Raw genomic sequence first — 232,500 nt, 5'->3', positions numbered from 1 at the left:
CGGCCCGTCCTACTGACCCGGACCGTCCTACTGACCCGGACCGTCCTACTGACCCGCCCCGTCCTACTGACCCGGCCCCGTCCTCCTGACCCGCCCCGTCCTACTGACCCGGCCCCGTCCTCCTGACCCGCCCCGTCCTACTGACCCGTCCTACCGGCCCCGTGCTACCGGCCCCCGTCCTACTGACCCGTCCTACCGTCCCCGTGCTACCGGCCCCCGTCCTACTGACCCGGCCCCGTCCTACTGACCTGTCCTACCGGCCCCGTGCTACCGGCCCCCGTCCTACTGACCCGGCCTCCGTCCTACTGACCCGGCCCCGTCCTACTGACCCGTGCTACCGGCCCCCGTCTTACTGACCCGGCCCCGTCCTACTGACCCGGCCTCCGTCCTACTGACCCCTGACCCGGCCCCGTCCTACTGACCCGGCCTCCGTCCTACTGACCCGGCCTCCGTCCTACTGACCCGGCCCCGTCCTACTGACCTGTCCTACTGGCCCCGTGCTACCGGCCCCCGTCCTACTGACCCGGCCCCGTCCTACTGACCTGTCCTACCGGCCCCGTGCTACCGGCCCCCGTCCTACTGACCCGGCCTCCGTCCTACTGACCCGGCCCCGTCCTACTGACCCCTGACCCGGCCCCGTCCTACTGACCCGGCCTCCGTCCTACTGACCCGGCCTCCGTCCTACTGACCCGGCCCCGTCCTACTGATCCGGCCTCCGTCCTACTGACCCGGCCCCGTCGTACTGACCCGGCCTCCGTCCTACTGACCCGGCCCCGTCCTACCGGCCCCGTGCTACCGGCCCCCGCCCTACTGACCCGGCCCCGTCCTACTGACCCGGCCTCCGTCCTACTGACCCGGCCCCGTCCTACTGACCCGGCCCCGTCCTACTGACCTGTCCTACCGGCCCCCGTCCTACTGACCCGGCCCCGTCCTACTGACCTGTCCTACCGGCCCCTGCTACCGGCCCCCGTCCTACTGACCCGGCCACCGTCCTACTGACCCGGCCCCGTCCTACTGACCTGTCCTACCGGCCCCGTGCTACCGGCCCCCGTCCTACTGACCCGGCCTCCGTCCTACTGACCCGGCCCCGTCCTACTGACCCGTCCTACCGGCCCCGTCCTACCGGCTCCGTCCTACCGGCTCCGTCCTACTGGCCCCGTCCTACTGAACCATCCTACCGACCCGGCTCCGTCCTACTGACCTGTCCTACCGGACCCCGTCCTACTGACCCGTCCTACCGATCCCGTCATATTGACCTGGCCCCGTCCTACTGACTCGCCCCTGCCCTACTGACCCGGCCCGTCCTACTGACCCGGCCCCGTCCTACTGACCCGCCCCGTCCTACTGACCCGGCCCCGTCCTCCTGACCCGCCCCGTCCTACTGACCCGGCCCCGTCCTCCTGACCCGCCCCGCCCTACTGACCCGGCCCCGTCCTACTGACCCGGCCCCGTTGGCGTGCAATAGTAAACAGAAAACTAATGGAATTTGAGAATACGAGTCACCAAACTAAACTTCATAGAACGCCTGAACTTTCCCGCTTCTGTGACATTCACCCCGATATCGGTGTCTACATTCTTTGGAAAATAGCGTACGTTCATCCAAATTGTAAAATAATTTTATCATCAGTCGTAAAAATAGGTAGCATGAAAACCTTTCCAAGGAAATGTATTTTATGTGATAAACAAACGTTAGATTATACTAACATATTTTATTACACTGTGAAAAACTAATAACAGAAAGAAATGCTGCTTTTGAATTACTAGCAAACATTATGTCTATTGACCAGTATGTTACAATATGTGACCAAAGTGACGAAAATCTCATGAACTGTATTTTGGGAGGAGAAAACAATGACCTGAATGGTCTTGATTTTCATCAGTGGATTGCGTTTATTTTAAGCATATCAAAATATATACATCTTTGTCGTCAGTACATCCGGTTGGATTTCTAAACTGTTATAAATAGTTATGAAGGGCATGTCCGTCCTCTCTCTCTCTCTCTCTCTCTCTCTCTCTCTCTCTCTCTCTCTCTCTCTCTCTCTCTCTCTCTCTCTCTCTCTCTCTCTCTCTCTCATATTAATGTATTACGGTACCTGTATTTTTGTGTTATTTATTTAATTTGAACGTGTGATTGTATGCAATCTTCATTTATGGAGGAAATAAAGAATATCATCATCATCATCATCGATATTTATGGACCGTCCCTTAGTGGACCATTGTGACAGAGATGACCACTTCGTCGTTCTTGTAAAAAAGAAGATTCATCACCTCGTCACTGCAAGTGCGTTAACCTGTGTAGACACACAGCACTGTGAACATCTGGTCGTCCCTGTGAAGCCACAACAAATAATCGCTGACAACAGTATATTGGAGTACAGAGAAAATATATATTGAAGACTAGTGTAGTGCGCACACACATGAAGGATAAGGTTTAAATTCTTAAAATCCATGACCCGCCTACGTTTTATTGTGCTAGGTTATTCTCTATTTCCCATGTGAACTCATGGAATCGGCGTCACGGTTTTCGAATTATGTTTTTCCGTCAAGCCACAGCCAAAAAAAACAAAAAACTTTATCATCTGCGTGTGAACTCTGACCTCTCGCTAGCTGTGAATCTCCAGTGACAAAACGCAAGATTCTCTGGAATTGTTATAAATGGATGCGAAACTGAGCTAGCATTTGTTTATTTTTAAATGGTATAATTGAAGTAAGGTCGTTCGCGTTCTTACAAACAGCATTGAAAGAGCCTATAGCATGGTTTTGCGTACGGAAAATGTATTGAATAAACAACAGGCAATTCGTCTTTAGATTTATTACAAAAAATGTATACAGCAACAGCAGTATAATATAGCACACGGGGAAAAAATGTGTTTACTGGAAGGAAGGAAGGAAGGAAGGAAGGAAGGAAGGAAACTGGGTTTAACGTGCCCCTATCCACAAAGGTTCAGGCACGCCCACTTCGGATTTAGCCTCTGACTTCGCCAGTGACCAACTCCGGAGCGGGGGGGGGGGGGGGGGGGGGGGGGGGGGGTGTTTACTGGCCCCAGTTGCATGAACGTTAAGCTCAAAGGCTAATAGGTCCGTGGTTCGCTTCGCGTAACATACTGCATAAAGTGAATCTGTAACGACACTGTGCATGACATCTTCAACAAATTACTAACACAAGCGCGGGACGTAGCCCAGTGGTAAAGCGCTCGCTTGATGGGCGGTCGGTTTGGGATCGATCCCCGTTGGGCTATATCCAACCAGTGCTCCACAACTGTTATATCAAAGGCCGTGGTATGTACTATCCTGCCTATGGGAAAGTGTAGGATCCATTGCTGCTATTAAAAAAGAGTAGCCCATGAAGTGGCGACCGCGGATTTCCTCCCTCAATATTTGTATGGTCCTTAACCATATGTCCGACGCCATATAACCGTAAATAAAATGTGTTGAATGCGTCGTTAAATAAACAATGTCCTTCCTTCCTTCTTACTAACACCATCCCAACTGACCAGATAGTTGAGGTGTGAACTTAATAAACAATAAAATAAAATATATATGAACTTGTGATCTTGAATTTCTAAAGAGCACAGTCACACATATTAACGTATGTGTGTGTGTGTGTGTGTGTGTGTGTGTGTGTGTGTGTGTCTGTGTGTGTGTGTAGGTGTATGTGTCTGTGTGTGTCTGTGTGTGTTTGTGTCTGTGTTTGTGTCTGTGTGTGTGTTTGTGTGTGTGTGTCTGTGTATGTGTCTCTGTGTGTGTGTGTCTGTCTGTGTGTGTCTGTGCGTATGTGTGTGTGTCTGTGTGTGTGTGTCTGTGTGTGTGTATGTGTGTTTGTGTGTGTGCGTGTATGTGTGTGTGTGTGTCTGTCTGTGTGTGTGTGTGTGTGTGTTTGTGTGTGTGTGTGTGTGTCTCTGTGTGTGTGTGTGTGTGTGTGTGTGTGTGTGTGTGTGTGTCTGATGTTATGAATTCTTTTATACACCAAACATCGTCGTTTCCTATTGTAATCACGATTTTGATTAGAACACAATAACACTGTAAAATATGAGATATTATTTTGTGAGAAATTTGGGTCCAACATATTAGGCCGGGCGTTTATTTTTATTAGATGGATCGCTTCGCAATCAACACCATAGTGGACTCCTTTACGAGCTGCGACGAGCTGCTTGCCTGGGCCAAACAATATGGCTTGGAGGAGGACGAACACGTGAATTTAAAAGTCATAGAGCTACTGTGTCAAGAAATCAAACAATCTGAAGAAGCCGCTGCGATGGAGATGGAACAATCGAAAGAAGCCACTGCGTTGGAGACTACTCCTGGTCCCGAGGTTGAAGACTTATGGTCTCCCTTAACACCTGAGGAATACGAGGAATTTATAAAACTTTGTAACGAACACGTGAATGAAGAAAGACTATAACGAATTGGCCAGAATATGTATAAACGATGGTGATTGGCAGTTAGAGGAACCTGTTGCTACCTCCAAAGAAGACAAAGGGAAAGGTTTGCCGTGTCAATTTTGTTGCGTCACCTTCTGAAGAATGTGCCAGCTAAGACAACACAAAGTACATTGTGAACAGAGACCGTCGTCACCACCATCGACACTGCCATCCACATCGTCAGAACCACCCGTCAAGCGTCAGCGTACCATCAATCAAGTGGGAGGGATCGGACCCGCTGCGTCTACCGTGCAGCCTTCACCATACACTATTAACAAGAAAAGTGTGAGGACTCACAAGAAGACGTCGGCAATGGACACAACGTTCGAAATTAAATTTAACGAACAGTGGCAAGGGAAAAAGCTAAAACATCTACCAATCTAATTAAAATTAGCTCCACTATTGCATGTGGATCTAACACCAGCCAGTTGGAGCTCATGTCGACCAATCAAAATCGTACTTGCAGAATCCTGCCAGTGATTTAAAAATAATTTGAAAACATTCCGAATTATCCTGATATGATATACGATATGTTTCATGTGAATTACGAATGCCTTATTTAGACCAGTAGAACTAATTTTAATCGGATTGCTAACAACACTGCGTAGTCCCCAATGTCCAGGTAACATTTCGTCTGTAAATAATAATTTAAATATTTACCAATCACACTTCGCCTTTTATAACGTTATTTGGGAGCATACACATTCTAAAAATATCGGGCGAGTCCATTTTAGTGGCCGCAGTACAACGAACCATACCATACCATATTTTATACGTGGCGGGGACAACAATGGAATACAATGGAAAACGCCACCGTGCACCGCCGGAACAATGGGTGCATACCTGTTATCTTTCAAGGTCATACCTGTTATCTTTCAAGGTCATGCCTGTTATCTTTCAAGGTCATGCAGATTATGTTTCAAGGTCATGCAGATTATGTTTCAAGGTCATGCAGATTATGTTTCAAGGTTATCTTTCAAGGTCATGTCAGTTCATTTGGTGTATAGCTGTTATCTGCCAAGTGGTTTATTTATAGTTATTTTTAAACACTCTTTTGTGTGTGTAATTTGTTTGTGAGCACGAGGACGATGGGTACAAAGCAGTTTGAAAGGTTTTATCTGTGGGGAAACGTGTGTTTTTGAATGGTTTCATTTATAGGTGTTATGAAATAATATTTTTTGATAGGAAAACCAGTTGAAACCGGTTCGATTCGTTCAAATTATAATAAAAAAAGTATAATTATATTCATTGTGTTTGCGAGATAAACACTAACGATAAGAAACAAGATGTCTATTTCAGTTGGAAATACGTTTTGTTTATAGTATTTTGTAAAGGGTTACGTCAAGCATTAACAAAACATATAAATAGGAAAGACGATAGTACAGAGAATTCATTGCAATGGTAGACCACGAACAGGTAGAACAACTTTCTCGAAGTGTTTCTAAATCTGAAAGTTGGAGACTGTTTGGACGACGTGTTGTTACAACGGAGACAGTGTTTTTTACACAGATAGTAGTCCTGTACATTGTGATCATAACGTGTATGATCAATTTGTCACTGGATCGTGGAAACTCGAACTTGTGGACCGCTTTACTTAGCAGTTCCCTTGGTTATCTGTTACCTAATCCAAAGATAAAGTCAAAACGTTTTATGAATGAATAAAACATGAACAATGAGCGAACAGGAATGTAACATAAAGATTAAGAAACCCACAACTATTACAATAGTTGGTGGAAGTGGCAGTGGGAAAACATTTTTTACAAAGCGTCTTTTGGAGAACTCCAAACATGTGTTTGATGTGGAACCTAAACTAGTTGTTTATTGTTACACTGTATGGCAGGATGTGTACACGGACATGCAGCATTCGGTTTCCAGCATACTGTTCTACGAGGGACTACCGACACAGGAAGAGTTGTATGCATGGGCAGACGAGTCCCAGAACAACATGTTGTTGATTTTGGACGATCTGATGATGGAGGTATGCAATAGTAAACTTATTTTGAAAGTATATTCAACCTTGTCACACCATTTGGGTATAACTTGTATTAGTTTACAGCAGAGTTTATATCCCAAAGGAAACTGTGCACGCACCATGAGTTTAAACACACATTTGTTCATATTAATGGCAAATGCACGGTCGGCACATGAATATAAGATTTTTGCATCTCAGATATTTCCTGGACAGTCTAAATACTTTGCCGAGGCATATCAAGATGCAGTGCAATCAAGAAAGTTTGGATATTTATTGGTTGATGTATCACCATACAGTGATCCGGAATATGGACGACTACGTACGGCCATTTTACCTGACGAACTATGTACTGTATATCTCCCTAAAGACTAGTATAAAGCATGTGTTGTGTACGTGAATGGTTATATGTGCGATAGCATTTGACATGAGCAAACAGTATTCTTGCATCATCGCTGCATACCCACGTGGTGAACTACAGAGTGGTATAACAGCAAGTCCGGTGCGATTGACTATCTCAAACGTGTTTTAGCACGTGGCGTCGACGTTCCAGATTGTTGGGGTGGAGCGTCATATTTCATACTAAGGAGATCTGCTTACGTTGTAAATTATGACAGACTTAATTAACGAACATTTGAATTATCTTTCTCTTCTCAAGAATGGAACTGTGAAACAAAGACGGGCTCTGTTGATTCATGCATCACTCGAACAGTTCAAAGCATTGATAGAAGTGATTTACAACATTTTACGTGGTAATATTACAGTCTCGGCAAATGTTCAAAAACGACTGTATCGTTACAGAGTGGTCATTAGAAAACTTGTTGACAGAGCAGTTAGCAAGAAGGACAAGCACAGGTTACTACGAACTCATCATTTCATAATACCTATTTGTGTTGAAGCACTCTTAAACTACTTGAAAGTGAACGACACTGACGACTTACAAGAGACGAACAATGGCGAAAGCGCATATTCTACTGAGTCGGGAGACCTACAACAACCTATTGAAGGGAAGACACACGGCAACTCGGATGAGTGATTCTACAACTGCGAAGAGTGAATGTGAAAATCGTGTTATTGAAACTGCTTCACCATCAGGGAATTATACAGTGTCAAATAACTGTGATGCAACAAATGAACATAATACGAGCTTATCGACACAGTCAAACAGAAATTCACTGTTGTCTCTACAAACTGCTATTCTACAGGGTGTTCGCAGTACAACCCTAATAGGAAAACTAATGGCTTTGTGGATGTTTATAAAGGATCAGTTTGAAAACGGAGCATTACTCTGGAATGATAAAGGTGAACTACACGATAACGATGAACACGCTCTCGTGGGATCTGATATACAAACTTTGATACGTCACGCTGTTTTGAGCTCTGAATCTACAAAACAACCCGTGGGCTATGAATATTTCATTAAAAGACTGAAGGAGTTGCACGTTTCCCCCAAACTGTTTATGGCGACACAGAAAGGAAGCGGTAAACAAAGAAAACAAACACAGACTCGAGTAAACAAGAATAAGCAGTTTTATTTGAAAAGAAAAGCTAACGCGGGCATTCCCGGTGTAAAGAAATTAAAGATGTTAGAAATCTATTAGATGTAATAATAATAATAATAATTTTAAATGTAATAAAGGTTTCTTTCTATAGTATAGTTTCTAGTTATTTGTACTGTAGTTTTATTGTTGACAAATGTCATTCAGCCATCTGCACACGTAACATCATCTCCAGCACATTACGACGATGATCACTGAGAAAGTTCTCTAGCAGCCACTCTACACTGGTATAGGGTAGGATGTGTATAGAATGACATGGTTCACCGTGTCTACGGATAAAACGTTCTGCGTCTTGCACTATTGCCTCGTGTGGCAACGATTGCAGGGCTCTCTCAAAATATGAATCAATCGCTTCATTTGGTGTAAGCATTAAACAACTGTGTTGAATTTGAGAAGGATGATCAATTGCACACCCTTCACAATTGTCTTTTGTCATTTTATTTATTGTAGCATGCAGCACACTTAAGTAAAACGAGATAAGAACCATTTCAAAGGGTGTTCTCCACGAATTGTTGCGTTCACCACCAACATTCACTGTACACATAATTACTTTTATGCGCACTGCTGTATGATGCGTGTATTGTGCCAAGTTGTGTCGAGTTGCGTGACGCAGGCATCGTCTACGTCTTTTGAACAGGGTTCTGTGTCGGTAAAGAACTCTACCCGTTCCTCGCTCTTGTACTTCAAAATAGTAGAACTGTGATTCCATTCTGTAACAGAGAATAGTGGTTTAATATTAAAACACACTTATTATATTGTTACACACACACACACACACACACTACATATACTTTAACACACACACACACACACTTATTATATACACACACACACACACACACACACACACACACACACACATACTTACGCGCAAAAACAACAACATACATACTTTATCATATGTTAATAATAGGGCTCCTACTCAATCAAATATACATTTAATTCGTTTGCAAAGTAGTACCTTGTATTTTTCTTTTCTTCTTCTTTTGTTCAACGTGTACAATGTTAACAATAAGTGTGATCTTTGTTTTCATCTTAAAATGCTTGATAACCATATGGTACTGATGTAATGCCATCTTCTAAAATGTATCGTTTATTATCTAAAGGTATTAAAGCTACTTTCGTGTTTTTGATCGTGTACAGGGTATTGTGAAATGAACGTATGAAATTAAATGTAGCAGAGAACGTTTTTTTCTGAAACAGACATTGCTTAAACAGTTCGTGACGCAGTGACTTTTTAACAAAGCCCCGTTTGATACCCTTGGCCTTTTTGTGTTCAAGTTTGGAATTTGTATTTTTATCGATGACGGTAAAACTGTAATTTGTAGCTCTAAGTCTCACGAACTCGTCAATGACTGCACCTCCAGCTTCGTCTTTCATTAGTCCTGTCACCTTATGCCTTGACGTAGAAAATAATGCATGGTCTGGGGGAAAGTTGGATGTGTCAAACAAGTGACTGTTTTGTTGCATGAATTTGTATGGGTCTAACAAATGTTCACCCGGAGCTGTCCTGATTTCCATGAACAAACTGTCAGTGTCGGTCATGAGTAGTCGCACGTGATCGTTGTACTGTTTCACCATGGTTTCATAATAAAAAGACAGAATGTGACGTTTTGCGTGTTCTAAAATACAAAATCCTACTGCAATGGGTTTGTTTAAGGTAACCGTGGTTCTTTGCATTTCAACTGCCACTAAGTCTTCCGAAAAAATATTTACGTGTTTGAAATTTGATTTGGCAGTGTATTGTCTTAGTCGTTCTCGTTGTGCGACCAATTCGACTTGTTTGTATTTTCTGACAGACTCTATGAATTTTCCATAACACACATTCGACATTGCTTTGTACAAATCTTGTGAGCATTTGTCTGTAGCATGCTTGCGATTTTTCTATGTTTCGAGTTACAAAAGGTTTCATCCACTTTGATTGCTTGAATTTTAAAACTTTGTGAATACATTTCAACTCCAAACCGAGTTTTAAATATAACTTTAGAGTTGCAAAGTGAATGACGTAGTTGTTTTTATCTTTTAAAGTACAAAACTATTTTTTGCCTGATGGTTTATTTAAATTTAGACCGAATTGTTCAAGTAACTGTTTATAGTATGGTGAAAACTCAGCAGCGGGTATGTTATCGTGTAGTGGCGCAAGTGGAAAAGATGCGTGTTTTGCGTGAAGTTCTTTTGGATATTCCAGATCGACTTCTAAAATGTACCCTAGCTCACCCTCAGTGTCTAAAGTAGCCCATTCGATATCAATAAACCCTTCGGGTGAGATGAACTCGTAGTCACAGAGAGCAAGCGGTTCTAACATAGTGGTAGCATACAGTGAATTAACATCGAAGTACATTAGGTAGCACGTGTCTTTTTGTGAGTCAAAATCACTCATATATTTATTATTGGCTTTGGAATATCTGTGTGAAATCATAGACACTCCACCCCGCAAACCTTTCTCAATGAAGCCGTACATGTCTGGGTCTGTGAACAGATCGAGTTCGACATCGGTCATTTTTAAAGCAGCATCTAAAGCAAAACCCGGGAGACTTTTGTAATGTAACGGATCTAGTTCGTAACTTTTAATGCACATGTCTCTAAATGATTCCATGACATCACACAATAAGAGAACATCGACAGAAACGTAAAGTCGCATGAATTCCTCTTGTGTATTGATATGAAATTCACCCCAAAGTTTTTCTGCAAAGGTGTATTCTTCGTCAGAAATGTTACTTTCCGCGAGCTGTGAATAAAAGTCTTTGTGACTGGGTAACTGTGTGTCATTTAATTTCTCAAATGAATCTATGTATTCATAACAGAAAGGAAGTTTACGGGTTAACATGTCTACATGATTGGGAAAATGTTTACTTAAATGTACAAAACAGTGTTTTCCTTTGCTCATGAGATTTTTTGTCAGCGAATCGAGTGATGATGTGAGGAATTTAAAAGAGTCGACGAAGATTAAATCGTCAATGGAGAACGATAGAAACTGTTCGGTATTATGCGGAATGTAGCCGAGTTTTCTGTCGGCAAACCTAGTGGACGCTTGTAGAATTAAATGCGTGTCATACCGTTCGCTGTTATGAAGCACACATATCACTTCTTTTTCCAGTTTGAAATTTAAATTACAGTAGCCATGACAGACCCCCCCTAAACTTTCCTGTGAGGTGACAGTGGTCTACGTGCCTACTGTAATCTAACTCTTCACCGCATAGATAACAGTGTGTAGCATTGGCAATTTCCCATCTTGCATCGGTCGTGAGCACCACGTCAACGGGATTATTAAAAATGTCCATTATTTCTTCATATTCCTCTAAAATGCTTTCTATAAAATGTTCTGACGCATCTTTACCAGTTTAGACTTTTAGGGGTTTCGTGTATTTATCCAGTATACTTACGACCTTGTATGCGTACCCACACGGTACGTGCTTTTGTATTCGATTTTTTTCGGTTGTGGACTCGAGAACACTTTCGAAATCGCTGTATATAATGAACGGAAATCGCTGTGTTTTATATTTTTGTTTGATACCAAAACATTTTATGGCTTCCTCAAATGGAGCCATAACTATTCTCTGAGCGTTGTGATAACAGTAATCTTTGTGTTTGTATAATCGTTCTTCACTGGTAAAAGACCACAAACACTTTTTACATATGTAATGTTGTCGATCACTGTATTCCGTGCAAGATATTAAACCGGACATACTTTTGATCAGACAGAAACGATTTGTTTTTTTTATCGTTAAGTGTATTTTCCATTAACATGAGAAGATCAACGTGCTGTTTATTTGATCCATTGATAGATTTGCTTATTCGTATAGGATATACAACCTTCGGGGGTGGGGCGTCTTTAGGTTCGTTTCTACCCATCGGTGGAATTTCTTCATAGCCGTAAACATTTATAGACAAGTTATTATTTTTTTCAAATAAATCGATTTGTTTTAGTGTAACTGGAAATGTTATACCATTAACATTCAGTTTGTCTTCATGATGTAAATAGTGATGCGTTCTCTCTGGGTGAGAATGGGGGGGGGGGGGGGGGGGGGGGGGGGGGGGGGGGGGGGTGCAGTTGCGCCAAAACACAATATAGAAAACATTTGTCATCATCGTTTTGAATGTTCAGTATACTTTTTTTCTTTCGCTTTAACTCTACAGGTAATTCGATGTATGACGCGCCTCTGAAAGGTTGAAATCGAACAACGGTCAGTTTCATGGTAATGACTTCTTCAAATTTAAGATTTGACTCTTCACCTTCGTAGTCGTCTAATCTAATCATGATCGCATTCATTGCAGTAGAATATTGTTCTTCTAAGTCATCCGTCACGGTAGCTATAATCATTTTGTTTTTAAAGTACGGTTCCACAAACGTCTGTTCGCCTTCTGTGCTGACTTTCGACATTTTAATTTGTACACAAATACCCCATTTCACTGATAATGTTTCTCGTAGTTCCGATTGAATATCATTAATAACATCACGACTACGTGCAACTAGAAACCTCATCAAGTCCGATCTGTCTTGATCAGTTCCGTTATAGTCAAATTCTCTCACGTCACCATGCAGAGCTTGCCTATTACATCCTCTGTTTGGGGAAAGGGGCTCGTCGGGAATCTGATCAGCTTCGGGTTGTGAGGAAGGGGTTTGTGCAGGAAGCTGTACAGAATCAACCTGGTGATTATTAGACTGAGAATTGGGTTGTTCTGGTAACGGTATAACATTCACCTGTTGTGTGGGAGTTCTGTCAGGGTTGTGACTGACTGTGCTCGATGGCTTTTGTCGTTTGTTTTGAGGTTGAACACTGGTTGGCTGAGAAAACGCAGTACCTACGGTCGGGGCTGGTGTTGACCGTTTGGTACTTCGCTTACCACCGCCGGATTGAGTGCGACATACTTTGAAATGACGTTTTAATGCCTGAACATTAATAAAGTCTATCATACAAGAAGAACATTGAAATGTTCTTTGGGGGTTATGAGTTCGAGAGTTGTGTATTGCAAGTTCCCTAGATGACGAAAACATGCACTGACACTGATTACACGAGTATGTTTGAGGTCTACCATTGAAACATGTTTTGCGTGCTCGGATCGGTTGGAACACTGATACGAACAGTTTAAACATTTTAAAGTATGATCGTGATAGCTATGTCTGTGATAGCTATCTTTTCTGGTAAAATGTTCGCCACATAGTTCACATATGAAAATGTGTGACAGATTGAAACAATTCCTTCCATGTCTAAGAAGATCAGAATTTCGAGAAAAGCGTGCCTGACACAGATCACACGAAAATATCCTGCAAGTTGTGTGAGAGGACATTTTAAAGTACTGGATATTCTTGTTATATGAATTATTAACTATCTATTCCTATTTCGGATTATATATTAAACTATCTACATTTTTTTAATTTTTTTTTTTAATAGGTTTAGAAGAATTTAGTTTTAGTCAAATTTCAAATATAAAAACTGTTCAAATATGAAAATGGTTCAAAAGTGGTTAATTGAATGGAAATTTATTATCCAAAATGCTACATGTTGTAGCTAATTCGTATTTAAAATTAGTAACTGGCTAATTTGGTACTGTACAGGGTCAGCCCTGGTAGGGTTATGTTAAGGTCTCATAATCATAAAAAAAAACACCTTAAAAAAACCGAACAAACAAACTTACCACACATTTTGTTATTTACTACGATGACTCGTTCTTTATCCTCTTTATCGAACAAAACTGAAGCACAAGTAACAATCCCAGTCCCCACCTTGGATCTTTCTTAGGTTGGGAAAGAGTAAAGCTCGAATGATGACATCAGTGTTCACACGGTCCAGTTTAATTACTTTGACAAAAGGAAATGTTCCACCATTTACGTGTGTTAGTAACTTGTGGTATCCTTTACATAGCATTACCGGTGAACCTTTACATGCTTGGTTAACCTCTATAGTGTTAACGTTTACAAAAACACTAAGGCACAGAAGTAGAGCGAACTTCAACATTTAGTCGTTCGAAAACCACGTTTTATTTGTATTAATAGAGTAACCTCCCTTCGATAATGTTCATACTTACAGGTTCCAATAGACTAAATCAATTTCCAGTACCGATAATGTTATCGTTTTCAAATAAAACTGATAAATGCAGCGTTTCAACACACACACACACACACACACACACACACACACACACACACACACACACACACACACACACACATGCAGTGGTGTTAAGCTCTACTGTATAACTGTATACTAAATAAAGGTTTATAATTGATTTACAATAGATAATGGGATTTTCCACATATAATCAATATTACTTACTACCAATCAGTCGCAGCTGCTTTTACTCCGTAAATATTTGAAGTGCACCTCAAACTCTCTTATTTGGTACTATGCTACCTATACTACTATCTACTAAAGTGCTCATACACTACTGTTTAAAAAGACAACAAATCAACGTTTTAAGAAATACTAAATTTATTTTTTAAAACACACACTGCAATTACATGAAATACATAATTATGTACAATGTCTAAAGAGAAATCTGAATATAACCTTTAGTAAATACATGGAATACACGGCTGTGTACCACAGTACTTAAAATAAGTGCATACGAACTTGGATATGAATACATCATTCTGTAATTTAACTTCACTAAACTGATTCACAATATCGTTCATCATCAGTTCAGTTTTACATTTTTGTAACAAATAATATAAACAATAAAATCCACATGTTTTAGCGTTGACAGTTTGAATGGTTTTGCTATTGTAAACGTAAGATGTAGAATACTTTTTAAGAAATGAAACAAACTTTGTGCTATAATACTCGGGCGGTTTCCCATTCAGTTCATTCCAAGCCACCAAGTAGTAGCGTTCCACGATGTCCTCGTGGTTCATTGTTTTACACGTGTGAGTTTTCTCTTCATCAAACATGCATCCCATACACATTTCTTTACAGAGTCGTTGAACCAGTTTACATACCTCAAATGCATAACTCAGTGTTAACAAACTTTCCAAGCATTTTCTGTTAGCAACTGTTTCAACTTCATCCACGAGGATACGCGTTGGACGTATTTTCTTGATTATTATCAGCTTGGTACTGTTAGTCAAATCACAGAATGAACGTTTGGCATCCATCACACATTCAATACGACTCTTAAACCAGTGATTCGATTGTTTCACCACTGTTTCATCAAAACTGCATTCTGACCGTAAAACGTATTTCCAACTGAAGTAAATAGCCTGTTCCTTGCCGTTAGTGTTCATCCTTAAACGCATTTACAAATAATAAATAATAATTACACGTTTCTTTATCTTATAGCACATATTCAAATTCGGTTGTTAAAAGATTGCTTGTGATTGGTTAATTGCTAACGAATCGAACCGGTTTCAACTGGTTTTCCTATAAATGAAACCATTCAAAAACACACGTTTCCCCACAGATAAAACCTTTCAAACTGCTTTGTACCCATCGTCCTCGTGCTCACAAACAAATTACACACACAAAAGAGTGTTTAAAAAGAACTATAAATAAACCACTTGGCAGATAACAGCTATACACCAAATGAACTGACCTTGAAAGATAACCTTGAAACATAATCTGCATAACCTTGAAAGATAACCTTGAAACATAATCTGCATGACCTTGAAAAATGACCTTGAAACATAATCTGCATGACCTTGAAAGATAACAGGTATGACCTTGAAAGATAACAGGTATGCACCCATTGTACTGGTGGCGTCGGCCATTGTTCCGGCGGTGCACGGTGGCGTTTTCCATTGTATTCCATTGTTGTCCCCGCCACGTATAAAATATACTACTTACGGGGTGGGTTATCAGTCTTCAATTTTACATTAAAAATTATTTATTTATTTATAACCCCCCCCCCCAAAACCCCCCCCCCCCACCCACACCCACACACCTAAATCAGTCTTCAGTTTTACATTACAAATTATTTATTTTATAAAATAAAACATGTTTTAAGGCATTCGTAATTCACACGAAACATATCATATACCCTCAGGATAATTCGGAATGTTTTCAAATTATTTTTAAATCACTGGCAGGATTCTGCAAGTAAGGTTTTGATTGGTGGACATGAGCTCCAACTGGCTAGTGTTAGATCCACATGTAATAGTGGAGCTAATTTTAATTAGATTGAACATCTACATACCATGTTCGAAGACGTTCTGGAACAAGCCACCATCGATCTACAGGGTAGCGATCTTGGACGGGTGATTGTCCATCACGATGCCCTGAATTCACCGATCGTTGTACCTTTACAACCACTGGCCGATCTGAATGCTGACGTGATCTTGGCTCACATCGAAAAAGTCTTGCAAAGCCACGAAGATTTACCGTTGGATGCATGTTTCAACATTCAGGTCGGCACCATTTAAATTCCGAGAGGTGGAAGATCTGATGTCAACCTAACTGATCTAACGAGGCCCAACAACTCGGTGCACATGAAAAAGTCATTGATAGAAATCATGAACGACGACGATTTGTGCATGCCTCGTGCGATCGGTGCTGCCTGGGCAAAGTCAACTGCATACCAAGCAAAGACTGGCAAGAGCTCGTGGTAGGTCTTTACCTCCCAACGCCACTGATCGACTTGATTCTACAACACAGGAAATGTCCCCAATCTTTCTACGACAATGTAAGGAAGAGGAATCGAGAACAGAAGACACTGGCTCTGAAGTTGTGTGAGTTGGCAGGAGTGCCCACCGACTGTCCATGCAATTTGAATGACATTCCTGCCTTCGAGCAAGTCTTGGGATGCCCAATCCTTGTGGTGAGTGCAGAACTGGGTAATAAATTTCTACGAGTGAGGGACCAGACATCAGAATTGCCCAAACTATTTCTGTACTTTGTAGAGCAACCACGACCGCACTTCCACGCCATTGTGAAGATCACAGGCTTCTTCTCGGCGTCTTATTTTTGCCAACATTGCTTGAAACCATACAGCGACAAGACACATCATTCCTGTTCATTAACCTGCATCGTGTGCCACAGTCAAAACTGTCCAGAAACCGAAGTCCAGATGACGTGCCTCCACTGTCACGTGACTTGTCGCTCCATGGATTGTTTCCGGCGCCATAAGGAACAGAAGCAAGACAAGAAGGGATGTCCCATCCCCTCCAAGTGTGAGAGTTTTTGGAAATGCACGATCTGCAAACAAATGCTTAATTGAAGTGAGAGGGATCCTAAACACCACACTTGTGGGGAATGGAAATGTCCCTGCTGTAAGAGTTACGTGGATCAAGGCCATCTGTGCTACCAGCCTCCCAAAGAATCAACGACGCCCGTACCAAGTTGATCTTTTACGACTTTGAATGCCGCCAGGACGAGCTGTTACAATGACAGAAAGGTTACTCGCCCAATGAAGTCTGTCCCACCTGCCCAGGACAGAGCTGTACTCATCAGTCTCGATGTCGACATTGCCAGCAATCGAAGTGCGGCAAACAACAACACATGCCAAACTACCTGGTGGCGCAGACGGCCTGTGAAGTGTGTAAACACCAACCAGTCACAGAAACATCCAAATGTCATGCATGCGGGTCAAAGTGTCCATGCTGTAACAAGCGTGACAAGAAGAAGAATTACCTGAAGGAACCATGTGAGCAGACCTGTGGATTTCGTCAAGTCATCTTTTAAGGCGACGGAGCCCACATTCGGTTTTTCCAATGGCTGTTCCAAGATAACCACAAGGGTTTCACAGCCATCGCCCACAACAACAAGACCTATGATGCCTACTTTATCCTCGAGTACTTGATCGACCAGTCAATGTATCCTCAAAAAATCATTTACAATGGCTAAAAAATCATGTACCTGCAAGTGGAGTCTATACTTAACACCGGACGAATAATTTATTTAGTGCACTTTTTACCTCTGAAAACCGGACGATCAGACCGTTGTCAATCATTATGGCGCCACTAATGTATTATTACTTGCAGTCTTCGGCCATATTAGGCTTACCTGACTGCGAACATATATAGCTAAAAAAAACCCCAAAAACCCCAAAACCCCACAACAATATGCACATGCTCATGCATATATGCACATGCTCAGATTAGCCATTAGATGCGTAATCCCCGTTACCTATGACTGTGCACGGTTGGCAAATAACAGTTAAACAAGTAAAAAATCAAAGGACAACTTTGATATCCTTAAAACCGGCCTCAGTGGTGTTGTGGTTAAGCCATCGGACATAAGGGTGGTAGGTACCAGTTCCCACCCAGAGCGAGATTTAACGACTCGATGGATAGGTGTAAGACCACTATACCCAGGACAGCGTGCTTGAATCTTTATTGGATATAAGCACGAAAATAAGTTGCAATGAAATGGTATCCTTAGGCAACGTGCTTATCGTTTGCTTCAAGAAACGACAAAGACAACACTGAATATGAATTTATTGTTTGAATTTGATTTTGTTTTAAAACCGTTTATTTAACAAAATGAACAGCAGGTAAAAGTATTGTTGGGGGGGGGGGGGGTAAAAGTATTGTTGGGGTTGGGGGAGGGGGTGTCAAAAGATGTCAATAACTGACAATAGCATTTCATTGCCATATCGATTTTCAATATGGAACGTCCAGCTAAACGTTGCCGTATTGAACTATCACTCGAATATGATCCATGATAAATTTAAAATCACTAAAAGTCTTAAAAGTATATAGCCTAAAGTCTTTTTTTTATTAATGGATTAGTATTTGTTGCGTACGTCTTCAATACATGTATATTTAAAACCGAATATGAATTGGACATCAGCGGAAACAAACGACAGAATACAACAAAAAACGTTTATATCAATGGAACCCCCAAAAACCGGACACCTATAAAACCGGACAAAATTATTGGTCCTTTGGATGTCCGGTTTTGAGGGGTTTCACTATATTCATGAGCATTCTGTGACGTAGATCTATATACTATATACAAATAGAAATTACAGATCAAGACTGGAAAAACCCCGTGTAGTAGTCCTTTCAGAATAACCGAGGATTCAAAATTACAATTCATTCAGTTTATAATAAATCATAGAATATATATATATATATATATATATATATATATATATATATATATATATATATATATATATATATATATATATATATATAATATATGAAATGGAACAATTATGTACTGGTAATTAGTTCATTAATCAATATATAAATTGGGAACCTCGTACACTTATACACATTTGAAAGTCACCTGCAAATATTCATAACATGATCGACGTAGGTCAGTGATAAAGCGTCTGCCTGAATTTCAAAAGGTCGCAGGATCGATTCTACTTAGTGGATCTGATGGAATGTTCCCCATTTAAACGAGTGCTTTGCAAAGCATATATCGTGGGCCATAAAGTATTATTTTTTATGAAACAAAATTGCATGTAAAATTAATTTCCTTTCCAAGTACAGCAGTAATCTGACTGAAATCGTGGATCGCCTGACAGAGGTGGGATTTACACACTAAATAAGCAATTTTGGGGAATTATGATATACAGAGTTCATTGCCCTTGAACAATTTATGTATGTTTTTGTTTTTAACTCATTTGATCTGTCCAGTTATTTGTATTTCATACATAATTGTTGAAGGCGGAAGCAAAACAAGTAGAGAGGAACCATAAAGAGGGGAAAAAAATACAAATTAATTGTCTCTGAAATATTTCTGGTGACAGGGGGCGCTATAAGTTGACACGTTTGTAGCTGTCAGTGTCCGTCACTAGTCCTTCATTGATTTCCACATTCTGACATTTCACTTTTGTGTAAATTGACAACACTAATTTATACTTAGAATGACGGGAAACGGCAGAGCAACTGTACGGCCAGTGGGTAGGTCACCCCCTTTCCTGGTAATAGGACTGGTGGTGGGACTATGCATAATCGGGTTTAATTACTACAAAGTTTCGTCACAGAACAACGAACTGTCTCGAGAGTTACCTTTACTACGTGGACGTATCAAGTCGTTGACAACAGAAAAAATGGACATGCAGCAGTCTCACTATGAAGTTTTACAGGCCTGTAAACAGAAGAATGTTAAATTGGATGAGGCAGTGAGTACTATGGAAAAGGATCTGAAGGAAACACAAGACACTGCGAGGCTCAACAAAGACCAAGTGACAAGTTGTAAAACAGAAATAGAAACACACAAAGATAATTATGTAAGTAGAGCTTATCACATACATTTACATGGCTTTTTAACATACATCAACCAAAACTTTAATTAATAAAAGAAGGGAAACAATAATTAAAAAATAATATTCCAGCTATTTTTTAAATAAAAAAAATTAAAAAAAATTTAAAGTGCAGGAAACTTTGCTACATGTATACAAAGTTAGTCATAAGAGAAAATCCACAACTTTTTCCATTAGCAGCAAGGGATCTTTTATATGCACTTTCCCACAGACAGAAAAGCACATACCATGGCCTTTGACCAGTTGTGGTGCCCTGGTTGGAATGAGAAAAATACCAATCAGGTGAATGGATCCACTGAGGTGGTTTGATCCTGCGATGCTAACACCTCGGATGAGAGGTCAACAGACTGAGCTGTATGTGTAAATCCCACCCCTTTGCTATATGTATACAGTATATAGCACATATTAGCAGCCAGTTTTTTGCTCATTTGAAGTGTAAAAAGACTATAAAAAAAGTAGCTATTTCGATAACAACTGTCTGTTTATACATTTTTTATTGATATGCTTTAGAACCAAATGCTTTATGTTCACAAAACTGGCTTCCGTAGACTCTACTTGTTTATTATAAAATTATTAATGTTTGATGCTTTAACATAGAGATAATTTGAGTTCTGCAAAAATAATGGCAGAAACTGAGATACATTTAAAATTTGCTTTGAATTAATTTGCAACATTTAGTTATATTGAATCTGCAGGTTTATAATATAATATATATATATATACTTGATAATACTTGTGCATGTATGTTGTAACCATTGTAAAATATTCAAGGTATGTATCAGTTCAAGTTGAGATATTAAAAAGTTTAATATTTGATAAATTTAAATGTACATGTATGTACCGTGAATATTTACAGAACAAATGTGACCAAGATCTCAGTGGTATACAGCAGGAACTGGTTAAAGTTAAAGGTAAATTTATATTTATATAAATTTTCCAAAATGTTGTTAGTAATTACATGCTAACAACTACATTGTGTACATGTAACTAGTCATCTAATGCAACAGTGCTTCTAGAATTTTTATAAAATCCATTAGCCATGGGATCAGTGATTTTTAAAATTTACTAGCCACGATTAAAAATTCACTAGCCCTACTTTGTTTTAAGTTAATACAAATTTTACTAAATAATAGTAATAATCGGACATGTTACCTAAAGAGGAGATATAGCTTAAAAATACTAACATTGGGGGGGGGGGGGGGGGGGGGGGGTAGGATAGTCATATTTACAAAATAGACTTTAACTTCAACATTTGACCCAAACATTTCACTAGCCAACGGACATGGCAATAATAGGTATTTACTAGCCCAACACTGAATATTACTAGCCATGGGAGTGGGGCTACCATAATCTAGAAGCCCTGTAATGCAATATATTTAAAAAGTGGACTATGAAAATGGTTCCTACATGGCTCATTTGTATTACAGAGATATCAATTAGAACAATATTTAGTAGGTGGCATTGTGTGATTTTTTTTGGTTCACTGCCCATTAAATAAATTTATGTGCACCAGGTATAGAATTACAAAGAATAAATATCAAATGCTGAGGTGCCTTTAGAAATTACCTGACCAAGAAAACTGCTACAGTTCTGCATTCGTAGGAAAAGGAGGCATGCAAGCAGCAACAAGCTTGACAAAGCAGGGGTGCAGAAATCGAAAATGTTTAACTAGCCCACTGGACAGAACCAACTAAAATTTACTAGCCCGCCAGAATTTCTACTAGTCCACCAGCCTATAGAAAATATACTTTTGTTTAGCAATATTTTAATATATGTCAAAAAAGAAATGCATAGGTGATAAGGAATGAAGAAAAGTGTTTGATTTTACAAAATATTGTTTTTTTTGTACAATGTTGCTGAATGACCTTGTTTGTTAATGTTCCTGGAATGGGACAGCATGCCCAAATGCACCCCAAAACAAATTTAACGCACACTGTGTGACAATTGCAGGAAATCGGCGTGAAATGGTAAGATTTTGGCAAATGCACGTGAAACTCGGGAGGGAAAAGATTGGGGTAGTGATGGGTATTTAAAGCTGCAATGTCACAATGATGCCTCATTTCCATTTCGACGTTGATAAGTTACAAGATGCTTAGACTAAGCCTACCGAATTGAAACATCGCAATAGGCCGCCTCCAGTTAGGTGAATTGCAGTCAGCAGTCGTACACCAATTGAACGTCCATCAGAGCACCAGTTCACGTCTCTGGGAAAGGTACCAGCAGTTTCAATCAGCTGAAGACTGGCCCACAAGTGGAAGACCTTGCATAACAACTGCAGCACAAGATCGCTACATCCGGGTTCTGCACAGCAACGAACACTGCTGGACGCATACCTGGTTTGAGAAGGGTGTCTGCACAAACCTTTCCGAACCGACTGCTGGTGGCCACACGAGGTACTGATTTCTGCGCCCATGTGCGACGCTGTTTGGTGACGAAAATGCCTCCACTGCCGTCAGTCCATAACAAGAACATTATCACATACTCGTGTCAAATTTTACTGTGATACGATCATAAATAATGAAATTATGCCACTTTGTATTAAAGAGATAATTCCATGTGTGTGTGTGTCCCCCCACTTTTTTGCACCTTCCTACGCTACTATGTGTGTGTGTGTGTATATATATATATATATAAAATATATACATACATAAATACATTATTATTTAGATATTGGTTGTTCTACATTGTATGTTAATATGTAATAGTATTAGTATGTACAAAAAGTTTGTTTTGTTTAAGGACACCACTAGAGCACATTGATTTATTAATCATCGGCTATTGGATGTCAGACATGGTAATTTTGACAGTCATAGAGAGGAAACCCGCTACATTCTTTCCATTAGTAGCAAGTGATCTTTTATTTGTATGCACATTTATAGCACATACTACAGGCTTTGATATACCAGTGGTGGTGCACTGGCTGGTACGAGAATAATATATATACAAATAAATTAATATACATGCAGTGTAGTAATCAATATTTAAAAATGTATGACATTTTTAGTGACAGCTTGACATACAGCTGATCAATTGCCTTGTAACAGATGTCTGATCTTTGTACTGTGCCAAAAATAATTAAGTCAATGAAATGACATTGTGCACCATCATTTTGGCTTTGTACACTAAATAGAGAAGGAAACATTTTGTTCAGTATAACAGAGCAATTCTCCATGCAACTTTCAGAAATCGCTGCACAATTTTAAACATTTTCTGATACCTATATTTAATGTGTACTGTATTTAATACCTGTATTTAATGTTCTTCTTCTTTTTTACTTTCATCTTTTTCATGACAAACTTGACATTTTCTCTTTTATTTGCAAAAAATAAAAGCACACCTACATAAAGCAACATCTGCTCACAAATTAAATAACAGTTGTCGAAGGTAATAATCAGCATTCCATAGCTATTTGAATAAAAGAAAGAAGAAATGTTTTATTTATTAATGCACTCAGTGCATTATTAATGGCACTGCATATCCCTACAACCATAATTAACTCTTCCATTATATGCTTCTGTTTTTTTAAAACGAAAGAAGACGTTCAGTTTAAAGTTGAATTTTGTTTGTTTGATGAATATGAATCACTGCTAGCTCTGGGTGCTAGTAGTATTGAGTTAGTCCTCAAATATATACACACGGGTACAGTGTAAGTGTCAGTGCTACTGAATTAGATGATGCAGTTGCTAGTAGTATTGAGTTAGTCCTCAAATATATACACACGGGTACAGTGTAAGTGTCAGTGCTACTGAATTAGATGATGCAGTTGCTAGTAGTATTGAGTTAGTCCTCAAATATATACACACGGGTACAGTGTAGATATCAGTGCTACTGAATTAGATGATGCAGTTGCTAGTAGTATTGAGTTAGTCCTCAAATATATACACATGGGTACAGTGTAGATGTCAGTGCTACTGAATTAGATGATGCAGTTGCTAGTAGTATTGAGTTAGTCCTCAAATATATACACATGGGTACAGTGTAGATGTCAGTGCTACTGAATTAGATGATGCAGTTGCTAGTAGTATTGATGCTAGTAAAAGTAACTTTGAAGTGACAAGTTTTATATTTGTTACAGATGAACTTGAGCAAGAAAAGAAGTCTCAAGCGGAGTCACCTAAAGTTGCAGCTTCCTGTGATCAAAGGTAGATAATCATGTAGTGACATGAACATATGCACACACACACATTCAATGCACACCACACACCACACACCATACAGACAGAAAGACACACACACACATATACATTCATTGTACATATACACACGCACACATTTAATGCACACCACACCATAGACAGACAGAAAGACAGACAGACAGATACACACACACACACACACATTCATTGTACATATACACTTGCACACATTCAGTGCATATATACATACACACATTCAATGTACATACACACTCGCACACATTCAGTGTACACACACACATTCAGTGTACACACACACACACATACACACACACACACACAAAAATTCAGTGCACACAAATTTAGTATTTACCACATGTTCACACACATTCAGTGCATACATACACACAATCAGTGCATATACGCACATGCAATGCATGTGCGTGCACACACATTCAATGCAAACACACATTCAATGTATGCACACACCAACACATTCATAGCACACACACACACACACACACACACACACACACACACGCACACATCTAACGCTCACACACACATGTACACAACACTAGACCATATCAGCTCCTTTTGCATAGCGAGGGTTTGTCCCTTTTATTGGTGTAGCCGGATATTTTATATTAGGGGAGGAGGACTACATACATGTACCTGTACACAGTCTATGAGTTTTGGGGGGTAGGGTTATGCCCTCTTCCCTGGCTAGGCCAGTGGTCCTATTTCTGTACATGGAAAGAACATTATTTTCAAACAAAACCACTCGCTAGGAGTGTCGTTAATTAATTTTGTGAGCTAATTAACCCTTCATCAGTTTTTTTTGTTATTTAAGATATTCATAGCTTACTCACTGTTAATTGTGTCAGTCTTAGGATAACAAATAAAATATATTTTTAAAAAATACAATATTTTTCTTACCCATCTGTATTGTACATAATATGTCTATCACATTCTTCTCCATTGCATACATTTTATTTTGTATCACAGCCATCAATATCAGGCCCACTACTAAGGGCCATTTAACAAAAAATTTACATAATGCTTATGGGGTGAGTATACATAAAACTTTTGTAATAATACATTATAAAATTTTGCCCCATTCCCAATGTCATATACTGTTCCTATGGACCTGTGTATTTAATGCATACAGCTATATTGTTTTTAACACTCTTCAGTATGACACATATTGTTTTTAATACTTATCTGTATTGCACATTATTGATTTTATGACTCATCAGTATTGCATATATTGTTTGTAACACTCTTCATTATGACTCATTGTTTTTAACACATCAGTATTGCACATATTTTTTGTAACACTCTTCTTTATGACATAGTTTTTAACACAACAATATTGCACATATTGTTTGTAACACACTTCATTATGACACATTGTTTTTAACAACAATATTACACATATTGTTTGTAACACTCTTCATTATGACACATTGTTTTTAGCACATCAGTATTGCACATATTGTTTGTAACACGTCAGTATTGAAAATTTGCATATGACACATTGTTTTTAACACGTCAGTATTGAAAATTTGCATATATTGTTTTTAACACTCATCTGTATTGTACATATTGTTTTTAACACTCATCTGTATTGTACATATTGTTTTTAACACACTCCTATATTGCACATATTGTTTTTAACACTCATCTGTATTGTACCTGTGATTTATGTTGTTTGTATTGCAGTGCATGTGCTGAGCCTATAGGCAATGTCTTGACGATCCTGATTAAGAGTGTCGGAAAACAGAACATCCTGGCTGCACTGCAACAAAATGGCATCGATGTCAACAAGTTTGTGTAAGTTGAGCCTTATTATTCATCACATCAGTGGTGATATATTTGAGTGAGTATGTTGTTAAGCATTTGGCTTCGGATCTAGCTCAGTTGCAAATGTAGTTGGTAGGGCACTCACTTGAGATGGGTGGGTCATAGGATCAAACCCCTTGGTGGCCCTATTTCCTGATTGTTTTCTGTTTCTATATCAACCAATGCTTCACAGCTGGTATATATCAAAGGTCAAGGTATGTGTTGTCCTGTTTGTGAAGAAATGGATGTAAAGGGTTCCTTGCTGTAAACGATAATATGACATAGCAGGTTAATTTCCTTTAGAATTATGAAATACGTGGTTGAATTATAATAGCCAATTTGTAATAAAATCAATGTGTTAGTAGTGTCATTTTAAAACAAAAAGTTTGTTTTGGTTAACAACACCACTAGAGCACATTGATTTATTAATCATCGGCTACTGAATGTCAAACATTTGGTAATTCTCGTAGTCATCAGAAGAAACACGCTACATTTTTCCTAATGCAGCAAGGGATCTTTTATGTGCACTTTCCTACACACAGGAAAAAACATACCACAGACTTTGATCAGTTGTGGTGCACTGGTTGGAACAAGAAAACCCCCATTCAATTGAATGGATCCACCAAGGTGGTTCGGTCCTGCAATGCAAGCACATCAAGTGAGCACTCAACCGACTGAACTAAATCTCGCCCCTGGGGTCTAGTTACCTGTAAGACAAACATTCCTTTTCTCCTCTTTGTTACTGTGTTGAACACCTATAGTGATGTTAGAAGTGTATCATTAATTAGTTACTAGCTGAATATCTTGCCACTGGGCAAATCTACAGTGATTTCATGATAAATGGGGCAGGACATATTAGACCAGTGTCTATCCGCTCACTTGATGCTTGATCGATTCCCATCGATGGGCCCATTGGGCTATTTCTTGTTCCAGTGAGTGCACCATGGCTGGTATACCAAAGGCCATGGTATGTGCTATCCTGTCCAGTGTGCGATTTTGAGGAGAGTCTGGGAGCCCGAGGCGTGCAAAAATCATATAGGACTCTCTAACTTGGCTAGCATACGAGCCCACATGGCTCATAATAGTTATTTGTACAAATTACATTGATTCTACGAAATGACACAGTCAACATATGTCTAAAAATCCTGGGAAATCACAGTCTTGAATAGCGATCTTTTCCATTGTTTCATGCAAAACATTCAGTGTATCTTCTGTTCTACTGGAGATGCACCGCAGGGCTCGCTGGGTTGGCGGTAGCTAGGCTCTGATGATTTGTAAACAGGGAGTCCTTATGGCACTTAAATTTTTAAAACCAAAATCGTGGTGGTGGTGTTAAACAGAAGCATCTTTATTAATTGCACACCTGTTGGAGAGAACAACGTGTGATATCAAAATAAAGACATCTGATCAGCTGGTCTATGATGATCATCTGGACACCAAAGATATATCCAATGAATATAAGCATGGCCAAAATTGATTGCTCTGTGACATGTAAATTAACATGAAACTTAATTGCTCAGTGATGCACAAATTAACTGCAAATGCAAGCATAGTCATTAACACTTGTTATAACAAGTGAAAGCAAGTAGGATACATTTTTAAACAATGAGTTGCAAGACAGGGCTAGCTCTGGCACTCGCCAATCGCGAATTTTGAAAGCAATTGGCAAATTTTATTTACATTTGACAAAATAATTTTATGTAATAACTGACATTTTAAAGAAAATAACTGTTGATTTCTGCCATTTTTGCAGTTTAATAGACAATTTGGCGAAGTGTTTTGCTCACTCTGAGCTAGCCCTGCAAGATAAATGGTATATATCTAATAGATATGAGTGTAGTATGGTATGCAATTTCTTACATGTCCTCAACAACAACAATGTCTCATAGAACTAAATATCTGTTGATATATTTTAAAACAATTTCTAATATAAATGGTATCTAATGGCAACTCATGTAGTGTTCTTCATTGCCTACATCTGGAATTTTAAACTAGTCTGAATGATTTGATTATTTGTAGTAATGTTGAAGGAATTGAAAAATCACCAGACGCAAAGCAGCCAGGAGATGCAAGTCCACAAGCAGGTGCAAGTCCACAAGCGGGTGCAAATCCACAAGCGGGTGCAAATTCACAAGCGGGTGCAAATCCACAAGCAGGTGCAAATCCACAAGCGAGTGCAAATCCACAAGCGGGTGCAAATCCACAACCGGGTGCAAAACCACAACCGGGTGCAAATCCACAACCAGATGCAAATAAGGCAGCAGACGCCAAGCAGGCAGGTGAAAACAAACAAGGTAATACGTTATATATTTACTAGATTTGCTGTTAATAATAATTTACTATTATAGTCCTTGATGTAATCATTCACTAGACTTTGTGTAGTAATAGTTTACTTGTCTTGGTCTTAATAATACTCTGCTAGATTTGCTATAATTGTAATAGTTTACAAGACTTGATGTTAGTAATAATTTACTGTACTTGCTGTTAGTGTTTACTATGCATGCTGTTAGTAATAATTTACCAGACTTGATGTTAGTAATAATTTACTATACTTGCTGTTAGTGTTTACTATGCATGCTGTTAGTAATAATTTACCAGACTTGATGTTAGTAATAATTTACTATACTTGCTGTTAGTGTTTACTATGCATGCTGTTAGTCATAATTTACCAGACTTGATGTTAGTAATAATTTACTATACTTGCTGTTAGTGTTTACTATGCATGCTGTTAGTCATAATTTACCAGACTTGATGTTAGTAATAATTTACTATACTTGCTGTTAGTGTTTACTATGCATGCTGTTAGTCATAATTTACCAGACTTGATGTTAGTAGTAATTTACTAGACTTGCTATAGCAGGGTTGAAAATTAGCAGTCGCCCGGTCGGCCGTGGCGACCTTTATTGGCTACGGGTGACTAAGAATTTTACAAAGGTAGTCTGTTGGGCGACCATCGATTTTAGTGTCTGACGAGTATGGTACTACATGTAGTTAAAAAAAGAAACACTGATACTGAATCGAATGCAATAAAACACACTGCATCTATGTTGGCACAAACTATAGATCTGGCAGCAGAAGACCTAGAACAGGTTTTATATTTTGACAGAGCCAACATAATGAATAAAGATAAAATTCATATAAAAACATATTAATTTATTAAGTTTTAAACCCATACTGTCTTAAATAACATTTATTGGGGGTAAACGTGCAGTGTAAATTAAAACAAAAATTCTTTACAAATTACCATCAAACTGCATAGGTTAACTCTTTTTTTGTGATACAAGTTTTAAGGCAATTGATGGTAATCTGAATGACACAACCGTAATACATGATCAGGGCCGTATCTCTGCACAAATCAGTTGAATAGGCATTTGTCAAAACAGCGGATGATTCCATGGATCTCTGTCTAGAATAGCCACTCCCGAGGAAACCATTTGCTGAGAATTTCACCCTTCTTGTATCACCACAAAGTTTATTCCATCCCTCTTGCATAGCCACAAAGAGGACTGCCACTTCCAAACTAGTTTACTAAAGCACGCGCGGTTCTACAATCTACTGGCAACCTTGGTTTTCATGTTAATTTTCAACCCTGCTATAGTAAAAGTTAACCAGATTTATTGTTTTAATTTACTGGAATTTCTGGTCATAATAATTTACTAGACTTGGTGTTGGTAATAATTTAAGACTTGATATTGGTAATAATTTAGGTACTACCGGCCTTGGTGGCGTCGTGGTTAGGCCATCGGTGTACAGGCTGGTAGGTACTGGGTTCGGATCCCAGTCAAAGCATGGGGTTTTTAATCCAGATACCGACTCCAAACCCTGAGTGAGTGCTCCGCAAGGCTCATTGGGTAGGTGTAAACTACTTGCACCGACCAGTGATCCATAACTGGTTCAACAAAGGCCATGGTTTGTGCTATCCTGCCTGTGGGAAGCGCAAATAAAATATCCCTTGCTGCTAATCGGAAAGGGTAGCCCATGTAGTGGCGACAGCAGGTTTCCTCTCAAACTCTGTGTGGTCCTTAACCATATGTATGACGCCATATAACCGTAAATAAAATGTGTTGAGTGCATCGTTAAATAAAACATTTCTTTCTTTCTTTTTTATTAATTTAAGTACTAGACTAAGTGTAGGTAATAATGACTTTATATTGATAATAATATACATGTACTTGACTAGCAGTTGCTGAGTTGGTCATAATGTGCTAGATGTGCTGCTAATAGTAGCAATGCAATGATAATAATTGACTAGATATGGTGTTGGTAATAATTCAGACTTGATGTTCGTAATAATTGACTAGATTTGATGTTGGTTATAATTCAATCTAATTAAAATTAGCTCCACTGGTTAATTACTATTACCTGTGGATCTAACAGCAGTGTTCGAGATTAAACATTTTGGCCAGTATCCCAGATGGATACTAACATTTTAAAATCTGGTATTCCACCTGAGAATTTAGTATTATATGGCATCCCAGTGGGATACTGGGTTCTTGAAGTCTGGTATCCAGAATTAAATTCTGGTATCCCCAGGATATCGGGATACCGTTAATCTCGAACACTGAACAGCACCCCGTTGGAGCTCATGTCCAGTTGACCTTTCATTTGACCAATCAAAACCTTACTTGCAAAATCATGCCAGTGATTTGAAAAGAATTTGAAAACATTCGGGATTATGCCGAGAGTATACGAAATAATTTGGTGAATTACGAAGTATGCCGGAAACTAATTTCAATATATAAAATTTTATATAAAATTTGTTTCAAGACGAAAAAACCCATACTCGTGATGGTATAGCCATAAAATCTGTTTATATTAGTATACAATCCAGAGTTTATTACTGCACTTAATTTTCCCCCATTTTTTTAATGTTGAAATAGACCAACAAGTTCGCCTATTGCATAAATAGTCTCACCCGATATTTTTAGAATTTGTATGCTCCTGAATAACACTATAAAAGGCCAAGTGTACCTGTAATTGGTCGATATTTAAATTATTTATAGATGAAATGTCACCTGGACATGGGAGTCCACGCAATGCTGTTAGATCTACTGGTAGACCAGTAGAGCTAATTATAATCAGATTGGTTATAATTTGGACTTGATGTTAATAACAACTTACTAGACTAGCTGTTGGTAATAATTTACTAGATGTGATGTTAGTCATATCGAGTTAATGCAGTAGTAAAAGACGGGTAACTGCTTGTTATGGGTATAATATAAAAATATTCCTAGATTTGTGAAAGTGAATGTGTAATACAATTAGCTTCTTTCTAGAGGTGGCTGTTTATAAGAGGTGGTTAGTTAAAAAGAAAGTTAAAATTGATTAATTAACCATCAGCTGTTGAATGTCAAACATTTGACAATTCTGATATTATGCCATATGATTTTGTCTCAAAGAAAACCCACAACATTTTTCAACTAGCAGTAAGGGATCTTATAAATGCACTTTAAAACTGTGAGGACAGTACATACCACAACATTTGATATACCAATCATGGGGAACTGGTTAGGACACAGGGTAAAAAACCCAACAATGGGTCCACCCAGGAAGTTCAGTCCCATGTCTACTACTTAGAGGTGTCTGCTTATTAGAGGGTGTCTGATTGCTTTATATAGGTGTCTGCTATTTGAGGTGTCTGCTATTAGAGGTGTAAGCTTATTAGATGTGACTGCAAATTAAAAGAAAGAAAGAAAGAAATGTTTTATTTAACGACACACTCAACACATTTTATTTACGGTTATATGGCATCAGACATATGGTTAAGAACCACACATATATATTGAGAGAGGAAACCCGCTGTCGCCACTGCATGGGCTACTCTTTCCGATTAGCAGCAAGGGATCTTTTATATGCACCATCCCACAGACAGGGTAGTACATACCACAGCCTTTGATATACCAGTCGTGGAGTACTGCCTGGAACAAGAAATAACCCAGTGGGCCCATGGATGGGGATCGATCCCACACCAACTGCACATCAAGCGGACGCTGTACTACTGGGCTAAGTCCCGCCCCCCACTAAGTAAAGGTGTCTGCCTCTTAGAGGTGTAAGCTTAGTAGAGGTGGCTGCCTCTTAGAGGTGTAAGCTTATTAGTTGTGGCTGCTAATTAGAGGTGTCTGCCTCTTGGAGGTGTAAGCTTGTTAGTTGTGGCTGCTAATTAGAGGTGTCTGCCTCTTGGAGGTGTAAGCTTGTTAGTTGTGGCTGCTAATTAGAGGTGTCTGCCTCTTGGAGGTGTAAGCTTGTTAGCTGTGGCTGCTAATTAGAGGTGTCTGCCTCTTGGAGGTGTAAGCTTGTTAGCTGTGGCTGCTAATTAGAGGTGTCTGCCTCTTGGAGGTGTAAGCTTGTTAGCTGTGGCTGCTAATTAGAGGTGTCTGCCTCTTGGAGGTGTAAGCTTATTAGCTGTGGCTGCTAATTAGAGGTGTCTGCCTCTTGGAGGTGTAAGCTTATTAGCTGTGGCTGCTAATTAGAGGTGTCTGCCTCTTGGAGGTGTAAGCTTATTAGCTGTGGCTGCTAATTAGAGGTGTCTGCCTCTTGGAGGTGTAAGCTTATTAGCTGTGGCTGCTAATTAGAGGTGTCTGCCTCTTGGAGGTGTAAGCTTATTAGCTGTGGCTGCTAATTAGAGGTGTCTGCCTCTTGGAGGTGTAAGCTTATTAGCTGTGGCTGCTAATTAGAGGTGTCTGCCTCTTGGAGGTGTAAGCTTATTAGCTGTGGCTGCTAATTAGAGGTGTCTGCCTCTTGGAGGTGTAAGCTTATTAGCTGTGGCTGCTAATTAGAGGTGTCTGCCTCTTGGAGGTGTAAGCTTATTAGCTGTGGCTGCTAATTAGAGGTGTCTGCCTCTTAGAGGTGTAAGCTTATTAGCTGTGGCTGCTAATATAGAGGTGTCTGCCTATTAGAGGCGTCTGCCTATTAGAGGTGTAAGCTTATTAGCTGTGGCTGCTAATTAGAGGCGCCTGCCTCTTAGAGGTGTAAGCTTATTAGCTGTGGCTGCTAATTAGAGGTGTTTACTGGGGTGAAAATTGATTAGAGTGGCTATTGATAATAGAGGTGGCTGCTTATTAGAGGTCAGAGTTTCTGCTAGAGGGTGTGAAGGGTCAAATTATGTACCCTAAAATCTGGGAAATTAATGGATCCATTTTTATAAATATTTTGAAAGATTATAGTAAGAGAACTACTCTTTAAAATTTGCCAGAATACAGACTTGAAGTGCTTGATTTCAAAATATTTCAAACCCATGACCAACTACATGTAAATTAACAGGGACACTAAATTATGATCTGTTTTGTTTTTACTATGTAGCATTATCCTCAAATAATTTTTCTGGCACAAAGCCTGGAGGTGAATGCTTATTTAGATGTGGCTGTTTGTGCAGGCTTGACTGTATCATTATACAACTGTTCCTTGTTACTTGTAGAGGCGGAACAACCTAAACCCGAAGAGGAAAATGAAAAAGGTGTCACTGGTGACGGTCTTATCTCTTCCTTTTCCTTGAACAACGTGAATCCCAGTCTCCACAACCCCCTGACGCCATTATTACCACTTCAACCACTGGGTGCATTGTCACCTAACTGGCGAAATCTGCCACAAAACGATGACAAAGTCGTCAGCTTTGATCAAAACAAAAATTCTTTTCCTCAGATCGATACTGAAAGCAAGAAGCCGTTTGTTTATTTCGATCCCCAAAATAAACCTGAAAATGCTGACAATAAGATAAACATGAATGAAGACCAGCATAAATTGGCAAGTAATGTTGATCAAAGCAACGTTGGTCTGTCTGTCAATCAGGTGATTCCCCCACTGGTTCTTGAAGGTAATAATGGTCGGTTGACACCCAACAACAAAAATTACGACTATGGGATGCATGGGGAAGACAAGGATGTGGTAGAGGTAGTTGGTGTTTGGCTTTATTATTTTCACTTTTGCTTTTATTATAACCGTGAAACCTGTCTAAACCGGACCCTGAACAAACTGGAATTCTGTGAAAACCTGGCCAAGTTTTCAAGGTTCTGGATTTTCCAATTTCTGTAACGCAAGTCTCTAAAACACTGGATCACCAAATTTTCCAAATTCTCTAGCTCAACTCTCTTAAACACTGGATCACCAAATTTTCCAAATTCTAACGCAACTCTCTTAATACTGGATCACCAAATTTTCCAAATTCTGTAATGCAACTCTCTTAAACACTGGATCACCAAATTTTACAAATTCTGTAACACAACTCTCTTAAACACTGGATCACCGGATTGTCCGATTTAGACAGGTTTCACTGTATTTTTTAAATTTAAACTAAACTGCTTTTACTTTTTTTTACTTTTGTGGCAACTATCTTTAATAATCAGTTGTGTTTCAAATACATACATGTTGTTTACACTGGTACTCAATGATTTGCTATTCTAAGTACGGTAACAATGTAGTGCAAACATTCACCATTAACTGGTACCCCAAATTAGTTTACAGTGCTGATAATTAATGTTAACATTTTGTAATAAAACTGATCTAAACAATGTATTGATCTTCTTGGGCAGTACATACAAACATTGTGATACCTTATATTTTATTTATTTGAAAAAAGTATCATAGCACTTGGCAACTGAGTGAATTAAATAATGTGTTTATTAGCAACACCCCAGTTTTGCAGACTGTAACAATTAGCATTTTTAAATAGTACACTAAATAAAATTTAGTTATTTATTTGGAAGAGTTAATGGTGTTTGCACAAGTTTTTAAATAAACACATTTCAAATTAGATGTTAATTATTATTAATTAATAGTGATTATAAATTGCTTTAGACATATTTGGGGTTGGGTTTTTTTTTACTTGTAGTAGATTTTTATCCATGGCTAGTGGATTTTGAAAATTACTGATCCCATGACTAGTGGATTTTGAAAATCACTGATCCCATGACTAGTGGATTTTGAAAATCACTGATCCCATGTCTAGTGGATTTTGAAAATTACTGATCCCATGGCTAGTGGATTTTGAAAATCACTGATCCCATGGCTAGTGGATTTTGAAAATCACTGATCCCATGGCTAGTGGATATTGAAAATCACTGATCCCATGTCTAGTGGATTTTGAAAATCACTGATCCCATGGCTAGTGGATATTGAAAATCACTGATCCCATGGCTAGTAGTGGCTAGTGGATTTTGAAAATCAATCCCACTAGTGGATTTTGAAAATCACTGATCCCATGGCTAGTGGATATTGAAAATCACTGATCCCATGGCTAGTGGATTTTGAAAATCACTGATCCCATGGCTAGTGGATATTGAAAATCACTGATCCCATGGCTAGTGGATATTGAAAATCACTGATCCCATGACTAGTGGATTTTGAAAATCACTAATCCCATGGCTAGTGGATTTTGAAAATCACTGATCCCATGGCTAGTGGATATTGAAAATTACTGATCCCATGGCTAGTGGATTTTGAAAATCACTGATCCCATGGCTAGTGGATTTTGAAAATCACTGATCCCATGGCTAGTGGATATTGAAAATCACTGATCCCATGACTAGTGGATTTTGAAAATCACTAATCCCATGGCTAGTGGATATTGAAAATCACTGATCCCATGACTAGTGGATTTTGAAAATCACTAATCCCATGGCTAGTGGATTTTGAAAATCACTGATCCCATGGCTAGTGGATTTTTAGAAAATTCTAGAAGCCCTGGTATAAAGACAAAAACTTATTAAATTATGCAAACTTACTACTAGTGCTTTGTAAGTTCTGCAAAATTTGAGGTTACTAATAAACACATTATTTAATTCTTCCAAATGCCATTTGACAAATTATTTTGGTAGGTAAATAAAATGCAAGGTACCACACTTTGTGCTGCCTGCATGAGTAGATCAATATATTGTTTAACTTGGGTTTTTTTTAAAGATGATATGAACTGATAATAACTGGATTCTGCTTGGGAAACCAAAATGGTGACATTTCTGCTTGAGTTTTGAGATTTAAAAAAAAAAAAAAATCTTTCTTTTTTCTTTTTTGATTTGTCTTTACATTAGCTGTTGGGCTTGGCTGGTGAGAGTTTTTAGTTGGCTGATGGAGAAAAACACTAGCCACGGGCGTTGGGCTACCATATTCTAGAATCCCTGATATTGTACTTGCTCAGTTGAATATTTGATTTCATTACCAGAAACATGATCCTCTGATGCAGCTGCCATACATCTGATTGGCTTTTTATGTACACATCTATGGGTCGTATTATGGTATGGCGTTCTCCATCCGTCCATACATCTGTCTGTTAATTTTTTCTTGTCCAGAGCATATCTTGCATACAGGACCATCAAACCTCACATGTAGGAACAACTTGGGATGGCGGTGTGTTGCATACTATTACTAGGTCACTGTGATCTACTTTTCACGGTCTGCTGCACATAACAGTAAATCCTTGTCCGGACCATATCTTGCATACAGTACCATCAAACCTTGCATGTAGGAACATCTTGGGATGGTGGTGTGTCGCATACTATTACTAGGTCACTGTGACCTACTATTCACGGTCTACTGCACGTAACAATAAATCCTTGTCCGGACCATATCTTGCATACAGTACCATCAAACCTTGCATGTAGGAACATCTTGGGATGGTGGTGTGTTGCATACTATTACTAGGTCACTGTGATCTACTTTTCACAGTCTGCTGCACATAACAGTAAATCCTTGTCCGGACCATATCTTGCATACAGTACCATCAAACCTTGCATGTAGGAACAACTTGGGATGGCGGTGTATTGCATACTATTACTAGGTCACTGTGATCTACTTTTCACGGTCTGCTGCACATAACAGTAAATCCTTGTCCGGACCATATCTTGCATACAGTACCATCAAACCTTGCATGTAGGAACATCTTGGGATGGTGGTGTGTCGCATACTATTACTAGGTCACTGTGACCTACTATTCACGGTCTACTGCACGTAACAATAAATCCTTGTCCGGACCATATCTTGCATACAGTACCATCAAACCTTGCATGTAGGAACATCTTGGGATGGTGGTGTGTTGCATACTATTACTAGGTCACTGTGATCTACTTTTCACAGTCTGCTGCACATAACAGTAAATCCTTGTCCGGACCATATCTTGCATACAGTACCATCAAACCTTGCATGTAGGAACATCTTGGGATGGTGGTGTGTTGCATACTATTACTAGGTCACTGTGATCTACTTTTCACGGTCTGCTGCACATAACAGTAAATCCTTGTCCGGACCATATCTTTTATACAGTACCATCAAACCTCGCATGTAGGAACATCTTGGGATGGTGGTGTGTCGCATACTATTACTAGGTCACTGTGACCTACTATTCACGGTCTACTGCACGTAACAGTAAATCCTTGTCCAGACCATATCTTGCATACAGATGCATACATGACCATCAAACCTCACATTTATAAAAAGATTATCTAGTGAAAACAAGTGTGCTACTTTATTTATTACCCACCATCAAATAATGTAAAATCTGACAGTTATACTTTCAACATTACTCGTATTGACGAGACATGCAAATGCATACAGCTTAGACCAGGGAAGATAACGTCACTTACCGGAATGACGTCATTAGGCAACTAATATGTACCACCAGGTGCATACGAAAATTGTATGACACGCACAGATGTTCACCAGGTGGGTAATAAATTTCTATATTTTTTTGCAGCACCCTGAAGACGAAAGAGATGGAGAGGACACTGAAAGGGAAGTGAAAGAAGATGGCGATGGGATAGACAGATTGAACGAAAACATGGAGAGGAATCGTTAGACGTGGAATAAAAACTTGTATTTAACCTTTATACAGATACTTATTGGCTAGTTATAATTTAATACAATATCTGTTCTTTAGCTATTACAGGGACTACACATTCCCATCACATTATGTAATAACTGATTACACATGGAAAGTAGTATATGCATCACTTTTGATGGTGGATGCCTTCCCTTTTATATTTTTATATCATGGTAAATTTTAATTATGCAGTCCACTGCTTGTGGTACTTATGGATTGTAATGTTGTGTTTTGTCATTAAGCTTAGAGTGACAGACCCTAGTTTTTAAACACTAAGGCATATTTTTCAATATTAGAGCTGGTTTTGATAACTGAAATCATACTTTACTTAGATTTTATTGCCTAGATTATCCATTTCCATACATCCGAAGTGTATCCGATCATTCTGGTGTTTTCAATACATGTATTACAAAATACGTATTTCAAATTTTTAAGGGTATTTTACCATTTCAATGTCACAGCCTCTTGTTGTAACTTTATCCAAATGTGTTACAGGTTTATAGATTAACCATTAACCAAACTTGGTGTCCATTTTTATGGGTTAAAACTACAGTGTGCTACTTTAATATTTGATATTTAGTTTGTAAAGACATAAAATGCAGAAGTCACAACTCTTGGCCGAAATGTATAACCCCCTCTTAATGTGCTGTACATGTTTGTCTCACCTGCCATGAAAGTTGCAGAACGTGTAATAATACATACATGTATAGCTGTCACCTTTCCAGTAGCTTCAGATCAGGTCATAGATTTTAACGTGCTCATTCAGAACAAGCTGTTGTAGCACACGCCTCCAACAGCTTCAGTGTTTTGGGTTTTTTATTATTCTACTGGCCCCTTTCCTTTCATTCTTGATTTCTATCTCATTTCTTATCCTGGTTTTGCTGTCCACCTCCACATTCCAGTCCTTGTCTCTCCAACCATGATAGGTCCTTGTCTCTTGTGGCTATCTGTGTCATACACTTACCATTTAATTCCCATCGGTTTTAGTGTGGGCTTAATCTGTGGTTAGACATTTTGATTTTTGTTTATGTTTTTGTAATTAACGGGAAACATTTGCGATTTTTTAATGGTTCAGTATATTTCATTTAAAGTGGAAAAGTTTTATTTTAAATTAGCACTTAGAGTTGTATGTACAGATTGGTTTCAGCACTAGTTTATGAACAATGTTCATCTGCTTTCTATTAATTTTCATTTGCAATATCATCAGCACTAGTTTCTAAACAATATTCATCTTGCTTTCTGATAAAATTTATTTGCAGTAACAATCATCAGCACTAGTTTCTAAACAATATTCATCTTGCTTTCTGATAAAATTTATTTGCAGTAACAATCATCATCACTAGTTTCTAAACAATATTCATCTTGCTGTCTGTTAATTTTCATTTGCAGTATTATCAGCACTAGTTTCTAAACAATATTCATCTTGCTTTCTGATAAAATTTATTTGCAGTAATTACATGTAACCTCCATGAATATTTGCTCAATAGAGGGAATGTATTTTAAAGTTATCTTATTGTGTATGTTTGGGGTACATGTGTCTTGATTTATTACATAGTGCACATACATATAGAGAAAAAACTTCTGACACTTGTTAAGAACTCTTTTGTGCCATTTCTTGGGTGTTTTTTTAAGATAACATTTTGATGTATTGTTGATTGGTTTTCAAATGTTCTGGTGTTGTGTTTGTGGTTTTTGTGGGGAAAAAACCCTGCAGTGTTTTAGTGTAGTTGATTGTTTTCAGAACAATATTCTGGGTTACTTTTGATGGTTTTTCAGAACCATATTATGGTGTTCTTTTGATGATGTTTGGTTTGTTTTTTGTTTTTTGTGTTTTTTTCAAAACCATATAATGGTCTAACATTTTGTTGATGGATTTGTAAAACCACTATGTTCTGGAATACTATTCATGCCATTCTTGATGTTATACTCTCTACAGAGATGGACGTGAGATTTTTCTTTGCAGCATCACTATAAAAGAGAAATCACCTCAAGTGTTCTCCTTTTCTTTTCAACATCACCTGTCCTCAAGGGTATTTGTTGAGGACAGGTGATGCATCTATAAAAGAGAAAACACCTCAAGTTTTTATACGTCCATCTATAATGGGTCGTATTATGGTATGGCGTTGTCCGTCCATCCGTCCATCTGTTAACTTTTTCTTGTCCGGACTATATCTTGCATACAGATGCATACAGGACCATGAAACCTCACATGTAGCAACAACTTTGGATGGTGGTATGTCGCATACTATTACTAGGTCACTGTGACCGACTTTTCACGGTCTACTGCACATAACAGTAAATCCTTGTCTGAACCATATCTTGCATAGAGGACCATCAACCTCACATGTAGGAACAACTTGGAATGATGGTGTGTTCGTACTATTACTCCTGATGGGCATATCATGTACCTCACTGGTACTCTTGTTTTATTTAGCTATGATTTCTTGCCTGAGGAAATACATTTTGAACTTGATAGCGATGATTAAATCTAAAGTGACTATATCTCTCCAGGCCATCCCGGCTAGTTGATAACAGAACGTGTAGTTATTTTGTCAGGTTTCACCCCAGGGTGAAAATTTTTGTCTGTATCTCCACATGCATAATTTTAGGTGTCACTCCACACTTTTAATTTTACTGTTTTATAACATCCCTTCAGTTACAGATCTCACGACATGGATATTATTGTACTGTAAACCACATTAACAACTACAATAAAATATGGAATACTTTCCCAAGAGGGGTGGAAAGATATAACATAATCAAACAACATGATGATCAGCGTTACGGTATAAATAAATCATCATGACATCATATTAATTACATCACATACTTTGGAACCTTCCACCCCTCTTGAAGACTATTCTATAAAAAAGCAAAATGGCAGATGGCAAAATATTAAATGCTATTTGTCGTAAGAGATCTCAGCAAAGTCAATATACATGTAGGTTACATGGTTACATTTTAGTATGTGGAATGTGTCATTGTAATGTTGTTTTTCACGATATGTGTCTGGACGAAATCGAACGGTAATTAAAGGTACATGTAGGAGAGTAATTTATCGTCGTTGTTAACAATGTGGTTCGGAAAGGGAACACTTACGCAATGCTGTGCTGAGTTGTAGTAGTTGCTGTTAATGAGATTAGTATGACATGAAATTTGTGTGGTATAGACTGAAACTGTTCAGAAGTATTCATTTAGTAACAAATATATTCACCACTGTGGTAGCTGAAGTGTTAGTTAAAAAGTACTTACCTTTCTTATTTAAAGTATTAATCTAATCTAGCCAAGTGTTGATCTGTGGTAGCTAAGATGTTGATCTGTGCTTGCTAAAATGTTGATCTGTCATGGCTAAAGTGTTGATCTGTCGTGGTTAGTGTTGATCTGTTGTAGTTAAAGGGTTAATCTGTGATAACTTCAGGGTTAATCGGTGGTAACCGTATATACAGTGTTAACCTGGTTGTCAAAGTATTATTCTGTGGTACTTAAAAATATTGATCTGTGGTAACTAAAGTGTTATTTGGTAGCAGCTAAAATGTTAATATGTGGTGGCTAAAAGAGTTGACTGTTGTGTTTTATCTTGTAATATTTATAATGTTAATCTGATTGTTGAATGTTAAATCAGTGGCAGATCTTAGAGGGGTGCCCCAGGGACCCGTCCCCCTTAAATTTTGCGACATAATAATATATATATGTTTGGGTTTTTGGGGTTGTTTTTTTTACGTTGGAGAATCAGAGGAATCCCTTCAGGAATGTTTGTGTCATTGGCCCCCCCTCCCACCACTAATAGACTTTCTGGACCCACCACTGTTAATTAATGTTGTGTGGTAGCTACATGTATAGTGTTGTTTTTGCTAATAAAAGTATTTTATTAGTCCTCTACCGGTCCAACCGGAATGGATATAGGTTTCATCTCCGTCGTCCTGTGTTTAGCTTTATCATGTTCTGTTATACATGTGGATCCAGTTTGACTTTATGGCAATTTACCCATTTTTCACAGAGTTAGGCCCTCAAACTTAGAATGTTTTGTTTTTTTAACAATGCTTGAAGATATTGAGATAAAATTTTGTATTTAGCTTTATCATGTATTGTTACCGATCATGTTTAACTTTCATGGCCTTTTACCTGTGTGTCACAGAGTTATTGTCCTTGAACTAAGGAGATACAAAAAAAACTAAAATGGGGCCCTTTAGGGGACATATATTCACTGGTGCTTTAGCAGTACTCTCAGAATGCTTCTTACAAAGTACAAAAGAAGATAAAAAAGTCTTTTTCACATAAAATATTTATCATTTGATATTGCTGCATTTTAACATGTTTGTTGTATTCATTCCTTAAAATAATTTTTTGGACCACATTTATTACAAACGCCATTCTTGAGTAATAAATAGTATAATTATATGTATGAAACTCACTACCATTTCCTATAAAGTTTGTCACAGGAAAATAAATGTAATTTTCTGACATAAACTGGATAGGAAATACTGTCTTGTTTGACATAATGTAAATACTGTTAATATGTAATGTCACGGTAATTAAAACCTGTTTTACCTGTTCATGTAGGTAACCTGTACAGCTGTGAGTTCGAATACTTGTCACATTCCATGTGTAATATGTAAATTATGCGCATGTGAATGAGTTTGTAGGAAATACAATATTTTATTTCTTAATTTACTGGTTTTGATTTGGTATTTTGGTTGCTGTAATTCCGTTTTCCCTAATACATGTACATGTGTTTTACATGTCATTTCCTCAACCAACCCTTCGCCCCCTTCCCCCATGACATATAATTATCATGAAGTGAATTTGGAGATAGTGTTTAGGATGACAAATTGATGTAATTTACACGTGATACATTTTCGGATTCCATCTCATAATCTTATGCTTCCAGCCCAAAATTTGCGATTAGGAGAAACATTGAATCATATTATCTTCACCGCCTGGTCATAATATATATAAAACAACAATACATGTATGTTATCTAGTTATCATAATCATGTGAAAAATTAAATACTGAAATATTTCAGTCAAAGCTATTTTTCAGTTGCGAAGGAAATTTGTTACGAGAGCATTTTTATTTCTATTCATAATACATGTATTTGAGACTCTTCTTAAATCTTTGTTTAGAGAATACTGCCAGTGATGTAATCTCCACCAATATGAAAAAACATGTAATTAATTAAGGATTTTATATTTTTGTGATTTGCTGGTACATGTACATGTAGTTTAATATAACACAATGTCTGCAGTTCAAAATATTTTAAGTTTCAATTTTACTTGTTTGATTCTTGTATTAAAACTTTATTAGGTCTGTGATTGTTTTACATTCATTGGTAATTTTTAATTGCTTATAGGGAAACCAAACCATAGTCAAGAATTCATGCATAATGTTATTTTAAGTAATTAACACAAAAATCGTCTGTTTTTGAAAATTAAGTAACTAATACTAAAAAATACATTTATTTTCTGCTTGCAAAAGATAAAAAGGTCACGACTATTATTCTGCATGATGTAAAACATGTTTTGTGTCTTGATCACCAATTAGTAATCCTGATTTCACTAAGACAAACAAAGAAAGAAATGTTTTATTTAACGACGCACTCAACACATTTTATTTACGGTTATATGGCATCAGACATATGGTTAAGGACCACACAGATATTGAGAGAGGAAACCCGCTGTCGCCACTTCATGGGCTACTCTTTTCCATTAGCAGCAAGGGATCTTTTATATGTACCATCCCACAGATCACTAAGACAAATGCACAAATGATATTTCTTTTATCATCAAAGGAAGATTTAAAAAAGGCAGATAAAAAATTCCTTTCGTCTGCATTTACAACATAATACATGTGAAATATTTTTGTTTAAATCCATTCCATAAACAACAACAACTAAACACTAATTAAAATGTTATTTTTGCTACTTTGGCAGGATTGACTCATAGACAGCAACATTTTAGCAGCTCTAGTGTATGATCAAGTATCAAGTTCAGAAACTTGGAATACTAAGATTTTACTTGTTACCTTATTTCTTAAATACTCATTTATTTGCTTTATGTCTTACTAAGTTGTGTTAGGTTTTAAAACTTTTTATTTCTTAAATTTTGAGTTGTAAGTTTTATCGATCCTTACCAAGGTATACTTACAACATGAAAGTTGTGTTATTTTTTACTGTTTTTTATTATTTCTTAAATTTTGTTGTGTCCTTACCAATTTTTTATTTTTATTTTTGTTTGCAGTGTATTATCATATATGCCTATAGCAGGTATTCTGCAAGTTATGTGTTATGAAAAACAAATTGCAGATAATTTGAAATCCATTATTACACATCATAATCAGATCCATATTATTTTTTAAATAACCACATTTAAATTGTTAATTTAAAAACAATTTTGTTGCCTCTTTTAAAAGCACAGATTGTACAATTATTGGCCTTGTTATTTATCTCCAGCTTGTCTTTTTCTACGAATAGTTGGGTTTAAATAACATTTTGCTTTGTGGGTAATGGGTATTTAAAAACTGCCCCTACCTGCCAACCCCCTCCCCGATGTCATCAATTCTGGAAGGTCTCTGCCTCTGTGCATACTATTTCCAAACATGTTAATATTGTGTAAGATAAATATTATTCCATTATTGTATCATTCCTGTTATAATTTATCAGTAGCATGATGCTAAGGTGATCAAATGGCTCATGTGTGTACATATTTGGGCATGTATGTTTGGTATACTGGTAGTATGAAAGGTTTGTCGATTTGCACAGGAATTTCTATGCAGTGTTCTCAAATCTAGAAGTGCTGTTAATGTGCAATAGGGATTTGCTTAGATTTACTTAAATTAAATGTGTAGTATATAGATATAGTACACATAGTATATATACATGTGTATCATACAGGGTTTTATCAGGGTATTAATTTTAGTTATTAACGATTCAGTGAACTTTGTAAGCAGATCTATACACAGTAACAAGTTTCAGTTAACCAATCAAAATACACACAAATTAAGGGACTTCAAAGAACTGTAATTTACTTGCTTTTTAATTTTATTTAGCTTTTTGATTCAGTACAGAAATATGATGGCAGAATTCCTCTTTACTTCAAAATTGATGAATGACAATTTAAAGCCAGGATCTACAAAGGCTAGAACTTGGAACATGAGAAAATACCATCTGTAGGTTTCATCAGTGCTTATATACTAGTCACAACAAGTTACGGGCCACATGAACACTGCATCCTAAGTGGAGTTTATCTGTCAGCGTGCCAGTGAGATGAAAATGCTCTTGTAGTCGTTGGATGACAGAATGGCTCACTTGAAGACGTCTCGCCACTACTCGCATGGATACGCAGTCGTTCAACCATGCCAGGGCTTTGCTGCAGTTCAGGATGCTCAGTGTACATCTTGGGGGCATGGTTATCAAAAGCCAGATTCCAACAAAATGTATACCCACTCTACCCTATTCAAACATAAACAGTGTTAAGATATAAAAAAAAAGAGTTTCACATGCACCATGCTTAGACGGCAGAAACAGTTTTTAAGAAGTCAAACAATTTTGCATTTCAAAAATCTTTTTCCCAACACACTTTTCACCGTTGATTAAATAAGCTGTGAGTAAAATAAAGAAGTAATTACAGGGTGAAAATTCATACTGGCTCTTAGCTTGTTGTGATTAGTATAGTTTCTTTTAAGAAAGCATCACACCATCATTCCCCATGTCTTTGCTTTGTGTAGCAGCTTAATATAGTCCAGTTTAAGAAATCGATCTTCATTACAATATATATACACATGTATATTAATTATATATAAAATTCCATTTCAAATTCTTTTCCAATGATTACAAGTAGTTTGACCTCTATAGTATATAAATAACCCATGGTTTTGAAGGTGCTTGTTAATTTTATTACTAAGTAATAACAAATGCATTTGGTATACTGTCACGTGTATAACACTATATATTACCATAACAGCAAAATGAGGCAGTGCTCTGGTTAAAGGGTGGATAACTCAAAATTATTATCATTGAACCTGTGTACTGATTTTTGTTTAGAAAGATTTCTTTGTTGGAGTATTGTACGTGGGTAATTCATGGAATGCTTTCGTCTGAGAACTGTTCAAGCATGCCTGTTGTGGAAACAACCGCTGACTTTGCAAGAGAATTCTGTCCAAGATGGTGATTTCTGTCACAGGTTCCATCTTTTACAGTTTGGTGTATTTTGTTTGATGTGGTCAATCTCAACTAATCTGGTTATTGCTTTGTACTTTTAACGGCTTGTTATATATATTTGGTTTAACTCATTTGTTTTGTTTTATTTTTACCTAACATTTGTTTAATGTAGATTTTATACTTGTTGTTTAAGAATATGTATTTGTACAACCACATCAGTGTTGATTTTAAAATGTACCCGGTATAAATATTATGTATTTATATAGACATTGTTTACAGTCAAATGACATCACCTTGACATGTTGTATCATTGAACCCTGGATTTCTCAAGGTCGAGAAAATCTTCTGTGATATAATATTCAACAACAACTACAGTGAAACCCTTCTAAACTGCACACCCTTTAAAAAGAGTAAAAAGTCCTGTTTTAAGGGGTATCTGGCTTTGAGAGGATCTGTTCTGTACTGAAATGTAAAACAGGACTGTGAAAAAAGTCTGGTTTGAGAGATTTCTGGTTTACTGAGGTACTGGTTTTAAGGGTTTCTATTCTATACTGAAATATACGGTAAAAATGGACTACGAAAAATGTCAGGTTTTGAGAGAATTACTGAGGGGCTGGTTTTAGGGGGTTCTATTCTGTACTGAAATATACGGTAAAAATGGACTACGAAAAATGTCCGGTTTTGAGAGAATTACTGAGGGGCTGGTTTTAAGGGGTTCTATTCTACATGTATACTGAAATAATACAGTAAAAATGGACTAGAAAAATGTCCGGTTTTGAGAGAATTACTGAGGGGCTGATTTTGATGGATTTCATTGTAGTATATTTATTTGAACCACTTTTATGTCGAGCTGTTGGTTCTGTCACTTCACCTTGGAGATAATGAAGTTTGAGTGTATATCGCAAAATGAAACTGCATCATTAAAAGTATATTTGTTTGTAACAAAATAATTACACTGTATATGTATATTGAGAAGATTATGAACAAATATTTTAACATTTTGAAGTTGTGAATATATGAATACACAAATTAAGATTCCCTCCCCCCACTATAATTGTTGTTATTATTTTAATTTAGAAATACTTGCAATAATTATGTTTGTTGCTGATGCATTGTCATTTTAAAAATGTGTAGTTTCTTTTTGTGATGAACATGTTATTTTATACTTTAATGTTGTTTATTTTTGGGTTCTTGTTTGAGGTAAATTGGGGTTTTTTATTTGCAGGAATACAGTGCAGTCACCCATTGGAAATAGTGTAGAACATACTGGCAGAAGTCAATAATTATGGTCAATAAGTAATTTAAGCAAAATTAAATTTGGACCTGGACTTCATTTAATTGTCGGAGCTTCAGTGATATATTTACCCAAATTTGTTAGCTAACAAAACAGTGTAGAATGTTTTTGTATAATTTGAGTTCAAAACTCAAACAAAAAATATAAATAAAATTGGAGAAAGAGAGAAAAAAAGCCATAGCTTATGAAACTATAAGATTATTTTGTTTGAACAAAAAGTTGAACATATAATTAATAAAAAATATTTAAGCCAAATTTGTCGGACAACAAAAAAAGTAACACTTTTATTTTTCAGAATTTCTAACACTTTTTGAATAAAAGACTGCCTCTCGAACAAAGTATTAGTATTTAAAAAAAATTGTTTTGATTTTTAGAATGGATGATTCTGTAGTTAACACACGGTTATAAACTGTTGTACACGTGTATGTTAATGTTTAATCATACATATGTCAGTATGTCCATATATCACTACCCAGTTAATGGCAAATAGTATTTTTTATCACAGAGATGTGCATATTGCACGCACTTGTCTACAAAAATGCAAACTCGATATATTAGTACACCTGGAAATCAGTAAAGCACCGCCTAGTTGTGACCATGTTACTTTCACTTTGCAAGTGACTGACCATTTCGCAGATACAAAACAATGAAATTAATGTTCTTTATTTACAGAGGATATTGAAAAAGATTGACAGATAGTACTTACTGTAAGACTAATTAATATATTTCTCTAGAGAAAGATAATGAAACTGTAAATATCCATGAAGATGTATCATACATGCAAGTACGTGTATGGTAATTAACATGAACGTGAACTATTTTATCATGCCTCTGTACCATTAGGTTTTCAGGCATATCCATCACGGGTCCGATCTCTGGATAGCCAGGGACTTGACCCGGGACAGAAAATTAATTAATGGGGACAATTTGGATATTTAAACTACAAGGGAAGAGAATGGTCATTAACTATGGAGCTGAAATTAGACTGACATGCTTCTCAGAAGTAACATATTTACGCCATGTTTGTAAATACCCAGTGGTTGGGCCCCTGGCCTCTCAGAGGTCGAACTCCGGGACAGACATGCTCGAAACCTCTGTGGTATATGAGCATGTTAAAATATTACGCAACGGAATGGATACACGATACGTAAAACCTTTCAATATATACCATGTCGGCACAGACAACCACTTCTAGATGACTTTTTCGCTGCAATACCATTAGGTGGTGCCCAATTAATTTTCAGGTGTAGGCCTATACTGTAAATCATAAAAATGTCAGCGATCTTAATTTTTTTTAGCGAAATCCAAATAAGTGACATACATGTATTAGCGACATAAAACTTTTTTATAGCGAGGTCGTCATATCAGAAATTAAGAAAAAAGGTTATAGGATCAGGTGAAATAAGACTTAATAAATTTGGTGTTATGCAGCTTACAGAAAACTTAAATTTAGTGGAAAAAAGTACAATGATGTTCATGCTACATGTAAATAGCACTGGTGTAACAAAATAATCCCAGAAACGTCTTTTGAAACAGACTGTTCTATGTATCTTTGAATTTAACCTCATGAAAAACATGTATATAGCATCTTGTAATGCTTCGCTAAATTTGCTAAAATTTTATGCTTGCTAACATTTCATAATTTTACAGTATATATGTTGTATTCAAATGCTGTCATGACATGCGCATCAGGTAACTATTTTAAAGCATGACAAGTTTTGTTGAATCATCAGGGGAAGTATTCAAATGGTTAAACATGTATTATTAGAATTGTTTTATTTATCTTGTGGGAAAATAAATATAATAATTATTGAAAATGTTTGGCTTGTTGTTGTTATTGAATCTCCTAGCCTAGGTGGACCCATTCTCCGATTGTGGGTTTTTTTTCAGGCCCCATAACACCAGATTTCAAGTCTCTCATTCTCACAAACATTAGCCCCCATGTCAACACTGCATAACCTAACAGTTAAGCTAGTTCTGACTGCCAACAAAATAAAATAACGAAAAAGAGGAACTAGTGGTGTGATCCATATACCAGGTTGTTAACTGGAACACAAACAATAGATTGGTTTATTATAAATGTTATTCATACAAAAACAAATTTAAAAAATGTAAAAACATATTTTTAACATTTATTTTTCGATACAGAAGTCACTAATTATCACAGAAAAGTCCCCAGAATTTATAACCGGAACTTGGTTTATGAATGTTGTTCATTAAAAAAGAGAGAGTAAAAACATGTTTTTAACAGTTATTTTCCAATACAGAAGTCACTAAATATCACATTCAAAATATCCTCTGATGAGACTTTCCCAATAACTTTCCCTATCTCCCGTGTGGCTTTCCTCAGTTGCTGGGCAGCTAACACAATGTCAGTCTCAGACATGGACTTGTATGATTCAAGATGGCCGACACAGTTGGTGAGGTGGGTGCGATGCCGGGCCTGTGTCAGACTAGGATTTCCAGTTTGTGGATCCCAGCACCTAAAAATGGAAAGTGCTACATTACTGGCTTGTGTTTGTGATCCATTTCGTTCATACCTGTCCACCCATTTCTTTCTCAATAGAAAAAGCAGAAAGAGAGAATTGTTTAGTTGAAACAAAAAGGTCATACCAGGGTACAAACCTTCAGAAGATTAAACATTTTTATGACCATGTAACCATTTACACTTTTAAGTGGCCATTTGTTTGGCATTATAATTTTGATGTTTAATCTATTGAATGTTCTATGTTTGGCATAGGTAGTACATACCACAGCCTTTGATATACCAGTCGAGGTGCACTGGCTGGAATGAGAAATAGCCCAATGGGCCCACCAATGGGGATCGATCCCAGACCGACCACGCATCAAGCGAATGCTTTACCACTGGGCTACGTTGAATAAAAAATTCCCTTCCTTCCCTAGTCTAAGAGAGGAAACCCACTACATTTTTCCATTAGTAGCAAGGGATCTTTTATATGCACCATCCATCCCACAGACAGAATATATAGCACATACCACTGCCTTTGGTATTCCAGTCGTGGTGCACTGGCGAGTGAGAAATAGCCCAATGGGCCCACTGAGGGGGATCGATCCTAAACTGACCGTGCATCAGGCAAGCGTTTTACCACTTGGCTATGTTCCGCCCTATAATAAAAAGTGCACATCCCTTTATAAAAAAGAAAGAAAGAAAGAAATGTTTTATTTAACGACACACTCAACACATTTTATTTACGGTTATATGGAGTCCAGACATATGGTTAAGGACCACAGATTTTGAGAGGAAACCCGCTGTCACCACTACATGGGCTACTCTTTCCGATTAGCAGCAAGGGATCTTTTATTTGTGCTTCCCACAGGCAGGATAGCACAAACCATGGCCTTTGTTGAACCAGTTATGGATCACTGATCGGTGCAAGTGGTTTACACCTACCCATTGAGCCTTGCGGAGCACTCACTCAGGGTTTGGAGTCGGTATCTGGATTAAAAATCCCATGCCTCGACTGGGATCCGAACCCAGTACCTACTAGCCTGTAGATGATGGCCTAACCACGACGCCACCGAGGCCGGTCCAAATCCCTTTATAATGCACATGTAGTCATACTTACATTTGTTTGACTTTCTGTGTCAACAAGTTGGCGAACTCTGAGATTCCTTTCCCAGTGACACATGACAACCAGACAGCACTGAACCTTAAAGTGCTTCCACGAAACACTTCAGAATTCTCCAAAAGATCACATTTGTTAAACACAATAATAATCTCATCTGTCTTCAGGAAAACATCATCACCTGATTGTGTTTGGGTATAGTAATTGGGATCCTCGTCTGTATCTATGACAACACTACACTTGCCGTGTTCATCCTGCATTTCTACATGGAACCCCAGTTCCAATAAATGACTTGTAACAACTTTCTGCAGAGCAGACATAGAGTTTTGATGTTTCTTCAAGATGGCTGGGGCATCCAGCATAATAACCTTGATGTCGGAGTTCAGTGCCCTTTGAAAAAGAATGAATAAATATGGTGATATCAATTCCATATAAGAATTAGAAATTAGAAATGTTTTATTTAACGATGCCCTCAACACATTTTATTTATGGTTATATGGCATCAAAAATATGAAAAAAGGAACACACAGATATTCAGAGAAGAAACCCGCTATCGCCACTTCATGGGCTACTCTTTTCGATTAGCAGCAAGGGATATTTTATATGCACCATCCCAGACAGGGTAGTACATACCACAGCCTTTGATATACCAGTCGTGATGCAATGGCTGGAACGAGAAATAGCCCAATGGTCCCACCGACCGCACGTCGAGCGAGGGCTTTACCACTGGGCTACGTCCCGCCCATCAATTCGATATAAGTGACATGAGTCTAAAATATAATAACTGTACTTTAACTTGTATCTGTACAAGACAGTATCCAAGGGATATTTCATTGAAGTCATGATTACTAGCTTAAAGATGTTGGACACCAATTAGCTATAAGTTTAAAATGTGTCGAGGAATCGTACCTTCATATTGTTTTCTTCATTCATACTTGCAGGTCCATATGTAAGATATTTCGTACAAGTGTGTGTAATTCTTGGAAAAGGACCTTTGTGAATGTGTGTTTTTTTGTTTTTTTTAAATACCACAAACATTTAACACAGAGACAAAGAAATGTTTTTTGTATTTTGGACATTACAAACATGAATGATGATGAGATGAATGGTGAAGCCGCAGTATTTCCATTTCAGTATGGGACTACTTGACAGGTCCGTGCTCCACTCTTGCTGTCAGTGGAGCTATCTTGGGATCACCCGAGGCTGGGCCACACGGAACCTGCAGTGCATGTCTGGTAATCATCCACCATGTCAGGTCATACACTCAGAAAACACACCCATAATCGCACCCGTGTAGTGGGTGAAACTTGGTGTATGTGGCCTTACACCTACCCATTGAGCCTAGCGATGCACTCACTCTGGGTTGGAGACGGTACTGGCATGAAAAATTCCCCATAGCCTTTGTGAATGTTGACATTGTAAAAGACTATCACGGTTGTAAATCTTTTTTCAAAAAGTGAACATCGAAGGTCTCTGGGCACGTGCATGTGTGCATCCTTTGCACCTGCCCATCCCTTGTTAGCCCATGAAGTATAAACCCCAAAATAATTGCTGTGAATTCTTTAGTATTTTTTTTTATGGGCTAGTTATTCTTTACATTTTTGGGCATTATGCAACTTTGACACGGCCCCTTGGATGGAACTGAGACTGCTATAAAGTTAAAGTTTGTTTTGTTTAACGACACCACTTGAGTACATTGATTTATTAATCGTCAGCTATTGAACGTCAAACATTTGGTAATTTTCCATTAGCAGCAAGGGATCTTTTATATGCACCATCCCAGACAGGATAGCACATACCACGGCCTTGAGATTGCCATGCATTTACAATCTAGATTATACAGATGCTGGTTTGGTCTGAATCAACTGTAATTAAGAACATTACCACTGACCTTGACATTGCACGTCTAATCCCCTCGAGCTCTACATCACTCTCCGCCTCTCTCAAACCGGCTGTGTCGCTAAGCAACACAGGATAGCCTGCTAAATTGATGGCTGTTTCCACGACGTCACGAGTAGTCCCTGCTGTAGATGACACGATGGCGGCCGGGCGCTGACCTATATACAAATAAAAGACAGGATTGGTTGTTTGGTTAAAGTTTGTTTTGTTTAACGACACCACTAGAGCACATTGATTAAGTAATCATTAGCTATTGGATGTCAAACATATGGTCATTTTGACAAAGTCATAGAGAGGAAACCCGCTACGTTTTTTCATTAGTAGCAAAGGATCTTTTTATATGCACCATACCAGACAGGATAGCACATACCACTGCCTTTGATATGCCAGTCGAGGTGCACTGGCTGGAATGACAAATAGTCTAATGGGCCCACCGATGGGGATCAGGCGAGCACTTTAGCACTGGATTGTCTGTTTGGTGACACACCTCAGTACATTACACAAACATGCCTTTTTGTCTTAATATCCACTGATTAAACAGTGTGCTGGGGTGTCACTAAACGTTCCTTTCTTTTCTGAATATGAACTTATTACATAATGCTCTGGCTGGTCATTAAACAAATGTTCCTTTCTCTTCCCAGTATCTACTTGAAGAAATTAATGTGCATAGGTATCATTAAACCTTCCTTTCTTTTTGCAATATCTAAGTAATATACAGGGTGCTGAGGTGTCATTAAAAAACATTTCTTTTTCCCCCAGTGTTAATTTCACTGGCTAAATCATGTGCTGGGGTGTGTGTGTGTGTGTGTGTGTGTGTCATTAAACCTTCCTTTCTTTTCTGAATATGACCAGTGATATGATTCAGTGCCAGATTTATAAGGGGGCAAAGGGAGCAACTGCCCCGGGCCCCCCTGCCAGAGGGCCCCACCCAGACTAAGGACTTCCTTTGTTAAACATTTTTTATTTGTCATGTAATTTAATTTATGATGAGAGGCCCTGAATCTGAAGTGCCCCGGGCCCCCTACCCCCAAGGTCTAAACACGGCCCTGCGAACATTCCTTTCTTTTTCTAATATCTGCTGATTAAACAAGCATTCTGAGAGTATACTGCTGAAGCAAAACGTGTCCCCCATACCGAGCCCAACAAACTTTTGTATCTCCTAAATTCAAGGGCCATAACTCTGTCAAAAATGGGTAAAAACACCATGAAAGTAAAACGTTATTAGTAAAGAACATTGAAACACCATGAATGTAAAACGTTATTAGTAATAGTACATAATGAAAAACATCTCAGCTCAACATCTTCAGGCATTGCGCAGCAAAAAAGTCAGAAAAACTATATATGAGACAGACAGACTAACCGAAGGACACAAATGAAACCTAGTCCCTTCCGAATGGGGACTATTAATGTTCTGGGTGTGTGTGTAAACTAACGTTCCAAACATGAAGAATAAATACTTACATACACAGTTGAGCAGACTACTCTTGCCGACGTTTGGTTGACCGATGATAACAACATGGACACCATTTCTGAGTCTTTCACCACGGCGGCTGTCGTTCAGATGGGCTGATATTTCTGACAGAAGTCTCTGAACACCACTATCAACTGATGGGACAAGAAGAAAGTAAAGGATGGTTATATATAATGTCGTGCCCAGTGGTAAAGTGCTCGCTTGATGTGTGGTCGGTCTGGGATCGATCCCCATCAGTGGGCCCATTGCGCTATTTCTTGCTCCAACCAGTGCACCACGACTGGTACATCAAAGGTCGTGGTATGTGCTATCCTGTCTATGGGATGGTACATACAAAAGATCCCTTGCTGCTAATTGAAAAGAGTAGCCCATGAAGTGGCAACAGTGGGTTACCGTATCTGTGTGGTCCTTAACCATATGTCTGAATGAATGAATGAATGAATGTTTAACGACACCCCAGCACGAAAAATACATCGGCTATTAGGTGTCAAACTATGGTAATGCAAATAAATAAAGTGATGATCAACATCAATATAAAAATTCAAGGTTTAAACAAAAACAGTGTAAAGAACTGTGCAAAAATACAAATACAAATATCACAGAATTTTACGGACACCGAATTTTACTCTAAACTTCAATTTGTGCTGTATTGGCCATTCTCAAAGAGAATGTTACACCCCTGATGCCATATAACCGTAAATAAAATGTGTTCAGTGCATCGTTAAATAAAACATTTCTTTCTTTCTTTCTTTCTATATATAATGTAAAATTTGCTAAAATTACTCTTGACTGTTGATTATTTTTTTAGAGGAAGGGGCAGAGGAGGGAGGGTGGTGGTGGAAAGACAGGGTGGGGGACACAGGCAACAGGGGAAAGAGGGCTTTTAGAGTTGTTAAAAAAACCCACTAGCAATGGGATCAGTGATTTAAAAACTCGACTAGCCATGATTAAAAATTCACTAGCTCTACTTTAACTAATAGGAATGTCACCTAATGATAGAGAGAGAGCTTAAAAAAACCCTTAGATTTGAGTGGTGGGTTGAGGCAGGATATTCATGTTTCCAAAATAGACTTAAATGCAGCATATGATAACTTTTTTTTCACTAGCCATCAGGCATGGTGATAGTAGTTATTTACTAGCCAAACATTGAATATCACTAGCGGGGTTATATACCATAATTTAGAAGTCCTGCAGGGAAAAGATAGAGAAACAGAGCTAGAGAGAGAGAAAAAAAAAATGTTTTATTTAACGACGCACTCAATACATTTTATTTACGCTTATATGGCATCAGACATACGGTTAAGGACCACACAAATATTGAGAGAGGAAACCTGCTGTCGCCACTTCATGGGCTACTCTTTTTGGTTAGCAGCAAGGGATCTTTTATATGCACCATCCCACAGACAGGATAGCACATACCACAGCCTCTGATATACCAGTCGTGGTGTACTGGCTGGAACGAGAAATAGCCCAATGGAGAGCTAGAGAGAGAGACAATGAAGGAGAAAAAAGGGTACAACATACAACCAAATTACCCCAAATATTTCTAATCACTTCTTTAACAGATGAATTCAGACAATAAGGGAACGGAAAGTGAAATAAAACTTGCTAATTAAACTTACCGGTACTGCTGATATTTCAAATAAAATACTTCAATTGCTTTTAACATTTATTCTTATTGGTAACAGGAAATATTACTACACCTTAGTTAAGATCATAAAGCTAAATTTAGTTAAATAAAGTTAACCATTATGGGCCAAATTTTAGAAGCCTAAAACTACATACATTTACAATGCTTAAACACTTGAATTTAAGAGAAACAGACTTCATAAATTCAGCCATATACTTTTAAAATAATATTTGTGATGCTATTTTCTATTTTAGTTTCTTTTTTACCATGATCTAAAACATCTTCTTCAATATTTTCTTCTTCATGAAAATCAATGTATGCTTCAACATTTGCTAAACACTGAAAAATACATAAACACATTTTAAACAAACATAAACTTAGTAAAACTTTAGATGACTACTCTGTTAAAAATACCTATTTCTAGAAATGGAACATACAATGTCATTTAATCTTCTGGACCCCTCCCCCCTCCCCCCCCAAAAAAACAACAAAAACAACCTAAAGGAAGATACGTCATTTTGAAGAACAGAAATATAAAAAACTGGGATTGTCTTCTCTTTTATGAATACTTATCCTGACCTCAACTAATGACATATTCCTCCTATATGTTACTGTTAGTAGAACTAAATTATCATAATATCTGGGTAAACCTGGGCTGCATTTAGCCAGACTAAACAGAAAAACGTCTGCAATTCTGGTTCATATGTTTCACAGTAAACCAAATGGCCACGTTGGGAACCAATCAAATAGTTCGCGAATGTTAATTAGCAAAACGTTTGCTGGCTGAACATGGAGCTGAACTAGCCTACCATGCTCAATGTTTAATTATATGTAACAGAAAAAACAACTCAAATTAGTAGCTTCAAACATTCTGTGTAATCATTAAACAAGTTGAACTACACTCAAATTCCTATTCAATCCTTGTTTTCTTTACATTTGCATGAAAACAAACCCAAACATAGATTTTTGCAACTTTGTGCATTTTACATGATGAATTGTATATAAAACCTGTCGGGGTCTAAACAATTCAACTGGCCCATTAGTTGGCTGTTACAATATTAAATTAAAATCAAAAAGAGAAAATCAAAAATTTGTGCTCTGATTCGATGTCAATACTTTGATGAGTCGGCCCCTCCAGTCAGTGTAGATTCTGCTGAGATCCCCGTCTAGCTGTCGAAGCGCCTGTTTGCGTTGAGCCTCTGTCTCGGCACTAATCAAATCAGCCAATCCCTCCACAGCTGTCAGGTCAAGTTTCCCATTCATAAAGGCCCTAGAAAACAAACAGGTCAATAGCAACATGACAGTAATAAAATTATAATAATAAAATTCTTTATTTTCAGAGGGTAAAGACATTCAGTACAAGGTGACTGGTCTCCCATGAGGCCCTCTCTAATCTATACATGATATTATACATACATACATTCAAAGAAACAACATCAACATACATGTAATATGTATAGCATGAGGAACAATAGCACATATGATGAATATATAAATAATATTTAAATCAATTTGTTAAGAAACTTGAGTCAGTGATAACTCAATACATCATAATTATTTTAACAAACACAAAATCAACAACAAAGGTATATCTTAAAATTGATTATTATTTGAATAGTGCTTAAAATAACTGGATTTGAATGAGGCGAGGGATTGAGAATATTTTATCTTTGAAGGTAGTGTGTTCCACAGTTTAGCTCCCCTGCATGAAAAACTATGGCGATAAAATTCTGTTCTTGGTTTTAATTCATAAAGGTGATTATGTTGAGTTGACCTCAGATTTAAGGAGTGAATTTCTGAAGTTGTTTGAAACATTGTTTCTAGATATGATGGAGATAGTTTGTTGAGGACTTTGTAGACAAACTGGCAGGTTCTAAAGTCACGTTATGTTTGTAGTAGTTTTTTTTGTAATAAGATATAAAAAATTCATTGGTGCCTAAAAGCCATAGGCATGTAGATGGTTCTGATTAGTATAACAGACACCAAACTAAGCATAGTGTCTGCAGGGATGTAGCGTGATCTGGACCTTGGGGGTGGGGGGGGTGGGGGGTGGGTTCGAATATGAACCAAGTGGATCCTTTTTCTATTTTGTTTTTGCACCATATGTATATAAACCTGTATGTTTTAGTTCTGAAAGCAGACCATTTGCTTTAGTTGGGGGAGGGGGGTTCCGTCGGAACTTCCCCCCCCCCCCCCCCCCCCCCCCCCCCCCCCCCAGCCTACGCCCCTGGTCTGAAAATCCACAAAGAGGCTATCACAAAATATGGACCTGAGACAAATTTCACAAAACTTTGTAGGCCCAGTTTTGCATATAAACATAAATCTATGACCAAACCACAAGCTTTATTACTAACAGTACAACAAAAAAGTAGTGTCACATATTTTATTTACTTTTGTCCTTAAAATGTTCCATCTTCCATAATGATGTAATTTTTTGCATGAAACAGATGCCAAACACATGTAAACGTTTGACCAATATAACTACTACATCCCGCCCCCTTTTTTTTTTCTTCACAAAAGATGTCAGTGGCGGATCCAGAAAATCCATTTAGGGGGGCCTCCAGTGACATGAGGTGGAATGCCAAGGGAACTTTGGGGGAGGTTTGGAGAGGGATCGTGAAAATTAATATATAATAAAATTATAACTATCGCAAAATTTAGGGGAGCGGGGGGGGCACCTGGGGTCCCTACCATAGATCTGCCTCTGGATGTCTAGGTTATCAGATTCCAGATTGAAAACAGCTAGTATTTAAATATGTCAAACCTCTTTGTGAACTCTCCTGCTTCAGCATGTCGCAATCCCGGCAGATGCCCCAGCACACCAAGCACAGCAGAAACCACGGCAACCCCTCCATGAACATGCAGCTCCGCACAGTCCTCCCCTGTAAAACTCTGCGGACCTGCCATGAAAATTGTTTTTTTATTTTTTTGTTTAACAACACCACTATTAATCATCAGTTATTGGATGTCAAAGATTTGGTAATTTTTGACATATGGTCTTAGTGAGGAAAACTGCTATATTTTTCCATTAGTAGCATTAGTAGCAAGGGATCTTTAATATGCACCATCCCACAGACAAGAGAGAATATACCACAGCCTTTGATATGTCAATCTTGGTGCACTGACTGGAAAGAGAAATAGCCCAATGGGAATCAATCTGCCATGAAAAAATCTCTCAAATATTGTGGTCTGAACTGTTGATAGCAATTTCTGACAATTTGATATAGACATTATTAGTGAACAGAACATTAACATGACATCATAACTTTACAGTAATTTTTTAAGAACACAAATTGAGTTAAAGTTGCAGACTAGTTTCAACTTGTAAAAATTTACACTAAGTTTAGTTAATCTACAGACCTGTAACACATTTGGATAAACCACAATAGGGTAAAACAAGAGTCGTGACATTGAAATGGGTAAATACTCTCAAAAATAGTACAGGACTCGTCTCTATACAACTGTTACTTCTCAGACGAATGTGCGTCATTAAAAATAAGAAACAAAATGCATTGTTTGATATTAGAAACAGCAGGATGACCAGAAACACTTCGGATGTATGGAAATTGATAATCTAAACAATAAAATCTATGTATGTGTGGGGCGGGACGTAGCCCAGTGGTAAAGCATTCGCTTGATGTACAGTTGGTTTGGGATCAATCCCCGTTGGTGGACCCATTGGGCTATTTCTCACTCCAGCCAGTGCACCACGACTGGTATATCAAAGGTCGTGGTATATTCTATCCTGTCTGTGGATATAAAAGATCCCTTGTTTCTAATGAAAAAATTTAGTGGGTTTCCTCTCTAAGACTATGTCAAAAATTACCATATGTCTGACATCCAATAGCAGGTGATTAATAAATCAATGTGCTCTAGTGGTGTCGTTAAACAAAACAAACTTCTTCTTCTATGTAGGTGTCTCATTTCAATAATTATCAAAAACATGCCTCAGTACATGTATTTAGAAACTAGGGACTGTTACTTTAAGTGCTGGAAATAAATTGCAAATGTGATTAGTATATTTGTTTAAATACTGCAGCTTGAAACTTACTCCCTAGAATGCCCATAGATAGGAGCTGCTTTATTTTACTATACCCAGCAAGTACTGAACATGATGAGAAATAAGAAACTTTGGCAGTTGGTACTGTGCCAGTAATTAATTTAAATCAGCTTCTTGAGCTAAGATCTGATCTAAAGTTCTGCATAAAAAGAATAAGAAGTACATGTATGCATACACGACCAGAGTTTAATAACAAGTCAAAGTTTGTTTTGTTTAATGACACCACTAGAAAACACTGATTAATTATTCATCAGCTAGTGGATGTCAAACATTTGGTAACTCTGACATAATGTCTTAGAGAGGAAACCTGCTACATCTTTTCATTAGTAGCAAAAGAGATCTTTTATATGCACTTTCCCACTGACAGGAAAGCACATACCATGTCCTTTGACCAGTTGTGGTGCACTGGTTAGAATGAGAAAAAACCCACTCAACCGACTGAGCTATCTGTAAATCCTGCCCCAATAATAACACAAATACCAGAAGTAACCACTGAACACTCTCTGATGTATTCAGACTGACCACATAGCAAAATCATCGTTGGGTGTAGAGGTGATCAGGGCCTGTACATATAAAACGTTTAGAGTCCAGACTCAGTCTCTAATGATGTCACACAAATACAGTTTTTACAGCATTGCCATGACGTTCAAGTCTCAGACTCTACTAGAGTCTCAAGTCTAGACCCTAAATGTTTTATAAGCACCAGGCCAGAAAAAGAAAATGAAATATAGGAGCAGTGTTGGATCAGGACAAGGACTGGGATGTGGAGGTGGACAGCGAAAGAAGTTGATAGCTAGGAGGAGCTGCCAGATCGGGAAGAAATGAGATGGAATTCAAAGGAGAGAAAGGAAAGGGGGCAGTGGGATAATTAAAAAAAAAATCAGAAGAAGAAAAGGGATGAATATCAAAGGAGAAAAGAAAATGGTACAGTGAGATAAAGGTAAATTAAGAGGAAACAAATACCCTCCTCAAACCCCAATAAAAACTAGATTTTTTTTTTTGGTGGGGGTGGTTATGACACCACTAGAGCACATTGAATTATTAATCAATAGCTCTTGGATGTCAGACATTTGATAATTTTAACATATTGTCTCAGAGAGGAAGCCCGTTACATTTTTCCATTTCCTTCATTCATTTATTTCAACTTATTTTCTTGCTTATATCCAATTAAGGTTCAAGCACGCTGTCCTGGGCACACACACATCAACTATCTGGGCTGTCTGTCCAGGACAGTGGGTTGGTTAATTGTTAGTTGTTAGTCAGAGAGAAGAGTTAAAACTTGCTCTGGGTGGGAGCCGGTACCGAGCTATGAACCCTGTACCTACCAGCCTTATGTCCGATGGCTTAACCACACCACCACCATGGTTGATCATTTTTCCATTTGTAGCAACCCTATAAGGGTCTTTTATATGCACCATCCCACAGATAGGATAGCACATTTGACAGCCTACGATATGCTAGTCGAGGTGCACTGGCTGGAATGAGAAATAGCTCAATTGGCTACTGACGGGGATCAGGAGAGTGCTTTAATTACCACTGGGCTACCTCCATTCCCCAATCAGAAGAAAGACATGAGATGAATATTAATCAGTAAAAGACTATAGGACAGTTGGATAAAAAAAAAAAATAATAATAATAATAATCATTTTTATAGTATAAACCTAGAAAACCCCAATTATACCTGGAAACCATAGGATCAGGCCTTTATCAATCTGCTCTAATGTGTCTGGGTCAAGTATTTTCCGCAGACTTGCTTGTCGAGGAGATGGTAGCTTGTTTCCCGCACCCAGTTTGATGAGTGCTTTACCTGCTGATGGGCCAGATACTCTAATCACAGCCACACCCGCTTTCCCATGACCTGATGATAATGCGAAGATGGTGTCCTCTCCAAGCAAAACTTTACTTGAAAAACAATTTGTCGTGATTCTACTACCTGTGGTTTTCCTAAAAAGATACACCATCCTGCGAGAAAAGAAGCTAAGCCTCATGTTGCTGAAATAAAAAAATTAAAAAATGTTGACTTTAGATTGCACATGCCCATTAAATCTATAATTTAATATACCAGTACCAGTCGTTGTGCACTGACAATCCATGTAAAAATACAGTGACCCATTTGCAACCCTATATAGGCCTATATAGTAAACTGTATATGAATAAAAGTTGTTATCCATATTCAGGCATTTTCGTTTAATTCTGACAAAAATCAGCCTGTCCTACAAAAATGGGATTATTAGAAAAACAACCGCCTCACCCAAATTCGCTATTTAAAACCAGGACACATACATTATAACGACAAATTTTTTAATTTATCAAGGTATAATCAATGCTATAAAGCAGTATTTTAATAGATGTAATATTAAACAAATTGAAAAAAAGTTGACATAACTTACATTGAGATGTACTTATACTGCCATACATTTTATACAGTCAAACAGTAGACATTTACTTGTCATTGTCCACTTTCGTGCAACACCAGCGATGTAACGCACCGGGGATATCCCAGTAGCATGGGGATTCCTCACTTTTTTTTTTTTTTATATATAGACGTGACGTCACAGGAAGTAGGGGAATCTTATTTATACATTGAAAAAAAGAAGTCGGTGTTGTTCTAAAATAAATAACACTATTCCAAACTAGATTGATGTCTAAGACAAAGGTACTCCATGTTGTAATTATCACTTAGTAATGTATTAAGATGGTTAAATTCATCAAGAAAAATAAACTTTGTATGAATATTCAAACAGAGAATTCGGACGCCTAATTTAAAGGTGCATTATCATAGTTACAAAAATTACAGAAATAAAGATGGACACCAAAAGGAAAATACTTCCTTTTTTAGGTATTTTTTCTGGAAAATATCTGTCAGCACTCCCCACCCCCCATTGTATTGATTAACAGAATGTTTAATCATTATGAGGTATAGATAAGGCATTTCCAACCCCAGCTCAAGTCACCTCCAGCCCTCCCCTTTAATATTGATATTGATGTAGGGAAAGGCTAGAGGAAACTCTGTGTAATGCTTTGGCAATCATCGACAACCAAATGGTTGCAAGCTACTGTGTCGAAAATACAATATCTTTCCTAAATCTGATGTCACAGAACTTTAGTTTGATTATTCCAGAGTCCACTCATTATATTGAACTTAATGTTGTTAACCAGTACCAACGCTACACGAAGAAACACACTTAGCTCTACGTCACAACAAGAACGTACAGGGCAGGTTTGTTTTGCATAGCGGTGTCGGGTTTCTTGTTTAGTTTATTTTTGTGAAGGCTGAGGTTTACTTGGCTCTTAAAAAAATATATTTTGGTGTACAGGTTGCAATTGCCTTAGCTACACCTCACAATGTCGATTGATTATTTTTCATGCCCATTTAATTACATTAAACAAACATTAATTTTGTAAGCTCTTTAAGGTTTGTTTACATGTAGCTCAGTTGGTAGATTGCTCGCTTGAGGAGCTTTGGTTGTAGAATGTATGGAATACCCACAGTGGACCCATTCCTTGATAAGAATTTTTCCTCATCCCAACTAGAGCCCCACAACTGATACATGTATATCAGAGGCCATGGTATGTGCTGCACTATCGTGTCTGTGGGATGGTGCATATATAAAAGATTCTTTGCTACTAATGGGCACATGTAACAGGTTTCCTCTCTTAGACAATATGTCAAAATTACCAAATGTGCTCTAGTGATGTCGTTAAATAAAACTAACTTTTTTTAATGTCAGAATTATAAAAAAATTATATTCCATTAGACCCTAGTGCTCTAGTGGTGTCATTTAACAAAAGAAACTTCTTTTTAACATGTCAGAATTATAAAAAAAATTATATCCAATAGCCAGTGATTAATAAATCAATGTACTCTAGTGGTGTCATTAAATAAAACTTTTTTTTTTAACATGTCAGAATTATAAAAATTTTGACATCCAGTAGCCAGTGATTAATAAATCAATGTGCTTTAGTGGTGTTGGTAAACAAAATAAACTTTTAGCATCACCAGGGCTTTAGGTCTCGCTAATTTGGGCACAATGGAAACGTTTGTCTTTTCTGAGTGCAGGAAGGTCGTTTTACTTCAGTACTGTCATTAACAGCTGCTCCACAACTGGTATATTATATCAAAGGCCGTGATATGTGCTATCCTGTCTGTGGGAAAGTGCATATAAAAGATCCCTTGCTTTGATGACTACATGTTTGACATCCAATAGCTGATGATTAATAAATCAGTGTGCTCTAGTGGTGTCATTAAACAAAACCAACGTTTACTCATTTCAGGCTGAAGAGCTAAAAGAGCTGGGCAATGCCGCAATCCGGAATGGGAACGCGTTAGAAGCTATGATCCACTACACACACGCCATCAAGTACGACCCCCAGAATCACCTGCTGTACAGCAACCGATCCCTGGCCTTCCTCAAGTCTCAGCAGTATTACTACGCACTGGACGACGCACACCAGGCAATCAGACTACAACCTAACTGGCCCAAGGTATAATTATTTTAGAATATGAAGCTTAGAAAAATCATTGACACATTACAAGGTCCATAAATAGTGGGGTGGGGGCAAAAAAACCCTGGTAAAAATAACATGACAATTTACTGGTTATGGATATTGACGTTTTAAGTATTTAACCTCTCTGAAATTGCTGCAAAATGTGCCTCTAAATTTCAGAATGTCCTTGGGGGGATGCCCCCAGGCCTCCTAGTATCTTGCGCCTTCCATGCTTGTTTGTTCCTAGAATTCATTTGGCGAGTGCCAGAGCTAGACCCAAATTAGGAGCCGGTGAGTGAGTGCAACATTGGCGCAGTTATCTTTTTAGAGAAAAACTGCTAGCAGCTTTATCTGTTACTAATTTTTAGTAGCATAAGTATTAGTCAAGGAGTGGGTTGAGACGTAGCCCAATGGTAAAGCAATCACATCTCCATTAAAGGGCCCATTGGGCTATTTCTCGTTCCAGCCAGTACACCACAACTGGTATATCAAAGGCCGTGGTATGTTCTGTCCTGTCTGTTGGATGGTGCTTATAAAAGATCCCTTGCTGCTAATGGAAAGAACATAAAGGGTTTCCTCTCTAAGACTATATGTCATAATTACCAAATGCTTCACATCCAATAGCCGATTATTAATAAGTCAATTGTGCTCAAGTGGAGTCTTTAAACAAAATAAACTTTAACTTTAGTTAGGGAGTAGGAGACCAATCTGAACATTTTCTGGTATTAAAGGTCTCTTGGTTGTTTTTTTAAACTTAGACCTTACTAACAAAAATCCAGAAGACAATCTTTTCAATTTAATGTAGGTCATAGTGAAAATTTTACCTAGTTTTAGTGTTATGTCATATTTAGGTGGCTGCTTTGAAAAAGACTATTATTATCTGACTAACTAACCTAATGTTACAAGGTCATGTTTGATATCAAAATGTTCAGTCTTATAGGTTATAAAAAATATTATGCTTTTTGTCAGCAAATTTAAATAACTAATTTTTGAAATGTGATATCATTTATTAACATTAATTTGATTAAATGTACTTGCATTATAATAACAATTAAATAAAACTGTGATTTGAACTTTAAGTTTATAAAATTGATCAAGAATTAGTTGACCTGTAAGTGACTTGCAGATAAGTCTGAGTAACCATACTACTGTAACAGTAACAATAATTACTGTTAAATTAAAAAATTGTTTCTTTATTTGTAGGGTTTTTATAGGAAAGGAGAAGTAGAGTATGAGGTTGGGAAGTATTCTGATGCTTTGATGTCATACAAGGTAACGTTTATAAGTAATGTATGTTCTGAATGTTATATGATGCAGGGCACAATATTTCATGAGAACCGTTGTTCTGTTTGCGTGTGTGTTACACAACTTTAAAATCACATGAACCGCCAATTTGTTATGTGGTGAACAATTAATTTCTAAAATTAAAAGTACGCTATCAGAAGTCAAATTGAAAATCAGTTTATTTTTTTTAATGTATTTGAACCACCAATGTAGCATAGAACCCAATCTAATTAAAATTAGCTCCACTATTACATGTGGATCTAACACCAGCCAGTTGGGGCTCATGTCCACCAATCAAAACCTTACTTGCAGAATCCTGCCAGTGATTTAAAACTAACAACACTGCGTAGTCCCCAATGTCCAGGTAACATTTCTCCTGTAAATAATAATTTAAATATTGACCAATCACACTTCACCTTTTATAACGTTATTTGGGAGCATACAAATTCTGAAAATATCGGGCGAGTCTATTTTAGTGGCCGCAGTACAGCGAACCATACCAATACGTACGGGGTGGGTTATCAGTCTTCAATTTTACATAAAAAATTATTTATTTATTTATAAAAAACCCCAACTAAATCAGTCTTCAGTTTTACATTACAAATTATTTATTTGATAAAATAAAACATGTTTTAAGGCATTCGTAATTCACACGAAACATGTCATATACCCTCAGGATAATTCGGAATGTTTTCAAATTATTTTTAAATCACTGGCAGGATTCTGCAAGTAAGGTTTTGATTGGTAGACATGAGCTCCAACTGGCTGGTGTTAGATCCACATGTAATAGTGGAGCTAATTTTAATTAGATTGCATAGAACCATAGTTGAAGTGTTTTACAATTAGGTAGATCTAACTCGTCGGTTACTAGCACTATATTCACGTAACTGAACAATCTTTTACCTATAAGTAAAACTCACGTGAACCAACTTCCGGTTACCCAAGATTTTGAAATATTGTCCAGGGGTAAAACAGTCTAGACTGATTTTTACACTACAGATTAATACAAATTACAACTTCGGGAACCAGTCAAAATAGTTTGCAAACATTAGCAAAAAATGGCTGGTTGAACTTGGGTCTGCTGCTTCCACATCATGAGGTACCGGTACTCTTTCCAATTAACACCAAGGAATAATTTGTGTGCACCATTCAACAGACAGGATGGCCTTTTTTACACCAGTTGTGGAGCACTGGCTGGAATGAAAAATAGTCCAATGAGTTCACCAATGGATATCAAACAAGTGTTTTTCCACACCCCAAGGAAAGGTTGCTACATGTGCTCAGGTTTTTAAAATTATTCCAATATATAGGTAGGTAGGAACTGGTTTAATATGCTTACATCCAAATTAGGTTCAAGGTAATAATAAACCAAATAACATCCAGCTGGGTCAAAGTTCGAAGTGCACCCAACTTTTGATAGAGCAGTTAATACCACACATTCTGCCATTGGTGATAAATGTGACTGTTTGTTGTAAAAAAATAATTAGTTTCATCTGAACAAAAAATGTATGTAATTTTATTTTATCTAATAGGTCTTCCACGGCTAGAAACAAATCAACTGTTTTGTATTTTTCTGTTTTATTTATAGCTTTAGAGGTGTCATTAAATATTACCTTTCCTTCCCTTTAGGAACAAGAAGCTGTAACTGAATAAAAATAAATATTTATGTACTGCTCAACATATTCTTAATTTAAAATTTTCTTTTACAACAGAAAGCTATGATTTTGGATCCCTCTGATGCCAAATTGAAAGATGCTGTTGACAAGACAAACCGAGAAATCTCCAAAGAAAAGAAAAGTAAATGCAGTGTTTGTATGTTGTGTAATATACGGGGTATTAACTTTTGTGTTTAACATCAGCTGCACTGTATGTGGTCTGATACTTGGTGATCTACCATTGATAATAGATTTCATTTTAGAAGCTATAGCTCATACGATCTTTCAGTTGATATTTCTTCATTTTGACGTAGTTAATGGACTCTTTAGTTATTGGAGACTTAAAGGTTGTATCTCAAAGTCATAGGCATATGGACTCCCATTTTTGTAGGCGGACGGGCTGGCTTTTCCCCCAATTAAAAAAAAATGCCCGAATCTAGATAACAACATTTATTCATATTAGCATTACTTCCAAACAGCTACATAGGGTTGCAAACGAATCACTACGCATTTTCACATAGATTACAACTAATTTTGAAGGAAGATTGATGGAAATACTTGGTAAAAAGGTCGGAGGTTAGCTCATTTTGCCCGAATATCTCTATAATTTTTGCCCGAATTTGAGGTTTTGCTCCAGCACTATGGGGGCAGTTGCCCATCCCCCTATCACGTATGCTTATGCTCAAAGTTGGATAATGACGGCTTCCTTCTAAATTTATTTGAAATTGTTCTTTAAAATGTAAATATTATACCTTCACTATATGCCCAAACTGAAACCAAATTGTTTAATTTATAGTACAAATAAAAAAGTAATCTTTAGAGAAAAACAACGAAAACGTTACTTTTCTTTTTAAAGTTAATAATTGATTTTCTTTTTGTGAAAGCTGAAGCGAGACAGCCATTGATGTTTGGTGGGATTGGTGTCCTGGTTGGAGTTCTGCTGGTTCTTGCTGACCTCTATGTTGCTGACCAGCCATCTCTTTCAGTAGGTTTTCAGTCATTTCAGTTAATATATTATGTCAGATGATTCGGAGGTTGAGAAGCTTAGGAGGGAGAGGGAGAGGGAGAGGGAGAGAGAGAGAGAGAGAGAGAGAGAGAGAGAGAGAGAGAGAGAGAGAGAGAGAGAGAGAGAGAGAGAGAGAGAGAGAGAGAGAGAGAGAGAGAGAGAGAGAGAGAGAGAGAGACAGAGAGAGAGAGACAGAGAGACAGAGAGAGAGACAGATTCAAACATAGAGAGGAGGGATGGGCATAAAACAGACAGACAGAAAGGAGAGAGAGAATTGTAAACTTTATAGTAATTTTCACATGGTTTAATCTAAATAAAGGAGTTTTTCTTTATTTGATTAAGTGATGATATGTCACAGAACCCATGTTGGGTTTTTGTTTGTTCCAAGTTGTGATAGCTACAGTTCAGAGTAGATCAGTATTAATTTACATAAAATGTTCGTGAACATGTTTTACACTTTCAGAATCCCATAGTGCAGGTGCTAATCATAGTGGTATTTGGTGCTTTAGGGTTTGGCTCGGCTAAAATATACAGGTGAGTTTTGGAGTGTTCACACATTTGGAGAATAATATCTATTCATAATTATGTATTTTAATGGAATAGAATGAGAAACCTGTCACTACTATTGGGAGATCCAGGAGGTGGTCATAGAGGTCCAGTGACCCTGCTTTGTCCATTTCAAGTGCCCATTTGATACTTTTTAAAAATTCACAATTGACAATATGCAACTCTAAATTCCCCTGAAAATGCATCTCTGATCATCTTTAATTCAACATTTTCTGGGGAGCATGCGCCCGGACACTCCCCACCCCCAGAGCTTGTTTCCTTCAGGAGCTTAGGTCATTTGCCTTCAGCAATCTCAAATGGCCCCTTTTGGAATTTACAAAATCATGTTTTCTTTTGGTTGTATGGTATTTTAATATTGTAATATATATGGGAAGTAGCTTGATGCATTTACTGAAAGGCATCATCATTCCTACAGATATATAAGATATGATATTTGTGGGATTTTAGTAAAGTTATACAATGATGTACTGTTATACAGATATCATTTATTTAACAAAGTAAAGTGATGTAAGTTATATTATTGATAAAATAAAGTCTGTCTAAAAACCACAATTAAAAATCTCAAGTTAAAAAACTCAATGTTTCGTCAGCTAAATGCTGACATCCTCAGGAGCAAACTAAACATAAAACCAGGAGTTCAGCATTAAATAGAGGATAATAAACGAGTTACCAGTTATTATCAAATTTATGTCCCGAGTGAAATAACTTTCAGTTGTCACGAGCTTTAGCGAGTGAGAAATGAAAATTATTTCACAAGGGACATAAATTTGATAATAACTGGAACCGAGTTTGTTATTCTATTTATTACCTCAGCTATTTTTTTCTTCTAAAAACCTTTATTTTCCACGCACATGCACGAAGGCCAACCTGTACCGAAATGATGTAGGCCTAAACCACTAAATACGCACTGTTCTGATAATTACTATAACGTTGTAATTTAATCACGTTCATAGATAATTAAAAAAAAAAAAAAGTTCTCTTTATTCTGCTTCAAACTCTATAATGAATTGCATTATATTGACATTTTGTTATTAATTTAACACCAAAAAGAGAGACCTGTAAACACAAACTCTTTAAACTACATGACGTCATTTTGGGTTTGTCAAATCGTAATGACGTCATATTTAGTACCGACAAAGTCATTGGTTTGTAAGCGTCAAATTGTCCAATAGTATTGTTCGTTAAACCAATGCAGAATATTTCTCACTGAGAAAATATGGAAAATATTTTCCCTGTTATGAGTGACCGCTGGGGTAATAAAAACAGTTATATTATTGCAGGTTTTTGGTGAAATCTCAGCGAGCATCACTTCTTGAGCGTCCAGTTGACTTGTTAGATGGTAAGTATTCTGACAGATGCCATTTTATTTTCATCATGCTAAGATGCAAGTATTTTTTCCTGTTTTGAATTATTAAAAAGAACAAAAATTGACAGAGGCTGGAAATGTCCAAGTGTTGAAAATGGCGAAATCAAAAGAATAAATATGTTATTCTAGGATTTATTTTATTTCACAGACAATGTCACATGAATTATTTCATTTAACAAAAATGCATTATTTTATATCATAGAAATAAATAATTTTATTTAGTAGAAATTATTTGTTTTGCAAAAATTAATTATTTTATTTACCAGAAATTTTATTATTTTATTTAGTAGAAATTAATCATTTTACTTAGCGAAAATGAATTAACAGAATTTAGTTTATTTTATGTAACAGAAATGAATCCATCTGACAACTCTGATCCATCAGAAACGAATGACACTTCCAGTGAGAAAACCAGCCAAGAACCGTCAACGAGGAAGGGAAAAGCTGCTGCGTACCAGCGATATAGGAAAGGGAAAAGCTAACGACTAGTTTTTAAAACTAGCGTGTGTGTGTGTGTGTGACCAATAAAGAAAAACAGACACAGGTGTCAGTTCATAAGACGGAGATGCGAAGTAATCATTTCTCACTTCTGTGACCAACTCTCATTTGATAATGATAAACTTGGAATTTATCCAGGGTTTTTATCCAGGGACGCATGTCCAATGGGATTGGGACAATTAGTGCGATTAAATCATACTTGGGATATTTTTTTCAGGCCACTGAATGATACAGTACACAAATGTTAAATTAATTTACTAGAACAGACATAATTGAATAATTATATATATTGGGAATTTTTAGCATAGAAATTGGGAATTTTTAGTGCCACTTTCTTTTGGGAAGGAGCCAATGTTTGGACCCACAGAATGCCTGAATAAATCCCTGGATAAATATACAGAACTTCACATGCATTGTTTTCGCTTTCTATTTATTGCACAAGTTTATTTTACACAAGAATATATACCACTAGACCGTGTAGGGGTTGAGTGGTATGTTCTTTCACAAAATAAAACGAATGCAATAAATAGAAAGCACAAACAATATATGTGAAGTTCTGTATTTATTATTACACACCTTCTTTTACATTTATGTTTTACAAAAAAAGTTGTATTTAACATCATAACAACACTTTGTTAAATCCATGATCAAAACTCCTTTCATGGATTTGTTGAATGTTAAGCATCATACTCTGTGGCAGCCTTATGTAATGTTTCAAATACGATGTATAATTTGTAAATCATATATGATGTCAGTAAATAAAAGGTGCTAATTGCAGTAAAAATAAAAAGGGAATTCCCCATTTAAAAGTTCCAGTCCAGATTTATCACAGTTAGAAAATGTCTTTATCACTATAGTAAGATTGAATAGGTATGTAATAAACAAACTTATTTACTCAAACAGAAATGTGAATATTTATCTGTTATTGCTGGTCACGAATTGTTTTAGGATATAACATCAGAACGTTTTGTACAGTGTGTTTTCATTATCTAAATCAAAATACATTTGTGCTAATATCTTACTACAAAATATCTTCTGATGAACTTTGTGTGTTCTGATAACTTTGTAAGAGACAAGGTCACATACAAAGGGATGTGTTTAAGTAAACACATCTCAGCAGCCAGTAACGTGCATTTCTAATTGGACTCACTGGAAGGACTAGCAGAGGACAATAGCATTGTTTAACCGACCTCAGTGGTGTCGTGGTTAAGCCATCGGATATAAGGCTGGTAGGTACAGGGTTCACAGCCCGGTACCGGCTCCCGTTCTGAGCGAGCTTTAACAACTCAGTGGGTAAGACCACTACACCCTCTTCTCTCTCTCACTAACAACTAACCCACTGTCCTGGACAGACAGCCCAGATAGCTGAGGTGTGTGTGCCCAGGACAGCGTGCTTGAACCGTAATTGGATATAAGCACGAAAATAAGTTTAAATGAAATAAATGAAATCATTGTTTATGGGAGATCATGTGACTGGTTCTCAACCAATAAGAATATAAATATATTCTCATTATGTAATATAATGGATCAAGTAGTGTGGATTTTCCAACGTAATCTATTCATGAAAGAAAACAAAAATGTTACTGCCAAATTAACTGTAATGTTATATTTTTTTAATAAAAGTGTTATGGTTAAAATGACAAGAAATACAGTTATTACCCCCAAAAGACAGGATCCATTAGGACATAATCTGAATGATATAGCAAGTAAATTCTGAACATTACGCTGGCATTAAACATGTAATCTAAGATTTGTGATTTAGTATTCATCAGTGTTGTATTTAATCTGAATATTAAACATTATTAATACAAGTATCGGGTTTATAAGGCTTAAATTACTAATTCATTTGATGATGTACATGTGTTGCCTCTCCGGCTAAAATGCTGTACTTTTTTACATTGTACAAGTTCTATCAATTGTCAGTTCTAATTCTGGACCTGACTACTCAAAGTTCAGACTGCATTGTTCACAGCCATAGCGTACGGGCTCCCATTTTTGTAGGTGGGCCATGTTGGTTTTTGCCCAAATTAAATGAAAATGCCAGAATCTGAATAACAACATTTATTCATATTAGAATTCCTAGGCGTATGGGCTTCCATTTTTGCAGGGGGGGGCAAGCTGGTTTTTGACCAAATAGAACAAAAATGCTCGAATCTGAATAACAATATTTATTCATATTAGCATTACTACCAAACGGCTATATAGGAATCACTACACATTTTTACATGGATTACAACTAGTTTTGAGGGTAGAATGATGGAAATACATGGTAAAAAGGTCTCTGGTTAGCACATTTTGCCCGAATATCTATAATTTTTGCCCCAATTTGAGGTTTAGCTCCAGCACTAGGCCCTGTCCGCTGTCTTTTACTTTTATTTTCACAGCTGTAAATTTATGAACAACTGCTTACCTGGTATTAAAACTCTGAACATCTCTGATGTCATTTGGTGACAGCTAATTTGACATTAAGATAGCAAATGAAGATGTGTGTACATACGTATTGTAAGATGAACTAATAAATAATCCACTTTTATCACATGCATATGCTTTGAAATTTTGTGAATTCTAATTTCACCTGTGACATAATTCCAGCCATCTGGAATGTCAAAAACACTTGTTCAGGGTCATTTGGGCCAATTTTGGTTGTAACCTGCCTGGTGGAGCTTCAGAAAAAGTTGACAATTTCTCAGTCAATCAGCAGCAGGGGATCCACAGACAGGAAAGCACATACGGCCTTTGACCACTTGTGTTGCACTGATTGGAATGAGAAAAAACCCAATCAAGTGAATGGATCCACTGAATTGGTTTGATCCTGCGATACAAAGCACCTCGGGTGAGCACTCAACCGAGCTAAAATCCTTCCCTGAACTTGAGAGGAAGTCGGAAATGTCACGGTCAATCAGAGGCCAAGGCAGCTATCTTAAATTGGATTTTGAATCGTTCCGAATAATAACAAAACTTGGTCAGGGTAGAGAGAGGATCATTTAAAAAAAAGTTAAAGTTTGTTTTGTTTAACAACACCACTTGAGCACATTGATTTTTTTTAATCACTGGCTATTGGATGTCAAATGTGGTAACTATTGACATAGTCTCAGAGAGGAAACCCGCTACATTCTTTTCATTAGTAGCAAGGGATCTTTTATATGCACCATCCAACAGACAGTATAGAACATACCACTGCCTTTGATATACAAGTCTTGGTAAACTGGCTGGAACAAGAAAAAAACTAATGGGGCCCACCAACGGGGATCGATCCCAGACCGACCGTTCATCAGGCTAGCTCTTTACCATTGAGCTAAAAAAACATTTTTGTTTAACACCACTACTAGAGCACATTTATTTATTCATCTGCTACTGGATGTCAAACATTTAATAATTTTGACAATCTTAGAGATACCTGCTACATGTTTTCCCGTCAGTAGCAAGAGATCTTTTATATGCACCACACCATAGACAGGATAGCACATACCATGGCCTTTGATTTATCAGTTGTGGTGCACTGGCTGGAATGATACTAAAATAAGAACATTTTCATAATACCCATCCCTAGTAATCAAATAATATGCCCACTATCATTACAGAAAACATTGCAAACTCGTTACTGTTTCTATTTCACCATACTGCACTCCGTGCAGCTTTAAGACAATAAAAACAGTTCTTGTCCAGTATCACGTCATGTCTTATTGTCTTTTTATTTACTTCCATCGAACACTTTGAGGAACTCAAAATAACTTCCGTTTCGGTAGTCCGACGAGTCGATCTTCAGACGTTGTTTCATGCGGCATCCAGCCATCTCGATAGCATCAATACGTTTTAACATCAGTTTATTTTGAGTACTCGTTGAAATTGTTGCAAATTCCGCTTCTTTCTTCAACTCTGAAAGCATCTTCCTTGATGCTATGTCAGTAGCTTCCTCAAGCAACTTTTCCAAATTATATTTTTCGGCCAAAACAATAGAATGAACAAGCCGTTTATATGATTGGCCTAATTCTTTTTCCATGAGGAATGTTTCGCATTTCTTCTTCAATTGCAGTACTTGGTACTCATCTGCCAGAGGCAACACCATTTCAACATTATCAGCTCTGACATCATCCATCGTGTTTGGATATATACACAAGAGAAATGCGATAAAATCCTCGCACTTTTTACCCGGAAGCGAAATTGTATCTTGATTCTTTTCTTTAAATTCTGACTGGAACATCTTGTGAAACACCGGCGATGCAAAAGACAAAATTGTTTTGTTCAGGTAGAGTTTATAAGCTTCGACGACAACAACAATATCACTTCGTTCACTCTGAATGTCAAAACCTCGAAAATCTATGATAAAATAATCGGCCGGATCATGATAAATGACGGGTTGTTTAAACATTTTATCCTCTTGTTGGAGTGGCCCAGTGCAAGGAGTGGCTGAGACGTCACGGTTACAACAACAGTTAGCAAAGTATAAATGAAACTAATTCAGTTCGATGATTTCGTGGAACAAAATTATGAAAACCGAAAACGAAACCAACAGGAGACGTCCTGTTACTATAAATAAACATGCGTTCGGGTTACACAGCTGGCCTCAGATAAGTTATCTTCCCATTTGATTGACCCAAAATCAGAAAATATATTATATATTATATTATACGTATATTATACGTGCAAGCGATTATCTGGTGGCGGACAGTTTTAAAGTTAGTGGCAATTATAAGACTGAGTTTGACAGAAGAGACCATGTAGTTTGCAAACATACATGTATAACTTGTTGACATTGAAGACTTTTTTGTGTGTTGTAATTTCAGCCCTAGATCGAGTGTCCTCTAGCCCTCCCCTGTTTATATGTTGTCAGGGAGATAACATATGATATAAACATGGGTGGGCTAGAGGACACTCAAGCTATTCCGGCCCATCCAAAAGTAGTGCTTTTTGTGTAAAATAGGTGTACACACTCATGTCACCTTAGTCTGCGCGGCACAAAAGTCTGCGCATGTTAGTTACGTTACATAACGTCTTGAAACAAGTGTTAGGGTATGTTTGTAAACAAACGTTAATTTAATTCATAAAAACATGGTTAAAACAAGACATCTTGATTGTGAAAATAGGCCTATGTATAAAACTGATAGATAACAATTTGATTGAAAACCCCCCACCTCTGGATTAATACACTAAAAATAGGCCTATACTTTTGCCTGCCTCGATCAACGTGTTTTTGTATCACCTGTCAACACGTGTCTGTCAACGCTGTAATGATCAACTTACACAAGTTTACATAGAAGCTTCAATAAATACCTTATTGCAATTTATGAATCCATAAATGAAATAAATGTTTTATTTTATCTGTTAACGTAAACATCCAAGCATACTTTGAATTTACCGCCGAGTGACACACCGCAATATGGCTGCACAGAATTTGAAGCTTGCACTTACGGCATGGCCTGTTTTTAGTTATAGTCTGTTTCAAAATTATCACTGATTGTCCTATATAACTAACGAACACTATTTGTGCTCATTTACACAGTTAATAACGGACAACTTTTGTTGAATAATGATCAAAATTTTTGACATTGGATTTTTTATATTGTCATTTTGTGTTGTCCAAACTAAGAAGCATGGAACACAATTTTATATTTATCTCATTTACATAATCTAAATTCTTCTGAAACAGACTATAACAGGAAGTGTTTGTTGTTTAGAACTTACAAAAAGTCGGATCCATTATTTGTTGCTGTTTTCTATAAACATTAACAACAGAAGTGGTTGTTTTAATGTTTATTGCGCAGACTTATGTGCCGTCATGCAGGCCAGTAAATACAGGGGGGTCCCACTAAAAATGCACCCATTACTTGAGTTTGAAAAACATTAAAATTAAAATAACTTTCTGTAGTAACACGTTTACTGTTCCATTGTACTGTGGCGGTGAAACAAATATTTTTTGAAAACGATTTTAACTTTAAAATATAACACAAATGCTTAGGTGCGCAGACTTAGGTGCTACCAGTGTACTCCGACCAGGTTTTGTGGACAACAGGACTTGTCCGTTTCAGAGTATATTGCCCTCAGGCAGGCATATGTGCATTAAAACAAACCCATGGGCTTAGTGATATTAATAAAAGTGCTATAGCAACTAAAGCTATATAGAAAAATATAGCGTAAATAATTGTGGTATATGGCCAGCTCCACATTAAGAACATCCAAGTTACGGAACACAGAGTACAGGACAGGCACGTAAGAATGATGTGGTGGTGGTGGTGTTGTGTGTGTGTGGGGTGACAAACTGTTTTAAAAAAATCTTTATTTTAATAGAGTAAGAGACCCCCCCCCAAAAAAAAAAAAAAAAAAACTAACAAAAAACAAACAAACAACCCCCAAACCCAAATACATTTTCGTCCTCAAGTGGCAGTGCCACTTGCTAACAATTTTATTAGTAACATTGTCTTCTATCATATCACATGTATCCAATTTTTTGGATGAAAATAAGTCAAGTGAGTGACCGCTGCCATAAACTGAATATACACCAGTTTTATAAGTAATTAAGGTTTCAGCATAGAAATTAGCTAAGTTGTGTCCAGGACTTGGATGTAAGCAAGGCAACGTTCAAATAATATTATCAATGAATAATAAAAGAAACATTCAAATTAAAGATAAATAATTTATTCATTTATAAATATAACTGACAAAGAGCATACTTTAATGAAAGCTCGGTGGTATAGATTTGTATGTTTTGTATTTAAGCATGTGTCTAATCAATGGTCCAATAATGTGAATCTATTTCTGTATTCCAGAAACAATCAAATTAATGACTAAAGTTAGAACACACTGTAATTGCACATTAAATTGATTTGTGTTATACACAAACCATACTTTTCCTTTCACAAATATCTATTTCAGTAATAATCTTTCTATCTTACAACCTGTGTTAATGTATATCTATATAAGTAGTTATCCAAAGTTTTCAAAAATTTCACAGAAATACAAAAGTTTACCACTTTTTCATATCCTCCATCCTCCAACAATAGTTCATAATATTTTAACACTGAACATACATGTAACTAACTTACTATATAAAAATAAACACAAGAATAAGCATTAAATGCAGCATTTTAGTGATATGCATGTAAGAATATATTACTAGTGAAGCTTGGTATTCAAAATATTTAAAAGGATGTCAGGGATATTAAGTTTATGGTGCCAGACCTAACCATAAAAGCCCGAGAGCGAGATCAGCAGTATGAAAAAATTCAACTTCAGTTTGCCAAAACATATTGAACATTTTATTCAAGCGTAAAAGTCGTACATGACTGTTACCCTTGCACCCTGCCGTATGCTCTGTAAGACCATACAAAATGTTGAAAACTTTGGATGGTCCCTAACAACCTATGCTACACATCTCCGAGTGTAACAACCTTCATTGTACATCTATTTAAAGGGACATACCCTAGTTTTTAAACACTGTGGCATTTTTTTTTTACTATTAGAGCCGTTTTTGATAACTGAAATAATACTTTACTTAGATTTTATTGTTTAGATTGTCCATTTCCGTACATTCGAGGTGTTTTTGGTCATCCTGGTGTTTTTAATATCACAAAATGCATTTTTAATATTTTTAAAAACGCACGTGCGTCTGAGAGGTAACGATTATGGAGTCAAGTTTCAGTCTATTTTTAGAGGGTATTTCACGATTTTAAAGTCACAGACTCATGTTTCACTATATTGTAACTTTATCTAAATGGGTTATAGGTCTGTAGATTAAACAACCGTAGTGTTAATTTTCATGAGCTGAAACTAGGGTATGTCCCTTTAATGTAAGGCTCCGACTGCCATGACAAGTTTTGGCGATCTCAAGACTTCTACGACTGTCCATTTGTTTGTCCGAGCAGGCTTACAACTTGATTCTCATGGTATACAACTCCTACGACAGTTGTGTCTATTTCAAACAATGAACCAGGCTCTACATTTGTTGCTAGTTTGACTCGACCCAACTCCCAGTTGTTAGTCTGTGTGAAATGCTCAATTGGACAGTCGATTCTTCAATCAACCGGCCAATCACAGCACAGCATTAGGCCACGTGACATCATCCAGCACAAACAGTAAACATTGCAGAATGGTATGATTATGCCAGGTGTGACGGTACATGCTCTTAAATTGTTTTCGCCTGTGGCGATTTTACTTGTGTTAGAGGGCCGTGTGCAGTTTAATTGCACTTAAGCCCAGATGGGCAACTTGTTACATAATACTTCTGCGCGACAGTCCTCGATCGGTACGCCTAATACACACCCTTAGCCAGGTGCGGAGGCCATGTGGCGAGTAGTTACGTAATACCTCTGCGAGTGCGGTTTTTACAACCGTGATTTGGCGACGATGGCGTCAGTAAGTCTGACGATCAGAGAGAAATATACCGACTCTAGTAGAGTTGGAATATGAGATGATACGTGAGGTACCGCCTTGTACCCCCAGGCAAAATCCTGAATTATAATAAATAGCTAGAATTTAGAGATATCTAGGAGAAACGGAAAAGGAAGCTTCCTGGGAACGTTAGTCCGTTTGGACTTTGGTAAATATCATTTCTGCTCTGTGTATAACCTTGATGTGATTGATGTGACTTTAAATATTTTAATACTGTATTATACCAATATTCTTTAGACAGTGTCTTCGGTCATCTGACGAAGTAAATCGTAGACTTCTTGTTCTAACATTATATGAGTATTTGGTAATATAAAGCTTAGCCAGTCATCCTAGACGACCTAGGTACACTGTAGGTTATTGTCTTTATTGTGATCAGTACCAGTATTAATTCTGTGTTACAAGGTTACTGAATGAGTAGTTAGGGTTAATTAAAAATTAACCCGTTAGGAATAGAGCTGTAATTCCTTTATTAATTAAGTTCCCCTGGAAGCGTTCCTAAATTATCACACGTTACTGAACGAGTAGTAAGGGTTAATTAAAAATTAACCAGTTAGGAATGGTGTTGTAATTCCTTTATTAATTAACTTCTCCTGGAAGCGTTTCTCAATTATCACACGTGTGGGTGTGGTGTAACGGTGAAGTGATTCGCATATTGTGTAACTAGACACCTAGAGATTAACTAATTAAGTGATCAGTTCTGGGTTGTTATTACTGCTGTTATTAATTAACTACTACGGCTGTACATTTGTCAGCGTAGATTAATACAGATTCCAAAGTGTATTGTGTTTTTGTTGTGTTTCTAGAGAACTAACGTGCTATAATAATATATACTTTATATAAGATCGTATCTCTGATCATACCTAGAGACGAGCCATACTAGGGTTTAACAGCCTGTTACAGAGAGATCTAATAGATATACAGTTAGGAGAGATATTTTGATAATCGTGTTTTATTCAGTTACGGGTATTATAGAATCCCTGTGACACCAGGGAAGAAAAAATGGTGGGGATGTGGCGTTGTTTTTCAATTCTGTACAATACTCTCATAACATTTTGGAATGACTCATTTAGTGTTATAAGATCTAGCATTATTGTTTAGAACCAAACGAGGGTCTATGACAATGAAGCCTCACAACGGTGACTGTGGTTAGAATGCACTTTTCCATTTTCATCTGTTTACCTAGCCCGAGTACTCTGACTGTAAGAGAGCTAGACGGACATTTGGACATAAATACGCTCTCATTACAGTCAGAGAACAACCTATGTATATTTTTGACAATTCCTGACTACCAAACGGTAGGCAAAGATTCCCGCTCTAATACCACAACAATCCTATGTTTGACGTCAAATACCTTTACATCGATCATTTTCGAGTTAACTGATACAAAAAAATCCACATATTAATCACTAATACACATACTACAGAAAGAAACCCGACAGCACCCACATTCAGCTACGCTTCGTGACACTCCGTCGCAACAATTACAAAGCTCGGCGATCTACACATTATTGATTCCATTTTGAATTTGAAGTATACATTTTGGGTGTTATCGACAGGATACGGCAAAAGTATGTGCTACGTACTGCCTCCTCTTATGAGACGGCCTCTGTAACTGCTGCACAAGGCGGAATCGCCCAGTCTCGAAATAGATCGCCGAGCTTTGTAATTGTTGCGACGGAGTGTCACGAAGCGTAGCTGAATGTGGGTGCTGTCGGGTTTCTTTCTGTAGTATGTGTATTAGTGATTAATGTGGATTTTTTGGGTATCAGTTAACTCGAAAATGATCGATGTAAAGGTATTTGACGTCAAACATAGGATTGTTGTGGTATTAGAGCGGGAATCTTTGCCTACCGTTTGGTAGTCGGGAATTGCCAAAAATATACATAGGTTGGTCTCTGACTGTAATGAGAGCGTATTTATGTCCAAATGTCCGTCTAGCTCTCTTACAGTCAGAGTACTCGGGCTACTGTTTACCCAAAACTGACTGCAAGCACATGTAACATCATCATGATCACGGATTATTGCTGTATAGTTACTAATCTGAGCGCACCAGTCTAACTTAGGAGTGGAGAGGGGGAATTACAACGTAACTGTCCAACTTCACTACGGTGACCGTTGGTAGTCTGATCCTAGCATTACAACCTTTGTTATTCATCTATGAAAGAACGTTTGTTGTACATCTGTTACATCATCTCTCTCTCTCTCTGTCTCTCTGTCTCTCTCTCTCTCTCTCTCTCTATATATATATATATATGTATGTGTGTGTGTGTGTATGTATATCTATAACAACCTTTGTAATACATTTTGTATATGTATATAACAATCTTTGTTATAAAGGTACATTTATGTAATAAATTTGTTATACATCTCTATAACAACCTGTAATGTATAGCCTATAGCATTAATACCAATAGCGATACAGAAACTATTATCACTTAGTTACTATTATGGGAAGTGCCAATATAACCGAGCTGGGAAGTGTATCCCTGGGATACGGCATGGCCAAGCAGACGATAAGTGTATGGTCTCAGTATGAATAAAAGCCACTATCATTTTTGAAATGAGTTTGTTGAGCCAGAACATTACAGAATTGGCGACGATGGGATTAATGGAACTTCTTTCATAAGCAGTGAATTGGCTGGAAACAATATCGAACACGTAAAGACTGCTCCCTACCACCCAGGATCCAAGGGACTAGCAGAACGTTGTATCCAAACGTTGAAAGAAGCAATGAAAAAAATCGAAGGGCCATCATTTGTTTACAAGCCAACCACACCTGTGTACCTGAGCCTAACGTTTTCAAAGATTTAGTTAAAATGCGTAACATCAAACTAATTTGTGCTAATCGTGATGACGTCGTATTGCCGATGGGACAACACCGTTTATCTGGCACGAGTGGATTGGTGTTGTCTTTCCCAAACTTTGATGAGAGAAAGACAACATCAATTCACGAGTGCAAGATAAACGGTTTTGCCGAGTAGCGAGTTGAGTATTTTATTTATTACCCATTATCAATCTTTATCATTTTATGGAATATGTTCAAACATAGTTATTGAAAACAAGTTTGCAACTTGAAAAGCCAATGAGCTGTTTAGAAGGTATTAAAATGCCTACACGTATACAGACATTGAACCTGTGTCACAAATTTCAAAATGTGAAAAGCAAATGGTAGTGAAATCAATGGTTGTGAGTATGATGATGAGGATGAACATTTTCCATTGCATCCAAGTGAACTCACAACTATATTCCAAAGAAGTAGATTTAATGTTGTCGAGTCAGGGAGGAAGAAACCATTTCTGTCTCATAGGACAGCAGGTTGATGGATGTTAATTACTGCAATATGGATCGTTTTTTCATTACTGAAGATGTCTACATGAATAAAATGGAATGAATACATTAATTTTAATTATTAATTACTGTAAAATAGGAACATATGAATGAATAAATTGTTCTTAACCATTGGTTATGTTTATACATGTATGTAGGATATGTATCAAGTTAGATCATGATTATACATGTATACACATAATAAATTTTAACTGATTTAATGGCAAACTGAATCACTGATGGTATAGTTTTGTAACATGCATGTGTAATGCTTTGGCTATGTTGTAAATCTTGCAATATTAAAACTAAATATCAGCCAGAATTTGCTGTTTTTAGAGTATTCAATAAATAATGAATTGATACAAATATATGGGTTTCAATGGGAAGTGTATAATAAAAAAAATAATCCACCACTGGACAGATTCCAGTACAAGCAGAAAGGAGGTGGGAAGGGTTCAGATAAATGATTGATAATCATGGATTCACACCTTTGGTGGCTTGGCAAAATCAGCCAACAGTGGAAGAAAATAACAGTGAAATAAAGTCTATTTTGAAAGGATCTTCAGAAGAAATTCATGAGCCTTGGGTTAGTAGCCTAATTGAAATTTCAATGGTGAATCAGCCATCACTATTGCGTGTGAACAGAAATTGAGCTGTGTGAAATTAGTTACGTCTGACTGGAGTTCATGTCTGTAATGAATTCCAAAGCCGATTCGTTTGATGCACCACTACCTGTCCTTATAGCACTAAACCAAATAATTTCCGGCTGGGGCAAAGTTCGACGTGCACCAAATGTTTGATAGAGAAGTTAACATCACAAGTCCTGTGGTTGGTTATAAATGTGAGTGTGTTGGTTGTAAAAAAAAAATTAGTTTCATCTGGGCTAAAAATGTATGTAATTTTATTTCATCTAGTACCACTGTGTCAAGTAGCTTGTGCTTGAAACATGCATGGAGTAACTATATATATATAAAAAGTACTAAAATGTTGTGCGAAACCAGGGGTGTTGTAAAAACATCTGGTTGTACTGAAAATGAGCCAAGAAAGGTACCATTTTCTTCAGTTAATACTTTGAGGTAGGGGTTGTAGTACTGATATTTATGGGTCATAGTTTGGTTGATATATTGCATATAATGATGGATTCCAGCCAAAGACAGCAGTATGGAGATGGGAAGGGTTCAGATGAACGAGTGAGATACCCAGGTTATACACACTGGGTGGCTCTACAATACGTGCCAACAGATAAAGCAGTGACAATAGTGTAGAACAAACTGAAATGGATCTTCAAGTGGCAACAGAGCTAATATTAATGCAGTCTCTGGAACTTCCGTTTCAATTTCTAAAGAATAGAATCAAAGTATTTTTGAAGATTCAACTTTGTTACCTGGGATTTTACTTTTATTTACTTGCTCTGAAAACAAAGTGTTTTAAATTTGGGACAATTAACCTTTTTTTGGGGGGGGGGGGGGGGGGGGGTGGGGGTGGGGGTTAGCATTTTTTCAACATACTAGCTCCGTGGAATGGTTGTAAATATCACTGATATCAACCCCTATCAATTTTTCAATTGACCCTACTGCAACCATGCATGTAAAGCATTTGAAACTTGGTTTAATTTAAAAACAGGATCAGCAATAAACTTGGATTATTTCTACCAGGTATAACTAACTCCCTCTCCTCATATTAATGAATATAAAAAGGAACAGCAAAAGAAACCAACATTTTCATATTAGGAAGTAGGCTATTTGTTATTGTTGCCCGTGTTGCACAGAATATCAATACCATTATAAGGCGAAATTAAAAAACGCATTAATGGACAAAGGATGTGGGCAACGTTAACAAATGACTGAAATCCTACATAAGTAAAAGAGAAAAAAGTTTGTTTGTTTTGTTTAATGACACCACTAGAGCACATTGATTTATTAATCACTGGCTATTGGATGTCAAACATTTGGTACTTTTGACATATAGTCTTGGAAAACCCACTATACTTTCCCATTAGTAGCAAGGGATCTTTTATATGCACCATCCCACAGACAAGATAGCACATACCACGGCCTTTGATATACAAGTTGTGATGCACTGGCTTGAAAAGTAAAAGAGAAATGGAGAAACCGTGCTGCCACCAGTGACCATGACAATTCTGTAATTTTTTTGAAATATTAATATAGAACAAAAACACCCAAATTTATGGAAACTCTAAGTCTAATAAATCTTTATAAATTTACTGATTTTGTATTCTCCAGATAATGACCTCTATATCTTTTACGTCTAGGTCATTGTATAATGTACATTTGTAGGTAAAGTAACAGAAATAATAGTTTTTCCCCTTAATGTTTGATGTATTGCAGGATAAAAAGGAGTAATTAGTTAATGACACAGGGTTATCGGCTTTATCCTGTTCAGGTCGAATGGGCAATTCTAATCGGTAAGCCTCGTAGAATTTCCCATTCTTACTTTCACAGGATAAAGCCGGTATCCTACATCATTAACTAGTTATTCTGTATATAATCCTCAGCACGTACATACAGAGCCGGCTTATCCTAGTAGCAATTGTAGCATGTGCTTCAGGGAGCCCTGCAGCTAGGGCTCCAGCTATGTGCACATTTAATCCCTCCCCCTCTCCCCGAGGGGGTTACAAAAAATATATATCCTGGGAATGGGGCCCTGCTGTTATTTGTAATACAGGCTCCGCGGATCCTTAAACCGGCTCTGCGCACATGTATGAAAAACAAAAATGCTATAATGCGTGGGAGGAAATAATGACCGATCAAAAAGTATGTTTGGACTAATGTGTACCTAGCTTAATTTAAGATGACTCGAAAGGAATGCCTGAAAAGGAAGAAAAGAAATAGGAAGTGGGAGAATGCGGGCTTTAGAAGGAACAATATCTGCAACTACCTTTTGTCTCCCATGCAGGGCAGCAACCGTGAAATTATTTGACAAATACAAAGACCTATTTGTAAAGAATGTAAAACAGGGTGAGAGTGAAGGGAAAGAACCTGACGTGAGCCACAGAAGAAAGCCAAACTGATATCGGTCTTATTCAGACCTGTCAACCTTTAGACAAGAGAAAGCAGGAGGTGTGTGTTGAAAAAGCAGGAGATTTTTAAATTCACACAATTTAACCCAAAATCGCTAGATTTAAAAAAAAACATTATTACAATAAGTTATATGAATACTTTATAATGTCATATATACTTCTTAACCTTAGATCTTGGCATTAAAAAAAAAAAAAAAAATATTAATTTTTTTTTTTTTTTTTTTTTTTAAATTTAAATATTATTATGATTTAATACATATTTAAAAAAAAAAAAAATATTATCCAAAAATGTTAAGAACATGAACAAGAAATAAAAAATTTAATTAGTACATTTACGGTATTACACTTACAGCCTTACAGGTTGCGTTACATTATCATTTGTGGTTAGTGTACCTAAGTACCAAAGACAAATTTATATAAATCTTATAAATTAATATTCAGTTTTTACTATAATGAGGAACGGTGGCGTGGTACTTATTTAAAATCATTATAATGATGCAATAAACATTGTATTTTCATTAATCATAAGTAAAACCTCATTACGGACATCGTGTGAAATATACCGGAATTATACCCATTTCCGTGAGTAACTTTATGTCAATGTCAAACACAACATTTTTTAATTGTACAAAAATAATTTCTTGAAGTGTACCCTTATAACCAACATTTTACTGCACAAACATACAAAATTAACTGACACAAGTATGTTTATACAGTTAATTGGTCTTTTCGTTGTCTTGCTGTGACATGTGATTTTAACATGCATCGTGTGTATCGCTGTCAACTCGGAGTCTGGCAGTTCAGATTCGTCATAGTTGCATTATGTAATCCAGTGGGAAGACATTTTACAATTCAGAGGTGTTATTAGAACTAAATTGGATAGTTTTTTTTTTTTATATGGCAACACTGAATGTCAATACACAGCCTGTTGAATTAGCGGCAACACGCTTTGTAGCCATTACGATGACAACAAACATTATAATTACATGTCATTTTATAAACTCCATGTGCTTTTTTAACAATATAAATAGGCTATCCCACAATTTTCACTTCGGCAAAGGTTAAACAGTCGGGACAATTCGGCCTGTTACATTCTCAGAAGCCGAAAGTAGTCGACATTTGCCGAATGAGAAAAAAAGGCAGAGTTACTTCCCTTCTGTTATTTTGACAAAAGAGGATCGATTTTTTTTTATACTTACAAAAATGTCATTTAAAAGGAGAAACTGTCTCCCGCACAGGAGTCAGGAGATTTGATCAAATACCGGGAGACTCCCGCGGAATCCGGGAGGGTTGACAGGTCTGGTCTTATTTGGAGCTGTTGAGACAAATCTGGAGCACTTCAAAGCAGGATTCATTAGAAGAAAGTCAGAATAATTTGCCTATTTCAAGTCAAACAAGATACAAGGAAAAAATAGCGTGTAAAAATTTGCGATATGCAAAACTGTACCGCGGTTCGTATCGAGCTAATCAATTATCGTGGTATACCGGTTTACTGTTGCATTACTAGCACGAGCCGAGACATGGTCCAATTACAATCATCACAAAACGGTAAAACATCCGACTGGTACCACTTCTCAAAATTTGAGAAACTGATGTTCGTTTCAAGGAAACGTAGCCTGAATTTAAGTCTACAAGACCTAGGATATTGCTTCAAGCTTTTCACTAGCTATCCTGCCATGAAATTATTTGACAAATACAAAGACATGTTTGTAAAGAATGTAAAACAGGGTGAAAATGAAGGGAAAGAAGATGAAGTAACCTACACGAAAAAGCCAAACTGATATCAAAGTCTTATTTGCTGCTGTTGAGACAAGTCTGGAGCACTTCAGAGCAGGCTTCATTAGAAGAAAGTCAGTAACAGAAAAGACAGAAATATCTCAAACATGTATAGCTGGATGGTGTGTGGCCAAACTTATGTATTAAAAAAACAACAGTGAACTCAACAAAAGAAAGGTTTCCAATAACCAGCTCATTTTCACTGTGCACTCACAACACATAGAAGTTAAGATCGTAGAGTGTGTACGTGTGCGTGTCAAACTGAAAACTACTTGGAGGAAATATCTAATGATCTAAGGTCGACGATAGTCACTTTTCACACCCTTGTTTTAGCTACATACACAATAAATATAGCATATCTCACCGTAATTTCATTTCAAATTCATATTTCATAAAAGTTACAAATTTTTAATCACACAGTTTTCTTCACACACATTCAGGTGCATTAGTAATGTTAATAAAACAAAAACAAAAAACACAAAAAATACCATTCAATAGCAATTTCTCATTAGAATTTTTCCAGCATTAAAACTGAAACGACATGTACCCAGTTTAAAAGATGAAAGAAATAAAACGTACCTTTTGTCAAATATATCATATCAAAATATTAGTTGGATATGTTTTATTTATTGTGTACGAAGCCAAAACAAGGGTGCGAAAAGTGACTGTCGTCGACCTTAGCGTCACTCCAAGACATAAACCATAACAGAATCTGAATAAAATAGAATTTTATATTGAACATTATTTTGTCTTCTTTACAATGTCAAAAGAAAGTCCTATGGCTTTGGCAAGTTTAAATGGACATTCCTGAGTTCGATGCATTGTAAGATGTTTCTGACTAATACAATATTTCTACGATTAAACTTACATATTAAATATATTTTCTTGTTTAGCATATCAGTGTCTGTATATTCAATGTGTTTCTGGTCGTCTTAATATTTGTAAGAAGCCCAAACTAGATTTTGTCTTCAAATAATTTTGTACGTACGAAAAAACCCACCCCAAATTTCGAAAATAAAATGAAATTGAACTTAGTACAAATATTAGAAAGATCAGAAACATGTTTAACATACAGCCGCTAATCTTTTATGCAGAAAAATATATGTAATTATAATCATTAAAAAGTCTCTGTTAGTCGATAACATCTTAAAAATTGCAGCAAACGCAGGAATGTCTCTTTAAGTAAGGGATGAATGTTTCTCAACCCTTCGACTCTATATATCAGGTAATATTGTTTTGGACCTGTACACAATTTGATCAGGTCTCCCTCATAATGGCTCCACATTAAAACGAAATATCTAAAGAATTCAGGGGGGAAAAATGCAAACATGCTGCTGGGAAGCCCCTGCCTAAAACCAAAAGCACTAGCTGCCACTCCTGAACCATGTGTGCCGATATTGGAAATGCCTGAAAGCCAGGAAGAGCTCAACAAAGATATATTGCTGGATGGTGTGTGGGAAAACTTTAGTATAAAATCAAACAGAGTAAATACACAAGAATGAAGATACGAGGGTGACATCATTGATGCTTTATTATAGTAAATATGTATAGCAAATTGTGAAAAACATTGTTTAATGGACTCTTAAATGAATTTGTTCAAGTTTGAATTTTTTACCTTTTAGTTTATTTCTATATTTTAGTTTTAAGTAATGGAATGATGTTTGTTAGCCCTTCGATTCTGAATCAACAGATTTGGGGTTTTACCTTTGAAATGTCAGTGGATCATAAAGGACTCTACAAATATATTGCTTAATGGAGTGTGGCCAAACTTTTGTATAAAGAGAAATGTGTACTCGACAAAAGAACAGTTTTTAATGACTATCTCATTTCACCTATCCACTCACTGCACACAGAAGTAAAGTTCCTAGAGAGTGTTGTGAAACTGAAAACTACCTGGAGGAAATATCTAATGATCTAGCACCACTGCAAGACATAAACCATGACAGAATCTGAATTAAAATGCTGATAAACTTTAATTTTATATTGAAAATTATTTTGTTTTCTTTAGTCTTCTTCCCAAATGATATCATGGAGTTAATGGCTGGTTAATGCATGTCAATTACGTCAAAACAAAGTCCTACGGCTTTGGCAAGAATCCAGGGGCCATATTTTCGAAGCTATCTTAGTGCTACGAAACTGTAAAACCACCGTAAGCCATGTCACTATAGCATGTGCTGTAGTGACATCATTTCCTACAACAGGCTTTCCGATTTTGCAAAGCTAAGATAGATTTAAAAATCCCTAGTCAAGGGGTAATCCTTGGTCAGAGGGTGACCTTTGATACTATTATAGTAAGTATATGTTGCAAATTGTGAAAAACTTTTAATAGACACTTAAGTACCTTTTTTTTTAATTTGAAGTTTTTAATTTTTACTTCATTTCTACAGATATTTTAGTTTAAAGTAACAGAAGAACATTTATCAACCCTGATGAGGATGACAATGGAGGGATTGGGGAGGAGAGGAGGGTGTTGCCCATCTGTGTCACTACTCTCTCCTCCTCCCCATTTCCCTTCTCCTCCTAGTCCTCTGTCTCCTCTCATTCAGATTACCAACAGAATAGCAACACGAGCCTCTGCTGTTTCCATGGACCAAACGGTTGTAGGAAGACTTTCTGTACCAACACCTAACAGCATCATGTGGCAGATACATGTATATCTGTGAAACCATGCCTCAAATCCAGTAAAAATAATTACTACATTTTTCAAGTGCTTTTCTGGAGTCCAAGTAGAAATAGAGCCACATGCAACCAATGTGCGAGACTAACCACAAATATAATTTTTTTAAACTTTATTGATATTCTTCTAATTATTACTCTTGTTATTGTTATTATATAATTTTTGTTAAATTTAATTTTTTCATTAAAATTATTTCATTTGTTAATGTTGTTACCCAGTATATTATTATTATTATTATTGTTATAATTTAATATTTGTTAAATTTTATGTTATCAATAGAGGATTCTTCAAGAGTGTTTTTTGTGAGAACTAATTTTGCTTACCGACATTCCTAAAATACATGTGGTTTTTAAGACAGTTTATTTCCAAAGAAAATGTTACAACGGGATATTATAGAGCCATTTGTTTGGTTTACCTGGAAGATATTATTGTGTTTGAAATGCTTGGACGAAGTGCTTTTGCGACTGAAGTCTGGTGGTTTGAAACCGATACCAAACAGGTGTTATTTGTTTGCCAAGGAAGTCTCGTTTTTGGGACATGTTATTTCTATTGAAGGAATAGCTACAGATAGTGCTAAAATTCAACGTGTGAGAGATTGGCCCCAACCAACTTCAGTGACCGAGGTACACCAATTCCTTGGTTTGTGTTTGTATTATCAAAAGTATGTAAAGAAGTTTGCAGCAATAACATCACCATTACACAGGTTGAGAGAGAAGGGAAGAGTGTTTAATTGGACTGAGCAGAGTCAGGAATCATTTGATCAACTGGGTGACATACGACGAGATGAAATCCAATTTTAAATCTCTCTATAGATGTCCCAAACAAACCAATTATTATTACCTGCCGTCCCGTCAGGAACAGGTCATCATTTTCCGACTAAGGACTGGACACAACAGGCTGAACCAGCATATGCATAAGAGGTTTCGGCTGGTACCTTCTTCCATGTGCTCCTGTGGAGAAGCAGAATAGACGACCGGACATGTACTCCAAGACTGCATAAACCTACAGCAGCTGAGGGAGACTACCTGGACAACTACAACTCTCCAGAAGAAGCTGTATGGCACAAGAAGTGATCTACAAAGAACAGTATCGTTCATAGTCACTGCTGGCCTCGACTTGTAGTCAATAAGCGAACGAAAAGAAGATGATGATGATTTGATCAACTAAAACGTTTGACTTCAGCTCCTATTTTGACACATCCTGATTTTAGTTTACCATTTATATTGGATACCGATGCCTGTGATCGTGGAATAGGTGCAGTATTGTCACAAGAGCAGAATGGTGAGGAAAAGGTGATTGCATATGGGAGCAAAACTCTAACAAACGCAGAACAGAAGTACTGTGTTACACGTAAAGAGTTGCTGGCTGCTGTTCATTTTGAGAAGGTATATCGAGCATACTTATTTGGACGAAGATTTATCATCAGGACGGATCATGGAGCCCTCCGTTGGCTGATGAGATTTAAAGAACCATCAGGACAACTAGCAAGGTGGTTAGATGTATTGTCAACATTTGATTTTGAGATACATCACCGAGCTGGCCGTTCGCATGGAAATACGGATGCCATGTCGAGATTACTGTGTGGTCAGTGTGGACCCTGGGATGAGGAGCGAATGTATGATGGGAAGAGGACCCAAGATCACTGGAGTAATGCTGTAGATCACCGAGGGAGGCAACAGCTGAAGCTGCAGAGACAACCGCTAACACTTCAACAATAACATTTTTAATACAAAAAATTTAGTCAATCACAGTACTAAAGTTGCCGCCATCGGTAATATGACGTCATCACGATTAGCAGAAATTAGTTTGACATCACACATTTTAACTAAATCTTTGAAAACGTTATGCTCAGGTATACAGGTCTTGTTAGCTTGTAAGGAAATGACCCATCCACAGCAACACATTACCTAGAGACTTTGTAAATTTGCATACCGTAATTAACTGGGTTAATACACTAAATTATCACATGGGTTTATGACATGGATATAATGGTTAAGTTAAAGGATAATAAAAATTTGTCTGCTGAAAAAAAGTCCAGGAAGATTCAGGGGTGCATAAAAAAGAGTTTAAAACTGTTTTCGGGACTTACTTACATACGTGACAGTATTGTTGGTATAAAGAGGCTACCAGCAAGTTACATGGAGATGCACCAAAAAGTGCTACAAAACGTGAATGTCTGTTAACATACTGTTTGTTTCAGTATAAAGAAGACATAACGTTTTGTTGTCGTGTAGTAATAAATTGTGTTGATGGCAACTCTACATTTTTAAATTGTGACATTGAAAAAATATGAAAAGTGATATTTTTCAAAAATACATACCCCCGTACGTTATAGATTTTGTTGTAATTTTAGAACTCTTTCAAAACAAGTCTATCTCCTTTTTTGAAACATTACACAAGGCTTCTACAGAGTATGATTCTTAACGTTAAGTAAATCCATGAAAGGAGTTTTGATCCTAGATTTAACAAAGTGTTGTTATGACGTTAAATCAAAAAATGTTTTTGTAAAACATGAAAGAAGGTATGTAATAAATACAGAACTTCACATATGTCGTTTTTGTTTCCTATTTATTACTTGTTTATTCTTGTGCAAAATAAACTTATGCAATAAATAGGAAGCAAAAACAACGTATGTGAAGTTCTGTATATTTATGTATAATAAAAAAAAAAGTATCCTTCTAAATGTCCTATCACCTATGACAGTCCTGTGTTGTGGACAATGTTGAAGAAAAATGTGGATCCCCCCCCTCCCCCACATATGATGCAAAAATGTTGTAAATAAATACAGGCCTCTGAGAAATGAAAATTTGCGTAAACCAGTCCGAACTAAACACTTGTCCGTCTGTCCTGACAAGTGAAAATCTGCTCGGACAAACAAAATGGACCTCAATGGTTGTCCAGTGGACAAGTAAAACTGTATGATGTTTCATTTTGAGCAACCAAACACACTGTCGTTGCATTTAAATAAACCTAACAACTCATTTGGACAAGTGAAAATATTGGTGGACAAGTAGATTTCTAGATGTACATGTACTTGTCCGGTGGACTAGTAACAAACTCTACTTATTTCTATCACTGTAAACCATTTATGCGATGCACCAAAACAAATTCAGGTAACCCATTTCGTTTTTACGTAACCCGTCATAACCATGTAAATGAGGTCATAAATCCAATGCGCAAAAAGCAAAATGGGTTACGCACAACTATACTTACGCGAGCGAAACTATCGCTCTCGTATTTTTCAGAGGCCTGAAATACTTTGTTTAAATTATTAAAAACATTATTTTAAAATGGGCCCAGATTTAAAACTATTACCTCTCCCCCCACCCCCACCCCCAACATTGGTGTGAATGAAAAATATAAATGGATTCGACAAAGATTAAATTAAATAAAAAATGGTATTAAAAAAATAATCAAAAGTGACACTGACATTGTTTTGTTTTTTAATCACATACCGTAATTATTATAAGTTATTTTAATCGACCTTTAACATAGAAAAACTGCAAAAGATCCAGGGTCCGTTTTACGAAGTGATCTTAGCGCTAAGATGATCTTAAGTGCATAGCTACTATATGTCCTTAAGGTGATCTTGGCGCTAAAATCGCTTCGTAAAACAGGGCCCAGTTCAACAAACTGATTTACAAAAGAAAGAAAGATAAACATGGATAGATGCCGGATGGAGCACGCCCTTTCAAAATGAGTAAACAACTGAAACACTCATTACACAGTGAGTACCTTGATAAAATTACAGAAGCTTTTATAATTTCCAGAGGTCTTGGAGAAAAGTTATCGTCAGCATTACACCTTAATGAAGACTTGAAGAAATTGAAACAACTTCAATATTCCAGCACAGGTTGGAATGACAAAAATTTAATAGCTAGTTGCAAAATGTCAACAGCAACTAGCTGAAAAACAGCAACCATAACTAGCTGAAGAAAAGCAACAGCAGCCAGCTAAAGACCCATTTTAAACCAGTCACTTTTGTAATAAATAATGAACACAAAATTAAAAGCAAAAAATTATCCAATCAACCAACGGCTATTTTTTTTTTTATCCAGTGGCAAAAAATTACTATTGGTAAAATCACTAATATTCTACAATTCATATCACAGTTACAGCAATTGTTATCAGTGCTGCTGTTAAATTCAAGCCCTGATCTTGTATATTTGGAATGCGGTTGAAAAACGATGTGCATCACTTGTCAGTACAAAACTGCCTTTTTGTGGAAAAAAACAAGTATATGAATTTTCAATGACCATCGTTTACATATTATTTAACAATACCTATGCGTAGTCATACAGTTGTGCACAACGTTTTTTTCGGTTCATACTTGCATGAACCAAAAATAATTGTGGTCAATTCTTACATAAAAACCAGGGTCACAACAGTGCAACACCCAGCTTTGAGTTGACAAAGTCTGTTACTATTGTAATGTGGTTGTTCAACACATCACTGTCGTCATTGTTGGTGATGATAAAATCCCAGACCTTGACATCGTCCAGTCCACATTCTGATTCTGCGTCATCAACACCTGAAAAAAATCAAAAAAAATCTATAGAAAACATTTTGTCCAATACTACACCAAAGTTCCCACTGCAAGTTTAAAAGATTGCAATGCTATATACACAATTTTAAGATGTTAAATAGTAGTTGCTAATCAATTTTTATATCATTAACAACTGTTGCTAAGTAAAATTTTAAAAACAAAATCTTCCCTGATATACAGTCAAACATTATTATCTTAACCTGGGACCTTGATCACACTCTGTCGGTTGTTGTACCAACTAGTTGGTGCCACTTGATTAGTATACCAAAGGATGTGGTATGTGCTGTCATATGCATATAAAAGATCCCTTGCTGCTAATGAAAAGATGTGGCACATTTGCCCTGAAAATTACCAAATGTTTGACATCCAATAGTTGATGATTAATGAATATGCTCTAATGATGCCAAACATCTCAATCGGTTATGCTGTGATCTCAGTACATCTTGATGTTGAGGATTGTCTCCAGTGTTCGAGATTAAAAGTTTTGGGCAGTATTCCAGTTGGATACTAACATTTCAAAATCTGGTATCCCATCTGAGAATTTAGTATCCCACTTAAATGAAATTCATAAATAACATTGTAACAAACTTGGAGGACACTATTCTTGTTCCCTGTCTATTGCTACGCTGATATCACATTCGAAATTGCAGAATTCACAATCAAACGAAATGGGCAAACGGATTTGCTTCATCCATTTTGGTGTAATACTGACATAAATTAGTATTTAGCAGTAATTTACAAGTGTTCTTAACATAACTAATGATGAACCTACATACTGTATAAATTTTCTGCAGACGTGGAATCAATATGTTAAATAAAATTTGAAGGGAGGAAACATCCAACAAAAACGAGCAACTTAGCGATTCCCCGTCTATTGCTGCACTTCGACTAAGAGTTCTGGAAAATATTGTTATGGCGTAGCATCAGACTGGGTATGAGCTCGAAAATGCGGTTACTTAACTTCGCTGGCAAATGACTTTATAGTTTCAACGAAAAATAAAAACTCAGGATTAAAAACCCCCAACATTATATGGTATCCCGGCGGGATACTGGTTTCTTGAAGTTTGGTATCCAAAATTAAAATCTGGTATCCCTGGGATATTGGGATACCATTAATCTCGAACACTGGTCTCATAGCAAAACTCTCACTCACAAATGTTAAATGTATCTCAAGCCATCGATACCTTCAACTATCTGATTTGGTCACTTCAAAACTAATATAACGAAGTTTGGCTCTAATTAAAAGAAGATTTTGTTTAAAGCAATAATAATCTGTGGGGCTAACACCTCTTCATTTTTGTGAGTGCTAATATCCCATTACACTATCTGTCAAGATCACGGCTAATGGATAGAGACTGTATATTCCCTCATCTAGCTGCACACTTGACTCGTGTGTGTGTGTTTTTGTGCATGTGTGTGTGTGTCTGTGTCAGTATGTGTTTTTTTGTGTGTGTATGTGTGTTTGCGTATGTGTGTGTGTTTGCGTATGTGTGTGTCTGTGTTTTTATGTGTGTATACTTATATTTATTACTGTTAGTTTGTTGTTGATATCATTCACTTACCTGCTGTAAACACAAATCCACGTTTTGTTCTCATTTCTTCATCTGCAACAACTCTGACAGTCCTTGTGGCATCTGGATAAACATCTTTGAAATACGCGATGTCTGTTTTTCTCCGAGCATCGCTGATGATCCAGACTGGTTTCTTGGCATCATCTCCAGACGTCGCGTGTCGACAGAAGAAACCCGGATCAGCATTTCTCTTCTCTTCACCCCAAACTATCATCTCACGTCGGTAGCGCTCTTTATACTCAGACGCATCCAGTAACTTATCAAAGTCAAGGTCATGTTCCTGTGAATTAAAAAAAAAAAAAAAATTAAGCAAGCTTAGAAATAAAACTGATCCACTGATATATTTATACATGTAGTAATACCACTTTAACATGTATACATGTGCGTAACAAAACTAAAATGTAAAATTTAAAATCACCCCACTTCAAATTTTTAGGATAACTGCTATACAGAAATGTTTTTGGAGGTGTGGGCACATACATTGTAGCAGTAGCCTTAACTTAAATTTGTTTACTCTACATGTAGTTTGAGAACAGGAGGTAGAGATGAGGCCATACCACTTTGAAGTTAAAAATAAAACACTAAATTCTACATGTTCAAATGTAACTTACAAGCGCATATTGTTTTTTCAGTGGTGCTGATAACCTCATTATTGCACACATTTCATCAGTAAGCCTAAAAAAAAAAAATATATATATATTTTTTTTAATAAATACATGGATACATGTATATATATATATTCAACTGAAAAGTAACCTCATATTTAGAAACATAAATTAACAACATTTTATTAATCAGTGAGGGCAAAAAAGTTTTTCTTTAAAAATAATTTCAGTTTTGTCTGACATAAGATACTTAGAAGAAAAGTAAAAGTGTTTTGGAAATAACAAAAAAAACAAACAAACTATTTTTGTGTCCAATTTAGAAACCAACTGGCTCATAAATAAATTAAATGTAGTAAATTCCACAGCATGAAAACTGTGTTCTCCATGGGACGGACTATAACCCACCCCATGCACCCCCGCAGAGGTTGAAACCTTCAAAAGTGGAACTGCGATTTTCAGCCATTCATTCATTTATTTCAACTTATTTTAGTGCTTATATCCAATTAAGGTTCAAGCATGCTGTCCTGGGCACACACCCAAGCTATCTGTCCAGGGCAGTAGGTTAGTCACAGGCATAGGAAGGTACCAAAATGTGTGTATGGGGGTGGGGGTGGGACGCACAAGCACACACATATATATAAATCAGGGAATATTTTGTTTTCAAAACCTTGATTAATTTTTTAATTAGCGATATTTCTAGTCAATTAAAAATTGATTAGCAACTATTGTTTAATGTTTTATAATTGTGTAGCAATCTTTGAAATTTGTGTGGCGAATCGCGACGCAATACTGAACAAAATGTTCCCTGTAAATACATGTATAAATATATAAAACCCATCGCTGCTGCTACAATGTGTGGGGACATGACCCCTTAACACACAACCCGCCTCCGCTTCCTACACCAGTGTTTGTTGTTAAATGTAAGCAGTTAAGTCAGAGACAAGAGGATGATTTTTTCCAAAATAAGCAGGATGTAGCACCCAAACTGCTGGTCTGATTGCACTCCTTAAGCCATTAAAATTCCAATATTATTATTTGCTAAACTGACAAATTTTCCATAAATCATCAATATGGGCATGGCGTGTACAAAAATCTGAGACTGTCAGCTGTTTTAATTTCCATTAATTATTATTCAATATGGTCAGTAGTATGTGTGTGCCAAATGTCAGGAACATTCAGTGTCTGCTCATAGTTTGTGGGAATTATCCTTAACAGGCTACAAACTAAATTGAAGCTAAATTGCATGGAAAAAGTTTTTTTTTCGATTTGCTTATCTGGACTAAGAGAAATATTACACCTCTGGTTCTGTTACATTTTGTAGAAAACATGTTTGGTTACAATTCTGACCAATTTTCATTTCAAGGTCACGAGGGCAACAAAGTCAAATTGAAGGTCAAAGTGAAGGTCATCACACTTTAACTTACCTCTCTATAAAAAAAAGAATGGCAGACTTGGAATCATTGGGCGATTTCCATTCCAGAGATGCCATTACCATCAAGATTGAACCAGAGGTAACTTATTTATAGACATTCAAATATTGGGCGTCCTACCAATTTTTTTTGATTTTTTCCAAAATGGGCTGGATGTAGCACCCAAACTGCTGGTCTGATCGCACTCATCTTTAAAAATTAAGCTTTTTCTGCCAAAACCACTCTAGAAATAAAATTCCAGCCAAATCTGAAATCAGATAGGGTGGGGTTAAACCCATTGGGTGATCTGACACAGAATGACCCTGCTAATAAAAATATTAAATCAATCTCTTACATGGTATGTGGTCCCACATTTTCTTGCTGGTAGATTAAATGTGAGGTGCCACATTTTTTATTGGTGTACTGCCTTTGTGTGTTAATAAGCTGCTTCAAATTTATTAGAAAACGTTAACTTGATCGACAATAAGAATTGATTTGGTCCATTGGAACCTGCAGAAAAATGGGTCGAGTTCAGCCAGACCTAGCATAAAAACGTCCGCTAGTCGCTAGACCGGTTTATGCGCTTCACGGTAATCTAAATGGCCACTTTGTGAACCAATCAATTCGTCCGCGAACGTTAAGCTAGCTGAACTTTAGGTTGTTGCAACAGATTTGACAACAAAATAACAAAAGTAACAAAAATACGTACTTGCTTTGAATAATGTCAGTAACATAGTCTTTGCCAGATTTTCTTTTCCCACTAAATACTAATATAACCGTTGGTAACATTGGTGAAGTTTGTGAATGTTAATTTTGTTAACGGAAAATTACATTTGACTGGTTCTGTTTTGGTTGTGCACGCGCCCGTAATTTCCTCCTATGATTGGAGATCCAATATTAGTTCAAGTCTTATTCGGAACTGGTTTGAGACGATGTCTATTACACAATTTACAGTGACATGTTCTGGACCAGTTTAATTTGACTGTTAATGAATATCTATGTTTACAATCTAAATGTAAGTGATGTTATGCAAGATTGCCATGAGGATGACATTGTATCTCTATTGTAACATGGTTTTTACTTAAATTACACAGAAGAAAGTCAGGTTTCACTGGTGCAAAATTGGTATTAGAAACGTTCATAGTCAGCCTTGCACTGAAAAGTTAATTTAGTGGGATTCCTAGACCGAATGGGTGCAGAAAAGTAATGACTTAATGTGCACCTAGCACTATTACTGATGGACTGATGATTACAAAATTAGGCAACTTTTTTTCAGTAAAACATCGTGATTTGATTTGCAAGTTTTAGAGATCACTACACAGTTATTAATGAAACATTAAAGGGATATTTCTGAGTTTGCTGCACTTTTTAAGATGTTATCGACAGACAGAGACTTTTTAACGATTGTAATTACGTCAAAAATATTTTTTTCTGCATAAAGTATCAGTGGCTGTATATTATAAAACATGTTTCTGATCGTTCTAATATTTGTACTAGGTTAACTTTTATTTTAGTTCCTAAATATTTTTTTTTTGTACGTACGAAATTATTTGAAGACAAAATCCAGTTTGGGCTTCTTACAGATATTAACACGACCAAAAACATTGAATATACAGACACTGATATTCTAAAAATAAATAAAAAATTAATATGTATATTTAATTGTAGAACTATTTTATTAGTCAGAAACATCTTACAATGCAGCAAACTCAGGAATGTCCCTTTAAATAATAATAACTAATCAGTTATCAAATTGATTAGCAACTGTCGCTTACATAGTCAAAATTTTAAAACCCCTTTTTATTTTTTCATTAAGTGAACATGTATTTTAAGCCTTAAAAAAAATTAACAGGGAACCTTTTATTATCAAAATTTCATCTTGATTACAGATATTTCTAGTCATTTGAAAATTGATTAGCATATACTGTTTAATGTTTTAAAATGGTGTAGCGATCTCTGAAACTTATGTAGCGAATCCATAGATGTACATGGGGGGGGGGGGGGGTTTCGATGGGTTCGACTGAACCCCCTTGAAATCGCTTTTTTTATCATTTAATATATCTGACATTGATATCTGACATTATTATATTTACTCAACATAGAAATTTATATATGCCCAATATCTCTGCAATCTATTTTGGAACCCCCCTTTTCAAAATCCTATGTATTGGAACCCCCCTTTTCAAAATCCTATGTACGCCCATGGAATCGCACTGCGATACTCAAAACAAATGTTCCCTGCTTATAGACTTGATCAGTATCTAGTGGGAACACAGTCATCATCACTTATCCAGTATATTAATAACATGCTTGAATATATGTTTTTGTTTTTCTTTTCAGACCTCAAGTGAAAGATAGATGTTTGCTGGTTAGTTAAGTGCGTACATACTGATAATAGTGATATCAAATGCTGAGGAACATCACAATCAACAGTTTTCTTTTCATTAGAAGTTGCAGGAAAGCATTTTGCCTGAGACATTTCCGTTTTTCTGTAAGCTGCATTATGTCGTGTGAAGAAACTGACAGCATTGTCGTCCATGAGGGCAAAGCCGAGGTTCACACGCCAAAGTCGGTTTTCTACAACCCAGTGCAAGAATTCAACAGAGATCTGACTGTAGCAGTTATTTCGCAGTACGCTCAGGAATATTTTGAAAATCAAAAATCAAAACCAAATAGACGGGCAAAGAAAACGGACGAGGATAACACTCCATGTAGTAACACTGGTAACAGAGACGAAATTAAGACAAGTCTTGAAAACATTGACATTAGTGGGACTCCCGAGAATGGGAATGCCGATCTGAAATGTGGCGAATCGTTTGAGAACGGTATCCGTATCTTTGAAGGTTTAGCCGCGTCGGGACTCCGATCAGTGAGGTTTGGTTTGGAGATTCCTGGAGTGAAGGAGGTAATCGCCAATGACTTTGATAAAAATGCTGTGAGTTTTATAGAGAAAAACATTGAGAAGAATAGCCTGCAGGGTTTGGTAAAGTCGAGCTGCGGAGATGCTGCCATGGTGATGTACCAGAACAAGAGTGTCGCAGATAGATTTGATGTCATCGACTTGGACCCGTACGGAAGTCCGTCGGTATTTCTAGATGCTGCTGTACAAGCTGTTAAAGATGGTGGGCTGCTCTGCGTCACGTGTACTGATCTTGCTGTTATGTGTGGAAATGCTGGTGAAACGTGTTACTCAAAATACGGAAGTATGTCAATTAAATACTTTATTTAGAACTCTATATATATTAATTACTATATATAGAACACACATGCAGTATGTACAAGACTAGCTCTTGCACTCGTCAAATTCGCATTTTAAAAACAATTTACAAATTTTATTTTAATTTGGCTAATATATTGTCTGTAATAATTTTATTAGAAAATAACTGGGTGTTTGTAATTTTTGAAGTTTAAATATTGGCGAAATATTCTGCTCATTCAGAGCTTGTCCTGACAAAGTACATTTTGAAACATTTTACATGTATGTAACTTTGTAAGGGAAATAAGGACAGAAAATTTAATAATAATATATAGAATTATAAGTATAGATACTTATTTATGCATCTAGACATACATAAAGATAAATATACATTTTAAATGATTTAATAATGGCTATGGCTAGACTACTTGAACTGTGGTAGAGGGTCTCGATACTTCGAGGCCCATGGGAATGATACATGTATTTGAAGTGGGGGAGGTACAACCTCTAGTGGTGGGTCACAGGTTCCATACTTAGTGGGGGAGAGGGGGTCATGCACAAGCAATATTTTTACCTTTGTTTATGTAGAGTAGGAAAAGAAACCCATACATTTCCACCCTTCTCCACACCAGTTCCTATGGCCCTGATCTTCTGGGAACAGTGATTCTGTTTTTGTGCATTAACATGATTTTAAGGAGTAAGTTTGATGGACATTTTCTTAAAAAATGTTCCTGTAAAAAATTTTTGGCAGATTTTTATATTTTTGTGGACAAAATTAATTATTCTTATCATTACTGCAGAGTGGCCCAAAAAATAATAATGCTTGTTGGCAAGTTATGATTTACAAGCAAACCACGAGCAAGATTTTAATGTGAAATATAAATACTAATAGTGGCTCATATGTTATAGCTCTAAAGAAGATAATATTATTTGGGCGACTAACGCCATTATTTTTTAATAATTAAGTTGCCCAAACAGGACATTGGTCGTATTTGGCAACCTGGTCACAGGCCATTTCGAGCCCTGTTACTGTACGATTTCCTTAACCCTAACCCCTGAACTTAACCCATTTTCTTTCTGGGGGAGGCCCCACATAACCCCTGGCCCTGCTGACTGTGGTTGCATTCAATTCCATAGCGCCATACCCAAAAATGTCTTTCTGGCAGAAACACTGACATTCCATTTCTACATACATGTGTCTCTAGTCTGTGAGTAAAAATCCTGAGTTTTGTAATTGTCTGTCTAAAATTTATCATAATAAATTTTATTTTTACAAATATATTTTAGGTATGTCTTTGAAGGGAAAGTTCTGCCACGAGATGGCGTTGAGGATTATTTTACAATCGATCGAGTCGCATGCCAACCGGTATTCCAGATACATCGTTCCGCTGATCTCCATGAGTGCCGATTTCTACCTGCGCGTGTTTGTCAAGGTCTTCACAGGACAGATCAAAGTGAAGGAGGCCGTCAGTAAACTGGCCATGGTGTACCTCTGTACTGGGTGTGGAGCATACAGTCTACAAAGACTGGGTGTTAAAGTGCCCACCAAGGGCGATAACGTCAAATTCAATCCGTGTACTGGTCCACCAGTCGGTCCGAGGTGCGACCACTGTGGATTTAAACACCACTTCGGAGGCCCTATTTGGGTGGACCCAATCCACGATGTAGACTTTATTCAGAGTGTTCTAAGAAACATTCAAGAGGATCCGAATCAGTTGCGAACATCAGAGAGGATTGTGGGAATGCTGAGCGTGATGAGTGAGGAACTTCCTGATGTGCCGCTGTATTACATTCTCGATGAATTGTGTAACACTCTACACTGTACTCCACTCAGCTTGCAGCTGTTTAGGTAAATACATTATAGACATTCTACCAAATAAAATCCCATAGACGACAATAGTAGCATATGTGGCTAAAACTCCTATCAAGTGACATACATGAAAGAAAAAAAAGAAAAAAAATTAGAGAGCGGGGGGGGGGGGGGGGGGGGGGGGAGGAGAGAGAGGGGGGAGAGAGAGAGAGAGAGAAAAAACTGGCTGTATACTACCAAATCAAATCCCATAGACGACAAGAGTAACATGTGGCTAAAACTCCTACCTGCAGTGTATCAATCGACATAAACGCCACAGATATAAATACTACCACCCTTCACCCTTAAAGTGAATCAGAAAAAATTGGGAGTCGAGCTGCTCATTTCTGAGATAACGGGTAGCGTCTATCACTACCCTAGTTAAGCACAAAATTTTAGTACTTTTTTTTACAGTTACCCCATACATGTTTCAAGCACACGGCTACTTGATACAGCGGTACTAGATGAAATAAATTTGCATACCTTTTTTGCGCAGATGAAACTATTTTGTAGTGTTCACTTCTCTATCAAAAGTTTGATGCACCTTGAACTTTGACCTAGCCGGAAGTTATTTGGATTAGTACTACCATTAAGACTGGGTCACACAGCAGTTGAGGGGAAACAAAGTTGGAGTTTGTTTTGTTTTAACGACTCCTCTTAGAGCACACTGATTTATTAATTATCGGCTATTGGATGTCAAACATTTTGTAATTTTGATATATAGTCTCAGAGAGGAAACTAGTACATATTATTTCCATTAGTAGCAAGAGATCTTTTAAGTTTTATATGCATCATCCCACAGACAGGATAGCACATACCACAGCATTTGATAATACCAGTCATGGTGTACTGGCTCGAAAAAGAAAAAGCCCAATGGGCCCACCAATAGGGATTGATACTGAACTAACTGTGCATCAGGCGAGCGCTTTACCACTGGGCTATGTCTCACCCTTAGACTTAGAGAGGAAACCCTCTACCTTTTTCCTTTAGTAGCAAAGGCTCTTTTATATACATGTACCATCCCACAGACAGGATATATCACATACTACAGCCTTTGATATGCCAATCATGGTACACCGATAAGAATGAGAAATAGCCTATTGACGGGGATCGATCCTAGACTGACCGGGCATCAAGCGAACACTTTATTACTGGGCTACATCCCGCCCTCCTGGTAGTACTAAACCAAATAACTTCCGGCTGGGTCAACATTCGAGGTGCACCCAACTTTTGATAGAGAAGTGAACACCACAAGTCCTGTGATTGGTTATAAATGTGAGTGTGTTGGTTGTAAAAAATAATAGTTTCATCTGGGTAAAACAAAAATGCAATTTTATTTCATCTACTACCAATGTGTCAAGTAGCCTTGTGCATGAAACATGTATGGGGTACCTGTAAAAAAAAGTACTCGAATTTTGTGCGGAACTAGGGTAGTCATAGACGCTACTCGTTATCTCAGAAATGAGCAGCTTGACCCCCAATTTTTTCTGATTCACTTTAAGTGTGAGGGGTGGTAGTATTTATATCCGTGGTGTTTATGTCGGTTGATACGTTGCAAGTAGGAGTTTTAGCCACATATGTTACTATTGTCGTCTTTGGGATTTGATTTGGTAGTGTACACCCTATAGCACAGTGCATAATAAAAAATATTATGATTTTGTCATTTTATTTAATTCAACTATACTGGTTGATTAATTAGCCATCACTCGACCATGCAAGTTCACAATGACCTTGACCGTGACAATAATCTCTGTACATGGCTCTGAATGGAGTTTGAATCAAAGTTAGCACTGAAGAAAAGTTGGTTTTGGCCTATAATTCATACTGTAAAGATTTCAATAATTTCTTTTTACATGGTATTTGACTTGCCATATACAACTGCTCTTAAATATGGTATTATATATAGGTAACCTGAACTAAGATTTTAATAGCAATTTATTTTTATATTAAAAATAGCATGTGCCAATAGTGGGTTAATGTCTTTAGTTTCCATTAACATTGTTAATTTTTTATGTATGAAATTCTGAAAACTCAAATTTGTAAAGAACTTGATTTTTATTGTCATTTTGACATATTTATAGGGTGCTAAGTTATATTTTAGACAAATTTGTAGTTTTATGTAAAATTTAAAGTAAATTTGAAGAAAAACTTTACCAAAAACATAATTAAATTTGTTGTCACTATTGTGCCTTCTGTTCTTATTTGTACATAACAATAAGGTTGTTAAACATATACTTAGATCTCCAGATCATTTTTTTCTTCTTAATAATCACTTAGCTCTCATGAAAAGCATTTTGAGTTTATACTAGATTCAGAACCAATTTTTTCAGATTTGATTATCTGCCTTGGATTAAGTTGAAAATTTATTTTATTGTTAAAGCTGTATTACCTAATGTTACTAGCTAAATAAAATGCTGGATGACAGATTGTAGGAATACATCTAATATACATATTGTATTCATCCGGGTTAGAAAATAATGCAAGAAAATAGATGTTCGGGTAATTTTGTCATTTAAAAATAGTTTTTTTCAGTAATTAATCAAAAATAAATGTGTGAAAGCTGCATGATAATTCCAGATATCACAACTATTAAAACCTCCAACTACAGTAGACTATAAATAAAATATAGTCAGGAATATTGGTGGCTGCCAATGGCTTTGATGGTTCATTATGAAAATCAGCATGGCCGATGGATTTGAAATTCCCACACCTGGTAACTTGAAGACACCCACACCCAGCATACAGGATTTCCTCCCAACACTAATGTTCAGGACATTAAGTCATTACTTCATACAGGTACAGTCATGTTTGTGTTTCCTTCCTCAGACAGTGTATTATTTTAATACTGATATTTCTTTGATGTGCCTGTTAAGGTCTTCATAATCTAGGGGTCAATCAAGTGCATGTGTTTTAATGGAATTCTTTAAAGGGGTAGAGGTACTCTGACTATCTTTGTTGTCTCTACATATATACCTGAGTACACACACCCAACTGAAAGTAAATATCTTCAGGAGTTTTATTTTAGAATATTTTGTTTAATATGACATATTGCATTTGTACAAAACTATATGCAATATATATGCTTTTTGAGGTGTACATTATATTAGGTTGCACTGTAGAAACAACAGTTTCAGTGAGGTTGTCAGTTTATGTCAGAATACACCAGATCCTGGTTGTCATAAACACACATAGCTGGACACTTTTTGAAAAATGTATGTTATCAGTATAGGTAATACTAAACCAAATAACTTCCGGCTGGGTCAAAGTTCGAGGTGCACCCAACTTTTGATAGAGAAGTGAACACCACAAGTCCTGTGATTGGTGATAAATGTGAGTGTGTTGGTTGTAAAAAATAATAGTTTCATCTGGGTAAAAAAAAATATGCAATTTTATTTCATCTACTACCAATGTGTCAAGTAGCCTTGTGCTTGAAACATGTATGGGGTACCTGTAAAAACAATTATTCGAATTTTGTGCGGAACTAGGGTAGTCATAGACGCTACCCGTTATCTCAGAAACGAGCAGCTTGACCCCCAATTTTTTCTGATTCACTTTAAGTGTGAGGGGTGGTAGTATTTATATCCGTGGCATTTATGTCGGTTGATACGTTGCAGGTAGGAGTTTTAGCCACATATGTTACTATTGTCGTCTATGGGATTTGATTTGGTAGTATACACCCTCCTGAATTGCTGAGTTGGCCAATAACAAGATGTGAAGTAATAATGGGTCGATAGAGAGCTTGCTAGTGTTGTAGGATTACAACACCTCAGTGGATCCATTCTCTATTTTTTGGGGGATCCAGGATGTAGCCCAGTGGTAAAGCATTCGCTTGATGCACGGTGGGTCCATTGGGCTATTTCTCATTCCAGCCAGTGCACCACAACTGGTATGTCAAAGGCTGTGGTATGTACTACCCTATCTGTGGGATGGTGCATATAATAGATCATATGCTGTTAATCGAAAAGAGTAGCACATGAAGTGACGACAGTAGGTTTCCTCTCTCATTATCTTTGTGATCCTTAACCATATGTTTGACACCATATAACCGTAAATAAAGTGTGTTGAGTGCTTCATTTAAAAATAAAACATTTCTTTCTTTCTTTCTCAATTTTTGGTGGGTTTTTCCTGTCCCATCCAGTGCCCCATGACTGGTATATATCAAAGGCCATGGCATGTGATGTCCTGTCCCTTGGGTGTCATGTTTAGAGTCCTGGGTTTCACTGTATATACCAAAATATTGATAACATATGGACTTTGATACTATTTTGCAGGATGTTTGTTGCAGATTTTTATGCATTCTTTCTTTTTTTAGGAAGGATTCATGGGCAAACCACTATATACAATAGTGGCAGCATTAAACATTTGTTTTATAAAAAATTTATTAAATAATAATAAAAATAAATAGATATATAAAAAGAAATACATTGTTACATCCATAAACATGTATTTTTCCAGATCGGCTGTTCTGAATGCTGGATATAGAGTCTCTATGTCCCATGCTGCAAAGAACTCCCACAAGACGGATGCACCAATGTCGCTAATTTGGGTAAGTGAAGGTTATTTTCAGTGCTGTTTGCCCCAGCTGTCATTTGACTGGTAGAGAGTGGCAATACCTCAGTGGTTGGAACCCTCACCTGCAGAGCTCTCAAATTGGAACTTTCGCAAGGAGTGAGATTTTGTCTGGTCAGAGTCCGACATCGTGAATCCGAATAAACCGTCACGGGAAATAAGCGCGCTGACAATTGGTCAACGTTCGAGATTATGACCAATAAACAACATGGACGTGGCAAGATGTTTAGGGAATGAATGAATGAATGACCTAATGAATGAATGAAACTTGAAAGAATGTTTGACAATACCCCGGCACAAAAATAGGCATATATTGGGTATCATACAAAGCTTTGATGGAATGATCCCCATGGTATAACCTTTCCATTGGAACCAGTACCATGATATCTCAAAGACAGTGTTGTAAGTAGAAATAAATGTTTCCATTGGTAAGTTATAAGTAATACGGTCAAATCTGCTTATTTGGATATGCCTCATGCAACAAAGATATATTACAAGTATACAAATAAGTGTTATATACAGTAAACCGAAGCTAAGATTCAGACGTAAGTTATACCCACTTAGGACCTTTTCATGATGTATCAGGGCTAGCTCTGGGTGTGCAAAACATTTTGCAAAATTATTTCCAAAAATGCAAAACTCAGTTATTTTCCAGCAAATATCAATCATTGCATGATTTTTTTTTTGCCAAATTAAAATAAAATTGGCGAATTTGGCGAGTGGCAGAGCTAGCCCTGTGTATGCACACCCGATTTACGATTCTTGCAAATGGACCCTCTTAACATACATGAGATATTTTCATCAGAAGTTGTTAAAGGCATACTGTCACAGATTTAAGGACCTTATGTCTCTTAAAAATGGATAGTAAATAAAAATTACATTAATTGTTGGAAACCAAATCTAGCTATCGCATCACCTTAACTGAACCATGAAGGAATGAAAGCCATGTCATCCCTCTCGGCAATTTTAGTTTTTGAATTATGGACCATTGCCTTAATTAAATTATTTTTACAAAATGTCATTAATAAATGGAGTATGGTGGTTATGAAGATGGTTGAATAAAGTACATTTAGGGACAAATCAAATTATTTATGTTCAGGTAATACTTTGTTAGACCATTAAATAGGTCAGTGGTCTGTGACAATATGCCTTTAAGTACACATAATATCATCTTCTGAAGTCATACATGTTTGTATTCAGGATATCATGAGAGAATGGATTAAAGATAACCCGGTGAAGTTGCATCGACTCAAAGAAGGAACCCCGGTGAAATGCATCCTCGAAAAAGAGCAGAAGCACAGAGTTTCTTTTGACTTGCATCCTGACGCAAACCCAAAATCACGACAACAGGGCTTGTTGCGCTGGCAGAAAAACCCAGAGAGAGAGTGGGGCCCTAAACCAAGAGCGAAGAAATCTGGGAACAGCCAGACGATGGTGGAATGTAGGGAAGAGAAGCAAGGCAAACGGAAAGCAAAACAGGTGACTTGTTACAGTTTATAACTTTGTGGCACTTAAAGGCAAAGTCTAACAGCAGATGACCTGCTAAAAAACCAGACCTGTCAACCCTTCTAGATTCCGTGGGAGCCTCCCGGTATTTGATCAAACCTCCTGCTTTCCTGTGCAGGAGAAAAAAATCTCCTGTTTAATGACATTTTTGTAAGCATAAAAAAAAAAATCTGTATAATTTTGCTAAAATAACACAAGGGAAGTAACTCCGTTTTTTTTTTCATTCCGAAAACGTTAGCTAATTTCAGTTTCCGAGAATGTAACAGGCCGAATTGTCCCAACTGTTTAACATTTGCCGAAGTGATAATTGCGGGATATATTGTTAAAAAAGTACATGTAGTTTATAAAATGTTATTATAATCTTTGTTGTCATCGTAATGGCTATGAAGCGTGTTACCGCTGATCCAATGGCTATATATGGCAGGCACTTAATGGCTACATTTAGTACGAATTAGACAATATCCTATTGCTGATGACGTAGCAACATAAATTGCTACGTCATTGTTCTTGTCAGGTGCGCTGTCCGCTATGTCAGAATCAGGGGATTTGGGGGAAGAAAAATCCTACTAAAGAACTCAACAAAATATAGTCTGAAAATATATGTATATACATTCTTTAGAGTTGTCTTCGAGATAAAAGTACATTGTGTTAAAGAGGCAGACCCTAGTTTTAGCCCATGGAAATGGACACTGTTTTGTTAATCTACAAACCTGCAACACATAATTGGATACGGTTATAACAGAGAGAAACTAATGATGTGATGTTTAAACAAGGAAATATCATCTAAAATTAACTAGAGCTTGTCTTGATAACTATTACTTCTCAGACGAACGTACGTTTGTAGAATTATGAAAAATGCATTTTGGGGTATTGCAAAAACCTGGAAGATCAGAACCACTTCAGGAATTAAAAAATGAATATTCTAAATAATAAAATATAAGTACTTCTAATTTAATTTATCAAAAATAGTGAAAAATGCATTGTAGTGTTTTAAAAACTAGGATCTGTCACTTTAATATGTACTCTTTATGAATACATAGTGGATGGTGTGCTGGTGAGAACATATAGGCAATAATTTTGTTTAAATAAAATGTTTAAACGTATTAAAATGTCTCATTTGTTAGAGACATGTGTTTCCATAAAATCATCCTCAATCATAATTAGTTTCTGCTGCTGACGTGTCAGTAAAATTTTACAAGAAAATTAAAACAAATTCCTAGTGACTGAATTGTGAAATAGTGCATTCCGATACTGTGGACTTTAAAACAAAAACAAAAGTGATGTAGAAGTCATTTTATTTAAATATTAAGACAAAATGTTTATACTTTTTCAGCAGGTGCCTCCTGACTACCGAAAGCAGTTTCCGTGTAAGAAGTTCAAACAAGGTCACTGTGAACATGGCTCCGACTGTTGTTACAGTCACGAAATGGTCAGCACAGAAGATGCTAAAACAATGGGAACACTGCAAGAAAATTGGTCATAATAGTTTCACAACAACCACTGGCAAAACTGAAGATTTACAGCCAAATATACATAGCCTGTTTTTGTTTGAATCTTATATAACTACACATAATTAAATAATATAATAATACATTTTATTTACAATGGATTTAAGAAAAACAGGGATTGTAAATTTGGCTCTATATTTTTAGTGGAGATATCCATAAAGAGTAGAAATATGTCAAATAGACATTTTAAACAAGCACTAAATTCCATGTTATTTATAGGTACCTGTAATATACCAGATTCATTCTAGAAATAAATTACAATGTAACTGACCGAGTTGAATTTTGTTGGCATATCCTTAATGTGTTGAACGAACATTTTGGACAGAGAACTTGCAACATTTTGTTGTCAACAAAACTGATATGAGGTACTTGATGTGGACAATGGACAGTACTTAGTCGTAACCGGCCTTAGAGGTGTCGTGGTTAAGCCATTGGACATAAGGCTGGTAGGTACTGGGTTCGCAGCCCAATACCGGCTCCCACACAGAGTGCGTTTTAATGACTCGGTGGTTAGGTGTAAGACCAGACCACCTTCTTCTCTCTCACTAACAACTAACCCACTGTCCTGGACAGACAGCCCAGATAGCTGAGGTGTGCCCAAGACAGCATGCTTGAACCTTAATTGGACTTGAGCACGAAAATGCCCCCCCCCCCCCCCCCCCCCCCCCCCCCCCCCCCCCCGGAGTTGAAATGAAACGAAATATTGCCAGACATTTTGTGTGCAGACAGTCGTATAATGGGTTTTTAATTGATGCAGTAAAAAAAACCCACTTAATAATTTTTCCATTTGTAGCAAGGAATCTTTTATGTACATGTATGTTGGGTTTGTATTAATGAACTACAATAGCTGATGATAATAAATCAAGGTGCTCTAGTGGTGTTGTTAAACAAAACTAACTAACTTTTATCTCCAGTTGGGTGTTTCTGCATCCCAACCAGTGCCGCATGACTAATATATCAAAGGTTCTGGTACATGCTGTCCTGTCTTTGGGAAAGTGCATATTAAAGATTCCTTGCTGCTAATGGAAAATGTAGCTGGTTTTCTCACTATCTCATAACGAAAAATGTTTGCTAGCCAGTGATTAATAAATCAATGTTTTTTAGTGGAGTCATTTTAAAACAAAACTAAAATTCATTTTAGTGGGGTGGGGACGTAGCCCAGTGGTAAAGCACTCGCTTGATGTGCGGTTGGTCTGGGATCGATCCCCGTCGGTGGACCCATTAGACTATTTCTCGTTCCAGCCAGTGCACCTCGACGGGTATATCAAAGGCTGTGGTATGTACTACCCTGTCTGTGGGATGGTGCATATAAAAGATCCCTTGCTGCTAATGGAAAAAGAGTATCCCATGAAGTGGCGACAGTGGGTTTCCTAACTCAATATCTGTCCTTTACCATATGTCCGATGCCATATAACTGTAAATAAAATGTGTCAAGTGCGTCGTTAAATAAAACGTTTCTTTCTTTATTGTTGTAGTGTGTACTATACTATATAAAAAGGTGATTAATTTGACAATTGATTTATAAATATCCATAATTGATTGCCGTGGAAAATGTTAACTATAATTGTTCCTAGTTTAGATAGTGACATCAATAAAGTTTGTTTTGTTTACCGACACTGCTAAAGCACATTGATTTATTTATCATCGACTATTGGATGTCAAACATTGGGTAATTCTGACATAGTCTTAGAGAGGAAACCCGCTACATTTTTCCATTTGTTGCAAGGGATCTTTTATAAGCTCCATCCTACAGACGGGATAGTACATACCACGGCCTTTGATGTACCAGTCCTTGTGCACTGGCGGGAACAAGAAATAGTCCAATGGGCCCACCGACATGGATTGATCCCAGACCATCCACACATCAAGCGAGCACTTTTATCGTGACATAAATATGCTGGAGTTTGAGTTTGCTTTTTTGTGTATATAAAGAAAACAAATACTGAATAGTTATTAAAGGTAAAATTAATTGTACGGTCTATCCAGGTGAATATGACAGTAAGTGCATAGTCCTAATAATTAAACAAAAATTTAAGTTCATATAATTCCGATTGGCATATATAATTAAAAAATATAATAAAATAAAACTGGAATACTATCTTTAAGTTCTGTAATATTTTGTTAAAAATGGACAAACTATGTTGGTAATAAAGATTTTTATTGACAAAAACAAACAGATCGTATCACAGACAGAATGGAAGCGAAATAAACATATTTCAAAATACAGCAGTTTATCGGAGGGTATTCACAAAGCCAAAATGGTACAGGAATAAAGCATACACGTATCAGGTATATATGAGTACATGTATGTACCTATACAATTTATAATAGAAAAATGTTAGTTAATTTCATCTACATACATGTATGTCATATGTGTTGCAAACATTTTGCTTAAGTTACAACGGTTTTGCTGCGAGGAATTGTGGGACTTTCATAATAAAGAACTATTTGGGGATGTTCTTAATAAGTGTATTAAACATATATTTTGTTTCCCAGTTAATGCGAACCACTGATTCAGTCTACGACAGTTAGTATTCTAAGAAACATTTTAATGTACTGGTACATAAACAAACTGGCCTACATTATGAGTAGTCATTTGTCTATAATTACAAATGTTTTGTTGCTATACAATATACTGGATTTTGACTGGATAATAACTACTAAGTAAACCTGGGTCCAATTTCACAAAACATCGTACATGTATGCCTAGTTTCGCCTGTAAACGTAACTACGACTAAACCACAACTCATGTTACTAACAGTACCACTAATATAGTTTTGAAGTTCTCATATTTCATTTTCTTTTGTCCTTAAAATGCTCTATCTTCTATGATGATGTAATTTTCTGTGTGAAATAGATGCCAAACATGTAAATGTATGACTGGTGTAACCACTAGTCGCAGATGGGCCCCAAAATTTTATCCTTTGATAAAAAAAAAATGCAGAAAAATGTTATTGCCTCGATAAAACATTTACATTCATTTATGGGATGATCAAATGAAACTAAAAATGTCTGTTAGCATATAAAATATTAATATGCGTCTTGTCCAACATGAAATGTTACAATTACCATATTATTTTGGACACCAATTAATACACAAATGTACTAATAACTACTGAAGTGTCAAACATTCCTTTCCTTTTTTAAACATACATGTATGGTATGTTTAATTAATAAAGCATTTCATGTTACACATCTTAATTATTTTTGGACAAATGTTTAAGAAAGTCACTTGCACTCGCAAACGTATTGGCTAATGTAAATTAATATACAGATGAAATTTTCACTTGCCTCAATTAAGGTTAGTAGCTTGTCAAACTTTGTGACATAAAAGAATAATTAAAAAATATAATAATAAAAAAAAACCCAGCCTTTTATAGTAGCTTAATAGTAAGTACTGTATATAACTATTTACATAGCTGGGTATAACAGGGCCATCCTAAACCATCTAGCGTGTAGTTAAAACGTAAGTGCACATTATTATATAACGCTCTCTAGGTAGATAAAACTGGCATTTTTCAAACTGAAAGGGCACTTTCAAGATAAAAATGGCACTTTGAAAATTAAAAAAGGGGAACTTTGAAACTAAAAAGGAGTAGTTTTTTCATGCCCACCAGCTAGATACTTATGGCCCTGTATTATTGCCGATATATAATTATATATTGCACACGCTTGTTATTTGATTAAATTTAAACAAATTTAATATATGGTACCATTTATTTACAAAAGTGTAATCTAATTAATGATGTAAAAATGTTTATTCCATTATGTACAATCGTTACTATCAAATACTGATAATTGTAGTTTAAATATACAGGCACATTAGCAGGGAGGGTTCGGGGTCAACTCCCCCTCCCTCCCGCTCACCTGCTGAAGCAAATTTTCTTTTTTCAATATATTTTCAAGGGAAGCATGACTCTAACCCCTTATAAACTTTGATCGACACAGCCTAGAATCTCGCCTCCACTAAAATTTGTGCACACGCACCTGATATATTTTGTTTTAATAACAAGTGATTTCACTGTTACGCTTATTTTAATGTTCCTATCGTACGCATAAGAATATGATAGCAATTAGGAGTTTTGGGGGAGCCAGTTATGTATTTATTTGAATTTTAATTTGGGAGGGCAATTAATTATTTTAAGAGTTGGGGGAGAAGAGAAGTGATCTTTGTTTTCATCAATTCTTTATCTTTTCACGGACATACATTTTTAAATACATATTATACATAATTTCACATACTTACATGTACATGTACTTTCGTGTACCAACTAACGCACTTCTAAACGAGGCAGCGTGGATATAGCAAAGCAATATTTATTTACAGTGAAACATCTTGTCAAAAATTTTATTGGAGTTAATGAGTGTTAAAGCTTAATACTTTACATTATAGTTATCGTACATGCCAATTTGTTAGTTCTCTTTTGAAACAAATAGACTAAACATCTATGCTGAATTAAGCTAAAAATGTAGACAAGCAATACATCTTTTTTGTCATGAAACATTAAGAAACATTTTTGTTATAAAATTATTACTTTTAATGTATTAACACATACATATACCCTATATAATAATAATAATAAAAACCCCAGCATAAAAACATTTTATTGTTGCTCCAAAATCATTAAATATAAAATAGCTTTGGATAGTTAAAATTCACGAAAAATGTTTGCTACAAACGGCACATATAATATATTTTTTTGGTAACCTTATTATAAACTAAATAAATACGAAATTTTTATTTACTTTTTATCATGTTCAAATGAAATAACTAATTGTTTGCACAGACCTATTTTTTTAAATCAAAGCAATCATGCAAGAATTCCTCAGAATTAAATGCCGAGATCGCCTACCATAAACAATTTCAGTGCACTCTGAATTACATCCTTAGGTGAAACTGTAAACCAAGTTTCATTACTTAGGACTTTTAGATTGTGGAAAACTGATCTAAATGTTAGAATTTTAATGCAAAATTTGACGCCACCACCATCGGGGAACAGTAATCCTATATCTTGCCTTTTTATTTTATAACGGCAAGAAAAATAATGGCTTAAATCTTTAACAATATAAACTGATGGAAAGAAATAAAGGATCACACAGATAACAAGAAATAATGACTGCATCAAAAATCAATTCATATTGTAAGAAGTTGACTGGGAACATATAGGCAGCACATTCAACACTACAGATATTCAATCCCACATTACAACTTGGTATGAAATACAGACATTACTATGCTAGTTGTGAATTACATTTGGTCTACAATTCGATGTGTTCCCTTATTTTTTTCCATCAGTATATTACTGGTTTTCTGCAAATCTGGTTCAATATTTTTCATCCTATCCCACATCTCTGACCTTGTCCTTTCAACTTCATTTGTGTCTTATAGCTACACGTATGCATGCTATTTCTTTTGTGCGATCCGTTTACAATGTACTAAGTTCCCTGGTTATTTCTGGTACTTGTAATTATCTACATGGTTCCATGCTGCCAGTGCCGTGGAGCAGACCAACTTTACTAGCGGCAGAGAACAAGGAACCAGGTGGTTGGAAGAATTACACACAAATCACTTAATGGAGAAACCAGCTGTGTGACTGGATGAATAGCTTAAAGCTGACAGTTGTAATAAAGATATGACAGTTACAAATTTGTGTAACCCATTTATGAGATGTAAAAGAAAAAAAAAAAAAAAAAAAAAAAAGATCTAGTAACCCATTTCATTTTTATGTTGACAACCCTTAAAATCATGTCCTAAATTTAATTCACAAACAAAAACGAGACAGGCTTCTGTTACAAAATAATTTGAGGGTGTGTACTAAAAACAGTACAGATCTTAAGTGCCCTGTACTATAAGTTTGAAATCCTATGAAATTGGACACTGCATTTCATGCACTTTGACCAATTTTAAACAACAGTTCTCTTACTATAATCTTTTTAAAATTAAAAATATATATATTAATTAATTTCCAAGATTTTAAGGTAATTTTACCTTTTGTAACCTCTGGTTACACAAATTTAGACATGTCTGAGGCAATGTGCGAACAAAATGAGCAATGTATGAACGAAATGATCGCACAACTGTCGAAGATCTGTTAAAACAGACCAAGTTTGAAGAAGAAATTTTCTTCACAATACATAAATAAAGTGGAATGGCAAGTTTAAATCTAAATATCACTGGCATACATTTCATACACATATTTGTGAAGAACACCATGCAGTTGTGATTTGACTTTAAATTTAACCTGGTCTCCAAGCCATCGTTTGTAGCTGTGACTTGATCAGTGGAGTGAGTACAATCACAGCTATTATTTCAACGACAGAGTAGAAAATGTTTAGTTATTAATACTGTAATAATCAATTCTGGAATCCCCTCTGACATACTTCAGCACTATTTCAGTCTCTGTCATCTTAACAGATATTGTTCAACATCTTAAAAATATCACAGACCAGCATTATACATGTATATATAAATCTTATGATGAAAATCTTCAAAAAATTAATTTAAATATCTTCATAAACTTTAGTTCATTATTTTCATAAACTGAAAATCAGTATCTTCACAAAATTAAGCTGAAATTTTTATAAAATGATGATAATTATCTTCATAATGAGAACTTAAGTAATCCTCAAAAAGAAGATTATGAAAATGAAGCACGTGTTCCAAAACTTAATTTAATTAACAATGTATGCATTTAAAATTAAGTTCAGAGTAGAAGTTGATTTAAAGACAGAAGTTTAACATTCTTCTTTAGCTGAAGTTTAACAATGATCTTTACATAATGAAGTTTTCAAAAAATGAAATTAAATGTCATCACGGAGAAAGTTCAACATCAGGAGTTGATTCAAAGACTGAAGTCGAACATCTTCAAGGAATGAAGTTGATTCCTATACTGAAGTTCATGATTCCTCTTCATTTCTCATAGCTGCCAACATCTCCTCAGCGTTTTGTATTGTGGTTCCCAGAATTCCCTCAATGTCCCCTATTGCACCCTGAAATTCAACATACACATTTCTCAATAGTAGGCCTATATTATACAATCTAAGCCAAACTATATTACAGACTTAATGCATAATAAATTATCAGTCAATTCGTTTTTTAAAATGGGGGCAGGGCTGAAATTTTCTTTGTCATTTTATTGTTTTAGGACATTTTAAATACTGCACATCAATATATCAGTTGCATCAGGAAGGAAGGAAGGAAGGAAGGAAATGTTTTATTTAACGACGCTCTCAACACATTTTATTTACGGTTATATGGCATCAGACATATGGTTAAGGACCACACAGATATTGAAGGAGGAAACCCGCTGTCGCCACTTCATGGACTACTCTTTTTGATTAGCAGCAAGGGATCTTTTATGCACCATCCCATAGAGAGGATAGCACATACCATGGCCTTTGATGTACCAGTCGTGGTGCACTGGCTGGAGCGAAAAATAGCCCAATGGGCCCACTGACGGGGTTCAATCCCAAACCGATCGCACATCAAGCGAGCGCTTTACCACTGGGCTACAGTAGTTGCATCAGAAAATAAAAGTTAAAGTTTGTTTTGTTTAACGACACCACTAGAGCACACTGATTATTAATCATCAGCTATTGCATGTACCCGGTAAAACATTTACTAATTCTGAAGCATGCTACATTTTTTCCTAATGCAGCAAGGGATCTTTTATATGCACTTTCCCACAGACAGGAAAGCACATACCACAGCCTTTGACCAGTTGTGGTGCATTGGTTGGAACGAGAAATTTTAAATATTGTATTTTAACTATTGTCATTTTTGTTGCTGTTTAGTATACTACCTCTAACTGCAGCCCACCCACTACCTGTTGCAAATTATGTAAAAAGAAAAAAAAAGACCTGTTTTAAATATATATATATACAGTGAAACTTCTCTAAACCGGAATTCCCTCAACACCGAACTTTTTTCACGGTCCCGCGTTTTACGCAGCTTTAACCACTGAAATAAACCCCTGAAAACTGGAAAACCCCTCTACTGAACGAATTTCCGGGTCCCGTTTTGTTTATTCAAAACAAATTTTACCTCTGAAGACCAAACAATTAAAAACTCTGAAGGAGCGTCGCCTGTCTCGACCATACCAATTAGTTGTCAAAGTCGCGGTGTTACTAACTATACCAGATGGTATGCGCATGCTCGGTGTAGCGTGTCCGGGACGTGTTTGAGCGTTTGTCGAACACTTCTCTAATTAGTCTCTGTTACCTAGATTTCGGTTAAGCCTTGTCATTCAATTAACACCTTTAAGTTTGTAACGGGAATAATCATGTGCACTGTGTTTATTGGGAATGAGATTATCTCTTCCGAACAAATTTATCGCTGGTTATATCTGATTATTTTACACGAGGACCTGACAAAGCAACCATAAATTTAATTCATTGCATTCTCATTGTCTTTGTTCCACTGTTTATTTAGACAAATAAGTCGGCTTCTGTTTTCAATATGTTTCGTAGGTATGTCAATAGCATTTCATTTCCATATCGATTGTCAACATGTCCGAACGTCCAGCAAAACGGCGATGTGTAGAGTTGTCACTGGACGATAAAGTTAAAATTATTAATAAATACGAAATATAAATATAATTTAACACACGTTTGTACCTTGGTAATATTAATAGTAAAAATTAAAAAAATGGTTATCAAGGCTGTTTCTTAAAACCTCAGTAAACCGAACACCCCTCTAAACCGAACATTTTATTCGGTCCCAAGGGTGTTCGGTTTAGAGACGTTTCACTGTATATATATATATGTGTGTGTGTGTGTATATATATATATATATATATATATATATATATATATACACACATATATGTGTATATATATATATATATATATATACACACACACACATGTATATATACATATGTTTACAATATTGCCTTTGTGTAGATGTGGAAGATACTGGCTCAGAAAGCTAACCCTTACCTTGAAGTTGGTAACTCCCTGCATGTTGGGTGCTGAGATTTCCTGATGGATCACCGACAGATTCCGAGCAAATGTGGCCAGTCCACCCTGTAAAGTGTCGCCTATTGTCCTGTGTAGAAATACAAATACATTAAAGGGGAAATACAAATATATTAAAGGGGAAATACCCTAGGTTTTAAACACTAAGGCATATTTTTTACTATTACAGCGGACATTATTTGGATTTTATTTGTTTATATTATTCATTTCCGTACATTCAAAGTATTTTAGGTTGTCCTGGTGTTTTTGATATCACAAAATGCATTTCTCATATTTTTTAAAAATGCACGTGTGTCTGAGAAGTAACAGTTATGGAGTTGAGTTTTGGTCTGGGGGTTTTCAGGGTATTTCACCGTTTCAAAGTCACAGACTTGTGTTTCACTCAGTTGTAACTTTATCCAAATGTGTTACAGGTTTGTAGATTAACTTAACTTAGTGTTTAGACACACACACATGCACACACACACACACACAAAAAATATATATATATATATATTTTTTTTTTTTTAAATCCCACTGCCCCCTTTCCTTTCTCTCCTTTGAATTCCATCTCATTTCTTCCTGATCTGGCAACTCCTCCTATCTTTCAACTTCTTTCGCTGTCCACCTCCACATCCCAGTCCTTGTCTCTCCAACTGTGACAGGTGCTTGTCCCTTGTGGCTATCTGTGCCACACACCTGCCATTTCCCACCAGCTTTTAGCTGTGAGCTTAGTCTGACCACTTCAGGGAGTGTTCAGTAGTTACTTCTGGCATTGTTAAGAGGCACTTTTAACCACCTACTATACACCCCTACTACCAGTGATCATTAGTTAGTGCCGTGGGTCAGAACAGCTTATTAGCGGCAGTGGACGAGGATGCCAGGTGGGTGCAGGGAACTATACAGAGACTACACCCGTAGAGGAAGTTGAGACAGGTAGGCAATGGTGTGGACAGCTCAGATGACAGAGTCGGAGGAAACTGACAGAAAGGGTCGAAACAGACTGATATCGTAGGGGAAATTGGAAAGTTTGTTATATATATTAAGACAATGAGAATGATAGGCAGAGGGTGACAGATGAGAAAGATGAATGATTGTGTGAGCCAGCTTTGACGGGATTTGAACCACAGTCGTCAGCTTGATTGTCCAGCACACACAAAATTTAATAACCTGTGTAAGCAAGGTAATCCATTACACATTACATAACATCTGTGAAAAAGTGTATCCAAAGAAGAACAAAATTAATCATAAACCAAAATACTTACACCATTCCCAGTCTCTCCCTGTTGAAACTGTCCAGCAGTGTGAATACAGAACCTTGCTTTTCCTACAGCAAAAAGTGAAAAAACCCCAATCAAAATCAATACAACTCTCACATTGTTATCTTCCATATAAATCTCATTTTAATGTTATCACCAATTTAAATCTCACCTTATTTTTCTTAAGTGTCATGAGCAACATAAATTTAACCTTAATGTCCTCAACAATATACGTCTTACCTTAATGTCATAGCCGATGCCGTGTGCACGACACATCTGGAAGAAAACGCTGTAGTGGACGACGGCCAAGTTGGTGTGAAGTAGTCGAGTACTCATCACGGCAAATCGGCTGTTGTTATCATGGAGCTAGAACAGTGAAATAAGGGATGCTTATGGTTAAAAATATTTTGGTTTATAGTAGAGTGTTACATCCCACTAGAATGTAAAGTGCAGGCACCCCACCCTCCAATAATTCTGAATAAAATATATTATTGAAAGTAAATTTTAAGGCAGAGATGAATTTTCCTTGTAGAATGCAAGAAATTGCATTTCAGGACATCTAGTTTTCAAAAGTTTATGGAGGAGTGTAACCCCGAACCCCCTAGAAACTTTGCTTTGTGCCCTCGATCTCAGTCAGCCACCCTCCACCCCCTTATGTCTACTTGCTTCTGCCATGCATGAAGTGGGACGTAACACTTCTACATCATTTGCTGAAAAAAAAATGTTTTGTTTAACACCACCACTAGAAAACATTGATTAATTCATCATCGGTTATTGGATGTCAAACATTTGGTAATTCTGACTCGTAGTCATAAGAGGAAACCCGCTACATTTTTTCTAATGCAGCAAGGGATCTTTTATAATATTATTATGCACTTTCCCACAGACAGGAAAGGACATACCATGGCCTTTGACCAGGTGTGTTGCACTGGATGGAACGAGAAAAAACCCAATCAGTTGAATGGATCCACAGAGGTACTGGTAGTTCGATTCTGTGACGCAAGCACCCCAAGCGAGCACTCAACCAACTGAACTAAATCCCGCCCCCTCATATGATGATGTCATACGATTAGTGCACTACGACCGGAATGTCAACCAAATGACTTCAATGATGTAAATTCAAATCAATTATGGGTAATAAATAGAATATAAAACTTGGTACCATTTCGTATTAAGTTTATGTCCCAAGCGAAATAATGTTCATTGTCACTTGCCAAAGCTTATGTCTAAAACAATATAAAAAATGGAAGCTTGTTTAATATCCTATAAGCTTGTGTCATGTAACAATTTTTGAATAGCTATATAATTACCTTGATAGCACAGTCATGGAGAACTGCTATTTCAGTAATGTTATTGGCTGGCTGTCAGACTATTAGTCATCATTAGACTAGCGTACTTCCGTTTTTAATATAAGATTGGCTAATGCAGACTTCACAATGAAAAATAATTGCGGGGAATGATTAATTGTTCCCCTAACTTAAACAAGCATTATGAGAGTACTGCTAAAGCAATACATGTCCCCTACCAAACCCAACAATTTTTCTTATCTCCTAAATTTAAGGGCCATAACTCTATCAAAAATGAGTAAATTACCATAAAATTCAATCTTGATCTGTAACAGTACATTATAAAGCTATACATAAAATGTCAGCTAAATATCTCAAAGCCTTTTGAAAAATAAAGTTCTGAAAACCAAATGTTGACATCTCCTAAGTTCAAGGGACATAACTCCATCAAAAATGGGTAAATCTCCATGAAAATCAAACATGATCTGTAAAAGTACATGATAAAGCTGTAACAATGCATTCTAAAAAAAAACATCCGGGAAAACTATATGTTAGACAGACGGATGGACAGACAGACAGACTGACAGAACGATGGAGATAAAACCTATAGTCCCCTCTAGTTGGACTGGTAGGGGACTAATAATGAGGAGCAATTTGAGATATTACCATATTGATTCCAAACAGATTCACATGGAAAGAGGAGCTAAAATTTACTCTCCTTGATTTTTTGTCTCAGGGAAGTGATGGGGAGTGAGAGTGACAGATCCCCTTAAATGGCGAGGTCTGCTAATGGATACACTTGTCTGGAGACTTTACTAAAGCATTTGAATGTGAATTTTACAGTTTTATAAGCAATGGCGTAGCCAGCATGAGGCAGACGAGGTGCTTGCCTCGTCTGGAATTTCCCCAGATTTATTTTATTTTCCCCATAACACTGATATTTATTTCACAGGTCTGGGTTTGCTTCAGCATTTTTTCCTCTCTGGCTACGCCCCAGATAAGCATCAGCCATACTTCCGTTACTACAATAAAGTACACTTATACGAACATGCTTAGAACGAACTACTGCATAAAACGAACTGATCGTAAAGTCTTGTTTTATCTCCCTATACATTAATAACCAACTTATGCAATTGTGTACAACGAACTACTGCTTATAGTGAACTAATTAGCATGGTCCCTTCCAGTTCGTTATAAGAGTACTTTACTGTATTGTACAAACAGATTGTGCGGGAGATTTTAAATCGGACACACTGTCAGTCGTTCTCACCTCATCAGTTCCTGCCAGTCTGCGTCGGCGAGGTTTCTTCGGTTCTTTCGGTGGCTCCACTTCGAACACATGCGACCTGGTGTTGAGTAGACCACCAGTGACGTACGACACCAGTTGGAACAGACCCAGACTGTCACTGTAGTGTAGACTCAAGTCTACTGCCCACAGTCTCTGATCCATCTGTTTAAAACAAGTCTTAGTTATAACATACTATTAACACTGTAGTGTAGACTCAAGTCTGCCACCAACAGTCTCTGATCCATCTGTATAAAACAAGTCTTTGTTATAACATACTTTAACACTGTAGTGTAGACTCAAGTCTACCGCCCACAGTCTCTGATCCATCTGTATAAAACAAGTCTTTGTTATAACATACTTTAACACTCTAGTGTAGACTCAAGTCTACCACCCACAGTCTCTGATCCATCTGTATAAAACAAGTCTTTGTTATAAGATACTATTAACACTGTAGTGTAGACTCAAGTCTACCACCCACAGTCTCTGATCCATCTGTATAAAACAAGTCTTTGTTATAACATACTTTAACACTCTAGTGTAGACTCAAGTCTACCGCCCACAGTCTCTGATCCATCTGTATAAAACAAGTCTTTGTTATAACATACTTTAACACTCTAGTGTAGACTCAAGTCTACCACACACAGTCTCTGATCCATCTGTATAAAACAAGTCTTTGTTATAAGATACTATTAACACTGTAGTGTAGACTCAAGTCTACTGCCCACAGTCTCTGATCCATCTGTTTAAGACAAGTCTTAGTTATAACATACTATTAACACTGTAGTGTAGACTCAAGTCTACTGCCCACAGTCTCTGATCCATCTGTATAAAACAAGTCTTAGTTATAATATACTTTAACACTCTAGTGTAGACTCAAGTCTACCGCCCACAGTCTCTGATCCATCTGTTTAAAACAAGTCTTAGTTATAATATACTTTAACACTCTAGTGTAGACTCAAGTCTACCGCCCACAGTCTCTGATCCATCTGTTTAAAACAAGTCTTAGTTATAATATACTTTAACACTCTAGTGTAGACTCAAGTCTACCGCCCACAGTCTCTGATCCATCTGTATAAAACAAGTCTTAGTTATAATATACTTTAACACTCTAGTGTAGACTCAAGTCTACTGCCCACAGTCTCTGATCCATCTGTTTAAAACAAGTCTTAGTTATAATATACTTTAACACTCTAGTGTAGACTCAAGTCTACCGCCCACAGTCTCTGATCCATCTGTATAAAACAAGTCTTAGTTATAATATACTTTAACACTCTAGTGTAGACTCAAGTCTACCGCCCACAGTCTCTGATCCATCTGTTTAAAACAAGTCTTTTATACATGTATATACCATCTCACAGACTGGATAGCACATACCAAAGCCTTTGATATCGCAATCATGGTGCACTGGCTTGAATGACAAATAGCCCAATGGACCCACCGACGGGGATCGATCCTAGACCGACCGCCCATCAGGTGTGCACATTACAACTGGGCTACTTCCCATCCTAGTAATTAATAAGGCTATTACTTAAAAATGGCTACAAATTGAAGAAAATCTCAGGAAAATCAAAAAAAGAAAGAAGTGTTTTATTTAACGACGCACTCAACACATTTTATTTACGGTTATATGGCGTCAGACATATGGTTAAGGACCACAGATTTTGAGAGGAAACCCGCTGTCGCCATTACATGGGCTACTCTTCCGATTAGCAGCAAGGGATCTTTTATTTGCGCTTCCCACAGGCAGGATAGCACAAACCATGGCCTTTGTTGAACCAGTTATGGATCACTGGTTGGTGCAAGTGGTTTACACCTACCCATTGAGCCTTGCGGAGCACTCACTCAGGGTTTGGAGTCGGTATCTCGATTAAAAATCCCATGCCTCGACTTGGATCCGAACCCAGTACCTACCAGCCTGTAGACCGATGGCCTGCCACGACGCCTCAGGAAAATAAAGCCAGACACATGTCAGCTTGTGGCTTCACACATGGTCTATACAAAATTAATCAAATACATACACTACACTTATCTATAACTCATTTCTAATATATCTTCCCCTTCTTCCCAGTGGTTAGGGCAGATTCCAATGTAAACAGGGGTTATGATGAAATAATAAAAAAAGAAAAGAAAAAAAGAAAGAACAAGAATCATTCTTACTGCTGTTCCACTGATGAAAGTGACAAAGTCGATGGTGAAGTATCCCACAATGCCTCTTGCCTTGCAAGCATCGCCAATCTTTAGACAGACTTTGTTGAGGACTTCAGGGTCAACCGAGGACTGTGGGAAGGAGATGCCCCAGCACGAGAACTGAGACTCCGCGTGGATCTGATCTCCACAAGTGACCATGTTGATGCGGCCGCTTGGCTCGATGAGCATGTCCACGGTCAGTGTCGTGATACTCTCGGCTGGCGGACATGCCTCCACCACACCACCTGTAGGTAGATAGTATTAGTTTTACTACACCTCCTGAAGATAGATAATATCAGTTTTATTACACCACCTGTGGTAGGTAATATTACATTTATTACACCACCTGTAGGTAAGTAATATTAGTTTTACTATACCTGAGGACAGATAATATCAGTTTTATTACATCACCTGTAAGTAGATAATATCAGTTTTATTACACCTTCTGAAGATAGATATCAATTTTATTACACCACCTGTAGGTAGGTAATATTAGTTTTATTACACCACATGTAGGTAGGTAATATTAGTTTTACTATACCTGAAGATAGATACATGTAATATCAGTTTTATTACACCTGAAGATAAATAATGTCATTTTAATTACATCTCCTGAAAATAGATATATCAGTTTTTATTTAGTTTTATTACACCTTCTGTTAATAGATAACATTAGTTTTACTACACCTCATGTAGATAGATAATATAAATTTTACTACATCTCCTGTAGACAGATAATATCAATTTTAATATGCTACTTGTAGATAGATAATAAGAGTTTCACTACAACTTCTGTAGTGGGATAATATCTGTTTTTCTACATCACTTGTAGGAAGATAATATTAATTTTACTATACCTCCTGAAAATAGATAGTATCAGTTCTATTACTTTTAATTTAATTACACCTTATGTTGATAGATAACTTGAGTTTTACTACACCTCCTGTAAATAGATAATATCAATTTTACTACATCTCCTGTAGACAGATAATATCAATTTTAATATGCTTCTTGTAGATAGTTAATATGGGTTTTACTACAACTACTAGAATATTATCTGTTTTTCTACATCATCTGCAGGAAGATAATATTAATTTTACTATACCTCCTGAAAATAGATAATATCAGTTTTTCTACACCAACTGTAGATTGATAATATCACTGTATATTAAATATTAGTTAATATTATTTTAGCTCAACAAAAACACCTTCAGTAGAAACAGTGTTACATGTAGTTATATAAAACCTCCTACAGAAAGACAAAACTCTTATATTACACCTTTTGCAGGAAAAAAACAAACATTCTCAATTATACTACACCTTCAGTGGAGAGATAATATCAGTTATATTACCTCTCATAACATATGTCATATCATGTTACAAGTTACACCTTTTGCAGACAGAAAACATAGTTATATTACAACTTGTAACATACACATGCAACACTGGGACAAGTGTGGGTATAGGAAAAATGTCAATCTGAGGCAATAGGTTCACTGCGGGGATTCGATCTTTCAACCAAAGCACCTTAGGTGAGAGCTTCGCTGACAGAACTAGATCCTTCCTTCATCCCTAACCATCAAGTACAGAACTGTACATATAATCTATTATACTAAACATCCTCATTTTCACAAAAAAAGACCCCTCCACCAACCCCCAAACACCCCCAGCAACTACAACAACATCCAAACCCTCCATAAAACTGATACAGTAATATAATGTTTGCTGGCATTTACTTACCCTGGCCAAGAAAAGCAGCTAAGAATTTTTCCCAAGTGGGAAAGACATTTTTGTTGACTGGTTCTGCAAAATACTGTAAGACATCACCAATCTCAGCATGGATTTTGATGTAGGCTGATTCCTGAAAGAAAACAGTGAAACTAAGATATGTGCTGTGACACACATATACAGAACTTCACATACGTTTTTGCTTCATATTTATTGCACGAGTTTATTTTGCACAAGAATATATCTTTATGTTCTTTCGCAAAATAAACTTGTGCAATAAATAGGAAACGAAAACAACGTATGTGAAGTTCTGTATTTATTACATACCTTCTTTTATGTTTTACAAAAACAGTTTTCAATTTAACGTCATAACAACACTTTGTTAAATCTATGATCAAAACTCATTTCATGGATTTACTTAATGTTAAGAATCATACTCTGCGGCAGCCTTGTGTAATGTTTAAAATATGATGTGACGTCATTTGTAAATCATATATGACATCAGTAAATAAAATAGTAAGATTGAATAGGTATGTAATAAAACCATTTTAAAACAAGTATAAAACTGTGTAATAACTATGTGGATAGCATTAGTACATTACTGGACTTGGTGGTGCGATGGGCAAGCCATCGGGCATAAGGCTGATAGGCATTGGGTTCACAGCCCAATACTGGCTCCCACTCATAGCAAATTTTAATGACTCAATAGGTACATGTAGGTGTAAGGCCACTATACCAAATTCTCTCTCACTTACAAAAACTAACCCACTGTCCTGGACAGACAGACCAGATAGCTGATGTGTATGCCCAGGACAGTGTGCTTGAACCTTAATTGGATATAAGCATGAAAATAAGTATAAATAAAATAAAATTAATTAGTACATAGGCTCAACATGGACAGTATGATAAAAGTGATGGCAGGCCAACGATGAACAAATGAATGTTTAAGGACACCGCAGAACAAAAAATACATTGGCTATTGGGTGTCAAACTATTGTAAATGCAAAAAGAAGGCCAATGATGAAGCCACTGATAGTCCACCACTGTTGCATGTGCAGTATGCTATCTCAGTATTTGAAATATAAGATAAATTGAATCTAGACATTTTAAAATGTACTACAAAAGGGCATATATATTTTAATCCTCCAAATTAATGGCAGATAGATCTGAAATACTGTTCTCACAGTGCTAATATTCTTTTCTAAACACCCATAAGAGAAAAACACTGTGTGAGATGTTTGATATCACATGTGTAGAGACGTCATTTCAGAGATCGGTTGGATTACTGTATTAGAGGTTCAACACAAAATAAAGATAATCCTTTACTTGCGCCCATTTTTTGCTCCACTTCTCTCCGTATCTCTGCGACTCTTTGAGTGCCCACTTGTAGCACTTGAGGTGGTCGGTGATATTGCAGTACGCAATCCCACGCCCGTCGAACTCCTCGTCCAGTTTGAACAACCATCGCTGCACTCCCAGGTTTTCAGTCACCAGCTGGGCAAGACACTCGTGAAGCTGTTCATACAAACACAGGTTAGTTCTGTTTACCGCCAATTCAAGTGGGTTTTTTTCTACAGACACCACTAGAGCAGACTGATCAAATAATCATCAACTATTGGTTGAGATGGGGAAAAACCCAATGGGTCCACCAATGAGGTTGAGGTTGCTATGACCCAAGCCACCCAGGTGAGCACTCCACTCCTGCCACACCACCAAATCAAAGAAGGAAGGAAGGAAATGCTTTATTTAACAACACACTCAACACATTTTATTTAAGGTTATGTGGCATCAGACATATGGTTAAGGACCACAAAGATATTGAGGGAGGAAACCTGCTGTCGCCACTACATGGGCTACTCTTTTCTATTAGCAGCAAGGGATCTTTTATATACACCATCCCAGACAGGATAGCACATACCACTGGCTGTAGCGAGAAATAGCCCAATGGGCCCACTGACGGGGATCGATCCCAAACCGACCACACATCAAGCGAGCGCTTTACCACTGGGCAATGTCTCAGCCCACCAAATCAAAGAAGACAACATTAGCATATATGGCTAAAACTGCAACATGCAACCTTTCATTCAACATATAAACACTGCAAATTTATCTTTTCAATCTTTATCTTTTTCAACCTTTTATCCTTAAAATAAATCACAGAAAATGAGGGGACCAACCCCTGCAATTACCCACAGTTACCCGGCAAGGAGTTTTCAATTCTCCACACAAATTTTTTGCCTTGGACTATTCAGGGTTTTTTCTCCACGGCATGTTTTTTTTTGCCATCGACATCTTCTTAATTGCAGGGGTTGGGGGTCATGCTGTTAGTTTTAGATATAATATAACATTAAGCATCTTTAAATACCCTAGTTCTGCACAAAAGTTGTGACCTAATTTTGGTGTTACCGTGTACATGTTTAAAATGCCTTTATAGCACACTCATTCCAAACTCAGATCCATCCACAATAAATAACCAATAAATTTTTCAAAAACCACTTTTCATATTACAATAATGAGGTCTGGAATTGTCTACACTATGACTTGCTCACCCCATCCATCCTAAACTCTAAATGCAATATTCTCCAGGGAGGGAGGAGGCATGCCAACCCCTGCGCTATCAAATACACATTTACACTATGACTTTATGGAGTACATATGTGCTATTTGGGGCTCAGGGCAAGAATAAATATATTAGTTTACCTCCTCTCCGCCACACCCCCTTACCTGTCCTAGACTGTAAACGTTGTACTCTCCTGGGGGCATACCGACTCCTGCACTGGCAAAAACTTGTTTACAGCCTGATTTAGTGGAGTACAGACGAGCTATCTCGGGCACAGAGGCAAAAATAAATATATTGTACCCACATCCCACCCCCCCAACCCACACCATTACATGTCCAAGACTGTAAATGTTGTACTCTCCTGGGGGCTGACCCCCACGCTGGCAAAGACTCATTAACACCTGGACTTAGTGGAGTACAGACAAGCTATCTTGGGCTCAGAGACAAAAAAAATTTTTTTTTACATTGACCTCCCCCTCACCACCCCCTTACCTGTCCCAGACTGTAAATGTCGTACTCTCCTGGAGGCATGCCGACTCCCGCACTGGCAAAGACTCGTTTACAGCCCGACTTGGTGGAGTACAGACGAGCTATCTCGGGCTCCGGTGCTAGGATTGGAACCTCTAGATAGTCAGCGACTGCGAGGTCATCCTTGTGTGGCACCGTGGTGACGATGTAGGCATCACGACCCCGGATCATCAGCTTGATCCTCCTCATCGTCTGCGGGCTGTACTTTAGCAGAGTCGCAAGGCACATGCGGTGGGTCTGTAAAATACATATTATAGTGTTTTCCGTAAAAAATTTGGCAAGGCATGGTAGACTAAACACTTTTCGGGCATTTTCAACCTTTTCAGGACCCATATTTTTTTTATTTAATTAAAGACAAAATATTAATTGAAATAAAAGTAAATGTAAGTAATATGCTTGCTTTAATAATAAATGAATGGCAAAGTACATAACAGGGATATTTTATTAATTAATAATATATAATTAAATACACTTTTTGATTGTTTTATAAAGGCTTTTTTCGATTTAATTACTAGTATTATAAAAGGCTTATTTAATCTCATTATGGGCTGTGTGGTGCTGATAAAGGCAAGATGGCAATACACTACCGAGGCATGGGGCCGCACCATGCTAAAACTAGCTAGGGATTATACTAACATAATACAGGCTCAGGAGAAATGAAATGTATAACCAATGTGAGTTATGCAAATAAAATGTTAAAAAATAATACTGCTTTGCAAGTTTCAGATATTGCTATATAACTGTAAAGTTGCTGACCAAGAGTTAGCTAGGTCTATCCACAAAATTAAATATATTTCTAATAGAACTAGATAATTCTCACAAAGTGTTAAATACTATGCAGATACTAATCGATATTTTGAAAACAAAATGTTACCTAGAGTACAGCAAAGTTACAGTTTGTTTTGTTTTAACAACACAATTGAAACACATTAATTAATTAATTAATCATCAGCTATCGGATGTGAAACATTTGGCAATTCTGACTCATAGTTATCAGAAGAAACCTGCTATATTCTTCCTAATGCAGTAAGGGATCTTTTATATGCACTTTCTCACAGACAGGAAAGTACATACCACGGCCTTTGACCAGTTGTGGTGCACTGGTTAGAATGGGGAAAAAACCCCAATCAGTTGAATGGATCCACTGAGATGGTTCTATCCTGCGACACAAGCACCTCAGTAGAGCAGTCAAGTGACTGAGCTAAATCCCACACCATTTAAAGTTGGTCTAACGACAATCAGACAACTTACTGGAAAACTCTTGATGGCTTCCGGGACGATGATCTTAAATCTGTCCTCCATGTTGCACTGATCATCAACCTTACCACTCTCGACGGCCGCCTTCAGTCCGAGGAGTTTCGAGTAGTACTGAAGAGTCTCATCGCTCAGGGGAACAGGGGAGACAAATATCACATCCACGTTCGGATCTGTGCAGGGAATAATGGAAACCATGTCAACTAGTTACATGTATGTGACATGAAAAGATTTTTAAAAATAGCAATGATCACACAAATCTGGAATAAAAATTGAGAACCTCCAACGGTCAAATTAAAATTTAAAAAAGTTGGGGGGGATGACAAGTGTTGCTTTTGGTTTAATAAAAAAAATTAGGACATCAATACATGTTGAAGGGACACCAAGGCAAAAGAGAGCCATGAAGACAACTTACTTTCTATCAAGTTTTCTCAGACAAAAATGATTTCACCTTATAGAAAGGGCACATTGGCAAACCAGTTATGCACCAAATCCTTTATCTATCCCGTCAGTAAGGTTTGATTTTCAAGAGCCACAACAGCAAGTAAGAAGAGCAACTTGCCATTGGTGCAATGGTAACTCAAACCCTGAACCTATACTGTAAATGGCTTGAAAATAAAAAGGACAGTAATAAATGACAAATGTAAAGGTCATCACAACTACAGCAGATACAAGGGGGAAGGAACACATAAATAATGAAAATTAAAAGTTAAAGTCTGTTTTGTTTAACAACACCACTAGAGCACATTGATTTATTCATCATTGGCTATTGGATGTCAGACATTTGGTAATTTTTATATATAGTCTTAGAGAAGAAACACGCTACATTTTTCCATTAATAGCAAGGGATCTTTTATATGAGCCATCCCAAAGACAGGATAGCACATACGACGGCCTTTGATATACCAGTCATGGTGCACTGGCTGGAACAAGAAATAACCCAACGGGCCCACTGACGGGGATCAATCCCAAACCGATGGTGCATCAAGTGAGTGCTTTACCACTGGGCTTCGTCTTGCCCCCATAAATAATGATTACTGTTGGCTAAGAATGTCACAAGATAATTATGGTACAATAGAGGTGGTGTTCTTCAACAACATTTTTGAATTGAGAAACTCTTATAAGATGCAACCTAGGTTTATTTCAATGAAATCAGCTTATTTTGTTGTTCTAAATATGGTGTTGAACCTGCACCCCCCCCCCCCCCCCCCCCCCCCCCATCTCCCAGACCTGACAACCCTGTCCAATTGATTGAAAAATAAAATCTATCCTGGTGTACAAACCTCTGATATCACACAGTCGAGCCATCTGCGTGTTTTGTTGGATGCCGAAATCATTAATACTGTCTCGGATCTTCTGTGCCAGACCCAGCGATGGGATGTGAATAACAACTCGCTTAGATGTCTTGATTCTGTCCCAGGACGCAGCAAATTTCTAAAATTACAAAATCCAGTGCTTAATTCTATGTGTACACAGGAAAAAACAACCACATTGGTCGCAAAGGTAACATTATTTCCCAGGTTTCACTGTCCACAATATATGTCTTAAGTTTGAAAACAATGACTTAAAACTGAAGATTAAATCCTCATGTATAAATAGTCCTAAAAGTATTTGAAGAGTTATTTTCCAAAAACGCAATCCACACCAATTTCACGATTTTTAAATTAGCCATGAAAGTATTCTGATTTTGGTACCAATCAACAATATGACAGTAAAGTTTCCATCAAAATGTTGTCTATGCCCACTGATCAGGATGTTAAAACTGTGCTTCATATGATACAGTGAAACCTATCCAAACCAGACCCTGAACAAACTGCAATGCTGTGAAAACCGGCCAAGTGACATACATGTAGTCTTAAATTTTATAAATTCTAAAATGTGATTCTCTATACACCAGGCTCCATATTCATAAACATACTTAAGTCAATGTATGATACTTATCTTTGTACTTTATATGTATTTAGGTATCATACATTGACTTAAGTACGTTTATGAATATGGAGCCAGATCCTGTCTAAATCAGATAAATATTATGTCCCCAGTGTAATCCGTTTTAGACAGATTTCACTGTATATACTAAATCATGTTGCAGAATTATTTTTTTCTTTCAAAATAATATAAAGGGATACATCACGTTTTGGAAATGACCTTTTTATTTATAAAATAGCGATCTTTGTTGTAACCACAACACATCAATTTTGAATATTTAATCAAAACACATTGACCTTTAATTTGATAACAACAGAGTGAATATTTAATCATAAAACAAATGTTTCATTCACCAATTACTTACACAAGTCTAGTTTTATGTAACCTATTTTTTGTACTCTCATAAAGTTTTGTCTCATAAACTCATAAACACAATGACATCATATGAGATCTCAAATGTCTGCAGTCTGATGCTGGATCGGTCGGACTGTGACAGACAGGTAAGAAATTTTTATGAAAAATATATTATACCTTTGCTCTGAATTTGAAGTTTTCCAACTGGTCCGCCCGACTTCGTACCAGCTGGTGTCGAACTTTGACCATCTTAATGTGCATGATCCACGATATTGCGATGACTCCAGCCGCCCACTTGTGTTTCCGGTACTCGAGATATGCGATTCGGTCGCAGTACATTCGCCAAGTCGACTGAATTGTTGTGGCGGCCAGATCTTGACCATTCATACCAAGAAATTTACGACCCTAAAAGTAAAAAAAACCAAACCTATTATGTTCATATATGTAAATATTGTACAAATGTCCCATTTCGAATAAAAGATTAGATGTCAAACTTATTAAAAATAATCATAGCTCTTTAGTTTTCAGTTGTGTTAGTCTTAAATGTGGATAAAATAAAACATGTGCATGTAACTAACTTCTGTTATCGTAAAATTATTAATTATGCTTAGGACATGGCCTTTTGTAAATTTGTCCCTGAAAGAGAAAACAAAATTTTAGAAAATCATGTAGCACAGTTAAGCAAGTTTATACTAAATTTGTGAATGTTATACATCAATAAATTTCCCCCAAATTACAAACAATTCTTATACAGTGAAACCCCTCTAAACCGGACATCCTTAGGACCAAGACAACTGTCTGGTTTTCAGAGGGATCCGGTTTAGAGAGGTTAAGTTCTGTACTGGTTTTGAAAAAGCCACTTGTAAAGTGTCTGGTTTTGTGGGAATTTTGGTTAACAGAGGGTCTGGTCTTGAGAGGTTTCACTATAATTACAAACAAGACAACTACTTAATATATTTAATTAAAAATACACATAAATAGAAAATAACTAGTTATTGATGTCGGATATCTGCTTTATCCTGTGAAGGTAAGAATGGGAAATTCTGCGAGGCTCTGCCGAGCAGAATTTCTCATTTGACCTGAACAGGATCAAGTAGATATCTGATGTCATTAACTAGTTATTATTTTTTATCCTGCAGACCATAAAAATTAAGGCAAAAAGCTATTATTTCTGTTATTTCAGTCACTGTTAAGTCACATGAACGATTTTGTAATGTAGCTGTGCGTGTGACGTCACTCGAGTGACGTCAAAAGTCATATCCTGCTACTAGCAAGATACGACTTTGCTTTATCCGTCATCCTATTTTGTCAATAGAAATGGTGGTTGCAGGATAAATCAGTTTATAGCATCCTTTCAATGACCTTTTTATGTAATGATATGTTCCATTTGTTGTAATGACATCATTTTCGGGACAATATTATTTTTTTTAGTGATGTTGCCCATGCAATCAGAATAGAATAAATCATGTGATAGCGAAAAGTTTGTAAAATAATTTTTTAATTTAACAACAACAAAAAAAAAATTAAAAAAATTAAAGAACAAAAAACAAAAAAAAAACCCTCAAAGATGGTTCTCCAAGTATTGTTACTCACTGGTTTTGTAACCATGGCCTCAACATCGTCACGGTTCACAATCACACACAGAAGATGTTCTATGCTGGGTGGCCGCTCCAGTTCAAACTCCATCGACAGATCTGCTAACCTGAACAAATAGATCAAATTCAACGGCAATATAGAGCACAAAGATTTAAAATCCGTCCCTTGAAATTTGGGTCATCATGCAATGGTAATTTGGTACCAAAAATAACAAAGTAAATACTCAGTAATGATAAAAGGATAGGATAGGAAATGTTTTATTTAACGACACACTCAACACATTTTATTTTCGGTTATATGGCACTGGACATATGGTTAAGGACCACACAGATATTGAGAAAGGAAACCCGCTGTCACAACTTCATAGGCTACTCTTTTCGATTAGCAGCAAGAGATCTTTTATATGCACCATCCCACAGACAGGATAACACATACCACAGCCTTTAATATACCAGTCGTGGTGCACTGGCTGGAGCATGAAATAGCCCAATGGGTCCACTGACATGGATCGATCCCAGACGGACCGTGAATCAAGCGAATGCTTTACCACTGGACTACGTCCCGCCTTCAGTAAGGATAAAAATGCTGTTATTTAAATTATAATCCACTTGGAGCAGCTTATTGTGGCTGCTGATATTTGTTGCAAATTTCGAGGGTAAAAATCCTGTGCAATCAAAATACCAGTTACATTGTGGGTTTTCTTTTTATCACAGATATTGGACTACATGTATGTGGTTAAATGCATGACATCTGGTAATTATTTAAGGATTGTCCGTTATTTCTTTTAAATTCATCGGGGTATGAACAAAAACAAAATCATCCGCAAACTGTGTGAATCAGTGAAGCCGTTCTCACATAAGTTTGGGGATGATTTCCTTTTGTTCATACCCCGATGAACGTAAAAGAAATGACAGACAATACCTATAATTAAATTTGAATGATACTTGCTAATAATAACACTAAAACTTCATACTTTATTTTGCATTACTTTTGGTCCATAAACAATAACGCTCAATAAGACAGCTTGCCCATATAAAATGATGTCATATATAAGCCCTGATGATGTAATTTTTATGTTCATCTAGAACTGAACAAACTCATGTTACTATGTCTGGACTGATGGGATGACGTTATGTTGTAATGAATTTAACAGGAAATTTAATTATATATTTTTTAACTCATCTGTTAGAATATTTGGTACATAATTGGCAAACAGACTACTACATGTACCTGCATTTTCTGTAGTTATGATTATGTGAAACATAAATTAAAGTGAAAGGAATATTAGACTCCATCATATGCGGTCAAAAGGGATAGAAAACGTACACCCAAGGTGGTGGAAATATTACCAATGCCGTAATACTCCCCATGTTAAATTCAGTGACGTCATAGCCCTTGCAAGACAGATTTATTCTGCATGGGCTGACGTCATGGAATGGGGCTGTCTTGCATGGCTAGGAATGGGAGAAAATAATGTTTGCCATGAGCCAGAAAATTCTGATGAAAGTAGAATTCTCTTAGTACCTTTTATAAGATGTGAAAATTATAGGTTGGCGTGTGCTGCACAGAGGAGTAGTTGATTACAGACAATATATCTTAAACAACTAGATGTAAAGAAATTACTATTTTAAACCTACATCTAGAAACTAACTTTTAGCCACAAACGCCATACGATAAGATGAGTAAAACAACTTTGTACTTACTTATCTCCATTCACAAAGGCAATTGGCACAGAGAATCTTGTCAACATCCTCTCCAAATGTTTCAGTGTTGTTACAATACTGGAAAAAATAAAATAAAATTTAAAAATCATATACTGCATCACTTTACCTAAAATTAAGCTATTTGATTATTTTTTTATCTAGCCACTTTGAAATTACACGTAGGTGTTGGGATAATTACATCAACAACACAAACAGCCTTTTTCTATGTGCATTGTTTTTGATGCAGCATGCATGCTACTGGTATTAGAAAAAACACCACCATTCATATGAAAACAAACTATTGATAACCATCAAATTGATTTCTTGATGAATCCATGTTTATTCTTCTGCGCCTGTGCAGTGGCGTAGCGTGGGTTGCCAGCACCTGAGGCAAGGCAAATATTGCACCCCCTAACCAATGGACCGTTAGCACTCTCCGAGTCCCTTCCACCTGTCCAGAATGTTGCGCCCAGGGCAACCGCCGCAGTGGCCCCACCCATGCTATGCCACTGCGCCTGTGTCACACATTGTGCACGTGGAACATGGCCTAACCCTTTTTAACAGTTAATGTCATTTTGCTGAAAGAAACTGACAATGGACAAAACATTTCTGACTCTTGAAATATAGGGTTTTCCAGTGAGCTTTTCATCAACAGGAACAGTTTGTACATAGCTCTAAAATCTGGAATAATATTGACGATTTAACTACTCTGATTTTGTAGCCAGAAAAAGGAATTGGTGAAATACAGCAAATCACTTAATGACTACAATGAAGAAATAAACTGCAATATAAAATCTTATAAAACATATTAGTTGAAAAACAGCAATTGAATTACTGCATTCCAAACATGCCTTCTCTTCATCCCATACAGTACACAATTCTTGGATTGAAAAATTACTATGCCATAAGGACTCTGTATTTGGAGATATAGTGAGCCAGATACCAATACACCTGAGAGAGAGAGAAAGAGAGAGAGAGAGAGAGAGAGAGAGAGAGAGAGAGAGAGAGAGAGAGAGAGGAGAGAGAGAGAGAGAGAGAGAGAGAGAGAGAGAGAGAGAGAGAGAGAGAGAGGAGAGGAGAGAGAGAGTTGAGGGAGGTGGAGGAAGAGATGAGAGAAGAGAGAGGAAGAGAGAGAGAGAGAGAGAGAGAGAGAGAGAGAAGAGAGGGAGAGAGAGAAATAGTGGAGGAGGAGAGAGAGAGGAGAGAGAGAGAGAGAGAGAGAGAGAGAGGAGAGAGAGAGAGAGAGAGGGAGGGAGAGGAGAGGAGAGGAGGGAGAGGGAGGGAGAGAGAGAGAGAGTGTGTATGTGTGTTTGTAGGTTTGTGTGAGTATGGCACCCCAGCACCCTCCCACCAGGTCCCTGTCAGACACGAGAGAGAGAGAGCCCGAGATCCTGTGTTTGTAGGTGTACCCCCACCTGTCCCTGCCGAGATCCCAGGTGTACCCACCTGCCCCAGGTGAGACAGTAGTGCTGTTTGAAGGCCAGGAACTCAGGCTGGGTCTCCTTGACATGTCCGTTCTGTATGGCAAATCGATGACTCAGCGTCTTCAAGTCACCACTAGCTGGGGTGGTTGGAGGGGGCTGTAATGAACAATAATACAAAAAAGTTTTTTTTAAATTATGTTAATTAATTTTTATTTTATTCCACTGTCCCCTTTTCTTTCTCTCCTTTGAATCTTTGACTTCCACAGTTATTTTAGCAATAATTAAAAAAATACCCAGGTAATTGTTTTTTTCTCTAATGAATATGATGAGAAAAATACATTTTAAAAGGAATTAAAGCTGATTTAGTAGCCCCTTGTAGTATAAAGTCACCTATCTTAAGAGGATAGCTTACTTACACTCCTCAACCATTTAACATAATACAAACGTATGTAAATATATTTTAAAATGAGACAAATAAAACTTAATAGGAATAGTTAGACTAGGATATACCCTATGAGAATTAGATTATGATCCAATTAAAAAACAAAACAACCCAAAACACCCCCTACAACAAAACAAAACATATGCCCTTCCCCAACAACTTCATAAATGTAAATACAAAACAGAATCATATAACATCCATTGAAAGAAATATCTGACTGAAACATCTAAATTTTATAAAACAAAACAAAATCCTAAATTTTCTTACAACTGATTCAAAACTTACTTAAAATATTAAAACTTAAAATCTGTTCAAGCTCCGTTAAAATAGTATTGGAATTAGAAAAATGTGATATGTAAGCATTTTAATTAGTAATAGTATAATAATGTAATATAACACTTCTACAGACAAAATGATATAAAAGCATACATTTATTAAAAATAACAAGTACAATATACCGGTACATATAAATATACATATAACAAAATGTTACAACATTTAAAAAGAGGAAGTTTTGCTGAAGATTTTGAACTAGTAAAAAGACATGCAGTCAAAGCACATGTTGACAGGAAGCTGGAACTTGCATAGGACATAGAAAAATGCTGTGTGCATGGGACATGCTCAGAGATCACATCTATTGATAAGGACAATATGACAGACATGCCATGACAGTAGCCAGTGAGAAATAAAATAATGAATGAATAATTAAAGGGACATACCCTAGTTTTTAAACACTAAGGTATATTTTCTCACTATAAGAGCCGTTTATGATCACTGAACTCAAACATTACTTATATTTTATTGTTTAGATTATCCATTTCCATACAGCCGAAGTGTTTCTGGCTATCCTGGTGTTTCTAATACCACAAAATGCATTTTTCATATTTTTAAAAATGCACGTGCATCTGAGAAGTAACTGTAACGGAGTCTCGTTTTAGTTTAGTTTTAAGGGTATTTCAATGTCACAGACTCTTGTTTCACTCCGTTGTATCCAACTTTTCTACAGGTTTGTAAATTAACCAACTTAGTATCCATTTTTACGGGTTGAAACTAGAGTCTAGGTAAACATTATGCCTTAGTGTTTAAAAACTAGGGTCTGTCCATTTAATGATAGATGTATACTATTACATCACAGATATAATGCAGGGCTCATGCTGTCCATTGCTAGATTAGCCAATTGTTAATTTTAATAAAACAAGAGTACCGGTGAGGTACATGATATGCCCGTCACGAGTTTGATGGAAAACCATATCTATATTAATTATGAATATGTTACGGGTATGATTCAATTCTAATTATGACCTAGTAATTGTATGTGACATACCACCATCCAAGTTGTTCCTACATGTGAGGTTTGATGGTCCTCATCCGTATGCAAGATATGGTCAGGACAAGGATTTAATGTTATGTGCAGTAGACCATGAAAACTACATGTAGGTCACAGTGATCTAGTAATATTATGTGACACACTGCCATCCCAAGTTGTTTCTAAATGTGAGGTTTGATGGTCCTGTATGCATCTGTTTGCAAGATATGGTCCGGACAAGAAAAAGTTAACAGACGGACATATGTACAGACAAACGTACAATGCCATACCATAATACGACCCATCATAGGCAGGTGTGTGAAAACAGCTACAACATTTGGTCTTTGGCTATGGCAGTTAAATAATGAAATACACCATATAAATGACCAAATTCAAGCTTAATTCATATTTGACGAATGATAGCTTAAAGTTAACTGTGGGTATTGTACTAAAATCTGAATAATCATATTAGGAAATAATTTGTTCAGTAGTGCACCTTGAATGTTGATGTCCCATGAATACTGGTAGTTCAACCAAGTTTGAAAAATATAATGCATATGAATATAACTAAAGCTGAAAGTAAGAATGACAGGCAGAGTGGCAATTTACAATATAGATTTACAAGATTTATTAACAGAATCCCAAGCCTTACAGAAGAGGTTCCCACCACTCACAAAGTTTTTGGAATCTCGATAATTTGTCTGGACCAATAAATTCTTGATTCCACTGGCCATGATTACAAATATTTTTCTGTATGACTGAAATGCTATGAACCTTACTAGTTCAATAATTTAACATGTTCCTGTGAGTTTATGTAAAAACATTTATCTTTCAGCCAAACAATATTTAGCACTATTTTTTATTTTTAGAGTTATTGTGTATAATGTTAATGACATTTATTTATTAACACATACATGTAGTTATTAAATATCTAGACTGAAATAAAACTGCTACAAAACATAATCGTGATCACAGTATAGTGGTATAAACTATTATTATGTGATTTAGCAAACTCAAGAATTAGGAAAATATAACTAAATGTCATGCAGATAGCTGCAATTTTGTTTTAAAACATGGTAACACCTTTCAAATGTAGGATAATTTCAAACCAAAAATAATTAACATGTGTATGTCTTTATTGCAAGTAGACATTTACAAAAAAAAGTGCCATGTGATTATAACACTGATGTGAATGCAAGAATGTTCACATATAATATTAAATTTACCCCTATATCAGACCAACAGATGGACAGACAGCAATATAAGACTCTGCAATGTATAATATACATGTAGATGTATAAGAACAGGTTTGTTTATGGTGAATTTCACAGTACTTTATAAAGTAATTTACCAAAATTGATGGTGCTGCCAGTTTTGAGGGCTGTTAACAAAGATAATTTTGCTGGAATAAAACATTGCTGAGCCAAAAATATTCATAAAGCTTGATTTAAGATATTAAAGCCAGTGACTATCTTAGTAAATTGACGCATACTGAAGGACACAAAACTGACCTTTTCCCCCCACTATGCATAATGTATGATAAAATATATAACAGAACTGAGTAACATCTATTGAAAATGTAAACAGGAACTGTTGCACAGTAATAGCAGGGTGATGGGAGAATATTTTATAATTGAAAAAAAAAATCAATTGATAAGTTTGCGATGAATTACTTTTAAATAATAATGATTTGCATTTTATCCACTTTCTCGTATTTTTTTGCAATCACATAATAACAAAACATTTGTCAAAGAGTCAATTAAAGTAAAATACTTCACATATGAATTTGTGATTTTGACAGATTTAATATTTAGGAAATATTTTGTATTTGTTTAAAGCACTATTATACATTCCAAGAACTAACAAAAAATATTCATTTAAGAAGTTGAAATATATATAATTTATATGTAACAGTAAGCAGATAGATTCAATTTCAAAATAGAAATGTGTATGATTGAATAGAGATAAAAAATACTGATTTTAAATCATCGCCAACTTATTAAAATGATTGAAGCTGAATTGGATATAAGTGACAAAGAGAAACAGTCAATAAATATGACAATGTTTACCAGTGGAACTAATGAAGGAAACTGAAAAGTAGTAACAACAATTTTAATAATTATGACATCTATGATACAAATAACCTTAAAATTGTTCTATGTAAACTTCCTTATTACAATTATAATTCACAATTTTTAAAGTAAATAAATATGGACATCTTCAAAAATCAACAGCTGAATAAAAGAAACAAGAAGTAAACAGGAGGTAAACATAAACATAACGATTAAATTTTAACAAAATTAACAAGGAACATAAGGACAATCAGAAAGCTTCAGTAATAAAACTAACGACTAACAAATAACAACAATAACACTTAAACGATAATAAAACTAATGTTAAATTAATGCTTTGTCAACCACTAATTACAAACAATAATTACATGTAGGAAAGACGTTTTCAATAAATGAAATCGGACATTATTTACATTTTATTGTTTAGATATCCGTTTTCATATATCTGAAGTGTTTCTGGTCATTCTGGTTTTCTAATACAGTCAAACCTCGCCAAACTGGACCCTCTGTAAACCGGAATTCTCTCCAAACTGGACCCTCTGTAAACCGGAATTCTCTCAAAACTGGACGTTTTTCATGGTCCCCTTTTAAATATCAGTACAAAAGATAATCTCTTTAAACCGGACACCCCTTAAAACCAGACAATTTACTTGGTCCCAAGGGTGTCTGCTTCAGGGGGGTTTCATTGTACCACAAAACTTATTTTTCATATTTTTTAAAATGGGTATACCTCTGAAAGGTAATGGTTATGGACACAAGCTCTAATCTATTTTTTAAGGGTTATTTCCACATTTCAATGGCACAGACACTTGTTTCACTTTATAGTAACTTTATAGCCAGAGAAAGAGAGAGAACCTTTTTAACATGCCCCTATACCACTAAGGTTTCGGGCATTTATATCCAGATATGTTACATGTTCGTAGATTAATAAAACTTAAGTGTCCATTTTTATGGGTTAAAACTAGGATTTGCGACTTTAAGACTCAGGCTGAGAAAAGTTTTACATTAATTAAAAGTCCTAACAGACTGAGTTACTAGATTTTTAGAACATCTCTTGCCCTATGAGTTAATTTTTTATTTTTTGTTAATTATTTAAATTCCTATTCCTAGACAGAATTTTAAGCTTAAGGATAACTTGTGTCCAAAACTTAACAGTTCAACAAAATTGGTTTATGAAACAAATTTATTTATTGGTTGTAGAATTCCCTTTTCTATGCAGCTATTGAGTTCTTTCCATTCCAGGACTGAGCACTGCATTAAAAGTGCATAGAAATGTGTATACTAAAAACTGTCACATACAAGACAACACATACTACAGCTGCTGATCACAAAACTGACTTAAAGGAACGGAAAAACTTGTAATAAGGTCATCACCTACCATCCCTCAATTTGTCACATGTGGCTGTTCAAAGCATTAATTTATCTTTTGAACTAACAATAAAGGTTAGCACATTAATTTACCTCTTCAGATTCCTGCTAAGAAAATATTAAAAAGCAACTTATGAATAAAGTATCTCGACAATACATTAAAAATGGTTTCAACTATAGTTATTAGGCAGTGTAAACTATGTTATTACCGTTAGTACAAGTTTCTATTGTTATATTACACACTACTTATAATGTATTGCTTATATTTTTAGTTTTGGCATATCCAGTGTATTTCTGGACATCCTGGCTCTTGTAATAGCTCAAAATGTATTTTATATGCAGCAGAATAGAGACTTATCTTGTGAATAGTAATGCATGAGTACTCGGGTAATCGGGCAGGGGTCAAGTCTAGCATGACTTGAGTCCGTTCACAGGACTCGAGTACCCGTGCAAGGAAGAGCACTATATAGTAAACATTATATTTTTATGGCATTTTGCCATATGCTTAACGCCAGTTACACAAATGTACATTATAGGGCTATAAGACATGGAGTGAAAACAAAATTTGAATGTGTGGAATGCAATACAATAGCATGATTGGGCATCCATGTTCAGCACTGGAATTAAGGTGCATAATGCTATTTGACTTTATCCCTTAAGGTAGAGTAAACTCAAACAAGAGATTTATGTGCTGGAAAGATCCATACCCAGACCACCAACATATACTGACACTTTAACAAATGAAAAACGCGTAATTTTTGAGTTAATAAAAACCATGATTATTCATGCTAACTGGGGGCAGCCATTTTGTTTAGTTTTTGTGACGTCCGGTGGTATAGCTTGGGGCGAAGTGACGTCAGCTCTGTCCACCTGCTCTATGCACAGTGTAAACAAACGCTCTAATTTACGACAAGGTGCTTCGCTTTCATCAACATGACTTGTAAAACAACATAAATGACTTGATAGTATAATAAACTATTTAACTAAATATATTTCAATTTGCATCAATAGAACAAAATGGAGTTATAGTATTTTTCTTTTTTAAAAAATCCAAAGAAAAAAATACATATTATTAAGCCTATTGGTATGCTACGTTCGAGCAAAAACGACCACTCATGATACCCAAGTGATAATTATCTTTTTTTGGGGACTACGTAATTGGTCAGTTTTGTGATTTTAGATGGGAAAGTCTACTTAATCAAGGGTTTTACAGGATTACTTACAGTAATAAAACAAGATGGCTGATTGATTATGATTAGAGGGATGTCCATGCGGTTAACATACAATACCCTGTGATCTTAATAAAAGAGACACGTCTTTTTAGTGTGTCTAGACACAGTGTCTGTGGACCATCTAAATATACACCTGCCAATCAGGAACCACAGGTACAGGCCACGGAAAGAAAATACCAATTAACTAAGAAAACACTCCGATTATTATTTCAGTACGTGGGTTAATTTAAGAACAAACCATAATACAGTTATTTCAATACTTTGACAGTGGTGGTTTATTTTGTATTAAAAGTAATATATAATTGTTGCTGGCTTACTGGGATGCCTATTATTACAGAATATTGCGACACATCCGCAAAAATCAGGTATGTTTAGTTTTTTCAGTTCGAAGACTAATTCCTGACGTGACACGTTAGGTATTACATAACCACCAGCTCACCAGAGGGCGTATTCACTGGTATGGTACAAAATGGCTGCGCCCGTTATATATAATAGCTGTCACATTTAACCGTTTTATTAATTAACTATACGATTATACTTGTTGATATTAAGCAATAATGTGCATTATATATCGTTGAATATGCATACCAGGTCAAATGCCTTGATTGTCCCTTCCTTTAGTGTCATTATCATCTAGTGTAAGTGTCAGGTACTCGGGGCCGGACCGAGTTTGACCCTGGAGTACCCCAATATGTTGGACTCGTGGAGGCCCTACTTGTGAAATAGCGTAAGTAACTTTAAGCGAACAAAATTATAATTATGATGAATAAACAAAGCTTTTACATATGAAATCATTCCAAAAAAATAATAATTCAAAAGACTATCTATTGTTTCCTGTCATTGTTAATATTTTCTTAACCTTTTAATGACTAGATTTATATATTAAATACATTTTTGTATTTAGAAAACCAGTGACTATAAATTCACTGTGATTCTGGTCATCCTAATGGTTTTTTTTATCCCACTGCCCCTTTTCGTTTCTCTCCTTTGAATTCCATCTCATTTCTTTCCGATCTGGCAACTCCTCCTATCTTTCAACTTCTTTCACTATCCACATCCATATCCCAGTCCTTGTCTCTCCAACCACGACAGGTGCTTGTCTCTTGTGGCTATCTGTGCCACTCACATGCCATTCTCCATCAGCTTTTACCTGTGGGCTTAGTCTGACCACTTCGGGGAATGTTCAGTAGTTACTTCTGGCATTGTTAAGAGGCACTTGTAACCACCTACTACATGTATACACCCCTACTACCGGCGGTTGTTAGTGCTGTGGGTCAGACCAGCTTTATTAGCAGCAGAGGCCTAGGATGCCAGGTGCATGCAGGGAAACACACAGAGACTGCACCCATGGAAGAAGCTGAGACAGGTAGGTGATGGTGTGGACAGCTCAGAAGACAAGAGTAAGAGGAGACGGATTAAATGGGTCGAAACAGATTGAAATCCTGGGAGAAATTGGAAAGTTTTTTATATTAAGATAATGAGAATGATAGGCAGAGGGTGATAGATGAGAAAGATGAATAAATGTGTGAGCCAGCTTTCACGGGATTTGAACCACTGTCATAAGCTTGACTGTCCAGCAGCTTATCCACTAGACCACAGAGCTCATTGGTCATTCTAATGTATGTAGTAATTCTAACTTCAATTTATTTCCTAATATTTCTATTTTTTGTGTGTGTGCGAAATTAATGACCAGACACATGTTGAATATACAGACACTGATTTTCTAAACAAGAAAAAAAACCCCTGATATTTATACAAGACAATGTATTTGATAGGTAATTTTATTTGTTAAAATTACTCTATTAGCCAGGACTATGTTACCATGGCAACAAATCCAGGACAGTCTCCTAAAACTCTATTTTATTATCACTGGTGTTTTTCTCCTAATTATTTTTCACATAAAATAACACAAAAAGGATTACGCATACCAGTGGCTGCAATGGCATCTCAAACGTCCGTACGGTGGCCGGTGTTTTGTTGCGACCAGATGCCGACGATTCCCGCGTTCTGGATGCAGGCTGTGGTGTCGGTCGAGGCGTTGGTGCCGACGGGAACGATGTGACTGCCGACTTGGGCTCGTTTTCAGTCACTGGGTTAGACACGTCCAGATGGACTAGAGCTAGTCCTGGCATCATCTCTGAAAAACAGTAACAGTTACAATTGGCTATAGGAGCTGGTATCTTGCCATCGACAAACAGTAACAATTAAAACTGGCTACAGGAGCTGGTATCTTGCCATCGACAAACAGTAACAGTTAAAACTGGCTACAGGAGCTGGTATCTTGCCATGGACAAACAGTAACAGTTAAAACTGGCTACAGGAGCTGGTATCTTGCCATGGACAAACAGTAACAGTTAAAACTGGCTACAGGAGCTGGTATCTTGCCATGGACAAACAGTAACAGTTAAAACTGGCTACAGGAGCTGGTATCTTGCCATGGACAAAGAGTAACAGTTAAAATTGGCAACAGGAGCTGGTATCTTGCCATTGACAAAGAGTAACAGTTAAAATTGGCTACAGGAGCTGGTATCTTGCCATCGACAAAGAGTAACAGTTAAAATTGGCTACAGGAGCTGGTATCTTGCCATCGACAAAGAGTAACAGTTAAAATTGGCTACAGGAGCTGGTATCTTGCCATCGACAAAGATTAACAGTTAAAATTGGCTACAGGAGCTGGTATCTTGCCATCGACAAAGAGTAACAGTTAAAATTGGCTACAGGAGCTGGTATCTTGCCATCGACAAAGAGTAACAGTTAAAATTGGCTACAGGAGCTGGTATCTTGCCATCGACAAAGAGTAACAGTTAAAATTGGCTACAAGGGCTGGTATCTTGCCATCGACAAACAGTAACAGTTAAAATTGGCTACAGGAGCTGGTATCTTGCCATCGACAAAGAGTAACAATTAAAATTGGCTACAGGAGCTGGTATCTTGTCATCGACAAACAGTAACAAACCTAACCTAACAGAGTCTGTGCCTTGACATTGAGGCTGATAGTAAACATAACCTGACACAGGAGTTAGTACCTTGCCGTGGAGACCATAACAAACTTAAACAAGACAGAATTGGTAATTTACATGTACCACTGATGCTGAGAGATGACCATAACATAGTTGTGCCTTGCTAGAGAGACTAGCAAGAAATCTGAAAGAGTTCATACCTTGCCCCTGAGGCTAACAGTCATTCTGATAGAGTTGGTGCCTTGTCATTTAGGCTAACAGCAAACATGAGAGAGTTGGTGCCTTGTCATTGAGGCTAACAGCAAACCTAAGAGAGTTGGTGCCTTGTCATTGAGGCTAACAGCAAACCTAAGAGAGTTGGTGCCTTGTCATTGAGGCTAACAGCAAACCTAAGAGAGTTGGTGCCTTGTCATTAAAGCTAACACAAACCTAAGAGAGTTGATGCCTTGTCAATGAGGCTAACACAAACCTAAAAGAGTTGGTGCCTTGTCATTGAGGCTAACACAAACCTAAGAGTTGGTGCCTTGTCATTGAGGCTAACACAAACCTAAGAGAGTTGGTGCCTTGTCATTGAGGCTAACACAAACCTAAAGATTTGGTGCCTTACCACCAGGGCTTTCGATTGCACCAAAGCTGAGGCAATAATGGGAGTGCGCAAAATAAGCATGCCCAAAATAAACAAGCCCAAATTAAGTACAAACATGCTACCCTCAAAACCTTTCAACTCAGAATAATAGAATATAATACTGAATTAGATTAAAATAATGTGAAATGCATTTTTGAATATCTATAACTCTTTACCAGCTATTATTGACATGACTACACTAAAAACAATCTTGGTGTGCTCAGAACAGACAAAGAGTCTGTTGTGTCCAATCTAGTGAGATCTAAAGCCCTGACAACTGAAACTAACAGCAGACCTGAGAGAGCTGATGCCTTATTATAGAGGCTAACAACAAACCTGACATTGGTGCCTTGCCATTGAAGCGTGTAACAATCCTAACCTGAAAGAGTTGGTGCCTTGCCATTGAAACTAACACAAACCTAACCTGAAATAGTTGGTGCCTTGCCATTGAAACTAACAGCAAACCTAACCTGAGAGAGTTGGTACCTTGCCATTAAAGCTAACAGTAAACCTAACCGGAGAGAGTTGGTACCTTGCCATTAAAGCTAACAGCAAACCTAACCGAAGAGAGTTGGTACCTTGCCATTAAAGCTAACAGCAAACCTAACCGAAGAGAGTTGATACCTCGCCATTAAAGCTAACAGCAAACCTAACCTGAAAGAGTTGGTACCTTGCCATTAAAGCTAACAGCAAACCTAACCTAAAAGAGTTAGTACCTCGCCATTAAAGCTAACAGCAAACCTAACCTAAAAGAGTTAGTACCTTGCCATTATAGCTAACAGTAAACCTAACCTGAGAGAGTTGGTACCTTGCCATTAAAGCTAACAGCAAACCTAACCGAAGAGAGTTGGTACCTTGCCATTAAAGCTAACAGCAAACCTAACCGAAGAGAGTTGATACCTCGCCATTAAAGCTAACAGCAAACCTAACCTGAAAGAGTTGGTACCTTGCCATTAAAGCTAACAGCAAACCTAACCTAAAAGAGTTAGTACCTTGCCATTAAAGCTAACAGCAAACCTAACCTAAAAGAGTTAGTACCTTGCCATTATAGCTAACAGTAAACCTAACCTGAGAGAGTTGGTACCTTGCCATTAAAGCTAACAGCAAACCTAACCGAAGAGAGTTGATACCTCGCCATTAAAGCTAACAGCAAACCTAACCTAAAAGAGTTGGTACCTTGCCATTAAAGCTAACAGCAAACCTAACCTAAAAGAGTTAGTACCTCGCCATTAAAGCTAACAGCAAACCTGACATTGGTGCCTTGCCATTGAAGCGTGTAACAATCCTAACCTGAAAGAGTTGGTGCCTTGCCATTGAAACTAACACAAACCTAACCTGAAATAGTTGGTGCCTTGCCATTGAAACTAACAGCAAACCTAACCTGAGAGAGTTGGTACCTTGCCATTAAAGCTAACAGTAAACCTAACCGGAGAGAGTTGGTACCTTGCCATTAAAGCTAACAGCAAACCTAACCGAAGAGAGTTGGTACCTTGCCATTAAAGCTAACAGCAAACCTAACCGAAGAGAGTTGATACCTCGCCATTAAAGCTAACAGCAAACCTAACCTGAAAGAGTTGGTACCTTGCCATTAAAGCTAACAGCAAACCTAACCTAAAAGAGTTAGTACCTCGCCATTAAAGCTAACAGCAAACCTAACCTAAAAGAGTTAGTACCTTGCCATTAAAGCTAACAGCAAACCTAACCTAAAAGAGTTAGTACCTTGCCATTATAGCTAACAGTAAACCTAACCTGAGAGAGTTGGTACCTTGCCATTAAAGCTAACAGCAAACCTAACCGAAGAGAGTTGATACCTCGCCATTAAAGCTAACAGCAAACCTAACCTAAAAGAGTTGGTACCTTGCCATTAAAGCTAACAGCAAACCTAACCTAAAAGAGTTAGTACCTCGCCATTAAAGCTAACAGCAAACCTAACCTAAAAGAGTTAGTACCTTGCCATTAAAGCTAACAGCAAACCTAACCTAAAAGAGTTAGTACCTTGCCATTATAGCTAACAGTAAACCTAACCTGAGAGAGTTGGTACCTTGCCATTAAAGCTAACAGCAAACCTAACCTGAGAGAGTTAGTACCTTGCCAGTAAAGCTAACAGCAAACCTAACCTGAGAGAGTTGGTACCTCACCATTAATGCTAACAGCAAACCTAACCTGAGATAGTTGGTGCCTTGCTCTTGTCGGCTGGGTTATGTAGCAGTGCTGGTTGACGTCTGATTGGCGACGGTTCCAGAGTGAGATGAGCTGCAGGCGGAATCAGTCCACGTTCTATCAGACTGCGGATTCCTTTACTGGCATCGTCTTCTGTGATCGGTGGAGGTGCTAGCTACACAAACAGGAAACTAGTTTTACATGGTGTGCAGTAATATCAGTGGTAGTTCAAAACTAGTTCTAATACTAGTTTTCAGTGACATTTCAGTATCAGTTTCCAGTAGCATTTTAATACAGGTTCTAATAAAGAAATATCACTAGGTTCAGTGGTATTTTAGTATTTGTTCCAGTGAAACAAACATCAATAAAAGTGAATTGAGTGACAAATAAATATAAAGAGATGAAAAAAAAAAAGAGAAGTAATTTTCAGTATATTATTTCTTGTTAAATATGAATAGAAGTGATACCTTTTTTTTTTTTTGTACACTAACCTATCATTTTTAAGGTTAATACTCATAAATCTTTGAAATTCAGACTGAATACTAACTGCATGCTATTTGTAAAGGTAAGACTTAATTAAAACCTTTTGTTCTAAGACTTTAAAAGTGTTTTATCCTGCAACCACTGTTTCTATTGGCTAATTATGATAACAGATTATTAATCAATGATTAAAGCAAACTCATAAATGTATACTAGCAGATTATGACTTATGACATCATGCATACATTACAAAATCACTAATTTGACCTCTAGGTCATTGTACAATGCAGGCAAAATAGCAGAAATAATTGTTTTTCCCCTGAATGTTTTATGGATTGCAGAATAAAAATAATAACTAGTTGATAACATAGGATATTGGTTTTATCCTGTTTGGGCTGAATGGGAAATTGAGCTTGGCAAGCCTTGAAGAATTTCCCATTCATGCCTTCACAGGATAAAGCCGATATTCTATGTTATTAACTATAGTTATTCTCTATAAAAACACAAGGGCAGCACTGCTTTATTTTATGCCATAAATCTGCATTCAACATGTTGCACTACATAGTCTGTAATCTGTTTTACCTGAGCATCGACTCTGTTAGCTTTAGGTAAGATGGTCAGGTGTTCCACTGTGGAGCCAGTAAGAGGCTTCAGAGGGATTTGCTGTAAAAACAAACAAAACACCAGTCAACAATACACAACGGAACACCAGTCAACAATACACAAGAGAACACCAGTCAACAATACACAAGAGAACACCAGTCAACAATACACAACAGAACAAGCAACAATATAAACAAATATGGCTATAAGCTACTGTGGCCTCGGTAGTGTCATGGTTAAGCCATCTCTCCCACCCAAAATGAGTTTAAACGACTCAGTGGGTAGGAGGTAAGACCACTATGTACACCCTTTTCTCTCTCACTAACCACTAACAACTAACCACTAATCCACTGTCCAGAACAGACAGCCCAGATAGCTGAGGAATGTGCCCAGGACAGTGTGCTTGAATCTTAATTGCATATAAGCATGAAAATAAGTTGAAATGAATGGGAAAAAAAAACTGTATAAAGAAACACTATCTCTAAAGAATGGGAAGGAAATGTTTTATTTAATGACACATTCAACACATTTTATTTACGGTTATATGGCGTCGGACATATGGTTAAGGACCACACAGATATTGAGAGAGGAAACCCACTGTCACCACTTCATGGGCTACTCTTTTCGTTTAGCAGCAAGGGATCTTTTATATGCACCATCCCACAGACGGCTAGCACATACCACAGCATTTGATATACCAGTCGTGGTGCACTGACTGGAGTGAGAAATTATAGCCCAATGGGTCCACCGACGGGGATCAATCCAAGACCGACAATGCATTAATCGAATGCTTTACCACTGGGCTAAGTCCCACCCTCTTAAAGAATAGGTAACCTGGTATAAACCATCAACTTTAAGGCTATAAGATACTGGGTTCGTATCCCCATACCAGCTCTCAACCAGAGTGCATATTAACAGCTTAATGAAGAGATATGTCAGGCAACTACATTGCCTTCTGTCTCACTAAGCACTTGTTGTTTAAAAATGTACAACTATTCCTTTGTTTTCCCTTGTGAAGAAATTGCATTTTGTATTATAATAGTAATTACAGCAAGCCTGAAAAATCAGTTTGTCTGTTTGTTTTGTTTAACGATACCACCAGAGCACATTAATTTATTAATCATCAGCTATTAGATGTTAAACATTTGGTAATTCTGATATATTGTCTTAGAGAGGAAACCCGCTACATTTTTCCGTTAATTGCAAGGGATTTTTCATATGCACCCATGGACAGGATAGCACATACCATGGCCTTTGATATGTGTCAGACATGTTGAACTGGCTGGAACAAGAAATTGCCCAACTGGCCCACTGACAGGTATTGATCCTAAACTGACTGTCCCACACCCCGTGAAGAATCTGTCTTAGATGTGAAAGACATGACTTACCCTTGGTTCTGGTTTCTGGGGTATGAGTGGAAGCTGGATTCCGTAATTGTCATTTAGAACGTTTCGGTTCTGTGCGTTATACGGGTTTGCCATTGCTCGGAGGTTGCACTGCTGCTTCAACTGAAAATTATAGATCAAAAATATAAACAAGTATTTATTTATTATTTTTTGCAAATAACTTTATTTTTATTCTAAAATTGATTTTTATAAAATGTTAAAATAAAACTGCATACATAAAACGGTGCCTATAAAATGTGTACAAGTGCATGTTTGTGTGTGTGTATTTGTGAGTGAGAGTGCCCATCTGTCTGTCCATCTTTTTGTATTAATAATCTCTCAAAGGCTGGATGTAAACAGTATGTCTATCTGTGTACATGTATGTGTATGTATGTAGTTATATTTTAAACATATGTATTCAGTTTGTGTTAGGTTCATTCCTGTTGACTGGGTAAGTCTATCTCGGTCTGTATTTTTGTTCTAAAGGTATGCATTCAGTTAGTGTTAGGTCCAGCCAGCCAGCCAACCAGCCTGTCTCTCTATGTGTGTCTGTCTCTCTCTCTGTGTCTCTCTCTGTGTGTCTCTCTGTGTGTCTGTCTGTGTGTCTGTCTCTGTCTCTGTCTCTCTCTCTCTCTCTCTCTCTCTCTCTCTCTCTCTCTCTCTCTCTCTCTCTCTCTCTCTCTCTCTCTCTCTCTCTCTCTCTCTCTCTCTCTGTCTGTATTTCTGTTCTAAAGGTCTGTAATCAGTTTGTGTTAGATCTCTACCTGTTGACTGGGTGTTAGTCCTTGCGTCTGTATCGGTTGCTTCATGAGAAAATTTGGTCGCGGAGGAAGAAGCTGGAGTTGTCCTGGGCCTCCTTTGTCTCTGTGGGAACAGAAACAAAACACAGTTAACAAATCACTAGATAAAGAGATCATGAGATTCTCCCAACCCCAAACACGTTTTTTTAAATATAAACAACAATACTCATGCATCCCTTCAACCCCCCCTCACCAACCCCCCAAAAACAACCAACACCCCCAATAAAACCCCCAACAAATAGCCCACACCCCAAAAAACCCCACCAACTCAATACATTCAATTTGCTGTATTTTTACTCCAGGTTGGAATGCAGTTTTTTTTGTCCAAAGTTAAAAGTACACATAAAAGATCCCTTGATACTTTTCATAAAGAGTAGTCTGTATAGTGGCAGCCACTTTAATCAATCTTTCTCTCTCTCTCTCCCCCTCCCTAATTCCCTCCCTCCCTCTCTCTCTCTCTCTCTCTCTCTCTCTCTCTCTCTCTCTCTCTCTCTCTCTCTCTCTCTCTCTCTCTCTCTCTCTCTCTCTCTCTCTCTCTCTCTCTCTCTCTCTCTCTCTTTTAAAATTATTTCTAAAAATTTCTTTCATTACAACTGACATCCATTTAGCTGGTTATACGATATCAATTCAATAAAATATTCAGAATAGAAAAGAATCATTAGAACCCATTAACAGTCATTTAATTAGTCTCAGTACCGATACTTAAAACTCACAGCCATATAACAGGCTAAGCCAAATCAACTAAGTTTTCCTCAGCATAAACAAAAAGGTTTGCTTTGTTTAACACCACCACTAGAGCACATTGATTTATTAATCATTGGCTATTGGATGTCAAACATTTGGTAATTTTGACACAGTCATAGAGAGGAGCCATTAGTAGCAAGGGATCTTTTATATGCACCATCCCACAGACAGAATAGCACATACCACGGCCTTTGATATACCACTCGTGATGCACTGGCTGAAACGAGAAATAGTCCAACGGGCCCACCGACGGGGATCGATCCTAGACCAACCGCGCATCAGGCGTGCACTTTACCACTGGGCTATGTCCAATCTGATTAAAATTAGCTTTACTGGGTCTAGCCAGTAGATCTAACAGCATTGCATGGACTGCCATGTCCAGGTGACATTTCATCTATAAATAACAATTTAAATATCGACCAATTACACTTCGCCTTTTATAGCGTTATTCGGGAGCATACAAATTCTAAAAATATTGGGCGAGACTATTTATGCAATAGGCGAACTTGTTGGGTCTATTTCAACATTGAAAAAACAGGGGGAAAGTGCAGTAATAAACTCTGGATTGTATACTAGTATAAACAGATTTTATGGCTATACCATCACAGGTTTGTTTTTTTTCGTCTTGAAATGAAATTTCATATTGCAATTAGTTTCCGGCATACTTCGCAATTCACCTGAATCATTTCGTATACCCTTGGCATAATCCCGAATGTTTTCAAATTCTTTTCAAATCACTGGCATGATTTTGCAAGTAAGGTTTTGATTGGTCGAATGAAAGGTCAACTGGACATGAGCTCCAACGGGCTGCTGTTAGATCCACATGTAATAGTGGAGCTAATTTTAATTAGATTGGGCTACGTCCTGCCCCTCAGCATAAACAAAGATACAACATCAACAGACTGAATGCCATTCTAAGGATCTGAGTCAGGAAAACATCAATTTTACAGATTACTCAGCAGACAGGGAGGGGTTAAGATCAATGCTGGCCCAGTACTTTTACGCACTGCCCGTTTTTTGTTTTGTTCACTTACTTGCCATAATATGTTGCCTTGGGCTGCCTACGAAGGTCAATGGTTGTTTCCAAGCTGGAGAGCTCACCACCATATTTTGGATCAGAGAGCGGAAGCATCATAACACTGTTGTTGATTTGGTGTACAACTTCTTCAGTCTTTCTCTGCGAACAAAATGTTTTCTAAATGTCAATGTATTCATAACATACTATATTATTATTAAATATGGGGTGGGAGGGTACAGAATGGACTGACTTTTGTTTCTGACGGGTGCTAGTATAACCCATCCTTTTGTACATTTAAGGTAGTACTATACCAAATAACTTCCGGCTGGGTCAAAGCTTGAGGTGCACCGAACTTTTGATAGAGAAGTGAACACCACAAGTCCTGTGATTGGTTATAAATGTGAGTGTGTTGGTTGTAAAATATAATAGTTTTATCTGGGTAAAATAAATGTGCAATTTTATTTCATCTAGTACCAATGTGTCAAGTAGCCTTGTGCTTGAAACATGTATGGGGTACCTGTAAAAAAAAGTACTCGAATTTTGTGCGAAACTAGGGTAGTCATAGACGCTACCTGTTATCTCAGAAACGAGCAGCTTGACCCCCATTTTTTTTCTGATTCACTTTAAGTGTAAGGGGTGGTAGTATTTATATCCGTGGCGTTTATGTCGGTTGATACGTTGCAGGTAGGAGTTTTAGCCGCATATGTTACTATTGTCGTCTATGGGATTTGATTTTGGTAGTGTACACCCTATAGCACATATTCAGTGCATAATAAAAATATTATGATTTTGTCATTTTATTTAATTAAACTATACTGGTTGATTAATTAGCCATCACTCGATCATGCAAGTTCACAATGACCTTGACCTTGACAATAATCTCTGTACATGGCTCTGAATGGAGTTTGAATCAAAGTTAGCACTGAAGAAAAGTTGGTTTTGGCCTATAATTCATACTGTAAAGATTTCAATAATTTCTTTTTACATAGTATTTGACTTGCCATATACAACTGCTCTTAAATATGGTATTATATATAGGCAACCTGAACTAAGATTTTAATAGCAATTTATTTTTATATTAAAAATAGCATGTGCCAATAGTGGGTTAATGTCTTTAGTTTCCATTAACATTGTTAATTTTTTTATGTATGAAATTCTGAAAACTCAAATTTGTAAAGAAGTTGATTTTTTATTGTCATTTTAACATATTTTATAGGGTGCTAAGTTATATTTTAGACAAATTTGTAGTTTTATGCAAAATGTAAAGTAAATTTGAAGAAAAACTTTACCAAAAACATAATTAAATTTGTTGTCACTATTGTGTCTTCTGTTCTTATTTGTACATAACAATAAGGTTGTTAAACATATACTTAGATCTCCAGATAATTTTTGTTTCTTAATAATCACTTAGTTAGCTCTCATGAAAAGCATTTTGAGTTTATACTAGATTCAGAACCAATTTTTTCAGATTTGATTATCTGCCTTGGATTAAGTTGATAAATTTATTTTATTGTTAAAGCTGTATTACCTAATATTACTAGCTAAATAAAATGCTGGATTACAGATTGCAGGAATACATCTAATGTACATATTGTATTCATTCGGATTAGAAAATAATGCAAGAAAATAGATGTTCGGGTAATTTTGTCATTTAAAAATAGTTTTTTTCAGTAATTAATAAAAAAATAAATATGTTAAAGCTGCATGATTATTCCAGATATCACACCTATTAAAACCTCCAACTACAGTAGGCTATAAATAAAATATAGTCAGGAATATTGGTGGCTGCCAATAGTTTTGATGGTTCATTATGAAAATCAGCATGGCCGATGGATTTGAAATTTCCCACACCTGGTAACTTGAAGACACCCACACCCAGCATACAGGATTTCCTCTCAACACTAATGTTCAGGACATTAAGTCATTACTTCATACAGGTACAGTCATGTTTGTGTTTCCTTCCTCAGACAGTGTATTTTTTTAATACTGATATTTCTTTGATGTGCCTGTGTTAAGGTCTTCATAGTCTAGGGGTCAATCAAGTGCATGTGTTTTAATGGAATTCTTTAAAGGGGTAGAGGTACTCTGACTATCTTTGTTGTCTCTACATATATACCCGAGTACACACACCCAACTGAAAGTAAATATCTTCAGGAGTTTTATTTTAAAACATTTTGTTGTTTTAAAATATGACATATTGCATTTGTACAAAACTATATGCAATATATATGCTTTTTGAGGTGTACATTATATTAGGTTGCACTGTAGAAACAACAGTTTCAGTGAGGTTGTCAGTTTATGTCAGAATACACCAGATCCTGGTTGTCATAAAGACACATAGCTGGACACTTTTTGAAAAATGTATGTTATCAGTATAGGTAGTACTATACCAAATAACTTCCGGCTGGGTCAAAGCTTGAGGTGCACCGAACTTTTGATAGAGAAGTGAACACCACAAGTCCTGTGATTGGTTATAAATGTGAGTGTGTTGGTTATAAAAAATAATAGTTTCATCTGGGTAAAATAAATGTGCAATTTTATTTCATCTAGTACCAATGTGTCAAGTAGCCTTGTGCTTGAAACATGTATGGGGTACCTGTAAAAAAAAGTACTCGAATTTTGTGCGAAACTAGGGTAGTCATAGACGCTACCCGTTATTTCAGAAACGAGCAGCTTGACCCCCATTTTTTTCTGATTCACTTTAAGTGTAAGGGGTGGTAGTATTTATATCCGTGGCGTTTATGTCGGTAGATACGTTGCAGGTAGGAGTTTTAGCCGTATATGTTACTATTGTCGTCTATGGGATTTGATTTGGTAGTATACGCCCTTAATCTTGATGCAAAACACTATATTCCTACATTGAAGAAAACTGTGTGTCAAATTTCGCCATCTTTGCCAGTTTAATTTACCATCTTCATTTTGCAATGATAAAAACAACTTGCTTACATTATTATGTGGCTTATAAATCAATATCACTCAAGACGTTTAAGCATCTCCACTTATTGTAAACTGATGGCGAGTGTGTTCTGTATTGTGATTGGTTATAATTACATTCTTTTTCAGGGATCAAATGAAAATAACACCCAGAAAGCTAATGACGTCGTTAGAAAGTGATTAGCAATTGGAACAGGCCAAGTAGACGGTTCAAGGGTCTACAGTTAAATTGTAGCCAGGTATTTTTTTCAAGAAATACCAAATACACAGTTAGTTCCGTAGAAAAAAGATTCAGTTTACAATGGACATAACCATATGGAGTTTTTAGATTTGCGGGTGTTATTGTCTATTTGATGTCAGTAAATGTTTAATTTTTAACCTCTGGCAAATACTGTCAGTCAAAAATGACATTTGCTGGATGAAATAGACAATAACACACGTAAATCTAAAATCTCCATATGGTTATCTCCTAATTTAATGCATTTAATGAGGAGTGATTTTCAAATCATCTTAATTTTGATCATGTCAAAGACGGTTTGTTTTTGTTTTAAATTAAAATTAAAGCCAGACTGTGTGAGACAAATACCTGCAGGCCCTGTTCAGTCCTGGCCAGGGCATTCTCCAGATCTGCCACACTGATGATCTGACCATCGGACTTCGACAGCAGATGATCACGCAGTTCTCGCAATTCATCCTGGACCTGGAAAACAAGATGTGAGAGTGATGATAACTGCAAGATGCATTTTCAATATAGCAAACACATTTTATTATTGAGATATGTGGTGCCTATATGAGTGTCATTTTTAATCAAAATCTAAACACTACATGAAGCAAAAACCTAAAGGAAACATAATGATAACTTTATTACAGTAGTTGTATCGGTTTGTGACATGTAGCACAAAATCAACAATGTTAATTAATTACCAAAATGATGTCACCATGAAAAGCATGATTAACTACAGAACTATGCTGTTTCCTTTTTTTATTATTATACCATTTGTTACCAAACTTAGTAAAAGCAACTAAGTCTCATGTTCAGCATTTATTTAACTGTTTCAGGCACTACAAATATGTTGCTAGTATTCTTTACTAAACACACATATACAGTGAAAATCCTCTACGAGACATCCATGGGACCTAGTAAAATATCCAGTTTCTAGAGATGTCCGGTATCAGGGGTTGGCATTGCGGTAAAAGCCTTTGTTGTATTGTGTCATTTCCTTCTGCTAGCACTGTTTTGGTTCTCGGCCTTATATGCGTCTTGTTTTTAGGAAGATATATCCAACAGATAATGTGCCAATAATATAAATAAAGAATCTTTAACTCAAGAAATTTTATCACTTGCTTGGGTATGCTTCAGAAAATTTTAATAATTTATGTTTATCTGCAAGTGATAGTTGAAAACTACTACTTTTAGCTAATGTTCCATGTCGAAAATCGATGTGGCAATGAAATGCTACCGATACTGCAAACATGACAAAGCCAACCTTACTTCTGCTTACTTTTTATTTTGTTAAATAAAAGTTTTTAAAAGAAAAACAAATTCAAACAATATGAAGACAGTGGATTAAATTCATTGTTGTTTTGTCGATCTTAATTTGAAGCATACACTGAGACATATTTGTAAAAACATAAATAATTCATATTGACAACTTGAGTGGTCTTTCTACAGACACAGTCAGTCAAACAAGTTTTTGTGACAAAATGACAGAATACACAAACTATGAGTTCAGATGATTTAGTTTCTGCGATGATTGGCATGGTGGTCAAGCCAAGAGCTTTGGGTTGAAATTCTAACACACATTGCTAAATGTGGAACATAGCCTTTTATTAAATATATTAGTTGGTAATACTATGATATCATCTGGTCAGCTATAGGCTACACTTTCTGCATTACTTCTAGTGCAGGGTGCACAATAAGTCAATACTTTTCTTTATGTGCGGGGCGAGTTGCTTCCCTCTATTTATCAAATAAAAAATGTATTTTCATAATAATGACACAAGTACTTCAATTGGGATTTAGTGAGTACAGCAGGCTATACATTTTTGGTTTGTGTGTGTGTTGTATTATTTTGGTTGAGAAACAGTTGAAACATGGTGCCACAAGTTTTGAATACCAGCTATATATAGGGTAAAGTAACCATTTTAGTACTTAGAAAGAACCACATTTTCTGTCCATTCAGACTACATTACTTCATTCTGTTAAACACCAATTGTTACTTTAATGGAATTAATTAAATGGTGTCAGCAGTATGTTGTTGGCCAGGCTATATTACAAGATTACCATATTAATATTGCTAAAAGTACTAATAATATTTTCTTCTGGTGACTTATGAAACCAGTAACAGTGTGTACACTAACTACAAACATTGAAATGATTTTCAATTTACTATTTACGAAATCAAGTTATACACGGAAACACAGTCAAAATCATAAATAACACACTTTCACCAATATCTTTCCAACTTCCTCGGGGCGTGAATCTAGTTCAGTCATGACTGACATTTCAGAGTTACCTAATTGTTCGAATAAAACTTTATTGCACGTCAAATTGCATTAAAAACAAAGATTATATTCATAATTTAGCAAAACTTCGCAACTTCCTTGCTCTTGGTCTCTCGGCAACAGCTGAAACAGCTCAAAATGATGACGTAGTACACACTAACAGACAAATATGGCTGCGCCCAGTGTTTTGTTTGCGTCTAGCACTGAAGATTACAATCCAGATGAATTTGTAAAGCGTAAGAAAACGAAATATCGACTGTTTGATAAATTATTTATTTTAAAACAGTTTTTCCTTTTGTCATGAATATGCCTCGTTTATAACGCCCCGATGACCGACCTGTGACTTCAAACTACCAAAATATCTAACCTGTTCCACAGATGTGACCACGCCCACACGCGGACAATTCCCTATATATTTAAATTTTGTAATAAATAAAATGAAAGATATATGCCTGCTCCCTCACCCTAACCCTCTACAGGGAGAAACCCGACAGCACCCTCTTTCAGTATTTTTACATTAGCAGCAAGGGATCTTTTATATGCACTTTCCCACAGACAGGAAAGCACATGTATGTGACATACCACGGCCTCTGACCAGTTGTGGTAGACTGATTGGAATGAGAAAAAACCCAATCTGTAAAATAGATCCACAAAAGTGGTTAGATCCGGCGACGCAAGCACCTCAGGCCAGCACTCAACTGACTGAGCTAAATCCTGCTCCCTGAACTCCAGCATGTATACATCGGCCATAAATATTTTTAACTATGTCGCCTGTTTCAGTGGGCAGAATTCTTTGAAGTACTGGTATAGCTTACAGTAGAATGTATGGTTTGATGTAGGGAATTGCACTTGCTTGTCTGTGCTCAGCCTCATGCAAAACGATTCCCCATTGTTGAAAAACTGCTCGCCTTATATCACACACTGATATCACTCAATTATTTGACGTGCCTGCTCCCTCACCCTAACCCTCGAAAGGAAGAAACCCAACAGCATCCCTTTTTAATAATGTTCCATTAGCAGCAAGGGATCTTTTATATGCACTTTTCCACAGACAGGAAAGCACATACCACAGCCTTTGACCAGTTGGAGTGCACTGGTTGGAACTGGAAAAAAAACCACTATCAGTTGAATGGATCCACAGAGAGCATTGCTCTCCTACATTATTTCAGTAGAGCATTTTATTGCTTAGCATTGCTTAAATTGTAACCATATTATAAGCACTTTTACAGATAGAACCTCCAATTTTTTAAAATTATTATTATTATTTTTTTTTTAAAACAAAATATGTGCTTATATAAGTTACATGTATAAGAATTTCAAAAAATTGTAAATTACAAAATAGTGTCATTGACAACCATTGTTAATTAATAAAAAAATTTGGAATATACATATACATGTACATATATATATAACAATTTTGATGTCTTGTAAATATTGTATTCATGTAAACTTGTTGAAAAAAGAAGATTATATAGTAAATTTGCTTGTGTAAAAAATATATATACAGATTCCCTGAAAACTAGATGTTTTAATATTAAAATGTACATGTATTTAAGGACCATATATGTTTGGTATCTGTGATTCAAAGAAAGATTTGCCATTTCACTGTCATGTGCCTTCATGCAGTAACCAGATAGCAATACAATTAATGACAGAAAATGTGTTTTAATGCAGTTTTCTTTCAAATTACTCTTACAAAATCATGAAGAAATATGCTGTTTAAATGAATGAGTTAAGTTCAGTCTTGATTTATTTACTTGTTTGAAACTAATTTTTATGAATATTTCTATGAACATGACAGACGTTTGTTTTCTTCTCCCATGCAGAAGTCCGGTTTTTAGAAGTTTCCAGTTTAGAGCTCTACATTCTATTTAGTACTGATATTTAAAAAGGGACCGTGAAAAACCTCCGGTTTTGAGAGAATTCCAGTTTAGAGAGGGCCTGGTTTTGGGAGGTTTCACTGTAATTGTTAATAACCATGATTTCGAGTTGGTATTAATAAATTGTTAATTAATTAATGACATTTTGTTTTTATAGAAATTCTCAATGTACCAGAACTTCCGCCTTCCTGCTGTGTTACGAAAAATGTATGCGCTTACAACTGGCACGTTGACACCAAGTATTACACCACGGACGTTCACCTGTGTACGACACACGAAAGAACAATTGGTGACCAGACATTTGCAGAAGCTGTGGAAGCCTTCGTTATTCACTTTGATCCAAAACAGGTGCTCAGTTATTACAGAGTTTCTGCCAGAGGGTAAACAGGGCTAGTTCTGGGTGAAAATGTTTTTTTGCCAAATTGTTTATTAAACTTCAAAAATTGCAGAAATCAACAGTTATTTTCTAAAAAATATCAGTTATTACATAAAATTATTTCGACAAATTAAAATAAAATTCACCAATTGCTTTCAAAATTCACAAATGGCGAATTTGGCGAGTGTCAGAGCTAGCCGTAGTAAAACGGGTATGGTGCTATAACAAAAATTTTAGGCAGATATTATTTTTTTAAAGTTAACTTTTTGACAAAATGAATTACTCCTATCATTACTGTATGATTTTCAAACCCTAAATTTAACCCATTTTGGGAGACCTCGCATTGGGAGACTGTGATTGCATTCAATTCCATAGCACCATACCCACAATTTTCTTTCTGGCAGAAACACTGGTTAATACTTAATATACTTCACATGTTAACATGTATTACCAAATGTGTTCGTAATATTTAGTGTATTTCACATGTTTCAGAAACACTGGTTAATATTTAATATACTGCACATCGGTTAATACTTGATTTACTTCACATGTTGACATGTATTACCAAATGTGTTCAGTTAATATTTAGTGTATTTCACATCAGTTAATACTTACTATACCTCACATGTTAACATGTATTACCCAATGTGTTCAGTTAATATTTAGTGTATTTCACATCAGTTAATACTTAATATACTTCACATGTTAACATGTATTACCCAATGTGTTCAGTTAATATTTAGTGTATTTCACATCAGTTAATACTTATTATACCTCACATGTTCAGTTAATATTTGTTCACATGTACTTACCTCAATGTGTTCCAATGTGTTCAGTTAATATTTAGTCAGTTAATACTTAATATACTTCACATGTTAGTGTACTACGCACTGGTTAATACTTAATATACCTCACATTTTAACATGTACACAATGTATTCCTCAATAAAGTGTTCAGTTAATGGTGGTATTGGTACAATGTATGTCATAAAAATATAAAAATATAAAAATTAAAAGTTTGTTCTGTTTAATGACAACATTAGTGCACATTCATTTATTAATAATCAGCTATTGGATGTCAAATATTTGGTAATTTTGTCATAAAAATGTTTTTATATAATTTAAATATTAATAATTTAAATTATTTTGTGTGTGTGTGTTTGAACAGGTAGAAAGTTTCAAGTTGGTTAAAGCCTGGCTACCGTACCTTGAACAGATTGATCCAGAGATTCAAATACTTGCCTGTGAAAACTGTTCCCATGACGACAGTGAGTTATTTATTCACAAATTGGTATAATCTATTTTTTTTTTTTTTTTGCTTGACATCAAAAGCAAATAATTATTTATAAATGTTTGACCTAACTGGTCAGGAATTTAACAAATGATTGATATTTGGTTTAATCCACCAACTTTAGATTCCTTTGTTTATTTTGCATAAAATTAATTTGAGATTTAATACAAACACCTGGGCCTGCACTTATAAAACTCAAATGATGTTACACTCATGCATTATTAGTCTTGAATCTAGACTCTAAATGTTTTATAAGCACCAAGCCATGTTTATCCGAAACACAATGCATTTGCCAAAATAAGCAAAAACGTGTAATCAATTTGTAAGCTAACGGTAAAAAAAGTATAATAGTAAAAAATATTTCATCTTAATAACTTATCTACCGTAAGCAGCTTTAAACATCTTGAAATCTTGATATGATTTCTTTTGATGAATATCCATGTAAATGTGTTACTATGAAAACCAACTCTTCACCTTTTTAATGTAAAGGATGTACCGCTGCACTAACAAATAATCAACAACAAAAAGACAATGTTATTCCCAAAATGCTTACAGATAGAAATATATTTAATTAAAATTTTTTGCATTAAAATATTTATAATTTTCAGCTGTCAGTCGATTAACAGCTCAAACTTGGTGTATAGAAAACAGCTTTGAGCTGGTGGAGTTGTCTCCCTTAGATGATGATGACGACGATGATGTTGGTAAGTATAACATAATCTAGTTGACAAAATGGACATTTTTTTCCCCGCCAAAAGTCAACTCAAGTCGCAGAGTTATTAGCAGTTGTGAAAAGTTGATGTCGCCATAATATTTTGGAACTAATCCGACTTCAAAAACAAAATCAGACAACAGACAGCAAGACACTAACTAACATGGGCAGGATGTAATCCAGTGGTAAAGCGTTCGCTTGGTGCACGGTTGGTCTGAGATCGATCCCCGCTGGTGGGCCCATTGGGCTATTTTTAGCTCCAGCCAGTGCACCACGACTGGTATATCAAAAGGCCATGGTATGTGTTATCCTGTCTGTGGGATGGTACATATGATAGATCCCTTGCTACTAATCGAAAAGAGTAGCCCATTATCAAATTCTTCCACTTTCTCCTGGGATCATTTAAAAGTAATTGCATAAGAAATAGTCTTACTATGAACATTATTCATATTTATTCATATGTTAAAGCTACATATTTGTTTGATTTTAGAAAATGATTTCCCCGAAACAACAGGAATAAAGAGAATAATACAAGCTCTGCATGCACATTCCTGGCCAAACCTGAAACTAAAAGGTAACTTCAATGTGTCAGACATGCTATATTGGTTTATTTCATTTACAGGTACTACATATATCTCAAAGTTGCATTATGGCAGCTTCCTGCCAAAATTAGTTTTAAACTTTTGCTTTGAAATGTAACATTATACCTTTACCTATATTCCCATAAAAATGGCATTGTAACTACATGTATATTATAACTATATTATAAAAAAAATTCTCTTTTTTTTTCTAAATTTAGTTAATAAAAATATATTTAAAATTTATTATTTCAGAAAACCCTGATATTTGTAGTCCTTACTTCAAGCAGTTAATGCAAGAGGAAGCACTTGAAATGAAAAAGGAAGAAAATAAAACAGAAGAAATATTGTGTGAAGACGAGAAAACCACAACTCTGAGTGAAACAACAATACAGGATTCGACAACAGAAATAGATTGTGATTGGGGTGAATTACAGACTGCAAAAACTGATAACCCAAATGGGTTACCTGAAAACACGAAAGATAACTCTAATGAGTTACAAAAAAGGAAGAAAGATAACTGTTGTTGTGAACCATGTGTTGAAAAAGAGAACTCGTGTGTTTGTGTACATAATGGTGAGAAAAAGGAACTGACCACAAAAACCTTAGATAAGAAATCTAAAACAAGTGAGATATCCACTGAAGAAAAAATTGGTATGTATCACTGAATGTTAAGTCCTGCATAATTTACACCCATTTGTAGCCTACACGGCATGTACCAAAGTAGTCATTTATGTATCCGGAAAAAATGTAGCAGGTTTCCTGTTATGACTATGAGTCATAATTACCAAATGTTTGACATCCAATAGCCAATGATTAATTAATCAATGTGCTCCAGTGGTGTCGTTAAACGAAACTAATTTAAAAAAAAAAAAATTCATTTATGTATCCTATCATCTTGTGAATCAAGAGTAATCGCAAACTGAATAACATTATTCCTGTTAATTATTGTATCTAGAACTAGAAGGAAAATGACTAATGACAATACATGCATATTTTAATATTAACTAAGATGGGAGACCACATCCTCCATTGTTTCAAGCATAACCATATGACTCTTTAAGAGATGGAAGGCAAAACCTAATTTTTGGGCAAAAATGATACACTTATTCGGGAAAATGTGCTAAGCTGAAACGTTTTGCCATGTATTTCCATCATTCAACCCTCAACATTAATTGTAATACATGTGAAAATACGTAATGATTCGTTTGCAACCCTATATACATGTAGCTGTTTGGTAGTAATGCTAATATGAATAAATATTATGCAGATTCGGGCATTTTTGTTTAATTCAGGCAAAAGCCAGCCTGCCCCTCTACAAAAATGGAAGCCTATACGCCTATGATTTCAAGGGAAAGTATATACAAGTATAATAGATCGCTTGCCATTATGTCGACAGGAGTCTCTTTGGTGGGTTGCATCTCTGTTGACCAAATGTCAAAATAACTATATGATGAACACCAAATAAATGTAGTTTAAAATGTGCTGAAGTGTTGTCAAACAAATTACTCTTTTCCTTCTTAGTAACTTACATGGTGATAGTTTGGATACATGTTTACGTCCTTACACTAACATAGGAATTTAGATCAGAAGACCAAGTAATTTACATTGATCAAATTCTTTCAGATGGTGATATCAGATTTTGTTGAATTTGTATACTGTAAATACAGAAAGTTCTGCGAACAACAAAGTACTGCGAAAACTGCGATGAACTAAAGATCGCAATACTTTCTCCACGCAGTATTATGTCGTTGGTGATTTATTTTTCTTTCAAAAAAAGAAAGAAAAAAAAGAAAAACAAAGTATCAAAATAATTAAAAATCAGTTTTATTTAGTAATTTAATAATCAACCAGTCATAAGCAAACATGTTCAGTCTTTGTAAATTGCACAATTACTCACTTTGGCCTAGTAATCCTGCCAAACGCCATCCCCTGAGAATCATGTCTTTGTCTTTCGACAACTGATCCATGCAGGCCACAACCCACCGAGCATGAATAGGCTTGATCACACTTATTCTTAAGTCAACACCTTTGTCATTCTTTTCTTTCAAGTTCTTAGCTACAGTATCAGCATACCACTGAGTAAACCTTTCCTTCATGGCAGATTTAAAATCTCCGTTCACGGACAGATCCATTGGCTGCAGCTCACCAGTGCAGCCGGAACAAATCTAATTTCGAATGACCATTTGCGTAACAAGTCACGAAAAGATTTGCATCTGTGGGTGGCAAAAACATAAAATATTGCCAAAGATTTTTGGCGAGCTGGAAGTTTGAGTTCTTTTTTCACTTTTGTTGTATATGGCACCAACACAGTTCTATCAGCTGAGGTCGCAGTACTTTCTACACGCAGTTTTGGCCATTGTTGACTACTCGCAATACTTTCATGACGCAATACATAGTAGATTTACAGTAGTTCATACACCACCTACCATGATAAAAATATTTGTTACAGGTACTGACCCTTTATTAGGCAGTGTAAAATATTTATAGGATATTTAATGAGCTTCCATTTTGTATCATGTTTATATCCCTAGTGAAATAGGTTTCAGCTGTCACAAGCTGTAGGCGAGTGACAATGAAATATTTCATGAAGGACATAAACATACCAACTGGTAGAGAGCTTAATATTCATCTATTGTACGGGTTTTTTTCTATTACAATACACATTCCTTACAACTTGTTACTTACATTACAGTTTTTGGAAATTCAGTGTGTTTCCAGTTGCTAAACATTCATTTTCTGTAAAACAGATTCTGAAAAAAGGTACATACCTCTTGACCAGTGACTAGTTTTATTTCAGATGGCCTCCTTCCGACAGACGACATGTCTCTGTTTGCCGCTCTTGGTAATGAAGATCTCGGAAGTGAATCGTTTGAGGAACTCTTTCACCAACTCAGCACCATGAAGGGTGAGACACGTCAACCCAACTGAAATCTGATCTGACTGGTCACTGCACTGTAGACATTAGAAATCTGTTGGTAGATCAGAGATGGGACATACATATGTAGCCCAGTGATAGAGCTGGTTTATCCTAATAGCATATGTAGCACGTGCTATGGGCCCAGCGCTTCAGGGGACCCCACTGTGATGTGTACATTTATTTTTCCCAGGTAATTTTTTCCTTCTCCCTGGGAGGGTTACAAAATAAATGGGAAGGAGGATCCTGCTGTTGTTTGTGCTACAGGCCCCGCGGATCCTTAAACCAGCCCTGACAAGTGGTAAAGCACTAACCTGATCGATCCATCTGTGGGTCCATTGGACTATATCTCTTTTCAGCCAGTGCTCCACAACTGGTGGAACAAAGGCCATGGTGTGTGCTCTCCTGTAAAAGATCCCTTGCAGCTAATCGGAAAGAGTACCCTATGGAGTGGTGGAAATGGGTTTCCTCTCATTATCGGTGTGGTCCTGACCACATAACCATGGATGAAATGTGTTCAGTGCATTGTTAAATAAAAATATATATTTGTTTTGTTAGTAGATCTCACTGAATCGAATGATTGCCCCAATCCAGAATCGAGCTCATTCACCTGAGTCGCCCCCCCTCACCCCACCACCACGTTTTTCCCTTGTCCTAAAACAGTGCCCCATTCTTCAATGCTCTCCCACACCATAATTGTCCCTACAAACCAGGATCATGAATTATAAAAGAATTGGTTCCTAATCTGCCAGCGAGCTTCACCCTTTCTTGGAGGCAAATATTAATGTTACTGTATTATATCAGGGCTCGAAACTTGCCAAAAAATATGGTGGTCCAAAAGATAATAATGGATGTTTGCAAATTATGGTAAGAGAACCACAAGCAAGATTTTAATGTGGAATACAAATATTAATAGTGGCTCATGTTATAGCTCTAAAGATGATCGCCCTCATATTATTTGGGCGACTTACACCATTATTTTTTTAATATTTAAGTCGCCCAAACGGGACATTGGTCATATTTGGCGACCTGGCCACAGGCCGTTTCGAACCCTGATTATATATATCACCAGGTTATGTTTCACCGATGATGGACTTCTTAAAATTTAAGGAAGTAGAATGTGCCAAAAGTTTGTCATATTTCATTAGTTTTGTTCACTATTTTTCCCATAATGATGATCTTGGTTTGTACACACGATGCTTTTTACATTAGCAGTATTTCAAATTGGTGTCCGCTAAGGCTTAATAAGAAAATAACTGTTACATGTTTCCATTTTCAGACACTGCTTCCAAGTTGCCAGCTGATGAAAGAAAAATTTATGCAGAAAAGGTTGGTGGATCTAGGACAAATGGAACATGTTGCACTGTTACATGTAAACTAGTCATTTTATGTAAGGGTCTCTTTTTGTCCTATCTGGGACACTCCACAACTGGTGTAACAAAGGCCATGGTATGTACAGTCCTGACTGTGGGATGGGGCATATAAAAGATCCCTTGTTGCTAACGAAAAGAGTAGCTCATGAAGTGGCGACAGCAGGTTCCTCTCTCAATATCTGTGGTCCTTAGCCATATGTCTGACACCATATAACTGTAAATAAAATGTGTTGAGTTCGTCGTTAAATAAAACATTTCATTCCTTTATTTATTGCAAATAATTTTAAAACTAAAACAATGATCTTAGCGTCTGTAATTATTCCAAGGGCCAATGCTGTACATATACAGATTTTCTTCTTTACAAATTAGTTCAAATATTCAAACATTTGCTCCTAGAAATTGTGTTCCGGCCAGGACAAGAGAGACCCTATATGAAATAGCCCAGTTACACTCTAAAATATTAGCAACACAGTATATGTTATATACACTTTTCCACAAACCTAGCTGTATATACTTGCCAGTTTTCAACATATTTATTTTTTAAATGGAAAATAGTTCCAGTGGTTCCACTAGGATGGATCCCATGACCCACTGTACATCGTGAGAGTTCTATTAAAGGGACATTCCTGAGTTTGCTGTAATTTTTAAGATGTTATAGACTAAAAGAGACTTTTTAATGATTGTAATTGCATATCAACTATATTTTTCTGCATAAAATATTAGTGGCTATATATTAAACGTGTTTCTGATCGTTCTAATATTTGTGCTAGGTTAAATTTTATTTTATTTCCTAAATTCTTTTTAAAAAATTTTTGTACCTACAAAATTATTTGAAGACAAAATCCAGTTTGAGCTTCTTACAAATATTAAGACGACCAGAAACACATTGAATATACAGACACTGATATTGTAAACAAGAAAATATCTTTAATATGTAAGTTTAATCGTAGAAATATTTTATTAGTCGGAAACATCTTATAATGCAGCAAACTCAGGAATGTCCCTTTAACCAGTGAACTATATCTGCCAAAACATGTTCATAAAGGCCAACCAATGTCATCTTAGGGGAACACTTTTATGTAGTTCTATATATAGACATCTTACGATAACCTTTGTTAAATGCATTCCTTATGGTTTATTTCAAGACCATCTATAATTGTTTATTTTCCAGATTGCTATAAAGTTCTGGAAGGCTATTGGTGGAGATGAGGATGAAATAGCTGGTTTGTCAGATGATGATGATGATGCATCACAAACATCTTAAATGATGCATGATGGCACCAATGTGTTATGACTATCTTTAGCAAGGAACGATAGGATGTTTTTTTCAATCTTGAACAATATATGGTAGCACCTTCATTTGTTATCACCATTTTGTGTGGTGCATGGTGGTACTTTAATCATCTATACATCCATCCTGAATGACATCTGATGGTACCTTTTGTTTATAGTGATCATCTTGAATGATACCTTCCATTTTGTTGTTACAGGGTGTATAACCAAATCAAATCCCAAAGACGACAATAGTAAAATATGTGGCTAAAACTCCTACCTGCAGCATATCAATCAACATAAACGCCACGGATATAAATACTACCACCCCTTGCACTTAAAGTGAATCAGAAAAAATGGGGGGTCAAGCTGCTCATTTCTGAGATAACGGATAGTGTCTATAACTACCCTAGTTCCGCACAAAATTAGAGTACTTTTATTTTTTTTAGCACAAGGCTACTTGAGACGGTGATACTAGATGAAATAAAATTGCATACATTTTTTGCCCAAATGAAACAATTTTTTTTACCACCAACACACTCACATTTATCAATCACAGGACTTGTGGTGGTCACTTCTCTATCAAAAGTTTGGTGCACCTTGAACTTTGACCCAGCCAGAAGTTATTTGGTTTAGTACTACCTACAAAATCTACTAATAAAATGGAAGTTAAGACTATATTGATATCATTACTGGTAATTATGAAATAATAGTACAGTAGTCAGTAATACTGAATTGTGTTTAGTCTTCATTAATCAACATTCCAGAGGTATATTCACTTGTAATTTGTAGGTTGGTATTTATAGAAATAGCATCTTCTGCCTGGCACAATTTATTAGCCAGATAGCATTTTGTTTCACAACAAATCTTAGATAATTTAATGTAAAATAAAATAGTTATCTTGGTGTACTTAACTCGGTTTCGAATCCAGTCATTCAGAAATGTTAATACTATGCCTTAGCATTTGTCAAGACTGCAAAATTGTGAAAAAGAGGGAGTGAGTAAGAGAGAGAAAATAAAGTTTATTCAAACAGCACTATTCTCCAATAAATATACTTTTATTGCCAACATTGTTTTTCTTTTAATTCACATACATGCAACAGCAATTTCTACATTATATAGTGTTTTCCCTAGCTTGTTTTAGCATGGTGCGGCACCATGCCTCAATAGTCTAGCATCATCTTGCCTTAATCAGTGCAATGCTGCCCTGAGATTAAACAAGCCTTTTTCAGTAATTCTAAAATTACATAAACACCCAAAAAGGTATTATTAATTAATAAAATATGTCTTTTATATCTTTCATTCATTAAAGCAAGCACATAAATTATATTAATGTTTATTTCAATAAATTTTTGTGTATTTTTAGTGAAATACAAGTGCCCCAAAAATGGTGAAAATGCCCCAAAAGTGTTTGGTCTACCATGCAGTGCCGAATTTCTAGGGAAATCACTATTATATATCAGCAATATAAATGTGTGGCTTTCCAGACTGGTAGAAATGATGTGCGATATAATAAACAATTATAAACCCAGTGTTATCGGCTGTTTATAAAACCATTTTGAGATAATTCCAAATTGAATATGGTTACCAAAATGCACTTGAGCTTGGAATTATGGGTCCATTGTGAATTCGGAAGAACAAATGCTGCCTGAGACTCAATTTTAAATAATCAAACTAAAGGTCTGCAGCTTCTGATTTAGGAAACAATGTGTATTTCAGACACAGTAGCTGGCTACCATTTGGTCGTCAAGGATTACTGAAGTATTACACACGGTCATCTAGTGTTTTTCTCACATATATCAGAATAACGCTAGAGGGCATATGAGCTTGGGCACGTATGATCTGTTTTGTTTTTATTATGTACCCTCAAATTATTTTATGATATTTACAGAACACTGTTTTTGATATATATATAATTGTGTGTGTGTGTGTATGGTTCAATATATCCCACTGAATTGATCGGTCAATGATCTAAATGATCAAAAGCTCATCCAGTGTTTCTTTTATCTTCAATTGCCTGCTGAATATTGGACACCTCATCCTTCCTCCAGACATCTTGTTGACTTGTTTAGCAGTCTTTACTTCAGGGTATCACCATGACGACTCATTTTAACTGCTGGCTACAGAGTCAGTTAACGACCCATTCTCACCTTCATGGACAGTCATTTGGCCGTGACCTACTGGTATTGATTCATTGACAGACGTTTCTGGTTGATTTTCATCTACTGATCTTTCTTCACTTTCAGAGATCGATCTTTCCAGGTGCATTTCATCTACAGTCTTGTTTTTATTGTGACTTTCAGCAGTAGAAGTCATGGACTGACATTCGCCTGATGTTTCCACACAAGCTTCAACTTCTTGTGTGGATTCACTAGACCCGTTAGATACTGTCACTTCCTTCTTTTCATCTGGTGAAGTTGATTCATTCTGGTTTTCAGTTAGTTTTATGTCTCTCTGGCTACCACCATCAGTGACTGTTTTGTCTGAGTGACATTCTGTTCCTAGGTTTGGTTCCTGTGATGGAGATTCCAACAAAACTTTTGCTGTTGATGTTAAATCTTTCTGACTCTGCGATGTCTGTTCTTGTTGGTCTTCAACAGAAACCTGCATTTCCTCATAAGCATCAAAGTCCTGAATTTGCAAGGTCAATTCTTGTTGGCCTTCAACAGAAACGTCCATTTTCTTAGCAGCATCAATGTCCTGACTCTGTGAGGTTCGTTCTTGTTGGCCTTCAACAGAAACCTCCATTTCCTTATCAGCATCAATGTCCTGACTCTGCGAGATTCGTTCTTGTTGGCCTCCAACAGATACCTGCATTTTTTCTTCAGCATCAATGTCCAGCTCTTCGTCAACATCAGCTACTTGCTTCACTCTGGAGCTACCAGCCAATGTTGAAATGGCAGGTATCCGTTTCTCGTTAACCTTTGACATCATTACCTGTTGGCCCTCATCTGGAGAATTTGAACTTGTGCTCACAGGTAAAGCTGTTGAAGTCACGTCTGTGAATGTATCTTCCTGTGAACTGGATGCATTGCTATCATGAACTGTTACAGTAGAAACAGTGTCGTCATTCTTACTTGGAGTTTGATCTTTGACGGGAGACTTGTGTCCAGAAACTGTTGGTTGTGCCGATTTTGTTCCTGAAAAAGATATTATTTGTTTAATGATAAGCTTGATATGGCGTTTTTAATCAGTGATGTTAGGCCATAATAAAAAATCTTAGATTTTCCATCCCTGTTCACCTCCAACGATAAAGGCCCACCCATGTTTTGTTACTCCCCCCCCCCCCCCCCCCCCCCCCCCCAAAAAAAACGTTCAAGATTTTATAGCCATTGTAATGTTTATGCTTCTGACTAATGAAGCCTTTTTGATGAGTAAAATAACATTAAATACATTTTTTGGTTTAGTATAGTCTGTATATCTTGTGTATCTGTGGTTGAGTGCTAATGTTTGTAGCAGTCATTTTTAATTGTTTCTTTGTAATATTTTTTTCTTTGGTGGGGAAGAGGTAAAATCCGGTTTTGGCTACTACAAACATTAGGATGACAAAAAACATCTTGTTTATACAGACACTGATATTGTAAACAAACAAAAAATATTAAATATGTAGTTTTAGTCATCAAAGAGGATCTGTTAGCTTCCTTTGTAAGATGTTTCCAACTAACTCAGGACAATCCCTTTGAGATTACATAGAGGTTTACACCATCTCAACTTCGTGGTGTGTGAACCTCACAAAACATGACAGATGGGTTTTAGTTGGTATATTAAAAACATTCATTCATTTTAACCTATACACAAGGTCCTGAAATTAATGTGTCCCTAAATTATTGTAAGTAACAGTGAGAAGACTAAAATGTGACATGAAATTAATGCGAGTGACCTCCCTTTGAAATATTAACTTTCCTAACGCCACACGTCTGTGTACTTGTTGGTTAAATCCAAGTTACAGGCGTCTTCAATGAGATCAACTCACTAACATGTCTGTGTACACATCAGTTAACCTGTTTAGTGCCTAATATTTTTGGTGAGATCAACTCAAAGCATATTTTTGCGACAATCATTTACGTAATGTGTTTAGTTATCTAAATCTGGCTAAACATTAGCATAAATGTACAATTACAACTGTATGCCAAAACAGTTACCGGGAACTTGAACAGTATAGACAAAAGTAAAGTTTGTTTTATTTAACGACGCCGCTAGAGCACATTGATTTTTTATCTTATCATCGGCTATTGGACGTCAAACATATGGTCATTCTGACACTGTTTTTAGAGGAAACCCGCTGTCGCCACATAGGCTACTCTTTTTACGACAGGCAGCAAGGGATCTTTTATTTGCGCTTCCCACAGGCAGGATAGCACAAACCATGGCCTTTGTTGAACCAGTTATGGATCACTGGTCGGTGCAAGTGGTTTACACCTACCCATTGAGCCTTGCGGAGCACTCACTCAGGGTTTGGAGTCGGTATCTCGATTAAAAATCCCATGCCTCGACTGGGATCCGAACCCAGTACCTACCAGCCTGTAGACCGATGGCCTGCCACGACGCCACCGAGGCCGGTCAGTATAGACAAAGAAAAGATCGACCGCATGCTAAAACCTATTCATGGGTGATGGATCGTGTCGGCTTTTGACAGGGTGGCCAAAGACCCTGCAATCGTTACACGTGGCTGGCAGCTTGCTGGACTATTGGACAATTAGTCTGTCTCCTCTACAATGAACTGTGCTCCAGTTGTTTTATAAATGTATTAGAATTTTAATCTTTGTTTTAATAGTGTGTGACATATAAATCGCTGGACCATTTGAAAATTAATCTGTCTCACCTACAATGAATTGTTTTCCAGTTCTGTTCTATAAACATATTAGAATGTTAATTTTTTTTGGGGGGTGGGGTGGTAATAATGTGGGACACAAAACACACATGTAGAAATAAATGAGTAATATTATTAATGCGAATAACATGCACTCGCATTTTTCGCATTAATATTATGATCGCATTAATTTCAGGATCTACAGTATCCGATTCCAGTTCAAGCACGCTGTCCTGGGCACACACACACACACACACTTCGGCTATCTGTCCAGGACAGTGGGTTAGTGAGAAAGAAGAGGGTGTAAGGGTCTTACACCTACCCATTGAGTCGTTAAAACTCGCTCTGGGTGGGAGCTGGTACCAGGCTGCAAACCCAGTACCTATCAGCCTGATGTGTGATGGGTAACCACGACGACACCACCGAGGCCGGTTTAAAAACATTAAATGTATGGTTAGCAAAATGGACCACATTGGATATTAACAACATTAAGGTGTAACCTGTTGCTGAATGAAGGCGAGCGTTTCTCTTCTCCATGGCCAGTCTTCGATTCCTCTCGATGCGTTCCATCTGGTCAGGTGTTAAACCCTACAGCAAAGAAAAAAATATTAATAACATAAAAAAAAAAGAGTAAAATACCTTCCAACTTATGTACATGTACATGAAAGAATGCAAGGCATCTAGATTATGGTAGCCCAAATCCCATGGCTAGTGGTATTCAATTTTGGGCTAGTAAATAACTACTATTGCCATGCTCGATGGCTAGTGAAAAAAGGTTTATTTTGTAAATATGAATATCCTGCCTCCACCCACCCCCAATTTTAGTGTTTTTAAGCTCTTGCTCCCTCTCTAGGTGACATTATTACTATTATTAAAATTGTATTAACTAGAGTAGGGCTAGTGAATTTTTAATCGTGGCTAGTAAATTAAAAAAATCACTGATCCCATGGCTAGTGGATTTAAAAAAAATTCTAGAAACCCTGGAATGTTTAAAAGAACCTCACTTCACTATATTATATTATTCACTGAGAAAGAAAAAACGCCCTCAATATATTTTAATTATAACATGTAGTTAAAGACCAGACAGATGAGAGGAAACCCACTGCCACCAAACCGTGGATTACTCTTTTCCATTAGCAGCAAGAAATCTTTTATGTGCACCATGAGAAAGACAGGATAGTACATGTACATATCATGGCCTTTGATACACTAGTTGTGGAGTATACTGTATTGGCAGGAATGAGAAATAGCCTAAAGGGTCCATCGACGGGGATTAAATCATCAATTGACTGCACATCAGGTGTGCAATTTTACCACTAAGCTACATCATGCCTCTCGTTGTTTACTAATTAATGTAAAATACAAACACAACTACCGTTTTATTTAACTAATGTGTTATTGCTGTCAACGATCAACTGACTTCCTACATGTACCACATATATATATATATATATATATATATATATATATATATATATATATATATATATATATATATATATATATATACACACTACTCAAAAGAATTTAAGGGTCAGACGATATTTTCGACATTATTTTCTGAATGTCAATTATATTAGCTAGACCATAATGTCACGCATGGTATTGTTCCATTTTGACGAAAGTGGGTCTAAGCAACCCATAAATGAATTAAAATCCACTGTCATTGACACTGTCGACTAGTTCTAATGGCGAAAACATGCTTACATTTGCACGTAAATTAGGGCGAAAGTGAAAGGTCTGCTAAGTGCCCATAACTTGCTTTTTCACAAAGCGCTTCATTTGCACGCTTTGCACGTGTATTCCATGTTCCCAATGCTGAATTTCCGTATAATTGGAGCTTGCGTTCGTGTACGGTGCACACTCCAAATTCGACAATGGTACGACGTCAACTGACTATCGAAGATCGAGGAAGGGCTATTGCTTGGCTTCAGGATGGCAATACGCAAAGAAATGTTGCTCTGAGACTTGGTGTCAGTCAGAGTGTCGTTGGCCGACTGTGGCAAACGGTACCAAGCAAACGAATTCTGTTCGAAATCGTCCACGTTCGGGAAGACCCCGAAGCACTACAAATAGAGAGGACCGCTACATCACCAATATGGCTCTACGTCAACGCACAACCACTGCACGCTGATTACGTGACAATCTGCGGACTGCGACTGGAACTCGAGTGTCTGATCAAACCATACACAATCGTCTGAGAGCCAATAATCTACGCTGCCGTCGCCAGGCTGTTCGACCACCACTCCTACCACGTCACAGAACGGCCAGACGTCACTGGTGCACGCTTCATCTGCGGTGGCAACGTGTTCAGTGAGGTCGAGTGATGTTCACTGATGAGTCCAGGTTTAGTCTCCAGTTCAACGACGGTCGGGTTCGTGTCTACAGACGTCCTGGGGAGCGCTTCGCTGACGTTAACGTTAGACAACGTCACCGGTTCAGTGGTGGCAGCGTCATGGTGTGGGGCGGCATCTCTATCCACCACAGGACCCCCCTCTATGTGGTGGATGGCAATCTGAATGGAATCCGCTATCTGAATGAGATTATCCGGCCGTTGGTTATCCCAGGCCTTCAGCAGATTGGCGGCGGGGCAGTTATGCAGGATGACAATGCCAGACCCCACCGCGCCAGGGTGGTAACGGACTTTCTCAGACAACAAGGTATCGCCAGGATGGATTGGCCAGCATATTCGCCTGACTTGGCCCCAATAGAGCATGCCTGGGACGAATTAGGCAGGAGAGTTCGGGATAACCATGCCCCTCCGGCCAACCTTCATGATCTGGGTCAACTTCTTATGGCAGAGTGGCAGGCCATTCCCCAAGAGTTCTTCAGACGTCTGATCAACAGCATGAGGCAACGATGTGTCGAGTGTATTCGCGCCAGGGGTGGATTCACACACTATTAAACGAATGTTCTAATGTGTAAAATCCATGTTTGACAACCTTCAACTTTGACAGCATGTCATGTGACTTTCTTGTATACAGTGACGTTTATTTGGGTTTTTTTGTAAATATGGAACAATAAATAAAAAAATTGGTGTAGTTTACATCATCAATCTAATACACTCTGAAACTTATTTGGTTATAAATTTTTGACCCTTAAATTCTTTTGAGTAGATATATATATATATATATATGTGAACGAATGTTTAATGACAAAATTACACACCGGCTATTGGGTGTCAAATTATGGTAAATATAGAAAAATAGAATATAGCTCACAAGTTGCACCATTATCTAAACTTTGCCAAATAACAATATCAAAACATAACACGATTTTTTTTTTTTGATCATGCAACCTCTATCAAGCTATATTTTTTACCTTTTTCTGTTAAAATAAAGGCAAGTTTAGATGTGACTCGAGGAAGAACTATGTTACTGGTTGATGAGGTTTGTATGTGGCTACGATCTATTATACTACTTGCCACGTGATGTCGGATGCTGTTCCAATGTAAACATTCTTTGCAGGAAGCTACTTGTTGTTTTAGTTTTTAAATATTTAATTCAAAACACTGGCTTGTTCCAAATGTTGCAGAGAAGAGAGAATTTAAAAATAAGATGTGTAATGTGTAACAGTTATATTTATTTATGCTGTTCAAGTTATTGCTGGAAATGGATGTTTGAATTCTTTTTAGGAAACAACACACTGTTGAGCACAGAACTCATTTCCTACTAACCTGACACCTTGTCATGTGCAAAATTAATTCTATGTGACTTGATAACACATAGCAACAACAAAGTGTCAAATTCACAGTAATTTTTAGTAAAAGAACTTAGTTTTTAAACACTAATTTAAAGGCATATTTATCACCATTAGAGCCTTTTTTGATAACTGAAATCAGACATTGCTTAGATTTTATTGTTTAGATTATCCATTTCCGTACATCCAAAGCGTTTCTGGTCATTCTAGTGTTTTTAATATCACAAAATGTATTTTTCATATGTTTAAAAACGCCATGAATCTGACAAATGGCGGCTATGGAGTCGAGTTCTAATCTATTTTAAAGGGTATTTCACTGTTTCAATGTCAGACTTGTTTTCATTCTGTTGTAACTTTATCCAAATGTGTTACAGGTTTGTAGATTAATCAAACTTAGCGTCAGGGTTTCTGCCAGAGGGTAAAATGGGTATGGCGCCATACCGAGATTTATTTTGCAATTTTTTTTTTAAAGTTAATCTTTTAACAAAATTAATTACTCTTATCATTAATGTATGATTTTCTTAACCCTAACCCTAAACTTAACCCATTTTCTTTCTGTTGACTGTGGTTGCATTCAATTCCATAGCGCCATACCCAAAAATTTCTTTCTGGCAGAAACACTGAGCGTCCATTTTTATATGCTGAAAATAGGGTTTGCAACTTTTAAACGATATCAGCACATGATGACACAGCATTTTTTTAGTCACTTGCATCAAACCACAAGGACTGGTGATGGTAGGGTGGGGTTTTTTTTAAAGCATTAAAATAAACACTAACGTGGCTTGGTGTTGATCCACTTGCTGTAACAGGCATGCCCTGGATTCTGGGAGTGGCTGACGGTGTCACTACAGATGAGCTGTGTCCAGGAGTGATTGACGGGGATACTACAGATGAGCCGTGTCCAGGAGTGATTGACGGGGACACTAGAGAAGAAGAGGGTCTAGGAGTGTACGGAGAAGACGGGATGTTGTTAGTTTCTTCTTCTTCGTTTTCACGCATCATCTCGTCAAAAGCTTCTTCGGCATCTTGGTCCAACTAGAAAGAAATTAAAATAAATTGTACACGTTGTGGTTGGAAAGACAAGGACTGAGATGTGGAAGTGGACAGCAAAGAAGTTGAAAGATAGGAGGAGTTGCCAGATAATGAAGAAATTAAGATAAGAGTTCAAAGAAAAGAAAGGAAATGGGGCTGTGGGATATATAATAATAATAAAACAAATTTAAATGTAAACACACCTAAAATTTAACAGTAAGAAAACACCTCTTGCTTGTATTTCTGAATGATTAAACAAAATGAAAAAATCCCAAATTTTATCATCTCGGTACAATAAGGTCACATGATATTAATCTCCGATTGGTGTAATATGTTACAAAATATTAATATCTGATATGACTCGTCCTTTATATGTATTCAAGAATACAATCAATCTACAGATTATCTAAGGGAGATAACTCGAACTGTCAGCAAACATTCTTTACAAAAGTTTCAATAGGCCAAACAAAATGCAATCAAATTGATTGATTTTTTTTTTTAACAGAGAACAATATTTCACACAAACCATTAATATGATTGTGCATTGATTGCACAATTTTAGATCAAGTCAACTATTAATTAGTTACGTGTTAAATGTTCTGAAAGTCACTTTACCAAATATCAAAGAAACATTTTTAACGATTTGTCAGAAAATATTTTCTAGCACAATGACATTGTAGAAAGGTGCTAGAAAGGGGGGGGTTAGAAAAACCGTCTACCACATGTGTGTAGACGCTAATCCGCCCTTTTCATTGGTTAATATTAGGATGTACACGGCAGTTGCTACCGGTTGATTACGTAATTTTTTAAACAAAGTAGTATATGACGTCACATAATATGAGTAGGTCTTCTCGACACCACTGTATGCTTTCACACTTGTGACGTAACATGGGTGTCAGCTTAGAGGTGACGTCACGTTACAAAAATAAAATGAAGAGACTTACAGTATAGTTAGACTAAATTAATAATAAAATTTATAAGACAGGTTGTGCTAAAAAATATTTCTGGCACTCGTCCTTTTGTATATGGTTTTTCTGACACTCGTCTCAAGAAAATCAATCCATGGAGCTCGCTCCAAAGATTGATTTTCTTGAGACTCGTGTCAGAAAAACCATCTACAAAAGGACTCATGCCAGAAACTATTAGTCTCTTGCTTTAAAGAAATTAGTAACGAGTTCCTCGACCAAATAACACATTTATTCTTAAAGGTGGATCTACAAACAACAATGCAATGATAACTAAAATATCTTTTTTTTTAAACTGGAGGGGCTATCTTAATGTAGGTTATAAATTCAAGATGCTTAATCGTGTTTCCAGATACGATTCCTGCCTATGTTTCCATTCACAAACCAATCACTTTAATCGCATGGATACTGAAGTTGACATACTACTGTATAGTGTATACAGTGCATCCCTCAATTCATATTTCTTGCCGTTTTGCACACGGCACTCACCGGAAATAATAACAGAACAGGAAATAGATTAATTGAAAGTATGGCAGCTTGAGTTTTTTCATTTTTCAACGGAAAATACCTGTGAATTTTGAGTTTAAAAAGTGGTTTTCGGCAAGAATATTCGCTTGACAATGGTGGAAATATTGGGATATGAATCGTAGTTAGTCTCCAAAACCAATTCTGGTCAGAAAAACAAAGTTATTTGGAATAATGGACATAAATACTGGACATCTGGCCACAAATGCCTGTAAGTAAACAAGACTTGTTAAATTTTTTGCCTAACTTTAATCAATATTAACCGATTTAAAATATAAAAACTGGAAAAACCCACGGAAATAATACTTACCGATAAACATGTAAACTTTATTTTATATATTTATGAAAAAATTTAAGTGAAAATATTTTAGTAAAAGTTATAAATGTGTACCCCGTCAACATATTTTTTGTAAAAAAAACATTAATCCGGTATTCAGAAGGTTAAGAAAAAGATAAATGTTTTATTTAACGATGCACTCAAATTTGTTTATTTACGGTTATATGGTTAAGGACCACACAGATTTTGAGAGGAAATCCGCTGTCGCCACTACATGGGCTACTCTTTCCGATTAGCAGCAAGGGATCTTTTATTTGCGCTTCCCACAGGCAGAATAGCACAAACCATGGCCTTTGTTGAACCAGTTATGGATCAGTGGTCGGTGCAAGTGGTTTACACCTACCCATTGAGTCTTGCGGAGCACTCACTCAGGGTTTGGAGTCTGTATCTGGATTAAAAATCCCACGCCTCGACTGGGATCCGAACCCATTACCTACCAGCCTGTAGTCCGATGGCCTAACCACACCACCGAGGCTGGTCAGAAGGTTAAGGAATGCAATTTCCCCCTTTAAGGAAATTTTAAGGAGTGTGACTTTTCACTCTTCTAGACAGTTCAAAAACAAAAGATTGGTGAATGTGGATCTTACTTTACCGACAGATTGTGGGTCATTGGTCTCAACTTCTCCAGTGTCGGCTGGTTCTGTAACCAGGTCATTCTCTTCATCTCGCGTCACAAAGTCTTCGTCCAAAACAGGCATATCCAATCGCATTTTTTTAATGCATGTCTGCAAGCAGAATCAAACTTTATATTATTATAATTATAATGTTCACAAGTTTTTACTTTGAACAGAAAATAATAACTTAGTGGTTATAAAACTGGAAATACAGAAATATTTTGTTTACTGTAGCCATACCAACAAAAACATATGGTTGCTTCTTTTTGCTTCAATTAAATTATTAAAATAATCAATAAAATTATGACTGGGCCATCAATTTATGTATGTTACAGTCTTCTAAGACATGACTCGGCCACACCACACTCTGGTTGTTGCCTATTGACTTATACTAGTCCTTTATGATACACATTCGGTCTAGGATAGATCACCATTGGTGAGCCCATTGGGCTATTTCTTGTTCCAGTCGGTACACCACAAAGGGTATATCAAAGGCCATGGTATGTGCTATCCTGTCTATGGGATGGTGCATATAAAAGATGCCTTGCAAATGTAACAGGTTTCCTCTCCAATACAATCCGTCAAATTAAGAAAATGACCATGGCTAAAAACATGCTGTAGAAATAAAAAAAATTGAATATAAAATACAGAAAAAAGTGCCACAGATAATTAAAAACTCTGAGGCAATCTCTCTACAACATTGACGATTGACATGGGCCTTTGCAGGAGATGGGATCACACAATATCAATTGCTTTCCCATCACTTGATATACACAATAACTGAAATACATGTACATGTAACTACCATAAAATTAATTTTTTACAAGTATGTGACAGTGTCAAATAATAATAATAATAATAATAAACTTAGAGTGAACTAACCTGCACGTCTTTCTTGGAGCCCAGTTTTTCAATCTTCTCTAGGACTTCGTCAAAAGGCATTTTCGGAAAGAGCCGATGAGCCCAGTGTTCGAGTTTGCCCATGATCAGTTTCAAATCTTCCGCCTGAACATAAAACAATATAATTACAATTAGCCAATATCAAGTGACTTTTAGAAATTTAAACAGAAAATAACAAACATTATGAGAATACTGCAAAAGCAATACACGTCTCCTATCTAGTCCAACAAATATCATAACAGTAAATGATAAAGCTATATACACAACAATTTAGCTAATAATCTTGAAGCATTGTGGAAAAGAAGTCTGGAAAATACATTTCAATATCTCCTAAATTCAAGGGCCACAACTCTATGCAGAAAGGGTATATCATCATGAAATCAAACTTGATCTGTCCAGTTTATGATAAATCTATACACTAAATTTCAGTTCAATATTGTGAGGCATTGCACAAAAAAAGTCCAGAAAACAAAGTTCCATATCTCCTAAGTTCAAGGGCTATAACTTCATCAAAAATGGATAAATTGTCATGCAAGGCAAACTTGATCTGTACCAGTACATGATAACATGTAAAACTTCAGTTCAATATCTTCAATCTTGAGGCATTGTGAAAAAAAAGGTTTGGAAAACTGTGTGGGACAGACAGAAGTTAGGAAGGAAGAAGAAACCTATGGTTAGACCTGTAGGGAAATGATAACAACATTCAGACTTCCATAAAACTAAATTGTGCACTACTAGTGATTTCCCTAGAAATTAGGCAAGGCATAGTGGACTAAACACTTTTGGTGCATTTTCAACATTTTCTGGGCACTTGTTTTTCATTAAAAAAAACACAAAAATTAATTAAAATAAACATTAATGTAATTTATGTGCTTGCTTTAATAAATGCATGGCAAAAGATATAAAAGGCATATTTTATTAATTAATAATAATTTTTTTGGGTGTTTTATAAAGTCAATTTTAGAATTAATCACTGAAAATGGCTTGTTTAATTTCAGGGCAGCATGGTGCTGATTGAGGCAAGATGGTGCTAAACTATTGAGGCATGGTGCTGCACCATGCTAAAACAAGCTAGGGAAAACACTAACTACAATAAAAATATGGGACTCATTCCCAAGGAAACCTTGACACATTCTACCTCTCACAGAAGCAGTGTTGTGGTTTGAAATACATGCACCTGCAAAGGTTTTAATTCTCATGTTTAACTTACCTACGTGCACCAACTTTTGAACCTAGGTCTTAACAGTGATGCCAAACATGGAAGTTGTCAGAGGTATCCTCAAAAATGGAATTACTCACAAATCTTAAGAAAATGTTTCCAAATTAAAGTTCATTTAGTCAAAGAACAAAAACGGTGGTGCATCTATGAATATTCAGATGATTTCTTAATTAGCTTTTTTATGAATTAGTAATAAAATATATTCACCAAATTATATTTCTTCAATTCACATATGGTGAGCAACAGCTTAAAACCCTGCATTTTATCCTTTTAAAATTTTACACGGTCTTCAAATATGACATTAAATGATACTAAAGAAATTGTTGATGTTTACTGTTACCTCATGTCCCTTTCCTTTGAAAGTGATATCCTTGAAGACCTGAGGAAGAATCGGAATCCCTCTGTCGCCAGTCAGTCTGCAAAATAAATATAGTATTAAGTTATTTAGGTAACACAATCATTGTGAGAGTACTGCTAAAGCAATACCTGTGCCCAACAAGGCCCCACAAATGTATTGCTACATGTAAGTTCAAGGGCCATAACTCTGGAAACAAACAAGCATTCTGAGGATCTCTAATCCAGCCCAATTTTCCCAGAAATCAAATATTTGTTTAACTGCATATTATACATACCAGAGAACCAGTCAACTGAATTATTATCAAAACTAACCTTTTGGTTATTTTACAAACATTACATTTTGGACATCCCGAAATAATCCACTGTCACGAAATTTCAGTTGCTGGACAGGTGACCCACGATAAGGTTTTTTGAATGATGTTTTCACTTGCTTGGGGAAACCGAGTGACTGTAAAATGCCAGGCCTCCAAGAACTGACAATTTGTGTAAACCATTTATGGGTTACGCAAATAAAAATTAAGATAACCCATTTCATTTTTACATAACACATCATGATCATATAAATGATGTCCTAAACTCAATGTGCAGAGGGAAAATGGGTTACACAAAACTTACGCGAGTGAAGGAAGGAAGGAAATGTTTTATTTAACGACGCACTCAACACATTTTATTTATGATTATATGGCATCGGACATATGGTTAAGGGACCACACAGATATTGAGGGAGGAAACCCGCTGTCACCACTTCACGAGCTACTCTTTTTCGATTAGCAGCAAAGGATCTTTTATATGCACCATCTCATAGACAGGATAACATATACTGTGGTCTTTGATGTACCAGTCGTGGTGAACTGGCTGGAGTGAGAAATAGCCCAATGGGCCCACCGACGGGGATCGATCCCAAACTGATCGCGCATCAAGCGAGCGCTTTACCACTGGGATACGTCTCGCCCCTACGCATGTGATGAGCGAACAAAACTATCGATCTCGCAATTTTCAAAGGCCTGAATGCGCACCCTGCAATAAATTTGCTCCACAATTTAGCCATCATGGTAAAAAGTGTATGAAAACTTACCGAGCAGAGTCTAACTTAGGAATGGGCCGTCTCACCACCCTCCGTGCAGCACCTTTCGACAGATCTTTCAGTTTGGCCAAGACCTCCGCATTCTCTGAAAACACAAAATATGTTAACGCACACTAAACAGCTGTAGTTTACAGTGTAACATGTATAACAGGGCTCAAATTGGAACAAATTTTGGTTACGCCAATTTTCAGATATGTATATGTATGTATGTCGAGTACATTTTATTTCCTTGAAAGTTATTAAAATGTGGTTACTTTAAGGAAAAGTAAAGTTTGTTTTATTTAACGACGCCGCTAGAGCACATTGATTTTTTATCTTATCATCGGCTATTGGACGTCAAACATATGGTCATTCTGACACTGTTTTTAGAGGAAACCCGCTGTCGCCACATAGGCTACTCTTTTTACGACAGGCAGCAAGGGATCTTTTGTTTGCGCTTCCCACAGGCAGGATAGCACAAACCATGGCCTTTGTTGAACCAGTTATGGATCACTGGTCGGTGCAAGTGGTTTACACCTACCCATTGAGCCTTGCGGATCACTCACTCAGGGTTTGGAGTCGGTATCTCGATTAAAAATCCCATGCCTCGACTGGGATCCGAACCCAGTACCTACCAGCCTGTAGACCGATGGCCTGCCACGACGCCACCGAGGCCGGTTTACTTTAAGGAATATTTTAATAATATGGTTAATGACTTGGTCTCGAAAATGAGCCATTCTAACCTTCGCAAGGTAAAGCTGATATTTTAAGAGAGCAAGCAGCTATTCTCTATTTATCTTACAAGTTGTTTCAAACTGTACATGTAGACCTCCTTAGGGATCTAAAGAGATGAATGCATATTCAACAGGCTTTCTTCCAGAAATAATTTGAGGATATACATATGTATGCAAGGCTCGAAACACACAAAATGCTTTCCAATAATCCGTTTCACAAGCAGCTTTTGCTTTCCACCTTATTTCTAAAAATTGTTTCCTGTATATCCCAGAATTCTTGATTCACGTTTGTCATGCATTTTCTGCATTTTAATTAAAATATTTTAAAACATTACTACATTTGTACTGACATCGTGGACACAGCCATTTTATATTGGTGTGTACACCAATAATAAAAGCATTATCTACCAACAACATTCTGGAAACTCATTCGGATCACATCGGCCGATTATGGTTTTTCAAATCAGAGTTCCGCGACAGTGAGTGATGCAAACATTGTGAACTATTTAGACTGGTTCTAGAAGAGGTCATTCGGTTTAACATGTAGCATAAAAACTAGTCTAGCGAACATTAACAAAAAACTACTAGCTGAACTTACGGTTACTTATCGATGGAATCAGCCGAGAAAGTGATTAATCTGTCAGTCTCAGGATCAGTGTAATAAACAGGTATATAATTTGTTTGGACTATTTTATGTTGTGTAGATTTAATAAAACAAGTGTAAAATGATAGCAATAACTGTGCTCTAGAACTACTTCTTAATTTCAAACATTTGCCTCCCAACTAAAATTTGAGAAGCAAAGATTGCTTCCCAATCAACAAAATGAATTTCGAACCTTAGGCATGTAAGGAAACCAAAACCGATCATAAGTGCCTCTACTAGATGGTTGTAGGTTTGATATCCTTTTAAATTCCACATACTTTGACAAATATAAAACAGTACTTCTCTTGCTATAGTCTATTTAAAAAGTATTAAAATGTATCCATTAATTTCTGTGCTTTTAGGGCACCTAATTTAATCCTTCTCTGGCAGAAACCTAGCCTGAGTACTCCGCTGTTTGAGAGCTAGACTGACATTTGGACAGTTATGATTGCTCTCTGCCACTGGAGATAACTGTACACCGAAACATGGAATTGCTGCCTACCACCAGGTAGACAAAGATTCCCGCTCTGTACAACAATAACCCTGTGTTTGACGTTTTAAAATACTATTACTCATGTACATTAATCATTCCAAAGTTGACCAATAACAAATATTTCACATATTAACCAATAATACACATACTACAGGAAGAAAGTTAAAGTTTGCTTTGTTTAACCACACCACTAGAGCACACTGATTTATTAATCATTGGCTATTGCCAGTATTGGATATCAAACATTTGGTAATTCAGACATACAGTAGAGTCTAAAGCTGAGATTCCTTTTGTCCGGTTGTGTTTGCGCTCCGTTTGCGGTTGCCTTTACAATACGTTTTGAGTGAATCCATTTAACGGCAAAGTATGCGTTTATACAGCCTTTTGGCAGAAAGTCATCATACCGCACGGCGAACGGATGAATCGCCCCACGGAGCGATTGAAATAAGCGCATGCGGTTTCGGATAACTAAACGCAAACGGACCGAACTAATGGAATCACTCTCACCCGGAACAAGCTGGCTTGATTAAACCGCACCGCAAACGCAACCGGACAAAGGGAATCTCAGCTTTAAAGAGGAAACCTGGTACATTTTTCCATTAGTAGCAAGGGATCTTTTATATGCATCATCCCACAATCGTGATGTACTGGCTGGAACGAGAATTAGCCCAATGAGCCCACCGACGGAAATCGATCCTAGACCGACCGTGCTACAGGAAAACCCCAACAGCACCCCATTTAAATTATTTGCTGCAAAAGTCATTTTGAAAAAAAAAATGCTGTCAGTGGGCCATTTAAGCCAGGACAATGTTTTTAAAATATTGCCGTAGGTGACAGATTGTTAAGTTCGAGCCTTGTTGTTGTACATTAGAGCTGGAATCTTTGATTACCCGGTGGTTTTCGCTATCGACGATAGAAATAAGCAGAATGTTTGATTTGTCCCCCGGACAAGTACATCGAGAAATCAGTTGTTCAGCAGTATTTTCACATGTCCAAATAAATGTTTTGTTTTATTAAAGTACAAGGACAGTATTTTTGATTGCTTAAAATTAAACTCCATCAACTGAACTTTTTACTTGTCCACTGAAGAACCATTGAGGTACATTTTGTTGGTCCGAGCAGATTTTCACTTATCAAGACAAATGCTTATTTCGAACACTGGCTATAGATTTATCTCTGATGGCAGAGTCTAGCTCCATCTAGCTCTTGAAAGGCAGAGTACTCTGGGTAGCAGAAACACTGGCAAATCTTGCCGACAAACATGTCTGAACTGTACCGGTATCCTGTGAAGGGTTCACATCATCTAGACTCATGTCCAAGGGTTCTAGCTCCTCCGGTAGGTCAGGGAGGGGGGCTGGGAAATTGTCGTCCTCATCTTCATGTTCAGCAAAAATATCATCCATTTCCAGTGGCACAGAGTCCATGTCTAAAATTAAAACTATACTTAACAAACAAAAAACAGGTTATAGCAAAAATCGGCATTGTGCCAAAATGGCCCCAAAACTGCACAAAACGGAACCTAGGTTTGGCTGATTTAATGTCATGGGCCTTAGAAGCAGAGATGGGTGTTTGCAGGGGACACTGTAATCCAAGGTGGACCCAATAATAACACAGTGCTACATTCGATTTAGACTAGGGGCACTGGCCTTTAACTCTGAAGATTTGGTAATGGGTTTTTTAAAGGGACACACCCTAGTTACGTTTATTTGTTAACCATTACGGCGTTGTTTTTCGCTATTAAACCCCATTTTTCACAAATAAAATTGCACTTTACTTACATTTTATTATTTAGAATACACATTTCCATTCACCTGAAGTGCTTTTTGGTAATCCTGATGTTTGTAAAACCACGAAATGCATTTTTTTTCACAAAACGTGTTGTCGAGAAAAAACCGTTAAGCAAGCGAGGTCCAATCTATTTTTAATGTCACAGACGTTGGTATATCACGTGACCGTTATCATTTTTGTTCGGTTTGTTTTCTCGTGCACGGTTCGCGCAATCAACATCCAATTTGTTGTTGTTCATTTGTGAGATTTTTCTTCACAGTTCGTGAACATTTTCAGTAACAATAAAGTTCAGACAAGTAAGTGTCTCAATACAAAACGTTACAAACCCTTAAAACCAATAATTTTGCTAAGTCTTACGATATCTGGAGAGGGGATACAACCAGGACAGAACAGTTGGAACATGTCCAGGAGAGGTGAAACGAACGCACCCCAAGTCTGTGAAATTTGTCGTGACGTAAGCATTGTTGTGCTTCTACCGGTGACATCAGAATACTAACTTTCAAAATTATTTCAAGCAATTGGGACATGGGGATTCCCATGGTATTTATCGATATAAAACCTGCGTTTTCACTCAATTTGATAAAAACGTGATCTAAGTGTGTTACAGGTTTGTAGATTAACCACATTATAATTTATTTTCGCTGGATGGAACTAGGGTGTGCGGCTTTAAAGATTTCTGTGTGGACAAACAAAAATAAAGGTAGGAGAGCAATTTATCGTAGACTAGCTGTTAACAATTTGGTTCGGACTTTAGGAGTCTGTACGTTTAAATTCTATTTATTTATGAATACATCAAGTTGTGATTTGTTTGTATAATATGCAGTGTTCGAGATTTAAAAGTTTTGGGCAGTATCCCAGTTGGATACTAACATTTCAAAATCTGGTATCCCACCTGAGAATTTAGTATCCCACTTAAATGAAATTCATAAATAACATCGTAACACATTTGGACGACTCTGTTTTTGTGCCCTGCCTATGCTACACTGATATCACAATCGAAATAGCAGAATTCAGAATCAAACGAAATGGGCAAACAGATTTGCTTCATCCATTTTGGTGTAATACTGACATAAATTAGTATTTAGCAGTAATTTATAAACCTACGTATTGTATATATTTTCTGCAGACGTGGAATCAATATCTTAAATAAAATTTGAAGGGAGAAACATCCAACAAAAACAACAGCAACTTAGCGGTTCCCTGTCTATTGCTGCACTTCGAGTAAGAGATTGTTATGGCGTAGCATTAGACTGGGTATGAGCTCGAAAATACTGTTACTTAACTTCGCTGGCAAATGACGACTTTTAGTTTTAATGGAAAATAAAAACTCAGGATTAAAAAAAACTACATTATATAGTATCCCTGCGGGATACTGGTTTCTTGAAGACTGATATCCAAAATTAAAATCTGGTATCCCCAGGATATTGGGATACCGTTAATCTCGAACACTGATATGTAAAAAAAAAATTGTATTAATTGATCATGGGTATTTACCTTATAGTTTCAATGCATTTATTATTTAATGAAAGATAATTATGTTGTTTTGTATACATGTGTATAATGTATTTATTTCATGCAGAGTAATAATGTTTAATGCTTAATAGACAGAAGGCCACAAGGGAGATTAGTGCACTACTATCTGTGTAACCTTTTAAAAATAAAGATTATTATTATTATTATTATTATTATTAGGCTAAAGTTTAGCCGGAGTCAGTGAGTGGCAAATTTGCATTCAGCATTGGGCACTGTATCATCATGCATCGCACATTCTAGATTAATAATACATTTTGAAACAACAAAATATACACAAAGGAACTGTTTTTATGTCTACACTATAAAATAAAAAAATACCCTATGATTTTAGTTACCTGGTTCAGTTAAAACTCTAAATTCAGATTAAGATTTTTACATTTCGCGGTAAAAAATTGTCTATACAGGAGTTATCTACCTTACTTCCGGAAATTGCAAGGTTATGGGTTACATACCACAGTTTGTGCTGCCGCTGTGGTTACAATAACGTATTTTATTACTAATAGAAGGAAATGTTTTTATTTAACGACGCATTCAACACATTTTATTTACAGTTATATGGCATCAGACATATGGTTAAAGGGACATTCCTGAGTTCGTTGCACTGTAAGATGTTTTCGACTAATAAAATATTTCTACGATTAAACTTACATATTTATAATCATATTAAATAAATTTTCTTGTTTAGAATATCAGTGTCTGTATATTCAATGTGTTTCTGATAGTCTTAATATCTGTAAGAATCCCAATCTGTATTTTGTCTTCAAATAATTTTGTACGTACGAAAAAATATATTTTAGGAAATAAAATGAAAATTAACCTAGTAGGGGCCTACAAATTTTAGAACGATCAGAAACACGTTTAATATACAGCCACTAATATTTTATGCAGAAAAATATATTTGATATGTAATTACAAACGTTAAAAAGTCTCTGTTAGTTGACAACATCTTTAAAATTTCAGTAAACTCAGGAATTTCCATTTAAGGACCACACAGATATTGAGAGAGGAAACCCGCTGTCGCCACTTTGAACATGAGCTACTCTTTTCGATTGATTGAAACATATTTTATTGCTTTTTAAAGAACAAATGGATTAGGCACAAGTTACATTAGTTTTGATTAGCAGCAAGGGATCTTTTATATGCACCATCCCACAGGCAGGGTAATACATAGGCCTACCACGGCCTTTGTTGCACCAGTTGTGGAGCACTGGCTGGAACGAAAAATATCCCAAAGGGTCCACCGACGGGGATCGATCCTAGACCGACCGCGCATCAAGCGAACGCTTTACCACTAGGCTACTTCCCACCTTATTACTAATATTACCAAAACAAAACATTTAAATTTTGTTTACTCAAAAATACAGTAACGTTTGCGTTTTTTTTTTAACCAAAAAAATCATCCTAGCTGTACTAAGACACATAACAATTTTCTGTGTATAGGAGTCATTGAAATATTACGTAACGCTAGAAGGGGTGGGTGGGTAGGTGTAGCTCCAAACGTTATACATGCAGCGATAGTGGGTGGGTGGGTGTATTTAACAGCGTTACGTAACGAACGTTAATTTTTTTTTATTACTAACTTAAATGTTTTTACTCTTTTTATCGTAAACACTGTCACGGAGACAATGTTTAATCATTCAAGCGAATTTTGCCTGTGGTGCTTGTAAAGTATTGGAATTAATAGGCCCTAAACTCAAATGATCACAAAATAACCTTATATAATTCAGCATAGGTTATTTTAATGTTGCCTATGTTAACGTTGCGTTACAATAGTTATACTGACATGAAACTTGGCGACAGAGTATCATTTGACTCCCAAATATTTTTTAGTAAATGAAATTGATGTTTACATACTGTAGTATGAAAACCCCCCCACCTTTTAATAATATCAATAACTGATTTATTTGTCAATTATTCGCCCATATCGACCATAGCCCTGACGATATATAGCTTCCGCTATAAATGACGACATGGGAATGGGAATGGGAACTATTTTAACGTGCCCACATCCTTACGGTTCGGGCACGCCCACCATGGATTCGGGTTCTGGCATAGCCAGTCCAAGATACCATGGCGGGTGGCGACGACATAGTGATTCCTAATATCGACAATAGCCCTGACGATATATAGCTTCCGCTATAAATGACGACATGGTGATTCCTAACCAGCGCGCGCGCGCGCGCGCGTGTGCGTGTGTGTGTGTGTGTGTGTGTACACGTGTACAATGTATAGCCTATTACTACATATTTAATAAACAGTAAAAATAGGTTTTTGGGGTGGGAGGTTTTTCTTGGTTTTCTTGGAGCAAAAAATTAGTGATAGCATTCGATATTTTTATTACATATGCTACTAGTATGCATTTTGAAATCTTTCAACTCAAATGAGGTCAATTTGTATAAACAAAGTTTTATGAATGGTGAATATTGAAAACATCTGCCGCTCATCTCACTTCCCTGCCCTATGCAATCTTTTAGATTAAATCCTGAACCAAGGTTAAAAGTTAAAGTTTTTGTTTAACGACACTACCGCTAGAGAATATTGATTTTTTTGTTGTTGTAATTTTGAGATGGAAAACCGTTTTTCCATTAAAAGCAAGGGATTTTTTTATATGTACCACCCCATAGGCATGATAGCACACACCACGGCCTTTGATACACGAAAATATAGCCTAATGGACCCACCGAAGGAGATCAATCCTAGATCGATTGTGCTATGTCTCGCCTCCCACTGAAACAAGAATGAAAATAAACAATGCATACATGTGTATTATCATTTTATTGCAAAAAGTAAAGATAACAGCAGACCTGTGTGTGTGTGTGTGTGTGTGTGTGTGTGTGTGTGTGTGTGTGTGTGTGTGTGTGTTTGTGTGTACACGTGTACAATGTATAGCCTATTACTACATATTTAATAAACAGTAAAAATAGGTTTTTGGGGTGGGAGGTTTTTCTTGGTTCCCATGCGACCCCCTTACCTGACGAGGTACCTGCTGCTCTGGACAACAACTTTAAGGTGAATCTCACGCATTGAAGCATTTACGGTTGACAGCTCTGCCGTTCAAATATTACGTAACGCTTATTTGGTCAAATTTAAACGCCCTCCGTCTCCCCTGTAACGGTCCGTAACGCTAGACCATATACCCATGCAGTGGCGTAGAGAGGTGCCAAAAAGTGGGGGGGGGGGGGGAGGGAGGGGGCATTTTTATATTTACACACGTTTACACTATTATAAAGCAAAATATCTGAAAAGTGGGGAGGGAGCACATGCCCCCAATATATTAAGTAACCCTCGGAGACCCCCCCCCCCCCCCCCCCCCCCCCATCCATAAACAAGTCATGCGATGGACGTAATATAATTTGTACGTACTGTTTTGCGGTTTGGGAAAGCGCAGATCTATACGCATTTCAAATTGATTTATAATTCTTATTGTGTAATACGTCTGATTATAACTACCTGCGTTAAACACTGTCGCCGTGGCAAAGTATTTATGAAAAAAAGTTAAAACATTTACGGTAGTAATAAAAAATCAAAAAGTGTGTTATGTAACGCTGTTAAATACACCACACCCTGTATCGCAACATAACGTTTGGACTTACATACATACATACATACATACATATATATATATATATATATATATATATATATATATATATATATATATATATATATATATATATATATATATATAGAGAGAGAGAGAGAGAGAGAGAGAGAGAGAGAGAGAGAGAGAGAGAGAGAGAGAGAGAGAGAGAGAGAGAGAGAGAGAGAGAGAGAGAGACATACACGCACGCGCGCGCACACACACACACACATACACACACACACACACACACACACACACACACACACAGTTTGACATTTTGACCCAGGTACCACATTATGGTTGACATTTTGTCCATTGACATTTTGTCCGTTGACATATTGATCGTTGACATTTCTGTCTACACACCGTATGAGTTAATTTTGCGAAGTCTCACCCACTGGATTTTCTCAACGTTTAATATACGGACTCTAAATACATATTCAATGACAATACTATGTAGTAGCTTTTTTCACTTTTTTTATTTTGCATCAAGCTGACCTGTATGTTTATTAATGCAAATTTCATTTAACAAACAATAGATTCGTACCGACATGGAGCTATTTATAAAGTAACGAGATCCAGAAATATGTACACTTATTCAGTAAACTAGTACAAACAATAGCATTGTTCATTGAGGGAAGCTTTCTTCTTGTGACCATGCTAAATGAATGTTAAAGGAGACCGGACACCAAACCATATATACGGCGTAATGAATTGTTTGCCGTCATAAACCACAACACGCAACTACCGCGCTCCCCTTATTGACGAAGTTAAGCGTGCCAGTCTTGGTTGGGTGTTTTTTTTCGCCGATCTCCGATGTTTGCCGGAAACTGTCGACAATGGATGAGCTAGACCCGTGACGTCATCGATGAGAGGAAAACTGAAGAAACTACCAAGTTGCATGGACGAACTTAGCGATTCGAGTGACGAAGAATTGTGTCCAGCTTGTGCTAATGGCATCAAACCGTATCAGTTTGAACTACTTATCAGAGACTTTGTCCCTAATCCTGTAAATGCTGTCTTAGACGAAAATTCGGATGAATCAACTGCCGACGAATACGAGGAAACCACACGGTCATAGACTAGCATACAAGCATTTTTAAAACATAATTTTTTATGACATTTTTAATGTAAACTGAAGCAAATGGACCTAATTAGACGAAAAGCACACAAAATTTAATAATATTTCATCATAAATCTTGTTCAGCATAGATGTAAATATGACACGTCAGTGGATATTCCATAGGCCGATTTCGCAAATTTGCAAAAAGCGTCCCCTCCTCACCAAAGCAAGATATAATAATTTAATAAAAAAAACTTTGTTCTCTTAACTAGTTACCCTCCAAATTTTAATGTGTTTGGTTAAACCGTGTATTTTTAATTATTAAGAAAATGTGTTACCAGTCTGCCGAAACTGTCCACAGCCGGGTACAGAAACACAGAAATGTTGGAAAATATTATACTGTTGCCACATACTGACAATCACTTTACAACTAATATGTCTTATCGACAATATTATTATGTAGTCTTTGCATTTATTAATATAAAATACAACAGACCCGTAGGAACTGGGGAGGGGCGGGCCTAGGGGCTTGTTCTCCATCACACACTCTAGGATGAAAATGTATGTTTTATGTTTTCACTACTTTGCATAAATAAAGATGATATAAAGATAAAAATCTAGTTTGTATCCCTCACTAGAGACTGTATTCCCCCCCCTCCCCCCACCCACCCCACTTCAAATATCGTTCCTATAGGCCTATACAAATGTAGATAATATGTAGAGGGTGAGATTAGGAACCAGTTCCTTTTATCTTTAGGATTTTGTAATCATGATTTCAAACCAACTGTTTCAGATAGTTTTCTCCACATACTGACATAAAACACATTTGTTATATATTGGAATAAAATAAAAATAATTACAATATATCCAGTGTTATTTTCTTTAATCATTCATGGAGGAAGAAGGAAGTCCTGATGAAAATATATTACAGGTAAAACAAAATAATATATGATGCTTATTCCATGTGGTAACTATTGTTAATTTTGCTTTAAATTGCTAGATGCCAAAAGTGATTAATTATATTATTTTATGGTAACAGTCGAAAATTAGACGACCAATTGTTTCAACCTCTGCCAAAGGTACCAGGTTTTCTACCAGAAAATAATTTGAGGGTACGTAATAAAACAGGCCCGTAAGAACTTGGGGGATGGGACGGGTGCCCCCCACTTGTGAGCTTTTCTTTATGACATTAATTTTTGCCATTGTAACCAAAATCTGATGTAGAGTTTATACCCGGTCCGTCAGTGACCCCCCCCCCCCCCCCCAAGTCGTTGCTATGGGCCTGTAAAAACTAAATATTTTCAAAGGAGTATATTCGGTGGTTATAGGTTTGAAATGTTTTTTTTTATTGAACATTTTATTTCATGCACTTTTATAAAATTTTAAATAGCAATTATGTTACTATAATCTATCGAAAAAATAAAACATTATATATATATATATATATATATATATATATATATTAACTTCTGAGATTTTTTAGTACATACATGTAAGTTTACCCTCCGCACCCTCTGGCAGAAACCCAGGGTATTAAAATAATTATTTGGTGCAGAGTATTTTTAATATGACATACAGAAAGCATTGAAAAGTACAATTTTATTATGCTTTAATAATCGACATTAGCTTTAAAACTAATTAACCATCATTCTTTCTGGCCACAGTACATATGTTGTTCCTGCCAAAGTGTTAGCATTTTAATTTTAATGACAACATACTGAACTGACTATAAACATTGTTAACCAACGTAATAATTCACGTTTTGAAAGTGTTTTGTTATAAGGTTAAAGCCGCACACCCTAGTTCCATCCAGCGAAAATAAATTATAATTTGGTTAATCTACAAACCTGTAACACACTTAGATCACGTTTTTATCAAATTGAGTGAAAAAGCAGGTTTTATATCGATAAATATCATGGGAATCCCCATGTCCCAATTGCTTGAAATAATTTTGAAAGTTTGTATTCTGATGTCACCGGTAGATGTCGCTCGAAGCACAACAATGCCTACGTCACGACAAATTTCACAGACTTGGGGTGCGTTCTTTTCACCTCTCCTGGACATGTTCCAACTGTTCTGTCCTGGTTGTATCCCCTCTCCAGATATCGTAGGACTTAGCAAAATTATTGGTTTTAAGGGTTTGTAATGTTTTGTATTGAGATACTTACTTGTCTGAACTTTATTGTTACTGAAAATGTTCACGAACTGTGAAGAAAAATCTCACAAATGAACAACAACAAATCGGATGTTGATTGCGCGAACCGTGCACGAGAAAACAAACCGAACCAAAATGATAGCGGTCACGTGGTATACCAACGTCTGTGATATTGAAATGGAAATATCCCGTCTAAAAATAGATTAGACCTTGTCTGCCCAACGGTTTTTTCTCAAACGTGCCCATGTTTTTCAGAAATACGAAAAACGCATTTTGTGGTATTACAAACACCAGGATTACCAGGATTAACAAAAAAACACTTCAGGTGAATGGAAATGTATATGCTAAATAATAAACGGTAAGTAAAGTGCAATTTTATTTGTGAAAAAATGGGTTTAATAGCGAAAAACAACGCCGTAATGGTTAACAATTAGCCGTAACTAGGGTGTGTCCCTTTAACAAACCAATTAAATAAAGAGACGTTAGTATGGAGTCGTTATGGGCTGTCGGTGAAAATTAATTTGGTAATTATAGGTAAATAAATGTGAAGTTTAAATATTCGTATGTGAACAAATTGCAATACCTTTATTTAATGTATATCTTAAGTGTATACTTGTTTTAATTTTCACCTTGTAAATGTACCATACATAACCTGCTGTATTTAGTTGGTGTAAAGCCCGTTCTACGACAATAATGCGTCCATGTTTTAAAACAACTTTCGTTTTTTTGGAAATCGAAACCATGATGTTGGCCGTTTCTTGGGATGCATTGCTGTTACTGTTGCAGTTAAACACTGCGCAGTTAACTATCATATAATTACGTCGACAATATATAATAACACTAATTATCTTGTAAATTAAATTTCCGATAAACCTGGAGACAAAAAAAAAAGAAAAGAAAAGAAAAGACGACTAAAAGGCACAACCAAAGAATCAACACGTGTACCGGTATTGCTTGGTAACTCTCACCGATGACGTTTGGCCTCGCTTTCGTTCAGATCTATGCATAATCCCGCCCACTTCTGTTTTTATCCCAAACCTAAGACGCGCAGCTGACAGGTGCGTCGCAGCAGACAGGCGTTAGAGTAATGCGGTCTTTGACGCTAACTTAATCCATTACACACTACATGTCTTTTGGTGTCCGGTCTCTGTATACTGTAGATAGTGTGGATCTGTGGATTATGTATATGATTGTTACGCTATTTACGTCAATTTAATATCTCTTTTCAAATAGTTTTTTGATATTAATGTATTATACACTACTTTTGTAAATACGAAAAAAACATTACACAGTTGTAAATCTGAAGAAAACTGTTGTAAATCTGAAGAAAACTGTTGTAAATCCGAAAAATCCCATTTGTAAATCTGAAGAAAACAGTTGTAAATCTGAAGAAAACAGTGTGAAGAAAACATTTGTAAATCTGAAGAAAACAGTTGTAAATACGAAAACACCCAGTTGTAAATCTGAAGAAAACAGTTGTAAATCTGAAGAAAACAGTGTGAAGAAAACATTTGTAAATCTGAAGAAAACAGTGTGAAAAAACATTTGTAAATCTGAAGAAAACAGTGTGAAGAAAACATTTGTAAATACGAAAAAACCCCAGTTGTAAATATGAAGAAAACAGTTGTAGATACAAAAAAATCCAGTTGTAAATCTGAAGAAAATAGTTGTAAATACGAAAAAAACCCAGTTGTAAATATGAAGAAAACAGTTGTAAATCTGAAGAAAACATTTGTAAATCTGAAGGAAACAGTGTGAAGAAAACATTTGTAAATCCAGTTGTAAATGTGAATAAAACAGTGTTAAGAAAACAGAAGAAAGTTAGACATGATCTATATGAATAACGTCACCTATTGAAGCATGCAAATAACAACATAAACATTATTAATGATTAACATTAATAATGAGCCAAATATATATACAGTACATTAATATTGATAAAAGAAGTTTGTTTTGTTTAACGACATCACTAGATCACATTGATATATTAATCATCGGCTATTGGCTATTGGATGTCACAAACCTTTGGTAATTTTGACATATAGTCTTAGAGAGGAAACCCAGTACATTTTTTCATTGGTAGTAAGGGGTCTTTTATCTGCACAATCCCACAGACAGGATAGCACATACCACGACCTTTGATATACCAGTCGTGGTGCACTGGCTGGAACGAGAAATAGCCTAAATGGGCCCACCGATGGGGATCGATCACAGACCAACCGTAATATAGATGATGACGTAAATATAAATAATGATTAATATTGATGTATAAATAATGATTAATATTGATGTATAAATAATGATTAATACAGATAAAGACATAACGACTCACCGTACTTGAGGCGATCGCCCAATCACTTTTACTTTACCCCGTTCTTATAAAACTTTTAGAGTCTAGACTCAAGACTCTAAAACTCTATATAGCCAATGTACTCAAGGGTCGGGATTTTGCTCAGTCGGTTGAGCTCTCGCCTGAGATGTTTCCGTCGCTGGATCGAATCACCTCTGTGGATCCATTCAACTGATTGGGATTTTTCTCATTCCAACCAGTGAACCACAACTGGTCAAAGGCCGTGTTATGTGCTTTCCTGTCTGTGGGATGGTGCATATAAAATATCCCTTGCTGCTAATGGAAAAATGTAGCGGGTTTCCTCTCTATGTCTATCAGTAAAAATATATCAGTATATATATATATATATATATATATATATATATATATATATATATATATATATATATATATATATTGGTAGTAAATCTTAAGTCAGAGATGAATTTTACTTGTAGAATGCAGGAAATTGCATTTCGGGACATCTACTTTTGTATATTTTACGGGGAAGCTTACTCCGAACCCCCTAGAAACTTTGCTTTGCGCCCTCGATCTCAGTCAGCCCCTATCCCCACCCCAATGTCTTCTTGCTTCCGCCGTGCCTGGAGTAATAGATCGATTGACCTGTTTGTACTTTTTACTATTTACAGTGTAGTTTTAATTTAGCGTGCTTGAACATTAATGTTAATATGTCACGTTAGGTTTCGTGATACGCCGGTATGTATGAACTAACGAGGCTGGCAAATCTAGGTTAACCATTTCGGTTGCATTGTACTAAATTACTAGTGATGAATAACACTGTTTCTTTCTGCAACTGTTATTGCCATAAACTTAATAAACTTTTATTTAGTGTTCAACTGTTATTCATTTCGATAGAGGTTGTAGCAGGGTTTTTTTTAACGACACCACTAGAGCACATTGATTAATTAATCATCTGCTATTGGATGTCAGACATTTGGTAATTCTGACACGTAGTCATCAGAGAAAAGCTACATCATTTTGCCGAATGCAGAAAGGGACCTTTTATATGCACTTTCCCACAGACAGGAAAGCACATACCACGGCCTTTGACCAGTTGTGGGGGAGAGACGTAGCCCAGTGGTAAAGCGCTCGATTGTTGCGCGGTCGGTTTGGGATTGATCTCCGTCTGTGGGCCCATTGGGCTATTTCTCGCTCCAGCCAGTGCACGGCTGGTACACCAAAGGCCGTGGTATGTGCTATCATGTCTATGGGATGATGCATATAAAACATCCCTTGCTGCTATTCGAAAAGAGTAGCCTATGAAGTGGCAACATCGTGTTTCCTACCTCATTATCTGTATGGTCCTTAACCATATGTCCGACACCATATAACCCTAAATAAAATGTGTCGAGTGCGTCGTTAAATAAAACATTTCCTTCCTTCTTTGACCAATTGTGGTGCACTGGGTGAAATGAGAAAAAATCAGTTAGTTGAATGGATCCACCAAGGTGGTTCGATCCTGCAACGCAAGCACCTCAAGCGAGCACTCAACCGACAGAGTTAGTCCGAAGAACAAATATATTTAATGTGACTGATTTTCTGCAAACCTGAGGGTTGCTAATAAGTTTATTGAATGTCATGTGACACCCCATTTTTTTCACTGTTACATAAGCGTACGGGCTCCCATTTTTGTAGATGTCAGGAGGGGTGGGGGCAGGCTGGCTTTTGCCCGAATGAAACGAAAATGCCCGAATCTGAATACCAACATATCACATTTGATTCATTGATTCCTTTAATTTACAGTGTTCACCATATTTGAATCAGAGACTCCCTCTAAATTATACTGTTTATCATATTTGATTCAATGATTTCCTTTAAAATTAAACTGTCATAATAATGGTGGTGGTTATGAGGATGGTTATGATCATATGATGATGATGATGATGATGGTGGTGGTGGTGGTTGTGCTGATGTTCATAATGGTAGTAGTGTTGGTGGTGGTGATGATGATGATGATGATGATGTTGGTGGTTGTGCTGATGTTCATAATGGTAGTAGTGTTGGTGGTGGTGATGATGATGGTGATGATGATGATGATGTTGGTGGTTGTGCTGATGTTCATAATAGTAGTAGTGTTGGTGGTGGTGATGATGATGATGATGATGATGATGTTGGTGGTTGTGCTGATGTTCATAATGGTAGTAGTGTTGGTGGTGGTGATGATGATGATGATGATGATGATGGTGGTGATTTTGCTGATGGTCATAATGGTAGTAGTGTTGGTGGTGGTGATGATGATGATGATGATGATGATGATGATGTTGGTGGTTGTGGTTGTACTGATGTTCATAATGGTAGTAGTGTTGGTGGTGGTGATGATGATGATGATGATGATGATGGTGGTGATTTTGCTGATGGTCATAATGGTAGTAGTGTTGGTGGTGGTGATGATGATGATGATGATGATGATGGTGGCCATGGTGGTGGATGTGGCGTGTTAATAATGTGGAGGTGGTGATCTATAAACTTTGCCAACAATTGCTATTGTTCAGAAAGTAAATAGTAAACTAGATCTGGCTTGGGGTTTAGCTCAGTCGGTTGAGTGCTCGCTTGAGGTGCTTGCGTCGCAGGATCGAACCACCTCGGTGTATCCAATCAACTGATTGGTTTTGTTTCTCGTTCCAACCATTGCACCACAACTGGTCAAAAGGCGTGGTATGTGCTTTCCTGTCTGTGGAAAAGTGCAAATAAACAATTCCTTACTGAATTAGGAAAAATATAGCGGGTTTCATCTTTAAGACTATATGTCAGAATTACAAATGTATGACATTCAATAACCGATGATAAATTAATCTGATAATCGCGAGAGTCTGTTAATAACGTTTGTCTATGACGGTCGTGTCGAGACGAAACATTGATTTGGAACAGGTGCGTGACGCACATCACACGGACGTTAGCCTTCGTCTCGGTGACATCAATACACAGTCCTCCCATAAAGACGAATCATAAAATCTTTAAATACACATTACCATTTCTGTACTCTGATTTTAGTACACAACATTGTACTTATGGTCCGTTTTTTTTTTTGTCAAAAGGGAACTGATGACTTATGACTGTATATAAAATAATACTAAAATTTGTAAAAAAACAACCCCAAAAAACCCCGTAACATATTGAGTTTTAAACCCATCTAACGTTTTTATCACCAACCCTCTCAAAAAAACCCCAACAACAACAACAACAACAACAACAACAACAAAACAAAACAAAACAAACTAAACTAAAATTGTATGTAAATAAAAAAGGTTTCTTAACAAAATACTATCAAATTGTTAATTTTAATACAGGAGTGAAGGAAGGAATTGTTTTATTTAACGACAAACTCAACACATTTTAGTTACAGTTATATGGTGTCGGACCACACAGATATCGATAGATGAAACCCGCTGTTGCCACTTCATGGGCTACTCTTTTTCGATTAACAGCAAGGATCTTTTATATGCACCATCCCACAGATAGGATAGCACATACCACGGCCTTTTTTTATACCATTCGTCGTGCACTGGCTGGAACGAGAAATAGCCCAATGGGCCCACCGACAGGGATCGATCCCAGACCGACCGCGCATCAAGCGAGCGCTGTACCACTGAACTACGTCCCGACCACAATAATACAGGGGTGAAGACAAAATGCTGGGACAGCCTAGCCCGAGTACTCTGACTGTAAGAGAGCTAGACGGACATTTGGACATAAACACGCTCTCATTTATGTCCAAATGTCCGTCTAGCTCTCTTACAGTCAGAGTACTCGGGCTAGGGACAGCCATGATACAGTTTCACATGCATCAGTTGTTACTAGCACTTGATAATGAATAGGCAGAATTGTGCTGTTCCATCATATCAATAGCCCGTATAGATGTATCAAAAAAGCAGATTTAACGTAGGCAACCTGATGATAATTTGTTAAAAAAACAAACAACAACAACATATTTACATTGATTGTTTTGTTTTTGCTGTTTAAAAAAAAATTGTTATGCGATTTGATACGGTTTTAGAATAATGTTTTTATATGAATTCTTACTTCATTTGTTGTAGAGGTGCATGCCAGTACATCGGTTCCCTCTTATTGCAAACGGATTGTAAAATTGTAAAAGGGTTGGCGAATTATTAAAAAAAATTTTTTTTTTTTTTTTTTAAATTTAAAACAAAATATATATATATATATATATATATATATATATATATATATATATATATATATATATATATATATACTAGTAATAATAATAATAATAATAATAATAATAATAATAATAATAATATATAGATATAGATATAGATATAGATAGATATATTCATATATATCACCCTCGTCCCCATGGGGTCGAGGAAATCCAAACAGAAGATCTTTTGACACAAAGCATTGTTCTTCAGTAGCTGAAGTCGGCATAACAAAACATATTTAATTTAATTTCAGTTTATTTTTATTTACTTTTCCGGACATTCCCACTAACGATATCTTAGCACGGGTTGTAGTACAAACTGACACCGCCCACACAAAAATAAGGTCAGGTCAGGTCATAGGGTTTAACGTGAACATTCGGAGAAAACTGTTTTAGCGCACGCCTGTCATGGGCACAGGTGCCAGCCTTGGCCGGCTCCTCGTCCAGGACAGGAAAGGGTTGGGGTGGGTGGGAGAAGGGACCGTCTGCACTGACAGGTGCAACAGAGCTCCAGCAGCCCGACCGGAATCGATAACAAGTGGGCGAAAAAACATAAGAAAAAAGGCCCTTTTTTATAGTTGCAAAATACCTTTGCCCTCCAATTTAAAATACGAGATGCGATGTCAAAAAATAAGTAATAATAATAATAAATAACTTTAATAATAACACGATATTTAGTATTATAAAATATATTATTTGAATAAGATCTATTTTGTTTTGGTGCATAGATATTCTAAGCGACAACGTTATAGGCGACAAGGCAATCAATACGCATGGATCTGCCGCTCTGTAAAATGTCAGTTTTGAAATAAAACGATTCATTTTTATTTATTTTTCATATTATGTAGATTAAATGAAATAACCGATGACTGTTTTAATTTTATAGAAGCGGGACGTAGCCCAGTGGTGAAGCGGTCGCTTGATGCGCGGTCGGTTTAGGATCGATCCTCGTCCGTGGTCCCATTGGGCTATTTCTCGTTCCAGCCAGTGCTCCGCAACTGGTGTAGCAAAGGCCGTGGTATGTATTATCCTGTCTGTAGGATGGTGCATATAAAAGATCCCTTGCTGCTAATCGAAAAGAGTAGCCCATGAAGTGGCGACAGCGGGTTTCCTCTCTCATTATCTGTGTGGTCCTTAACCATATGTCCGACGCCATATAACCTTAAATAAAATGTGTTGAGTGCGTCGTTAAATAAAACATTTCCTTCCTTATCTCATTTTATATTATTTGTCAAAAATGTATCTTACAGAATTAGAAATTTTATATGTAAATATAGATGTTCAGCACACACACACACACACACACACACACACACACACACACTACACTAACACACTAACACACACACACACTCCCCCCACACACAGACACACACACACACAGACACACACAGACACACACTACACACACACACACACTCCCCCCCACACAGACACACACACACACGTATACACACACACCACACACACACACGCACACACACGTATACATACACACACACACATACACACACGTATACACACACACTACACACACACACACACGTATACATACACACCGCACACACGTATACACACACGTATACATACACACACACACACACACGTATACACACACACCACACACACACGCACACACACGTATACACACGTATACATACACACACACGTATACACACACACGTATACACACACACCACACACACACACGCACACACACGTATACACACACGTATACATACACACACACACACACACACACACACACACACACACACACACACGTACGTATACACTGATATATATAAACTGGTCGTTACAAATACAACATGACCAGACAATCTGTGGTCTTTGTAGCGGTAACCTGATTCAAGATTGATTTCACAAACAAATACAACGTGACCAAAGAATCTCTAGTCTTTGTAACGGCAACCTAATTCAAGATTGATTTCACAAACAAATACAACGTGACCAGACAATCTGTAGTCTTTGTAATAGTAACCTGATTGAAGAGGGATTTCACGTTGTTTTGTATTGTCCATACTACACTGATTTGCGGGTTAAATATATCAAAGCGTATTATTGAAAAGAAAGAAATGTTTTATTTAACGACGCACTCAACACATTTTATTTACGGTTATATGGCGTCAGACATATGGTCAAGGACCACACAGATTTTGAGAGGAAACCAGCTGTCGCCACTACATGGGCTACTCTTTCCGATTAGCAGCAAGGGATCTTTTATATGCACCATCCTACAGACATATTGAGAGCGTCGCGGCATTCGCCATTATATTTTTCGCAGGACAAAGCCGATAATTTAGGGGGAGGACGAGGGGTGGGAGGGAGGGAGAGCTGTCGCCATACATACTATTCCTACAACAAAGCATCTTTTAAATGCGTTTTCCCCCCACACATACCACGGCCTTTTGATATACCAGTCGTGGGGTACTTTTTTTGGATGAGGAAAACATCATCTCGCAGCTAAATGAATGTCAATGGGTTATACATATACAGTAAACCCCCTCTAAACTGGACACCTTTGGTAATAAAAATGTCCGGTTAATAGAGGCATCTGGTTTAGAGAGGTTAAGTTCTGTACTGGTTTTTAAAAAGGGACTCTTCAAAACCTTCCGGTTTTGAGGGAATTCCGGTTTACACAGGGTCCGGTCTTGAGAGGTTTCACTGTATACAATGAGTTGTACTGTATATTGCGTCTATTTTATGAATCGCACATGTTTTGACACGTAGTAGGCCTAGCACGTTCGAATAATCAACACGTGTATTTTCGCCGAATGTCGAGTTTTCTATACACGTCATTTATCATTATTAGTTTTCGTAACTTGATTAATATATCGTGTTTCTTGTAACTTTGCGTTACTAATGACCTGGGACAAACGCGGTTTTTACCTCGTGCTGTTACGTTTACAGTAATTACTGGTTGTTACTAAAAATGGTATACAAGCACGTTAAACTATTTATGTTTAACAACGCTACTATGGCACACTGATTAATTAACCAATCGGCTACTCGATGTCAAATATTTAGTAATTCTAACACGTTGTTTTCGTAGAAAACCCGCTATATTTAGCCAATAGCAGCAAGCGATCTTCTTATATGCACTTTCCCACAGGCAGGACAGTACATACCACGGCTCTAATCTAACTATCTGGGCTGTCTATCCAGGACTGTTGATGGGTGGGGTTTTTGTTTGTTTGTTTGTTTTTGTTGTTTTTTTGTAAGTGGTTAGCGGTCCCACGCCTACTCGTTGAACTTTTAAAACGCACCCTGGTCGGGAGCCTGTACCGGGATGCGAAACCAGTACCTACCAGAGCTATATAGCGTAACCACTACACCACCGGGGGCGAGACGTAGCTCAGTAGTAAAGCGCTTGCTTGATGCACAATCTGACTAGAATCGATCCCCGTCGGTGAGCCCACTGAGCTGTTTCTCGTTCCAGCCAGTGCACTACGACTGGCATATCAAAGGTCGTGGTATGTGATATCCTGTCCATCGGTTGATCCATATAAAATATACCTTGCTACTAATGGAAACATGTAGCGGGTTTCCTCTCTAAAACTATATGTCAGATTTACAAATGTTTGACATCCAATAGCCGATTATTAATAAATCAATGTGCTCTAGTGATGTCGTAAAACAAAACAAACTAACTTTTAACTCCGCCGGTCGAACGGCGACCAGTATACAGTTATAGAAAACCCTTCCAAAACCAGGCCCTCTGTAAAACGGAATTCCCCCCAAAACCGGACCTTTTTTGCGCCCTATCTATATATATATATATATATATATATATATATATATAACTATATAATATATATATATACTTTATGGGCAATAGTCGGTTTTATATGCTGCTATATATATATGTATACACACATGTATATGGAAAACTAAAATAAGCAGGTTTGACCTTCAGTTTCTCCACAATCTACTTTCAGATGGGCAATAAAGTCGGTTTTATATGCTGCTAAATCGGGACCCTGGGACACATTATGAGTATAAAAGCAATAAGCCTTAGAAAGACTGGTGTATAATCCAGACTGCGCTCTTCTAGATGACTGAAGCATATCCGTGTGATCAGGTAGACAATATGAACTGTTTCCAGTTAATGATTCCAATTACATCCGTACTGAAGGATATCTCTTAAGCTTATTCTTCAAGGACAAGCTTTCGGTTTCCATGACGAGAGAAAACAATAATTATTATCGTGTAGAAGAGAAAATGTGACATCATTTTCTTCAAGGCCTACTCGTTAGAAAGCTGGCTGTGCTAGCTTTTCAAAAATTTAAAAGTTTAAGTTTATTTTGCTGAAAAAAAAAAGAGTTCGTATTGTTTAACGACACCACTAGAGCATATTGATTTACTAATCATCGGCTGTTGGATGACAAACATTTTGGATTTCTGACATATAGTCTTGGAGAGAAAATTTGTCCATTTGTAGCAAGAGATCATTTATATGCACCATCCCACAGACAGGATAGCACATAGTTCTAGCTTCGATATACCAGCGCACTGTTTTGAACAAGAAACAGCTCAATGGGCCCACCGACGGGGATCGATCCTAGACCGAACGCACATCAAACGAGCGCTTTACCACTGGACTACGTCCCGGCCCCAGTCTTTGAGGAAACCCACTACAGTTTTTCATTAGTTTATATGCATCATCCTACAGACAGGACAGCACATACCACGGCCTTCAATATATCAGCTCACTGGCTTAGAAAAGAAATAGTCCAATGGAGCCCACCGACGGGAGTGGAACCTAGACTGATCGCGCATCAAGCGAGCGCTTTACCACTGGGCTACGTCCCACCCTTGCTAGCTTTTCGGCGACAACTGAACAAGAATATTTGCTATATAAAATAGAGAACGATGGAAGCAATCTAATTAAAATTAGCTCCACTGATTAATTAATTAGCTCTACTGGTGGACCAGTAGAGCTAATTTTAATCAGATTGCGAAGGAAGTTGTCATCTTTTTGTCATTTTGGCGTGAAGCGCATCTTCCACGCTGCTTGTGATTAAAGAATCTCCAACTATACGAACTATAACTTAAGTTCCAAGCTAATGAATATAATCAATTTAAAGGTTCAATACGAGATTTCTTTCTTGGTACAGTACAGTTCAACCGTCTAGAGTCTGAGTTTATGTCGCAATGACTTACAATAGTCATCAATAACATCGAGGACAATTCAGCATCGTCCGAGGGAAAAAAACAACTTTATAATTTATTTATATAAAAACAAATATAGAATAATATATAGAGTATTCATCACTTGTGTTTTTGACATGGAAAATATCAGCCGAGCGTATGTTAATCGATATTTGTCGAAACTCTGCCGAGACAACTACCGATTAACTAGACGAGGTTAATATTTTACAATTCTATTTATCCTAAAAAAAATTACTTCTAAAAGAACATTTCCATTCGATTTTTAGCAATTTAGTACTAAAGTCACCTCCGTCAGTAATATGACGCCATCACGATTATTACACAGGTTAATTATAACACGGGTCTTTGACATGGATATCATGGGTAAGTTATAGGATAAATTAGGTTGCCACGTTTTGATATCGTGGTTATTTTGAGAGGTTTACATAACGGTGTAACAGGCGAGCGTCACCTGATATACACATACATATACATAACCATATCTCTGACGCCATATAACCGTAAATACAATGTGTCGAGTGCGTCGTTAAATAAAACATTTATTATATGTGTTTACCATATTTAATACGAAGAACTAGGTTCTATATCTTTATTGTTAAAAGGAATGACATGATTATTTGAACCACCCTGTTCTATCTGCACATACGGTGTTGACGGAACACGAAACTTGTTCAGTTGGGGCACCAATATCAACCAAATCGAAATCTGTTTCACAGGTGTGTCTACCTTATGAGTAGAACACTATCTATATGCAATGTATCAGGAAAAAAGGCTTCAAATGACTAAAAAGATAGTACAAGTGAAACAGTAGGTAAAAAGATAGCATTGGTTGGTTAAATATACAGATGTAACCCTAAACCAGAAACAGTGGTATGAAAACAAATTCCGGTTCACTGAACCATTTCAGAGTATGGGACAAAGATATGGGAGTAAGTTCAATATCCTACAGGCACGTAGATACTGGGAGGGGGTGGGGTGTGTGGCTGAGATTGAGGGTGCAAAGCAAAGTTTATAGAGAGTTCAGGGGTATGCTCCCCCATAACAATTTTAAAATTAAATGTCCTGAAATGCAATGTCCTGCATTTTACAAGTACAATTCATCTCTGCCTTAAGATTTACTACCAATAATATTTTTGATTCAGAATTATTGGGGGTGGGGGGTGGGGGTGGAACTACCTCTGCCGTGCCTGATGCTAGTCTGAGGAATGTTACGAAATGCAAATTCAATGACTGACCAGTAACTCATACATGTACGATATATGAACAAAGAGAGAGGTTGAAGTAAGGCCGACTGAAAATAACGAAGACGTCTACTTGAATAACTGCCATAATAAAATGCAACAGGTCACCTTCTAGCACATTCCGTTCCTTTTACTGGTATTCGAATAAACTACGTGAAAAAAAGAAGAAAGTATTAAAAAGACGCAGCAAGAAATGGACAAAGTATTTTATAATTAGAGAAATTAATTTTACGACTGAATACAATTTGAAGATTCACTAAGAACCCAATCAGTGGATTCATATTCATAAAGAAGTCTTCTTTACTGTCTGAATTCACATTATGTCACAGTTGTAGATGTGGCTGGTTCCAATGTCATGATCATTCTAACAGTAGGCCTACAGCAGATTCATGTCTGAACTCAACTGATCAGTTTTAGTCAATCATACACCACCTTGGCTTCAATGCATGACCTCTTCTCGTTGTCCAATTCTTGCTATTACTTCTCTATCAATATTTGTGTATTTGTTTCCTACACATGGTGCATATAAAAGACCCATTGCTGCTGATCGAAAAGAGTAGCCCATGAAGTGGCGACAGCGTGTTTCCTCTCTCAATATCTGTGTGGTCCTTAACCATATGTCCGACGCCATATAACCGTAAATAAAATGTGTTCAGTGCGTCGTTAAATAAAATATTTCCTTCCTTCTTCTCGTTGTTGAATTCTTGCTATTACTTCTCTATCAATGTTTGTTTGTGTATTTGTTTCCTACACAAGCTCTCAGGCACGGTAGGTAGACATATTTCTGTGACTTTGTCTTTAAAGGAACATTCCTGAGTTTGCTGCAATGTTAAGATGTTATCGACTAACATAGCCTTTTTAACGATTGTAATTAAATATCAAATATATTTTCCTGCATAAAATATTAGTGGTTGTATATTAAACATGTTTCTGGTCGTTCGTTTTATTTCCTAAAATATATTTTTTCGTATATACGAAATTATTTGAAGACGAAATCCAGTGTGGGCTTCTTACAAATATTAAGACAAACAGAAACACATTGAATATACAGACACTGATATTCTAAACAAGAAAATATATTAAATATGTAAGTTTACTGGTAGAAATATTTTATTAATCGGAAACATCTTACAATGCAGAAAACTCAGGAATGTCCCTTTAAACTATTCTCATGCTTATTCATTTTCGAAATATTTAAATATTTAATAGTCAACCAGTATTTGTTTAACCACTGCTCTTTCTGCCTTGTGGGTATACATTTAATATCCATTCAAATTTAAAGTTCCTTAGCAAAAATTTCACATGCTTGAATACCTTTTTGGGTGGGGTGTGTGGGGTCTGGTGCATTGCATACAGAAAGCATGCTGCTGATGAGGTAACCTCCAGTTTTCATGTTTGATTGATATTTGTAAACCAGTTGGTCCTCGGGGATTCTCATAAGATTCAGTGATCCCTTTTCACCAGCATGTTTTTGTATTGGATGTTGTGAACCAGTTACAAAATGTGCGGTCGAACGGCTGAAAACCAAATCCGGTGAAATATCCCTCCAAAGCACACACATTGAGATATTACAGGGGATATAAAGTTTGTTTTGTTTAACGACATCACTAGAGCACATTGATTTATTAATCATATGCTATTAGATGTCAAACATTTGGTAATTTAGACATATATATAGTCTTAGAGAAGAAACCCGCAACATTTTTCCATTAGTAGCAAGGGATCTTTTATATGCACTATCTCACAGACAGAATAACACATACCACGGCATTTGATATACCAGTCGTGGTGCACTGGCTTGAGCAAGAGAAATAGCCCAATGGGCCCACCGGCGAGAATCGATCCCAAACCGACTGCTTATCAAGCGAGCGCTTTACCACTGGACTACGTCCCGCCCCTTACACGGGATATATGCTTAAAGCCGCACGCCCTAGTTCCATCCAGCGAAAATAAATTATAATTTGGTTAATCTACAAACCTGTAACACACTTAGATCACGTTTTTATCAAATGGAGTGAAAAAGCAGGTTTTATATCGATAAATACTATGGGAATCCCCATGTCCCAATTGCTTGAAATAATTTTGAAAGTTAGTATTCTGATGTCACCGGTAGATGTCGCTCGAAGCACAACAATGCCTACGTCACAACAAATTTCACAGAGTGCGCACAGACTTGGGGTGCGTTCCTTTCACCTCTCCTGGACATGTTCCAACTGTTCTGTCCTGGTTGTATCCCCTCTCCAGATATCGTAAGACTTAGCAAAATTATTGGTTTTAAGGGTTTGTAACGTTTTGTATTGAGATACTTACTTGTCTGAACTTTATTGTTACTGAAAATGTTCACGAACTGTGAAGAAAAATCTCACAAATGAACAACAAGCAAACGACAACAAATCGGATGTTGATTGCGCGAACCGTGCACGAGAAAACAAACCGAACCAAAATGATAACGGTCACGTGGTATACCAACGTCTGTGACATTGAAATGGGAATATCCCCTCTAAAAATAGATTAGACCTTGTCTGCTCAACGGTTTTTTCTCAGAGGCCCGTGGCATTTTATGAAATACGAAAAATGCATTTTGTGGTATTACAAACACCAGGATTACCAGGATTACCAAAAAACACTTCAGGTGAATGGAAATGTATATTCTAAATAATAAAGGGTAAATAAAGTGCAATTTTATTTGTGAAAAAAATGGGTTTAATTGCCAAAAACAACGGCGTAATGGTTAACAACTAGGGCGTGTCCCTTTAACTACTGAAAAAGAAATCATGATAAATATCGAAATTTGGCAGCCATTTTGAATAAATTCCACCTCCGGTATATAAAACGTGGCCGTAGACAAAAAATTCCACCGGATTCGTGTTCAGTGATCAAAATGGCCATTAAAAAATTATAGCCACAAAATTTCGACCTCGATTTGCCCAAGCGTATTATTTGTGTGAAAGGATGTTTGAAAAATGAGCAAACGACCGACCTAAAAATTAGCAAACAACCACCATGGGCAAAATCCATTTTCTACTAACCTCATAATATTTTCGTGCGCAGAATTCATTTCCTAGTGACCCCATAACACATAGCAACGCTAAAGCTATTAGGCCAGCAACGAAGACGTTGATCAGGCGGTGACGTAGTAACGCTTGGAATTGTCAGATAGGGGTTATCGGGTCACAGGTAGTATGGTTACACGATAAATATATGTTATCAAACTACATACTAGTTAAAACAAAAGGACGTTTATATATGATTTGAGTGTTGTTGTTTGCATGGGCGTCATTTGGTGGGGGACAGGGGGGACATGTCCCCCCACTTTTAGCACGGGGGGGGGGCAGAATATCTGATGTCCCCCCCACTTTACTCTAAATAATGTTCTCAGACAGCCACAATGACCTTCATTTTTAAAAATTTCGGGGGGGGGGGGGCATGCCCCAGACCCCCCTAGAGTCGCTTCACGCCTAGGGCGCTCGCGATTAGTCGCACGAAATATTGTTAGAACCCAATTGTCCCCCCACTTTTTCCTTGCAAATGACGCCCATGGTTGTTTGTTTGTTGTTGTTTTTTCTTCTTTTTTTTGGGGGGGGGGGGGGGGGGGGCGGGGTTAGTTCTTAATTTCGTTTGGGGGTTGGGGTTTGTAATTATTGGGAATTTTTATTTATTTATTTATTATTATAATTATTATTATTTTATTTTTTTAAGAATTCCAAATGCCAGTAGCGGGTTTTCGCTCTTCCTCACGTCCGCTGTCCACAAATAGCCATAGTGTATTTAAAATGCTGAGGTGTCATTTAATAAATATTCCTTTCCTTTTCTCAAAATTATATTGAAAAAGATGGCTTATTTTTTATAATAATAATTCTATTATCGTTTTATCGACATCAAATACCACCTAAAAAGTCCGTGTTTTCTAAATGATGTCGGTTTCATTGTGTTGTTGCCTGACCTAGGTTAGATATAGGTTTTTCGGGTAATTAACAGTTTCCGTCGTAGTTGGCCGTGCTTTTAACTTTGCTAATGTACAATATTGTTAACTACGATGCATTATTCGTGTTTTAGGTTAAAGAAAAGAAACATCATAAATGTATTCTTCTGATGTTTCAAAACAATCCGACCATAATGACGTCATTGCCATTTATCTATTAATGCTATTAAATTTCGATTCTGTCGGATCGTGATTCCTGGTTTTTGATTTCAAGTAATCAAAAGCAACTATTAAATAGCATTCATTGGCTTAAAGGGGCGGGTCATAGACCAGTGGTAAAGCGGCACTGGAAGATTGACCACCCCACTCTAAGAAGAAATAGGAAGCGGGTCGGCTCCTACTACTCTTTTCTAGACTTTACTTTGTGATATATTGATACCATCTCGTATCCTCCGGAGTTGGGCCCATCCGCACCACTATACCAACCCATGACGACTGGACTATATCCTAGTCTGATACTCTCTCTCGTTCAGACGGATCCGGCACTTCTTTTTATTTTTGGCTTGTAACTTTTTTTTTCTTTTTTTAAAAAATTCTATTAATCTTTTTATTAATTGCTATTTTCAAAATTCTGCCTATTTTCAACTCTACTCTCACCCCCCCCCCCCCCCCCCCACCACACACACCCCATCCAGAGTCAGGCCATCGATCTAATCGGAGGTCGGACTCTGGATGGGCGTGTTCGAAACCCTAGTGGTATATGAGCACGTTAAAGTAATTATCTATCTATCTAAAGAAAAAAAGAGAAAAAAAGAAACATCTTAAATGTATTCTACTGATGTTCCTGAACAATCCGAACGTGATGACGTCATTACCATTCAGCTATTTAATGTAATTAAATTTCGATTCTGTCGGATCGTGATTGCTGGCTTTTGATTTCAAGTAATCAGAACCAACTATTAAATGGTATTCATTGTTTTAAAGGGGCGGGACGTAGCCCAGTGGTAAAGCGTTCAATTGATGCGCGGTCTATTTGGGATCGATTCCCGTCGGTGGGCCCACTGGGCTATTTCTCGTTCCAGCTAGTGCACCACGACTGGTATATCAAAGGCCGTGGTATGTGCTGTCCTGTCTGTGGGATGGTGCATATAAAAGATTGCTTGCTACTAATGGACAAATTGTAGCGGGTTTCCTCTGTGACAGTCAAAATGACCAAATGTTTGACATCCACAAGCCGATGGTTATTAAATCAATCTGCTCTAGTGGTTTCGTTAAACAAAACAAACTTTAACTTGCATTGGCTAGACACGTGAGTGCTGCGGTATCGCAGTACATACAATCATTATTTTGATCATGAATCTTAATTATATATATGCTTCGGAAGCAAGATGACAGTGCCCACAAACTCTCATGATTATTCAACACCCATATTCCTATGGTAGAAAGGGGAATTAATATATAGCTGCCTCGTCTCCTAGATGCTGGTATCTTCTGATGACTATGAAATAACCATTATCAAAGCTTATTAACAACGCCCCTTACATACTACTGTTTAAGGAAATGAGATTTGTCTACTTTCGTTGCCATTTTCAATTTTCTTTATCATTTTGACAAATGGGAGTGGTTCATCCTGTGACCCATATAGCAGCCACGTTTGGCCAGTGACCAATAGAAAACCTCTGTTTCACATATTTCTGTTTATTGATTGGGTATTTTCAATGATCTTGTTAATAACGTCCTCATGCGCAGTCAGTGCATCACGAAAACCAATAATATGTTCTTGTTAGTCAGATGTCAGAAGCTGTAACTTGTGTACTGTCGTATTCTACCCAACGAGCTGGGATCAAAAACACAGATGAGCAGTTTCATACGACATTGATTTTAGAGGATTTTATTTGACGTTATTGTTCGTGAAGGAACTTTTAATACTATAATTGTTCTTGAAGAAGTGAAACACGATCTCAAGGCAGGCAGTAATTTAGAATCAATTTAATCTTGCTTTTGTAAAAAAAAAAAAATGTTTTGTAATAATAACATAAATAGACCATCGAAATGTTTATGATGTGTGTACGGAGAAGTCGGCGACAATTTCAAGGTATTCATCTAACGATTGTTAATATTGCTGACATTTAATTGCGGGGAAAAAAAAGGAATAAATAAATATGGATTCGCAAAGAAATTTGAATTTCGCTTAACGTGGGTGCTGTATTAACGCCTGATATAAAGTCTGATTACTTAGTATATTGCAACAGACAAAACTTGTGTTTTAATTACGCCTTGGTATAATTGCAGAAAAGATGGACGTCGTGTGCATATTACAATATATACACGTGGTTTGATACAAATAGAAATCGTGAAACATTTCGCGTTACAACAGTCAAGTTTGTACTGAATTCATATCAATACGCTGATTACGGACTTCAAATATTACAACAGATACTTTTACTTACGCCTTGATATATATACATGGAAGATGGACTTCAGACGTGTAGTTCAACAGATACATATGAGCTATATTAACGCGTTGATACCAATACTGTCAGGAGGAACACAGCATATTACAATAAACAACTTTGTATTGTATTGATGCAACTTCGTTGATTGCGGATTTGTTACAGTATTTATGCCTTCATATATATACAAGGAAGACGGACTTCAACATATGTATTGTATGTATTTATTTACTCTGATAAAAACGCAGTGTTAACGGGTTGATCTAAATACAGTGTGTAAAGATTCATGCATTACAACACATAAATGTGTACTGAAGTAACGCCTTGATCTGAATACAGTGTAAGGATTCGTGCATTACAACAGATAAATGTGTACTGAATTAACGCCTTGTTCTAAATACAGTGCGTACGAATCCATGCATTACAACAGATACATTTGTACTGTACTAACGGGTTGATGTAAATGTTGTGATTACAGACATTCTATATTACAACACACACGTCTGTTTCCTATGATATACATGATGAGAGAAGAGACTTCTTTTATTAAAACCCAACTAAGAAAATCACAAAATGCAGATCTGCTATTGTCACGAGTAGTTCAAAACCAACGTCGTCTTTCATAAACCATTAATCTCGTCGTCGTCGTCGTCTTAGTAGTTGTTGTGACCCGCACATTTCACTGCTGTCGACATGAACTCGACGACGTCGTCTCTACCTGTCAGCCCACAGGTCACGGACTATCTGGAATACAAGGCGGCCAGGGTGCTGTGGCGGGTGTTTTCGCCCACTCTGATCGTCACCGGGACGCTGGGCAACGTCATGTCGATCGTTGTGCTCACCCGCAAGTCGATGCGGCAGTCGACGGTGTCGCTGTACCTCGTCGTGCTGGCCGTCGTCGACATCCTCGTGCTGTACACCGGGCTTCTGCGACAGTGGCTGCGCGTTCTCCAAGGCACGGACCTGCGCCACCTCCACCCGCTGCTGTGCAAGGTGCACGTGTGGATGGTCTACTTCTCCCTCGACTTCTCCAGCTGGCTGCTCGTGGCCGTCACGCTCGAGCGGTTCGTGTCCGTCTGGTTCCCGCACAGCGTCAAGCGCATGTGCACCAGGACGACCGCCGGCGTCATCATTGCCGGAATAGCGACCTTTCTCCTGGCCGTCAACTCGCACTTTCTGTACGGCCTCGGCGACGTCGTACATCGGTCCGGGAACTCGACCAGCATACAGCACTGTGCCTCGCTCTGGTCCGGATATAAGACGTTCGCCAACACCATCTGGCCGTGGATCGACCTCTGCCTGTTCTGTCTGCTTCCGTTTCTCTTTCTCATAACCGGAAACATCGCCATCATTGTGAAAGTTTGCATCAGCAACCGGAAGAGGAGGCGCCACGACGCCAACATAGGTCTGTCGAACACCCAGAACATCAAGGTGCGCTCGTCCAAGACGTCGTCGATGACGGTGATGCTGTTGACGACCAACGCCGTGTTTCTCGTATGCACGTCGCCCATATCTGTATTCTTGATCGGCGAGGTGTACTGGTTCGACTACGCGACACTCCAGCCGCAAGGAGAAGCCGTGCATGTACTCACCTGGGCGACCGTCAATGTCTTCATGTACACCAACAACTCCATCAACTTTCTCCTGTACTGCATCAGCGGCAGTCGATTCCGCGAGGCACTCAGGGGTCTGTTTAGTCGAAGGCGAAGAATTCACCCCACGGCGTCATTCACCAGGAACGACAACTCCATGTTGCAACCAACCGCAAGTCAACAGGTGCCAGAGAGACAGGAAGCGGAAGTGACAAAAATGCAGGTGAATTTGGCAGTGGTGGGTCAGGACCCAAGAACGAACATATCTGATATATAGACCTGCCTACCATTCTGTTACTCTTGAACTTCTTTTGAGAATTATGGTTACTTTATTACTGTTGTTATTGTTGTTACAAGCATCATGGCCATCGCTTTTTATTTATGACCATCACTTTAACAATGACAATCACTGTAGTTTTTAATACACCTTTTCTTTGCGATTTTATTGATATTTGTATTTATTTTTATTCTGTCATTAGTTTATTGGAGATGGGTGATTTTTTTTAATTTAATTTTTTTTTTTTTTGATGGTTGGGGAAAGGGTGGTAAGAGTTTTAGTTATGATCTCGTTATTGCTTTAATTTTTTCATTTTTTAAATTGTACTGCAACAGTTTTTAAGATTTCAGGTTGCTCAAAATAATTTTAATTAATCAATTCATTTTGTAATTTATTGTGATTTGCATTGTTTCTGGAGACTTTATTTATAACGAACGCATTATACGGTATTTTGACATGCAGTATTAGAAGTTGATTCATGATTGTTGTACTCTTATATCAACCATATATTTATCTATATATTATATATGTACATCCGTCCCAAACTGTGAAACTCGTAGTTTGTTCTGCCCGATTCTGGTTGTCCTAAATGGTTGTAATCGGTTCTAGTCGCATTTAATCGCTTTGTGTCTGCCCGACTGTAATCGGTTTAATCAGCCCTACTGGGTTTCTGTCTGTACTGGACGGTTAAAGGGACACGCCCTAGTTGTTAACCATTACGCCGTTATTTTTCGCTATTAAACCCATTTTCTCACAAATAAAATTGGACTTTACTTACATTTTATTATTTAGAATATACATTTCCATTCAACTGAAGTTTTTTTGTGTGGTAATCCTGGTGTTTGTAATACCACAAAATGCATTTTTCGTATTTCTTAAAAACGCACGTGCGTCTGAGAAAAAAACGTTGAGCAGACAAGGTCTAATCTATTTTTAGAGGGGATCTTCCCGTTTCAACGTCACAGACGTTGGTATACCACGTGACCGTTATCATTTTGGGTCGGTTTGTTTTCTCGTGCACGGCTCGCGCAATCAACATCCGATTTGTTGTCGTTTGCTTGTTCATTTGTGAGGTTTTTCTTCACAGTTCGTGGACATTTTCATTAACAATAAAGTTCAGACAAGTAAGTATCTCAATACAAAACGTTACAAACCCTTAAAACCAATAATTTTGCTAAGTCTTACGATATCTGGGGGGGGGGGGGGGGGGTACAAGCTATATTGTTACCTTTATTTAAATAGAGTAGGACAAAAAAAACCCTTACATTTTCGTCCTGGGGAGGGGAAGTGCCTCCCCACCTCTGGTTCCTACAGACTGTACTACTACTACTACTACTACCACTACTACCACTACTACTACTACTACTACCACTACTACTACTACTGCTACTACTACTATTATTACTACTACTACTACTACCAACAATAATAAACGGTGCATCTAATTGATAAGAACAATAGGTTAGCCACTAGTACCCGGTGCCGAATAGCAAATGTAGGCTAATTGCGGTTTATATATAAAATTTATTATTTCAAATACTGTAGTATAGTCAACATGGTCAGTGACGGACTCTCATTGTCGTCTTATTCAGATTCAAGTATCATGATTGCTGCAGCAGCCACTTCCTCAACAGAAGCACCCATGTTGGTAAAGTAACTTTCTGTTCCAAACTCATTCCTTTCGCTGTCCAGGACAGAACAGTTGGAACATGCCCTAGAGAGGTAAAAGGAACGCACCCCAAATCTGTGTGCATTCTGGGAAATTTGTCGTGACATAGGCATTTTTATGCTTCGAGCGACATCTACCGGTGACATCAGAATACTAACTTTCAAAATTATTTCAAGTAATTGGGTCACGGGGATTCCCATGGTATTTATCGATATAAAACCTGCCTTTTCACTCTATTTTATGAAAACGTGATCCAAGTGTGTTACAGTTTTGTAGATTAACCAACATTAGAATTAATTTTCGCGGGCTGAAACTAGGGCGTGCAGGCGGCAACTACCCCCCCCCCCCCCCCCCCCCCCCCCCCGCCACAAACACACACTTAGTGCTGGAGCAAAACCTCCAATTCGGGCAAAAATTATACAAATATTCGGGGAAAATGTGCTAACCTGGTACTTTTTTATCATGTATTTTCATCATTCAACCCTCAAAATTAGTTGTAATCCATGTGAAAATGCGTAGTGATTTGTTTGCAACCATATATAGTTATGTTAGTAATACTGATATGAATAAATGTTATGCAGATTGGGACATTTTCGTTTAAATCGGACAAAAGCCAACCTGCCTCCCCGACCCCCCCCCCCCCCCCCCCTCCCCACACACACCTACAAAACTTGGAACCCGTACGCCTATGTTCCCGGTTATTCGTGATTTCCAATTAATTTTAGTTTCAACTCGTGCTTATACCATATATATACTCTGTCAAAAAAGAAACGCATAGGCGAAATATTAATGGAATTATCTCTTTAATACAAAGTGGCATAATTTCGTTATTTATGATCGTATCACAGCACATTTGACATGAGTATGTGATAATGTTCTTGCTATGGACTGACAGCAGTGGAGGCGTGTTCGTCACCAAACAGCGTCTCTGAATCCGGGCATGTGGAATCCTAGCCCATTCTTCCTGCAGTGCATGTGACAGTTGCGGAAGCGTCTGAGGCTCCGGGTCACGCTGGCGTACACGTCTGTCCAGTTAATCCCATAGATGTTCAATGGGGTTGAGATCTGACGAGCTTGATGGCCATGGCAGCACATTAATGTTCTCATTCTGTGGGAAATCCATTGTTACACGTGTCGTATATATATATATATACACTTTCACCTATAAAAAAGGGATATGAAGTGCAATTACGATGAAATATCTAAAACGAATTGAATACTAAGCTAAATAATGATGACACAATCCTGTCATTGAATGTAAGTTAAAGCGACATACCCTAGTTTTCAAAAACTAAGGAATATCTTTTACTAGTATAGACGTTTTTGACAACTGAAATCATACTTTACTTAGATTTTATGGTTTAAATTATCAATTTTCGTACATTCGAAGAGTTTTTGGTCATCCTGGTGTTTTTAATATCACAAAATGCATTTCTCATAGTTTTAAAAACGCACGTGCGTCTGAGATGTAATAGCTATGGAGTCGAGTTTTAGTCTATTTTTAGAGGGTATTTCACCAATTCAAAATCACTCATGTTTCACTCAGTTGTAACTTTATCCAAATGTGTTACAGAGGCCTAATTCACTAAACTCTCGCAACTTTGCGATATCGCAGTGCAATGCTAAAAGACTTACAAAGTGGATGCTTTGTTGTCTAGCTGAGCCTAAGAGATCTTTGTGAATTAGGCTCCAGGGCCCCGTTCCACAAAGCGATCTTAGCTTTAAGATCACTGTGACGGAACATGCTCTTAATTTTGTTTTCGCCTGTGACGATATTAATTGTTTTAGAGGGCCGTGTGCAGTTCCAATATGCACTTAAGCCCATGTGGGCACTTTGTTACGTAATACCTCCGCGAGTGCGGTTTTTACGACCGTGATTTGGCGACTAGGCGTCAGCAAGTCTGGCCATCTAAGGAAAATTGTCGTCTTGGTCGCTGTGGAAATATCACTTGTAGGTATTCGGTACCGCGATGTTCCCCCAGGCGATATTCTGCTTTTATAATAAATAGCTAGGGTTTTAGAGATATCAGGGAGAAACATAGGAAGGCTTCCAGGGGGAACGTTGTCCGTCCGGACTGGTAAATATATTTTTCTGCTCTGTTGTATAACCTTGATGTGATTGATGTGACTTTAAATATTTTAATACTGTATTATAACAATATTATTTAGACAGTGTTTCCGGTAAACTGACGAAGTAAATTGTAGGCTTACTGTCTAAAATTATTAAAGCTTCACCAGTCATCCTAGAGGACCTAGGTAAACTGTAGGTTATTGTCTTTATTGTGACAGGTACCAGTATTAATTCTGTATTACAAGGTTACTGAATGAGTAGATAAGGGTTAATTAAAAATTAACCAGTTAGGAATAGAGTTGTAATTCCTTTATTAATTAAGTTCCCCTGGAAGCGTTTCTCAATTTATCACACGTGTGGGTGTTGTGTCACGGTGAAGTGATTAGCATATTGTATAAACTAGACACCTAGTGATTAACTAATTAAGTGATCAGTTCTGGGTTGTTACTATTTGTTGTTGTTAATTAACTACTGCGGCAGTACATTTGTCAGCGTAGATTAATACAGATTCCAAAGTGTATTGTGTTTTTGTTGTGTTTTCTAGTGAACTAAACGAGCTATATTATATATACTTTATATAAGATCTTATCTCTGTTCATACCTAGAGACGAGCCACGCGGGTATATACTGCCCGATTCAGAGAGATCTAATAGATATACAGTTAGGAGAGATATTTGGATAATCGTGTTTCATTCAGTTACGGGTATTATAGGATCCCCGTGACAATCACCTTAAGTGCATAGCTACCGTATGTACTAAGGTGATGTTAGTGCTAAGATCGCTTCATAGAACGGGGCCCAGGTTTGTAGATTAACTAAACTTAGTGTTCATTTTCACGGGTTGAAACTAGGCTCTGTCCCTTGAAAATTTAAATGGCGTTCGATTCGTTTTGTGTGGTTTTTTGTGTTTTTGGAAGGATAGTTTTATCAGGTATGTTTGCCGATGATTAATAAATCAATGTGCTTTAGTGGTGTCGTTAAAAAAACATTTTCCATCTTATTTTTTTTAGGCTCATTAGCGATAACACAAGTTTACTAAATTATTAAAGCTGTAGCTAGACAGTGGCGTAGGAAGGTGCCAAAAGGTGGAGTGCACGCACGCACACACACACACACACCAATGTTAAAAAAAAAATATTTCCGCCTCAGCCTTGGCGGGGTGGGGTGGGGTGGAGGGCCTGGGGACACTACACCCACCCATCCCCCACCCCGCCAATAATTCTGAATAAAAAATATGATTGGTAGTAAATCTTAAGGCAGACATGAATTTCACTTGCAGAATGCAGGAAAATGCATTTGAGAACATCTAGTTTTCAAACTTTTACGGGGAAGCATACCCACCGAACCTCCTTAGAAACTGTTTTGCGCCCTTGATCTCAGTCACCCCCCCCCCCCCCCCCCCCCCCCAATGTCTACTTGCTTACGCCGTGCCTGTTGTTAGTAAACATGAGATGAGATGGTCAGGTGAGATTGCAATATTAATATGAAGGAATGGCTTATATGTGGCTGTGACGGTGTGGGGGTGTGTGACGGTACATGCTCTTAATTTGTTTTCGCCTGTGGCGATTTTACTTGTGTTAGAGGGCCGTGTGCAGTTTAATTGCACTTAAGCCCAGATGGGCAACTTGTTACGTAATACTTCTGCGCGACGATCCTCGATCGGTACACCTAATACACACCCAGCCAGGTGCGGAGGCCATGTGGCTAGTAGTTACGTAATATCTCCGGTAGTGCTGTTTATGGCCAGGAGATTGCTCGCGGTTGGCGACAGCCAGACTGACGATCAGAGAGAAATATAGCGACTCTAGTAGAGGTAGAATATGAGATGATACGTGAGGTACCGCCTTGTACCCCCAGGCAAAAACCTGATTTATGATAAATAGCTAGTGTTTTAGAGATATCGAGGAGAAACATTTGGAAGGCGTCCAGGGGGAACGTTGTCCGTTTGGACTGGTAAATATATTATTTCTGCTCTGTGTATAACCTTGATGTGATTGATGTGACTTTTAAATATTTTAATACTGTATTATACCAATATTCTTTAGACAGTGTCTTCGGTCATCTGACGAAGTAAATCGTAGACTTCTTGTTCTAACATTATACGAGTATTTGGTAATATAAAGCTTAGCCAGTCATCCTAGACGACCTAGGTACACTGTAGGTTATTGTCTTTATTGTGATAGGTACCAATATTAATTCTGTGTCACAAGGTTACTGAATGAGTAGTTAGGGTTAATTAAAAATTAACCCGTTAGGAATAGAGCTGTAATTCCTTTATTAATTAAGTTCCCCTGGAAGCGTTCCTAAATTATCACACGTTACTGAACGAGTAGTAAGGGTTAATTAAAAATTAACCAGTTAGGAATGATGTTGTAATTCCTTTATTAATTAACTTCTCCTGGAAGCGTTTCTCTCAATTATCACACGTGTGGGTGTGGTGTAACGGTGAAGTGATTCGCATATTGTGTAACTAGACACCTAGAAATTAACTAATTAAGTGATCAGTTCTGGGTTGTTATTATTGCTGTTATTAATTAACTACTACGGCTGTACATTTGTCAGCGTAGGATAATACAGATTCCAAAGTGTATTGTGTTTTGTTGTTTTTCTAGTGAGCTAAACGTGCTATAATAATATATACTTTATATAAGATCGTATCTCTGATCATACCTAGAGACGAGCCATACTAGGGTTTAACAGCCTGTTACAGAGAGATCTAATAGATATACAGTTAGGAGAGATATTTTCATAATCGTGTTCTATTCAGTTACGGGAATTATAGAATCCCCGTGACAGGAGTAGAAAATTGGGACGCTCGTCCCGGATCTGAAACGGGACATGCATATTTAAAAAAGTATTGTTTGTAAATGGGGGCTTTATAAATTAATTTTACAAATTTACTCGAAGTAGCACGTTGTTCACTAGAAAATTAATTAATAATAAATGCGTCATATCTAAACATGGATAAGAATTTGCTGGATAGGCCTACGCTCAGTGTAGTGGAGATTAAGCGAGCACGTAAGGCCGAGTTAGTTGAAATCGCGGGTGAGCGAGAAATTGATTTAACATCAGCTAAAACCTTAGGTGATATAAAGACAATTATTATCCAGGAAGTTTTTGGTGATAGGCCTGTTATGGAAGACAGTGAGATTGTTCCAGAGATAGAGATAAATGAGTTAAGTGTGGAACAACAATTAGCTTTTAAAAAGCTTGAGTACGAAAGAGAAGAGAAAGAGAGAGAAAGAGAAGAACGTGCATTAGATAGAGAGAGAGAGCGAGAGAGAGAGAGAGAGAGAGAGAGAGAGAGAGAGAGAGAGAGAGAGAGAGAGAGAGAGAAAGAGAAGATAGGGATAGAGAGAGAGAGAGAAAGAGAAGAGAGAGATGGAGAAGATAGACATAGAGATAGAGAGAAAGAAGATAGGGATAGAGAAGATAGAGAGAGGGATAGAGAGAGAGAGAGAGAGAAAGAGAAGAGAGGGATAGAGAAGATAGACATAGGGATAGAGAATTCCAGTTAGAAAAATTAAAAGTGGAACATGAGTTAAAGTTGAATACTGAAGAAGTTAGACGTGAGGCAGGAAATGGTTTTAACATGTCGGAGGCTTATAGATCAGTGCCTGTATTTGACGATCAGGAGGTAGATATGTTCTTTCAACTTTTTGAACGGGCCGCTAAGCAGCTAAATTGGCCGCAGTCTAAGTGGACATTGTTAGCCGTGTCTAAGTTTAAGGGGAAGGCTAGTATAGCTTATAATTCAATGAGTGATGAGCGAGCAAGTCAGTACGACCTAGTTTTAAGACTGCAGTGTTGAGGGCTTATGAATTACGACCTGAGGATTATCGTTTACGGTATAGCGAGTTGAGAAAAACGCAGGGTCAGTCTTATAGTGAGTTTGTGGCTAAGAAGGCAGGGATGTTTGATAAATGGGTGATTTCTCATCAGGTAGAGTCATATACCGAGTTACGGGAGTTGTTGATCTTACAGGACATTAAAAATGGATTACCAGTTAGCTTACGTATTCATTTAGAGGATCGTGATGTCAAAAAGACAGAGGAGGCAGGTATAGTGGCAGATGATTACGTGTTAATACACAAAGCCCAGGCAGTACCGGGTAGCTCTTTACAACAGGGTGATAAGAAGAAATTTCAGCCAGGTTTTCCCCGGGAAAGTAACTATCGGGGAGAGTCATCTAGTTGGTCAGCTAGTCAGGCAAGGAATGCACCTGGTGGGCAAAGTAAGGATAGACCTGCATTATCAGCCAATGCACGAACTTTTCGTCCACATTGCAGTTACTGTAAAAAGGATAACCATCTTATCGGGGACTGTTTTAAAAGGAAACGCGATAATGCGCAAGTGGTCGGTTTAGTGAGGTCAGCTCCGTTAGCGAGAGAGTTAATGGTTAGTCCCATGGCAGGGAAAGTAAACCCGTATGTGTCCACTGGTATGGTTTGTGATGTGAAACAAGATTTGTGTCCTAAGGCAATATCAATCTATAGAGATACCGGGTGTAGTCAGAGTTTGATCACGCAAGAGTTTTTAGCTGGTATTGAGAATTCAGATACTGGACGCAGTTTGGCTTTAAGCTCGGTTACTGGAGAAAAAATGGTTGTCAGGTTACATAAGGTTTTCTTGTGTTCGAAGTTTGTGACGGGACCAGTCATTATGGGTGTTGTGAAGGACTTGCCTGTTGAAAACATAGGAGTTTTGTTGGGAAATGATTTGACTAGTCAGTGTTGTTAGCCGAAATGTGACCAACTGTTAATTAAAGACAGCCCGTTACCAATAAAAGAGTGTGAGGTTGATGAGATTAAATATCCTGCGTGTGTAAAGACTAGGGCTATGACCAGTAGGTTAGCACGGGATCTAGAGGATATTTGTGATTTGTCTGATATGTGTGTGAGCCATGAAATTGGAGTGGATGAGGTTATCAGTAAAATGGTAGATAAGTCAACTGACAAATTAAATGTGGTGGAACCTGTTGATCTCCCGCAGAGGGGAATTGAACCAGTTGTGTTTGATAGAGGGGATTCACCTTGTAATAGACAAGAGTTAGTTCTAGAGTAGGGGGCTGATCCAAGTTTGTTGGCAGCTCGCACTACCTTGTTAACTGTGGACAAGGGAGTATTAATGAATAGGAGAGTTAGGGATAGGAAGGCTAGGAAGCAACTGAGCCATGCTCAGAGCAAAATAAAATCAGTGTTTGATAGGAAGGCTAAAAGTCGGGAATTTAAACCAGGGGATAAGGTGCTGCTGTACCTTCCCATTAAACGGGGTTCATTACAGAACAGGTATTTCGGGCCCTATGTTGTGCACAAACGGGTTAATGAGACAGGGTATGTGATAAACACTCCTGATAGGGTTAGGAAAAGTAGGTATTGTCACATCAATTTGCTAAAAGGTTATTTTGACAGACTGCCGATAGTTCCAGAGAGACCGGTCCAAATTGAGAGACACTCAATTTCCTGTGATGACGTCAAGACTGCAGAGGTCAAGTTGGCCAACGGCCAGATTCTAGCAGACTTGAACCCCCAGCGAGCAAAGTTGACTACGTTGAAACAAGACAATGTTTCCATTTGTCATAACCTTCCAACGATTACCAACACCTTAAGCCAGGATGTGCGCTTGGAACCTAACGCTACACCGATTCGGCAGCGTGCCTGTCGGAGAAGACCTGGAAAACGTGCGACACTGAAAAAGAGGGAAACGAAGTTCCATTGGTCAGGTGAATGCGAGAAGTCATTCAACCGTCTCAAGCAGAGGCGCTACTCGTCTCCCGTGATGGCAGCACCAGACTACCGAGTGCCTTTCAAGCTAGCTGTGGGTGCCAGTAACGTGGGTGCTGGCGCTGTGCTGTTCCAAGAAGACGAAGACGGACTGGACCATCCTAATGAAAGCCTCCAACCAGAGAGAGTTGAGGTGGAGTCTTCTTCTGCAAGAATACCCAATTACCATTGAACATATCAAGGGCACATCCAATGTAATCGCTGATGCCCTGTCCCGAAGTCGAACGTTATGATAATGTGTTGACATTCTTGATTTCTGTTTTGTTTATATATATTTTATTTGTATACCAGGGACTCAGAGACTCAGTGTGATTACTGGTAGTCACCTTATTATTACATGTGTTATAAATGCCCGTATGCGTCGGTTAACGCACCATTTTGTTTTAATGTAGTATATTTCCCTATTCCTAGAGTAGAGGAAATATCCTTTTTGAGGTGGGGGTGTGTGACGGTACATGCTCTTAATTTGTTTTCGCCTGTGGCGATTTTACTTGTGTTAGAGGGCCGTGTGCAGTTTAATTGCACTTAAGCCCAGATGGGCAACTTGTTACGTAATACTTCTGCGCGACGGTCCTCGATCGGTACGCCTAATACACACCCAGCCAGGTGCGGAGGCCATGTGGCTAGTAGTTACGTAATATCTCCGGTAGTGCTGTTTATGGCCAGGAGATTGCTCGCGGTTGGCGACAGCCAGACTGACGATCAGAGAGAAATATATCGACTCTAGTAGAGTGAGAATATGAGATGATACGTGAGGTACCGCCTTGTACCCCCAGGCAAAAACCTGATTTATAATAAATAGCTAGTGTTTTAGAGATATCGAGGAGAAACATTTGGAAGGCGTCCAGGGGGAACGTTGTCCGTTTGGACTGGTAAATATATTATTTCTGCTCTGTGTATAACCTTGATGTGATTGATGTGACTTTTAAATATTTTAATACTGTATTATACCAATATTCTTTAGACAGTGTCTTCGGTCATCTGACGAAGTAAATCGTAGACTTCTTGTTCTAACATTATACGAGTATTTGGTAATATAAAGCTTAGCCAGTCATCCTAGATGACCTAGGTACACTGTAGGTTATTGTCTTTATTGTGATAGGTACCAATATTAATTCTGTGTCACAAGGTTACTGAATGAGTAGTTAGGGTTAATTAAAAATTAACCCGTTAGGAATAGAGCTGTAATTCCTTTATTAATTAAGTTCCCCTGGAAGCGTTCCTAAATTATCACACGTTACTGAACGAATAGTAAGGGTTAATTAAAAATTAACCAGTTAGGAATGATGTTGTAATTCCTTTATTAATTAACTTCTCCTGGAAGCGTTTCTCAATTATCACACGTGTGGGTGTGGTGTAACGGTGAAGTGATTCGCATATTGTGTAACTAGACACCTAGAAATTAACTAATTAAGTGATCAGTTCTGGGTTGTTATTATTGCTGTTATTAATTAACTACTACGGCTGTACATTTGTCAGCGTAGGATAATACAGATTCCAAAGTGTATTGTGTTTTGTTGTGTTTCTAGTGAGCTAAACGTGCTATAATAATATACTTTATATAAGATCGTATCTCTGATCATACCTAGAGACGAGCCATACTAGGGTTTAACAGCCTGTTACAGAGAGATCTAATAGATATACAGTTAGGAGAGATATTTTCATAATCGTGTTCTATTCAGTTACGGGAATTATAGAATCCCCGTGACAGTGGCACTAGTGTGTATTAGCCTTTCTTCGCTAGACAAAGTCTTATAATTAATACAAGACCGCTGATAAAAAAAAAAAAAAAAAAAATGTGCCGCGGTGTTATATAAAACAATCCTTTTGTCTCTTGAACAATACTTATCCGAAAGCCTGGTAACAGGTTATTCATTCCATTTTACATCATAAACATTTCTTTTCATGTTAGGCCGCACAGCAATAAGTAATGAACCAGTCTGTTTATATCAGTTGACGGAAGAATTTGAAATTGGATTTGTCCTGCCGTGTTATTGGAGAACCATCGAAATAGGTGATACATCCAGTATAGTTTAATACAGTAGTTTTATTTAATGAGAAAAACAATTAATTATTTCCGACAGGAGTACAATGGTTTTTGTTTTATCCATTTCCATATGAATAGTAACCGTATCGACTGTTTCACGTAATGAGATCTATTTGAAGCTGACTTAGATTAGTTTTTGTATTATTTGTGCGTTTAGAATAGGTGATTCAGTTTTTTTCGGTATCTTTGCGGGCCATTACTATTAGTATCGTTTGACTACACTCGATTATCAAGGTCAATACACAAACGCAATGGTAAGGTGTTTCGCTTCTGATAGCGGACCAACTCACAGATCACAGTTAACTCCCCCATTTAGTTGCCAAACCATCTG

At 37.1% G+C, this 232,500-nt stretch overlaps 10 protein-coding genes across 17 annotated transcripts; 5 read left to right on the top strand and 5 right to left on the bottom strand.

Annotated features, from left to right (window-relative positions):
* The first annotated feature begins 19,424 nt into the window (after window positions 1–19,424).
* LOC121381375 (Golgi membrane protein 1-like) lies at window positions 19,425–49,155 on the top strand. 2 transcript variants are annotated; one of them, XM_041510670.1, is made up of 7 exons: window positions 19,425–20,069; window positions 20,959–21,013; window positions 24,178–24,244; window positions 25,964–26,074; window positions 28,103–28,377; window positions 33,498–33,536; window positions 37,761–49,155. In XM_041510670.1, exons 1-7 carry the CDS (start codon window positions 19,704–19,706, stop codon window positions 37,766–37,768), a joined length of 921 nt encoding a protein of 306 aa, XP_041366604.1. In that variant the 5' UTR covers window positions 19,425–19,703; the 3' UTR covers window positions 37,769–49,155. The 2 variants fall into 2 exon arrangements, with proteins under 2 accessions (XP_041366604.1, XP_041366597.1); XM_041510663.1 differs by having other exon boundaries at window positions 33,498–33,970.
* Window positions 49,156–49,454: 299 nt separating this feature from the next.
* Window positions 49,455–94,499, bottom strand: LOC121381352 (tRNA modification GTPase GTPBP3, mitochondrial-like). 3 transcript variants are annotated; one of them, XM_041510645.1, is made up of 9 exons: window positions 94,419–94,499; window positions 61,665–61,975; window positions 58,688–58,823; window positions 57,040–57,193; window positions 56,190–56,262; window positions 54,284–54,427; window positions 52,815–52,980; window positions 50,924–51,313; window positions 49,455–49,819 (listed from the first exon to the last, which is right to left on the bottom strand). In XM_041510645.1, the coding sequence occupies exons 2-9, from the start codon at window positions 61,969–61,971 to the stop codon at window positions 49,588–49,590; spliced, it is 1,602 nt and encodes a 533-aa protein (XP_041366579.1). In that variant the 5' UTR covers window positions 61,972–61,975; window positions 94,419–94,499; the 3' UTR covers window positions 49,455–49,587. The 3 variants fall into 3 exon arrangements, with proteins under 3 accessions (XP_041366579.1, XP_041366586.1, XP_041366571.1); XM_041510652.1 differs by lacking the exon at window positions 94,419–94,499 and adding an exon at window positions 90,893–90,911; XM_041510637.1 differs by lacking the exon at window positions 94,419–94,499 and adding an exon at window positions 62,374–62,494.
* LOC121381390 (hsp70-Hsp90 organizing protein-like) lies at window positions 62,548–72,162 on the top strand. The gene is made up of 8 exons (XM_041510682.1): window positions 62,548–62,639; window positions 64,259–64,468; window positions 65,675–65,743; window positions 67,468–67,552; window positions 68,295–68,395; window positions 68,880–68,950; window positions 70,264–70,322; window positions 70,701–72,162. Exons 1-8 carry the CDS (start codon window positions 62,625–62,627, stop codon window positions 70,829–70,831), a joined length of 741 nt encoding a protein of 246 aa, XP_041366616.1. The 5' UTR covers window positions 62,548–62,624; the 3' UTR covers window positions 70,832–72,162.
* LOC121387259 (BTB and MATH domain-containing protein 38-like) lies at window positions 74,539–75,216 on the bottom strand. The gene has a single exon (XM_041518287.1). It carries the CDS (start codon window positions 75,214–75,216, stop codon window positions 74,539–74,541), a length of 678 nt encoding a protein of 225 aa, XP_041374221.1.
* Window positions 93,482–99,042, bottom strand: LOC121381399 (phosphomevalonate kinase-like). The gene is made up of 4 exons (XM_041510694.1): window positions 98,893–99,042; window positions 96,781–96,844; window positions 96,161–96,449; window positions 93,482–94,583 (listed from the first exon to the last, which is right to left on the bottom strand). Exons 1-4 carry the CDS (start codon window positions 98,970–98,972, stop codon window positions 94,432–94,434), a joined length of 585 nt encoding a protein of 194 aa, XP_041366628.1. The 5' UTR covers window positions 98,973–99,042; the 3' UTR covers window positions 93,482–94,431.
* On the top strand, window positions 98,819–111,082 carry LOC121381339 (tRNA (guanine(26)-N(2))-dimethyltransferase-like). 2 transcript variants are annotated; one of them, XM_041510626.1, is made up of 6 exons: window positions 98,819–98,875; window positions 100,524–101,386; window positions 102,667–103,228; window positions 107,684–107,774; window positions 108,998–109,276; window positions 110,640–111,082. In XM_041510626.1, the coding sequence occupies exons 2-6, from the start codon at window positions 100,591–100,593 to the stop codon at window positions 110,784–110,786; spliced, it is 1,875 nt and encodes a 624-aa protein (XP_041366560.1). In that variant the 5' UTR covers window positions 98,819–98,875; window positions 100,524–100,590; the 3' UTR covers window positions 110,787–111,082. The 2 variants fall into 2 exon arrangements, with proteins under 2 accessions (XP_041366560.1, XP_041366552.1); XM_041510618.1 differs by having other exon boundaries at window positions 110,637–111,082.
* Window positions 111,083–112,955: 1,873 nt separating this feature from the next.
* Window positions 112,956–161,602, bottom strand: LOC121381331 (IQ domain-containing protein H-like). Of its 2 annotated transcripts, none has more exons than XM_041510597.1 (24): window positions 161,440–161,602; window positions 159,581–159,694; window positions 156,077–156,219; window positions 154,263–154,362; window positions 153,502–153,621; window positions 152,093–152,173; window positions 151,034–151,205; window positions 147,214–147,422; window positions 144,147–144,161; window positions 138,888–139,021; window positions 137,442–137,519; window positions 135,736–135,844; window positions 134,320–134,547; window positions 133,143–133,293; window positions 131,857–132,032; window positions 130,570–130,842; window positions 128,844–129,032; window positions 127,530–127,650; window positions 125,760–126,034; window positions 123,585–123,764; window positions 121,269–121,394; window positions 121,035–121,096; window positions 119,752–119,860; window positions 112,956–117,801 (listed from the first exon to the last, which is right to left on the bottom strand). In XM_041510597.1, the coding sequence occupies exons 1-24, from the start codon at window positions 161,497–161,499 to the stop codon at window positions 117,709–117,711; spliced, it is 3,318 nt and encodes a 1,105-aa protein (XP_041366531.1). In that variant the 5' UTR covers window positions 161,500–161,602; the 3' UTR covers window positions 112,956–117,708. The 2 variants fall into 2 exon arrangements, with proteins under 2 accessions (XP_041366531.1, XP_041366539.1); XM_041510605.1 differs by having other exon boundaries at window positions 144,147–144,158.
* A 40-nt stretch (window positions 161,603–161,642) lies between these two features.
* LOC121376878 (alpha- and gamma-adaptin-binding protein p34-like) lies at window positions 161,643–172,249 on the top strand. Its single transcript, XM_041504666.1, has 9 exons — window positions 161,643–161,735; window positions 163,537–163,727; window positions 164,923–165,022; window positions 165,654–165,749; window positions 166,248–166,331; window positions 166,591–166,989; window positions 169,136–169,243; window positions 170,532–170,581; window positions 171,797–172,249. Exons 1-9 carry the CDS (start codon window positions 161,669–161,671, stop codon window positions 171,887–171,889), a joined length of 1,188 nt encoding a protein of 395 aa, XP_041360600.1. The 5' UTR covers window positions 161,643–161,668; the 3' UTR covers window positions 171,890–172,249.
* A 977-nt stretch (window positions 172,250–173,226) lies between these two features.
* Window positions 173,227–195,711, bottom strand: LOC121376855 (chromosome segregation in meiosis protein 3-like). 3 transcript variants are annotated; one of them, XM_041504642.1, is made up of 9 exons: window positions 195,581–195,711; window positions 190,565–190,714; window positions 187,431–187,524; window positions 186,339–186,414; window positions 184,762–184,884; window positions 183,853–183,990; window positions 181,184–181,441; window positions 177,208–177,295; window positions 173,227–175,037 (listed from the first exon to the last, which is right to left on the bottom strand). In XM_041504642.1, the coding sequence occupies exons 1-9, from the start codon at window positions 195,639–195,641 to the stop codon at window positions 174,007–174,009; spliced, it is 2,019 nt and encodes a 672-aa protein (XP_041360576.1). In that variant the 5' UTR covers window positions 195,642–195,711; the 3' UTR covers window positions 173,227–174,006. The 3 variants fall into 3 exon arrangements, with proteins under 3 accessions (XP_041360576.1, XP_041360581.1, XP_041360589.1); XM_041504647.1 differs by lacking the exon at window positions 195,581–195,711 and adding an exon at window positions 192,945–193,021; XM_041504655.1 differs by lacking the exon at window positions 195,581–195,711 and adding an exon at window positions 191,067–191,121.
* A 23,713-nt stretch (window positions 195,712–219,424) lies between these two features.
* On the top strand, window positions 219,425–220,679 carry LOC121387249 (FMRFamide receptor-like). Its single transcript, XM_041518277.1, has one exon. The coding sequence runs from the start codon at window positions 219,425–219,427 to the stop codon at window positions 220,598–220,600; it is 1,176 nt and encodes a 391-aa protein (XP_041374211.1). The 3' UTR covers window positions 220,601–220,679.
* The last annotated feature ends 11,821 nt before the right edge of the window (window positions 220,680–232,500 follow it).

Source organism: Gigantopelta aegis, chromosome 2 (assembly GCF_016097555.1).
Source record: "Gigantopelta aegis isolate Gae_Host chromosome 2, Gae_host_genome, whole genome shotgun sequence".
NCBI lineage: Eukaryota > Metazoa > Mollusca > Gastropoda > Neomphalida > Peltospiridae > Gigantopelta > Gigantopelta aegis.
This window is presented reverse-complemented; position numbering and strand designations above follow the sequence as displayed.

Coding starts and splice junctions, on each gene's coding strand:
- LOC121381375 (XM_041510663.1), top strand. CDS start 19,704: ATGACGGGAAACGGCAGAGCAACTGTACGGCCAGTGGGTAGGTCACCC. Junction 26,075..28,102: donor ATCGATGTCAACAAGTTTGT/GTAAGTTGAGCC, acceptor GATTATTTGTAG/TAATGTTGAAGGAATTGAAA. Junction 28,378..33,497: donor GGCAGGTGAAAACAAACAAG/GTAATACGTTAT, acceptor TGTTACTTGTAG/AGGCGGAACAACCTAAACCC.
- LOC121381352 (XM_041510645.1), bottom strand. CDS start 61,971: ATGAGGCTTAGCTTCTTTTCTCGCAGGATGGTGTATCTTTTTAGGAAA. Junction 57,194..58,687: donor GCAGGAGAGTTCACAAAGAG/GTTTGACATATT, acceptor TTTGTTTTCTAG/GGCCTTTATGAATGGGAAAC. Junction 54,428..56,189: donor AGAAGATGTTTTAGATCATG/GTAAAAAAGAAA, acceptor TTGTCCCATCAG/TTGATAGTGGTGTTCAGAGA.
- LOC121381390 (XM_041510682.1), top strand. Junction 65,744..67,467: donor ATGCTTTGATGTCATACAAG/GTAACGTTTATA, acceptor CTTTTACAACAG/AAAGCTATGATTTTGGATCC. Junction 68,396..68,879: donor CTGACCAGCCATCTCTTTCA/GTAGGTTTTCAG, acceptor TTACACTTTCAG/AATCCCATAGTGCAGGTGCT.
- LOC121387259 (XM_041518287.1), bottom strand. CDS start 75,216: ATGTTTAAACAACCCGTCATTTATCATGATCCGGCCGATTATTTTATC.
- LOC121381399 (XM_041510694.1), bottom strand. CDS start 98,972: ATGTTACCAACGGTTATATTAGTATTTAGTGGGAAAAGAAAATCTGGC. Junction 96,845..98,892: donor ACTGACATTATTCAAAGCAA/GTACGTATTTTT, acceptor TTTTTTTTTTAG/GCTTACTGATGAAATGTGTG. Junction 96,450..96,780: donor TGAAAAAACAATATGCGCTT/GTAAGTTACATT, acceptor TTTAATTCACAG/GAACATGACCTTGACTTTGA.
- LOC121381339 (XM_041510618.1), top strand. CDS start 100,591: ATGCTGAGGAACATCACAATCAACAGTTTTCTTTTCATTAGAAGTTGC. Junction 101,387..102,666: donor GTGTTACTCAAAATACGGAA/GTATGTCAATTA, acceptor AATATATTTTAG/GTATGTCTTTGAAGGGAAAG. Junction 107,775..108,997: donor CACCAATGTCGCTAATTTGG/GTAAGTGAAGGT, acceptor GTTTGTATTCAG/GATATCATGAGAGAATGGAT.
- LOC121381331 (XM_041510597.1), bottom strand. CDS start 161,499: ATGTCAGTCATGACTGAACTAGATTCACGCCCCGAGGAAGTTGGAAAG. Junction 151,206..152,092: donor CTAACAGAGTCGATGCTCAG/GTAAAACAGATT, acceptor CTGTTTGTGTAG/CTAGCACCTCCACCGATCAC. Junction 127,651..128,843: donor GGAGCAAAAAATGGGCGCAA/GTAAAGGATTAT, acceptor GTTTTCTTTCAG/GAATCAGCCTACATCAAAAT.
- LOC121376878 (XM_041504666.1), top strand. CDS start 161,669: ATGGCTGCGCCCAGTGTTTTGTTTGCGTCTAGCACTGAAGATTACAAT. Junction 163,728..164,922: donor TTCACTTTGATCCAAAACAG/GTGCTCAGTTAT, acceptor GTGTTTGAACAG/GTAGAAAGTTTCAAGTTGGT. Junction 170,582..171,796: donor GAAAAATTTATGCAGAAAAG/GTTGGTGGATCT, acceptor TTTATTTTCCAG/ATTGCTATAAAGTTCTGGAA.
- LOC121376855 (XM_041504642.1), bottom strand. CDS start 195,641: ATGCTTCAATGCGTGAGATTCACCTTAAAGTTGTTGTCCAGAGCAGCA. Junction 187,525..190,564: donor GAACCCTTCACAGGATACCG/GTACAGTTCAGA, acceptor TTGTGTTTTCAG/AGAATGCGGAGGTCTTGGCC. Junction 186,415..187,430: donor CCTAAGTTAGACTCTGCTCG/GTAAGTTTTCAT, acceptor TTTATTTTGCAG/ACTGACTGGCGACAGAGGGA.
- LOC121387249 (XM_041518277.1), top strand. CDS start 219,425: ATGAACTCGACGACGTCGTCTCTACCTGTCAGCCCACAGGTCACGGAC.